Source organism: Lagenorhynchus albirostris, chromosome 8 (genome assembly GCF_949774975.1).
Source record: "Lagenorhynchus albirostris chromosome 8, mLagAlb1.1, whole genome shotgun sequence".
Taxonomy (NCBI): Eukaryota; Metazoa; Chordata; class Mammalia; order Artiodactyla; family Delphinidae; genus Lagenorhynchus; species Lagenorhynchus albirostris.
The window spans coordinates 40859464-41147821 of NC_083102.1; the positions used below are offsets into that span (position 1 = coordinate 40859464).

Consider the following 288358-nt stretch of genomic DNA (forward strand, 5'->3'; position numbering starts at 1 on the left):
CAATAAAAATATACATATAATAAAGCCCTAAGTATATTTTTTAACTGAAATAAAAGGAAACTTCCTTCTTTTGCACTTTCTTCACATTTTATTCTGTTTAAATATTTATAATAATTTCCATTTTAAAATTTACAATTCAGTGGCATTAAGTAGTACCTTCACAATGCTGTGCAACCATCACCACTGTCCATTTCCAGGACTATTTCATCATCCCAAACTGAAACTCTGTACTGATTGAACAAGAACTCCCCATTTCCTCCTGTCCCCAGTCCCTGGTGACCTCTACTGTACTTGGCTTTCTGTCTCTATGAATTTGCCTATTCTAGGTGCCTCATATCAGTGGAATCATGCAATATTTGTCCTGCTTTGTCTGGCTTATTTCACTTAGCACCACGTTTTCAAGGTTCATCTATGTTGTAACACGTATCAGAATTTTATCCCTTTTTAGAGCTGAACAATATTCAGCTTGTATGCAGGTAACCACATTTTCCTAATTCATTCATCTGTTGATGGACATCTGGGTTGCTTCTACCTTTTGGTTATTGTGAATGATGATGCCGTGAACATTGGCCTAATAGTATCTGTTTGAGTCCCTGTCTTCAATTCTTTTGAGTATATACTTTGGAGTGGGGAATTTCTGGATCATATGAAAATTCTATGTTTAACTTTTTGAGGAACCACCAAACTATTTTTCACAGTGGCTGCAATATTTTACATTTCTACCAGCAATGCACAAAGCTTCCAATTTCTCCACATCTTCAACCAACACTTGTTAACTTCCATTTTTTCTTCGTTTTAAGTAACAGCCATCCAAATGTGTATGAAGTTGTATCCTATTGTGTGTGGGGTTTTCAGTTTGGTTGAGGAATAACTGACAAAATTGTAATATATTTAAAGTACAATGTGATTTGTGCACTTCACTGTAGGTAAATTTTACGGACAGGTAGGAAGCTAGGTGTGAAGGCATAAATACCTGTATCTGCTATTAACCTTTATAAAAATAAGTCAAGTGTGATTTTTTTAATATCTTAAGGATGACATATAGATATATGTACACCTATAGATGAATTATTTTTCGAACAAATCTTGAAAGTCTATAAAATGTCACTGGAAGAATCCGTTAAAATGTTTCACAGTTTATTGTGAACTGTAATATTTTTACAGGCATATAAAAAGAGTTTTGTGTTCATGCAATTGCTAAGCTATTGGTTCAGTTACAAGAAAGAAACAGCAGAGAAAAAAAGACTGTAAGCTCCTAAACTTTAGAGTATAAATGGGCTCCTAACTTGGAAGAAGGAAAGACATAAGGGAAAAGAGAAAAAAGGATAATTAGGATGTGAAAAGAGGATAATTACGACGCAAAAAAAGAACATGGCTCATGAATTACCTTGAAAGCAGTTTTAAAATACAATTATCTTAATTCATTCCCATCCTGAGAAAATGTACAGAGTAAAGCCAACAGTTCTCCCTGGCCTGCTGACAACTTTATTAAGTCAAGTGACTTCTGAAGTCTCCGTTCAAAGAAACAGAATACCTTTATGGGAAGGCCAGGGTGGTGCAAAATTTGCAAAAGAAGGCGGGGGACGTTAATTAGATGCTGGATTATATTGCAGACAACGTCAAGGCTGATTAGCTGTGTGGACCAAGGGCACAACAGGAATCTCTAACCAGTGGAAAATCTGCCATTTGCAGTGTTGACTGTTTGCTTTTCAGCATTGCAGCCAGGCAAGGCTGCTCTGTGAAGATGCCAGGGAGGGGCTTTACCTCCATCCATCATGGTGGAATAATTCACTATGCCTTCATATTCTCTGTCATGGACCCCAAAGAAAATAACGAAGAGTGCAAAATATGGGTGAAAAAAACAAAATTGGCAAAGAAGTTAAAGTTTTTTTAGTATTTTAGAATATTTAGTATTTTTAGTAAATGTGGGAGATAATGCAACATTTTGCCTTTTGGAATCAGGCCAAGGTTTGAACGTTGGCTCTGCTGTGTGACATGGGGAAAGTTACTTAACCACTCTGATCCTCAGGTTCCCCATAGTCTTATATCCTTATGGTTAACATAGGACACCTGTGAGGATTAAATGACATAGCACATGAAAATCACCTAATATAGCTCCATAATACCTTATCTGCATTCCCCAGATCCAAAAATCTCCTATAACCAAAGGTTTTTCCTAGCTCATTTGGAGGCAAAACCTGACATGACATGACATGAGGCCATTTAGTCTTCATCCCACTTAATGTGAATATTCATGTTTCTCTTTAGAAGTAGTAATGTTTTGTTTATGGGGAGTTGCCCTAGACCCTTCTGGAGTATTACATAATATGCGGTATATACACTGGATTAAATTTATGAATTCAAAACATTCTGAATTCCGAAGCATATCTGACCCCAAGAATTTCAGATAAAGGATTGTGAACCTCTATGACATCCTCATTTTATTAGCATTTTATAAATTCACTGTTCCCACTTCATGGTACATCAAAACCTCCCATGTATGGATTCAACTTATGTTAAAAGAGTTTATGTGAGTTGATTGTGGTTGCTTTTGAGTCGATTATATAATATAAGTGAGGTTGGGGTCATCTTCCCAAAGAAAAGCAGTTTCTGAGCAAAGACTTCTACTACCTCCAGACAGCTCTTGAGTCTCCAGGATACAAAATTTAAGGAGGAAAAATTATGGTCACTCCTGTTCAGAAGACACCATTGAACAAATGAGGGGAGTCAAGGAAGAGGAGACCAGAAAATGACAATACCTTTGGTTCAAGCCAGGGAAGCCGAGAAGACAGACCGGCGACTTGCACTCTCCCTCTCAGCTTAGGAGCAAACAGCTCAACTAAGGAATCACCTGATGAGCTAGTGCGTGCGTTAAAGAGCACAGCTTCTGAGCAAGTTTTAATATTAAATGGCTGATCTACAAAGCAGCAGATGGCAAGAAAATGGAAATTTTGAAAGATCTGACTTGTAAAAACTGGTTTTTGAAAGTTGTATAAATTAAATATAAAGTGAGAGTACAGTTACAGGAAATAAGTAGCTTTCCATTCATTTCAGGCTGCTTTATTCTTTGGCATAAATTGTTCTGAAGATGTTATAGACTTATACTCATTTTTAACTGTATATAAAGCTGAATTAATAATAAAAACCTTAATTTGGTTAACAGTTTAGGTAACCAGTCTTTAAAATGTCTCTCAGATGCCGGTTGAGAGGATGCCGAAGCATCCTGGCAAAACCTATCAGAGAAGTATGGGCGCCATCCTCTGGTGAAACTGAAAACTGCAACTGTGCATGTACCACTTTCAGCTGCTACAAACTCAATCCTTAAACTGAAAGATCAGGTTACTGATCAACAAGCCAGTGTTATTTCCCCCAGTGCTGACCTCCTTCCAAAACGTCTATAATCAGCTCTGTAAACTCACACCAGTAGACTGAGGTATTGTCATGTTTACGTTAAAAGAAAACATACATGAAAAAAGTTTTATGAGGAACTATTTTATAAGAATCAAAATACAGACACACGTGTATATACTTCCAGGTTCCCATCACTCAAATACTTTTAATCCTTTTCCCCGGCCTCAGAAAACTTTAAAAAATATTTACATGTATTAAGTAAATAATAAAGACATAAATATTTTGAGTAATCATTGTTAGCCTTCAAGTGTTGCCTTTGGGTTAGATGTGAGAATTAGGGAGATTTGGAAAACTGTGGCAATCATGGAAATAAACAAAGGCTGCCCAAATGTGAAACAGGCAAAGGCAATTTACTCAGGGATTGCTACAGCAAGGGAGTCAGCCACCATCTCTCACTTGTATTGGCTGAGACTCAAAAGCAGGCAGAGGAGTGGGAGAGCTTTGGAAAAAGGGGAAGTCTTCCAGTGTGCCCTGATTGGAGGTGGCTGGCATGGGGAAGCTATGGCAGGCTACCTAGAAGCACAGCCTCTTACGATTGGTTAGAAGTACGTATTTCACTTTCTCAGGTTGGTCCTAAATTGGAAGGGGGGACAAAAATTAGGGAAGCTGTCAGTTATTAATCAAGTCCTGGCCATCTGGGGTCAGTTGTTACAGGGCTTACTGTTTGGTTTCCTGGAGCAATTACTAGAGATACGGCCTGACTTTCTACAAGTCTGACTCATAGATAGCAAACTGGCTTCCTGGGCTGCTTATTGTAGATAAGGAGCTGGTTTTCTCCGCTGGTTGCTGCAGATTGTGGGTCAGAGTTCTATTCTTATGTGTAGTCTGATCATTGTCTGTTTTGTATATTCAGGCTCTCACACCGAAGGCAACAGCCAGGAAGGGGGACCTTGAGAAGCAGGGGCCCTGTCATGAGTGAAGAGCAATGCCCAGTCCTGGGTTTACATCCCTGCACTAGGTTCCCCTTGAGCAGACAAGACTGGAGTCTGTTAAAAGCCTGCTCTGGATCCTTCTTTGAGACAGTGAAGAAGGATGTGATGAACTAAGGAAGAAACAACAAATAGGATGTAGAATGAAACATACAATATTTAAATGTGCAAAATAGCATAAAAGCCCCACCCCCCCAGCAGTGTTACTCTCACCTAGAGCAATGGTAACAACCCTCTACACCACCAGCCCTGTTAAAATTCTAGCTTCTCCTCTGAGGAGCTTAACCAAGGAGGCTCGAGCCCCCTTCCCTCTCAGAGCAGGGAGACTCAGGGTCCTTGTGTAGGAAGGAATTCATCAGACCAGACGTGCTCCTACTGGCCGCCCCTCCTCTCCATGCTGCTTTGAGTCCTAGGGAAGCAGGAAGCGGCATCCCTTGGAGAAACTGGTCATTGTCCTGAGTTTCTGGGTCTCAGTGGCTCCCTATGTGCTGCTGCCAGCAGCCTCCACCCAGGATGGGGGCGCGGACGCCCCAGAGGCCTGGGCTGGGAGCTGCCGCCAAGGCAGTGGCGGGAGACCCAGGCTTCCTGGATACAGTCCTACTCCACCCACTTCCCTCAGGCCTCCAGAGGCCCCTTCTGGGGCCCTGGGTGCCAAACAGAAGTAGCCGACTCCCCTGCAACAGTGGTTTTCTTGGAAACAGGGGAGTTCTTTAAGTCCATGTTCTCAGCCAAAAAGGCTGTGAAGAGGCTTTTAGAATCCCCTAGAGCAGCTCCTCGTCTACGTAAAGGACACAATTTTATTCCGATATTCAGTCATGCTTGGTGTTTGCTGCTGCAGAAGAATCAGAATGAAGGAGACTATTTGTGTTCTCGGAGCTTTTTCCTGGCTCCCAGCCCCACCCCATGCCGAGAGGAAACCAGGCCCTGGGTTTAGAAGCTGCTCAGAGGCCCCCTCTTCTGGCCTCTTTAGGAGATTGTGCATGAGCCCCTGGGTGGAGAGAGGGTGCGGGGAGCTTTGAGGAGGGGAGAAACGAGACAGGACACCGGGGGGAGGGTCCCAAGACTGAGGGGCCGAGTGAGGGTACAGTGCAGTCGTGGTGTGCCCAGGAGCCCCGCGCTGCCTGGAACCTGGGTGAGGTCAGAGCTTGCTCCCCAGTGGTAGAGCCGCCTGCCCTGGCTTACAGAGGCGCTCATTTTATTGAGAGCTCCAGGACTCAAACCACATTTTGGAAATCAGTTTTCTTTTGTAATATATATATTGCTTCCTTTGAGAAATAAAAATGGAAAATATTTTATTAACTTTTAGAAAAAATAACATTTATTTTTAAAATAAAAATGAAAAACATATACCTATATTTTTAATAGATAATACATTCATGGAGTTGAAAAATAAAAATAACATACAAAGGTATATAACCTTGCTCACATCCCCAAATAAACAAAAGTAATAATTTCTATTCATTTTTTCCAATCCTTTTCTTCAAGTACAAGCAAATATGAATCCATTGTCTTTTCTCCCTCCCTGCTCTGTAGCTTGCTCTTACGTTTAACAATAAATGTCGGAAATCTTTCCACATCAGTTCATAGAGAACTTCCACATCTTCTTTTACAGCTGCATGATATTCCATCGTATGGATGTACCCTAACTTATTTAACTACCTCTTACTGATGAACATGTGTTGTTTTCAATTGTCATTTCAAAATTGCATTGTATATAGTTTGTTTTGCAATTGTACAAATTCATCTGTGCAATTCCCAGAAGTGGAATTTCTGAGCCATAGAGTACACACTTATAATTTCGATAGACTTTTTGGCAGGGAGAAGGAAGGATTTATTACTTGCAGCAAGTAAGGAGAACACCGGGAACATTTCCCAAAGCAGCGTCTCCTAATTTTGATAGATGTTGCCAGCTTGCTCCATAGGGGTTGTATTAATTTGTATTGTTATCAGCAGTACAACTATATGCAGAGTGTGGGACAAAGTGCAGTGAAGACCTGCATGCTATATATAGAAAAGTATATGTAAAACTTATCAATTAAGGTAACAAGCTGCTAAATAAAGTGTGTACATTCTATTCTACTGCCATGATAACTATACCTTCATAAGGACCTGGACTTCCAGGCTGAATTTAGAAATCATGGGTTCCTCAGTGTTCTGCATCAGAAGATGGGGAGCAGCCTCCAGCCTGCAGCTGCTCCTTTCTCTCTCAATCCCTATTTCAGTCCCACACTCAGGGGGCCTTGCACTCATACATGCAGACACCCACACCTCTAAACTCTATTCATGTCACCCTATGAACAGCCACCCCTCAGGGTCAAGGAAGCACAGGCATCATGGTCAATCCTTGAGAGGATGACCCGGGAGAAAGTCCCGCACAGCCCCCAGAAGCAGACCCTGGCCTTTTGGGTGGGGATTTTGAGGACCTGGAGGCCAGGAGCATGGTCTAGAAGGGGAGGTGCAGGCTGTGGGTGGGCATGTCCCCTTGGCCTCACAGAGGAGGTGCATGGTTGGAGGTGGACCAGGGCAAGAAGGGACAGGTGTCTAGAGCTTGGAGCCCAAGAAGGAGCCTATTGTCTGGAAAGCCACTTTCATGAGTCTTTGTAATCTCAGGAAGCAAAGTAATCTCAGAAGCAAATCTACTATGCTCTTTTCCCACTTCCTAACAGCCTCCTTTCTGCAGATTCTGGAGTGGGATTTTTAATACTCCCTTGGCTAAGAGAGGTATTTGTCTTCTCCAAAGGCCTGTCCAAGGACAAAATAGAAATATTACAGGCAACTCTTCAGGCAGTGTCCTGAATTCAGATTCTTAATGCTCTTAGCAATAGTCACAAGCCCTTCTTTATATAAATCCAAAGCAGGAGAGAAGCTAATGTCCCAGTTTCAATTAGTCTGTCCCCACTGGTAAACCAATTGTCTGAATTTTTAGTTCCAGGGATATGATCGTTGTATGTGCCTGTACTGGCCATCAGGAATAAGTTTGGGATCTCATTATGCCTTAAGATAAATATGGGTTATAAACCATAGATCTAAGAGGAAGGAAGGAAGGAAGGAAAGAAGGAAGGGAGGGGGGCAGGAGGGAGGAGGGACGGAGGGAGGAAGTCCTCTCTGGGAGTCCTTTGTTATTTACCTTTTATAAATTAATTTGCAATAGCCAGTTATTCTTTGCCAAGGTCAGCAATAACAGTATCTTCCGACCCTGTTACGTTATGCATTTGAAAACAGGTCAAGAGCTACCACATGGAGATAACTTTCCTGTTTTGCTGTCAAACCTCTCATTTAACATTTCAGCTCTTTTTGCTGCTGCTCTAAGATAAAGAGTAGAATTCAAGAGTTAGCTTTATGACGAGGCCTTAGATTTTTCCTAAAATACTTTCAGCCAGTAAGCTCAAAACATTCCTTTTCTTAAAAACAGAATTTCTTGTATGCAATCTTATCGTGACAGCAGAAAAATTATTAAAATTAAAATTCAGAAGGAGCCTTTATCTAGCACAATCAAATAATTGAAAAAGTCAATTAAAGTGGGAAAGCATTATAAAAGATTACACACACATCTCAAATATTCATTTTCATTCATCAAACGTATTGTAAGGACAAGGGCTTTCATTTTAACTGAAGTGCAGAATGAGCTATACAGCTTCTTCCTTACATAAACAACCAATGTGCAATGTTCAGGTCCCTAAAAAGAACCAGAATTTAAAGACATTGTGAAGTAATCTCAGAGCAATATCCTTCTAGGTTTCTATTATTTTCCTCTTTTCTACTTAATATGACAGCACTTTCCTTATAGAACCTCTCCTAGTTCTCATAGGAAAAAAAAATTCCCTTTTCCCACTTTCAGTTTATGTAATATTTAACTATGTCATTTACAATAACATTTACAACTGGTGTGATCAGATTTGGGAACAAACAACATTGACTTTTCTGCCATTTGCTTGTGGAAGCAGAAATGCACACACATATTGGAGAGCAGCCTACTGGCATCTGGATGGTTATTAGTCAATAGATTTTACCAGGGGAATGAGCAACTTAATCTAGTGAGATGGTGAAGTGAAACTTATGGTCTGTTTCTGATGCATGCATACGCACACACACACACACACACACACACACACACACACACACACACACAAACTCTCTGGTTTCTCAGGAGTGTGGCGCTAAGGAAGATCCTTTAGTTTTCCTGAGAAGGGGAAGTTTACGGGGATGCAAATGAAAGAAGCCAAGAGAACGAGAGGGTTTTGCTCTGTAACAAATTAACCCAAACTAAGCAGCTTGAAACCTCACCCATTTATTGTCTCACTGTGGATTTATCTCACTTGATCTACTCACAAAGGATCAAGTCCAGGCTGGCTTAGCTGGCTTAGGGTCTCACCAGCTGCATTGAGAGCCTGTCAGCTTCCGTTCCTTCCTGGTACTTGGGGGCCTTTTTCGAGCTCAAGTGAGTGCCGGGAGCATTGAGTTCCTTGTGGTGATGGGATGGAGGCCCTTAGCTCCTTGAGGACTCTGCCATTTTCTGCCATGTGGCTCTCTCCATAGCCAGTTCACATAATAGCAGCTGGCTTCTTTGAGGCCAGTAGGCGAGTCTCCTTCCAATCTGCTAAAACAGTCTTAGATAATGAAATGAAATCACAGGAATACATCTCATCACATCAGCCATATTTTATTGCTTAGAAACAAGTCACAGGTTCCTCCCACACTCACCCAAGGAGAAGATTATAAAATTCAATGTCATTCAGTGGGGGTCGCCTTAGGGTATGTCTGCCAGAGGAGGGGAGAGAGGTGAGAACAGCAGAGCCTGGGGACTGTGGGGACTGGAAGACTGAGCTGGGAGAGGGACAAACAGAATGTAGGCAGCTACTTACGTGTCTGGGACTTTGGGGAGACAGAGAAACTTACAGGGCACATTTTAGCAGTTGGGCATGATAATCGCCTCCACTCTGTCTCTGGGACTATTCGGTGAAAATCCGTGTTGTTCTTCCAAGATTCTGGAATCAAGTCTGGGTTGTTGGGTTTTTTGTTTGTTTCTGTTTAGTTTGTTAAAAGCTTAATTCTCAAACTGATAAAAGAAAACAACCTACTTCTAAAAAAACCCAACTTTTCATACAATTAGAAAACATAAAGCTTTACTTAACTACTTAATGAGGGGATCAGCAGAAAGACAAAAGAGCTGGCAAGAAGAGCATTTGAGAAATAAGGCTATAATAGTGAGAAAACGAATGCAAAAATGAGAATGTCAGATTAGATATAAAGCTGATTAACTTCCTTTAGAGCAATAATACCATAACATTTGGGGTTATCTTCTGTCAGGTCAAACACACACACACATCCTATCAGCTTTTATAAGTTAACCTCTAACTTTATGGGGAAGTTAAATGGATGGACCCTCATCAGCTGTGGCTAGTTGGTCAAAGCAGTTATATCCCCCCAAGAAGATCTTACCAGAAAATAGCATGATATTTAAAAATCAAAATGGTCCAGTTATATTTGGTTAAATATTTTGCTACTTATGATACAGAGATAAAGAACACTTAGTAATACTTTGAAACTGAGGAATGCATGTGGTGTAGCATTATTACCAGTTTAGAGATAACGAAACTAAGGTTCAAATAAGTTAACATAACTGGCAAAAATCAGAGAGTCCAACTCTGGTCTGTCTTTCCACTATAACAGAGAAATCTAATCAGGTAAATATTAGTTGTCTAATATAGGAAAAGATCTACTTTTTGTCCTTAGAATTTCAATTAATTAGAAATTCAGTGAGTTACTACAAGAACATAAGACTTTTCGGGTAGTAATCACATAATGTTTCAAAAGTCAGTTTTCTTACCAAATGTGAAGGCTTTTCACAACTTTATCTTTACATAAGAAAGCTGATGACAGATTTCTTGCAGGTTTTGAACTGGCGTGTGTATTACTTGTCAACAATAGTATTGTATCAGGTATCAACAATCATAATGGCATAAGAAAGGAAACTCTACAGTGTGTAAGGAGAATGGCCCAAGTACCTTCTTCCTTAAAAGGGAGAAAAAGTTTTTTCTTATGTATCTGTCAAATTCAATCAAAAGTCATGTTTGAAAGACCGTCTGAAATTATCTGAAACTTGTAAATAGGCAGAAAAGATTACAAGGTGTTCTTAGACTGTGGTGCTGCGCTTGACCTCCTATTCATTGAACTATTTCACAAATCTTCGGGGACAGAGGTTAATTTGTAGAATTTCGTTCAGTGGAGATGTAAATAATTTATGTTCGCTAGAATAGATAACCTCAAAGGCAATAGTTTGTTGTCCTGTTGGACATTGACCAGTTTTACATCTAACCCAGCAATCTTACCAAACACTGCCTCAAAATATCTTACTACTTCAGTGCTCTTTAAACTGGTTTTAGTGTCTTACCAGTTCCTCATTAATTAGTGAGTTACAGAACACCTTTGACATATGTTCATTTTATATTTATATGAGTCATGATTTTTTTCCTTCTTGAAAACCATACTTTATCTGTCATCATGTCTCCATTGTAAAATAGGAGAAACTTGACGGAATGACCACTGATTTGGGAAATAAAACACCTAGATTCTATCATTCACGTGCTGCATGATCTTCAGCCAATCACATAAGCTCCTTGAGGCTCAGCTTCCTCATCTGTTAAATGGGAGTAATAGCAGTGCCTTGTCTGCAGGGAATAATAATAGTTGTGAGAGTCAAACAAGGGCATGGAACAGGCTCAGTGAGTGAATATCTTTGTCCCCAAGCTGTTTACTGACAGCACGTAAGCTTTTGTAACAAAGGCTGCTGGTTTCCATGAAGGGGAGCTGGTAATGGGATTCCTCAGAGGTTTTTGTTTTCGTTTTTGTTTTTAAAAAAGACACATTTATTCGGCATCATGATCAGACTATTATATTTAGCAATCGACAGCATGGGTGCAAAACAAACAATCTACATTAAAACCCTTTGTTGAAATGCTTTACACTTTCCACAGAACAAAAACTAAAATAACCTATTATACAATTAGTCACAAATACAGTCCTTGAGATTTTTTGCCCATACACATGAGTATCGTCTAAAACATGTCTTCTTTGTAGCAGTTAGGACCTGCCACCACTGTGCTTGGCGGAGTTCACATCTGTTGTAGCCTGTAGCTTCCCCGTCACTTCTCTGGCTCTCCTCTCCTGCTAAGCTTTGTTTCCTGGCAGTAATTAAAGCCTCCTGCCACTGCCACAGCTCCTGCTGCTGCTGGAATCGCCATAGCCACCTTGGTTTTGGGGTTTGGCAAAGTATTGGCCTCCACCACCATAGAGTCAAGAACTTCTGCCTCCAAAGTTTCCTCCTTTCACGGGTCCAAAATTTGCAGATTGATTGTTGTAACTGCCAAAAGCATTGTAGCTTCCACCCTCTCCAAAAGTGCTTCCATCATTACCGAATCCATTATCGCCATCCTGCTGCCACCATAGCCACCGCCACCACGGCTGCCACCAAAGGCATCTCGACCACTGACGTTTCCTCCACGAACAAAGCTGCCATTCCCACCAAAACCACCACCATGACCACCATCAAAGTTTCCAGAACCACTTCGACCCCTGTGGCTGGATGAAGCACCAGCCATCTCTCGCTTAGTCAGGGCTTTCCTTACTTCACAGTTGTGGCCATTCACAGTGTGGCGTTTCTGAATGACAATCTTGTCTACAGAGTCATGGTCGTCAAAGGTTACGAAAGCAAAACCTCTCTTTTCGCCACTGCCTCAGTCAGTCATGATTTCAATCACTTCAATTTTTCCCATACTGTTCAAAATAATCTCTTCGGTGACATTCTTCAGTGTCTTCTTTAATGCCACCAACAAAAATCTTTTTCATAGTTAAGTGGGCACCAGGTCTTTGAGAATCTTCTCTTGAGACGGCCCTCTTTGGTTCCCCAACTCTTCCATCCACCTCGCATGGCCTTGCCTTCATGGCTGCACCCACCTCCTCCACAGTGGCATACGTGACAAACCCGAAGCCTCTGGAGCGCCTGCTGTTTGGATCCCTCGTTACCACACAATCTGTGAGCACTCCCCGCTGCTCAAAGTGGCTCCTCATGGGCTTCCCTGGCGGCGCAGTGGTTGAGAGTCCGCCTGCCGATGCAGGGGACACGGGTTCGTGCCCCAGTCCGGGAAGATCCCACATGCCGCGGAGCGGCTGGCCCATGAGCCATGGCCGCTGAGCCTGCGCGTCCAGAGCCTGTGCTCCGCAACGGGAGAGGCCGCAACAGTGAGAGGGCCGCGTACCGCAAAAAAAAAAAAAAAAAAAGTAGCAAAAACAGTGTTTGGAAGGTTGGCTGCAGGGCAGAATAAGGAGTTAGAAAGTGATCAAAGGTGATTCACAGTGTTAAATGGAAAATATACCCTGGAGCTTACCTTCACGTGGTCCAAGGTGTTTCCTGAGCAAATGGCATCACTTAGAGAAGTGATGCAGGGCCAGAGAGTGGGGAGAGAGGGTCTACAGTGTGCATTTCAACGACAATGGGAAATAGTCACTCTGACCAATGCTCTCCTTTGGGCTGATAACTGAAAATCCACCCTACAAATGCCAACTGTATAGCTGTAAGTATGGTACTTTACTAAAGTTCCAAATGTCACGAGAAATAAAGGTCTTTATGGTGTTATGAAACGCTTATACCTGAATGTGAATGAAGTCACTGACAGCTATTTCGTGGAGTGCAGGAGAGAGATTATCAGGACGCTGGGCACCAGTGGGGAAAAGTAAAAAACGCAGAGGCTGAGGGCAGAAATAGATCAAGGGGAAGCCAGGCTGGCAGCTACCCATGGTGCCACCCCATGATGGGCACCAAGACATCACTGGAATAGGAGGAAATGTTGTGCCGGTTAGCTCAGATTTCCACATGTAATTTCTTGCTTTATTGGGAAACTAATGGGTCCTGCTCTCACCAATTCCCCAAAGTACAAGTGGGCATTTGAAAAGCCATCCTCCCATAGGCCAACTGCTTGGTGCTGTTTCAGCCTCTCCATCAGTGATGGAACGTGGATAGGCTGGCCGTCCTACAATGAGGACAAAGTCAACCTAAGCTCTGGCACCTGGTGAGTTTTGACCTGGTGCAGTCAACAAAGAATGAGCGTTCTGCTTTACTGTATGTGTCTTAACCCTCTAAGAGGCCTCCCAAAACATTGTCCGGTTCAGGAAAAAATAAAACGGAAGGAATACAACATCTACCAAAAAAATGAAAAACGTTTGCCATTGTGAAAGTCATAAAAAGGCTTTAAACATATTTTAATAAAACTTTACAACTACATTCATTCGTTCTCCCTTATCATTAGTGAACATGAATAATGCTGTGGAAGAATTGTGAAATAAAAGACATTTCTGGGACTTCCCTGGGGGTCCATGGTTAAGACTCCATGCTTCTACTGCAGGGAGCACAGGTTCAATCCCTGATTGGGGTACTAAGATCCCACATGCCACATGGCGTGGGGAAAAGAAAGACATTTCCTTTTTTTTTTTTTTAATTTTTATTTATTTATTTTTGTCTGTGTTGGGTCTCCATTGCTGCACGTGGGCTTTCTCTAGCTGCAGAGAGTGGGGGCTACTCTTTGTTGCGGTGTGCAGGCTTTTCATCCTGGTGGCTTCTTTTGTTGCGGAGCATGGGCTCTAGGCGCGCGGGCTTCAGTAGTTTGGCACACGGGCTTAGTTGCTCCACAGCATGTGGGATCTTCCCGGACCAGGGCTCGAACCTGTGTCCTCTGAATTGGCAGGCGGATTCTTAATCACTGCACCACCAGGGAAGCCCCAAAAAAGACATTTCTAAGAAAATATAAAAATATAAAATATATATTTCTAAGAAAATAAAAAAATATAAAATATAATGCTACATTTATTCTAAATAACAAGCCCTTAATTCGAAAGAGATATACAATTTTTTAAAGAGAAAATTCATTTCTTCCCTTCAACCACCAACTAAATAAATGTTGAACAAACATGGGAAGTCCATTGGTTTGGGGGAGTTCCATATTGCTACCCTACTTTGGGCACCACATGTCTATAACCAGCCCTGGCTCACCACATCTACCCCCCCCACCCCAATATAGGTATATATTTTCTTTTGGTTTCGCGTGAATGCATTTGATTCCTTTATTCAACAAGCATATATTGTATATCGACTACATGTCAAGTACTGTCCTAAGTACTCTCGAATATTATCACATTTTATCTTTATAGCAAACCTTTCAGGTTGTTTACAAATGAGAAAATTCATTTCAGAAGCTAACATCCCAGACTCCCAGACGCAATATTAATTTAGTGAATTGATTTTTTTTCCTCAACACATTCCAAAAAGGATTTAAGTCTTTTCCATTAAAAATAAAATCCTACATCTAATGTATGGAGTTTCTGAGTAATGATGGTGCATTGGACAGATGTGTTTACCTTGGCTCTCTCATGGAGGCCCACAAAAAGCCAGCAATGGAGTTCTGTTAAAGAGACTCATAATTTACACAAAGTCAGTGGAGAGGAAACAGCAGCAACAGCATGTGGAAAGTGGTAAAAAGCATCTGGCTTGGTCAACTCAAGAAAGCCAAGAGCCAAACCAGAGGAGGGGAAGCCCAGAAACCACCAGCACTGCCTTGCAGAATTTCACAAAATCTCAGAAACAAGCAGCACCAGGTACCCTCTGAAATCGAGGGTAAAATCAGAGTCAAAAACAGGACGGTGGCTTGAAAAATCTGTTAAGAAGCAGTAGATCGCTTCCCCAACCTCAGCAAAATGGTGTACGTTTATTCTGAGAAAATGGTGAGCCGGAGAGACTCTGCCCCAGAGGGAGGTTTGAGGTATCACACTGGAAACAGGAGGCTTTGGGAAGGCTGTCCGTTGAATCTGGAGCTGCTCCCAGGCTCCTCCCTCACTGGCAGCCGGGTCCTCCACCAAGGACTGGGACATTCTTCTCTGGTCATAGAAAATAATCCCACATATACTGACACTATAGACCCACAGTGAAATGTGCCACCCCACGATACTTAAGTGGAGTCTGCCACATACAGAGTCTGTAGTCAGCATTTAGTCCCTCATTCGTAAACATGGACAGAGAGCCACGGACTGAAATTGAACACTTGGGGAAAGCTTCTAAGGTGAAGGAAGAAAGCCCCAAACTAATAAACAGAAGAAAGAAACTTAGAGGAAAGAGAAAATATGGGGGGAGGGGCAGGGGGAGACTTAAAAGAAAATAATTTCACTAAGATCTTCAAAGGAAGAGAAGATATTTTCCACAGGTCCCAAGAACAGAATGTTATTTAAAAAAAAAAATTCAGGAAACAGGAGCGCTGCAATATACAGTTGAGGAGTGTCATGAACAGACTTCCAAAAATGTCCCCACAAGATCCCCACCCTCCAGTTATGCAAACACTAATCTTAGTACTACTGTAAAGGGACTTACATGTGCAATTAAGGTTACTAATCAGCCAATCTTAAAGAAGGGAAATGATCCTGGATTACCAAGTAAGTCCTCAGAGAATGCAAGAGAGGAGATTATTGAAGAAACAGAGAAAAATGCCCTTCAGTGGGGGGGTGGGGGGTGGGAGATGGGGGGTGGGGGGGGTGGGGGGGAGGGATAGATTTGGAGTCCGGGATTGACATGTACACACTGCTATATTTAAAATAGGTAAACAAAAAGGACCTACTGTATAGCACAGGGAACTCTGATCAATGCTCTGTAATAACATAAATGGGAAAAGAATTTGAAAAAGAATAGATGCATGTATATGTAGAACTGAATCACTTTTCTGTACACCTGAAACTAACACAACATTGTTAATCAACCATACTCCAGTGTAAAATAAAAATAAAAAGACAAGAAAAGAAAAATGACCTTCATTTGAAGGACGTGAGTTCTCACATTACAAAAGCCCAACACAGTGGATGGAAAAAGACCCCAGAAATGCCCATTATTTTCCTGAAATTTCAGAACACTCAGAACAGAAAGAAAACCCAACAAAGCTTCCAGAGAGAAAAAACAAGTCACATCAAAGGATCAAAATCAGAATGGCTTTGGACTTCACAGCTGAAATGCTGGAACCTAGAAACCAATGGACCAAAGTCCTCACAATCTAAGGAAAAACTATTTCTCGACTAGAATTCTAGAACTGGCCAAATTATCAGTGAAGTATGATGGTAGACTAATGACATTAGACCAGTTAGCTCTCATGAATGTACCTCCCAGCATCATTCTCAGATGCTTCAACAAAACCAGGACTTTAACCGTGGGAGAGGAAGAGACAGGATTCAGGAACCACGGGGCCGGGGATGGGGGAGGCAGGAAGTGCTGGTCTTATAATAAACTTTGTAGAAATATCAGACCCTTAAGGTTTAATTAAAATAAAAATGGAAAAATAGGCATATTGTAAAAACAGAAGAATAAATAAATGAGGAAACGGATTGAAGAAAACAACCTGGGGTAAACTTAATATCTCAAATGCATACTGTCTGGCCTCAATTAATTCCAAGAACTAGACCACAGATTTGGCTTCATTCTTCCAAGATGCTGAGATACACAGTCAGTTACAAGATTTATAGTGTCCATAGGACAAACACACCACAGCTGTTCAACAGAAACGCAGCTTTTCCTAATACCTGAGACAAATTTTTCCCGTAGGTCCTCATAAAAAGGACACTGCATAATGTTGTAGTCGGTGTACCTGAAACTATCCCAAAGATGTATACAACAGTAAATTTTCCCATTGCTCTTTCTTATCATGTCCATCAAAATAGGCGGATGGCAAAAAAATGGAAACACAATTTAGAATAAGTGCCTGAGCTGAAAGTGCATGTTCCAAGGGTAACATTAAAAATGCTTGTCTTTCAATCAGTCCTCGATGAGCATTGCTTCTTACAACCTGGGATTTTATTTTTTCTTGCATCTCCATATTTACCCCAGGTTGGGATTTAGAAACATGAGGCAGATCAGACAAACTCAGGTAGGCAAAGGGTCTGAGATTTTTATCTTACTTGCAGGCTAACCATTTAGCCGGCCACAGTTTCATGTGTGCTGACAGAAGACAATCCTGGGTTAGGGACAAAGGACTGTATTACAGCAACAACAGTAATCAGAGTATCAGCATTTGTGCTGGTTCGCCAAACCTCAATGCCCATAGGACAATGCAACGAAGGCCAGATGACACCTGCACATACTCTGGGTTGAAATACTCTGTTTAGGAAAACTGCATCTTTTATAATGAGCAGTATGTCTGCCTTTTGCTCTCTAGAAAGACACTATCTCTAGCTTCCAAGGTTGTAAGCAAACCTGTTCTTTGCTCCAGAGGCTGAGACTTCATCTTCCAAAACCTTTCTACAACATCCGTGAAAAGATAGTCTAGAACAAATTTGCAAGATAAGTTCAAGTTGTGCAGAAACACAACAGAGCCATGGAAAACTGCCTGCCAAGAGTGAGTGGGTAGGAGGAATGACAGAAGGCAGATTTCAAGAGGAAGTCTCAAGAGAAGGCTGTGGAGTCCCAAGAAAAAATGTATCCCAAGCCTCAACAAGATACGAAGTTCAGATCGTAACAATAGTTGCCACTGGTACAAACAAATGGAGCACCTTTCTGCTCCCAAGTGGCTCTACACCCTAGGGCCTGGCTCTCTTCCTCCAGCTGGCAACTGGAGGAAGGATGGAACAGAGAAGTGCAAAGGGCACAGGCCAAGTGTCTCCAAAGGAAGTTTCCCAAAAGCTACTACAAACTTTGCCCTACAAACTTTGTGCTTATATCCCATTTGCCAGAACTCAGTCCCATGGTCACTATGACCTGCAGGGGAGGCTGTGAAATGTAGTCTTTATTCTGAGCAGCTACATGCCATGCTTTGAGCTCTATCACTACAGAAAGACGGGGTCACTACAGTCTCCGCCACACCTTTCAAGGCATTTTCCAAAACAAGGAGTTCCTTTGGGGTAGCAAGAGTTCCTTTGCTACCCCAAAGGAACTCTAGGCCACTGCTAAAATACATTTTTTAAACTTGGCACACTAGAATTCTATGTAAAGACCCTTAGAGATCTCCTGGTGCTACCTGCTAATATTATAGGCAAGATACATGAGTGTTATTTATGCCAGATTATATGCAAATTAGCAATAGATTTTAATTGGTTTAATGCACATTCATTTGGCAAACATTTATTGAGCACCAACTGTGTACCACACACCATGTTCAGTGTGATCATCTCACTTAAGGAGCAATAACTTTCCACTGGGACTCACAGCTGTACACCCCAGGCCAAGCTTCATAAAGAATTTTCATATCACAATACGTTCAGAGTTTTGTTTTCATTTTACTAATCAGGAAGCCAGAGGCTCAGAGTAATGAAGTAGTTTGAAAAAAATTAAGCATAGAATTAGGTTGTAGAAAAGGAATGTATATCCCACGTCTTTCTTTTCTTCCCTAGCCTGGTGTTCTGTACCAAGGTGTGTTCTTCCATTATGCTATTCCCTTCTCAACATACTAGCCGAAAAGCGGATAAATGATTTGATCAGTTTGTGTTTTTTCTTTGGTTTTTATTCTCAGAAGATTTCTTATATAAGATTTCCTGAATTTCTAAATGTTTTCGTTTGACTGGGACGATTAAAGCTATGGTAACTCTTTCTCATCAACTTTAATATTGGCTTTGATTTAGAATACATTGTTTGGGGCTTCATATTATTTTAAGATTACATTAAAAATTTCCACAACAATCTGTAACCAAAAGATGGGAAGATGCTCTCCCTACAATGCTTATTTCAAATGCACTGCAGGAAGTGGAGTCAAACAAACTGGACCTTGTTTATCAGTCCCAAGGGGCACATAACATTTCTAAGAACTGAGCAAAATAATAGGTAATACGAAGCATCTACAGTATTCTCACAAGAATAAATTTTCTATACCCTCTAAGTCTTCATCTTTCTGGCCTGGAGTCTCCCATTTCGTTAAACATCGTATACTACACCCAAACCTCTGAATTTTGGGAAGTACATATTTTTTTAAATGACTTCACTCACGTAAAAATCTAACTTTTGGAAGAAAGCAGATTAAGTCCACTTTCCACTTTTATAGAAGTGAAAATTGTTTTAACTTCTCAAGGAAGTCTTGAAAACAAGAAAAAGATGTTATATTGAGTAGAGGCAATTCTAAAATCATATCATTACTGTTATTTTCTCTGTGACAAAACTTCAATAAATGCCGTAAAGTGCTATTCATTGCCAAGGGGATTTCTAGACACTTTTAAATTCCCAGCAACCTCTAACTTCAGATGGCAAGAATAGAAATCTTGGTGTTGGGAAGACAGCTGGCCCAATCAGATTTATATCTGCCTCTGTCCAGACTTTCTTGGGCATCTAATTCCACAGTAAACAATCACTACCACTTCTCAGGAATTTACTCTTGGCCTTTTTACTGGTCTGAGGCCTTAATAGTTATTGCCTTATTTAATGTTCCCAATAGATTATGTGGTAGGTACCGTGTGGCTGAAGGTACCATATTCAACCTGCAGCTGAAGAATACTCAGCTAGTAAAGGAACTGAGTGTAGATGCAGCCACGTACAAATGAACGTTAATCTCCCTAACATATAAGCTTACAAATCAAATAATAAGGGCAATTGAAATGTGGACAAATGACGAAAATATGGAATTCACAAATGAAGCAATACATGGGACCAATAAACACATGGAAAGATACTCAAAGTCAGTTGAATCTATCAAAATTGCCTAAGCAATTTAAAAAACTCATCAGTTTTGGGGACTTGATAGAAATAATTAAAGAAAAAATTTATTCCATAATAGAGAGGATCGTTTAAATTAACATAATTAAATTTCACAAGATGTGCTTGAGAACTCTGGAAATTACAGACTGTTAAAACTGCATCAGTGGGGGCTTCCCTGGTGGCGCAGTGGTTGAGAGTCCGCCTGCCGATGCAGGGGACATGGGTTCGTGCCCCGGTCTGGGACAATCCCACATGCCGCGGAGCAGCTGGGCCCGTGAGCCATGGCCGCTGAGCCTGCGTGTCCGGAGCCTGTGCTCCGCAACGGGAGAGGCCACAACAGTGAGAGGCCCGCATACTGCAAAAAAAAAAAAACAAGAAACTGCATCAGTGGGACCAAGATGCAATAGATGCATTTCTCCCTATTCCTCCTTCTAAGTACAGTCAAAGCCCTGGGCATTATATATAAAACAAACACCAGAAGACCTGAAGGGTGGAAAGAAAAAGGTAGCCCATCTAGAGAACTTGAGACCCAAGGAACAACACGATGGTGAGTTCTCTGGTTTTTGTGTGATATATTCTGGACTGGATGCTAGAGAAGCTGGCAACCCAGAGAGGCCAATGGCCACAAGAAAAGCTCCTTCTGGCTGAAGTACTAGAAAAGAGGCAGGCTAGCGAGACAGAAAACTTTTAGACAATAACCACCCTATCCCAGCCAAACACCACAGAAAAAAACATGGCCCCACCACCATCCATGCAAAGGTCAACTGGGGACCCGGACTTCAACCCTCAAGCAGCTGTAACAAGACACACTGTATCAGTAGGGTCCATGTCATTTTCCTGGTACGTAAAAACCTCCCAAACTAACAGAAAAGGGACAATTCAAATAGCAGCTTTCTTGGACTCTCAAGGCAGAATAACAAATCCTTTTGCAAGTCAGGTGGCTCTCATATCTCTGCTTTCAACAAAAACAAAGGAGTTAGAAGTAGTGGCAGGGCCTGCTGGTGGTCCCTGCAAATGGGAGGGGGTCATACAGTCTTTTAGGGTTCAGACTCTTTTTAGGGTATAAACGGTTAGGGTTTAGGGATTACTACTATAGAGGCCTGTGCAGAGTCTCCTTCTCTGCTATAGCTGGTCACTCTCTGACTTCATATTTGAAACCGTTGTGCAATTTTCCACATTGCAGTTGCCCCAGCCTCTACAAGGCTCCCAGTAGCCAGCATATTTCATGAATAAGGAGTAAAACCTACAGATCGCTGTCCAGTCCTCCATGATTGCATAGTTTGGGTGCCCCAATTCTACCATACTTGTTCACAAAGTTCCCACGAACGTGCTGACTGGGATGGGGTCTAAACTGCACCTATCATCTGGGTCCTATCACCCTTCATCCTGCTCCACAAATTCCTCCTCCCCCATCTCTTATATTCCTTTTTACCACTATCCTCGGGGCCTTCCTCACCTTTGGCTCTTCCCCATCAGAGCAGTAACAAATATCCTGCCTCAACATTTCCCCACCAAACTATTGTCCCATTGCGCCTTTCCCGTCTCAATCCAACAACCTGTAGTCTCTATTCAGTCTACCACTCACTCAAAGTTTCATTCCAATTTTAAATGTTAAAGTGTTCATAAGTGCACGAACACAAGCAAAATGAAAATATTTTCATTGTAAACATATCAAATATTCTAGAAATAGAGTCAAAAGTCAAAGCATTTCTCCACCCAGTACTACTCCCAACCTTTCCATTACACTTTCCCATATAAAATTTGGTGTGGCTCCTTCCACACTTTCATCTAGGTATTTATACACAGGTCTGTTACGTATATAGTTTCATGTTGCACGGCATATCCCTCTTTCCCATGAGTTGTTCTGAAAAGTTATATATATATGGATCCCTTTTCTTCTTTAACATTGCATGGTGTGTTGTAGAAAGGGTGCGCCATGATTTCCTATTAATGGGCTTGAGATTACTTCCAATTTTCTTTCCTGTTGATGGACTTTCAGGTTATCTCTATTTTTCCCCTTAAAAACAGTATCATAATGGTCAGCCTTCTATGTAACTTTGCTCACCTCAAAGTTCATCTGAGGAGAGTGGGGAAGAAGGAGTTAAAGTACCTGGCCTTTTGTTCTGAGGAAGGAAGGCAGGTGACACATAAACTCCTTGTAAATGTGCTGAAAACTTGACCTCCTGGCTAATAGACTAATGATATTTGCTAGGAGATCTCTTATCTATGGAATGCTCTTAGTAGGATATGGCTGGTGAAGAATTGTTTATGGTAAATAAAGTTAGAATTTATGGATTCGTGAGGCAAGGCTCCTGAGAAAGTCACACAAGCTGTATAACTATATAGGGTACAAAATGGTAACGTTGCCTTACCTCCAGGCTCCCTGCTGTGTGAGATGTCCCACAAACATCATGTGAGATCTTATCTATTACTTGTCCCAAGTAGGAATGAAAGACCCAGGAGGTATGCAGGATTTTGTAGACTTCCTGCTTAGCCAGTGCCTTGATCACTTGTGTTCTTGATATTATGAGTAAAGCTCTATATAGATAAAACCTCTGACGCATGCAAGTCTGATGCGACAGTCTGATACTGTGTATTAGCTCAGAGATTACTGGAGGTTACCAAGTTACCATCCAAGAAGGCTGTAACAGTTTCTATTCTCACCAAGGGTATGGGTTTCTCAGCAACACTGACTAGTTCCAACAATTCAAGGGCCAATAACCCACTGCCTTTAAATTCGTATTTTTGTTTATTAATATCATTTTTTCATTTGTTGGTTCTTCGGATCTGCGTGTGTGTGTGTGTGTGTGTGTGTGTGCATTTTCTACTAGTATTATTTGCCCCTCTTTCTTAGGTTAAATTTTCTTACTCTTAGTAATTTGAGAAACATCATACTATAATGATAAAGTATGTAGATTCTAGGTTCAAATGCTGATTTGCCACTTGCTAACAGGCATATTGCCTTAGAAAAGTTACCTAAGTTCTAGTTTCCTCATTGAATGCCCATACCATAAGGTCATGTGAAGATTATGAGATAACGCATGCAAAACACCAAGAATATAATCTGGTACATAGTAAATGCTTAAACGATGATAGCCAGCCAAAGGAGCTCTTTATATATTTTGTGTATTAATTCTTTGATTATTAAACCTGTTGTGAATATTTTCTCCTAGTCTGGGGCTTATATTTTAACTTTGCTTAAACTTTGTTTAAATTTGTCAGGAAGGAAATTTTATTTTTTTTTTCTTGCGGTACGCGGGCCTCTCACTGTTGTGGCCTCTCCCGTTGCGGAGCACAGGCTCCGGACACGCAGGCTCAGCGGCCATGGCTCACGGGCCCAGCCGCTCCGCGGCATGTGGGATCTTCCCGGACCGGGGCACGAACCCGTGTTCCCTGCATCGACAGGCGGACTCTCAACCACTGCACCACCAGGTAAGCCCAGGAAATTTTTCATGCAGTCAAATCTGTCATTCTTTTCCTCTGTGTAACCTGATTTTTCATCTGAACCATTTTATCGAATTGACCATTTCGAATTTCAGTTGTTTTCTTTAACCCACTTTTTGATTTTGTGGTCAAATCTTAAGAGCCTTTTTTGGTCTCGGCAGACAGCACTCTTGTATTTCTTTCATAGAAGATAATCATCAGCTACTCCTTTTTCACTTTTCCCCTAAAGATCATGTTCTTTTTGCTCTTGCTTCTCTTTCCACCATCATACTCCCTGGATGATCTTATCGACTCTAATGGTTTCAACAATCCCCCTAGGCACATAACACTGAAATTTTCAGAGCAGTATTTCCCACGGTTTATGAGGTATTTCTTTCTTTTTTTTAAAATTAATTTTTATTGGAGTATAGTTGCTTTACAATGTTGCATTAGTTTCTGCTGTACAGCAAAGTGAATCAGCTATACGTATACATATATCCCCTCTTTTTTGGATTTCCTTCCCATTTAGGTCACCACAGAGCACTGAGTAGAGTTCCCCCTGATATACAGTAGATTCTCATTAGCTATCTATATTATACATAGTAGTGTATATATGTCAATCCCAATCTCCCAACTCATCCCACTCCCCCTTCCCCCCTTGGTATCCATACGTTTGTTCTCTACACCTGTGTCTCTATTTCTGCTTTGCAAATAAGTGCATCTGTATCATTTTTCTAGATTCCACACGTAAGCAACATTATATGATATTTGTTTTTCTCTGACTTACTTCACTCTGTATGACAATCTCTAGGTCCATCCATGTCTCTGCAAATGGCATAATTTCATTCCTTTTTATGGCTAATATTCCATTGTATATATGTACCACATCTTCTTTATCCATTCCTGTTAATGGACATTTAGGTTGCTTCTGTGACCTGGCTATTGTAACTAGTGCTGCAATGAACATTGGGGCGCATGTGTCTTTTTGAATTACGGTTTTCTCAGGGTATATGCCCAGTAGTGGGATTGCTGGGTCATATGGTAGTTCTAGTTTTACTTTTTAAGGAACCTCCATACTGTTCTCCATAGTGGCTGTATCAATTTACATTCCCACCAACAGTGCAAGAGGGCTCCCTTTTATGAGGTATTTCTAACGTATGTTCCACAATCATCTTAAATTTCTTCTAAAACTGAACTTTATATACCCTCTATACATATACTAAGATATAATGTTTGCTAAGGAATACTGTTATGCCTTTTTCTTTCACTTACAACGAGTAAGTGTGAAATATATTTAATGAACAAAAGAATAGAAATATGTTGCTGTAATATGCACAGAATCTCTCTAGCAGGACATGGCAAAATTGGCAAAAGTGGCTGTGATAAGAGGAAAAGACATACTTTTCACCTTAACTTCTTTGTGTCTTTTGAATTTTGTATAATGACATATAATGCCTATTCAAAAATAAACACAAGGGCTTCCCTGGTGATGCAGTGGTTAAGAATCCGCCTGCCAATTCAGGGCACACAGGTTCGAGCCCTGGTCCAGGAAGATCCCACAAGCCGCGGGGCAACTAAGCCCGTGCGCCACAACTACTGAGCCTGCGCTCTAGAGCCCGCGAGCCACAACTACTGAAGCCCGCGCGCCACAACTACTGAAGCCCATGCGCCTAGAGCCCGTGCTCCGTGACAAGAGAAGCCACCACAACGAGAAGCCCATGCACCGCAACAAAGAGTAGCCCCCACTCACCGCAACTAGAGAAAACCTACGCACAGCAACGCAGCCACAAATAAATAAATTTATTTATTAAAAAAGAAATTAAAAAAATAAAAACAAATCTACAAATAAAAGGGGCCCTGTCATCAATCCTACCAAACCTATACCCTGTTTTGGCTGGTGATGTTACTTATCTACTCAGTCTCTGCTAAGCACTTAGGAATCATCCTCCATCTCCTCGAATGTGCGTCCGAGTACCATATTCTATTGAAATGCCTCAGAAATGGACCCTTCATCCACCTCCTGATTCAACAGTGACTCTAAGAACACACAACGGGCTGAGCACTGGGCTAGAGGTAAAAAGATGAATGAAATACCCTCACCAAGTCAGTACAATCCCCTCAAGAAGCCTGCAGCCTACGATGCAGGACAGCTGCACGGCACATTTTAATAATATTTATTAAATAGCTGACTCCTTAAGCCATTTGCAAGTATTTATTTAGGTAGGAGACCATAAAATATATTTTTATAATACACGTAAGAAAAAACACATTTAAATGAATAAAAAATAAAATGACAGGAGGTGACAGAATTTAGTGTTTATAAATGAGGCCATCAATAACTAACAATTCAAAGAAAGTGATAGTGTATTTAAAGTTGAGACCATGCTTTACATTTACAATATTTTATAATTTAAAAAAAGGCATTAGGCTTTTAAAGGTAATACATGACTTAACAGTTTCTCAAGTGATTTTCATAATGGGTGTCTAGACACTGTCATACACTGATGTGAAAAAGAAAAAAGACAAGAACTTAGGCAAGCAAAGTATTAGTCATAGTAGCTTGGTAACGTTTACTTTTCTTATATAAAGATTCTTCAATTTACATTTGTTCTTGTTACAGGAACAGAAAGAACTAATCTGACAAGTGTATCTGAGGAGTCTGTAAGCTATAGAGCAAAAATAGTTATTTTTAAAAGCCTGTATTCCATGAAAATGTGCACCACACAGCATTTATAGTAACTGCGTAAATGTAATAAACCATGTGATTATTAAGTCTTCTAAATAAAACATTTAACCCCCAAATCTCACACAGTAATATCCCCTATGCCCACATCTCTTATTTGAAGGCAGCCTTAAGCTTCAGACTAATAAACATTTGCTATTTTGAAAAAGTTCTTACCTCCATTACTAAAAATGTTTCTGCAAGGTGCCTTAGATTTTTTTTTCAGTACTCTAGTAACAAGATATATCATGATCAGTAAATGATCACAACCTTTAGAAAAAAGTACTGAGGCTAGAGAAAGAATGATCAAGTGTGAGGTTTCTGTCTCCAACCCTGGAAGACCTTTCTACTTTGAGACCCACAGCTCCAGGAAGACAACTCAAAATTCCTTACTTAAAAAAAAATATTTTAACATGAATAATTGAATAATTAGATTTCTAGGAAAATGGGGCTTTTAAATTAAAATTTGGCAAAATCAACTATAATACATTTTTTCTTCCAATCATTTATGAATAACAGAAGATAAATCGGATGAAGTTTTGCATACAAAAGATATAAATACTGCATAATATGTAGTGAATGAATATTGGCACATACCCTTTTGTATTTAAAGCATAAAATGCAACCAGCAAAACTGATGCTCTTAAGAAACATTTATGACCTAAGTCAGAAAACCTCTATATGACTTGGAAATGTCCCACAGTTTAAGGCTTTCCAATAGGTTTATAGCAAGCATCAGGTTGCCAGAGGCGAATATCAACAAGAACTTGATTGAGTTTTTGCATCCAGAGATCCCGCTCTTCCTTGGTATCTGCAGACAGCCAGTTCCTACATGAACAAACAAAAAGATCAGGATCCTTTCCCCCATTCCATATCTCCAAGTACTCTTGCTGGGGCGAGATGGGGGGGGCGGAGCCTAAATAGTAAAAGGAGTAACTCTTTACCACTTTTTAATGCAGTGGTCCCCAATCTTTTTGGCACCAGGGACCGGTTTCATGGAAGACAATTTTTCCACGGCCGGCAGGGGGGTGGTTCAGGCGGTAATGCGAGCGATGGGGAGCGGCAGAGGGAGCTTCGCTCGGTCACCCGCCGCTCACCTCGTGCTGTGCGGTCTGGTTCCTAACAGGCCGCAGACCGGGGCTTGCGGACCCCTGTTTTAATGGATGCTAAATCAAGAGACCCATAGTAAAGTGCTTCTCCAATTATAACAAAAGAAAATCATCTTGCAGGTTGGTTAGCTGAACCATAACTCACACTGATTACATTTGGGAAATGATGGAGTTTCACACCAAAGGCAGTAACTAATCGTGTACAGTTGGTCTGACTGGGCAATTTGGTGGTGCAGGACAGCCACTGAGCATGGGTCACTTCCTAGAAGAGCAAGCGTACCACTGGCCTGAATATGGGAGCCCCCCAAGATCCCTCAGACTCAGGGTCCCCAAGAGCTGGAATCACAGACTCATGAACCTTCACCTGGCCTTATAGATACTATTTTGTACTGTCTCCCATTATTCTTGTCCCACTGTATTAGTAGAGCACAGTATTTACAGTAAATGATCTGAAGATCCTAAGACTTTGTCTATCCTAATCTCTTTGTTCACATCAGGAATCTCTTCTTTGTATCCATACTTAGCTGCAAGTTGAATATCCAGTTGATGTGGCAGGCGAGGGTGGGGGGAAAGGGGAATTCCCTAATTCACAAGCCAGACCATTCTTCTAGAGGACAGCCAGGTGTTAGAAGTATGTTGTATTGTACTCATTCTCCATCTTTATAATTTCTCCCCATTGGTACTAGAAATGGTATAAGTGTGAATAAGCAGTGAGTTGATCATCTATTAGTCAATGGAGAGAACACAATACTTACAGTAATGATAGTGACCATTCGTTGAGCTCATTCCATGTGCGTGACACCATGCTAAGTGTGTCTACTCATTAACCTCTACTGTCATTCTGTGGAGTTTATTCTTCTCCTCTGACACAGGAGATTTCAGAGGGCTAGCAAAGTTAAGTAACTTGCCATGGTCACATTTGGTGAGTCACTGAGTCAGGATTTAAACATAGATCTGTTGACTTCAAAGTTCAACTGTATAATACTGGCTCCCCATGTGATGAAACATTTCTAGTTCAAATGTATAATCTATATTTCAAAGTAGGCAATATTTATCAGATGATAAATATTTTGTATTGAAGGAGGGAAAGATAGCAAGGTTGGTTAGTAGAAATAAAAACGATATACATTAAATTTAGATAAAAGGCATAGGTCAAAAAGGCCCTGGGGAGAAACAGATAAATAATACAAAGGAGAATGTAGAACTGTAAAATGTATATACTCTGTAAAATATATGATCAAAAAGTGAAATAAGTTTTAAGAAGCCACCAAGCAAAGCTAAAAACTCAGCCAAGACTGAGCTGAGCATGGGCCTCTCTCAAATGCTTGGGTAAAGTGTCCACTCAAATTACAATAATGTTATAATAAGAAAAACTGCATGCAAGTGAACTACAGAGTAATTAGAGCAATATGTGATATAACTATTTCTACCGCAGGAGAAGGTCGAGGTCTGGGAGGGTTTATGTAACAAGTAAAAGATAAGATTATATGAAAAATGTGAGTACTGTTTAAAAAGGGCCATTGTGGTCAGGAAGTACTTGGGGACTGAATTTTGGTTGGTTCCCTCACTGACTGTGGCCATGAACAGGGTAGCTACTAAAGAAAGTGACTATAAATCCAATTTGCCTCTCCTGTCCTGTCTGATGTCACTGCTGCACAGAAGGCGCCCGAAGGAAAGGAGTGGATGAGCTCAACTAAATTAATCTGAAAGTAATCTAGACATCAAGAATTTCCAAAGAACGCATCCCCTCTTTCTCTGTTTTAAAACCAATTGGCGGTATCTGGGCAACTTTGTTCTATTTTAATAGAGTGTCTCTTGGCTGACCTTTCTAATATTTCCACATCGGAAACTCATGGAGCCAGTTCTACCCATCTCCCTGTCTGCAATATCCAGCAACAGTCTGATTAACAGAGATTCTGTCAAATTCTAACTTTTGTCCCTAATCATAATTTTGTACATTGAAGTTGGTCTGCAAGCTTCTCTTGGGCATCCAAGCAAAAGAACCTTAGACTCTTAGCAATAAGCTTTTGCATCTTATACTTAAGATTAGGGTTAACGAAAAGTGACAGTCCCAGTAGTTTATTCTGTTAATCTCCAACCAGAAATTTCCAGAGTAAATTGTTTTGTAAGTCAGCAGGTTAATCGAGGGTACTTGGGGAATAGACAGGAAGGGATGTGTCAAATCGCTTTAAAAAATACTTGACTTCTCAATTACACATGAAATCTTCAAACTCAGCCCAAAGAATATTAGGTAACTGTCCTGAAAATGGCTATCCTGTGAGTATAACTTGAATGCTGTATTTTTCTTAACTATATTGATTTAATTATTAGCTTACTCTCTTACTGTTGTGTGTGTGTTTTGTTTCCTCATTAAGACTGTACCCTCTTCAAAGACAAGGATCATCTCTGATATTTCTAACAGTGGTAAGAACATAGCGGGCAATCACTTAGTTGATAGAAATATTTATAGACCAATACATACTTGGTGACACAGAGTGTGTCCCTGCATTGGCTGACCAGAGTCTCTCGGTCATCTTCTCTTTGTGGTCGGACAGTAATTAATTCAAAAGTGTTGCGTCTTGCACAAAATTCTCTGTTGGCTGGTTCTATCTGCCGACTGGTACAATTGGCCAAATTTAATCTTCCTATGGGATTCTTTAAAAACAAATTTTTAAAAAACATGATTAGTAGAAAATAAACAAGACCATTTAAGTCAGTAAGCATTAAGCAGTATTCCAGTTGATACAAATTTAAAATTAAAAAAGCATTCATTTAAAAGTTAAAGTTTAATTACACTGAGTTTAGAGAAACATATTTAACATTTATTATGTTTTTTGCTGGTCATAAAAATAGAAACCAAAGATGTCTACTGGAGCTCTTAGTCAACTTAAAAAACAAACGTTTTGTTATGGAAAACTTCAAAGAGACACAAAATAAAAAGAACAGCATAATGAACTTCCATGTACCCATTAATCAGCTCTAACAATTAGAAACACACATTCAACCACCTTTTGTCTATAGCCCACTTAATTCCTCCCTTTCTATAAACAGAAACCTAGACATCAGAATTCATTTGTAAATATTTTTTATGTATCTCTAAAAGACCAGGCTAAACTATTGCTTTGGATTGTTGGAAGCCATGTTATTCCTATGGTATGACAGTCAAAGATAAAAATTCATAAGACTAAATGGTCCTGAAAAATTAGAAAAGGGACAAGTATGGGCACAAATGATTTTTAAAAGCCAGTAAAAGTGTTAACTCTATTAATAATTTTAAGAAGAAATTAGAATGAAATATACCATTTTTAAACATTAGATTGGCCAAGTCTGGAAAGAATGGTAATAACCTATGTTGGTTGGTTGGGGTGGTGATAGAAATTCTCATACACTGCTGGTGAAAGCATAAATGGTCTACTACTGGTAGACAATTTGATAAGAGCAATCAAAAAACATTCAAAATGGGCATACCCTGATCCTACAACTTCACCTAAAAGAAATTTATACTAAGCAAATACATAGGTGCACAAAGATGTTTATATGGGTATAGTCCCTATTTTTTCATAATAGTGAAAAGATTGAAACAAATTAAATGACAGTAATTGGGGACTATTTAAACAAATAATAATATTATGTCTCCAGCAAGTATGGCAGACTAAATAGTCTAAAAGTCCTCCCATAATTCCCCAAATGTCAAATAACTGAACTCACAAGAAGGTGAAAGAAACCTTCAAAGGCCAAAATCAATGAGGAAGAGAGAGTGCAGAATGGTAAGCTAGCCTGAAATCTGGCTTCCTTGGGGTACTGACCAATGAATGTTAGGAATTGGCAACCTTGACTCACACAGGTTAAATGATATAATATGAAGTGTGATATTTGCTTTAAAATACCTCAGCAAACCAACAAGAACAAAAAAGTGTGTGTGCTGTGGAGAGAGAAATGAAACATGAAAGTTAATAATTGTTGAAGCTAGGAGTTCAATATACTATTTCTCTCTGTTTTGTGAACACTTGAACATTTTCAATTATAAAAAGTTAAATATACAGGTACACATATTTCCGTGTGTGTGTGTGTGTGTAAAATGAAGGACCAAGAATAAATAATACATTATTGAATAAAAACACAAGTTAGGAGACTTACCTTACCAGACATTAAGATTTATTTTAAAGCTATGGTAATTGAGACTGAGAGATACATACCAAAGGGAACAGAATAGAAAGCCTAAATATAGACCTACATATATAATGATATCTTGATACATGTCAGAAACAGCATGTGGATCAGTGTGGAAAGAATGGACCATCCAATGGGGCTGGCACGGTTGGGTTTCCAGATTGGGGGAAAAAAATCAATTCCAGGTAAATTAAATATGAAATATAAATCTTTATAACTTTCAGAAGTTATAAGGAGGTATAGGAGAATATCTTTATGACTATATAGATGATTTTCTTAACTAAGACTCAAAAAAGCAAACAATAAAGCAATAAACTGACAGATTTATCGTAGCATTAAAAATTTCTGTTTATGAAAAGATATTATAAAGATAAATAAAACATATGCCAAGCAAAAGACTACGGAAATAAATGGCCAAAACACATAAGAAAAGATGCTTACTCTTAATGTTCAATCAAGGAAAACCAAAATAAAAACACAGTGAAATAATCTTTCACACCTATCACACTAACAAGAGTTTAAAAGGCTGACATATCAAGTGTTGGTGGGATGTGGAATACTGAGAACTCTCATATAATCCTGGTGGGAGCGGAACATTGTACAACCAATTTCAAGAATAACTGGACAACATCTAGCTAAATTGAAGATGTGCGAAACCCTACAAACCAGCAATTCTGCTACTAGATACAAACTCAAGAAAGAGCTCTGATCCATGTAGCTAAGTTATAGCAGAGCTGTTTATAATAGCAACAATTTAGAAATAATCTAAGTGCCCATAAATAGGAGAAGTGGATAAATTAATTGTGATACATTCTTACAATGGAATACTTTAGTACAGAGAAAGATGGCTAGAGCTCTACAAACTAGAGCTACACACACCAGCCTAGACCAATGTCACAAATCATGTTGACTTAAAACATGCAAGTTGCAGAACAGTATATACAGTATGATCTATTTGTATAATGCTTCAAAATATGCAATTGCAATAATATACAGCCTATATATAATATATAATAAAAATTTAAAGAAATACATAGGAACAAAATAGTTTCAGGATGGGGTTATCTCTGAGGGAGAGAAAATTACATGAGGAGATTTAACTGGACTGGTAACAGAGGTTGATGGAAATTACTTGGTTTTTTTTTTTTTGTCTATTTCAAGGTTCTAAATATTTCACAATAAACTTTAAAATAAAATTTTATATAGCTACAGTGTAATACATATAGCTATCTAATGCAATATCACAGATGTATTTTTTTTTTTTTTTTTTTTTTTTAGCGGTACGCAGGCCTCTCACTGTTGTGGCCTCTCCCGTTGCGGAGCACAGGCTCCGGACGTGCAGGCTCAGTGGCCATGGCTCACGGGCCCAGCCGCTCCGCGGCATGTGGGATCTTCCCGGACTGGGGCACGAACCCGTGTCCCCTGCATCGGCAGGCAGACTCTCAACCACTGCGCCACCAGGGAAGCCCACAGATGTATTTTTATTGATGTGGAAAGATATCAGGATATTATCAAGTAAAAATTAAGCTATAAAAAACATGATACTTTCTGTTTAAAAAAGATTCATAAATGGATATATAACTATTATTACATATACATTTTAAAAATTTAGAAGGATACACAGCAAAATGTGAATAGTAGTTATCTCTGTTATAGATGATTTTACTTTATATTTCTGCTTATTTCTATTTTCCAGTTTTTGGATAATAAATTACCACACTTGGGCAATAACATTAAATTCTTTAAAAACAAGATGTAATGTATCCATAAAATTCTATTATCAAATTTTAGAAACAAAACCAAAACTACTATATTCCTATGGTGGTTTTTCCTTTCTGTTTTATCTCAGAGTTAGGTAAATCAACTGTTAATAAAATACAAAAGTGAATTGAAAATATTTCTGACTAAAAGTATCAATTAAAAAATATTATGAAACATTCCATAAAAAAAATATATTCCTTAAGGTATTTCAAGAGTGGTCAAATCACAGGGAATGGATAAGATATAAAATTTTTACACAAATACACACACATGCACACACACACACTCACTAGTCTTTCAACAAGAACATTTTTAATGGCTTAGTAAATATTTTTAACAGGGCATTTGGGTGGTTGATGGGGGCCACGGGGAACACTTGCATGAAATATTCCCTGAAAGTCAGTTAGGGCTTTCACCACTGACCATCAATATTAATATTACCTTTCGTTTCTCATCATCTGGATAAGTCCAATAAGAGATACAGTTTCCAGAAAGAACACACCATCTTCGATGCCATGCACCAAAACCACTAACATCTTCAAATATGGTCTGGAAAAGTCAATGAAATACTGACTTTAGAAACTTGAGGATCAATTAAATGTTTTCTATACATTAAACCTCAGTATGTTGACATATTTCATACTTCAAAATCTACTTGCATGATTTTTTTTCTTTTCTCTCTTTTATAAAGTACTTAAGTTTATTTTTATTCTACTCTGTATCAAGGCCAGGAATCTTGTTATTTCAATCTCAAGCACAAAGTTAGTACAAATGACTCACCAGCTCCCTTTTGTGTTTACGTTCACCTTTTACATCATAAAGGTAATAGAAAAGGAAAAATTTGATGGATAAAAATAATACAAGTTATCATTACCCCTACTATAATCAGGGAAAAATAACAAGAGGATAGCTTTTTCATTTTTATAGCTGGGGAAACTGAAGGCCAAGGAAAGTAGATGACAATACACGATCACAAAGCAGAACTGGAACCTTCTAGCTAAACCAGAATGTACTTTTCTTGCTGCTCATCAGTCTTGGCAGAGTTAGACTAGTACCATTTTAGAATCACTTAGCAAGTTTCTCTGGTTGGTAGTCTCCTTCCTTCCAGTTGTCCCTGGCACATCAGGAAGGAAAACTGAACCAAGCAACTGAACCACTTCAATTACTACCTCTACTTTTTATAGAGGTTAGAAGTAATTAAAAGGCATTGCTTAGACAGGGGACAGAAGTTATTTGGGGGAGTCCTGAGTAATTGTTTTTTACCACATTTCTGTAAGTGTGGATGTGATAAGAATGGCCTATAGGATTCAAGATAGAGTAAACCTGAAAAGATCTAACTCTAAAGTAGTTAAGAGCCCTGCTAAAACATTAAGTAGGTCAGACATTTTAGGCAAATGAATGTCATAAGAGTATATCAGGGGCGAAAGGTATCTAGAGTAAAATATGGAAATATTTACATTAAAGGAAAAGGTCAGTAAGTAAACACTGCTTTCAAGTCCGAAATTTATAAAGACACTTTTCCAAGAATATCTAGTGCCACCTGCTGGATTTACATGTGAAAAAAGCTACGAAGTATGATTTACAGTCACCTTGGCCGCTTGGACTTTCTGTACAATCTAGCTCTTCTTCCTGTGCCCTTTGTCAGCAACTGCAAATTGACTTGTGATATCTTTTGTATAGCTCAAATTCTTGCTTCACAAAGAAAATCAAAGCTATTAGATTTTCTCTACTTCTGATACCACACCCACAATCTTCTGTGTATTCTATGCACATACTTTCCTCCTCTGATAATGGAAAAAGTATAATTCTGTACAAGATCATGAACCGTGGCTTGGGTCTTATTTGTTCTCACTCTCATGACCTTGTTCCATGTGTTATTCCTTAAAGTGCAGGTTCCCCATTGCCTCTATCTTTGCCCTCTTTGGCCCTATTAGAAGCTACCCATTTGAATTAAAAGATGCTCAAATCTCTCCAATCTTAAAATGTCAACAAAATCCTTCTTTCACCCTACATACTTCTGCAGGTATCACACTCTCTTTACCCCTCTGCAGCCAAACCTTGTTTCAGAGTTGTTGCACTTCCATTCTTCACCCTCCACTCCCTTTATAACCATTTGCAATCTAGCTCCTGCTCTCAACAAGCCTAGAATGACCACTTCATTAATAAGTCCAACAGTGTCTAATAGATCCTTATCTAATTTGACCACTCCCTCTTGCAGACTCTCTTCCCCTGGCAACCATGATACTAAGTTCTCCATTGCCCTCCCTGTAGTCTCCCTTGAGAGCTTCTCTTCCTAGGTCTGTGGCTTAAATGTTAGTGTTCTCCTGGCTATTCAATGCCACGTGAGCTTCCATTACTATCTCTCTGCTGCAGATTTCCAAACCTTCACCTCATCTAAAATGTCCATCATCTTGAGCTCCAAACTCAAACTCTGAAACGCGTCTGTATGCATCTAAAATTCAAGTTATTTAAAACTTAACTCATTAAAACTTCCTACCTTGGGTGGGGACTGACTGACAAGGGGCATGAGGGAACTTTCTGGGGTAATATTTTCTATCTTAATAGAAATTTGGATTACATAGATGTATGCCTGTGTCAGAACTCAGTGGATGTACACTGAAGATTCACGGGAACATACTAATGTCCACAATATACTTTGAAATTCTTCCCCCCAAAATATGATATTTTCAGGACTGGCTAGAAGGATAGCTAGGTTGTAGATACATGATACAGCAAGGACAGTAAAAAATGTTAAAGGCAAAATCTAGATGCTGGCTATACGGGCGTTCATTGTAAAATTCTATCAACATTGCTGTATGCTTGCAATTTACCACAATAAAATTTGGGGGAAAAATGGTTTCCACCCCCAACATGGACACTTGCTCCCCACCCAGGGCCCCTTATCTCAGTATAATCACTGCCACCCAACAAGTGGTGCAAGGCAGGGATCTGGGTGACATCCTTACTTCTGCTTCTCCACCCCTACAGCCAAACCACTAGGGTCTGTACTTCTTCCTCCTTCATCTATCCATGGTGGGTCCTTCTCTCCACCCTGACTGCCAGCCCCCATCCCCTCTCTCATGCAGTAACTCAGTTTCTTCACTAATCTTCTTCAGTTCTGCCACTCCCCAGTCCACTTCCACACGTTAGTCAGAACGACTTCCCTAAACCCCCCAATTTGATGTTAATCCTCTGCTTAAAATCCTACAAGAGTACCCAACCGACTTCAGGATAAAGTCGGAAGTCTTTAAAAGGCCCTCTAACACTTGGCTCCATTTCCCCTAACCCCACCTTCCTCCCCAATCACTCCTCTCACTACCCCTCCTCCACACACACACTCAGAATCTAAGCTCTAGCTACCCTGAAATACCTGCCACTATCTAAATGTGTCATCTTTTTCTCTGGTGGGGGTGAGAGAGGGAAGGGCCCTCCAGGCCATAGTAATGCTTTTCCCTTCATCTGGAGCACATCTCCCTCTTCTCTCCCTCTGGCTAACTTGTTCAGCTAGCAGTTTACAAGTTATTTCCAATACCTTTCTTTAAGCCTTCCCACTCATACCTAAGACCTGGTGTCCCACCAATTTACACCCATGCACTCTATGCTTTCTCCCATTATAGTACTGTATTGTACTTAACTGTTCACTTGTATTTCTTCCTATTACACTAAAAGTTCCTGAGTGCAGGGATTATTTTCTGTGGCCTATTATATTCTAACACCAGCACAATGATTAGCATATAGTGGACATGCAACAAATCCGAACCAATTTATCACGTAGTCACACAGACTTTCATTCCTATTGGAAACCAAGCCTATGCTTCACAAAATGCAAAAAAAGAAAATATAGATCCAGTGATGTTACTTACTAGAAAACCTCTTTCTTCAACACTTGAATTCACTTGACACTTTATTTTTAAGTAAATATGACCTTCCAAAGGAGATAGAAAGGGTACCTGTGAAGAAAGAGAGTAAATTATTTGTAAAACAGTTTTTCTTGACAAAACATGTATAAATCATGAATAGAGAATATTATATCTTGAAAACACAGTATTTTCTAAAGCTGGAATATAAAATAGGTGGCCCAAAAGCCACTGGTTCCTTAGCAACAAATGCTTTTGAAGAATAAATTCATTCAATGTAGAGCCTGCTTAAGGCAGAACCCTAAGTCCCAAGTAATGTGATAAAGAAAACACGGATTTAAGAAGAGAATACATGTGTTTATCCATTCCCTATCAACAGAATATACTTGATAGAAGGTGGGATAAACCAACTGGCATATTAATACAATATAATATTATTCAGCAATAAAGAATAGTGAACCGCAGAATGGAAACATTGATCCTCAAATTCATATGGAATTGCAAGAGGCCCCAAATAACCAAAACAATCTTGAAAAAGAAAAACAAAGTTGAAAGAATCATACTTCCCAATTTCAAACCAATCCAAAGCTACAGTAATCAGAACAGTATGGTACTGGCATAAGGATAGACATATAGACCACAGGAACAGAATTGAGAGTCCAGAAATAAACCCATACATATATGCCAGATTGATTTTCAACAAGGGTACCAAAACCATTCAATGAGGAAAGAGCAATATTTTCAACAAATGGTGCTGGGGAAACTGGATAGCCACATGCAAAAGAGTAAAGTTGGATCCCTTCCTCATACCACATACAAAAATTAACTCAAAATGGATCAATGACCTAAATGTGAGAGCTAAAACCATATAACTCTTAGAAGAAAAACAGAGGAGTAAATCTTCAATGATCATGAATTTGGCAATGCCTTCTCAAATATAATACCAAACCATGAGCAACAAAAGAAAAAACAGATAAATTAAACTTCATCAAAATGAAAAACTTTTCAGTATGGAGGTTCCTCAAAAAATTAAAAATAGAATTACCATATAATCAATCAACCCCACTTCTGGGAATTTATCCAAAAGAATCAAAATCAGGCTCTTAAAGGGATATTTGCACTCCCATGTTCATTGTAGCATTCTTCATAACAGCCAAGAGGTGGAAACAATCTAAATGCCCATCAGCAGCTGAACAGACAAAGAAAATGTGGTAAAGCCTCCTTTCTCCCCACTTCTGTATATGAAACTACTCTAGGCCATCCAGATCCTGTTCTTCTCAGAGCCCAAAGTTTGCCTTTTAGGCCTTGAGACTCTCAGTGTATATTTTCTTATGTGTCCTAACCCACAGCCCCACACCTCCTCACAGCAGATCCTTGAGGTCAATTATCGTGTCCTTCTCATGTTTGTTTCCATATCCTATTGCCAAATCATATTCAGACATTCAATAAATGTTTGCTTAAAGAACATTGTTTGTTTTGTCAAAAAGTACCCAAATACTCCTATTGAAAAAAAAGAAGGCAGCCGGGGGACATGGGGGGATGTAGTACATACAAACAATAGAGTATTATTCAGCCATAAAAAAGGACGAAATCCTGTCAGGTGTTACAGCACGGATGAACCTTGAGGACGTTATGCTAACTGAAATAAGTCAGTCACAAACGGACAAATACTACATGATTCCATTTGTATGAGGTATCAAGAGTAGCCAGCTCAACAGAAGCAGAAAGTAGAGTGGTGGATGCCAGGGACTGGTAGGAGTGGGGGAAAAGGGAGTTGCTATTCAATGGGTATAGAATTTCATTCATCCAAGATGAAAAAATTCTAGAGATCTGCTGCACAACATTGTGCTTATAGTTTTTTATTTTTTTGTGCTTATAGTTAATAATATTGTACACTTAAAAATTTGTTGAGGGTAGATCTCATGTTACGTATTATTTATTACAATAAAGAATTTTAAACTTCTGTGTATCAAAGCATAAGAAAGTGAAAAGACAATGTACAAAACAGGAGAAAATATTTGCAAATCATGTATCTAATAATGGTTTAGTATCTAGAATACATTAAGAACTCTTATAACTCAAAAATAAAAAGACAACTCAATTAAAACATTCCAAACAATCCAACTTAAAAATTGGCAATAGACATTTCTTCAAAGACGATATACTAATAGCCAACAAACACATGAAAAGATGTTCAACATCAATAGTCGTTAGGTAATAATTGTTAGCTTGATGATGATGGTGACAATAATGATGAAGGTGAGGATAAGGACGAAGATTTTAACGGAAATCTCAAGTTGCCATTGTGTCCAGAACCATTTACTGAGGAATGAGTAAAAAGGAATCTGATTCTTTTATTGGAAGCACATTGCTTTGAACCAAAATAAACATAAACTAAATTACAAAACCAACAATAAGTTATTGAAAGCAGATTTTTTTATTGCTTGTTTTAAAGTTGAATCATTCTGTATCTATAAAGCTTTCCTTATTCCTTAGATACAAGTATGTTTCCAACATTGATAATCCCAAAACTCATGCTATAGCTTAAACCATGCTATGACTAAATTGTGTCCCCTCCCCATCCCTAACCAAATTCACATGTTGAAGTTCTAACTCCCCATACCACAAAATGTGACTGTATTTGGAGATAGGGTCTTTAAAGAAGTAATTAAGGTTAATTTAGTTCATTAGGATGGGCCCTAATCCAAAGTAACTTGTGTCCTCATAGAAAGAGAAGATTTGGACACACATACAGAGAAAGACCATGTGAAGACACATAATACAGCTATCTATAAGCTAAAGAGAGAGGGTTTAGAAAAAAATCAACCCTCCCAGTGCCCTGATCTTAGACTTCTAGACTCCAGAACTGTGAAAAAATAAACTTCTGTTGTATAAGCCAAAAGAAAAAAACCCTCCAAACCCAAAAATTAGTCATTAGGGAAATGCAAATCAAAACCACAGTGAGGTGCCATTTCATACCCATTATGATGGCTATAATCAAAAATACGGAAAATAACAAGCTTTAGCAAGGATGTGGGGACACTGGAACCGACATTACTGATAGGAATGTCAAACGGTTCAGGAACTATGAGAAACAGTTTGGTGGCTCCTCAAAAAGTTAAACAGAATTAACATATAACCACACAATTCCTCTCCTAGATATATACCCCCAAAGACTGAAAACAGGTATTCAAACAGGTATGTGTACGCCCAAGTTTATAGCAGCGTTATTCACAATAGCCAAAAAAGAAACAGACCAAATGTCCAACAACAGATGAGTGGACAAAGTGTAGTGTATAACATAATGCAATAATACTCAGCCACAGAAAGTAATGAAGTACTGATACATGCCATATCATCTACATATACATCCACACATCCACACACACACATATAAATATACTGCCAAAGAACAAAAGTTATCTGAGCAATAATTACCTAGTAGGTTATACATAGAGAAAAATAAAGTTGCTCTATAATGTATATAATATAGAGCTAATCAACAATAATTTTCATCAAATGTTTGTACCATTTTACTTCCAGGCAGATTTCTAAAACTAAGGACCCCATATCAAACACAAGTCTGCATTACAGAGAGGGTAGAAAGCCACTAACATAGACCTAGTAATGAAAGCCTATGTTGAAATCTATCTGACAAAGACATTTAAGTTCAATATGAAGATGGTCTGGAATGCCCTAAATCCACACCAGATGCAATTACTGTCATGATGTAATGACTCTTCACTCCCAACCATGGCTGATTTGCTAGCTACAGAGACACACACAGAAGTATATCTAAATTCTGTCCATTAAATCTACTACAGCGTACTTGGTTAGGGCGATACACAGAAAGGAGTTCGACTTCCATTACATGCTCAGAGCTCCACTTCCACTTAGGATGTGAAAGGTCACAAAAGACCACCATTTCTACTGCAACAGCAAGAAAACAATGGATAAGCTAAGAATATCTTATTTTCCTTAAAGCTGTCTAAGAGTTGTGCAAGCAAAAAAAATTTAATGGACCAAATTCCAGTAAGGAATGTACCCTTCCTGGGTGAGCCAAATCAGGGGTGACCACTTTATTCCCTGGGAGCAAGAATTGACAGAGAAGCATGCTGGCAATGAATTTTGCAGGGAAAAGAAAAAACCAGTGAAGTCTTTAACAGCTAAATGAAGACTTTCTACCTAGATGAGCATCTCAAAAGAGCCAAGGGTCAGAGCTAGCCCACCCTACCTGCCAATCTCCCCCACTCCCCAGATTTGCTGAGTAAATGCTAATGCCACAAGCCAGAGGCAGATCTGGAAAGCAAAAAGAAATCTTGTAGACTTTCAGAATTTAGATCTCAAAGTTCTACTGAAAGGAGGCGCCTAACTTCACTCTCAAGTCATTTGAAACAAGAGTTGAACCCAACTAACTAAAGCACTATCTCAGCTCAATTTCTGATTATACTGAGAGACAAGAGGGTGTTATTACCGCCTACTTCAGTCTCCACTGTTCTTTTATAACATAACATAACATAACATAACATAACATAACATAACATAACATAACATAACATAACATAACAACACAACATCACATCACATCTAGCCTACAGTTTAAAAGTTTTACAAGACATGAAAAAGCAGGAAAAGGTGGCCTTTAATCAAAAGAAAACAAAACAAACCCTGTCAATAGCAGATCCACAGATGATCTAGATGTTAGAATTACAAGACAGAGACATTTATAATTTGTTAAAGAATTTAGAGGAAAACATGGACAAAAATGGGTGAGAAGAGGGAGAATTTCGACAGAGAAATAGAAGCTCTAAAAAAGATCCAAATAGAAATTTTACAACAACAAAAAAAGTTGAAATTGATTCATTGGATGGGCTTTACAGGAAACTGGAGTACATTAGAAAAAAAGATAGATGAACTCAAAGACTGGTAAATAGAAATGATCCAAAATGAAACACAAAGGAAAATTAAAAACAAAAAGAGTGCCATAGACCTGTAGGAACATAGTCAAGAGTCCAACATACATTTAACTGGAGTCCTAGAAAGAAAAGAAAACAGTGCAGAAGAAATACTTGACAAGATAATGGCTGAGAATTTGCCAAAACGTATGAAACACATGAACTACAGCTCCGTAAAGGTCATTGAAACTTAGTATGATAAAGAAATAACCCAGTATGACAAAGAAAACCACACCTAGGCAGATTAGGGTCAAACTGTTACGAATCAAAATACTTAAAAATATTAACAGCAGAAAAGGGGAATTCCCCAGCGGTCAAGTGGTTAGGACTCGGCACTTTCACTGCCGGGGGCCCGGGTTTGATCCCTGATCAGGAAACTAAGATCCTGCAAGCCGAGCAGCGAGGCCGACAATATAAAAAAATAAAAATAAAAGCAGAAAAGATAAGAATGATGGCTGACTTCTTATCAGAAACAATCAAAGCCAGAAAACAATAAAATGTCATCTTTAAAGGGGTGGCTGAAAGAAAAAACCTGCCAACCTAGCAGTCTATATCCAAGAAGAATATCCTTCAGAAATTAAGACAATGTAAAGAGAGACATCTTTGGATAAACAAAAGTTAGAGAATTCATTTCCAGCAGAAGTATATTACAAAAAATTAAAAAACAAACAAAAAAGACTTCTTCCTGAGAAGGCAATAATCCTAGATGGAAGCCTGGCTCTACAAGATGGAATGAAGAACATAAGAACCAATAAATATAAATGACAATTCTTTAAAATATATTATTAAAATTGATTAAAAAATAACAGTGCATTGGGGTTTATAATAAGGGTAGAATTAAAACATAATGGGGTGAGCAAATAGAATTATACTGTTGCAAGGTTCTAACTGTTATAAGGTACATGAAGAGGAATAATTGTGTTTCAATATAGACTGTAGTAATAGTAATAGGCTAAGGATGCATATTGTAATCCTTAGCAATAACTGAAAAAGAATACAGGGAGGTATAGCTAAAAAGCCAACAGAAAAGATAAAAATAATTACCAAAATACTCAATTAGAAGTAGTCAAGAAAGGAAAAACAAATGACAAAGAACAGATGAGACAAATAAAAAATAAAGAACAAAATAGTAGGACCAGGGTCTGTTAACTTTTCGTGTAATGGCCCAGACAATTAATATTTTAGACTTTGCAGACCATACAGTCTCTGTCACAACTATTCAATCTGCCATTGTAGCATGAAAGCAGCCACAGACAATACATAAATGGTCATGATTGTGTCAAAAACTTTAGTTACAAAAACAGGCTGCTGAACTTTTGTTACTAATATATCAATATCAGTTCATTAATTGTGACAAAAGTAACTTAAAAAAAAAAAAAAAAACAGGCCAAGAGCCAGATTTGCCTGTAGGCTACAAGTATGCTTGCTTTGTGGTAGACTAAACCCAACCATATTAGTATTGCATTAAATATAAATGTACTAAACACTCTAATGAAAAGACAAAAAATTGTTAAACTGACTAACAAAATATGACCATAAAATATGCTTCTGATACACTAATTTGACATATATGGACAGGTTGAGAATAAAGAATGGAAAAAGAGAAAATTCCCTGGCAGTCCAGTGGTTAGGGCTGTGCACTTCCACTGCAGGGGGCATGGGTTCCCTGGTCGGGGAACTAAGAGCCCACATGCTACGTGGCACGGCCAGGGGGGAAAAAACAGAATGGAAAAAGATATACCATACCAACATTAATCATAAGAAAGCTGATGTGACTCTATTAATAACAGACAAAGTAGACCTTAAGATAAAGATGACTACCAGAGAGAAAGTGTTAACAATTCATCAAGAAGATATAATAATCTTAAATATTTATGCACCTAATAGCATAGCTTTAAAATACATGAAGCATAAGTTGACAGAACAAAAACTAAGTGCCTAAAATTGAGACTATGTTGCTCTTGCTAGTTGGAAGTTTGAGGGACTGATATTTTCTTCCCAATAAAATCATGCTTTCTGTCTAGCATGAAAATATTCACATAAGAAATATTTTTAAACAAATCATTCTTATCAGTCTATTAATAATGAAGAGACCGCATGTCAAAAGTATCTTTTAAATTATAAAAGCTGCTTAAGTACATGTGATAATTTAAAATGATTCTGAATGTGAATTAAAGATTACAAATATAAGAAAAATTCAATTGGAGAAGTTGTATCATTAGAGTAAAATGGTAACATCCAAATATTTAAAGTCATATTGACTTCTGGGTCAAGATAGAAAGGGGGATGCTTTAGTCTGTCATTCCTGCTGCCCAGTGAAGAAGAATGACACCCTGTTGGAAGTTTTTACTGTAAGATTAGTTTCCAAAAATTTAGTCCTCCAACCTAATAAAGATAAGTTAAAGGGGGGATTCTTGGCCAAAAAGTATGGATTTCAAGAGACTAACTCCATAAAATAAACCTTCAACTTTCTGAATTTCAAAGGCATCTATAATGTAGAGTCAAAACATCATACGCCTCATTATTATATTTGTTATAAATTCCCTTGCCGTTTTCTTTTCTATATTGTCAATGTTAAGTTCCTTAGCCTCTCAATGCTAATTAATAGAATTCTACTATTTAGCCCAGAGAACGCTCCTGGTAAGAAGAATCTCAGAAAGATGAGAAGAAAATGTTCCCTCTTACTCTACAGCTGTGAAAAGTAGACAATATTCTTGGTTAGAAGCTTGTCCTGAAGTGAACTGAGAATATTCACAGAAGAGTCAATGTTACTACACCCTGTCAAGTGTGGAGACGTGCGAAAATGTATGATCCTATTCTGTTTTCTGTTTAACAAAATGGCCTTTTAAGATTATCAACACCTCAAAGATTATCGTTAAGAGGTGTAAAATGTACCCTATAATCAGGGTGACTGTATAATTTTTTATACGTCAGGATATTTCTGAGCGAGAATAATTATACCTGTTAATAATTAAACCAGACCAACAGGCATAAACCAGGATAGCTTTGGACACACCAGAACACCTAATCACTCTTCCTACAACCTCAAAATTCTACAGTGCTAATCATTTGTTTTACCTCACAGGTGTTTGCCCTAATACTATTTAAATTGACATCTCTATTTCCTGGAAGGTATAAATATCTATGACATTTCTTTAAGTTAGAAGATGAGTTGTGGGATATGCTTCTCCCTTTATCCATAAAAGTATAGTAAAACCTATGATTATTTTGGATTCTCTATTCAAAGAAAGGATTTGAGAGTGTGACTCATTGAAATTCATAATTTAAATTCCAGGACGTCAGACTTTACATCCGATATCTATAAGCTCAAATAAGAAAGCAATCCGTTATTAGTGGTATCCTAAATTTATAGAGCAAACACTGGGTTAACCTCAACAGAAATCTCATTCTGAAGGGGTCTCAGAGATAACCCCGCGACTTATCTTTATTGGTCAAGACACCAGTAAAATAAGCAAACGTTCCCTTGCACTGATGGTCTCTGGTAGGATATGGGAAACTTGTTTACTCTCTCAAATTTAATCAAATGGGATTATTACGTGAATATACAAGGTCTTCCATTTTTCCCACCAATTTAAAGAACATCTAAACTTAACTATCTTAAATATTCTCCTACATAACCACAAGGTATTAGAACAAATACTTGCTCCCCCCTGCCACTCAAAAAAGCACATATATAACAAATTTTTCATCTAAATTATACTGTATTTGACTCAGGAAGAGACTTTACAGTATTGGACACAACCATTAAACTGATTTGATTTTACACTCAGATCAGGTGGCTGGATATTTAAGTTATAATTTCAAAAAATTTTTTAAGAGAATGGACATGTAATTTATTTTTAATTTGTGTGACGTTTTAAATTAAAATGGCAGTGAAAAAAATTTTTAAAGAGCAATCAGTCTATATTTAACATATGTCATTGAAATCTCTTTCATTTTAGAGATTCATGAAATCTCTTACATACATAGAAATTGGCTATGGGACAACACCGAGTAAGGAATACAGTTCACAGAACCCCAGTCCTTATGTTTACCTAATTTGCAAATGTTGTTTTAAGAATTTAAAATACGACTTCTCTGGTAGTGCAGTGGTTAAGAATCCACCTCTCAATGCAGGGGGCACGGGTTCGATCCCTGGTCTGGGAAGATCCCACATGCCGCGGAGCAACTAAGCCCACGCGCCACAACTACTGAGCCTGCGCTCTAGAGCCCGCGAGCCACAACTACTGAGCCCACACCCTGCAACTACTGAATCCTGCGTGCCTAGAGCCCATGCTCTGCAACAAGAGAAGCCACCACGAGAAGCCCATGCACCACAATGAAGAGTAGCCACCACTCGCTGCAACTAGGTAAAGCCTGCGTGCAGCAACGAAGACACAAGGCAGCCAAAAAGAAAAATTAAAAAAGAATTTAAAATAAAACAAAAAGTACTATCCAGCATTTTGCAAATTAGCATATCTATACACCCACAAGATGCTTGTGATTGATCTTCACAAAGATATTAAAAATCCTAAAAAAAATTTCTATAATATATGAATATATTTAGTATAATTTTAGCATTAAATGAATTTTAATTTTAAAATTAATAAACAGAGCATCAACTACATAGCAACATACCTATTAGCCAATTAAGACCACAGAAGTTGTCTACTTTTACTTAAAACATTACCAATAGTTCTTTCAATAAAGAGGAGGTCAACAATACTGAATAAATTTTAGTTTTAGACATAGTTATTAATTTGGCATTTGGTACCCGGAAAAATCAATGCTGAAGTGACTATAGAATCTTAAAGAATTATAACATGAAAAAAGAATATAAAAGCCCAAATACCAAACAGGCATGAAAAAAACTAGAGAACTTTTAAAGAAAGCTTTAAAGAATTATGAGACTAAAGAAAAAGATGCCCATCTACAAGGATCTAAAGAAAGAATAATTTACATAATGTCCTTAATTATTCAAAATAACCAAGAAGACATGAGAGTGGTTAGTAAAACAAATACATAAGGGCCAAAAATTAAGGACTAATTTTTAAGCTCATTAGTTTCAAGCAAAGAAAATATGGCAACCTTTTCCTGGAACATATAGCCCAGTAGCTCTCGCTCTTTAACATCATAATTTATCTAAAACAAACAAAATAAAAGACAAAGAGAAAAAAAGACCCAGAATCACTCAATTTGTTAAACTAGCTGAATTACTAAATTAAAAGTTACATGAATTTTTTTAAACATCGTTATATTCTAACTACAGAAATCTCTTATAATATTTTTGAATAGTCTGTATTATACAGCAGAAGCCAACACTAGGACTAAAGTTTGCCTCTACTTCTCTTACTACTTAAAATGGTCTCGTTAGCTATTAAATATTTAGTCTTTCCAGTGTGGTGAAAAAGCACTCAATATGGTAGTGACACTACACAGATCTGAACTATGAAGTCTTAAACTTGGAGAGGAAAGTACGGGAAGGAAATCCCTTAGATTCATGAGTACTTTTCCAAGAAATTAATCTATCTTTCCCTATCTTGTCAAAACTAAATCCAAAAAATGTTAGTCATTTCAAAATATTGGTTTCAAATGGGCAAGAAACTATGTTTAAAACTGTAAGCTTAACATCTATATGCAAGAAGCAATACTTTCTTAGTCAGAATTGACATTTAGAATAAACCAGTATATGCTGCTTTGAAGACTTAACTATTAAGATACAGGGGAGAAATACTTCCAACATCAAAAAACATATCATGCAGCTAAACCCATGTCTAATTAAAATGTACAATTCTAAGAACATACATATTCAGCCAAAGATTTCAAATACTTGAAAGTAATGGGACATTTTCATGGACCTAATTTTTCTATAAATAAATAAATAAATTTGGATTACCTTGTCCAGAGCAAATTTTGTGTTTCCTACTGAAGATAATGACAGCATGTAAGATCCAACAAGGGCAAAGTTGCTGGTACGCACAGCATTAAGACTGGCCATAACTAAAGAAAAAGGAAATGAAGTTTAGTTCAGAGTGACTTTGGTAAGTATAAATAACAATTCCTCACCCCACTCTAACAGAATGAAATTAAACTGCCATAGAAAAAACTGCTTCATTTTCCTCCATCTCCAAATATGGAGGTGGGGCAGGGTGGGGGGAATAAAACATCAACACATTTCCTAATGAAAGAAAACTGTTAAGTATTTATCTTTAACGTAAGTGAGGTACAGGCACATCTTAACATTTGAGACAGATGTGTTTTTAAAGATATAGAACCTAAAAATGTGTGCATAAAAAGCAATTTTCCTATGAGAGATACGAAAACCTTCACTGCTGTAGTCTAGGATGACATAATGAGCAGCAGGACTTTATCTGCACGGTTCTTCTTAGTTATTCTCTTGTGCCAAGAAACAGAGACCAAAAGTCCAAAGGTGAGTGAAACCAGCTCAGTCCTAATCCCCTTTGGAAAATTTAGGCCTAACGCCACTCTGGAAAAGTCTTCCCTGGCCTACTGGCACTCCAGTTTCCAGTGAACTAGAAAGATGCTTTTCTGACATGATGCGATGCCAGTCATGATCTGTAAAGTTAAAACAGGTGAACTCCTCAGTGTGGATAGCACAAAACAAATCTGCAGAACAAGAGAAGATAGGGTGAAGAGTAATGCTACCTGCTGCAGTTGTCAAGTGACTAGGTATCCTATGTGTACTGCCTGCTTGAGCCTGAGCAATGTGCTGTTTGGTGGCCCGTGGTGGTTTCAGACAGCAGGTTATTCTCGCCAGTAATCTTATATGTTACTACCATACAGAAAATATTCAAAGGAGAGTAAGGTAAACACTCATAAATCAAGACGGCTATATGTATAAGTATGCGATTGCTTATATCCTAACGTTTCAAATAGTTCAAGATTCACTCACCTGAAGAAGGAAGGGTGCTTTTCTAAAAAAAAGGTGTGAAGAAGGACATAAGTTATTTTCTTTATTTGATACAAAGATTTAAACATTAAGTACAAACACTACAAGGACTATATTTCAGAAAACATTATTTTTTCCTTTTAGGATATTTTAAAGATTCCCAAAGCACTTAGGGTTTAGAAATGGTTAACCAATTTCCAATCATATGTGTAAGATGAAGATTTCTCAAGGAACTTCAACTTTCAAAAAATTCTACTTACTGTGGTTACAGATGTGAGAAGTCGCTTAGGAGTAATAGCCTGGAAGAAAAGATAACTTAGTATATTTCCTATTAAACATTATGATTAAAACCAACCAAACTTGAGATTCTCCCACACAGAAAATAACTCTTAAATATCAATACATTATACTTGAGTCTTTTATTCCGGCTTTAGCCACACTGTTATTCCTTTTTTGTTAAAGCTAAATAAAATTCTTTTAAATGATGATTTAGACAAAGAACAAAAGAGCAAAGGCTAGGAAGGACAGAAACAAAGCTGTTTCTATTCCTCATGCCTACAGTGACCACATCATTCTTAAGTCTGGTTTAGAGGAGCTGGTAAGACAAGAGTTCAGAGGAAAGGCCTGAGAAAAGTTTAAAGAGATAATAATAGTTGTCAAGCAGATATGGAGAAAACAGAATTGTCTAGCCTGAGTAATATCGGTAGCTTATACTTAGGGTCATGGTCACTCACTGCAAGTTTACTCTCAGTATTCATACCTATACTTATTATGTGCAGTAACTAGAAATTTAAGGCATAAAAATGACCCAAAAGCTTGATAATTATTAAAAATTATACATAATTGTAAACAGACTTTATATCTCCTACTTCTGATTATATTTCTACTGGGTTTCTTTCATTCTCACCTTTGACTTGTATGCTTTTTTCTTCTTATCAGAGCCTGAGGGATCTTTCGTTTGTACCTACACACAAATCCAAAGCATAAGTTAACTTAAAATCTGATGTCTTTAAGAAAAATACACTATTAGTTACTTTAGAAAGCTTTAACTGCTTACCAAGCTGTAAACTTCAATATTTATTTCAAAGTCATTTGACACATCCCGCCTGGAAAAATAAAAATATCAAATTATGCCATTAAAAATTATGCCACAAATACTGTTACAAGGTTGAGAGTAAAGGAATTCACTGTGTTTTAAAACTAAAGACAATAGTTACAAACTATTAAAGAATATTAAAACTGGTAAGAACAGTCTATTTTTTCCTATAATACAGGTCAAACATTTTCTTCAGCATTTTACAACTCAAGATCTTAAATAATAAAAGTAGTTTTTCTTCCAAACTAGATTTTGACTCTAGTTTCAAAATAAATCTCTGACACTAAATATAAATGTCTTTCACTGAGACTTAATGTTAAGTACATTAAGAGATTTAAAGTATATAGTAAAAAATTGTGGTCCAGATTTTGCGTGTGTGTGTGTGTGTGTGTGTGTGTGTGTGTGTGTGTGTGTAGTAAATATATATGTTAAAACACTTCAAAACATCAAATACCTACAGTCACGTGGAAGAAACATGCTACTCAATGGAAGAAAAGATCGGAAACATAAAAGAGTTAAACCAACAAATTGAAAAATGAGTTATTTGTCCATATAAAAACAATAAGCATACTGCATTTCAAAGATTATAAATTCTACCTGGATGCTTAGACTGTATTAACTCTATTAAAAAAGAAAAGTATGTTTGAACCATCAAAAGCCTAATTAACTTACAAAGTAAATGTAGTAGTGAATGTTAGAGCATCGCCATTAAGAGAATTTGAGGTACTTGCTAATGGTGTGGCTACCATATTTTCAGCTCCTGCTTTTAGTATAATTAAGAAATAGTAATTTGCTGCATCTGTAAGAAATAATCACATTACCTAATAAGCACAAGCAAAATCAGATTTAGCTCATCAGCATTCTGGAAGACCAAATGAATAAAGTAATACTGCAACTGATTTACATAAAATTCATTTCAAATTTTCTAAAGTCAACTTTTCAGACACAAAAAGACATGACATAAGCAGACAGACATGTTCCTGGAACAGCATCATCAAGGTCTCTTCATTTTAAGTGAACTGAAATAACTTCGCTACACATTCCTCAGTTTCTGCTGACTTCAAATTTTACCTATTGACCCGAAATTCTTTAGCTAACAGTATACATCTCAAAAGGATAAATTCTGGTTTGTTATTTCAAAACTGAGATTAAAATACTATATTTCTGTGAAAGTTACCATCCTGCCCTATTTTTCAGACACTGGTGCCATAACCTCCTTTACCCACTTTGTTTAAATATGATTTTAAGTAGAATACATAGCTTAGAAAAGTTTATTTATTCATTCTAGAGGAATAAAGGGAATAAAATTTGAATAGAAGTATCTACACTGTGATGCTCTTCACTCCCACAACCAGTAATTCAGGATTCAAAGAACAAATTTACATGACAGAGTGAATTTTAAATAGAATAGAGTAAGTAAAATAAGTTCTTTTAGATGCCCAATACTTTCCACAATAAAATTAATGCAAGTCAAATGGTCTGTTTTATCAGAACAACTCATCTTAGTAATTTATTTTATGTTCAATATTATGTTTAACAAGCCTAACTTTCAGTTAGACCTATGTCTGTTATTGCATGGATCAGTAAGGACAAATATGAAATTTTCTTGGTTATTTTTATACACCCATCTACATAAAAGGAACTAAAGGCCTGAGATACAAGCCTTGTGTCTTCATGCATGCTCTACTTGTTCCCATTTGCACAATTCCAATCTAGGTGAAATTCATAATTTAACATATGATCTAGAAGTGAGTAAATAAAAATTACCATACCTGGTTTCTGAACTGTACTGCAGACAAAATCTGCTTTTAGAGGCAAGCGGATTTCTGACAAAGTAATTGATCCTTTGGAAGGGACAAATTCACTTTGGGATATGGGACCAGCATTATTCTTCCTCTGAGGCCCTTCATTCTTCAACTTATTCAACTCATCAATCAAAAGTGTTCTCTTCTCAGCTATGTAGAAATATGCAAGTTAATATTTCAAATATTAAAACTGCAATTGTTTCTAAATTAAACCAATTCAAGAAAATGCACTCATGTGACAACTGTATACAACACCAAAGACAAAATCAGTAACTCTTCCTTCATATAAATAGATGGTAGGTAGTTAGGTAAAACCTTGATTGCTCAATCTGTTCACAAAATCCTTGTAATTTAATACTTCAACTTTTGGTCAGTTTTCTTGCATGGTTAATCTCTCCACCCTAACATGCCCTGTCATCCATCACCACACATACACACAACAAAATTCACGTACTTATTTTTAGCTATACATATATAGACAGGTACAGAGACAGAGCATGTATGTGTGTGTGCATAAAGAGTACGTATGTGTGTGAGTTCATGTATTCATTCTTAGCATACTCTTTACACTTCATTTCTTCAAATGCATTCCAGGTTCTTTCACCTTTTCATGCAAACTACACCTTATTTTACATGTAGTGTTTTCACAAACCTTGTAAGAAACAAAAAATAGATCAGCTGAAACAGATTATCAAAAAAGCCCTTTCTCTAAAATTAGAAATTTCTGAGTATACTAGACAAAATGAGGTTTTCCTGGTTTGAAATTGTGTTAGAATTGTTTCAGGTGTATCACACCTACTTGCAATTAGAAGAAGTCTTTCTGCTTCAGCTTCTTCCAGTGACCCTTTTCCATGGTCTTCATCAACACAACAGTTAAGAGCCTGGCTAGCCTGATAGATCACTGTCTGCTGCAAATTTATTTCATTATTGAGCTCCTAGTGAAACCAATGAAAGGAGGAAAAAAACTCACATTTTTAATCACCATTTTCACTTTACTTAAACTTTAATTATAATTTATCCAATTGGGTAATTTCCAAAATCTCCAGAGAGGGAAGTCAAAATGTTACAGTTTCATTGTTCAAGTTTCTAGATTATGCACCAAAAAAAGAGGACTTTTCTCAAACTGAATTCAGGAGTAAGCTCCTAAGCTCCTACATGTCACACACTGTCCTAGTCACTCAGGATACAGAGATGAATAAGGCTGGGCTCTTGTCCTCAAGGAGCTCACCATCTCACGCTGTCAACCTTCCAAATCCCCTTTCCACAGTACATACCTGCATTTTCTGTTTGATGTTAACCTGACAAGGAAAGCCATTCTTTTTTTCATTCAATTTTGAAGTAACATCTTCCTTCCGAACAATCACCTGCTTTATTGAAGGACGGTCTGTTTCTTTGACTCTTTGAGATCTATATGCATCAATGCTTCAGGAAATAAGTTATACTCTATTAGAAATCCAGCAACACACTAAGCACTATCCTTTGTTGAACATATCAGCAGAATATTGATATTGCAACATATCAGTAGAACACTTCACTAGAATGGAAAATGCCATTGGGTGAAAGAGAGTCTGCCCAAAGCTATTTCAAAGTTTTATAAAGATTAATACTAATAACACTATAATTATAAATAACAAAACTTGTTATGTCAATCTAAACCATGACCCTTAGTGAGTGAATGTCCTCTAAGATGTTCTCACCTGTAAGGAAGATCATGACCTTCATGACCTATACTATCACCAGACTCAGCTCGAGGGACACGGGTTCTTTGGAATTTTCCTGGCTTTGGACTTTCATCACTTATGCTGGTGTCTTTCAATTCCCAGCTAGGCGAAGAAACTAAATTCTGCAGGAAGGCACATCAGATATTAGATTTTATGGATGACACTGATTCTAAATGAGAAATCTGAGGAATTGAATGACTTTATTACTAGAAAATAAACATCCAATAAGTTGACCGATTCATCATAAAAACAAGGCAAACTTAAATAAGTTCCTAAAATGTATACGAATAAAAGTTCAAAGACAGCTGAAGCCTACACTTGTAACTCTTTTTAAAAAATATTTCTAATTGAATCAATCTCCAAAAAAAGGTGCAGCTATTCAATTTAGGGTGATAGCTTGTAACAGTAGAGTTAGCTCTCAATAAATATTAGTTATCTATCTGGTGCTAAATTCTAATATACTAATATGACCTAATATGCACTTCACCCCCATGATGTAGGTACTATTTTTAACCTAATTTAACATTTAACTGTGGCAAAGAGGTTAAATAGCCTGGCTCATAAACATCGCTTAACGGCAGAGCCAGGATTTGAGCCCAAATGTCTGGCCTTTTAAGCCATGTTACAGTTTGGATTTCACCTAAGGCCAAAAAGAAACCACTGAAGAGTTTTAAGCTCTCTTTTAAGAGAATTAACATCAGGTGTGCAAAATACCCCTGGCTACAGAGTGCCAAATCCCCATGCACCAACTAAAACAAAAAGGGACCCCAATTCTACTTAGTTTCTTTATGTGCTGGGCCTGTTTACATTTAGTCCTTTCTTACCTCTGGACTTACCACACCAACTGTCTGTGCTAATGGAGCAAGTAAAGACATCGAGGAGATGTTCAGTGCATCTTCCTGTTCGCTGCTTTCTGCATCTGCATTATCCATCTCCTCCTGGCTCTTTTCCACATCTAGTTCACCTTCCTCTAGGACATCACTGAAGATGTCATTAATTACTTTTGAACTGTTGATATCATCATCCACACTCATCTCAATTTCACGTACCACCTCTGAAAAATATTCCAACAGGTAAATACTGTGATTCAGACCTTTAAGAATTAAACGGATAACAGAGAAGACCTAACGTTCATATGCTTACTCAATAAACAGGAAGAGAAAGGCCTATGAAAAAGTACCTCCTAAACAAAACAAAAAGAAATAGAATACTACTAATATAAAGTTCCAATAACATTTTCTAAGTAATAAAGGTGGGAACTATCAAAAGCTGATTCAATTCTTTGGGTTTAAGAAAGAATATTAAAAACCCAGACTGCAAGATAATAGCCAAAAGCTTCAGATTTACAAAAAATATTTTTTCAAATAATTCTTTTTCTATTGTTGGGAACTGCCCTTTCACATTGTAGTCAATAATAGGAAAATATTAACATCACTTAGGGCAGGGGTCACAAATAAACTTCAAGGGCCACTGATTCCTCTAACCATACATGCACAGTGTGGAAGGGCAGCACATTTCCTTTCCCTTTGAAAGTGAGTGATAGCCTTAATCAGATTTTCACAGGAGCCTGGGACCTAAAGATAACTGTTCACAGTACTGTATTTTGTGAAAGCTAGAGTATTTCCAAGTGGGGGAAAAAAAAGAATATTATAAAATCATATTTTGAAATATAGAACACTGCATATTTGAATATGAGAATACTAATTCTCCTAGAGTGTCCAGAGTTAATAAGAGACAAGGAATGAAAACAATGAAAACCAACCAGTCAGCTGTTCAACCTTTGGGTCTGATGTTACTTTTAAGGACTTTTCCTCTTCTAAAAACAATGTTATTTTCAAAGGGCTAGACTTCGTCATTTCACATTCAGTAAAACCTAAAAAAATTTAAGGAAAAACCATATGAATATATATATAAAAACTTAGAGCTTTTCAATTAAGGAATCTTACATATCTTGTTTTCTGATTATAAAGCTATGCATTTCAAATCCAGAAATGCATAAAGTAGAGAATCCCCCAAAGCACCTGTCTTCTCTTAACTTTCCCATCTCTCTCTTCTTCCCTAGAAGAGAAAGGGGACACTAATATTACCAGGTTATTGTTTGCTCTTCCAGTTTTCCCCCTATGTATACATATGTATATATCCTTTTTAAAAATTTTCCCATTATTTTATCTCATTTTATTTTATTTTTTAAACATCTTTGTTGGAGTATAATTGCTTCACAATGTTTTGTTAGTTTCTGCTGTATAACAAAGTGAATCAGCTATACGTATACATACATCCCCATATCCTCTCCTTCTGGCATCTCCCTCCAACCCTCCCTATCCCACCCGTCTAGGTGGTCACAAAGCACCAAGCTGATCTCCTTATGCTATGCGCTGCTTCCCACTAGCTATCTATTTTACATTTGGTAGTGTATATATGTCAATGCCACTCTCTCACTTTGTCCCAGCTCACCCTTCCCCCTCCCCGTGTCCTCAAGTCCATTCTCTACATCTGCATCTTTATTCCTGTCCTGCCCCTAGGTTCATCAGAACCATTTTTTTTTCTTTTTTAGATTCCATATATATGTGTTAGCATATGGTATTTGTTTTTCTCTTTCTGACTTACTTCACTTTGTATGACAGACTCTAGGTCGATCCACCTCACTACAAATAACTCAATTTCATTTCTTTTTATGGCTGAGTAATATTCCATTGTATATATGTGCCACATCTTCTTCATCCATTCATCTGTTGATGGACACTTAGGTTGCTTCCATGTCCTGGCTATTGTAAATAGTGTGATCATACTATACATGCTGTTCTGCATTTTGTTTTTCACTTTTTAAAAAGTGTCAATAAAAACACTTAACTAGCAATAGAAAAACACTACTTCAACATAATAAAGACCATATATGAGAAGCCCACAGCTAACATTATACTTAATGGTAAAAGATTGAAAGCTTTTCCTCTAAGATCAGGAACAAGACAAGCTAGAGATAAGCCCACTCTCACCATTTCTAGTCAACATAGCTTTTTAAAAGTCCTAGTCAGAGCAATAGGCAAGAAAAAGAAATTAAAAGAATCCAAATTTTAAAAGAAGTAAAATTATCTCTGTTCACAGATAACATGATCTTATATACAGAAAACTCTAAAGATTCCACACACAAAAAAACTGTTAGAATAATATACAAATTCAGCAAAGATGCAGAATACAAAATCAACACAAAAAAACCAGTTGCATTTCTATATACTAACAGTGAACAATCTGAAGAGCAAATTAAGAAAACAATTCCATTTACAATAGCATCAAACAGAATAAAATACTTAGGAATAAACCTAACCAAGGAGGTGATAGACTTGTATACTGAAAAGTACAAAATATTGCTGAAAGACATTAAAAAACACACAAATAGATGGAAAGACATCCCATGTTCATGGACTGGAAGACTTAATATTGTTAAGATGTCAATACTACCCAAAGCAATCTACAGATTCAATGCAATTCTTATCAAAATCCCAACAGCACTTTTTGGAGAAATAGAAAGTCTGTCCTAAAATTCATATGGAACTTCAAGAGACCCTGAATATCCAAAACAATTTTGAAAGAGAACAAAGTTAGAAGACTGACATTTCCTGATTTCAAAACATATTACAAAGCTATAATAATCAATATAGTATGATACTAGCATAAAGATAGACATATAGACCAATGGAAAAGAAGAGAGAGCCCAGAAATAAAACTTCACATATATGGTCAAATGATCTTTAACAAGGCTGCCAAGATAATTCAATGGGGAAAGGGCAAATGATGTTGGGAAAACTGGATATTTACATGTGAAGAATTAAGTTGGACCTTTATCTGATGCCATATCCAAAAATCAACTCAAAATGGATTAAAGACATAATGTAAGACTCAAAACTATAAAACTCCCAGAAGAAAACATAGAGAGAAAGAAAGCTTCATGACATTGGATTTGGTGATGATTTCCTGGGTATAACACAAAGCAGGCAACAAAAGCAAAAATAGACAAATGGGACTACATCAAACTTAAAAACTTTTGTGGGAGCGGGGGCAAGGTAGGAGTAGGGGATTAAGAGGTACAAACCACTGTGTATAAAATAAGTAAGTTTCAAGGATATACTGTCCAGCACATGGAAAATATTTTATGATAACTAAAATGGAGTATAATCTATAAAAATGTTTAATCATTATGTTGTACACCTAAAACTAATATAATATTGTCAACCAACTACACCTCAATTTAAAAAAAAAAGATTTGTGTATCAACCTACTGAATGTGAGAAAATATTTGCAAATCATATATTTGACAAGGGGTTAATATTCAGAATATAAGAACTCCTACAACTCAATAACAAAAAATCAACCTGATTTAAAAATGGGCAAAGGACATGAACAGATGCTTCTCCAAAGATGATATACAAATGGCCAACAAGCATGCAAAAAGATGCTCAACATTTCCAATCATAGGAGAAATGCAAATCAAAATCACAATGAGCTAATAACTCATACCTATTAGGATAGCTACTGTCAAGAAAACAAAAAATAACAAGTGTTGATGAGGGTGTGGAGAAATTAGAATGCTTGTGCACTGTTGGTGAGACTGTAAATAGTGTGACCACTATGGAAACCAGCATAATAGTTCCTCAAAATATTAAAAATAGAACTACTGCATGATCAAGCAATCCCACTTCTGGGTATACAGCCAAAAGAATTGAAAGCAGGGTCTTGAAGAGATATTTGCATACCCATGTTCATAACAGCACTATCCACAATGGCCAAGAGGTGGAAGCAACCCACATGTCCATCAATGGATAATGGATAAACAAAATATGGTATATCTACACAATAAAATATTATTCAGCCTTAAAAAGGAAGGCAGTCCTGTCACACATTTGACATGTGACATGTCAACATGGATGAAACCTGGGACGTTATGCTAAATTAAATACGCTAGCCACAAAAAGACAAATACTATATTATTGCACTTATATGAGGTATCTAATCTATATGAGGTAGTCAAATTCATAGAAACAGAATGTAGAATGCTGGTGACCAGAGGCTCAGGAGAGGCAAAAGGGGAGTTGTTGTTTAATGGGTATAGAGTTTCAGTTTTGCCAAATGAAAGTTCCCGAGATCTGTTCCTCAACAGTGTGAATATACTTAACACTACTGAACTGTACACTTAAAAATTGTTAAGATGGGGCTTCCCTGGTGGCACAGTGGTTGAGGGTACGCCTGCCGATGCAGGGGACGCGGGTTCGTGCCCCGGTCCAGGAAGATCCCACGTGCCGTGGAGCGGCTAGGCCCATGAGCCATTGCCGCTGAGCCTGTGTGTCCAGAGCCTGTGCTCCGCAACGGGAGAGGCCGCAACAGTGAGAGGCCCGCGTACCGCAAAAAAAAAAAAATTGTTACAATAGCGAATTTCAGTAATATGTTTTTTTACCACTACTGTTTTTTAAAATTTAACTGCCTATGATATATTAAATGTCATTACATACAAAGCTACCTTATTCATTTTAAGCAGCTACATAATACTTGATTACATGGATTTAGCACAATTTATTTACAGTCTTCTACTGATCTGCATTTAGGTCATTTAAATCTTATTACTCTTACAAATGGTGCTACAATTAATATATTTGTACATAACACCTGTGCACACTAGTTCTAAGAATTCAACTTACAGAAACACTTGCAGAGCACACACATTTTACAATTCAATAGATATTACTGAATTTTTCTCCAAAAAATACTTATAGTAATTTACACTCTCATCAAGTGTATGCGTTCTCACTCTGGAAAGATAATTAAGGAAGAAGGATATTGCACGGCTAGAAATGAGAAGGTAAGTGGAAATGAAGAAATGAATCTCTCTTTTTATACTAAAACAGCATTTCTGCTTTCCAATCCAATTTCCAAAACTATGGTAGACTGAAATCTACATTTTAAGTGAAGGAGAAATAGAAAACGCTTACCCGTAGGTTTTATACTAGAAGGTTGTGCTGGTGTCTGATTTTCTGTCACCTTTTCTGTTACTGGAAGTGATGGGGTATTTGGACCAACTTGTTTTCTGAGGGGAGTGTTCTGACAGTGAATTTCCTGCAAAAAGCAAATGAAGAGATAAACTTTACCTCTCAAAACTATAAATTTTGTCTTTTTACATGTCATTAAATGAAACAAGTAAGAGTCATTGTTCTATATAAGCTTCCTCAGAACAAAACAGATAATGAATGTGAAAGGGTCCAGCCATGTTTAGAACACAAAAGGCCTCGGTGCTAGTTCATATTCTTGGTAATTAATAGTAAGTAAAATCTTTTTTAGAGACCAGTAGGCAAGAGAGAATGAAAATCCACATCAGAGTTCAGCTTTAGATAAACCAATTCAGGTGAAAGCCACATATTGGGAAAAAATAATTGTCTCCTCAGAAAGAACAAAACAAATACAAGCAAAACCACAGGCCACTTCCTCAACCCTTTCTAGCCACCACCTCCTTGCTCCCTTCCCTTTAGAACAAAACTTCTGAGGACTGCCTATACTCCTGGACCCTGCTCTTCACCCACTACTACCTGCATTCTACCCTCACTTCATTAAAAGGCTCTGCCAAGTCACAACAAGCTCCTTATTTCAAAACCCAGTGGTCTCAGTCCAGTCTACGTCTGACAACAAACACTTGGCAATACCAACCACTCCTCCCTTCTGAAAGGCTCTTTCTTCCCTTGACTTCAGTTACGCCATACTCAACTGCTTTTCCCTCCCATCTTCTGGCTGCTCTTTCTGTGGGTACCACAGATGAGTTCTGAGGTGGGGAGACCCCTGAACTCCCCATTACTGTGTTCAGAATTTTCTTTACATGTATATGTGCAACTGTCTGGGGAGGGATTCCACAGGTTTATCAGGAATCATTTAACAAAAAAATCATTTAAGAACGGTTGCTTTTTATTTTCCAGAGATGTAGAAGGAAAACCATGAGACTATGACCTACCAGCAACCAAGTGAAGAAGGTGCTTCAAACAGAAGAGAGTGATCCACAATGTCAAATGCTGCTAATAATAGGTCAAGTTAAACACCTGAAAACTGATTACTGAAGATCACTGGTGAATTTGATACGGGTAGTGGTGAAAGCCTGAGTGGAGAGATCATGAGAGAAGGGAAGAGAAAAACTGGAAGATACAAGTAGAGACACCCTTTTGGAAGAGTCTGGATGAAAAGGAGGCAAAGAAAGGGAGGGGAATAGGAGATCAAAAGAGTTGTTTTTGTTTTAAGATCACAGATAATAGCTTGCTCTATGCTGATAGGAAGGATTAGCCCATTCATTCCTTCTTCCAAAGACAAATTTTACTGTGCTCCTACTGTGAGTCAAGCACTGAGAACATAGACAGAGATGAATAAGGCTCTCATAGACAGTGGTGAAAAACAAAGTTAAAACAATTATAGGAGGATAAATATTCCAGTGAGGTAAAAACAGGATGACATGGGCCCAAAAAAGCAGGAGGGGGACTGGGAAAAGGGCCAAGTAAAAAATTCCAGAGGGAATTAAAATTTAACCTATTCTTAATGAAGCAGGAGCTCACCACAGAGATATTTCATCCAGAGAGACTAGGAAGGCAAAGACAAAGAGATCTGAAAATATGCGTACACTTGAGAGACTACAAATAGTCTGCATGGCAGGACTGAAGCACACATGTGGAGGAGCAGGGAAGAGAAGCCAGATTTCGGAATGATTCTAGATATCAAGCCAAGCACTTTAGACATTTTTCTGATGTTAGCTACGGGGAGCTCTCCAGGATTTTTAGCAAGGGAATACATGCCTATCTGCCTTTTAGAAATATTTTTCTAGCAGCAGTGGGTTAGATGGACTGGAGAGAAACCAGACTAAAAGCAGGGTGTTCACACAAAGCTATGTTAATGATTAAGGCAATGGCAGAGGAAAATACACAAGACAAGGAAGCTTGGTGACATACTTAGAAAATATATCACTGGATGTGTGTGTGCTTATGTGTGCATGTGCTAGAGGCCAGCAGGTGGGAAGACACAGTAACAAGAGGAAGGAGCCAAGGAGGTACTGCCAGATTGTTTTAGATGAGGAAGTATAAAGTAAAGCCCTAAGTGAAGACAGAGACTACATGGGGAAGATATTCCAGCAAAGCACAGAAAGCTCTGCCAGCCAACCAAAGCTCAACTAGAGTTCAGGAGAGAGATGAGGGCAGAATAGCCAAGCATTATCAGCATTTCTGTGATTGACTGAAGCTAGATATGAGGATGGGAAAGAGATGTTCCAGGACAAGTGAGACAAGAAAAATGGTCGAGATCAGGACCTTGAGAAACATGATTTGTTAAGCAAGGGAACTGATAAAAAAAAAAAAAAATCAAATAGATCCTTCTCAAAGAATAAATGTATTATTCTATTTCTACTGGTAGCCACGTTAAATATAGTTCTATTATTTTTAGCTTAAAAATACATCCTAACACAGGAAAATTAAGAGGTACAAACTTCCAGCTATAAAATAAATGAATCACAGGGATGAAAGGTACAGCACTGGGAATACAGTCAACAATAATGTAATATCTTCGTACGGTGACAGATGGTAACTAGACTTATTGTAGTGATCATTTTGTAATGTATAGAAACATCGAATCACTGTACTGTGCAACAAGAACTAACATAGTGGTGTAGGTCAATTATACTTCAAAAACAAACAAACTAACTCATAGAAATAATGATCATCTTTGTGGTTACCAAAGGAGGGGGTAGGGGAAGGGGGAATTGGATGAAAGTGGTCAAAAGGTATAAACTTCCAGTTATGAGATGAATAAGTACTAGAGATATAATGTACAACCTGATTTACATAATTAACACTGCTGTATGTTATGAAAGTAAATCCTAAGAGTTCACGTCACAAGGAAAATATGTTTTTTTCTATTTCTTTAATTTTGTATCTATGAGATGATGGAGGTTCACTAAACTTATTGTGGTAATCATTTCATAATGTATGTAAGTCAAATCACTAAACATTTACAGTGCTGTATGTCAATTATATTTCAATAAAACTGAAAGTAAAATGTGTATATACACACATATATATATATATATATATATATATTTCTCCTAACACAGTATTTTGTACACAGTAGGCATGTAGATGAAACAAAAGATAGTTTAACACAGTAGGGATTTTGTTGAAGGCTTACCAATGAAATTTGACCAGAAGTAATATGAGTAAAGAGAAATCTGGGAGGTATTTGGTGACTGAAAGAATTACAGATAGTCTAAAAGTATGATATTTGGAGAGAGATATATAATCATTAATGAGAAAAGTAGATTCTGAGAAACATTTGAAAACCAGCATCTAAATAGAATGTTAAAAGGAATCTGAAATCAACTGAATGATGAGAATACCTTTTAAATATGATTTTAAGTAGGTCATCAGTAAACATGGTTAAAAGTTCCATTAAATGGCAAAATATCACAAGAGAAAAGCAAAGTTGGCATGAACATTTAAGGAGTTTATGAATGGAAAGCTGCATAGTTAATTGGAACAAGATAGTATATTAAGAATTATTTTACAATACAGAACCACAAGTTAAATCCCAGCACCACTTTGGTAACAAGTTCACTTTTATATTTCTTGTTTACATTACCTGTTTGGTTTCTAGTTGTTTGCTTCTTGAGTTTTCGCCTTTTTCTGCACTCCATAAACTGCCCTTGTCAAATCGGCCACGAAGACATGCTAGTTCTTTTTGACGTTCCTAAAATCATCAAAAGCTCTATTTTACACAAGAGCCAAAAATATGTTTAATAATATTCAAATTCTACTAACCTTGTCCTCAGTTTTCAGATTAAAAAATTCACAATACACACAGAATATAGGACAATAATATTTCTAATTTGAAATAAGTGATACAGAGAATCAAGACGCTATTTATCTCCAGTCAAAAAGACTGGAGTCAGAATTCACAGTTTGACTTCTAGGTTCTATGCTCAGACCATGTAATGAATAATGTTAAAAGCAGTAAGCCATACCTGCTTGAGCTGTTGTGCTAAATGAGTAGTAGATGAAGATGCGTTTTGCTTGAATAATCTTTCTTGTATGGCCTTTGTATTTGGAGTGATAATGGGAGTTCTATGGGGTGTGCTACGAGCTGGACTTTCTTTGCTGTGCTCTTGACAACGCTCTCCAAAGCGTTCCAGGAAAGGCTTAATTCCTGCTCCTCCTAAAAATGAACACATTTTTGGGAGGCTGTTTAGAATAAGTAACAATTATGATTTCTATGGGAAAAGTTCTAAATCCATTTCAGCTCCAAAATGCTTTGATTCTACTAGGAATATTCATTCAGAAAGTAAACAGAAAGAAAATAGTTCAAAAAACTTAAAAAAAGGGCTTCCCTGGTGGCGCAGTGGTTAAGGGTCTGCCTGCCGATGCAGGGGACGCGGGCTCGTGCCCCGGTCCGGGAATGTCCCACATGCCGTGGAGCGGCTGGGCCCGTGAGCCATGGCTGCTGAGCCTGCGCGTCTGGAGCCTGTGATCTGCAACGGGAGAGGCCACAACAGTGAAAGGCCTGCGTACCACAAAAAAAAAAAAAAAAAAAAAGAAAACTTAAAAAAAAAGTTTTTTTACCACACTGTTTAATTCCATGTCCTAAAATTTGTTTTATAGGATTTAATTCTTTAAGAAAAACAAGAAGAAGAATTTTTAAAAAGTAGAGTAAGAGGACAGTAGGGATTAGAAAACCCTTAAACTAAATAATCAGAACCTAGATGATTGGAAATTGACTGTATGTGCATTAATAATAACCCTAACAACCAAGTATCCTGGCCATGATAACCCAACTGCTAATATTTCTACAGCCCAATTTATTTTCTTGCTTTTAGGAAGTCTAACATGAAAATCCAGTGATTAAATCCTTTTTCTCTTTCAAAAATAATAATTAGGGATAATTTACTTTATCAAAGGATGTCTTGATTTTATAAAGTCTTAAAACAGTACTCATTTAAAATAGTATGAGATCCATTTAAAATAAAACAAATGGGATATATACCACCTCCATTATAAGAATGCTAGGGTTGCACTACACAAAAGGAGGTTACCTATATCATTAACTGGCAAACATTTTCCCATAAATAGCCAAAGAGTAAATATTTGGGGCTTTGCAGGCCATATGGCCATTGTCACAACTACTCAACTCTGCACTGAAGCATGAAAGCAGCCACAGACAGTAAATGGGCATGGCTGTGTTCCAATAAAACTTTATTTGCAAAAACAGGTGAAGGGCAGAATTAGACCCATGTCCAGCAGTGAAAGCGCCGAGTCCTAACCACTATACCACCAGGGAATTCCCAACAATGCCCTTTATGTCGTTCTTATCTATGCCATAAGTCTTTAGAAAATTGGGCGTCATAGTCCAATTTCACATGGGGATTTTGCTATTGTTTCCAATTCTCATTTTGGCTCATCTGGAAACTGACTGCTGGTTTCTACTTACCCCATAACTAATGGATTCCCCACTCTCATCTCTCTGACTACTTCTCTTTTATGATGAACTATTATTTCTGGAGAGATTGTATTTTTAAGAAGTTAAAATGTAGAATTAACACAGTCTTTCCGAAAGCAATTCTAATGAAAAAGAATATAGCTCAAAGTACACTATATTACCCTATATTTGAACCATATTTTTTTAGTCCTATGTTTCTCAACCAATAGCATGCGGGGGTATACCAGAAGGTGTAAGTCACCACAAGATAAATATGGACTTCCTGGAGCATCAGTTTACCATAGTAAAATTGAATTTTCATATGTATACATTCGCATACAATATACACACATATAAATTAAATGGGAGTGGAGTCATTTGTATACATATTCCCTTCCCTTTGCTACTATGGGTGCTTTCATAGTGAAGTTTGAGAAGCACTGCTTTGCACGCTTGGTTATAAGAACGCTTCTCCATTATATCCTTAAAATGTGATTTCCAGTTGTATATGCTTTGTCTGCATCAAAAAGTATAGAAGAAAGTATCTAGCATGGTCATTCTAGAAAAAAGCATGTTTAAACTGTTAAAATGTAACAAGTTAAACACTTTGACCAGTAACTGGGCTACTCTACATTAATGAACATTCATTCAATCAATTAAAGCTGACTTTGAATAAGTCTCACTTGATACGTTCAGGCATTTGCCCTGGCAAACCAACACTGTACCATGAACAATTGGATATTTAAAATGCTAAGAACAGACACACTGAAAATAGTCAGCAGTACCTTAGAATTTTTAAAAAATATGTTACCTGGTGTTGTAGATTTGTTCTTAGGTTGAGATTGCAGACAAATTTCTCTGTTTAATTCCTCCTTGGGCCGAACTGTCCGGGATACAGGTGACCTCTCAGTTGATTTTGACACCTCTGTTTTAAGAGGACTAACAGAGGTTTTTTGAAGTAGTTCAGGATTTTGTACCTCACAATTTTTAGCACTGGTGATGGATGTAGTAGAAGATTTCACTGGGGAAGAAGTAGCTTTCTGAAACATGATAACACTTAGGGTAAATAACAACATTCACAATATCTAAAGGTAGTTCTATAAAAAGCACTCAAATCCTATTAAAAAAAAACTCATATCCTATATGCTCGGTAGCCTTTATGTAAACTCATGAAAAAAAGTTTCTTACTCTCTAATAGATCAAACCAATTTGAAAGGTTTGAAAAAAATTAACTTAGAAAATGCCATTATTCAAATTATAATATGTAGTTTAGTCTGCATAATATACTGATGGGTAATTTACTACGAGGGATAGGGTCACTCGCTATTTTAAAAAACAATTTCTTTTATATTATCACACTAGTACCTTTATAAATGTTAACTGTATTAGGTCAAATTAACTATATATTTGCATTTTAATTAAATCAATATTAACTTGACAAAATTGTATCATGTACTTGAAGGTGAACTATAAGTTATTAAGTACTTACTATGTGCCAAGCACCATACTAAGTGCTTTATGCACGTTATCTCATTTAATCCTCCCAAACCCTTTCTTTCCCAATTTACAAATGGAAAAATAAAGTTTTGCAAGATTAAGTAACTCTCCAAAGCCACACTTCTAATTATGTGGAAGGGCTGGGATTGAATGCAGGTCTGTCTAATTCCAAAACCTGGCTCTACACTTAAAGATAATGCTCAGAAACACAACATTTTTTTCTGTTTTGGTTTTTTCATATTTTTTTAAAAAACGTTGAGATAACACATGGGCAAGGTAATATTTCAAACATTTCAAAACAATATACAGTAAAGGTATCACGCCCACCCTTGACAACTGCCTTCTAGAGGTAACTACTGCTACTAGTTTTCAGAGATATTTGATGTCTTTCTTGTATTTATACACATACATAGAGCATTCTAATAGAGAAAGTAATTTTCAGGCTCTCCCTGATGGCTAAGAAGAGGTTCCACCATTCCACAGTATATACTTTGGAGTTACATTAAATTCGTGTAATTTAGTTGTCAATTGCTCATTTATCTTGGGACAGAATACCAAATTTATGATTTTTACTTTCTATGAAATACTCTAAAAATACATATAAACATCCTATATAAAAGTTATAAAATGCATACCTACACATATATATAAATTATTACTCATAACAACAAAAAAAGTTTCCAAAGACCAAAATTATATATACTTACCCCAGAGCTGGAAATTGCAACATTAATCAAAGATGCACCCACAGCATTCGAGGATGAGGCTTTATTCAAAGAGGCATCGCCATCCCTTTGGGAACAGCATGTAGCTTCCTGCTTAACACTGCTGCTATTGATCCTAGCAGATGCTCCACTTGCAGAGGAAAATTTGGATAAACAAGTGGTACCAGGCTGTTCTTGTACACTGTTTTGCTTTGCAGATGAGTTTTTTACATCATCTTCCCAGGAGCAAATAGTTGCAGCAAGGTTGGCTAGACGGCCCTTTCTCCCAACTGGAGTTGCTGAGGCATCTGAAAGGGATGGTTTGGGAGGGGAGGTAGCCTCTGATGGCATTGCTGAGATGGGTGAGCTTTCGTGTATATCATCTGAAAATGTTTTAGAAGTTAAAATTCATGAGTTATATATGTGTGTAATAAAGGGATCACTCAAAAAAAGAAAAAAAACCTTTTCTCATATGCATGAAACTACCAAACTGCTTAAATTTGACAATATATTTTCAAATCAGATACTTAATCCAAATTTAAAAAAGAAAAAAAAAAGAACACTTTGTTACACCTATTTTTTTTCAATTATTTGATGGATTATGAATCTATAAGACACCATAGATTTAGGTTATATTTTTAGGATTAATTTATGATGTTATAACACTGCACAACTTAAGATTACATATTCAACATATTTGTTTTAAAAATGTATTAGACCAGTGCTGTACAACAGAACTTTCTGCAATGATGGAGATGTTCTATATCCATGGTGTCTAATACAGTAACAACTAGCCACATATGGCTAGTGAGCATTTGAATTGTGGTAAGAGCAATAAGAAACTTCATTTCATTTTAATTAATTTAAGTTTAAAAGCTACATATTGCTAGCGGTTATGGTATTGGATACCACAGGGTTAGACTCATGTTTTTCTGCACAGTTACTTCATTGGGAGATAAATGTCAAATAAGCAATACTTAACTTACGAAGGCCTGTATGCACAGAGTATACGGGGCAGTCAAAGTTCACGGCACTTTCTATTCCAAAAATTCAGTCAATGGAACAGATAGCCCTCCTGCTGTCCAAGGCTTATAATTCTGCCAGAATTCTCAATTCTACTCCTCCAAAACCTTCTCAGGGATCTTGCTCCAAATAACCCCTTCTTCCTTTCTACAAACTTTTTTTTCTACACATAAATATGCTCAAGTCTCTCTCATCTTAAAGCTAAACCCAAACATCCTCTCATCAATGTATACCCCCTTTTAGGTACTGTCCCTCTTTCCCTGCACTATATTCACTCACCACTCAACTCCCTTCAACCTGCCTTCTGCCTACACCACTGCCCTGAAGTTGCTTTTGCTATTTTCACCAGATGCCCACACACTTTGTGGGCCTTGTATTTCCACGTGACATCATCCTCTATTAGTTCTGTCTTTGCGGCCTGTCCTTCGTGGTCTCCTTCTAACTACCAGCTACCTCCATTTGACTATCCCACGGACAGCCCAAATAATATATCTGAAGTTGAAACTGCCCCCAACTCATTCCTCCTCATCACGCCTCTTCCTCCCTTCTCCCTTACCATCCACCACCCAGTCATTAAGTCCCACAGATTCTATCTCCTAAATCTCTCAAATGCAGCCTCCTCTCCACTTTCACAGGCCTTCATCATTATGCCTGAATTACAGCATTGGCCTTCTAACTGGTCCTGCTTGTAATCTCTGCCCTCGTCAATCCCTCCTCAATTCTGACGCCCAGAGTGACCTTTCTAAAACATTTGCCTACTTAAACTCTCTCAGTTCCTCTCCATCACCTCCTGGTTAAATTCCAAATGCTCTGGACCCGGCTGCTTTCTTCAAATTCATCTCTTGCTTTTCTACCACATGAACTATATACCAGAATACCTACTCTTTATACACACAGTACGCTCACGGTACCTCTGTGCTTTTCATCCGTTCTGTTGTTTTTGCCTAGAATATCTCCACTGTCTGAAGCCAGCTGCCCCTCAAAGTCCAGGTTAATTATCTCTGCCTCCTCCAGAAGAGATTTCCTGACCACCACCCTCCCTACAATACCTTTTTGCATACCTTCATCATTTTCTTTAGAATAAGCACTGTCCTCTAAGTAGATGACAGTTTTACTGTTATGTTTTAGGAATGGGCTTAATAGCTCTAGCTCCTCTAACTATTCTTTGTCAGAAAGAAAGTCTTCAGATAAATTGTATTTTGGAATAATCCCTCAAACCTTTAATTGGCTATACCCACAGTCCTGTATAGTACTCACTAAATCATTCATCACACTTTATTCATAAGTTTCAATGCTTAAAATTAAACAGGCTATGATGCCTTAATGAGATTTATTTTCAAGGTCGAGGTGGACATTTGTTAACATTTGCTTTCAACATATTCGAAATCACTGCTGCAAAGCTTCCTTCTCTAGAATGTTTAGGGCCTTGGTTGTATTCTTGATCATGCACTAAATCACAACCCTCTTTCTTTTTTTTAAAAGGAAAATCTCCAGTCCTCTGCCCATAGATATTTCCTACAAAACAGAAATGGAACGTTCTTCTATTCAGGCACATTTACTGGTTAGCCTCCTCAGACGTTATAAAGAAGCATGGTTAACCCCACCCACCACTAAAATAAATAGTTATAATTTACAAAGTGAACTATCAGCACGCTGTAAACACGCCCCAAAACATCAGGCAGGTCATAAAAGTTGAGCCCTAGAGTCAGACAACTGGGGTTTGCATTTTAGCTGCTGCTGACTGTGGGCAGGCACCTTAGTCTCTCTGAACCCAGTCTTCTCTTCTACAACATGAAGAAAAAGTATGTATGTCATAAGATTGTTGTATGAATTAAATGCTATATTACATTAGAATTTTTTTTTTTTTGTGGTATACGGGCCTCTCACTGTTGTGGCCTCTCCAGAAAAGATTTCCTGCGGAGCACAGGCTCCGGACGTTCAGGCTCAGCGGCCATGGCTCACAGACCCAGCCGCTCCACGGCATGTGGGATCTTCCCGGACCGGGGCACGAACCCGCGTCCCCTGCATCGGCAGGCGGACTCTCAACCACTGCGCCACCAGGGAAGCCCTACATTAGAATTTTAAAATATTTAGAACGCCTAGCATTTCACACAGTAAGTGTTTGCTCTTGAGATTATCATCACTGCCAGAAGGGGTCATCTTAAATGTTTTTCTATCCAATACTTATCAAAATTTCAGTTAAAAGAATTGATATTTATGGAAGACTGCCTGAAATATATGTAGCCCATCCATTTCCTCAGATCACTTGGTCTTAATTCTGGCTATGTGTCAGAATTACCTACAGAGCTTTAAAAAAAGAGAAAGGAAGGAAGGAAGGAAGGAAAGGGGGGGGGAGGGAGGGAGGGAGGAAGGAAGAGAGGAAGGAAGGAAGGAAAGAAGGAAGGAAGGGATAAAAAGCACACCCCAGGGCTCCACCGCACTCCTGAGATTCCAGTCTAGTGGTCTGAATGATTCTGATCCATAGGAGCTGGGCTGAAAGCCAAAGCTTGGCTTCCTCGGGTAAGGCCCAGTCGTCACCGAGCTGTCTACCTGCACTGTGCTGGCTCACTTTACAACTGCATTTACTGAAATGAGCCTGGAGCCAGCTATCTGCCTACCTTGAGAAACCTTACACCTTCACTAGCTCCCACAGTTATCTTTAGGACCCAGGGAAGAAAGTTCTCTAAGGTCTTAGTGCCAACCACGGCTCTGTTGTTTTGTTTTTTAATAAACATTAGTCATGTAATTGATAGCATTTCACCTCTCTGCACTGGCTGCTAGCAAGTTCAGAACCATCTCTAGCAAGTGAGGAGGACCTTAAGGCCTGTATTTAATAAACTAACTTTACCCTTCACTTTGTTTTTCCTTCTCTTCACCTTGATTTCTTCATTTTTCCCATTTTTAATATAGGTATTTTTGTAAGTCATCCCAAGGCTTTTTATGTAACAAGGTAGGAGATAAGCTCTCCATCAGATTATGGACCCATGAATGGCAAAGATCAGGTCACTTTATCTGTCTCTGGCATCTTAGCATGAAAACATGCTTTGCAGCTGCTCGAGAAATGTTTTCTGAAGTTTTCTTTCTCCCCTATTGAACAGCATTGCATACCTTAGTCACTCAAGTTTATTTAATTAGTGAATCCATGAAATAGGATTTCTTGAATACAGAGCTGAAGGGCAGCAATGCTGATAATGCCAAGAGTATAGTTTATTCTCTCCTGTTTTTATTGCAAATATAAGATGGTTCCGTTACAAGATCAGGGTTTTGTGAACCAGTCTAAGAACCTCATCATCATCTACTTCGATGAGAACACAACCAACTGATAAATATATATTGCTATACAAACCATTTGCAAGCAATGGATACTCAGGATATAGATCAAAAGCGTTGACCTTTCATGTGTTAACTGATACATAAAATTTTCAACATACCAAGTTGAATCGTACTGACACAGATTTAAGGACCACACCATTCACATAGTTTATACCTGTCACATCATCATTATCCCAGTGACGCCGCTGCTCAGCCAGCTTTTGCATTCGTGTTTTGACTGAGGAGGCTGCAGTTCCTTCCAATCTTGAGTTTAGCCCTCTCCTCACTCCCAGCGGCGATGCCGGGGCGGCCACGGAATCACTGACACCAGCTGGCGCTTGTGGCGCTTGCGGCTGCGCCTGAGGAGACATAGGACTTGGAGAACAAGGTTTTGCAGAAGCTGACTCAACCGGTTTTTCATTTTCCAAGTTAGAAACTTCTACTTCAGTGTTGTCAGAACAGCGTTTTTTTGATGGTGATGGTTTTGTGCAAGATTTCTCTAGATTAAAAATGACAAAAAAATAAAAATTCTGTAATTCCTCACAGCATGAAAAACTTACAGTAGGTACAAATTAATAAAACACCGTCTCTCTGTTCCTTTAAATGATTTTACTCACAACAAGAAATACGTAAAATTCTACTTTCTTTCGGTAACTTAGAAATCTGATATAAGAGATTTCCCTTTAAACAAACATATAATTTACGGTTTAAAAAAACCTTAATGAAAAAAATCTTCAAATAACATCCTCAAGAGATATGCATAATATTCTATGTGGTCTTAAGACACTAGGAAATAAAAAGTGCACACACACAGAATAAGCAAATATTCTAAGGGATTTTAAAGATCATACAGCCCAATCACCACATTTTTAAATAAGAAAAATCAGGCCCAGAGAAATCAAGTTACCTGCTTAAAGCGATATAGCTGAGCTAAGAGTAGACACAAGCTTTCTGCTTTTAAAAACAATCTTTCATGAACAATAGTAAACAAGGGTAGAAGGGCACCTGGCTTGAGGTTTAGGAGGCAGAGAACCAAAACCTGACTGAATTATCTGGTCAATACCAAACAAATTCACTGGCACAAGCGTTTAACAACATTTTACATTTTAAACTTCCACGAACACCTATAAAATAAATTTAAAAGTCCTAAAAGAAAAAGGAGCTATTCAAACACAAGGCATATAATTTTTACCCAAGAATGAGTTTTAATATATCTCCTCGAAAACTAATACTTTAAAAGGTAGGAATGTAAATTCCATAAGAGGTCAGTTTCATTGGCTGTCTAACCAAGTGTTCTTGTTCTGGTAGTAACCGAAGTATGATTAGTGGGAAGTCATGATTGCCCTCATAAACATCAATCTAATTAAATGTACATCATGAAACTTTCCAGTCTTCTGCAACTCATTTAAGGGTATATTTTCAACAAACTTATCTAATCATTTTTTGGACGTATTCCTATTTAACATGCTTCACTATCTGAAAGTAAAGAATTCTTTGAGTTTACATTGCTTATAACAGTAAATCTTTCCATTTAAGCATCAAAACACAGTTCCAACCACTGGTTTTCAAGTACATAGTACTCAATATTTGATTGCATAAACCCATGCCACAATGAAGAGATCCTGGACTGGAGCCAGGCCTCTATTTCCTATGTAATATATACGGTATTCCCTCCCTTCAAAATGTATTAACACACAAAAATAAACTCTCCTTCTATGGTTAGCTCACAAAATAATGGGAGCCAGCACTATGCCCTCATCTCTTTTGTAATATTGGTTTTGTCCTCTGTAATACTCTTTTTCTATATGTATTTTAAATTTATACTAAGGGAAATGATCATCTCCAGATTATTTCAAATGCTAGGAAAAGATTAAGCCAGCTGACTGACATAAGCTGAGGATGCCAGGATTTAGGAAAGAATCAGACAAGCTTCCAGGTGCGTGTGGATTTGTTGGGGGGGGGGGGTTGCTTAATTTTGTTTCTGTTTAATTTCACCAGTTCTGTAGATTAACAACCTGTACTTTGTGCCCAGCCTGAGAGAGATGGTTCAGCAGACAGAGGATGAAAAGGCTCATCAAATTACAAGCATCTGCAGGCAGGTCTGCCTTTTGTTGCCCTGCTCACGCCACAGATACATCTGAACCCGGTGGTCAGCTGCACTGGCACCTGTTGGGGTAGATAAACTCTATACCACGGCAGTATAAGTGCCCCAGTGCTCCTTTATTATTCTTCCCTGAGAGGTTTTAAGAATAATTTTGGAATGAGGAAAATAAAGTTCAACCAGTTAGTCTGAAATATTTGTTAAGAAATTCTGCTCTGGCCTGATAGGTTCTAGGCCTAATATAATAGGCCTGGAATACAACACGCTGATCTTTCTCCCAGAGGCTATTCCATCTGTCTCCTAAAGACCTTGGTTCTTCTGCATGAACAATAAAACGCTTGGCGCTTATCTCCTTTTAAAAAATGCCAAGTTTACTTTTCCCCACAAAGCCTTTTACCTTCACCACCAGACAGGGGCTGCTGGTTACTTGCTTCTGAAAGTGGCTCCCTGACTCGCTTGGCGTGAGTCGCAGATCTTGCTGCTGGGGTGGGCCGCTCAGCCATTTTCCTTTGAAGATTCTCGCGTCTGGCACGGGTTCGTTCAAGCAGTTTCTACGTATATCAGAGCGTTAAAACACAAGTCTCGTCAAAGGTTCAGAAAACTTCAGGTATCTTCTAAAATCATTAATTGCCACCATGTACGATAACAGTTAAATACATTTCAAAAGTGAAATCCTAAGTAATTAAGTCAAGATTCACCAAATGAACACCCCCATGTCAAAATTTAATTACGGACGTAATATGAACATTAAAGGGGGAATAAAATGTGTTAAGTTAGTTGTATGAGATTTTAAATGGCCACACATTTTTTTCTGCTTCCATCAAAAGCTATTTGAATTGGGATGGCCTTATGATTCACTTTGATCATTAAAACGCAGCAGAAGTGATACTGTGTATGTGAATTCCAGTCCCAGGCCTCAAGAGGTCTTGTAGTTCCTGCTCTCACTCTCTTGGAACACTGCCTCCACAAGAAGAAGCCCAGGTTAAGCCTGCTAGACACATGGCCCAGCTGACAGCCAGCATCAACCACCAGACCTGAGAGGAAGGCTATTTTAGACCATCCAGTCCTGGGTAATCTGTATATCACTGCAGACTCCTATACAACTGCAGGGGACACCAGAAGTCCAGCCCAGCTGAGCCCAAATGCTAAGCCACTGAATCATGGAAAATAATGTGGTGGTTGTTTTAACCACTATGGTAGGCAGAATAATGGTTCCCCAAAGTTGTTCATTGTCCTAATCCCATGAACCTGTGAATATGTTACCTTACATGGCAAAAGAGACTTTGCTGACGTGATTAAATTAATGACCTTGAGATGGAGAGATTATCCTGGATTTTCTGGGTGGGCCTCAAAAGGGCAATTGTCCTTATGAAGGAAGAGCGGCCCAGAAGCTCAGAGTCAGGGAAGATGTGACAAGGGAAGCAGAGGTCAGAGTGATGGACATTTTTCGGCCACAGGCCAAAAAATGCAGGCGGCCTCTATCAGCTGGAAAAGGCGAGGAAACAGATTCTCCCTAGAGCGTCCAAAAGGAACACAATCCTGCTAACACTTTGATAAAACCTATCAGACTTCTGACCTACAGAAGATAATTAATATGTGTGATGTTAAGCCAGTACATTTGTAATTATTTGTTGTAGCAGCAAAACTAATACAACCACTAAGATTTGGGGTGATGGCAAGAGATAACTGGCATAATAGTCCTTTGAAGACATAAGACACTTCCTAAGAGAAAAATAAATAAGCCTAAATAATCTTATGTTTTATTTAATTAAATATCAATATATAATAGTTTTAAGGTGAAATCTTAGCCATTCCATAGAATCGTGAATACTACTCTTTTCTAACCCCAATGTATGCTCCTAATTCGAATCAGTGTAGTATAACAAACACAAGACCCTGTAAAACAATTCACTCTCTTTCAAATGAACACAACCAAAGGGGGCATGCAGATTACTGGCTGGAGTTTACAGACTGCCCTGCAAACACAGATATAGCAGTTAGTGCAGACTAAGGAATTAAACTCCATCTGACCTTTTTAGTTGCTTAATTAAAACAGAATAATAATTTTTTTAATCCTTCTGAGTATGCAAAAGAAGCATGAGCTAAATTTGGAAGAAGGCACAACTCTCTACTTAGGAATGATTTCTCATTGAAAGAAGTAACACTAAACCTAAATGCTATGTCACTGAAAGAGTAATTTATGAGCCAAATGCCTTCCAAAACACAAGACCTTCACCCTTTAAATAAAAGTCTTCAACAAACTCAAAAGTGATAGTATTACACAAATTCATATATGTCTGATAATTTCCCCCACAATAAAATATATCACTCCCAAGATACAAAACTAGACTAACTATATTCATTCATGGACACGCCCACATTCCATTCTGGTCAGTTAGAATACTTATGAGTCTGTATATCTTCGGTTACTATGAATAATGGGTCACAGAAGAATGTGGTTTTGCCATTCAAACATACACAAGTGTTCTTTTGCTACATTAGATTCAAAAATTTCAAGATTAAAACATATTAAAGTAGATAAGCAAAAAAGTTCCCTAATCTGTAAAATAAAACTAATAAGCACCAAAGATTATTAATGTAAAGAAATGATGTATCTAAAATACATAAACTCAACAGCTCAATAAATGTAAGTCACCCTTCCTTATAAAAGTGTAACAGGAATTTAAGGGATCTTTTATTTATAAGGTACATTCCTTCAAATATCACACCTCCTTCTTCAAATAACAGAGGCATTAAAAAAATAATAAAACACTGCAATTACTAACATAATCAGGAAGGTATTCCACATGGATGAATCTAAGATAACTGAAGCATATAGTCCTAAAGCAATTTCTGCCCCATATCCCTCAAACTATTTCTGACAGAAATTTTTTCTAGGAGATACTACTGATTTTCTTGCCTTCTTAAACAACGTAGACTCAATAACAATTAACTTATTATTTTCAAAATGCTGTAGCAGCATTCTTTCCCAGGTCATCACAGAGATTTCGCTTAGTTCTGGAAAATTAGACAAACTCTATCCAAAACAGCGATAGCATGTATATCTATTTATATCACAAGAAAAGATGCTTTATGTATTTTAATTGTAGCTTTTTCTCTTTTAAGGTTCCTACATAGAAAGCTCTCACTTGGCACACCTAGCTCTGGGTTTCTCTGTGCTAGTCTTGGAGTGGGATGACCATCACTAGTGAGCAGGTCTTCACACCAAGAGGCTAATACTGACATCATGAGTAGTAAGTTGATGGTTTTAAATCCACCTAACAAAAATTACAACAATCACTAATGCTTATACAGGACTTAATATAAAGTACTTTCAGTGTCTGCACACACTAACTCATTTCATCTTCAAAATATGATTTGGTAAAATTCTGTTTTTACTACTGTTTTACAGATGAAGAAACTCAGATGAAGAAACTCAAGCCATAGGTCACACAGTTAAGAAGTGTCAAGGCAGGGACTTCCCTGGTGGCGCAGTGGTCAAGAATTCATCTGCCAATGCAGGGGACATGGGTTCGAGCCCTGGTCTAGGAAGATCTCACATGCCGCAGAGCAACTAAGCCCACGAACCACAACTACTGAGCCCGCGAGCCACAACTACTAAGCTGATGTGCCTAGAGCCTGTGCTCCGCAACCACCACTGGCTGCAACTAGAGAAAGCCAGCGCACAGCAAGAAAAGACCCAATGTGGACAAAAATTAAAAAAAAAAACAAAAAACAGTGGCAAGCCAAGATTCAGAACCAGGCTCCGGAGTCTGGACTCTTAACTACTTTGCTATAAACTATCTTTTGACTAAATCCGATTGCTCTTTTAAAGAACTAATCATCAGCAAAACTAACCAAATGCATACAATCAACAGAACTTTTTTAACACTATCTGCTGATCATAATAATAAACGTGTGCCTTAACTGTTTGTTCATCCATAAATCAAGATGGATTCTTTATCTCCAGTTGGTCCATGAAGAACATTAGGAAGACATGGTCCTGTGGACCCTGTCTAGATGCTGATTCAAACAAACTGCAAAAACATGGGACACTTAAGGAAACCTGAACACTTACAATGTTTGATGATATTAAGGAACTGCTGTTGATTTTTTAGGTGTGATAGTAGCATTATGATTTTTTTTAAGTCTTTAGTGTTCAGTGATAAATACTTAAGTGCTTACATATAAAATTATATGATCTCTAGAATTTGCTTCCAAATAATTCAGAGGGAGGGATTAGAAGGGGATACAGTAAAACAATACGGCCATGTGTTGCTGGGTGGTGGATGCATTATATTTGAAATTTTCTACAATAGAGAAAACAATATTGCTAAAATGTCCTAACAGTTACTGTTGTATATAATTATTTGCCTGTAAAATGATTTGCACTGAATGGCTCTCTTCCGTATCAATTTGGCAGAACATTATTGGATGTGCTTGATGTTAGGGAAACATCTCTCTGAATAGGAAACAACAGTCCTACTTCAAGAAGCTTACATTCTAACAGAAAACATGTTCAACGGGTAAATAAATGCAAGTGAGAAGGGTACTGTGAAAGGTGATCTCCCCTCTGAAGATGGGGAATCAAACTGTGAGCTGCAGGTTGAAACAGAGTTTGCCAGGCAGAAGAGGCAGGGAGAGGAAGAGTGTACCAGACAGCACTAGTGACAGCAGGGAGGAGAGAACCACTGCACAACAGCCTTGTCTGAGGAAACAAGAGTTTAGGATAGTTGTAGCCTTTCTCAACTAGAGTTACCAAGAGAATTAATCCCTAACGCCCTGGCATTAATGTAATTAATTAACATCTCTCCTATGCCTGTAGGGTGGTCTGGTTAAGAATCACCCTTGGGAAAACTGAGGAAACAGTTCTCTCAAATAATTTTCCCTGTTCTATGGTTCTGATAAGGAACTCTGGGTGAGAAAGTCAGTTTAACTGACTTCCAATTTTTTTTTCAGACAAGGAACTGTACCAGTTAGTTTCACTGTGCAAAAATGTTATGAATGCTATAATTAAGCACCTAATCTTTGGAACCAATTCAAATTGTTCACTCATTACCAGTTAAGGAAAAGATGTCAAAGCTGTTTATTCCAACTGCAACCGATCTAATTTTTCATAACATAAACCATACATATTTATGAGCACACTCTAAAATGAAGTTTCTTTTAAAGAAAAGTTTCTTTCAACTGAGATTTGTACTAGCTTCAGAATAATATTTTTAAGTAAAACAAAGTACAATTTTCAGCCAACCTTCAAAATGCTTTGTCCTGTCAGTTACCTAGGAGAATGAAAATATTCAGAACACATAGGGCTAATATTTTAAGGAATCCTATTCTAAGTTGGAACATGATGTATCCTTTTTAACTTCAATGTAAGTGAAAAATATGTAGTGCACGACCAGCTCTATTCTTTAAAGCTAATATAAAAATGTGTTCAGGATTTTTCTGTTAGAATATTTAAGGTTAACGAATTGATGTGTTTTCTCCCAGAGATGATTGAGAATTTGTAAACAAAAATAAACACTGTTGTGTTTGAACACAAGCAAACTCTAATTGTTGAAACTTTTAACATCTTAGGATTGTAAGTACATCTCAAAAAAAAAAAGTATTACCACTCTCCATTCAATTTTTCAATCTAGTGCAGAGACATTTTTAGGCTCACTTTGCAGCAACTGTTATTTTTTGAGTTGAAACTTGCACAACAACCTAAAAAATGAGGAACTGTCCTGGAAGAAAAGGAGTGGAAATTCCTGAGTGTGTCAAAGTACCTTGTCAACAAGAAGCCAAAGCTAGACAAATAATCGACACAATAACGATGTAATTAATCCATATTTAATTTCCAAAGAACAAAAGATGAGTGACGTATTGCTGTAATGGTATGCTCCATAAACACACCCAAAAAGGTTTATTTCTTTACTATTTTTTTTAAATCGTCGGCTATTAATTTTGGTTTGTACGTATTCGGCTAACACTGTTTCCTTTCAATTTGTATCAATCTCAGGTATGAATCTTCTTTGCTAGTTAGCTGAAAAATAGAATCTGAAGGAACTATTGACTTTATAAGAACGGATGCAATGGTTTCAGGCGCCGGCTTATTTTAACGTTTTGCTGTCATTTCGTTCACAGCATCCTTAAATGCACGGCTCCTCTGCGGGCCACAGGAACCCTGCAAATCACATTCCATTCCATTTCCGGGCGGCGGCTGCACACACAGCACTGAGTCACTCGGACACCCGACTCCACCTTGCAAGTTAACCCGGCTTTTACTTCCAGCGGGATCTTTTGGTCAGGCCCCCACCTCACCCTCGCAAGGGACAGGGATCCACTCCAGAGGGGCATATAATAACCGGGGCTGACAGGAGGTTTTTTCACTACTGCTACTGAGAACAGACTCAAAGCTTCCCCACCCCACCCCGCCCCCAGAGCTTCATCTGCAGGAATAAGAACAAGAAAACCGCAGAACCGCAGCCGCAGAGCAGAGAGAACCGGCGGCCCCCTCCTGGTTTCCCCAGTCCGACACCCGCACGCACACTCTGCGCACGCGCGCGCACGCGCTCTCTGCCCGGTGGGTCCGGAGGGAGACAGAAGGTGGGAAGGGAGGGTGGGGGCCGAGAAGGGTCATGGCTGGCTCTGCCCGCAAGTTTTCTCACCTCGGTAAACGGGTCCATCGCCACGGGCTTCGCGTGTCGATTGCGAGACGACCGAAACGGTGGTTCAAATTCGGAAAAAGAAAAGAAGTGAGTGCCGGTTCAGTGTGTCACTTGGAGAAAACAAGAAGTCCGGGGCTGGGGAACTCTCCCAACCTACTCTCCTCTTCCCCACAGCCTCCAGTGTCACGCTCGGCCTTCAGCGGCGGTTCAAATTTGAATTTCAGCGCCGGGAGCTGCGCGCGTGCGCGCGGGGCGGGGCGGAGGGCAGGGCACGCCTCTCCCCGCACTGGCGCTGGATCACGTGGCCTTGACCGGGCTGGGAGGTTCCGAAGGGAAGCTTAGTCTTCTCAGTGATAGCCCACCCCTGGCGGCGGAGATGCGGAGGTAGGTGCTGCGCTCGGCCCTTCAACTGCCTCCCGGCTCGAAGCCCCACCCCAAACGCTCGCACACCCAAGCCTGTTTAAGCAGGTCCCTTCGCGCCTGTGCTTGGGCGTTTCCGCTTTCCTTCATTCCTAAATTTAGGATTAAGGGCCCTTCTGTTTGAAATCCCACTGGACCATAGACCTGACATAGCTTTCTGACCACCTGCCTAACCGCCCCTACTTCACTCCTAGGGGGACTCAGGCTTGGCCTTCTTGAGGGCCAAGAAGGACACTGGGGGCTAATGACCAGTTAGCCACCTTGGACACTGGCCTTTCTTATTGGGAAAATAAGGTTAACATTAACAGACTGTGTGTAAAGAGTTTATACATGAAACTCCTGTCGTCCTTTTAATTTTAATCCCATCAAACTGCATGCAGTGTTAGAGCTGAGAAGCTACCCACTTTAATCCTCCCTTTTACAGCTAAGAGAAGGGAGACCCTGAGACATTAAGTGACTGGCCCAGGAGAAATGAAAATCCCATTCTCAGCTCATAGCCTGCCTTCCACCGCTGAATCAAGCTGTATTTCATGATTATTCTCTGTAGATTACTGAGAATTGTAAAGTACGTTTTATAGTTACTGTATCAGATTCATTTCTTATTTAGTAAGTCTGTACTAGGGCTTGTTATAAAGACAACAAACAGGTTTGGACTTCTTCATCTGTAACAGAGTAGATTGCTGAGTGAATGCCCAACGGCTGAACAGGCCAAAACTATTTCTCCCAAGTAAGAAGTTTCGGTGTATTTAATAACGTTTCCATCTTAGCAGTCAGTAAACATTACAAAAAGTATTTCACTAATAATATCTCTAATTTGAATTTTGGTGCTATACGTTGTAATGGAAAGAATTCTGAGTGTGGGATAAGAAGAAATTCCTTGAGGTCTTGGCTCCACCAAGACCATGTGACCTTAGGCTTTAGGCAAATCATTTAACTCAGTATTTCTTAGACCTTTCTGGGGAGTCATAGACTCCTTTGAAAGTACAATTAAAGCTGAAAAATGCCCACTCAATCACAAAATGTTTAAGATATGATTCCATGAAGTTTGTGGTCACCAGATTAGCCTCTTTGGATGTTAGTTTACTCATCGGTAAAACAGAAATAATCAGCTGCCCTGCCAGTCCTCAGAGTTGTTAGGAGGATCAGGTGAAAAATTAAAAGAGATCCAAAAGTATTCTGTAATAAGTAATAAGCCCCTATCCAAGTGTTTGCTGTATCGAATTATTAATATTTAACTCAAAATATGCTACTTATGAACCAAAGAGAAAAGCCACTTGAATTTTTTTCCAGTGCCGGACCAGAAAGTGGTGGGTGTATTGAGGAGTGCGGGTTCAGGAGGAAGTTTACGCGACATTGGAAAATGAGTCAATAGAAATTTATGAAGCCTTTAGCCTTCCGGCTTTGGCCTCTGTGAGCCTTAGATTCTTTATGACCAGATCCTAGTCAAGACTAAAAGAGATAAATACAGTAATTCACTCAATATAACTACCCAAAACATTTAGTTTATCTTTCTTCACAATCCCCCTGTCTTTACCCTGATGATGATAATAGCAAACCACCACACAATAGCTGAAGTTCGTTAAACACCTACCATGTGCCCGAAGCTGTGCTAGAGACTCAAGTGTACTCTCAGAATACTGCAACTGTCTGCTAACGGTTCTCCCTATTTCCCTTCTTACCCTCTGATAGTTCACGCTTCACTTTATAAGCTAGAATTACTTTTCTCCTCTTGAAAATTGTGTTATAAAATATTTCCACTTTACCAAAAATTAATGAATGGAACAGATAACTGTGTACCCACCACCTAGCTTAAAAAATATGTAATTTTATAATTGAAGTCTCCTGTGTATTCCTCCTTAATCCCATTCCCCAAGGGTAAAACTATCCTGATTTTCATGTTTATCGTTCCCATGAAATGTATGTACTTTTATTACATCTACATATATATCCATATCAATATATAGTGTTTTACATAAATTTTATTTTTACTGTAAGTAAAACTTTTGCAGTTGGTTTCTTTTCTGAATATTCTCTTTATGAGATTCATCCTCACTAACAGGTATAGCTGCATTTTATTCATTCTCACTGCTGTATTCTATTGTATTAATATACTTGTAATTTATGTATCCATTATCCTGTTAATGGACATTTAGCTCATTTCCAGTTTTTCATTCCAAAGACCCCATGATGCCATGAATATTTTTATGTCTCCTTATACATACATGCAAAACTTTCTGTAGAATAATATACCTAGCAATTAGAGGATCATTTCAATAAATATATTTCAATATTATTGCCAGATATTAAAAATAAATTGCTCTTCAAAACGATTGTAACAATTTGTATTCCAGTCAGCTTTAAATGAGCATGCCTGCTACTCTAGTGCCTCCCTAGTACTTGGATACTTTTTAGATTCTGTCATTCTTGTTTGTATGCATTTATCCTATTACTAATGGAAGTGAACATTATTTCATGTGTTTATTGGCCTTTAAGTTTTCCTTTTCTGTGAATTTCAAATTCACATCCTTTGCCCATTTTTCTGTGTGGTTGCTTTTTCTTATTGATTTGTAGGCTTTTGTTGTTTGTTTACTATTTTCCGGGAAAATAACTCTTTTTGGTTTTTTGGCTGGCAAATATCTTTTCCTAGTTTATGGTTTGTCTTTTCACTTTAGGATGTCTTGGGTGTACAGAAATGTTTCCTATTAATATAATTAAATATATGTATATTTTCCAGTAGGGTTTGTGCTTTTTATTTCTCAAGAAATCCTTCCCTTTCCCTATCCTGAGGTTGTAAATATATTCTCTCATATTTTCTTCTAAAAAGCATGTGTTTTTCATGGTTTTGTCTTTAAATTATCTGGATTGATCTTGTTTTTTGTTTGGATAACCAGATGTCTTAGCAGCAGTTATTTAATTGTCCATCCTTTCCCCACTGACGTTAATGCCACTTTTGTCATGTACCAACTTCTCCTGTATATGTAGGTCTATTTAGGAGCTCTTTATTCTGTTCTACTGTTCTACTGTTTATACTGTTCTTTATTCTGTTCTACTGGTTTATTTGTCTATTCCTCACCCAATATCGAACTGTTTTCATAATGTGTTGATATCTGATAGGGCAAATTAAAAATTGACATGGTTAATTTTGTCCCCTTATTCTTCCATATAAATTTTGGGGTCAGATTGTCAAGGGCCACAAAGGAAAGAAAAATCCTCTTGAGATTTGTAATTGGAATCGTACTGATTTTATCAAATAATTTGGAGGAAAATGACATCTTTGTGATATCAAGCCTTTCCATTCCTGAACATGGATATATCTTCATTAATTTAAGCCTTCTTTAATATCGTCCAAAAATGTTTATAATGTACTTCCATAAAGATCTTTAAACTCTTTAATTTGTTCCTATGTATCTTTTTTGTTGTTATTGCTTTTATAAATGTTATCTTTTAAATTATATTTTAAAACTGTTATTGATATATAGGAACATGATTATTACAAACCTATTGAGCAATCTTATTAGTTTTAACAATTTATTCATAGAGTGGGAGCTTTTTAAAATGTAAATTTTTTGGTGTCAATTTCTTGTTTTGAGCCAGTTTATGTCTTCTGTTGCAATTAGAATAATATCCAAATTCTTTATCATACCTACAGGGCCCTACATGACCTGAACCTTGCTTGCCTCTCCTAGTATCCTAATATTCTCCAGATATTACAGTACTCTCCCTTCTTTTTCCCACTAGTCTCCAGCCTCATAGGACTTTTTTCTAGTCATAAAAATAGGCCAAATTTCTTCCTGCCTCAAGAACTTTCCATGCCCTGGATGTTCGTAGATCTACCCATGGCTGGCTGCTCATTAATTGGGTCTAAGCTCAAATGTGCTATCTCCTCAAGAAGACTTGTTTGATCAGGTGGCCACACCCCTCCTCTCTCCCCCCCAAGTCATGTTCTATCCCATTACTCTGTTATATTTTCTTCATTGCATTTACCACTTAACATGGGATTATTTTAGATATGTGTTTAAGTTTATCATCTACTTCTTCTACTAGACTGTAAGCGATGGAATGGCAGGGACTTGTCTTGTTGGTAATTGTAACCTAGCAGCTTCAGGGCACACGAGTTCAGTAGATATTTGTTGAATGAATGAATGTAAGATAACTATTATTCCTTTTTTATAGATGAAGAAACTGAGGTGCAAAGAGGCTAAGTGATTGCTCTTAGTCCATCTCCTATAATTTGAACCAGATCTGCCTGACTTCAAATCCTGTTTATGATCTTGACATTTCAGTTAATTTATTTATTTTGATCACCAAAGACACAATAATGATGTAAATGTGCTCTTGAGCTATATCTAAAGTGCTGAATACATAGCAACCATGTTTTTCTCTTAAAATTGTTTTAAAAAAAATTTAACTACTAAGTTAGGAAGGAAAATAAATATATTATATTCACATGATTATTACCATTTAGTTATACAGTTTGGCCTAACGATGATAGTATTCTGAAAGTCATCAAAAGTGTCTTCTCTAGTTATTCAAATAAAAACCACAATTTCTCAGGTTATTTAGGTAAAGACCACAGCTTATTATATTAATTTAAGAATAGAATCAAGGCTATGTACTCTAGAGCCCACGAGCCACAACTACTGAGCCTGTGAGCCACAACTACTGAAGCCCATGTGCCTAGAGCCCATGCTGTGCAACATGAGAAGCCACCGCAATGAGAAGCCCGCTCACTGCAATGAAGAGTAGCCCCCGCTCACCGCAACTAGAGAAAGCCTGCGCAGCAACAAAGACCCAACACAGCCAAAAATAAATTATTTATTTTATTTATTTATTTATTTATTAAAAAAAAGAATAGAATCAAGGCTCTGAAGAAGAGATAACTAGAGATTAAAGGTAGCCCTAGTAAATGAATATTTGCTCCTTCTAAGATCCTTTTCAACAAAGGAAATAGTAATCATGTTTTCACAGATAAAATTGATGGAAGGCTGAAAAACACAAAAAGTCAAAAACATTTACTTCAATAAGGACACTCCATATGTTATGTATGTGCAGTTACTTTTTCAAAGTATATTCACACACATTCTCATTTCATTCACAAAATAAAACAATGACCTAAATATTCTTATTTTTACAGGAATCAAAAAGGCCAAGATCTAACCATAAGGCAGTGGCAAGAAGGATTAAGGTCAAGTTCTCTACTTCAGGTTATCTGGCTGAAGGGCCACTTCTTTTACACATTCATTATAATGAAGAAATAAGAACTATCAAAAGATGTTATATACGTGTTACTAAAGGGCTATTTTATTTGTTACAATATCTCCTATTAATGGTCACTAGCATCACATTATAAGGGTTTTAAACAGTTTTAGTGGTCTTTAGCATCAGATTCTTTTCTTTTCTAAGTTAATCAATGAAAGTGTTTCATATTCCAAAGTGAGGAAAAATAGATAGTGTGTGTGCTTTCTAACATATTGTATTGTTTCCAAAAACCCATGCAACTACAGTCATATTTCCTTTATTCAATAGAGTATTCTCAAAATCTATACAGCTCTAATCTCCTTTTTACTTTCTCAAGTGGTTAATACGGTATTAAGGGAATTCATATTTAAAGGACTATGGTAAATCCTTTCATAAAGACGAAGAATTGTTTTATGTACTTATTGCACTATAATTTACATATGCTATCTTTACTTTTCCATAGCAAGATTTCTCAAAGCTATATTCACAGAACCTATTTTTAAATTTTTTAGCAATCCCATATAAAAGAAAAGTAGCTCTTAAATATTAAAAAATAGCAGAAGTCAGTGTTTCTTAAACATCAAAATCTCTTTATTGAACATCAAAAATAAATTCTTCTCCTTTTATTTTTTGGCCATGCGGCATGTGGGATCTTAGTTCCCCAACCAGGGGCCGGACCAGGGACCGAACCCGTGCCCCCTGCAGTGGAAAGGAAGAATCTTAACCACCGGACTACCGGGGAAGTCCCAAAATCTTCCCCTTAAGTTTGAAACAAGAAGGTTCATTGTACTCCACTGACATCTGTCATGAACTTCTTTATCTTTCAAACACTTCAAAAATTTCTCTTCTCATACTCTTTCCAGACCTTGGTTTTTCCCCTGGCGCATTAGCCCTTCTAAATGTTGGCGTTCATGACATCTGCTTTCACTCTCTGCCCTGCTTCTCACAGCCTGACACCATACGCATTCGTCAGCACCATTCATGCCTGGCGGGTACTAAGCCCTCAAGAAATGTTTCCTGATGAATTCTCAGTGACCACAGCCTCCTACGCTCTGACCTCACCATTCCACAAACTTCCAACTCTACTGACCTCCTCCTCTCTTCTGCTTGTCCACCACATATATGGCCACACTTGGACGCTAAACACAACCAGGAAGTGCTCCATCTCCAAGATTTCAAATCCCCAAACTGGCTTCTGATTGTAATCTAAAATCCTTATCTTTTCTCTACTGCTGCTCTCGCCTACTTAACCTGCAAGTCCCCTCTAACCCTAACCTTCAGTTTATTCTCCTTTCCCAACTTTTGGTCAAATTTAAAATGTCACAGTTCATTTGTAGCCATGCCTATGTATTAGCCCTGACTTCCCACCCTGCCCTTTTCTATGAGGCCACATGCTAAGTAGTTCATCTATTCTTAAAAGGTGGCCAAGCAAGTTTAAAAAAAAAGGTAGGAGCTGGCAGGGATCACCTAATTCAGCCCCCTAAAATAGCAGATGAGGAACCAAGAAGATTGTGACTAGTCAGAGATTTCCAGAACCTGTCATTGGCCCTTCCCAGGTCTCTTCCCCAAACACTGCCCAATTTTGATCTTTTCCTGGGCTAGCAATAAGCAGTACAATGCTCATGAGGCTAGGCAGCTACACCAAGATGCAGCTCCCAGTCAGCCTTGTGATCGGGGGCTAAACAACCAAAACCCATACAACCATTCTGTTTTTCATTTCCAGTACAGTACTCAATAAATTACATGAGATATTCATCATTTTATAATAAAATAGGCTTTGTGTTCATTTTGCCCAACTGTAGCCTAATGTAATTGTTCTGAGTATGTTTAAGCTAGGCTAGGCTAAGCTATAATGTTTGGTAGGTTAGGTGCATTTAAATGCGTTTTTGACTTAGGATGGGTTTATCGGGACATAACCCAATCATAAGTTGAAGAAGATCTCTGTGTGTGTGTGTGTGTGTGTGTGTGCGTGTGTGTGTGTGTGTGTGTGTGTGTGTGTGTGTGTGTGTGTGTGTGTGTAACTTTGTTGGCTTCTTTTCCTCTGCCCCACAACTAAGTAACTAAGAACTTTAAATTCTACCCTGGGTGCTCTTGTCTACCTACACACACACCCCCAGATGATCTCATCAGTTCCATTGACTTAAAATACCATCTGTATAGGGCTTCCCTGGTGGCGCAGTGGTTGAGAGTCCGCCTGCCGAGGTAGGGGACGCGGGTTCGTGCCCCGGTCTGGGAAGATCCCATATGCCGCGGAGCAGCTGGGCCCGTGAGCCATGGCTACTGAGCCTGCGCGTCCGGAGCCTGTGCTCCGCAACGGGAGAGGCCACAACGGTGAGAGGCCCGTGTACCGCAAAAAAATAAAAAAAATACCATCTGTATAGTGAAGGTTCCCAAATTTATTTCTTTGGCGTGATCTCTTCCTTGAACTCAGAACACTAATATCCAACCACCTATGTGAAATCTTGACTTGGACTTTTAACTGGTGTATTAAACTTAACAAATCCAAAATGGAATTTCCCCACTAAACCTATTCTTTCCCCAATCTTCTCCATTTCCATAAATGGCACCACTGTCTACCCAGTTGCTCAGGCCAAAAACCTAGGGGTCATATTCAGTTCTTTCTTCTTTTCCTCCTACTCTATCCACATACCCAACCTACCATCATCTCTGCCTCCAAATATATCTTTTACTTCTCTCCCTCTCTGCAGCTTCCATTCCACTTTAAGCCATCATCACCCTCACTGGACCTACTGCAAGAGTCTCCTGTCTGGTTTCCCTGCTTCCACTCTCATCCTCTTATCCATCGTTCTCAGAGCAGTCAATGCGATCTTTAAAAAAAAAAAAGCCATATTATGTCACTGCCCTGTTTTAGTGGCTTCTGATTTTACTTGGAAAAAAGTCCAAATTCCTTTCCTTAGCCCCTGCTACCTCTGAAATCTTTTCACTTTCCCCCAGCTCACTGGACTCCAACCGTGCTGACCTTCACATAGCCCCAGGATCAGGACAAGATCATTCCCATCCCAGGGCTTTTTCCTTTGCAATTCCCTCTACTTTGAATGCTTGTCTCCCCCGCCCAACCCCGCCCCAAATTTCTCATGGCTGACTCTTTCTTATCCTTCAAGTCTCAAAAGTCACTTCCTCAAAGAGGCTTTTCCTGACCCCTCCGTACCCCAAGTCACCATGTCTAGTATACTTCTCTGATTTACTATACTTCATAGCACCTATTTGTATCTATTACATCATTTGTTTACTTGACTGTTATTTGTTTCTCCCACTATAAGTTCCAAGAGAACTGGGACTCTATCTGATTTACTCACCACAGCATCCCTGATGTATGCGCACAAGGACTGCCCGATATATGTATATCATATTTACATATGTGTGTATGCACTACCAGTAGTAACATAAATACTTAATAAACCTCTGTGGAAGGAGTAAATTAATGCACATCTTGATTTTTTCAAAATGTAATTAAGATAGGCAATATTTTTGATGTCTGATTAATAAAAAATATCCTTCCTCCCTCAGTCATTTACAATAAAACATCCTATCAAAAAAATATCACAGGGTTTCCCAGGATTTTTGTGCTGTCCTGACTATTTTCAATGAGGTGAAAGGCAGAGGCAGTTTCACAAAGCATTCTTTTATTTGGCTTCCACTTCATGTTTTTCATTCTCCTGAAAAAGACATACTGAAAACATTCCATTCTCTCAATACAGATATCCCAAAAGCATTCAAACTGCACTGAAAAAAATTTCTTAAAGCTACAGAAACCAACTTTCCCTGGCTTTTTTTTTCTTTCAGAGTCAAGGAACATTGTTTACAGCTGCCCTGAGGCTTCCTTTAATGCTTGTTAGAATCTGGGATGTTGCAACCAGTTTCTCTGTTCTTGTATAATGGCAAGCTGCAGATTAATTTTCCTCGATTCATAAATTTCCAATGACATAGAATGTTGTAAATTGTTTCCAAGAGAACAGGGAGGAAAGTGAAAAGTATTTTCTAGAAGACTCTCCTTCCCTTATGCTTTTTTTTTAATATATATATTTATTTATTTTATTTTTATTATTTATTTTCTTTATTTTTTTGGCTGCGTTGGGTCTTAGTTGCGGCATGCAGGCTCTTCGTTGCGGTGCACAGGCTTCTCTCTAGTTGTGGTGTGAGGGTTTTCTTTCTCTAGTCGTGGCACATGGGCTCAGTGGCTGTGGTGCGTGGGCTTAGTTGCCCTGCAGCATGTGGGATCTTGGTTCCCCAACCAGGGATTGAACCCGCGTCCCCTGCATTGGAAGGCGGATTCTTTACCACTGGACCACCAGGGAAGTCCCTTCCCTTATGCTTTTAAACTCTCATCTGAAATGTAAAAGTAAACAAATTATTTTAATGTTCTATTTTTTTTTTAGTTACTGAGATAACTTCTCCTTAAGAAATTAAACTTTTTCTCGAGCTTCCCTGGCGGCGCAGTGGTTGGGAGTCCGCCTGCCGATGCAGGGGACACGGGTTCGTGCCCCGGTCCGGGAGGATCCCACATGCCGAGGAGCAGCTGGGCCCATGGGCCATGGCCGCTGAGCCTGCGTGTCCGGAGACTGTGCTCCGTGACGGGAGGGGCCACAGCGGTGAGAAGCCCACATACCGCAAAAAAAAAACAAAAAAAACTTTTTCTCAGTTTCAAGCATAATGTATACTTAATCTCCTCTCAACAAAATGAACTTTTTCTATAGAAAGTGAAATATTATAGTTGTCTCTCCACCAGCACTAACAATGCTTATTAGCAACCTTCTCCAGTCTTCACCATTCCTCTTTCTTAGCCTTTACTACCCAGCTTAATGATCAAATGTGTTCTAAGCCTTTAAAAAGGAAGATGTTGATCTTTTTTCTTAAAAAAAAAAAAAAAATCCCATCCTCTCTTAACTACAGAGATGTTTTGACTGACTTCTTTTGTCCTGAAACTCCATTGACTGTGAGTAACTTGCCATGTATCAATAGTTTGTACATGGAATATACACATTAACATATGAGTTAATTAAACAAAATTTACTGAAAAAAATAAGAAAAATATAAGTTCTTTATCCATAATATAAAAATCACACCACAGATAAAAAAACCCAATATTTCTCTGAAAATATCTATTTTCCTATCATTTTTGTATCTAAAATTTAATGGAAATCATCATTAAGGAGAATCAGAAATTAAAATGATCCACAATACAGTGCTGGTAGTGAACATAAAAATACCATTAAAAAAGTGAAGTATAATGCTGCAGTAGGATAACTACAATAGCATTCTTGGCTATTTTTGGAAAACTTAAGTTTAGTAAAACTTTAAAAAGGGGGGACATGTATCCTTAGAGATAAACAAATTATTAAAAGCAGTTTTAATACTTCTTAACTTTATTTTGCAATCAGTGCTTTGAAAATGGAGTTTATATAGAAACAGGTATAAAGGAAAGTTTCTCAAAAAGATGGAATTGTTCATTGTTCTGGCAGATATGTAAAAACAATGCTGACTCAAAAGCAGCCAAGTGGACAGCTGCAGATGCCTTACCCAATGGAAATACTAAACAGGCGTAGCACGAATCAATAATTAACAAAGTAGATGCACAAAGCTTGATGAGGATGAATAATTGCATAGGCTGGAGTGGTAAAAGAAGCTTATAACAGTACTAGTTTTGTAAGAAATTAGATAAACTCCTTGTTTTCATGAATTTGTTAGCAAGAGTACTTCAGTGCCTAATAGTACACAAAGAATATCTTTTTTAAATTCTTTGAATTAATTGATATTCCCCTTTATATAGTATTTATCACTGAAGATGTTTATAAATCAAAATGATCCACAAGAAAATACTGGTAGGGTGAACATAAAAATAATTTTTAAAGTAAGCAATGAAATAATATTCTAGATGGGCTAACTACAGGAGCATCAAATTGTTTATTTTTAGAATTCTTAAGTTTAACGAAATGTTGAAGAGGGAGGTATACCTTTAGTGTACATCATTTTCTAACTTGTGTTATGTGTGTGTGTGTGTATACATATATATATATATCCCTCCATGCTTGTCAGTAAGTGTCTTGAGGATAGTTATTGTGTCTTTTATGTACTCTAAAAGCAGTAAGCCCTGTCTCTTGTATATATATAAATAGCTCTGAAATTAATAAAATAATACATCTTGGTTTCTTCAAAATATAATGAAAATGGACAATCTGATTACCCATGCTTTAGTAAAAACATTCAGAGTAAATTCTTTAGATGCTGAACATATAACTTGGAAACATCTTTTAGGAGTCCTTATTTTTTTGAGAATTACAGTTCTTAAACTGTAGTGACTTGAAAAATTAGAAATTTGCAGAGGTAACAGAGGTATTTATAGCAAACTTGGAAAGCAGTTTGCAGAGTTTAAGGTATATAAGGAAGTTAAGGAAGGTATGTAAGGAAGTTAGGTATATAAGTTTCATTTACATGCTTTTTCCTTAGGACATATGTTGCAAGAACAACTGCTCTTCTGAATGCAAAGTATTCATTGCTTATTACTATATCAAGTGTTTAACCTGAAGATGTGTTCCTTATCTACCTGCCCATTCTGTATCATTTCTATTTTTCTTTGAATTATCATTGAAAATGCATGCTTTCTATTATCTACTTATTCCTTAACTTACAAATAATTGAGTACATACTGTGTGCTAGACACTATTCTAGTTGCTCTAAGTATAGCAGTGAACAGTCAAAAATCACTGCACTTGTGGAAATTTTATTCTAGAGATGGAGACAGACAATAATCAAGATAAATCAGTAAGATTTCCTGTAGCACGATGTGGGAAGCTGCCTCCGCCAGAGACTTAGCATTAGGAGTGAGGGGGTAAAGGAGTTTGGGGGTGTGCAGAAAGAGAAAACGTGTGCACACACATCCTAGGAGCAGGAACATCTTCCCTAGCTTCGTGGGATTCTCCTCCCACCAGAGCAATGTGTAAAAGGAAATCTTGGGGCTTTGGTCTACCGAAATTGCTCATCTGGGTGATTCTTGAGCACCACCATCCAGAAGTGCTGGCGTCCGATGCATTTTCCTTTGCTTTGCAAAGAAGAGTCGTGAACTTCAAAACCCTCAGAGATGGATTATAAATCCTGCTTTGCAGGAAAGGAAAACCCTCCATCCTTGGCCACCGGCCACCCCTCTCCAGAGACCCTGCTATCGCCCAGGCACTCCGAGCCAGAAGGGGACACTTTGGGAATGACCATGCTCCACGGAGGGACAGAGCCAGCCCCCAGCTTCTCTACACAGAGCCTCGTCCACTAAAGCTCCAAAAATCAAAAACTGTAATTGCCAGAAGAATCATTAAAAACAAAACAAAACAAAAAAATAGTCCAGCCACTAACCTCATATGCAAATGAAATAAGCACTCTGGATCCTGCATTGTGAGCTCCTCTCCATACACTGATTACCTTTGAAGCCCATATTTTTTTTCATTGAACTTGCATCTCTTTAAGACACAAGATTAAAACAAAATACATGCTTTATTGGATTTTAAATGATCTTCCTTTTATTTATCCTTCATCTTTCTTATGTGGATATGCAAGCGAGAAGACCCGACTGGATATTCCCAACATGTTCACTCAATCTGTCTGTATAGAGGTTTGGCTTCTACAGAGCAAGCCGTGTGACTGATAGGGTCTTGGTGCTCCAGCTGGGTGTGAGGCCTGTGCCTCTGAGGTGGGAGAGCCGAGTTCAGGACACTGGTCCACCACAGACCTCCCGGCTACACGTAATATCAAAAGGTGAAACCTCTCCCAGAGATCTCCATTTCAATGCTAAGACCCAGCTCCACTCAATGACCAGCAAGCTGCAGTGCTGGACACCTTATGGCAAACAACTACCAAGACAGGAACACAACCCAGCCCATTAGCAGAGAGGCTGCCTAAAATCATAATAAGGTCACAGACACCCCCAAACACACCACCAGATGCAGTCCTGCCCACCAGAAAGACAAGATCTGGCCTCATCCACCAGAACACATACACCAGTCCCCTCCACCGGGAAGCCTACACAACCTACTGAACCAACTTTAGCCACTGGGGGCAGAAACTAAAAACAACAGGAACTACGAACCTGCAGCCTGCAAAAAGGAGAGGCCAAACACAGTAAGTTAAGCAAAATGAGAAGACAGAGAAACACACAGCAGATGAAGGAGCAAGGTAAAAACCCACCAGACCAAACAAATGAAGAGGAAATAGGCAGTGTACCTGAAAAAGAATTCAGAATAATGATAGTAAAGATGATCCAAAATCTTGGAAATAGAATGGAGAAAATACAAGAAACGTTTAACAAGGACCTAGAAGAGCTAAAGAGCAAACAAACAAGGATCATGAGAGATTACTACAAGCAACTACATGCCAATAAAATGGACAGCCTGGAAGAAATGGACAAATTCTTAGAAAAGCACAACCTTCCGAGACTGAACCAGGAGGAAATAGAAAATATAAACAGACCAATCACAAGCACTGAAATTGAGACTGTGATTAAAAATGAACAACACAATAAATGAAATTTAAAATTCTCTAGAAGGAATCAACAGCAGAATAACTGAGGCAGAAGAACAGATAAGTGACCTGGAAGATAAAATAGTGGAAACAACTACTGCAGAGAAGAATAAAGGAAAAAAAATGAAAAGAATTGAGGACAGTCTTAAGAGACCTCTAGAACAACATTAAATGCACCAACATTCAAATTATAGGGATCCCAGAAAAAGAAGACAAAAAGAAAGGGACTGAGAAAATATTTGAAGAGATTATAGTTGAAAACGTCCCTAATATGGGAAAGGAAATAGTCAATCAAGTCCAGAAAGTGCAGAGAGTCCCATACAGGATAAATCCAAGGAGACACACACCAAGACATATTAATCAAACTATCAAAAATTAAAAACAAAGAAAATATTAAAAGCAGCAAGGGAAAAACAACAAATAACATACAAGGCATTCCCCATAAGATTAACAGCTGATCTTTCAGCAGAAACTGCAAGCCAGAAGGGAGTGGCAGAACATATTTAAAGTGATGAAAGGGAAAAACCTACAACCAAGATTACCCAGCAAAGATGTCATTCAGATTCAACAGAGAAGTTAAAACCTTTACAGACAAGCAAAAGCTAAGAGAATTCAGCACCACCAAACCAGCTTTACAACAAATGCTAAAGGAACTTCTCTAGTCAGGAAACACAAGAGAAGGAAAAGACCTACAATAACAAACCCAAAACAATTAGGAAAATGGTAATAAGAATATACATATCGATAATTACCTTAAATGTAAATGGATTAAATGCTCCAACCAGAAGACATAGACTGGCTGAATGGACCCAAAAACAAGACCTGTATGTATGCTGTCCACAAGAGACCTAGGGACACATACAGACTGAAAGTGAGGGGATGGAAAAAGGTATTCCATGCAACTAGAAATCAAAAGAAAGCTGGAGTAGCAATTCTCCTATCAGACAAAATAGACTTTAAAATAAAGACTATTACAAGAGACAAAAAAGGACACTACATAATGATCAAGGGATCAATCCAAGAAGAAGACATAACAATTGTAAATATTTATGCACCCAACATAGGAGCACCTCAATACATAAGGCAAATGCTAACATCCATAAAAGGGGAAATCAACAGTAACACAAACATAGTAGGGGACCTTGACACCCCACTTTCACCAATGGACAGATCATCCAAAATGAAAATAAATAAGGAACCAAGCTTTAAATGATAACATTAAACAATATGCACTTAATTGATATTTATAGGACATTCCATCCAAAAACAACAGAATACAGTTTCTTCTCAAGTGTGCACGGAATATTCTCCAGGAGAGATCATATCTTGGGTCACAAATCAAGCCTTGGTAAATTTAAGACAATTGAAATTGAAATTGTATCAAGTATCTTTTCCGACCGCAGCTCTATAAGACTAGATATCAATTACAGGAAAAAATCTGTAAAAAATACAAACACATGGAGGCTAAACAATACACTACTTAATAACCAAGAGATCACTGAAGAAATAAAAGAGGAAATCAAAAAATACCTAGGAACAAATGACAATGAAAATATGACGACCTAAAACTGATGGGATGCAGCAAAAGCAGTTCTAAGAGGGAAGTTTATAACAATACAATCCTACCTCAAGAAACAAGAAACATCTCAAACAACCTAACCTTACACCTAAAGCAATTAGAGAAAGAAGTATAAAAAAAATCCCAAAGTTAGCAGAAGGAAAGAAATCATAAACATCAGATCAGAAATAAATGAAATAGAAACAAAGAAAACAATAGCAAAGATCAATAAAATTAAAAGCTGGTTCTTTGAGAAGATAAACAAAATTGGTAAACCATTAGCCAGGCTTATCAAGAAAAAAAGGGAGAAGACTCAAATCAATAGAATTAGAAATGAAAAAGAAGTAACAACTGACACTGCAGAAATACAGAGGATCATGAGAGTTTACTACAAGCAACTACATGCCAATAAAATGGACAACCCTGAAGAAATGGACAAATTCTTAGAAAAGCACAACCTTCCGAGACTGAACCAGGAAGAAATAGAAAATATGAACAGACCAATCACAAGCACTGAAATTGAGACTGTGATTAAAAATCTTCCAAAAAACAAAAGCCCAGGACCAGATGGCTTCACAGGCGAATTCTATGAAATATTTAGAGAAGAGCTAACACCTATCCTTCTCAAACTCTTCCAAAATATAGCAGAGGGAGGAACACTCCCAATCTCATTCTACGAGGCCACCACCACCCTGTTAACCAAAACCAGTCAAAGATGTCACAAAGAAAGAAAACTAAAGGCCAATATCACTGATAAACATAGATGCAAAAATCCTCAACAAAATACTAGCAAACAGAATCCAACAGCACATTAAAAGGATCATATACCACGATCAAGTGGGATTTATCCCAGGAATGCAAGGATTCTTCAATATACGCAAATTAATCAATGTGATACACCATATTAACAAATTGAAGGAGAAAAACCATATGATCATCTCAATAGATGCAGAAAAAGTTTTTGACAAAATTTAACACCTATTTATGATAAAAATCCTCCAGAAAGTAGGCATAGAGGGAACTTACTTCAACATAATAAAGGCCGTATATGACAAACCCACAGTCAACATCATTCTCAATGGTGAAAAACTGAAACCATTTTCTCCAAGATCAGGAACAAGACAAGGTTGTCCACTGTCATCACTATTTTTCAACATAGTTTTGGAAGTCCTAGCCACGGCAATCAGAGAAGAGAAAGAAATAAAAGGAATCCAAATTGGAAAAGAAGAAGTAAAGCTGTCACTGTTTGCAGAAGACATGATACTATATATAGAGAATCCTAAAGATACCACCAGAAAACTACTAGAGCTAATCAATGAATCTGGTAAAGTTGCAGGATACAAAATTAATACACAGAAATCTCTTGCATTCCTATACACTATGATGAAAAATCTGAAAGAGAAATTAAGGAAACACTCCTGTTGACCACTGCAACAAAAAGAATAAAATTCCTAGGAATAAACCTACCTAAGGAGACAAAAGACCTGTATGCAGAAAACTATAAGACACTGATGAAAGAAATCGAAGATGATACAAACAGATGGAGAGATATACCATGTTCTTGGATTGGAGAATCAACATTGTGAAAATGACTATACTACCCAAAGCAATCTAGAGATTCAATGCAATCCATATCAAACTACCAATGGCATTTTTCACAGAACTGGAACAAAAAAATTCACAATTTGTATGGAAACACAAAAGACCCCAAATAGCCAAAGCAATCTTGAGAAAGAAAAATGGAGCTGGAGGAATCAGGCTCCTGGACTTCGGACTATACTACAAAGCTACAGTAATCAAGGCAGTATGGTACTGGCACAAAAACAGAAATATAGATCAATGGAACAAGATAGAAAGCCCAGAGATTAACCCACGTACATATGGTCACCTTATTTTTGATAAAGGAGGCAAGAATATACAGTGGAGAAAAGACAGCTTCTTCAATAAGTGGTGCAGGGAAAACTGGACAGCTACATTTTAAAGAATGAAATTAGACCACTCCCTAACACCATACACAGAAATAAACTCAAAATGGATTAAAGACCTAAATTTAAGGCCAGACACTATAAAACTCTTAGAGGAAAGCATAGGCAGAACACTCTATGACAAAAATCACAGGAAGATCCTTTTTGAAATACCTCCTAGAGAAATGGAAATAAAAACAAAAATAAACAAATGGGACCCAATGAAACTTAAAAGCTTTTGCATAGCAAAGGAAAACATAAACAAGTTGAAAAGGCAACCCTCAGAATGGGAGAAAATATTTGCAAATGAAGCAAATGACTAAGGATTAATTTCCAAAATTTACAAGCAGCTCATGCAGCTCAATATCAAAAGAACAAACAACCCAATCCAAAAATGGGCAGAACACCTAAATAGACATTTCTCCAAAGAAGATATACAGATTGCCAACAAACACATGAAAGGATGCTCAACATCACTAATCATTAGAGAAATGCAAATCAAAATTACAATAAGGAATCAACTTATACCAGTCAGAATGGCCATCATGAAAAAATCTACAAACAAAAAAAGGTGGAGAGGGTGTGGAGATAAGGGAACCCTCTTGCACTGTTGGTGCAAATGTAAATTGATACAGCCACTATGGAGAACAGAATGAGGCTTCCTTAAAAAAGTAAAAATTGAAGTACCATATGACCAGCAATCCCACTACTGGGCATATACCCTGAGAAAACCATAATTCAAAAAGAGTCATGTACCACAATGTTCATTGCAGCTCTGTTTACAATAGCCAGAACATGGAAGCAACCTAAGTGTCCATTGACAGGTGAATGGATAAAGAAGATGTTGCACATATATGTAATGGAATATTACTCAGCCATAAAAAGAAACGAAACTGAGTTATTTATAGTGAGGTGGATGGACCTATGAAGTACCTAGGGTCAGGACAGGAATAATGACGCAGTCATAGAGAACGGACTTGAGGACATGGGGAGGGGCAAGGGTAAGCTGGGACGAAGTGAGAGAGTGGTATGGACATATATACACTACCAAATGTAAAATAGTCAGCTAGTGGGAAGTAGCCGCATAGCACAGGGAGATCAGCTCGGTGCTTTGTGACCACCTAGAAGGGTGGGATAGGGATTATGGAAGGGAGACACAAGAGGGAGGAGATACGGGGATATTTGTATATGTATAGCTGAACCACTTTGTTATAAAGCAGAAACTAACACACTATCGTAAAGCAATTATACTCCAATAAAGATGTTTTAAAAAAAAGAAATCAGTAAAATATGTAATAAATTATATAATGTTAAGTGCTAAGGAAAAAAAAAATAAAGCAGAGAAAGGGTGTAGGAAATCTGAGAAAGGAATGGAATTTTAAATTGAGTGGCCAAGAAAGGCCTCAGTGAGAAGTGACATTTGGATTAATTCCTGAGAAGTGGAGGAGCTAGTTCTGTGGGCTTAAGGCCAGGGTGGGTGCTGGGGGTGGGGGAGCATGCCAGGCAGGGGAGGTCCCAAATTGCATTGGTCATGAGGTGAAACAGTGCTTGGCATAGCTGACGAATATCTAGGAGGCCAGCGTGTCTGGAGGAGACCAAGGAGGAGAGCAGTGGGAGATGAGCCCAAAGAGATGGCAGTAGGCTAGGTCCTAAAGGACCTCATACGTAAGAAAGGAAGCCATTGAAGTGTTTTTCACAGAGAACTGACATTATCTGACTTTTTAGCAGGATCATGCTGGCCACTGAGTTTTGAGAGTAAAGAGGGCAAGATTGGAAACATATGGGTTTCATTTAGGAGGCTACAGTTATAATCCAGACAAAAGCTTGTGGTGGCTTGAGCCAGACAAGTGGCAGTGGTGATAGTGAGAAGTGGCTGGATCCTGGATATATTTTGAAAATAGTGTTCACAAGATTTTCTGACACACTAGGATGTGGGGTTATGCACTATCTGTGATACTGTCAAATTTCCATCATATGCTCCTAATTGGTGAAAAAGATACAAATTCTCACTTGTTCTGTCATTTTTAGAGTATGATTTTCCCTGACATAACTTCAACTTTCCTTTTGTTCCTGAGTTTGAAAACACATCCCACAATTATTTCTATGTCCTATCTCAACCTTGAGGAAAGATAAAGAGAAAATGTGGCTTTGAAAATTGACAGTGCCAATGCTATCTTATGAGTTTCTCAACTGTAAGCTCCAGCCTTATTTCACTTACCTTGTTGATGTTCTCGAGGCCTGTCTCAGAACCTTGCACCCGTTAGGCTCTCAGAAAATGTTCGTTAAATGGTATAGTCTCCACATTTCCCACCAAATAATGAACAAAAACAACAATCAGCCCCTGTCAACTGCACAATCATAAATTAAAGTTTGTATTTTAGTATTTAGTATATTATGCCAGGGTACTCATTGGGTAAATGTAGTTGAGCTTCCAGCACCTTCATTACTACCACCTGCAATCTGAAGTTGTGTTAGCTTTTTTGCACCTGGAAAGGTAACAAAAAGGCGGAGGAGACTGGTTTTGTAATTCGCATCTGGGACAGAGCGTCACGCCACCTGTCTCTTGTAAAATCTACTGAGGAGTTAACGCCCCCTTGAACAGCGCACAAATGTCTACGGGGATGATCAGTCAAAATGCGTCTATACGAAAGGCTGGAGACCCGAGCCTCTCCCAGGGCCCAGCCCACAAGCTCCCGAGGCACGGGCCTGCGCTGTGCACTCCGGGAGTTGTAGTTCCTCCTCTCTTCATGCGAGCCAGGACGCAGTATCTCTGGCGCCTCCAACGGCGCGCAGGCTCCGTGAAGCGCGGCGCACGCGGACGGCACGCGTTTCCTAGCAACGGGGGAGCGGCAACGTTACGCCGGCGGGCGCTAAGAGCAGCTGCCCAGTGTTGGGCGGCTTTGAGTACCTTTCAGCACCTGCGGGTTGGAGGGAACGCTGCTTGCAGCTTTCTGTCGGCACGTCTCCGTCCGTCCTTACCCGCGTTATCCTAAACCCGGTCGCCGACAGCAACCTTCCTCCGCGACCCCGCGTCTGAGGCACTGCCGGAGGCTAGAGGCGGCCCGCCGGGTTCCTGTCTGGCCCTCGCCCCCAGCGCCCGCGGAGCCCGCCGCCCGCGGCCTCAGCGGGACGATGCTGGAGTCCATTCGCGTGACGGGTGAGTGCCAGGAAGGGTGGCCCCTGGGCTGGCGGGAGCGGCCAGCGTCGTCCCGGCCGCTTGCGGCGAGTACCGGGAGGCCGAGGTGACGGTAGCATGTGGGCTTCGGTGCTCAACGCAGCTCCCTGAACAGTGCGGAACCCGCGGAAGGTGCTCAGGGAGAAGGTGTACAGGGAAGAGAGAAAACGGTCCCTTTTCCTTTTGTCACTTATTATCAGTAAGCGCGTGCTGTGGACTGTAGTGAGGTAAAGTGTAATAGATCGGCCCTACAAATGTACAATCTAAATATTGTTAAATTCTGTTTCAAGGCTTATTAGATATGTAATTAGGCATTGTAGTGCACTAGGATCTAGCTTTCTAGAATGTTCAGAAGTCAGAGCTAAGCAAAAGAGCACATCTCTGTATATCAGTATTTATACTTTTTGTATGTATGCTTTTATTCTTAAATCAGAACGTTTTGAGTTGATATTAAGAGGTCACTTTATAGTAAGTGTTATACCAAGCGCAAAAAATGTTTGTTTAGACCCCAGATCAGAAAGTTGTTTGCCTTTTGTTATTTTTAGAAAATAACTGTGTATATTAATCATTTAAAAATTATCTTACACAATATTAGAATAATGTCCTAGGCCATTTTCCCATCATTTGATTCTGCCTAACATTCCTGCAAGACAGCGTTCTTGATAACCTAGTATCATGACTAAAAACACCGAAGAACAGCAGAGTAAAGGGAAAGGTCTAATCTTGAAACTGCCTTCAAAATAAGACCAGATTTTTTTACTTTAAGGCATCGGTGTACCTAATAGACCATTTTTCTGCAAAATGTTAAATTGTATAACAAAATTCACTTTTAATGAAAATATTTATGGTCTTAATTTTATATTTCATGTTCCAGGTTATAAAATGAGGAGTTGATTTTGTGCAGTCATGACATTGCTGTGATTTATCTCATTGTTATTTATGTTGTCAGGAAACAGACAATTACAAGATCTAAGATTTAAGAGGCAACTTAAATTGGCATTAACTTTTTTTCTTAAAGTGATTTGATGTAGATCCTGTTCTTTCATCTTAAAATACAATGAAAATTGGAAGGTATTATTCTTTAAAATTTATTTTTGGCTGCGTTGGGTCATTGTTGTTGCACACGGGCTTCCTGAAGTTGCAGCGAGCGGGGGCTACTCTTGGTTGCGGTGCTCGGGCTTCTCATTGCGGTGGCTTCTCTTGTTGTGGAGCATGGGCTCTAGGCGCGCGGGCTTCAGTAGTTGTGGCACGTGGGGTCAGTAGTTGTGGCTCGCAGGCTCTAGAGCGCAAGCTCAGTAGTTGTGGTGCACGGGCTTAGTTGCTCCGTGGCATGTGGGATCTTCCTGGACCAGGGCTCGAACCCGTGTCCCCTGCCTTGGCAGGCGGATTCTTAACTGCGCCACCAGGGAAGTCCCGAAAGCTACTTTAAAGTACCATATCTTCTTTTTGTATTGGAACAGAGTCTCTCAACCATGACACTATTAATGTTGAGTCTGTGGATAACTGTTGCGGTGGGCTGTCCTGTGCATTGCAAAATGTTTAGCAGCATCCCAGGCCTCTTCCACTAGAAGCTAGTAACCCCCCTCCCCCCCCACAGTTGTGACAAACAGAAATGTCTCCAGACATTGTCAAATGTCTCCTGGAGGGCAAAATTACCCCCCCCCCCGCCCCATTTGAGAACCACTGCCCTGGAGAAAAAATATACTAGTTAGAAAAATATACTAGTGAAGGTTATTAGATAACGATTTAGAAATAACATCAATTAAGATGATTTCCCCAAAGCATAACAATCATGGTAGAGGAAAAATACAATTATGATAATATTAGTTTTAGAAAGCAGGTATCTGACCAGTTAGCAACAAAGTGGATCTCCTGTTTTTCAATATGCAGAGTTGGAAGTTTGAGGAGAGATACTTTCTAAAATAGTAGACCCACTCCTCCTGCCTCAGCTCTCTTCCCATAATTTAGTGGCAATAGACGTATCAATCCAACTCTGCATGTTGCATTTCCTGAGATAAGATAATCTGGCAGTGTATTTCTGTAGTTCAATAAAAATTCAAATAGTCATTTGAGACAATTCAAGCCTCATTTAAAACAACTGACTAGGGCTTCCCTGGTGGCACAGTGGTTGAGAGTCTGTCTGCCGATGCAGAGGACACGGGTTCGTGCCCCGGTCTGGGAGGATCCCACATGCTGTGGAGCGGCTGGGCCCGTGAGCCATGGCCGCTGAGCCTGCGTGCCCGGAGCCTGTGCTCTGCAATGGGAGAGGCCACAACAGTGAGAGGCCCGCGTACCGCAAAACAAACAAACAACTGACTGGCTGTTTTTCAAAATAGTTTCTCCATTTCTTTTATAAATTTCTTGACTAGTTAAAAGGATAGTTCTAGAACCCCATGCCTAGCATTTTGCTGACATATCAGAAAGCCCAGTTTCAACGGCCAGAAACTTTATGAAGAGAGTTTAGCTGAAAGCATGCCCTCCTTTTCCCTCACTATCACATCATTCATTGATATCTTAGAAGCCCATGTTCTTCTGGTTAGCATCAAGAGCATGCTTGTTTGTGGTAAGGGTACTGATGGAAATGTGTTTATTTCTTTTCAGCTTTAAAATAAGTATAGAGCAAACTGATTGTTTTATTTCAGGACTGAAGCAATTACTTGCTTCTGAAATCACTTCCAATATAGTATCTTACTCACTATTGACTTATTAGTCATGATTTAATATAATCTAAATATAACATCCTGGTGAACTGATTGGAGAAGTAAAATAAAAAAGAAAGATTTGTATGTTATATATGCTGTTTGAAATGGGATCAAATCAGAAGAGATTGCCTTCTCATAGCTTTTTAAAGAAGATGGTTTATTATACTAAAGCCACTAAAATGTTGATTCTAGAATGTAGAATTTATTACTTAATGTTAAATTTACCTTGGAAATCCAAATTTCATGATTCTGAATATCTTCCCATTTACATTATTCCATGGAGTATTTCTATAGGAGCTGAATATAGTATTGACTATAATAATACTGATAGTTAACACCTGCTTAGTACAAGCCAGCATTGTTCTCAGCACTTCATATATTACCTTTTTTGATCCTCCTACTGATACTGTGAGGTACATAGTAATAGTATCCCATTTTACAGATAGGGAAACTGCAGCACAAAGATGTTAAGTAACTTGCTCAAGGTCACAGCTGCTAATAAACAGCCAAGATTCAAATCAGAGAAGCTCCATTCTAAAGCCCATTTTCTCAACCACTAGGAAAGTCAGAACCCTTGTTTAAATGACTATATGTTGATTTAAGCCACAAAATTCAACATGTGTATCTCATTTAACATCAGTGGTACATTAGCTGATAGTTTACTCCAGGTGCTGTTAAGTTTTTATCACAGGCAAGTCTAATTTTTGCCTGGAAAGATCATATTTTACTTGACTATAAAATTGTTTCAAAATAGAAGACGACATCTAGCTCATTAAGTGAGTAACAAAATGCTATCAGAAGCCATATAAGATTATGTTATTTTATGAATTCCTACTGCCTGTATCTTGTATGTGATATAAGAAGTGATTAATCATCTGGAAATGAAGCTCCTTTGTAACAAAAGTGAATGTTTAAAACTACTGGAGACAAAAGTCTTAAGAGCAGTGTTTGGCCATGTGGGATGAATACACTTAGGCACATAGCTCCTGTCTGTCCTACAGCAGTAGGCACCTGCCATTAAAATTTATCTTCAACATCACTAATTGTTTCACATTTTTATGCGTCCTGGTATGATTTTTGCCTCAACCTTCAGGCATTCAAGTCCTGAATCCTTTCTCTCCTCTCAAATATTCTGTTTCCTTGGCTACCTCTCAGGGCAGTGAGTGAGCAGAAACAAACATAGATGTATGCCATAATGGGACTTATAATTTCAGTGATGAGGAAGGCCATCATATAAACAAATGTAAGACTGCAACCGTGACAAGTGAGTCAAAGAACCTTCCAGGGAAGTTTTCCTGAACAAGTGATACTTGAACTGAAGGATGAATAGGGATTAAGCTAACAGAGAGGACAGGGGAGGGCTCTTCAAACACAGGGAACAGAATATGAAGATGTTTTGTGTCTGGAGAGGGAGTGGTAAGTGTGAGGGATTGACAAAATGAAGGGAAGCTAGAGTGGACTGATTAAGGAGGAGCATTGTGCATGATGGGGCCAGAGAGGCAGAGTGACCTGACCATGAGTGACCTCATGTGCCATGATTAGGATTTTCTCTTCACCCTAAGTGGAAAGCCTGGGGAAGTTTTTCTCGCATGTTCACTGTTGTTTTAGATGATATTGAATGCATTTTCTTTTACCACAGACCATCATTTCCCAGCATTATAGAATACCCTGCATGCTTCTAACTGCAAAAGCACACCACCACAAGCAGTTTCTGACCAAAAAACAATAGTATCACATTATAAGAGTTCTTGCTGCTGATAGAGTAACACTGAAGTGCCCCTAACCGGGGCTGTGACATTTTTAAGAATCCTGAAGTATAGCTGAGTTTCTCAGTTCTTGAATGATACTAGCAGTGCCTTTTCATCTCTGTTTACTTACAGCTGAGAAACTATATTGGATAATGTTGAATTTGGAGGTATTATAATTAAAAGATTACCTGTTATAATGCAGACAAATTGGGCAATAAATGTTTTCAAAGATACTGATTTTTTTAAATATACCAGTTTAAAAATTATAGTGTAACTTACATTCAGTAAAGTGCTTGAGTCTTAAATGGGCAGCCTGATGAATCTGTACATATGTAACCACTGTGCAGAACAAGATAGCTTTCTAGCCCCCAGTACCCTGGTACCTCCTCCCAGGTTATAACCCCTTCCTCAAAGATAAGCACTATTCTGCCTTCTAATACCATACATTAGTTTTGCCTGTTTTGTTTTTTTTTTCTAATTTATTTATTTTTGACTGCGTTGGGTCTTCATTGCTGTGCAAAGGCTTTTCTCTAGTTGTGGTGCTCGGGATTCTCCTTGCGGTGGCTTCTCTTATTGAGGAGCACGGGCTCTAGGCCCGCAGGCTCAGTAGTTGTAGCACACGGGCATAATTGCTCCACAGTATGTGGGATCTTCCCGGACCAGGGATTGAACCCGTGTCCCCTGCATTGGCAGGCAGATTCTTAACCACTGCACCACAAGGGAAGTCCCAAGTTTTGCCTGTTTTTGGACCACATATAAATGGAATTATACAGTATGTAGTCTCTTGATCTAGTTTTGTTTGCTCAGTATTGTCTTTGAGATTCACCTATATTGTTGCTTGCAAACTCAGTTTGTTCTTTTTCGTTGCCATATAGTATTCTATTGTATGAATATACCACAATTTACTCATCCTTTCTGCTGTTGACAGATGTTAGATCATTTGAGTTTAAGTAATGATGAACAGCTTGGCAAAACTAAAGTGTTTATCTTGTTTGGGAATTGTTTTATTTTGCCTCTTCTTCTGTTTGTAATCAAGCAACCTATCGTTTTGTGGTATAAAATTACCCCGGGTTCTCAGGTTTCATAAGTATAAGTGAACCATATGAAATTGCCATTTTATGGGTCAAAATTGGTTGAATGGTATTTTCCAGCAGGCTTTGTTTCTGATGATCTGATCTTCCTTTCAGCCAGAGACCTTGTAACTACTGTGAAACCTCACCTATTCAGTTGTGAAACACTAAGAGTTTAGTGAGCAGTGTTCCCCTCTTTCTTCCATTCCTTTAGATGAGGATCAGGAGACGCTGATGGGTTTAGTGATGAAGGCCACTATTACAGAGAGGTTATTGAAAGAGTTGGGAATGGAAGCCAGGAATCCTGGTATTCTTTACTCCTGTTCTAGATACAAATTCAACTTTCATTGTGTTGGTAATTTCAGTATAGTCATCCACTTGTGAATATACTATCAATTTTAATGTAATATTATTTTCCTTTTTTCCCCTCAATATGGGTAATCATTTTGGGGTGAATGACTTCTTTGATCAAGTTATTTTCATTTTCTCCAAGGTTATAGTGAAGCAGATTGCTGGTGGCTAAAATGTTACATTAAATAGTGACTTTTAATATGAGAGTATGATTTTTATTTATTTTATTACTTTTATGAGAGAAAATGAGTTACACTTGCCCCCAAAGAAGCCTGCTTATGCTTAAAGTTTTGATTTTTCAGGAAAAAAGGAGTTAGGAGAATAGGATGTTCTTCATTGAACTCTTCTTCTTGTCCTTTTATTATGTTCTTAAGCCTGTTTTAAAGGTTGTTTTTCTTAAACAGTAGTAGTATTTAAAATGACAAAAACAGTATTTTAGGTTTTCTAGTACTTAATACAACTAAAATAAGATTAGCATGACTCTGAGAAATTAATTTATATCTATCTTGTAAGAGTTGTTTGAAGGTCCACGTGCCCCACATTTATGAACTTCATGGGATATCAGCATTTGGCAGGATTGACATTTACTAAATAGATACACCATTGGTACTCCCAGACTACTTATGAGCAGATGGAGCTTATAAAGGACTGATGCTAAACCTCTCAGGTAGATAATTAGCAAGTGAACTGAAATGCTGCAACTCCTGGGAGGGGGGAAGGGGTTCTGTCATGCACACACTGTAATTTCTCTCCCACTTCCCCAATTCCTCCTTGAGTGTTTTGGCAGCTGGTTTAGGACTTTTGTTTAAGTATCCTGAAGTGTATAGGTTGTTTGAGATGGGACAGAATTAAGAATGTAGATGCTTTATGACAAAACAGCAGAAAACTCTATGAACGCAGCTCTTTGATCAACAGAGCTACTGAGTCTTAGGAACCAAAGAAAGCACTTTTTACATTGAATATTCTTTTTAAAAAAAAAATCAATATACCTGTAACAAACCACCCAAATTAGGAATTCTTCAGAGTAGTTTTGTTAACTGATTTTAATTTGAGGTAAATTCCCACCCTTTTTTTTTATTATTAAATTCCCCCTTTTTATTATGAAGACCAAACGAGAAAAACCTGATTACCTCCTTTTACCTTCCTGGCTGTGCCTAGTCCTTAACCAACTTTTCTCGGTTTGTGATACCCTTATTCTTATCTCGGTTCTCTTGCTCTTTTCCTTTCAGTGTCTGTTTCAGTCTGACTTTCATTATCACCTCTTGTGTCCTAAACTTGTGGTGTCTTGTTAGGGACACTGACATTGTTCTTGGGCATTTGGACTGCAGCTTGTGTTCCTTAGCCTATGTTTGCCCATCCTACCCAATTTTGACTATCAGTTGGCAACACTTAAGTATGAAACCCCTGAGGATCTGGGACTTACCAGCCATTGATGAAAGTTTTGTTTGTTCTGTTTATTCACATTATTGAATGGCTTCTTTGTACAATTAATCTTCAGCATGACCCTGTGCAGTCTAGTTCCTATCTCTCAGCTTGTCCATGTAGTAGACATTTTATTTAGCCCCTGCAAGTTTATACTTTCATGTTACCTTTAGACAGCAGAATTCAAATTTCATATGTTGGCCTAGAAAATGTTAACTAGAAGGACTTCTAAGTACCTTACATATTTGGATTGTTTATTATCTACTTTTGACCTCATACTGTTTCTTTACCCTAAACCCTAAGACTTCTGGGCTTTAAAAACTTTTAGTGCAGGGTTTCCCTACCGTGGCATTATTTTAGGATGAATATTTTTGTTGTAGGAGGCTGTCCTATGTATTGAAGGATGTTTAACCTCATCCCTGACCTCTACCCACAAGATGCTAGTAGCATCCCTCCCTAATTGTGACAACCAAATGTCCCCTGGAGGGCACAGTTGCTCTCATTTGAGAACCACTGGTTCAAGGTCTTCCAGGTTATATTTCCACTTCTACAGTCATCTCCTCATAGAAATATAGAATGGTTCCAGAACTACAAATACCTGTATATCTAAAGTGGTCAGAGAATGGCATGTTTAGGGTTGTGCCATTCATTCATTCACTTATTTATTCAGTGTACATTTATTGAATATCTACCAGTTACCATGCTAGATGTTGGAAAGAGAAACATGAATAACACATGGTCCTGGTACCTATCTTAGTATTGAATACATCAGTTATTCAGATTACTGTGTCTTACTAGGGTGCTGTGTTTGTACAGAGGAAGAAAAGATGTAGTGCGGTGCATGTAGCAGACTTAATACTGAATGTGTGTTGATAATTGAATGAATGACCTTATATAATAGAATGAGCATGGACTCTGTAATCAGACACATCTGCATTCGAATCGCAGTTTGCTCTTCACTACTTTCTTGTCGTATAACCTTGAGCACATTACTTAACACTTCTGAAGCTTAAGTGATATAACATGCAAGGTTTTTGGTGAAATCCCAAACTCACATAAATGTGTCAACAAATAGTGGCTGCTATTATTATTATTTATTACTACTTATTATAGAAAGGATCCCTGAATGTCTAATCTTGAGTGAGTGAGCGACAGATCTATGTGGATAAACAGTTTTCTTTAAAATGGAATTAAATAAATTGTCTCTTTCTTGGCAAGGAAGGCAGCTGTCCAAGTCAGCTAGCGTTGAAATTGCCTCCATAGTAGGAGCCAGAGGTTGAGGGCTAGAGGCATAAGGATCCATGAGACTCAGAAAAGAGAGGTGGTTGAGAGAATCATGTGTCACATTTGCAGAAAGGATTTAGAAAGGGTTTATAAGCAGACATGGTCAGATAGGAGTTCAAATACCAGGATTTAAGACAAACTCAAACACTTTTGTCAGTTTAGAATTGAATCTGAAAGCTCTTAAGGGTTTACCTGAAATCCTCTCAAATGTTTCTCTTCCTTCCCTGAACCCTAGGTTATTGTCTGTATCTTTTGTTTTTCACATTTAAGCTTATACTACCTCGTATTAGTACTCAAATCTTCATAGGACTGCCTTACCTTCAGAGCCAGATTAGAAGCTGGTTGAAGGCAAGAGCAATGTATTTATACAGATGTTTTTCAGATCCGTGTATCTATTAGCAGTATTCCTGTATTTGTGGAATGAAAGAATGCAAATCAACAGTTTTAAAACAGTACACAAGCAACAATATTTCAAGTTATTCTTACCTCTTTAAAGCACTTTTGAGATCTAAAGGCAAAACTGACCTCTCCTTAATTTGGCATTTGATATACTGATATCTTACATAGTAATTATTTTTTTAAGTCTTGAGAAGAAAAACCTTGATTTTCTTTAATCTTAACCTATAGCCTAAAATTAAGAAAAGCAACTAATAAATATTGAGTGACATTACTATAACGTGCTTGAATGTGCACATATCATTTATTTAATTAAAAATTTTTTTTGAGATATGTAAGACAGTGTTGTCCTTCTTTTACTGATGGCTACCTTTATATATAGTGTCAGATTTCAAGATTGTATTGGCTTTGAAAATGCCTTGGATTTTACTTTGATATTGGTAATACTATTAAACTATATCCTTTCTACGAAATCCACATTCTTGGTAGAGTTGAGTGTTCAGATTATTTATGTATATTATCTCACATCTAGATTAGACTTTGGTCATCTACATGGTTTGAAGCTGAGGATTTTTATAGATAATTTAGCATATGTACATTCTGATAGAAGTGACCGTGTCTAGCTTGCCCAAAGTTTAGTAATATAGTCTTTTAATATTAAAAATGTCTTTTCTAAAAATTGTTGCAAAATTATAAAGTTTACAGAACCTTCAGAATACTTTTCACATAATAAGCAATTTGCTTCATCTGGTATCTTTTGTTATTTCTTTTGTTTTGATTTTGTTTATTAACACAGAAAAGCTTCACTGGCCTGAGCAAGAACTTGCTAAGAAGTCTATTCTAAATGCAGAAGAGTCCTTGATTATTGGCAGCAAAGGAAGCATTTCACATTTATCTCCTGGAATACTAAAGGACATTTTCACAACTGGAACCAGTAGTTACAATGTCCTACTACAGAGCAAAGAGGAGAAAAAGCATCATTCACAAAAACAGTCTTCCTCCACCTACTCCAAAAGATGTAGAAAACCCAGCAAATCTAGCTCTTCACGTAGTAAAGATCTTCGCAAGATGAAAGCCCCGGTGCCTGTGATGAGCAGTGATACTTGGTACTGCCTAGAAAGGCAGCCTGCTGTTTTTGTCACTAGTTCAGTGTCAAGTCCTGTAAAGTTTACACATGATATCTCTGTTACAGGAAACAGCACAGTACTGCCACCTAAACCCAAAAATGAAAGAAAGGTCAAGCGACGCCATTTCTCCACTCTTCCAAAGCCAAAGCTGCAGCCTCAGCTGTCTAGAAGTTTTGAAAAAGGAGATGACTTTTCTGGAAAGAAATTTTGTATACTGAGTGCTATAAAGCCCACCAACTTGGAGAAAGAAAAAGTGAGATTCTTTAAGTCTGACTATACCTACAATCCTCAGTTTGAATATGCTAATCCTTCTCTGCCAAGTGTGTTAGCCAAGCACAGCAACGCAACTGACCGGTTTCTTAAGCAGGTAAAATGCTACTTCAGTAGTAGTATTTCATTTTATGTAATGAAAACAATTATTTGCCATCGTATAGAAAGCCAAAAATGTTGTTTTAAAATATTCCAATTATTTATAGTTAACTCCCATCCAGGACATGTAAATATGTGACAAGAAATCTCCAGGTGAGTGTCACAGTTCATATGTAAACTACTTTGCACTAATCAAAATCTATAAAGAATCTATTATATAGACGTTGTGTTAGGAAGCAACTATATTAGGAAAAAGCTTCAGATTCTGGTTCCAAGCTTTCATTTGGGAGTTACAAACTTATGGCCCATTCGTCAGCCCACAGACAAGTGTTTGTTTTCTTTTTGATTTTGAATGCGTTAGATGGAGCATGCAGTATCTCTGGTTCTCCCTGTTATATTACATTCTCAGCTTGCTTAGGCCCCTAAAGGCATTTTGGGGACTAGGCTTGATACTTGCCAAAGAACTTTTTAATGCTTTACTGAAATTGTTAATAATCATCAAATATATAAGTACTCATTTAAAGAAGAAAATAATGGAATTTAAAAAATTATCTTCAAGCGTAGCAAATCACGATGTGGATGATATAAGCAACACTTTCCAAATTGCTCAGTTTAGATACTTAGCACACAGTTTTGTGTGTTAAGGTCTTAATAAACTTCAAAATCCACTTTATTGGGCTTCCCTGGTGGCACAGTGGTTGAGAGTCTGCCTGCTAGTGCAGGGGACATGGGTTCGAGCCCTGGTCTGGGAAGATCCCACATGCCGCAGAGCTACTAGGCCCGTGAGCCACAACTACTGAGCCTGCGCGTGTGGAGCTTGTGCTCCGCCACGAGAGAGGCCGCGATAGTGAGAGGCCTGCGTACCGCGATGAAGAGTGGCCCCCGCTTGCCACAACTAGAGAAAGCCCTCGCACAGAAACGAAGACCCAACATAGCAAAAATAAATTAATTAATTAATAAAAACTCCTACCCCCCCAACATCTAAAAAAAAAATCCACTTTATTTGAGGAGAAGTTGGCTGATGTTTACCTTCAGGGCACAGAGTTGAGATCATAAAAGCAGACTACATTTGGTTAAATTAATTTTGTACAGGTTTTTATAATGCATTAGGTTCAACTTGGCTTTGTCAGTGATTGAAAATCTGTAGGCTAGGTGAAGCTGCGTGATTCCATTTGCCTTTGGCAAATGCCCTATTTTAACATTTTGCTGCAGTGCAAGTTCTTTGGACTTGCAGCCAGCAAATTTTTTATTGTTTGTTATAAATTACATGGAATCTGACCAGTCTTTTAAAGCCATTATGTAAAGCTTATTCTAAGATTAAAACAATTTTAATCTTGCTATTTATTTTCCTTTGTTAGAAAAAGCCTTTTCTACTGCTGCTATTTTTTTGAAGGTACACCCCCCCCTTTTTTTTAATTGGAGTATAGTTGATTGACAATGTTGTGTTCATTTCAGGTGTAAAGCAAAGTGAGTCAGTTATACATATACATATATACACTCCTTTTTAGATTCTTTTCCCATATAGGTCATTACAGAGTATTGAGTAGAGTTCCCTGTGCTATACAGTAGGTCCTTATTAGTTATCTATTTTATATATAGTAGTGTGTATTACATTCCCTTTTTATTGAAATATGAAATTGTGCTAAACACTAATAAAAAGGTCAGCTATTATTTTGGTAGTGATTTTATGATTTTTTTTCTTTTTTTGTGTGGAAATTGCAATTGATTGAATAGGGCTTTCACTCACTTAAAATTTATGGTAATTATAAAAATCCTATTTGTTTTTTTCCCCCTTAATGCTGAAAGAGACAGCTGAGATTTCTTTACCAGATTTCTTTAATTTGGAGTCCTACTGCAAGCCCTACCAGTTGGGAAAGGGATTTCCCACCATTAGGTCAAAATGAATGCTCTTTCATTTTCTTGGATGGGAGTTAGGAAGCATCAGCAGCTCCAGGGATTGAGAATTGACAGTGCTTGGTTTCTGGCATCAGCAGCTCCAAAGATTGAGAACTGACAGTGCTTGGTTTCTGGCTCTACAATCTTTATTTTAACCCAATTCCAGCTTCTTATGCTTGGGTTGTTTGAGGCTTCTAAACAGCACCAGCAGTCCTAGCTGGCTGGTACTTCAGTTGCTACCATTTGGGAGAATGATTGCAGCAAATGCCAAATGTACTTTTCAAACCACTTTAATCAAATAAGGGAGATTTATCGGAACAAGACCCCCATAAAATATGCTTAAGTTCCTACTTAGCATCTGAATGAATTCTGACATGATACATCCTTCCCCTCCCCAGCTGTGAAGCTAAAGCAGCAGCTTCAGGGCTGGTTTCAGGATTCAGAAATGCACACAGAGGGGCCAGGATGGCTGAGTAGCCCATTTGTCTCTGGCCTCCACCCTTGAGGCCTTGCCAATCCCTAGCTGACAGTCTCTCAAGTTTCACGATCTGGATCTTTCCAAGGCAGGCAATCTATACTGTTGTTGGAGAGTGACCGCGGTCCTCTTTAGATAGGCAGAACAATGCTAAATCCATGCAGAGATAAGTCTACCATAGTGGAACTAAGGTAGTGCTCAGGTCCTGGTCATTCCTAATTGATTGCCCTGTCAATGTCAAGGAGTTCCAGGACTCAGTTTTTTTCTGGTCCAGGCAGTAGTTTCCTCAGGAGGCACTTAGGCCCTTTAGGTGGTTCAGAGCATCTAGCATGGGCTGCAGGACTTGAATATAACTCCAGGTGGAGCCTGCTGAACCCTGCTTAGCCTCTTGCTGGCAGCCATGGTGGGCCTCAGCTCCCCAACCCTTGGGACAGAAACTGAAAATGTCTGTTTTCTGAGGTTGTGGACCTTTGCAGGAAAGAGTGCAGTGCTTCCTGGATGCTGAAGAAGGGATCTAGGATGAGAGAATGCTGAAAGCTGTCCAGCGTCAGGTGCCTGCTCACTAGTGGGTCAGAAGTAAATCCTTAGTGGCACATTTGAGCAGTCAACTGGCAGCCAGTACACTTTCTGCCTTACTTCTCTGTGGCTGACCATCCTGGGAAACCTAGATATAAAATCCGTATGGCCTTAGACCCAGCACATTGTTGAACAAGATTGGAAGTGAGAGATGAGAAGGGTCTTCAGGGCAGTGTTGGGAGTCCTTGGCAGTATTTCCAACAGTCAAATGGAGATTACATATTTATGGATAAAGCCAATGGGTAGTTTAAATGATTTTCCACCTCTAGCTGGAATCGTGTCTCATTGTAGATTATGGCTAGGATCCTGCTAACTGGAAGCCCTGATTAGTAGAATGATATTTAATAACATATGGGAAATAAGTCAACTTTTGTTTGGCTTGATAAGGTAAAGTTTGAATTATGTTCTTATTTGTTAACACAATTGGAGCAGTGGGGATCATTAGTGATTGGTAAATGGGGAGAGAAGGAAGACTTTGCTGTGTTGGGTAGAGACCCTGGGCTGAGGCTACCCCTCTGGCTGTCAGGGAAGAAAAGGTAAAGGGTTGCAGAAGGAGTTAACAGAACAAGCCTGAGACTGCCATCCTTAGAAAGTCCTGCTTGCAAGATTAACCTGCGCCTGGCGTCTGGGAACTTGACTGGTAAACAGTTTCCTACACTGAAATAAAACTTTCCCTAAATGATAAGAGTAGCTTGCTGTGCCTAAATTGTGCAAACAGTATGCTTTATGTTAAATACTTCTTTTCCTTTAGGGAATCTGGAATTTTAGAATGTGCTAGGCATAGGGGTGCTTATGTGACCAGCTGATAATAAAAACCTTGGGCAGTGAGTGTGTAATAAGTTTCCTTGGTAGACAAATCTTTACATGTTCTTACAACTCAGTTGCTGGAGAAGTTAATTGCATTCTGTGACTTCATTGTGAGAAGACTTTTGAAGCTGCTGCTTGTTTCCTCCAGACTTTCCTGGATATCAGAAATGGGGAGTGGTGGGCTTAAGTTGATTTTTTTTAAAGGCATTTACCTTCAGATTTTAGAAGAAAAAACTCTGTACTGTCCAAATAAAACATCTCCATGGGCTGTATTAGTAGTCAGTTTGAGATTCCTGATCAGTTACAAGGTCTGGCTTCTTACAGCTTTGTAAAGGGCCATTGTGTTGCACCATTCCACGAGGTGCCATTCACAAATTGAGCCTGGGGCTCACATTCATACAATAGAGTTGATGTTTACCATAAGCATGGGGTTCTTCTTCGGCATTATAATACAGTACTCCTCTAATACTTTTTAGTTGTGTGATATTTGTCTTAGAAGTTCAAGTAAATTAAATGTATGCTAAGTTAGAAATGTTGCATGGAGGGTAGCTGGGAAAGAATGAACAAAAAAAGCATAAGTGTTTTATTATGAAATTGTTCACACTGCCTTTTTTTCAGGACCCTTGCGCCTTTGTTATTCCATTAAAATTGCTTTGAAATTTAAGGACAAAGGCACATGAACTATCTATATATGAAAAATTATAACTAACATTAATAGAGTGCTTAATATTTGCTTGTTACTCTGTATGCTGTGTACTTTTCACCTATTATGAGGTACAGTACTAGTAGTATCTAGAGAAGTGCAGTCGCTTTCTTGACTTGGATCTTAAGTTGCAGAACCAGGAGTCTTTCTCAAACACTCTGTTGTCTTCCACACAAAGGTATGTTGGCAAACTAGCTCTCCATTTCCGTGGTATAAATACTTCCACCAGGACCAGTTTCAAGCAATGTAACATCACTGTCATGCAAATTAATAAAAATTCAGTCAGCTCTGACAAGACAGCATGGCCGGACTCCAGCTTACCACTGTTTCACAAAATGGTTTCAACCAGGCTTTTCTAACCCCAGTGCACCCCCTGCACTCAAAGGGTACCAGGTCAAAAGAGCCTCACTTAGCTGGCAAGGATGCCTTTGGTAGAAGCTGATTATAGGGACTTGGAAGATTTTTTTTTTTGCTCTTTGTGATACACCTATGAAACAGTGATTATTAATTACTGTCTTTTGGAAGCTTTAAGACAAGCGTATTTACCTTCTTCCTGTTCAGGCACCCATCCTCATCTTTCCACTACAGCTTCAATCTCAACTCATAGTACATAGTTATTTAGTGCCTTAGGAAGAGTAGCAAAGTTAAAACTGGGTGCCTAGTCTGTAAACTGAGTAAATATTTGAAAGAGGCAAATATAAGGATGCCCCAAAAAGGCTGTCCACAACGTTGTAGGTGGCTAATTTCTCTCTTCATGCCCCTTTGACTCTGCCAGGGAACAAAGCAGAAACATCCCTTCCATTACAGCTCCCGCAATATATACCTTTTCTCTGTTGACCAACGTCCTCATCATTGCATTTCATCTATTTCCTTTCTGTTTCATGTGGAGTATACACAACCAAGTATTGACAAGAGGGTTAAGATTAAAATTAGGTATTTTCAACTGAAACAAAATAATTAAAAAGAGCTTTCAAAAATTTCTTCAGTGAAGTAGTGTTCCCATTGTTTTCCTATTCCTAAGACTTTATATTTTTCAAAATAGTTATTTGCAAATACAGTTTTTTATTTACCCATATTAATGGAAGGAAATATTTGTATGAATTAGCTAAAATGGAAAGATTATTCCCTGTTCCCTCCCTATCAAATAGTTCTCATCAGGGCAGTCATCTTAGCTTTCCTGGTGTGGCAATGCTGTACCAGCCATAGTAAGTAGGAAACACAGCAGTAGCAAAAGCCACAAACAGTGGCATGAAATGGAGATTGTAGAAGGAAGTGATGTTTAAAGTCCACCATCTAAGTGAAAATAATCCACCGAAGTGATTTATAAAGCAGAAAGCTTTTTGAAATCTCTTATTTGGTTCCAGGCATCTTATATTGTAACCTCTGGAGGAAAAGATGCGGTTAGGAAAGATGGGGGATTAAGTATTGAGGAATGGTAGTGTAAAGAAGAACAGATGTTAGACTTGTAGTTACTAGAAGAAATGTGCAGATATATTTGCGAAAAAATCGATGTCAAAAACATACAGTAAAATATCTTTTTCATCTTTCCATCTTAGCATATCAAAGCACTCCTTAAAGATGTTCTTGTTAATCTTTACAATATCTTGAAATATAACCCTCTTAGCCAATAGAGAAATGGGTCTTATAGCTGTTTGTAAGAATTACTGTCTTAAATAAGAGGTTTGTTAGACTTGTAAATGTAATTAAGAAATTCAAGAATTGCCTTCTTTTAAAAATATTCTTTGACTTATGATTGATTTTTAGGACTCTTGCTCTATAGGAGAGAGATGGACTCGATCTCTGAGGTTTCCCTTGCACGCTATGTTACAGAATGTCTGTTTCTATTTTTATTTTTGCCCCCATGCTATGTACTCATATAATCATTGCACAGTGTCCGCTTCATTTTCCCTATATATATATTGAGGGAAATAGACTAAATGATCCTTGAGAGCCCTTTCTAGGACCACACACATCTCTCCTAAGTTCTGTGCCCCAAAATACTATGGCTAATCAAATCAAGATTCCATTTCATGTCATACTATGTATCCAGTTGTCATGTATGTTGTAAAAACATTAGGTAACCTTCCACGTTACATGTTAATCACAGAAAAGCTCAGAGTTTCTGCCAGCTGTGTTAACTGAAAATTCTTTTACTTCAGACATCAGTGCTTTATTAACTCAACGTAATTGGCAGACATTTTGGTTTGTTAAAATTAACTTTCCAAATGAAGTGAAACTTGTTTCTCTAACTACAAAACCTAGTGGAAAAAAACCATTTCAATGCAGTTCTTTCTACAATGTATATTGACCTTGACAATTCAGGTGTATACTTTTCAAACTGAGGTTACTAAGACAGTAACCTAACAGCTGAAATGTAAAGAATAACCAAGGAAATCAGGGTGTGAGCAAAAAAATGTTTTATCTTAAATTCATGTGAATGTCACATTAAACTTCTCAATGTATCTTTATTCTAATATAGAAAAATGTAAATTGCTTATGGACTCTCTGGCAACCTGTCTGTTCTTCCCCAATGTGAGAAACTGAAACTTAGTACTAAGGTATTCCACATTAACATTATTGGTTTGTAAAATTAACTCTTGTCACCAAAAGTCCAGTAGCATCCTGAGGGGAAAGCACAGGCAAGGCACCTTCTGGGAAGGAGAGTAGTCATCAGGAGCGCTATATGACTCAGAGCAAGCAAGGGTTCCAATGGCTTGGAGACATAAAAAGTCATAATTTTACCAAATGCAAGCATATTGTCTTAATAAAACTTTGAGTATCGTAAACTTGATTTCTTATAAAAAGATATGTCCACAAGTGAAACAGTATAGTTGGAAAGCAAGATGCAAGAAAAAGTTCGTTTTTTAAAGGTATTTGGTGTCTCTCAAAAAGGCCGTTTCCATCATAACCATATTATTTAAGAATTAGGATATTACTTTATATTAAGATATCCTACATCTACTTAACTAAAAAAACTGTTCTGCTTATGTAATTAGAGTATCCTAAATTTCTTTATTACTGAATGGAAGTTAATGGCCCATGCTATCAAAGGTACTTGATAGTTATTGTAAAATCTCAGAGGTATTTAGAGAAAAGAACTCTAATGTCAACTTTTTTCCTGCATTGAAACAACGTAACGCATAACATTCTGTGGCATAGCATTGCATTTTCATTTATAGAGTTCAGATATTCAAAGTAAATACCAAGATGGACCAACTTTATTATGTTAGGAAATTCTGATTTTCTTCCTAGTTAACAAACTTTATACAGCTAGGGTATCTCAAGGGTGACATACCTGTAGGGTTTGAGCAGGGATCATAAATGATTGCAGGGAGCTGGCTGGGCACAGTAGGAAACTAAAACCCAGCAGTTATCTAACTTGGGCTACAGTTTGGGTCTAGTGTTATCATACCCTCAGAATTTTTAAGAGAAGGTAGGTAACCTGAATCTTATACCAGGTCTTCTAATTTGTAAATGTTGACAGATAATTCAAACAAACGTTGTTCAGACCAATGAAAACCTGTTTGTGGGCCACATTCATCCCTTGGGTTGCCAGCTTGCCACCTCTGACCAGATCTATTAAACATAAGCTCTGTTTTATTGAGGCCCATAATAGCATAACATAAAGACTTTTAAATGTGGTCCTCAGAAAATAGTGTCTTGGTTTTAGAGTTTATAGTGAAAATGGAATAGGTAGTTCATTGTTATATTAAAATGCATGCATAATAAATACATAAAATCACGTTGTATTCTAAAGCAAGACAAGTGTTCATTTTCCTTTTTTGATAGAAATGACACAATTGGAAATCAGATACCTTCACTGATAGCAGTATGTCTTTCTTTAAGGCTAAGTTTTATTTATTTATTCATTTATTTATTTATTCTTTGCTGCGTTGGGTCTTCCTTGCTCTGCACGAGCTTTCTCTAGTTGCGGCGAGCGGGCGCGTCTCTTGTTGCGGAGCATGGGCTCTAGGCACGCGGGCTTCAGTAGTTGTGGCATGCGGGCTCAGTAGTTATGGCGCACGGGCTTAGTTGCTCCACGGCATGTGGGATCTTCCCAGACCAGGGCTCGAACCCGTGTCCCCTGCATTGGCAGGCAGATTCTTAACCACTGTGCCACCAGGGAAGTCCAAGGCTAAGTTTTAATTGTACTCGTATTGCAGGTATTTTGTCTTGGTAGACCTCAAGTTGTCCAAACAGTGAAGGGGAGGGAAAAGCAAGCCTTCTTTAAACTATACCTCTCCCTAGGTGACTTGATTTTTTGTTTAGCAGATCACAGACTTTTCCCAGATACATTAAAGCTATAAAATTATTTTGAGTTTAGTACATCCATAGTAGTTGTGTGTCTTAAACTGGAGAAGTGAGGTCATTTCTTAACCTAATAGCAAGGAGGATTTTCTTACAGTCAGAGATGGAAACACCCCAATCAGATTGTATGTCCTTGGAAGAAGGTATGACCTTGATGACTCTTTGAAACAACACTTCATTGATTTGCCTTTGAAAACTTGCCTAACGTGCACTCTCAGGTTCTTTTCTTAACAGGGTTTTTCCTCCAAAACAGTTTGAATGTCTGCTTCTTCCTTGTAGGTAGTGAAAAAAGAGTTTGCAGTACTAAGCTATTTATGAATATCTTCTCCTGGTAGCAGTTACCCTATCACTTTCCCACTTATCATTGTATACATCCAAACTACCCCCAACCCTGATGACACAAATGTGCAGAAGAGGGAAAAGGGAATGGGGGGACGGCTGCAAGTGACATTTTTCTTTGTCCCACTGTGTTCTTTCATTTGTTCCGTCATTGAAGGCAGACTCAATTTCTTGAATCTATTTCCTAGGTTCTGCATATGTAGAATATAATTTATTGAAACATTTTTCTCTTTATTATAATCTGGTCATAGCTTGCAGTCTGTCTTATAGAAAACTGAATTACTGGCAAAAGTGTTTTTGCTTCAGTTTCTCCTGCTCTCCACATTGCTGTCAGTGTCTAAGGTACAAATCTGATTGTGTCACTTTCCTTCCCGAAAAACTTTAGGGTTCCTCATAATTCAGGATAAAGTCCAAAATCTTTATCATGGCCTACAGGCCTTTCATCTTTCATGATCTGGGTCATGCTCAGGTTTCCAAAGTCAACTCTATACTCCCACAGCATCTTGTGCAAATTATCTGTCATGACATTTATCACACTGTTATCATCCTTAAGTTTCTTTTTTTGCCTTTACCATTAGACTAACCTCTTTTATAAAAGTGTATTTTATGTTTTTCAACTGTTCCCAGAATCTAGCAGAGTTCCTAGCACTAAATGAATGAGTCTCCTGGTTCCTAGGCTGGAGGTATAAGAACTGTGTTTTCATTTTCTTTGTTTTGTGTATGCTTTTGACAATATTATCCCCTTTTACCTGGAATGCCGTCTATTTCCTCTGTGCCCCCACTTCAGTTTACCTTTCTCTATGTTTTCACAACACTTTATTCATATATCCAACAGAGTATTATTAAATTATGTTAATTTCAATGTAATCTCTGTCTAATGGTCAGACAGGGACTTAGATTCTAAAATATATAAATAAAAGCAGTGATTGGCACAGAGAAGGTAACCATAGAGATGAGTGAATGAATGATCCTAACTAATGGTATGCTAGAAATTTAGTGAAGTAGTCTGCAAACAGTGGATCCAAATTTGTGGCTCAAGGGTCAAGTTCAGCTTGCACATCTCTTTTTTGGGGGGTGGGGGTCAGCTTAGTGTTTTTTTTAAAACATTGGTATATAAGGATGCTCTTCTGTTTCCTCTCCCGTATGTCATATACTCAGTAGCTTTACAGAGAGGTTACTGCTTGCAGCTGAAGGTATTTGAGTGTGTAACAACTGCTCTAGTGTCCCATCATTTTGTGGCTACAGTACCTTAAATGGAGGCCTAAAGACCTGATTGAGTAATCCAAATCTTTATATACCTAGTTTGCTACCAAGAAGAAATAGCCACCATTGAAAAATTCATTCAATATTTTGAATTTTTTATTTCATTCTGAGAATCTCAAAGTACCAGAACGTGTGTGTACCTCATCCTTGTCTGAAGTAAGCATTTTCAAACTGTTCTGAGGAATACTGCATGAGAGAAAGATGGCCATATAAGGTAGAAAACACAAACTGTTATATTCACCACATGTAGTATCATAATAAAGGCTTAGAAGAGTCTTGTTTAACTTTGTTTAGTCCAAACAAAGTCCACATTTGGCCATGGGACCTTCTTAAAAATAATACCTCGTCAACCACTTTTCCAAAAAAAAAATAGTTTGGAAAACACTGGCTTAAAGAAAAGGACTGTGATCTAGGGGTTATTCAGTATTTGGGGGGTGAAGAGGGTCAGAGTTCTAGATATTAGAATTTACTAAAAGTGAGAGAAATGAAGGAGAGGGTTGCGATTGAATAGAGGTCAAATCAAGTACCTTAAATACTACATACAGTCATTTGGGAAACAGACTATAAAACACATTCATAGTTTCTCTTTTTCTCTCTCTCCCCGCCCCCCGCCCGTCGTCTTTTACTCTGTCTCTATCTCTGATTTCATCCTCACACCAACCCTGTGAGGTAAGTAGCACAAAGATTTTCATCTCCACTTTGCCACTGAAGAAACTAAACCTGAGAAAGGTAAAATGACATACCTAAGATCACACAGTCAGTAAAAGGTAGGGCACCAACGTAAAACCAGATCTTTTGACTTCTAGTCTTTCCACAGTATCACCCAGACTCATATCGTATTAGTGTCCCTATTGTATATAGTTTTTCATTGAGTGAAAACTGCATTTGAAAAGGGAAATAGGTTTTTAGCACATGACTGTGAAGCGGCTTGTGATTGATGGTCAGATTTCCAAATTGCTGAACAGCAAACAGAATCAGCAAGTAAACCAAAAGTAGATTACTAAACAGTGTTGAGATTTTTCAGAAAGTTTGTTATATCATACAAGACAATGCTGTAGGTTTTATATCAAGATTTTTCCTTTTCTGAATTGGTGGTTTAAATATTACACTGTGCTGTTTGATTACTATTGTTTTTTTAAATGATGGCTTTATGAGGGTGTAATTCACATGCCATGTAGTTCACCCATCTAAAGTGTACAGTTAAATGATTGTCAATATATTTAGGATTATGCAATCATTACCACTATCAGATTTGAGGAATTTCATCATCCCCAAAAGGAAACCCTGTATTCATTACAAGTGACTCACCCCCAGCCCCACCCCATTCCAGCCCTAGACAACCATCAATCTATTGATACTTTATCTCTCTATGGATTTTTCTGTTCTGGACATTTCATATAAATGGAGTCATATGATATGTGGTGCATTGTGACTAGCTTCTTTTACTTAGCATGTTTTCAAGATTAATCCATATAGTAGCATGTATCAGTGCTTTTTATTGTTGAATAATATTCCATGTATGTATATTTTAGATTTTATTTATCCATTCACCAGTTGATAGACATTTGGGTTTCCACTTTTTGGCTATTATGAACAATGCTACTATGAACATTTGTGTACAGATTTTTGTGTGGACATGTTTTTAGGTATCTTGGGTATATACCTAGTAGTAGATTATGTGGTAGTTGGTCATATGGTAGGAGATCATAGATCATATAGTAGTAGGTCATATGGGAATTCTGTGTCTAACCTTTTGAGGAAGACTCTTTTCCAAAGTGACTGCATCATTTTACACTCTGACCAGCCATATATGAGTTCCAGTTTCTCCACATTGTTACCAACTCTTTTTTTTTTTTTTGTCAACTCTTGTTTTTATAGCCATCCTAGTGGGTATGAAGTGGTATCTCGTGGTTTTGACTTGCATTTCTCTGATGACTAATGATGTTGAGCATCTTTTCATGTGCTTATTGGCCATTTGTATATCTTCTTTGGAAAACTATTTGGATCTTTTGCCCATATTTTAATTGGATTATTTGTGTTTTTATTATTGAGTTGGAGTTCTCTATATATTTTAGGTATGTCGCTTTCAGGTATGAAATTTGCAAACATTTTCTCCTGTGGGTTGTCTTTTCACTTTCTTGATGGTGTCCTTTGAAGCATAAAAGTTTTTAATTTGGATGAAATCCAACTTATCTATTTTGTTATTTGTACTTTTAGTGTACCAATCTAGGAAAGCACTGCCTAATCCAAGGTCATGAAAATGTATGCCTCTGCTTTCTTCTACAAGTTCTGTAGCTTTAGCTCTTACATTTAGGTCTTTGATCCATTTTCAGTTAATTTTTTGTATATGATATGTGGTAGGGGTCCAATTTTATTCTTTTATTTGTATCCAGTTGTCCCAGCACCATTTATTGAAAATAATTTGATTACTCTTGTTTTAATAGAAGAAAATAAGAATGCTTCAAAGTCATGAGCTGGCAGTAACATTGTGAAGAATGCTGATGTTCTGTTTTGTGTAGCATTATGTATGACATCCAGATCTGGAGAGAGATAAGACCATTTCATTCACACTGAACAACTGCTCATTTTGCATTTATTTCCTCTGTGCTTCAGGTTTGAGTTCTCTGAAAATCAATTTGTTTTGGTGCCTGTAAGATATACAAAGCTTTAAAATATTCTCTTATAAAAGGAAGGATTTAGGAATGATTGATTTGTGAGCAGAGATAATATATTGATTCATAATTTAGCAAAAATATGTAATCTTTTTGGTCCAATGTTTTTAAAAAGGTAAAAGTATGTTTGGTAGCCTGTTTCAATCCATTTTCAGCAAGAAACATTATCCCACCTGATAACCGTTCTTATGGAACTCAAAAGTAGATTATATTATACGATTTTCTAACATAGTGATGGAGGAGTTGGATAATTAGGAAAATGGAAAAGTGCAAAGTCAGATTCATGCAGACTAGGGATCCAAGACCTGGACAGTAGGATAGGTATATATTAAGATGTTCTGGTTCCAGGAGTTTTAAAACTGATTAGCGAAACTGTTATGTTGCATCACTTACTGTTTATATTTGTTATTCTTAGATATAGAAGGAAGCAGAGAATATATTTGATGTTGATGGATAAATTGGGGCTAGATTTCCACATGGATGAGGGAAGTGGCTGCTTGCTCGAGTAGACCTCAGGAATTCAGTTCTGTCTACCAGCAATCTGCTCTGCCTAAAAATCTACCATAGAAGATATTTTTTGAATTTTTAAATATTTTCATGTGTTTCCTTTTTAAATACAAATACCCTGGAGAAGGGATATCAATGACTAACTGGCAAGTGGGAGAAGGTAACTAGATAGTGAAAAGAAAGGCCTGGAGATTCCAAAGTAGAGGGTACTTAGACAGTTTTATATTTTCCAGTTGTAAAAATGTGTTTAGTGCAGAAACTTAGAAGAGTATGGAGAAGAGAATAATTATTATAATTCCACCACCTCTAGGTCACGACTTTTAACATTTTAGTGCGTTTTCCCTGCTGTGTATAAAATAGATAACTAACAAGGACATACTGTATAGCACAGGGAACTATACTTAATATTTTGTAATAACATATAAGGGAAAAGAATCTGAAAAAAATAGATATGTATGTGTAACTGAATCACTTTGCTGTATACCAAAAACTGACAAAACATTGTAAATCAATGATACTTCAAGAAAAAAAAAAGGAAAATATATTTTAGTGTGTTTTCCTTGTTCCATGCCTAATGTTGATGGTTGAGTTAGCATACTTTTGTTTACATGTCTATATTTTTTCATGCTGTTAAAAGCTGTCAGCGTTTCTTTTTTGTCAGCATTATTTTAACTGACTGCATATATTTCATTTCATGCAATGGGTATACAGTAATTAGATTAAGTTAAATCTTTAGGTTATTCCTCTTGTGCTTTTAAATTTCATAGAAATAGTTTTGGTAGTTGTCCACTCCAGGGGAGCTTCTTGCATAGATTCTGTGGGAAGGAGGCTAGTCAGTAAGCTGTGCAGTGGAGACACCTGCTATAATAGGCCTGCCCCAGCATTAGAGTCAAAGGAGGAGGACCACAGCTGAACCAGTTATATGGGAATTGTTCGTTCCTTCCTCCCAGCTGTCAATATACTGAAGGGAAAGAGAGGCTGTGAAAATAGGGGAGAGATGAGAAGGAATCAAATCACTGATTATGCCTTCTTTTCCCAGTGAAGGTTCTTTAGGCCTCAGGCCAGGCTCTGCCTAGGGGAGGGGAAAGAGCTTTAACTGGATATGTGATTTATGTTTTAAATTGGGTTAAGTTAACTTGAAATGGAATTTTTTTTTCTTTTAATACTTGAACGTTTTTGGAAGTTAAATTGGTTAAGGTTTATTTGAAGATAAGAAAGGGATATGCTGGATGGCAAATCGAAAGTGATGATTGGGGGATTCCCTGGAGGTCAGTTGTTGGGCCTCTGGGCTTTCACTGCCAAGGGCCCGGCTTCAAGCCCTGGTCAGGGAACTAGGATCCCACAAGCTGCAAGGCACAGCCAAAAAAAAAAAGTGATGATTAGAGTAAAATTATCAAGCTGCGGGCTTCCCTGGTGGCGCAGTGGTTGAGAGTCCGCCTGCCGATGCAGGGGACACGGGTTCGTGCCCTGGTCAGGGAGGATCCCACATGCCGCGGAGCAGCTGGGCCCGTGAGCCATGGCCGTTGAGCCTGCGCACCGCAACGGGAGAGGCCACAGCAGTGAGAGGCCCGCATACCGCAAAAAAAAAAAAAAATATCCAGCTGCTGCTTGTTTGAATCTCCCACCAAGTAATATTGGGAGATGTAGTTTTCTGATTAACTTAAATGATGATATTAATGGAGAAGAGCGATCTGACGTAAAATTTATTGCCTCTTAAAAGTGTTAACCATGCAGAGGTGTGTGAAAGCTTGATTCTTAAAGTGATACAGATATTGATTCTCTGAGCTCTAGGGGGAGAGGGTGGACTCTTTTTTCCTGTAAAAAAACAAACAAAAACTTGTAAGGAGATGTGGGTCAAAGGGTACCAACTTTCAGTTATAAACTGAATAAGTTCTGGGTATCTAATATATAGCGTGATGATTATAGGTAATAATAGTATATTGTATACTTGAAGTTTGCTAAGATCTTAGATGTTCCCACCACATTAAAAAAATGTAACTATATGAGGTGATGGATTTGCAAATTAACTTGATTGTAGTAATCATTTCATAGTGTATACACATATTAAGTCATCGCATTGTACACCTTAAACACCTGATTGTAGAACCTAAATATATACAGTTTTTATTTGTCAATCATACCTCAGTGAAGCTGGAAAAAATGACTTTCCTTTGCATATTGTAAACCATTTTGAAAACTTCTGTATAGTGCAAATAATTAAACATCAGTGCAACACATTATCCCTTCTCAAACATGAGCATGATATCATGTAGCCTTTGGGTATATCCTTCCAGGCTTCCTTGTGCGTTTTAAAAATTGCTTATTGCCTTTTTTTCCCCAAAATTGAGATCATACTTGTAAAAATTTTTGTGGCCTGCAAGAGGTTGCATAAGGAAGCAGAAATTGTTGTAACACAGAAATGTTCACTGATGAAGTAACCACTGAACATTCCTGACTTCTCTCTTAAAACTTGAATTTATTCACCTATCCAACCACTGTCTCTCTCTCTGTGCTGGGGTCTATTTAATGCAGATGGATTGGGAAGTCAGTGAAGGATACTGGAGATCTGTGTGGTCACTGACAAATTTGTCTAGGTTGGACTAGTTGAAAAACTAATAAAAATATCTAGAGATGACAACAGGGTGGGCACTTCAGTGAAGAATGACTGTACATGACATATTAAGATAAGCTTTTGGGAACATCCATGTAGCTCTCATGAAGGATTGCTGCCATGATGGTGCCATGTAAGTCACGCAATGGAAAATGATGTGCTATTGCATATCATTTTGACAGAAAAATTACATCCCCTCCAAAAAAAACTCCCACTATTTTTATTCATTCTTTGATTATTTAATAATTAGTTGATAGGTATAAAGGTTGCCTCAGTGTTGTTAAACTGCCAAGGTAATTTTTTTTAATCTTATAGGGTACTTTTTCAGGGTAAATTTTCAATCAAATCTTTGTTCCCTGTTATGAATATGAACGAATACTTATTATGAGTGTGAATACTTAATAGCCTTCTACTAAGTACCATTTATTGATGATAACAAGGGTCACCTGTATTTAAGTTTTTCTAAAGTCTCTAGACTGTTATAATAAATAGTAACCAGATAACCACATTTTCCTACTGAGTAAGCATATGCTAGAAAAGCTAGTTTTATCCTAAGTTAAGTACATACTTTTAAAAACCTATACGCACAAGTTATAATAAAAAATTTCGTTAACTTTTTTTAGGTCTAATTATAAGTTCAGTATAGAAGGTACCACTTCTCTTATGGAATTAAGGCAAAATTTCTCAGATTCTTCTAACTCTGATATATTGATGACTAGTGACCATTAGACTGGTGTATGCAAATACCTTAGCTAATCTGCTAAATGGGCTTTTAATTATGTGCTAACTTGTTCTTTTAATTATTCTAGTTGTCATATAAATAAATTAGCCTCTGGGGTATTTGCCGTGTTCCCATTCTCTGAGATCCTTCTGGCTTTCTACTGTGCAGGTGAATCACCTGGGGAATCTTGTTAAAATGCAGATTCTGATTCAGTATGCATGTAGCTTGGAGGCAGGCAAAATTCCAAATTTGAAGCCAGCTTCCAGGACAATGCCAGTGCCAATGCTGCTGGCTTTTCGACCACATTTTGAATATCAAGGCTTTTAATAGCAACTTTGGGAACGGAAGCCAGGCAAACTTGTTGAAGCCACTTCTTGTTATGATAACTTTATGATTCACTCCTAGTTTATTAGTAATATATATTTTTCCTGTGGGGATATATATATTTACTTGTAGCACATGAGTTTTACTGTAGTTTTTGTGTTGGGCATGTCATCTACAGTGGTATTTATAAAGAATGATAACATACTGATGATGATGATGTAATAATTGACATGTATTGACTACTTATGTCCGACACTGTGCTTTACAAAGTTTGGCTAAATTTTCTCAACAAAACCATGCCGTAGACATTATTGTTGTTATCCCCATTTACTAATGAGGAGGCTTGGTAACAAGTTTAATGACTTGCCCAGAGTCACACAACCAGAAGGTGGCAGAGCCAGGATGTCAGCTCAGGTAGTCTGACTCTAGAGCTTGTACTTTTAATCTCTTTACTAGTCTGACAAGAGATAGAAAGCATAGGCTTAATATAATATCAGGTATCTGAATTTTCTAGCTTCTGTCACTATTCATATAAGATACATTTGAATTTTCTAGCTTTCTCCCAAAAGACCTTTGAATAGCATTTTCCTTCCTTATGTTTTCATTTTTTTGTGGCTTTCCCATAGATACTGATGATCTGTGATTTGTTACCAGTTTTTTTAGTCTTCCTTTTTGTATATTTGTGCTTAGAGAAAAAGATCTCAACTTTCATATTCTTTTGATATGAAAATTTATGAAGAATGAAAAGTTAGATAGTACCCTGCCAAGAATGAAAGATAAAAGTGTTTTTAGTAATGTTGAGATTATGTGTTTCTGCCAAGGAGTAGTAGCCCAGGAAAACATCAGGTTCTATAGGATCATCACAAAAGAATGGTTGATTCTTCTGTGTGTGCTTAAAAATTGGGAATTTTTTTCTTTATCCAAATGGTAATTATATTCTAGTAATTAGTCTGGAGACATACCTTCTGAGTTCTCCTGAAAAACCACCAGATGGTCTTAGAGAAGCCAAGAGAAACTGAGAACTCTGCCTTAGCTTCTCAGCCTGTTAGATGTTGACAGTTGTGTAGTGCTTGAGCCTTCATCCCGTGTTAAGAAATAAGTATGTACACAGGTGTTTGTAAAAATATATGAAAATGAGTGAAAGCTGTTTAGGATTAGAAAAAAATGTTAACCGTAGCTGCAATTTGATTTGGAAATCGGTAAGCACAGAACAGGTCATGATAAATAAGAATATAACTAGGTCATTACTCATGTCGAAGTAATAGGAGGCTGTTTACTTTCATTATCTCTGTTTCTTTTACAGTCCATCAATATTATGGAACTGACTTTACAAAAGTATGGAAGCTATGAAAAATTTGAACAGGCCACTGGTGGTAGCCTGCTATCTAAAACTCGAATCTGGAGTCATGTTAGGAAATACATGATGAAAGAAGGCTGCATGGGTGAGGTATGAATCATGAGTAAGCATGACAATTTGAGCATTTTAACTCTCAGTCACTGCCACGTGTTTGTTTTTTCTGCAGGTTTTGCTTTCCCAACACTATTTTACTCATTAAATAAGTCACCCAGATTTCTTACTAAATATAAGTCTAAGTTTTTATTGCATTGAATTGTTAATGTTCAGTTTTTTTCTGTTTTTCCGTTTTTCTTACTATCATTTTTGTATAGCTTGTAGGATTACGTGAATTGGCTTATGAAAATTATTAATGAAGAGATTTGGCACAGTGACTTCTCTTATTAATGTCCAGTTCCTAGTGTTCATTCTCAAAATAAGCTTTGGCCCAGCAGTGACCAGGACTCTGGCTCCTGTACCTTCCTTTGCATTATTCCAGCCCAGGGGACTATATTTGAGAGCACTGCAGAGGCACAATTTCAGTTCTCCGTGTCTTCCTCTGCACAGCTGTCTACTTTTCTTTCAATCCAGTAAAGGTTCTTGAGTTCCCAAAGGCTCAAAATTCCAAGGGTCTGCATTTCATCTTCTTGGTTTCGGGGAGATTCAAGATGGTGTAAACAAAAGAAAAAGGTGTTAATTTATGGGTCCATTGTTTTCTGTGAAAACTTTCACCCCCTGCCTTCTATGTTTTGTCTTTTATATATATATATTTTAACTCTTGCTCTTTAGATTGTAGTTCACCTCACTGAGGACCTGCTTTCCCGAGCTTCCATGACAGTAGTAAATGGATGTCCAACACTGACCATCAATGTTTGCACCGCACGTGAGCATTGGCTGGAAGGAATGCTGAGGCATGAAATAGGTAGGGGGCAACCCTTCTCCATTTATTCAGTTGTAATAGCAGAAATTACTTCAAGGACTTGTTTGTTTATAATGCATTTTTTCTTAGTAATATTTGGCAAAAAGTAATGAAATTGTTAGGTGTCACTTGAACTAAAGCTAAGATATTAATGTCTCATTTCAAATTAGATTTTTTAGGGTACCGTATAGCTGTATTAAGCTTGGAGAGTCATTTAACTCCTCTGGATTTCAGTTCCCCCATCTTCAACTGAGGGAATTGAATTAAGTGATCTCTAATATTCTTTTCAAATATCAAGTCTATAATTCGACTCTTAAAAAGAAAATAAATTGCTGTAAAAGTTATACCTCTTCTAATGAGACATGTAATCCTTCTGAAGGCTGTGTACTCCTTCAAAGCAAAGGGCATTAGTGTCAGATCATTTTCTACTTTCTTTTGATTTGTAGGTACACATCAATTTCGTTTTAGAACTGTTGGTAGAATCTTTTTTGGGAGAAGAATTAAAATAATAATGGCATTTCTTACTTTTCATGTGCCTTTTCTTCTCCATAGGCACACATTACTTTCGAGGTATTAACAACCTTCAGCAGCCATGGAACAGTTGGACTGGCCGTAAAAAACATGACCTAAAGCCAAACAATCCCACAGAGGAAGGACTGGCAAGTATTCACAGTGTCCTGTTTAGAAAAGACCCCTTTTTATGGAGGGCTGCCCTCCTCTACTACACTGTTTATCGAGCCAGCCACATGTCTTTTTGTGCATTATTCAAAGACATTGGAAAGTTTGTCAAGGACCCCAATACAAGATGGGATTATTGTGTACGAGCCAAGAGGGGATGGACTGATACCTCCCAACCAGGTGTGTGTCCCTTGACAGTAGATTTTCTGATTTATTGGGTAATTGTCTTTTTTTTTGAATTTTTGAATTTTATTTTATAAAACAGCAGAATTTTATTTCCTAAAAGAGCAGGTTCTCACTAGTTATCCATTTTATACATATTAATGTATATATGTCAATCCCAATCTCCCAATTCATCACACCACCACCACCACCCTTGTGCCGCTTTTCCTCCTTGGTGTCCATACGTTTGTTCTCTACATCTGTCTCTCAATTTCTGCCCTGCAGACCGGTTCGTTTCTACCATTTTTCTAAGTTCCACATATATGCGTTAATATACAATATTTGTTTTTCTCTTTCTTACTTCACTCTGTATGACAGTCTCTAGATTGATCCATGTCTCTACAAATGACCCAATTTCATTCCTTTTTATGGCTGAGTAATATTCCATTCTGTATATGTACCACATTTTCTTTATCCATTTGTCTGTTCATGGGCATTTAGGTTGCTTCCATTACCGGGGAATTGTAAATAGTGCTGCAATGAACATTGGGGTACAAGTGTCTTTGAATTATAGTTTTCTGTGGGTATATGCCCAGGAGTGTGATTGGTGGGTCATATGGTAATTCTATTTTTAGTTTTTTAAGGAACTTCCATACTGTTCTCCATAGTGGCTGTATCAATTTACATTCCCACCAACAGTGCAAGAGGGTTCCCTTTTCCCCACACCCTCTCCAGCATATGTTGTTTGTAGATTTTCTGATGATGCCCATTCTAACTAGTGTGAGGTGATACCTCATTGTAGTTTTGATTTGCATTTTCTCTAATAATTAGTGATCTTGAGCAGCTTTTGATGTGCTTCTTTGCCATCTGAATGTCTTCTTTGGAGAAATGTCTATTTAGGTCTTCCGCCCATTTTTGGATTGGGTTGTTTGTTTTCTTAATATTGAGCTGCATGAGCTGCTTGTAAATTTTGGAGATTAATCCTTTGTCAGTTGCTTCATTTGCAAATATTTTCTCCCATTGTGAGGGTTGTCTTTTTATCTTGCTTATGGTTTCCTTTGCTGTGCAACTGCTTTGAAGTTTCATTAGGTCCAATTTGTTTATTTTTGTTTTGATTTCCATTACCCTAGGAGGTGGCTCAAAAAAGATCTTGCTGTGATTTATGTCAAAGAATGTTCTTCCTATGTTTTCCTCTAAGAGTTTTATAGTGTCCGGTCTTACATTTAGGTCTCTAATCCATTATGAGTTTATTTTTGTGTATGGTGTTAGAGAGTGTTCTGATTTCATTCTTTTACATGTAGCTGTCCAGTTTTCCCAACACCACTTATTGAAGAGACTGTCTTTTCTCCATTGTATATCCTTGCCTCCTTTGTCATAGATTAGTTGACCATATGTGTGTGTGTTTATCTCTGGGCTTTCATTAATCTATATTTCTGTTTTTGTGCCAGTACCACACTGTCTTGATTACTGTAGCTTTGTAGTATAGTCTGAAGTCTGGGAGCCTGATTCCTCCAGCTCCATTTTTCTTTCTCAAGATTGCTTTGGCTATTTGGGGTCTTTTGTGTTTCCATACAAATTGTGAAATTTTTTGTTCTAGTTCTGTGAAAAATGCCATTGGTAGTCTGATAGGGATTTGAATCTGTAGATTGTTTTGGGTAGTATAGTCATTTTCATAATGTTGATTCTCCAATCCAAGAGTATGATATATCTCTCCATCTGTTTGTATCATCTTTAGTTTCTTTCATCAATGTCTTACAGTTTTCTGCATACGGGTCTTTTGTCTCCTTAGGTAGGTTTATTCCTAGGAATTTTATTCTTTTTGTTGCGGTGGTAAACAGGAGTGTTTTCTTAATTTCTCTTTCAGATTTTTCATCATAGTGTATAGGAATGCAAGAGATTTCTGTGCATTAATTTTGTATCCTGCAACTTTACCAGATTCATTGATTAGCTCTAGTAGTTTTCTGGTGGTATCTTTAGGATTCTCTATGTATAGTATCATGTCATCTGCAAACAGTGACAGCTTTACTTCTTCTTTTCCAATTTGTATTCCTTTTATTTCTTTTTCTTCTCTGATTGCCGTGGCTAGGACTTCCAAAACTGCGTTGAATACTAGTGGTGAGAGTGGACATCCTTGTCTTGTTCCTGATCTTAGAGGAAATGCTTTCAGTTTTTCACCATTGAGAATGATGTTGGCTGTGGGTTGGTCATATATGGCCTTTATTTTGATTGAGGTAGGTTCCCTCTCTGCCCACCTTCTGGAGAGTTTTTATAAATGGATGTTGAATTTTGTCAAAAGCTTTTTCTGCATCTATTGAGATGATCATATGGTTTTTCTTCTTCAATTTGTTAATATGGTGTATCACATTGATTTTGCGTATATTGAAGAATCCTTGCATCCCTGGCGTAAATTCCACTTGATTGTGGTGTATGATCCTTTTAATGTGTTGTTGGGTTTTGTTTGCTAGTATTTTGTTGAGGATTTTTGCATCTGTGTTCATCAGTGATATTGGTCTGTAGTTTTCTTTCTTTGTGACATCTTTGTCTGGTTTTGGTATCAGGGTGATGGTGGCCTCATAGAATAAGTTTGGGAGTGTTCCTCTGCTATATTTTGGAAGAGTTTGAAAAGAACGGGTGTTAGCTCTTCTCTAAATGTTTGATAGAATTCGCCTGTGAAGCCATGTGTTCCTGGGTTTTTGTTTGTTGGAAGATTTTTAATCACAGTCTCAATTTCAGTGCTTGTGACTGGTCTGTTTATATTTTCTGTTTCTTCCTGGTTCAGTCTCGGAAGGTTGTGCTTTTCTAAGGATTTGTCCATTTCTTCCAGGGTGTCCATTTTATTGGCATAGAGTTGCTTGTAGTAATCTCTCAAGATCCTTTGTATTTCTGCAGTGTCAGTTGTTACTTCTTCTTTTTCACTTCTAAATCTATTGATTTGAGTCCTCTTCCTTTTTTTCTTGATGAGCCTGACTAATGGTTTATCAATTTTGTTTATCTTCTCAAAGAAGCAGCTTTTAGTTTTACTGATCTTTGCTATTGTTTTCTTTGTTTCTATTTCATATATTTCTGCTCTGATCGTTATGATTTCTTTCCTTCTACTAACTTTGGGTTTTGTTTGTTCTTCTTTCTCCAGTTCCTTTAGGTGTAAGGTTAGATTGTTTATTTGAGACTTTTCTTGTTTCTTGAGGTAGGCTTGTATTGCTATAAACTTCCCTCTTACAACTGCTTTTGCTGTATCCCATAGGTTTTGGATCGTCGTGTTTTCATTGTCATTTGTCTCTAGGTACTTTTTGATTTCCTCTTAGATTTCTTCAGTAATCTCTTGGTTATTTAGTAACGTATTGTTTAGCCTCCATGTGTTTGTGTTGTTTATGTTTTTTTCCCTATAATTGATTTCTAATCTCATAGCATTGTGGTCAGAAAAGATACTTTATATGATTTCAGTTTTCTTAAATTTACTGAGGCTTGATTTGTGACCCAAGATGTGATCTATCCTGGACGATGTTCTGTGCGCACTTGAGAAGAATGTGTAATCTGCTGTTTTTGGATGGAATGTCCTATAAAAATCAATTAAATCTATCTAGTCTGTTGTGTCATTTAAAGCTTGTGTTTCCTTATTAATTTTCTGTTTGGATGATTTGTCCATTGGTGTTAGTGAGGTGTTAAAGTCCCCCACTATTATTGTGTTACTGTCAATTTCCTCTTCTATAGCTGTTAGCAGTTGCCTTATGTATTGAGGTGCTCCTGTGTTGGGTGCATATATGTTTATAATTGTTATAGCTTCTTCTTGGATTGATCCCTTGATCATTATATAGTGTCCTTCCTTGTCTCTTGTAACATTCTTTATTTTAAAGTCTATTTTATCTGGTATGAGTATTGCTACTCCAGCTTTGTTTTGATTTCCATTTGCAGGGAATATCTTTTTCCATCCCCTCACTTTAAGCCTGTATGTGTCCCTAGGTATGAAGTGGGTCTCTTGGAGACAGCATATAAATGGGAATTGTTTTTGTATCCATTCAGCAAGCTTGCGTCTTTTGGTTGGAGCATTTAATCCATTCACATTTAAGGTAATTATCGATATGTATGTTCCTATTACCATTTTCTTAATTGTTTTGTGTTTGTTATTGTAGGTTCTTTACTTCTTTTGTGTTTCCCACTTAGAGAAGTTCCTTTAGCATTTGTTGTAGAGCTGGTTTGGTGGTGCTGAATTCTCTTAGCTTTTGCTTGTCTGTAAAGCTTTTGATTTCTCCATCGAATCTGAATGAGATCCTTGCCGGTTAGAGTAACCTTGGTTGTAGGTTCTTCCCTTTCATCACTTTAAATATATCGTGCCACTCCCTTCTGGTTTGTAGAGTTTCTGCTGAGAAATCAGCTGTTAACCTTATGGGAGTTCCCTTGTATGTTATTTGTCTTTTTTCCCTTGATGCTTTCAGTAATTTTTGTTTGTCTTTAATTTTTTCCAATTTGATTACTATGTGTCTCGGTGTGTTTCTCCTTTGGTTTATCCTGTATGGGACTGTCTGCACTTCCTGGGTTTAGGTAGCTATGTCCTTTCCCATATTAAGGAAGTTTTTGACTATAATCTCTTCAAATATTTCCTCAGGTCCTTTCTCTCTCCTCCTTCTGGGACCCTATAATGTGAATGTTGTTGCATTTAATGTTGTCCCAGAGGTCTCTTAGGCTGTCTTCATTTCTTTTCATTCTTTTTTCTTTATTCTCTTCCACAGCAGTGAATTCCACCATTCTGTCTTCCAGGTCACTTATCCGTTCTTCTGCCTCAGTTATTCTGCTATTGATTCCTTCTAGTGTATTTTTCATTTCAGTTACTGTATTGTTCATCTCTGTTTGTTTGTTCTTTAATTCTTCTAGGTGTTTGTTCTTTAATTGTTCTAGGTCTTTGTTAAACGTTTCTTGCATCATCTCGATCTTTGCCTCCATTCTTTTTCCGAGGTCCTGAATCATCTTCACTATCATTATTCTCAATACTTTTTCTGGAAGGTTGTCTATCTCCACTTCATTTAGTTGTTTTTCTGGGGTTTTATCTTGTTCCTTCATCTGGTACATAACCCTCTGCATTTTCATCTTGTATATCTTTCTGTGAATGTGTTTTTTGTTCCACAGGCTGCAGGATTGTAGTTGTTGCTTCTGCTGTCTGCCTTCTGGTGGATGAGGCTATCTAAGAGGCTTGAGCAAGTTTCCTGTTGGGAGGGACTGTGGTGGGTAGAGCTGGCTGTTGTTCTGCTAGGCAGAGAGAGCTCAGTAAAACTTTAATCTGCTTGTCTGCTGATAGGGGGCTGGGTTCCCTCCCTGTTGGTTGTTTGGCCTGAGGCTCTTTGGTGGGGCTAATGGCAGACTCTGGGAGGGCTCACGTCAAGGAGTACTTCCCAGAACTTCTGCTGCCAGTGTCCTTGTCCTCACGGTGAGACAAAGCCACTCCCCGCCTCTGCAGGAGACCCTCCAACACTAGCACGTAGGTCTGGATCAGTCTCTTTTGGGGCCACTGCTCCTTCCCCTGGGTCCTGATGTGCACCCTACTTTGTGTGTGCCCTCCAAGAGTGGAGTCTTTGTTTCCCCAAGTCCTGTCGAAGTCCTGCAATCAAATCCCGCTAGCCTTCAAAGTGATTCTCTAGGAGTTTCTCTTCCCGTTGCCGGACCCCCAGGTTGGGAAGCCTGACGTGGGGCTCAGAACCTTCACTCCAGTGGGTGGACTTCTGTGGTATAAGTGTTCTCCAGTTTGTAAGTCACCCACTCAGCAGTTAATGGGATTTGATTTTATTGTGATTGCGCCCCTCGTACTGTCTCATTGTGGCTTCTCCTTTGTCTTTGGATGTGGGGTATCTTTTTTGATGAGTTCCAGTGTCTTCCTGTTGATGATTGTTCAGCAGTTAGTTGACTCTCAGGCTGACTTTCACTAACCCCTTCCTTAGGCACCAAGGGCAGGGCTTATTTACAGGCTTAAGAAAGGAGTCCCTTGTGTCTTCTGATAACAGAGTTCAAACTTGCATTTGGCCCTCAAGCAGCAAGCAACCTGCTTTTAAGCCTAAGTCTCGCTTTGATCTTATCTTCCATCCATTTCTCCATGTCCTCCAGGTGCCGACTCAGCGGCGGCCATGCACACTCACTCTGGCTGGGGCTCAGGATCCCCTCTCTCCGTTTGGCTCCTGCAGGAGCCGGGTTCGGCTGCGGTGGGCACAGTGCAAGTGGGCGGCTCCGTGCCTGGCTCACTGGCTGCGGGACTGGGTAATCATCTGTTGATTTGGATATATCCTAATCTTCCCATCAGAGAATCCACTCAACTATAAAAAATTAAACCTTTGTTACTTGAGGTCAGTTCTAGTTTTTGCAAACCACATTTTGTTAGCATTATTTTTCCCATCTTGTTTTGAAAATTTTCAAACCTACAGAAATAGGGAAATAATGAAGGAATTAACACTTCTATACCCTTCCTCTGGATTCACCAATTGTTAATATTTTGCCATTTTTGCTTTCTCTCTTCCGCTCTGACTTTAAAAACAGCTTTATTGAGATGTATAATTCACATGACATATAATTCACCCATTTAAAATGTACAGTTCAGTGATTTTTATATTTGTGGAGTTGCGCAGCCAACACCACTAATCTAATTCCGGAACGTGTCATCACCCAAAAAGAAATTTGTACCCATTAGCAGTCATTACCTATTCTCTCTCCCTATTGCTCCTAGTGATAAATAACCATTAATCTGCTTTTATTAGTTTTGCCTGTTTTTAACATTTCATATAAATGAAATCATATAATATACGATCCTTTGTGGCTGGCTTCTTTTACTTAGCATAATATTTATTTATTTTTACTTATAATATTTTTAAAGTTTGTTCATATTGTAGCATGTATCAGTATATCAATCCTTTTTATTACTGAATAATAATCCAGTGCATGGATATGACACCTTTTATTTATCCTTTCACCAGTTAATGGGCATTTGGGTTGTTTCCACTTTTTGGCTATTATGAATAATGCTATTATGAGCCTTCATTCATAAGTTTATGCTGGTAATTCTCTTGAGTATATGCTTAGGAGTGGAATTTTGGGGTTATATGATAACTCTCTGCTCAACCTTTTGAGGAACTGCCACCGTTTCCAAATGAATGCACCATTTTACATTCCCACTGCAGTGTATGATGATTTCTATTTCTCCAAATCCTCACCAACACCTACTATTTTCATTTTTTAAATTAATATTATAACCATTCCTAGTGGGTGTGAAGTGGTTAACTCACTGTGGTTTAGATTTGAATTTTCCTAGTGACTAGTGATGTTGAGTATCTTTTCATGTGATTATTGGCTATTTATGTATTTTCTTTGGAGAACCGTCTGTTTAGATCATTTACCCATTTTTAATTGGTTTGCTTTTTATTATTGAGGTGTAAGGGTTTTTTGTGTATTCTAGATAAAAATCTCTTATCAGATAATCATTTACAAATATTTTCTACTACTCTGTAGTCTTCTCACTTTCTTGATGCTATTCTCTGTGACTTTTTAAAAGCAAGTTGTACACTTGGCATTTCATTCCTTAAAAACTTGAGCATGCATCTCCTAAGACTAAAAACATTCTCTTCTACTTAAAACAGTATCATTATCACACTTAAGAAAGTGAGTGGTAATTCAGCAATATCAACTACCCCATATACGGTATTTAAATTTCCCCAACTGTTCCAAAAATGTCTTTATAGGTGTTAAAAAAAAAAAAAAAATCTAGGTCCAGTAAGTGTTCATGCATTAGTTTTGGTGGCAATGTCCCTTTAGCCACTTTTAATAGGGAGAAATCTTGAACACTGTATTTTTTGTTTCTCATCATACTGACTTCTTTTTTGTTTTTTAAAAAATTTTTTTAATATTTTATATTGGACTATAGTTGATTAGCAATGTTGTTAGTTTCAGGTGTACAGTGAAGTGTTTCAGTTATACGTATACATTTATCCTTTTTAAAGTTCTTTACCCATTTAGTTATTACAGAATTTGACCACAGTTCCCTTTGCTATACAGTAGGTCCTTGTTGGTTATTTACTTTCATTATTGTAGTGTATATATGTCAGTCCCAAACTGCTAGTTTAATCCTGCCCCCTACCATTCCCCTTTGTTAACCATAAGTTTGTACTCTAAGTCTGTGAATCTGTTTCTTTTTTGGAAATAACTTTATTTGTATCATTTTCTTGATTCCCCATATAGCAATATCACAATATATTTGTCTTTCTCTGTCTGACTGACTTCACTAAGTACAATAATCTCCAGGTCCATTCATGTTGCTGCCAGTGGCATTATTTCATTCTTTTTAATGGATGAATATTCCATTGGACATATTTACCACATCTTCTTTATCCACTTTTCTGTTGATGGACATTTAGGTTGCTTCCATGTCTTGGTTACTGTAAGCAGTGTGGCAATGAACATTGGGGTGCATGTATCCTTTCAAACCATGGTTTTTGCCAGATATGTGCCCAGGAGTGGCATTGCTGGATCATATGGTAGCTCTATTTTTCATTTTTTTAAGGAACTTCCGTATTGTTCTCCATAGTGGCTGTACCAATTTACGTTCCCACCTACAGTCTAGGAGGGTTCTCTTTCAACTCAGCACCCTCTTCAGCATTTATTGTTTGTAGATTTTTTTTCAGGTTCTATTCAGCTCTTTTATTTTAGATATACAGGAAGTCGAGTTCTGGATCCCATGTTTGTACATTTTTGATGATGGCCATTCTGACTGGTGTGAGGTGATACCTCATTGTAGTTTTGATTTGCATTTATCTAATGATTAGCAAAGTTGAGCGTCTCTCCATGTGCCTTGTGGCCATCTGTCTGTCTTTGGAGAAATATCTGTCTCGGTCTTCTGCCCATTTTTTGATTGGGTTGTTTGCTTTTTTTGATATTGAGGTTCATGAGCTGTTTGTAAATTTTGGAGATTAATCCCTTGTCGGACGCATCATTTGCCAGTATTTTCTCCCATTGTGTGGGTTGTCTTTCCTTTTGTTTATGATTTCCTCTCCTGTGCAAAAGCTTTGAGTTTCATTAGGTCCCTTTTTTTTTTTACTTTGTAATACTATTTATGTATTTTTTACATCTTATTGGATGGAGTATAATTGCTTTACAGTGTTGTTAGTTTCTGCTGTATAACAAAGTGAATCTGCTGTATGTATACATACATCCCCATAATACCTCCCTCTTGAGCCTGACTCCCACCCTCCCTATCCCGCCTCTTTAGGTGGTCACAAAGCACTGAGCGGATCTCCCTGTGGAATGCAGCTGCTTCCCAGTAGCTATCTATTTTACATTTGGTAGTATATATATACTACTCTCTCACTTCTCTCCAGGTTGCCTTTCCCCCCGCTTGTGTCCTCAAGTCCATTCTCTACCTCTGCATCTTTATTCCTGTCCTGCCCCTAGGTTCTTCAGAACCATTTTTTTTATTCCATATATATGTGTTAGCATACGATATTTGTTTTTCTCTTTCTGACTTACTTCACTCTGTGTGACAGGCTCTAGGTCCATTCACCTCACTACAAATAACTCAATTTCGTTTCTTTTTCTTTTTATTTATTTATCTAATTCTTGAATTTTATTTTATTTTTTTTATGCAGCATGTTCTTACTAGTCATCAATTTTATACACATCAGTGTATACATGTCAATCCCAATCGCCCAATTCATCACACCACCACCACCACCACCACCCTTCTGCTTTCCCCCCTTGGTGTCCATACGTTTGTTCTCTACATCTGTGTCTCAATTTCTACCCTGCAAACCGGTTCATCTGTACCATTTTTCTAGCTTCCACATAAATGCGTTAATATACGATATTTATTTTTCTCTTTCTGACTTCCTTCACTCTGTATGACAGTCTCTAGATCCATCCACCTCTCAACAAATGACCCAATTTCGTTCCTTTTTATGGCTGAGTAATATTCCATTGTATATATGTACCACATCTTCTTTATCCATTCGTCTGTCTATGTGCATTTACGTTGCTTCCATGACCTGGCTATTGTAAATAGTGCTGCAGTGAACAATGGGGTGCATGTGTCTTTTTGAATTATAGTTTTCTCTGAGTATATGCCCAGTAGTGGGATTGCTGGATCATATGATAATTCTATGTTTAGTTTTTAAAGGAACCTCCATAATGTTCTCCATAGTGGCTGTATCAATTTATATTCCCACCAACAGTGCTAGAGGGTTCCCTTTTCTCCACAGTCTCTCCAGCATCTGTTGTTTGTAGATTTTCTGATGATGCCCATTCTAACTGGTGTGAGGTGATACCTCATTGTAGTTTTGATTTGCATTTCTGTAATAATTAGGGATGTTGAGCAGGTTTTCATGTGCTTCTTGGCCATCTGTCTGTCTTCTTTGGAGAAATGTCTATTTAGGGCTTCTGCCCATTTTTTGGATTGGGTTGTTTGTTTTTTTAATATTAAGCTGCATGAGTTGTTTATATATTTTGGAGATTAATCCTTTGTCCATTGATTCGTTCGCAAATATTTTCTCCCATTCAGAGGGTTGTCTTTTCGTGTTGTTTGTAGTTTCCTTCGCTGTGCAAAAGCTTTTAAGTTTCATTAGGCATGTGTTTATTTTTGTTTTTATTTCCATTACTCTAGGAGATGGATCAAAAAGGTCTTGCTGTGATTTATGTCAAAGAGTGTTCTTCCTATGTTTTCCTCTAAGAGTTTTATAGTGTCCGGTCTTACATTTAGGTCTCTAATCCTTTATGAGTTTATTTTTGTGTATGGTGTTAGGGAGTGTTCTAATTTCATTCTTTTAAATGTAGCTGTCCAGTTTTCCCAGCACCACTTATTGAAGAGGCTGTCTTTTCTCCATTGTATATTCTTGCCTCCTTTATCAAAAATAAGGTGACCACGTGTACATGGGTTTATCTCTGGGCTTTCTATCTTGTTCCATTGATCTATATTTCTGTTTTTGTGCCAGTACCATACTGTCTTGATTACTGTAGCTTTGTAGTATAGTCTGAAGTCAGGGAGCCTGATTCTTCCAGCTCCGTTTTTCTTTCTCAAGATTGCTTTGGCTATTCGCGTCTTCTGTGTTTCCATACCAATTGTAAAATGTTTTGTTCTAGTTCTGTGAAAAATGCCATTGGTAGTTTGATAGGGATTGCATTGAATCTGTAGGTTGCTTTGGGTAGTGTAGCCATTTTCACAGTGTTGAGTATTCCCATCCAAGATCATGGTATATCGCTCCATCTGTTTGTATCATCTTTGATTTCTTTCATCAGTGTCTTATAGTTTTCTGCATAGAAGTCTTTTGTCTCCTTAGATAGGTTTATTCCTAGGTATTCTATTCTTTTTATTGCAGTGCTAAATGGGAGTGTTTCCTTAATTTCTCTTTCAGATTTTTCATCATTAGTGTATAGGAATGCAAGAGATTTCTGTGCATTAATTTTGTGTCCTTCTACTTTACCAAATTCATTGATTAGCTCTAGTAGTTTTCTGGTAGCATCTTTAGGATTCTCTCTGTGTAGTATCATGTCATCTGCAAACAGTGACAGTTTTACTTCATCTTTTCCAATTTGGATTCCTTATTTCTTTTTTTATTGCTGTGGCTAAAACTTCCAAAACTATGTTGAATAATAGTGGTGAGAGTGGGCACCCTTGTCTCGTTCCTGATCTTAGAGGAAATGCTTTCAGTTTTTCACCATTGAGAATGATGTTGGCTGTGGGTTGGTCATATATGGCCTTTACTATGTTGAGGTAGGTTCCCTCTCTGCCCACTTTCTGGAGAGTTTCTGTCTTGTTTAATGTATCATTTAAAGCTTGTCTTTCCTTATTTATTTGCATTTTGGATGATCTCTCCATTGATGAAAGTGGGGTGTTAAAGTGTCCTACTATGGTTGTGTTACTGTCGATTTCCTCTTTTATGGCTGTTAGTATTTGCCTTATGTATTGAGGTGCTCCTTCGTTGGGTGCATAAATATTTACAATTGCTATATCTTCTTCTTGGATTGATCCCTTGATCATTACGTAGTGTCCTTCTTTGCCTTGTAATAGTCTTTACTTTAAAGTCTATTTTGTCTGATATGAGAATTGCTACTCCAGCTTTCTTTTTTTTTTTTACATCTTTATTGGAGTATACTTGCTTTATAATGGTGTGTTAGTTTCTGCTTTATAACAAAGTGAATCAGTTATACATATACATGTGTTCCCATATCTCTTCCCTCTTGCATCTCCCTCCCTCCCACCCTCCCTATCCCGCCCCTCTAGGTGGTCACAAAGCACCGAGCTGATCTCCCTGTGCTCTGCAGCTGCCTCCCACCAGCCATCTACTCCACGTTTGGTAGTGTATATATGTCCATGCCACTCTTTCACTTTGTCACAGCCTACCCTTCCCCCTCCCCATATCCTCAAGTCCATTCTCTAGTAGGTCTGTGTCTTTATTCCTGTCTTACCCCTAGGCTCTTCATGACATTTTGTTTTTCGTAAATTCCATATATATGTTAGCATACGGTATTTGTCTCTCTCTTTCTGACTTACTTCACTCTGTATGACAGACTCTAGGTCTATCCACCTCATTACAAATAGCTCAATTTCGTTTCTTTTTATGGCTGAGTAATATTCCATTGTATATATGTGCCACATCTTCTTTATCCATTCATCCGATGACGGGCACTTAGGTTGTTTCCATCTCCTGGCTATTGTAAATAGAGCTTCAATGAACATTTTGGTACATGACTCTTTTTGAATTATGGTTTTCTCAGGGTATATGCCCAGTAGTGGGATTGCTGGGTCATATGGTCGTTCTATTTGTAGTTTTCTATCCAGCTTTCTTTTGATTTCCATTTGCATGGAATATCTTTTTCCATCCCCTCACTTTCAGTCCGTATGTGACTCTAGGTCTGAAGTGGGTATCTTGTAGACAGCATACATATGGGTCTTGTTTCTGTATCCATTGAGCCAGTGTGTGTCTTTTATTTGGAGCATTTAATCCGTTTACATTTAAGGTAATTATCAATATGTATGTTCCTATTACCATTTTCTTAGTTGTTAAGTTGTCTTTTCCTTCTCTTCTGTTCCCTGCCTAGAGAAGTACCTTTAGCATTTGTTGTAAAGCTGGTTTGGTGGTGCTGAATTCTCTTAACTTTTGCTTGTCTGTAAAGGTTTTAATTTCTCCGTCAAATCTGAATGACATCCTTGCTGGGTAGAGTAATCTTGGGTGTAGGTTTTTCCCTTTCATCACTTTAAATATGTCCTGCCACTCCCTTCTGGCTCACAGAGTTTCTGCTGAAAGATCTAGTATTAACCTTATGGAGATTCCCTTGTATGTTATTTGTTGCTTCTCCCTTGCTCCTTTTAATATTTTTTCTTTGTGTTTAATTTTCGGTAGTTTGATTAATATGTGTCTTGGTGTGTTTCTCCTTGGATTTATCCTGTATGGGACTCTTTGTGCTTCCTGGACTTGATTGACTATTTCCTTTCCCATGTTAGGGAAGTTTTCAACTATAATCCTTCAAATATTTTCTCTGACCCTTTCTTTCTCTCTGCTTCTCTGGGACCCCTGTAATTTGAACGTTGGAGCATTTAATGTTGTCCCAGAGGTCTCTGAGACTGCTCTCAATTCTTTTCATTCTTTTTTTTTATTCTGTTCTGCCACAGTTATTTCCACTATTTTATCTTCCAGGTCACTTATCCATTCTTCTGCCTCAGTTATTCTGCTGTTGATTCCTTCTAGAGTATTTTTAATTTCATTTATTGTGTTGTTCATCTTTTGTTTGCTCTTTAGTTCTTCTAGGGCCTTGTTAAACGTTTCTTGTATTTTCTCCATTCTATTTCCGAGATTTTTGGATCATCTTTACTGTCATGACTCTGAATTCTTTTTCAGGTAGACTGCCTATTTCCTCTTCATTTGTTTGGTCTGGTAGGTTTTCTATCTTGCTCTGTCATCTGCTGCATATTTCTCTGTCTTCTCATTTTGTTTAACTTACTGTGTTTGGGGTGTCCTTTTCACAGGCTGAAGGTTCATAGTTCCTCTTATTTCTGGTGTCTGCCCCCAGTGGGTGAGGTTTGTTCAGTGGCTTATGTAGGCTTCCTGATTGGAGGGCCTGGTGCCTGTGTTCTAGAAGATGAGGCTGGATCTTGACCCTCTGGTGGGCAGGGCCACATCCGGTGGTGTGTTTTGGGGTGTCTGTGAACTTAGTATGACGTTAGGCAGCCTCTCTGCTAATGGGTGGGGTTGTGTTCCTGTCTTGCTAGTTGTTTGGCATGGGGCATCCATCACTGGAGCTTGCTGGCCGTTGAGTGGAGCTGGGTCTTAGTGTTGAGATGGAGATCTCTGGGAGAGCTCTCGCTGATTAATATTACATGGGGTTGGAAGGTCTCTGGTGGTGCAACGTCCTGGACTCGGCTCTCTCACCTCAGGGGCTCAGGCCTGACACCCAGCCAGAGCACCAACACTGCCAGCCACACAGCTCAGAAGAAAAGGAAGAAAAAAAAAATGGACAGAACTGCAAGACAATGGTAAAAGCAAAACTAAACAGACAAAATCACACAAACATACACACACACTCACAGAAGAAGAAAGAAAGAAAAAGGAAGAGAGCAACCAAACCAATAAACACAAAAATAAAAGCAATCACTAAAAAGTAAACTAACATAAACATAAAACCAAAAACAGATCAAATGCAGAAAGCAAACCCCAGGTCCACAGTTGCCGCCAAAGTCCACCGCCTCAATTTTGGGAACACTCATTGTCTATTCAGATATTCCAGGGTTTACCAAGCTGACTGGGGTGATTGGGTCTGCTGCTCCTGAGGCTGCACCTCAGGAGAAAGTTCCCTTTCTCTTCTTTGTTTGCACAGGTCCGAGGTTCAGTTTGGTTTTGGCCTTGCCTCTGCGTGTAGGCTGCCCTCAGGTGTCTGTCCCCTGCCCAGACAGGAGCGGGTTAAAGCAGCGGCTTATTAGAGCTCTTTTGCTCACTCAGGTCGGGGAGAGGGAGGGGTACACTAGTCACAATTGGAATGCAGGGCGTGCCTGTGGCGGTAGAGGCTGGCGTGACGCTGCAGCAGCCTGAGGTGTGCCATGTGTTCTCCTGGGGAAGTTGGCCCTCAATCATGGGACCCTGGCAGTGGCATTCTGCACAAGCTCTCAGGAGCGTGTGGGTAGTGACCTACGCTTGCACACAGGATTCTTAGTGGCAGCGGCAGCTGTGGTAGCAGTCCATGCCCGCCTCTGGCATCCATGATGATAGCTGCCGCTCACTCCCATCTCTGGAGCTCACTCAGGCAGTGCTCTGTCGTCTGAGGACACACAGAGCAGGAAGCCCCTCTTCTAACACACCCCGAGACAATGGTCTCTTGCCTCTTAGGCAGTTGTTGCAGGCTTTTTCCCAGACTCCCTCCCAGGTAGCTGTGGTGCACTAGCCCCCTTCAGGCTGTCTTCACACAGCCAACCCCAGTCCTCTCCCTGGGGTCTGACCTCCAAAGCCCGAGCCTCAGCTCCCAGCCCCCACCCGCCCCGGCAGGTGAGCAGAGAAGCCTCTCAAGCTAGTGAGTGGTAGTCAGCACTGATCCTCTGTGTGGGGATATCTCTGCTTTGCTCTCTGCACCCCTGTTACTTCAGTCTTCTCTGTGGCTCTGAAACTCTACACCGACTTCCCTGCCAGTGAGGGCTCTTCCTAGTGTGTGGAAACCTTTCGTCCTTCACAGCTCCCTCCCAGAGGTGCAGGTCCCATCCCTACTCTTGTCTCTGTTTTTTCTTTTTTCTTTTGCCCTACCCAGGTACGTGGGGATTTTCTTGCCTTTTGGGAAGCCTGAGGTCTTCTACCAGCATTCAGTAGGTGTTCTACAGGAGGTGTTCCACGTGTAGATGTATTTTTGATGTATTTCTGGGGAGGAAGGTGATGTCCATGTCTTACTCTTCCGCCATCTTGAAGGTCTCCCCTATTTTTAATTTTTATTTTAAACTGGAGTATAGTTGATTAACAGTGTTTTGTTAGTTTCAGGTGTACAGCAAACCAATTCAGTTACACCTATACCTGTATGTATTGTTTCTCAAGATCTTTTTCTATTTATATTACTGGAGAATATTGAGCAGAAATCCCTGTGTTATACAGTAGGTCCTTGTTGGTTATCTGTTTTCATTATTGTAGTATGTATATGTCAATCCCAAACTACCAATTTATCCCTGCCCTCCACCTTTTCCTTTTGGTAACTCTAAGTGTGTATTCTAAGTCTGTGAGTCTGTTTCTGTTTTGTAAATATGTTCATTTGTATCTTTTTTTTTAATTCTGCATATAAGTGATATCAGATGATATTTGTCTTTCTCTGTCTGACTTGCTTCATTTAGCACGATAATCTCCAGGTTCATTCATGTTGCTGCCAGTGGCATTATTTCATTCTTTTTAATGGCTAAGTAATATTCCATTGGACATACGTACCACATCTTCTTTATCCACTCTTCTGTCGATGGACATTTAGGTTCCTTCCATGTCTTGGTTATTGTAGACAGTGCTACAGTGAACACTGGGGTGCCTGTACCCTTTCAAACCATGGTTTTCACCAGATATATGCCCAACAGTAGGATTGCTGTATCATATGGTAGCTCTCTTTTTAGTTTTTTGAGGAACCTCCATACTGTTCTTCATTGCGGCTATACCAATTTACATTCCCACCAACAAGTAGGAGGGTTCCCTTTTCTCTACACCCACTCCAGCATTCATTGTTGGTAGACTTTTTGATGATGGCCATTCTATCTGGTGTGAGATGATATCTCACCGTAGTTTTGATTTGCATTTCTCTAAATAGTTAGTGATGTTGAGCCTCTCTCCATGTGCCTCTTTGCCATCTGTATGTCTTCTTTGGTGAAATGTCTATTTACTTTTTTTTTAATTGAAGTATAGTTGCTTTACAATGTTGTGTTAGTTTCTGCTGACAACAAAGTGAATCAGTTATACATATACATATATCCACTCTTTTTTAGATTTCCTTTCCATTTAGGTCACCACAGACCATTGAGTACAGTTCCCTGTGCTATACAGTAGGTTCTCATTAGTTATCTGTTTTATACATAGTAGTATATATATGTCAATCCCAATCTCCCAATTCATCCCACCCACCCCCTTTCCCCCTTGGTAACCATAAGGTCTCTACATCTGTGACTCTATTTTTGCTTTGCAAGTAAGTTCATGTGTACCATTTTTCTAGATTCCACATGTAAATGATATCATACGATATTTGTTTTTCTTTTTCTGACTTACTTCACTCTGTATGACAATCTCTGGGTCCATCCATGTCGCAGCAAATGGCACTGTTTTGTTCCTTTTTATGGCTGAGTACTATTCCATTGTGTATATGTACCACATCTTCTTTATCCATTCCTGTGTTGATGGACATTTAGGTTGTTTCCATGTCCTGGCTATTGTAAATAGTGCTGCAATGAACATCAGGGTGCATGCATCCTTTCAAATAATGGTTTTCTCCAGATACATGCCTAGGAGTGGGATTGCTGGGTCATATGGTAGCTCTGTTTTTAGTTTTTTAAGGAACCTCCATACTGTTCTCCCCACTGGCTGTACCAATTTACATTCCCACCAACAGTGCAGGAGAGTTCCCTTTTCTCCACACCCTCTCCAGTATTTACTGCTTATAGATTTTTTGATGATGACCATTCTGACTGGTGTGAGGTGATACCTCATTGTAGTTTTGGTTTACATTTCTCTGATAATTAGTGATGTTGAGCATCTTTTCATGTGTTTGTTGGCCATCTGTATGTCTTCCTTAGTGAAATGTCTATTTAGGTCTTCCGCCCATTTTTTGATTGGGTTGTTTGTTGTTTTTTTCTTTTTTTTGATATTGTGCTGCATAAACTGTTTATAAATTTTGGAGATTAATCACTTGTCAGTCAGATCATTTGCCAATCTTTCCTTTCATTGTGTGGGTTGTCTTTCCTTTTTTTTTGTGGTTTCCTCTGCTGCACAAAAGCTTTTTAGTTTCATTAGGTCCCATTTGTTTTTTTCTTTTTATTTTAAATTGGAGTATAGTTGATTAACAATGTTGTCTTAGTTTCAGGTGTACAGCAAAGTGATTCAGTTGTACATATACATGTATCTATTGTTTCTCAAGTTCTTTCCACATTTAGGTTATTAGAGAATATTAAGCAGAGTTGTTCCCTATGCTATGCAGTAGGTCCTTCTTGGTTATCTATTTTCAATAGAATAGTGTGTATATTTCAATCCCAAACTCCCAATTTATCCCTGACCTCCATCTTTGCTCTTTGTTAACCTAAGTGTGCTTTCTAAGTCCATGAGTCTGTTTCTGTTTTGTAAATATGTTCATTTTTATGATTTTTTTAAGATTTTGCACGTAAGCAATATCAGCTGATATTTGTTTTTCCTCTGTCTGACTTACTTCACTTGCTATGGTAATTTCCAGGTCCATTCATGTTGCTGCTAATGGCATTATTTCATCCTTTTTAATGGCTGAGTAATATTCCATTGGACATAGGTACCACATCTTCTTTATTCACTCTTCTGTCGGTGGACACATAGATTGCTTCCATGTCTTGGTTACTGTAAACAGTGCTGCAGTGAACACTGGGGTGCCTGTATCCTTTCAAACCAAGGGTTTTGCCAGATATGTGCCCAAGAGTGGGATTCCTGAATCATGTGGTGCTCTGGGAAACAGATTGAAAAAGATATTCCTGTGATTTATTTCACAGAGTGTTCTTCCTATATTTTCTTCTAAGAGTTTTATAACATCAGGTCTTAAATTTAGTTCTTTAATTCATTGAGTTTATTTTTGTGTATGGTGTAAAAGAATGTTCTAATTTCATTCTTTTCCTATAGCTGTCCAGTTTTCTCAACACCATTTATTGAACAGTCTGTCTTTTCTCCATTGTATAGTCTTACATTTTTTACTGTAGATCAATCGACCACAGGTGCGTGTGTTTATTTCTGGGCTTCTGTCCTGTTCCATTGATCTATATTTTTGTTTTTGTACCTGTACCATAGTGTTCTGATGATTGTAACTTGGTAGTATAGTCTAAAATCAGGGAGACTGATTCCTCCAGGTCCATCTTTTTCCTCCCTTAAGATTACTTTGGATATTCGTGGTGTTTTGTGTTTTCATATAGATTAAAAATTTTTTTGTTCTAGTTCTGTGAAAAATGTTATTCATAATTTGATAGGGGTTGCATTGAATGTGTAGATTGCCTTGGGTAGTATAGTCATTTTGACAATATTGATTCTTCCAGTGCAAGAGCATGATATATCCTTCCATCTGTTTGTGTCATCTTTGATTTCTTTCATCAGTGTCTAATAGTTTTCAGAGTACTGGTGTTTTGTCTCCTTAGGTAGGTTCATTTCTAGGCTGTTTTTTTTGATGCAATGGTAAATGGGATTGTTTCCTTAATTTCTTTTTGAGGTCTTTCCTTGTTAGTGTATAGAAATGCAAAGGATTTGTGTTTATTAATTGTTTCATCCTGCAATCTAACCTAGTTCACTGAACTTCAGCAGTTTTCTGGAGGCATCTTTAGGATTTTCTATGTATAGTATCATTTCTTCTGCAAACAGTGAAAGTTTTATTTCGTCCTTTCCAATTTGGATTCCCATTATTTTTTTTCTTCTCTGATTGCCGTGGCTAGGACTTCCAAAACTATGTTGTATAAAAGTGGTGAGAGTGGACATCCTTGTCTTGTTCCTGATCTTAGAGGAAATGCTTTCAGTTTTTACCACTGAGAATGATGTTGGCAGTGGGTTTGTCATATATGGCCTTTATTATGTTGAGGTAGGTTCCCTTTATGCCCACTCTCTGGAGAGTTTTTATCATAAATGGGTGTTGAATTTTGTCAAAAGCTTTTTCTGCATCTTTTGAGATGATCATGTAGTTTTCATTCTTCAGTTTGTTGATGTGGTGTAATGCACTGATTGATTTGCAGGTACTGAAAAATCCTTGCATCCCTGAGATAAATCCGAGTTGATCATGTTGTATGATTCTTTTTTTTTTAATAAATTTATTTATTTATTTTTGGCTGCATTGGGTCTTTGTTGTTGGGTCTTTGTTGCTGTGCGCAGGCTTTCTCTACTTGTAGCATGTGGGGTCTACTCTTCGTTGCGGTACACGGGCTCTAGGTGTGCGGGCTTCAGTAGTTGTGGCATGCAGGCTCAGTAGTTGTGGCTCACAGGCTCTAGAGGGCAGTCTCAGTAGTTGTGGCACACAGACTCAGTAGTTGCGGCACACTGGCTCAGTAGTTGTGGCACACGGGCTTAGTTGCTTCAAGGCATGTGGGATCTTCCCAGACCAGTGCTCAAACCCGTGTCCCCTGCATTGGCAGGCGGATTCTCAACCACTGCTCCACCAGGGAATTTCTGTGTGATTCTTTTAATGTATGTTGGATTCAGTTTCCTAGTGTTTCATTTAATTTTTTGCATCTATGTTCATCAGTGATATTGGCCTGTAATTTTCTTTTTTTGTGGTATCTGTGTATGGTTTTTGTATCAGGGTGATGGTGGCCTCATAGAATGAGTTTGGGAGTGTTCTTTCCTCTGCAGTTTGTTTTTGGAATAGTTTGAGGATAGGTGTTAACTCTTCTCTAAATGTTTGATAGAATTGACCTGTGAAGCCATCTTGCCCTGGACTTTTGTTTATTGGGAGTTTTGTTTGTTTGTTTGTTTGTTTTTGTGGTACGCGGGCCTCACACTGTTGTGGCCTCTACTGTTGCGGGGGACAGGCTCCAGACACACAGGCCCAGCGGCCATGGCTCACAGGCCTAGCCGCTCCGTGGCATGTGGGATCTTCCCAGACCGAGGCACGAACCCGTGTCCCCTGCATCAGCAGGCGGACTCTCAACCACTGCGCCACCAGGGAAGCCCTTAAAGATTTTTTGTGTGTGTCTGTGCGTCTGTGTGTGTTGGGAGTTTTTTTTTTTTAATAACTTTATTTATTTATTTATTTTTAACTTTGGCTGCGTTGGGTCTTCGCTGCTGCGTGCAGGCTTTCTCTACTTGCAGAGAGTGGGGGCTCCTTTTGTTGCGGAGCACAGGCTCCAGGCGCACGCAGGCCTCAGTTGTGGCATGTGGGCTCAGCAGCCGTGAGCTCGTGGGCTGCAGAGCGCAGGCTCCATAGCTGTGGAGCCTTGGCCTAGCTGCTCCGCAGCCTGTGGGATCCTCTCGGACCAGGGCCCGAACCCGTGTCCCCTGCATTGGCAGGCGGACTCCCAACCACTGTGCTACCAGGGAAGTCCCTGTTGGGAGTTTTTTAATCACAGTTTCAATTTCAGTACTTTTGATCGGTCTGTTCATATTTTGTATTTCTTCCTGGTTCGGTCTTGGGAGATTGTACCTTTCTAAGAATTTGTCCATTTCTTTCAGGTTGTCCATTTTATTGGCATGTAGTTGCTTGTAGTAGTCTCTTGTGATCCTTTGTATTTCTGTGGTGTCTGTTTTAACTTCTTTTTCATTTCTATTTTCATTGATTTGAGCTCTCTCCCTTTCTTTGTTTATGAGTTTGGATAAAGTTTTATCAATTTCCTTTATCTTTTCAAAGAACTAGCTTTTAGTTTCTTTGATCTTTTCTGTTGTTTTCTTCATCTGTAATTCTTTTATGTTCACTCTGATCTTTATGATTTCTTCCACCAACTTTGGGCTTTGTTCTTCTTTCTGTAGTTTAGGTGTTAGAGTATGCTCTTTGAGATTTTCCTTGTCTCCTGAGGTAGGACTGTATTGCTATAAACTTTCCTCTTAAAACAGCTTTTGCTGCATCCCATAGGTTTTAGATTGTTGTGTTTTTGTTTTCTTTTGTCTCTAGGATATTTTTTGATTTCCTCTTTGACTTCTTCAGTGATCCATTGGTCATTTAATAGTATACTGTTTAGCCACCACGCGTTTGTGGTTTTTTTGTTGTTGTTGTTGTTTTGTTTTGTTTTTTGCTGTATGCGGGCCTCTCACTGCTGTGGCCTCTCCCGTTGCGGAGCACAGGCTCCGGACGCGCAGGCTCAGCGGCCATGGCTCACGGGCCCAGCCGCTCCGCGGCACGTGGGATCTTCCCAGACCGGGGCAGGAACCCGTGTCCCCTGCCTCGGCAGGCGGACTCTCAACCACTGCGCTACCAGGGAAGCCCGCGTTTGTGGTTTTTACAGTGTTTTTCTTGTAGTTGATTTCTAATCTTATAGTCTTGTGGTTGGAAAAGATGCTCGATATGACTTCAGTTTTCTTCAGTTTACTGAGGCTTGCTTTGCAACCCAGCATGTGATCTATCCTGGAAAATGTTGCATGTGCACTTGGGAAGAACATGTATTCTGGTGCTTTTAAATGGAATGCTTTATATATATAAATTATGTCCATCTGGTCTAATTGTCATTTAAGGCCTTTGTTTTCTTGTGGCTTTTCTGTCTGGATGATCTGTCCATTGATGCAAGTGGGGTGTTAAAGTCCCCCACTAGTATTATTTTACTGTTGATTTCTCCTTTTATGGCTGATAGTATTTGCCTTATATATTGAGGTGCTCCTATGTTGGGTGCATATGTATTTACAATTGTTTTATCTTCTTGGATAGATTCCTTGATTATTATGTAGTGTTGTTCTTTGTGTCTTGAAACAGTCTTTATTTTAAAAGTCTATTTGTCTGATATTAGTGTTGCTACTCCTGCTTTCTTTTCATTTCCATTTGCATGGAGTATCTTTTTCTGCTCCCTCACTTTCAGTCTGTATGTTTCCATAGATCTGAAGTGGGTCTCTTGTAGACAGCATATATATGGGTCTTGCTTTTCTATCTATTCAGCCAGTCTGTGTGTTTTGGTTGGGGCATTTAATCCATTTATGTTTAAGGTAGTTATCGATATATGTGTTCATGTTACCATTTTCTTAATTGTTTTGGGTTTGTTTTTGTAAGCCTTTTTTCTTCCCTTCCTCTCTGTTCTCTTCTTTTGTTATTTGATGACTAACGTTAGTGTTGTGTTTTTGGATTCCTTTTTCTTTTGTGTGTGTGTATCTATTGTCGATTTTTAATTTGCAGTTACCAAGTGTTGTTGATGTTGCAGTCTCTGTATAAAAATATTGTTTTAAATTGCTGGTGTTTTAATTTCAAATGCATTTCCAGTATCTTGCATTTGTACTCTCCTCTTCTCATAATTGCTTGTTTTGATATCATGTTTGTATGTGGATGATTTAATACCTTTACTCTATGCTTTCCTTTCCTGCTGAGCTTTTAGGGTTTTTTTTGTTTGTTTCTAGTTTTGGTCTTATCTTTTCTGCCCAAATAAGTTCCTTTAGCATTTGTTGCAAAGCTGGTCTGGTGGTGCTCAATTCTCTTAGCTTTTGCTTGTTTGTAAAGCTGGGTTTTTTTTTGGTTATGTTGGGTCTTCATTGCTGCACACAGGCTTTCTCTAGTTGGGGCCAGCGGGGGCTACTCTTCATTGAGGTGTGTGGGCTTCTCATTGCGGTGCCTTCTCTTGTTGTGGAGCACGGGCTCTAGGTGCCCGGGCTTCAGTAGTTGCAGCACACAGGCTCAGCAGTTGCAGCACATGGGCTCTAGGGCACATGGGCTTCAGTAGTTGTGGCGTGTGGGCTTAATTGCTCCACGGCATGTTGGATCTTCTTAGACCAGTTATCGAACCAGTGTCCCTGCATTGGCAGGCAGATTCTTAATCACTGCACCACCAGGGAAATCCCATCTGTAAAGCTTTTGATTTCTCTGTGGAATTTGACTGAGAGCCTTGCTGGGTAGAGTATTCTTGGTTGTAGGGTCTTCCCTTTTTTCACTTTAAATATATCATGCCACTTTCTTGTCACCTGCACAGTTTCTGCTGAGAAATCAGCTGATAACTTTATGGGGCTCCCTTGTATGTTATTTCTTGCTTTTCCCTTGCTCCTTTTAATATTTTTTCTTTGAATTTAATTTTTGTTAGTTTAATTAATATGTGTCTTGGTGTGTTTTTCCTAGGGTTTATCCTGTATGGGACTCTGCGCTTCCTGGAATTGGGTGGCTATTTCCTTTTCCATGTTAGGGAAGTCTTTGACTATAATCTCTTCAAATGTTTTCTCAGACCTTTTCTTTTTCTCTTCTTTTTCTTGGACACCTATAATCCAAATGTTGGTGCATTATTGTTGTCCTGGAGGTCTCTGAGACTGTCGTCAATTCTTTCATTCTTTTTTCTTTATTCTGCTCCTCAGCAGTTACTTCTACCATTCTGTGTTCTAGCTCACTTACTCGCTTTTCTGCCTCAGTTATTCTATGGATTCCTTTCTGTGTATTTTTCATTTCAGTTATTGTGTTGTTCATCACTGTTTCTTTGTTCTGTAGTTCTTCTAGGTCTTTGTTAAACATTTCTTCTGTTTTCTCAGTCCATGCCTCCATTCTGTTTCCGAGATTTTGGATAATCTTTACTATCATTACTCTGAATTCTTTTTCAGGTAGGTTGCTTATTTCCTTTTCATTTATTTGGTCTTGTAGGATTGTTGTCTGTTTTTTTTTGAATTTTATTATTTTTTTTTACACAGCTGGTTCTTATTAGTCATCAGTTTTATACACATCAGTGTATACATGTCAATCCCAATCGCCCAATTCATCACACCACCACCACCACCCCCTCTGCTTTCCCCTCTTGGTGTCCATACGTTTGTTCTCTACATCTGTGTCTCAATTTCTACCCTGCAAACCGGTTCATCTGTACCATTTTTCTAGTTTCCACATATATGCGTTAATATACGATATTTGTTTTTCTCTTTCTGACTTCTTTCACTCTGTATGACAGTCTCTAGATCCATCCACCTCTCAGCAAATGACCCAATTTCGTTCCTTTTTATGGCTGAGTAATATTCCATTGTATATATGTACCACATCTTCTTTATTCATTCGTCTGTTGATGTGCATTTAGGTTGCTTCCATGACCTGGCTACTGTAAATAGTGCTGCAGTGAACATTGGGGTGCATGTGTCTATTTGAATTATGGTTTTCTCTGTGTATATGCCCAGTAGTGGGATTGCTGGATCATATGGTAATTCTATTTTTAGTTTTTAAAGGAACCTCCATACTGTTCTTCATAGTGGCTGTATCAATTTACATTCCCAGCAACAGTGCTAGAGGGTTCCCTTTTCTCCACAGCCTCTCCGGCATTTGTTGTTTGTAGATTTTCTGATAATGCCCATTCTAACTGGTGTGAGGTGATACCTCATTGTAGTTTTGATTTGCATTTCTCTAATAATTAGTGATCTTGAGCAGTTTTCATGTGCTTCTTTGCCATCTGAATGTCTTCTTTGGAGAAATGTCAATTTAGGGCTTCTGCCCATTTTTGGATTGGGTTGTTTGTTTTTTTAATATTGAGCTGCATGAACTGCTTGTAAATTTTGGAGATTAATCCTTTGTCAGTTGCTTCATTTGCAGATATTTTCTCCCATTCTAGAATTGTCTTTTCGTCTTGTTTATGGTTTCCTTTGCTGTGCAACTGCTTTGAAGTTTCATTAGGTCCGATTTGTTTATTTTTGTTTTTATTTCCATTTCTCTAGGAAGTGGATCAAAAAAGATCTTGCTGTGATTTATGTGAAAGAGTGTTCTTCCCGTGTTTTCCTATAAGAGTTTTATAGTGTCTTCTCTTACATTTAGGTCTCTAATCCATTATGTGTATTTTTCTGTATGATGTTAGGGAGTGTACTAATTTCGTTCTTTTACATGTAGCTGTCCAGTTTTCCCAGCACCACTTATTGAAAAGGCTGTCTTTTCTCCACTGTATATCCTTGCTTCCTTTGACATAGATTAGTTGGCCATAGGTCCGTGGGTTATATCTGGGCTTTCAATCTTGTTCCATTGATCTATGTTTCTGTTTTTGTGCCAGTACCATATTGTCTTGCTTACTGTAGCTTTGTAGTATAGTCTGAAGTCAGGGAGTCTGATTCCTCCAGCTCCGTTTTCTTCCCTGAAGACTGCTTTGGCTATTCAGGGTCTTTTGTGTCTCCATACAAATTTTAAGATTTTTTGTTCTAGTTCCGTAAAAAGTGCCATTGGTAATTTGATAGGGATTGCATTGAATCTGTAGATTGCTTTGGGTAGTATAGTCATTTTCACAATGCTGATTCTTCCAATCCATGAACATGGTATATCTCTTCATCTGTTGGTATCATCTTTAATTTCTTTCATCAGTGTCTTATAGTTTTCTGCATACGGGTCTTTTGTCTCCCTAGGTAGGTTTATTCCTAGGTATTTTATTCTTTTTGCTGCAGTGGTAAATGGGAGTGTTTCCTTAATTTCTCTTTCAGATTTTGCATCATTAGTGTATAGGAATGCAAGAGATTTCTGTGCATTAATTTTGTATCCTTCAACTTTACCAAATTCATTGATTAGCTCTAGTAGTTTTCTGGTGGCATCTTTAGGATTCTCTCTGTGTAGTATGTCATCTGCAAACAGTGACAATTTTACTTCTTCTTTTCCAATTTGTATTCCTTTTATTTCTTTTTCTTCTCTGATTGCCGTGGCTAGGACTTCCAAAACTATGCTGAATAATAGTGGTGAGAGTAGACATCCTTGTCTTGTTCCTGATCTTAGAGGAAATGCTTTCAGTTTTTCACCATTGAGAATGATGTTGGCTGTGGGTTGGTCATATATGGCCTTTATTATGTTGAGGTAGGTTCCCTCTATGCCCACTTTCTGGAGAGTTTTTATCATAAATCGTTGTTGAAATTTGTCAAAGGTTTTTCTGCATCTGTTGAGATGATCATATAGTTTTTCTTCTTCAATTTGTTAATATGGTGTAACACATTTATTGATTTGCTTATACTGAAGAATCCTTGCATCCCTGGGATAAATCCAACTTGATCATGGTGTATGATCCTTTTAATTTGTTGTTGGATTCTGTTTGGTAGTATTTTGTGGAGGATTTTTGAATCTATATTCATCAGTGATATTAGTCTGTAATTTTCTTTTTTTGTAGTATCTTTGTCTGGTTTTGATATCAGGGTGATCGTGGCCTCGTACAATGAATTTGGGAGTGTTCCTTCCTCTGCAATTTTTTGGAAGAGTTTGAGAAGGATGGGTGTTAGCTATTCTCTAAATGTTTGATAGAATTCACGTGTGAAGCCATCTGGTCCTGGACTTTTGTTTGTTGGAAGATTTTTGATCACAGTTTCAATTTCATTACTTGTGATTGGTCTGTTCATATTTTCTACTTCTTCCTGGTTCAGTCTTGGAAGCTTATACCTTTCTAAAAATTTGTCCATTTCTTTCAGGTTATCCATTTTATTGGCATACAGTTGCTTGTAGTAGTCTCTTAGGATGCTTTGTATTTCTGTGGTGTGTGTTGTAACTTCTCCTTTTTCATTTCTAATTTTATTGAGTCCTCTCCCTCTTTTTCTTGATGAGCCTGGCTAATGGTTTATCAATTAGTCTGACTTTGGTTTATTTTCTCACAGAACCAGCTTTTAGTTTTATTGATCTTTGCTATTTTCTTTGTTTCTATTTTATTTATTTCTGCTCTGATCATTATGATTTCTTCTGCTAACTTTGGGTTTTGTTTGTTCTTCCTTCTCTAGTTCTTTTAGGTGTAAGATTAGATTGTTAATTTGAGATTTTTCTTGTTTCTTGAGGTAGGCTTGTATAGCTATAAACTTCCCTCTTAGAACTGCTTTTGGTGCATCCCATAGGTTTTGGATCGTTGTGTTTTCATTGTCATTTGTCTCTAGGTATTTTTTGATTTCCTCTTTGATTTCTTCAGTGATCTCTTGGTTATTTAGTAATGTATTGTTTAGCCTCCATGTTTTTGTGTTGTTTATGTTTTTTTCCCTATAATTGATTTCTCATCTCATAGCGTTGTGGTCAGAAAAGATACTTTATATGCTTTCAATTGTCTTAAATTTACTGAGGTTTGATTTGTGACCCAAGATGTGAGCCATCCTGGAGAATGTTCCATGCACACTTGAGAAGAAAGTGTAATCTGCTGTTTTTGGATGGAATGTCCTATAAATATCAGTTAACTCTATCTGGTCTATTGTGTCATTTAAAGCTTCTGTTTCCTTATTTATTTTCATTTTGGATGCTCTGTCCATTGATGTAAATGAGGTGTTAAAGTCCCCCACTATTATTGTCAGTTTCCTCTTTTATAGCTGTTAGCAGTGGCCTTATGTATTGAGGTTCTCCTATGTTTGGTGCATGTATGTTTATAATTGTTATATCTTCTTCCTGGATTGATTCCTTGATCATTATGTAGTGTTCTTCCTTGTCTCTTGTAACATTCTTTATTTTAAAGTCTATTTTATCTTTAAGTGAGATAAGTGATACCAGTATTGCTACTCCAGCTTTCTTTTGATTTCCATTTGCAGGGAATATCTTTTTTCATCCCCTCACTTTCAGTCTGTATGTGTTCCTAGGTCTAAAGTGGGTCTCTTGTAGACAGCATATATATGGTTCTTGTCTTTCTATCCATCCAGCAAGCCTGTGTCTTTTGGTTGGAGCATTTAATCCATTCACGCTTAAAGTAATTATATGTATGTTCTTATGACCATTTTCTTAATTGTTTTGGGTTTGTTTTTCTAGGTTCTTTTCTTCTCTTGTGTTTCCCACTTAGAGAAGTTCCTTTAGCATTTGTTGTAGAGCTGGTTTGGTGGTGCTGAATTCTCTTAGCTTTTGCTTGTCTGTAAAGTTTTTGATTTCTCCATCGAATCTGAATGAGATCCTTGCCAGGTAGAGTAATCTTGGTTGTAGTTTCTTCCCTTTCATTACTTTAAGTATATCATGCCACTTCCTTCTGGCTTGTAGAGTTTCTGCTGAGAAATGAGCTGTTAACCTTATGGGAGTTCCCTTGTATGTTATTTGTCGTTTTTCCCTTCTGCTTTCAATAATTTTTGTTTGTCTTTAATTTTTTCCAATTTGATTACTATGTGTCTTGGTGTGTTTCTCCCTGGGTTTCTCCTGTATGGGACTCTCTGTGCTTCCTGGACTTGGGTGGCTATTTCCTTTCCCATGTTAGGGAAGTTTTCGACTATAAAATCTTCAAATATTTTCTCTGGTCCTTTCTCTCTTTTCCTTCTGGGACCCCTATAATGTGAATGTTGTTGCATTTAATGTTGTCCCAGAGGTCTCTTAGGCTGTCTTCATTTCTCTTTTCTTTATTCTCTTCTGCAACAGTGAATTCAACCATTCTGTCTTCCGGGTCACTTATCCGTTCTTCTGCCTCAGTTATTCTGCTGTTGATTCTTGTTAGTGTAGTCTTCATTTCAGTTATTGTATTGTTCATCTCTGTTTGTTTGTTCTTTAATTCTTCTAGGTCTTTGTTAAACATTTCTTGCATGTTCTTGATCTTTACCTCCACTCTTTTTCCGAGGTCCTGGATCATCTTCACTTTCATTCTGGAAGCTTCTTTTTCTGGAAGTTTGCCTATCTCCACTTCATTTAGTAGGTTTTCTGGGGTTTTATCTTGTTCCTTCATCTGATACATAACTCTCTGCCTTTTTATCTTGTCTGTCTTTCTGTGAATGTGGTTTTTGTTCCACAGGCTGCAAGATTGTAGTTCTTCTTGCTTCTGCTGTCTGCCCTCTCGGTCCTGTAGGTTTTTACCTTGGTCCTTCGTCTGTAACATATTTTTTTGTTGCCTCATTTTTTTTGATGGGTGGGGCTGTATTCCTGTCTTACTGGTTGTTTGGCCTGATATGTGCAGCACTGGAAGTTGAAGGCAGTTGGGTAGAGCTGTCTCTTGGTGCCGAGATGAGGACCTCTGCAAGACCTCACTCCAATTATTATTCCCTGGGGTCTGAGGTTCTCTGTTAATACAGCAGCTTGGACTCAGCGCTCCCACCACAGGAGCTCAGGCCCAACCCCCAGCCTGGGAACCAGTATATCCCACAAGCTGCTCGGTTTGGCACAAGAAAAGAAAGGGAAAGAAACAGAGCAGTAGAATAACAGAATAAAAAGTAAAATACAGTTAGTAAAATAAAAAGTATATCAGGAATAATTAAAATATAAGTGAAACAACTGCAACAAGGTAAAACAGCACCACAATAAAAAAAAGAAAAAGAAAAGGAAAGCTGGGGGCACGAGCCAAAAGTTGCAGAACAATAACAAGGTATAAAGAATAAAGTAAAATTAGAAAAATTAAAAATTAGAAAAATATCTATATAGATGAAAGAACAACAAGGTAAAGCCAAACCACAACCTAAAAAGAAAGGCTAGAAAAGGCCTTGGCTGTGGGGGGCAGTGTGGGGTGGTGGGGCTCAGGCTCAGGACCTGCTCAGCCGCGAAAGGCAGCACATCTGGAGGGGGGCCTTGGAGTGTGGGTTCAGAGGTAAGGTCATGGTTGGGGGCGTGGAGGCAGGGTGTAGGCCCAGTGCAGTTGGAGGGTGTCTTGGAGGGCAGAGGATGAGGCCTGGGACCCTCACTTGGGCCTCCCCAGGACCCTAGTGGGCAGGGGAAATGCTGACCCTGTTCCCTTCTGATAATCCACTCTCCCAAGTGTTTCCCCCGTCCCTGTTGATCCCCTAACCATGGGTGGGCCCCTCTGGGCATGGGAACCCCTTGCCTCCCCCAGCCACCCCACAGGGGCACTGGTCTGTCTCACCTCCACTTATCCTCCCCATGTCCTACCCAGTTGCTCATGGGTTCTTCCCATCCCCTTAGGTGTCCGTGGTCCCCCACCAGTGCCTGGCAGGTGCCCTAGTTGTGCAGAGATGCAAACTCCACATCCTCCTAGTCCACCATCTTGACTTCACCCCACAGTCTTTATTTTAAAGTCTATTTAGTCTCATATGAGTATTGTTATTCCAGCTTTCTTTTGATTTCCATTTGCATGGAATACCTTTTTCCATTCTCTCACTTTCAGTCTGTGTGTGTCTCTAGATCTGAAGTGAGTCTTCTGTAGGAGCGTATATATGGTTCTTGTTTTTGTATCCACTCAGCCCCTCTATCTTTTGGTTGGAGCATTTAGTCCATTTACATTTAAGGTAATTATTGATATGTATGTTCTTACTGCCATTTTGTTAATTGTTTGGGGTTTGTTTTTATAGGTCTTTTTCCCCCCTTCTTTTGTTCTCATCTCGTGTGATTTGATGACTATCTTTAGTTTTATGTTTGGATTCTTTTTTCTTTTTTTGTGTGTATATCTATTATAGGTGTTTGTTTTAAGGTTACCGTGAGCTTTTTATGTAGCAGTCTGTGTGTGTGTGTGTGTGTCTGTGTATGTATGATTTAAGTTGCTGAGCTCTTAATTTCAAATGCATTTTAAAAATCTTACATTTGTACTCTTCTTCCTTCATGATTGCTGTTTTTCATGTCATATTTTACATCTAATTGTTTTGTGTATCCCTTAACTGCTCATTGTGGTTATAGATTATTTTACTACTTTTGTCTTTTTATCACCCTACTAGCTTTGTGTGTGGATGATTTCCTACATTTTCTGTATGTTTGCCTTTGTTGATCATTTTGATTTTATAATTTTCTTGTTTTTAGTTGTGGCCTTTTTCATCAGGAGAAGTTCCTTTAACATTGGTTGTAAAGTTGGTTTGATGGTGCTGGACTCTTAGCTTTTGCTTATCTGTAAAGCTTTTGATCTCTCCATCAAATCTGAATGAGAGCCTTCCTGGGTAGATTATTCTTGGTGGTAGGTTTTTCCCTTTCATCACTTTAAATATATATTTCTACTCCATTCTGGCCTTCAGTTTCTGCTGAAAAATCAGCCAATAACTTAATGGGAATTCTGTTGTATGCTATTTGTTGCTTTTCCCTTGCTGCTTTTAATATTCTCTTTATATTTAATGTTTGTCATTTTAATTAGTGTGTCTTGGTTTCTCTTTGGGTTAATCCTGTATGGGACTCTGTACTTTCTGGCCTTGAGTGACTGTTCCTTTCCCAGGTTAGGGAAGTTTTCACCTGTTATGTTTTCAGTCTCTCTCTGTCTCTGTCTCTGTCTCTCTCGTCTTTGTGGGACCCCTACAGTGTGAATATTAGTGTGCTTGATACTGTCCTACAGGGCTCTTAAACTGTCCTAATTTCTTTTCATTCTTTTTTCTTTTCAGTGGCAGTGCTTTCCACTACTCTATCTTCAGCTCACTGACCTGTTCCTCTGTATCATTTAGTCTAATGTTGATTCCTTCTATTGTATTTTTCATTTCAGTTATATTCTATGTCTCTGGTTGATTGTTCTTTATATTTTCTAATTCTTTGTTAAAAACTTCTGACTTCTTGCTCTGTACGTCCATTCTTTTCCCAAGTTCTTTCATCATCTTTACAGTCATTACTCTGAACTCCTTCTCAGGTAGATTGCCTGTCTCTGCTTCACTTAGTTGTTCTTCTGGGGTTTTATCTTGTTTCCTCATCTGGAACATGTTTCTTTGTGGCCTCATTTTATCTAAGTTGCTATTTCTATTTTTATGTATGTGGTAGGTTAGTTATGTTTCTGTACCTTGAAGAAGTAGTCTCCTGTAGGAGATGTCTTATGCATCCCACTGCGCACTCCCCTCTCGTCACCCATGCTATATGCTCTATCGTTTCCCCCTAAGAGGGCTGCATTGGTCCTTCAGTTTTGGTGAGCTATGTGGGTGGTCTGGTAGGCTTGGTTGGCCCCTAGCCCAGTTGGTTGCCAGGCACCTGCCTTGTGCAGATGCTGCTGGTTAGTGGGACCTGGTCACAAGGTAGCAGATTACAAAACCTCAGGGTCCCCAGGCCTAGTGCTGGCTCACTGGTGGACAGAATCAGGGTCCATAAGACTCCAGGGCTGTTGCCCTACCACTGGTGGGTGAAGCCAGGTTCCAGGGTTAGTGTTGGACTAGTGGCAGGCAGAGCTGGGTCCCAGAGTCTGACAACAGGGCCCAGGAATTTCAGAGCTGTTGTCAGATTGCTGAGCAGGAGGTGGAGGGATCCTGACACAGTTGGGTATGGGGTCCGAGGTATCCCAAAGCTTGTGTTGGCCTGCTGGTAGACAGAGCTGGGCTTGGGTGAATCCTGGGGTCTGCCCGCTGGTGGGCAGCATCAGGATACAGGAGATCCTGGGGCTCTGTCAGGCCCACTGGTGGATAAAGCTGGGTCATGGGGATAGTGCAGGCCCATTGGCTAGCTGAGCCGTGTCCTGGGGCCTCTGGCTTCAGGGCCTACATTCTCAGAACTGGTTTTGGACCATTGGTGGGTTGGCTGGTTCATGACACAGCTGGCTATGGGGCCTGGGGTGTCCCAAAGGTTGTGTTGGCCCACTGGTAAGTGCGGCCTGATCCTGGGGTAATGTCTAAGGGGCCCACGTTGTCTCAGAGCTTTTATTGTCCCCCTGGTGGTTGGAGGACCAGCAAGTCCTGGGACTGGTGCCAACTGCTGGTGGCTGGGCTGGGTCCTGGCATAGCATGCAGTGGTTGTTCTGGGGCTGGTGTCTGTCTACTGGTAGGTGGGGTTATATTTCCACCCAGCTAATTGCTTGATCTGAGGTGATCCAGTATTTGTTCCTATAGGCTGGTGAGTAGGGATAGGGCTGGGGCTGGGTCCCATGCCTAGTAAGCTAGAGGGAGGATTCCAAAATGGTGCTTTGCAGCGCCAGTTTCAATGTGGTAGAATTAACTCCCCAAAATGGTTGCCACCAGTGCCTGTGTCCCCAGGGGAACTCCATTTGCCTCCTGCCTCTCTGGGAGACTCTTCAAGATCACCAGTAGGTCTGACCCAGGCTCTGTTCAAAATACTGCTGCTTCCCTGTGTCCCAGAGCGTGTGAAATTTTGTGTGCACCCTTTAAGAGTAGGGTCTTTCTTTTCCACAGCCCTCTGGGTCTCCCGAAAGTAAGTTCCTCTGACCTTCAAAACCAAACGTTCTGGGGTCTCGTCTTCCCAGCACAGGACCCCTGGGCTGGGGAGCTTGATGTGGGTCTCTTACCTCTTGCTCCTTCTGGAGAACCTCTATACTTACAATTATCTTCCCATTTGTAGGTCTCTCACCTCAGGATCTGGGTCTTGACTATACTGCAGTTTCTCCCCTCCTACCCATCTAGTTGTGGTTCCTTCTTTATATCTTTAGTTACAGAAATCTTTTCTGGTAGTTTCCAGTCTTTCTCACTCACAGTTGCTCTGTAAATAGTTGTAATTTTGGTGTGTGCCCGTGAGAGGAGGTGAGCTCGGCCCTCTTAGTCCACCATCTTGGGAACTCATCAACAATAATTTCTTATTGTATGACTCTCCATTTGGTAGAATTCTAGTCCATTTAATTCTAGAGCAAAATTTTTAAAAATTTACATAAGTTATGTCATGATGGGAGAAAGGTTTTCTTTGTAAGCAGAATACCATTTTTTATCTAAGCACAGATCTATGAGCTATTCCTAATTTTCATGTCTATTTCATATTTTTTCATATGCTTTAAAATCCAGTTCTAATTCTCATTTTTATAGGGAGGAATAGTATCAAAATCACCTAAACTTTAATGGGGTAAAGGGTATTATTTCTTATAAAAAACCCAGGAATTTCTGAAACCCCATGTCTCCACATTGGCCCCTTTTGAAACTTAACTACTCTACAAGTATCCTCTCCCAGCCCTCCCCACCCAAATGCCTTCAGTTAATCTGGAAGTTAAACTTGAGGATGGGATAATTTTTTTTAACATCTTTATTGGAATATAATTGCTTTACAATGTTGTGTTAGTTTCTGCTCTGTGTTTCTTTAGGGAAAAATGCTATTTTAATTATGGGGAGTGGGGAGCCAGGGAAAAGGAATTCTTAAAGGGAAGCTACTAGGCTGTAATTATTGTGGTACTTCTCAAGACCTTACATTTTATGTTATGATTATAGTTAAATTTCTAATTTGCCCTACTTATTTTTTAAGTACAGGACTGACTCCTACAGTAAAGTGAATGGGCTGGTATTTAGTTACTTAATAATTTTTTTAAACATCAGAAAGTAAACACTGTTCTGGTTCCTCCAGGGTGTTTCAGTAAAGACCAGGTATACTTGGATGGTATCCTGCAAATCCTCCGATATAGAGAGACCATTGACTTTCATCTACTTACGGCCCTGGGGAAGGTGAGTGAAACCAATGGCACAGAGTCTGCAAACGTACCAGGTCAACACTTCCTCCAGCTCATTTCATGATTAAATAAGACTCAAGTTGAAACTGTTTTTATTTTATTGTTGGAGTAGTTTTCCTTTATGTGATAACAGGAGGGAAGAAATGAGGTTCTGTCACAGAACCAAATTACAATATTCCTTTGTGGACAATAAGAGATAAGAGAATAGGAAATTTGGGAATATATTATTAGTTTTTATATGCATATTTTCCTAAAGTATTTTAAAGTAAGCTGCAGGTATAACTCTACTCCCCTTCATACTTCAGTATGTATCTCCCAAGAATAAGGATATTCTGACATGACCATATGTTTTCTAAAGAAATTTATCATTGATTCCATATAATATCTAAAAAAAAGTCTATTTTATATTCCCCAGATCATCTCCAAAATGTCCTTTGCAGCTCTTTTTCATGACCCAGGATCCAGTCAAGATTTATGCCTTGCATTCGCTTATCATCTTTAATCTCTTAATTTATAACAGTCCCCCTCACCATAGTCTTTTTTTATGACATTTTTAAGAATCCAGGAAAATTTCCTTGAGAATTCCTAGAATCTGGACTATCAGATTGTTTCCTTGTAATTAGCTTTAGGTTAAACATTTTTGCCAAGAATACTAAAGTGAGTCATGCATTTTTCAGTGCATCACATTAGAGAGATTGTCCCAGTATTGGTGATACTGTGTATAATCACCTGGGTTAGTTACTGCCAGATCTCTCCATTATAATGGTACCTTTCCTCCATTAGTAAGTAATTTGTGGGATGATACCTTCAAATATACCATTGTCTAATAGCCTTTCCAGAAATGATTTTAACATCAATTGATGATTTTTGCCCAAATCAGTTACTACACTGGTGGTAGCAAAATAGAGATCTTTGAATTCTGTTACATTTCCCTCCACTTTTTTATTCAGCTCTTCCAATGGCTACTCCTGTGGTTTTTAAAACATGTCTACATGTTTTCAAGCAAAGTAAAATATTCTGGGCTCACCTTACCCTTTTCCTACCCAAATCTGAGATTAGATGTTTCTCTAAGGAAGTCTTGATTCTTTTTAGTGGGAAATGGTATTTAGAAAACAAGACTTGAGCACGAGGTGTGCACATCACTACTCAAGTGCTGATGCTTCTAGACCTTGTCAATGAGCATATCATATATTTGTTTTAAATCATAAGGGCATTCCCCATTCCATATATGTATCTCTCTTCTTAAAATGAGAACCTTATTTCCCAACATCAGTATATTTATTCATTCTCTCCTTATAATAAACTTAGAGTGGTTTAAGATAAATTACAAAACCATTCCAATATCAACACCAAACCTATTTCCTGTAACCTATTACACTTAGTGATATACTCAATTTTAACTGAAATATAAACAAAACTTAATATGAACATGATTTACTTAAAACCTTCCTACTGAACCAGGAAGAGTGTTGATCAGAAGATAATAGTTCTTAAAGCCAGCTATGTTTTGGAATTTAAAAGCCAGCTATGTTTTGGAATTTAAAAGTTGAAAGATAAGTTTAGGGGTGAAACTTTAAGTTCTATAAATTAATATAATATTTATGAAAGACTGGCTTCTTACTCAAGTGAATGAAAGAGATGTGAAATTTTTAAAAATACTTAAATTCTCTTGCTTTTATTTTGATATTTTTAACACAAAACATTATTTTATTTCTCCAATTAAATAGAAAAAGGAATTTAATGTATAATTGTGCTGATTTTCCTAACTTAATAATACAGTATTTACATTCTAATTATTTTCTTATTTATTTATTTTGGCTGCACTGGGTCTTAGTTGCAGCACGTGGGATCTTCATTGTGGCATGTGGGCTTCTTAGTTGCAGCATGCATGCAGGATCTAGTTCCCCAACCAGGGATCAAACCTGGGCCTCCTGCATTGGGAGCATGGAGTCTTACCCACTGGACCACCAGAGAAGTCCCAATTCTTATATTTAGATTTAGGCAGGAGATTTGTTTAGGTTCAGTCTTTCACACACATATATTAAGTTTAGTTGTTTAATTTCTAGACAAACTGTAGATCCAAGATAGATTGTTAAATCAAATACTGACTAGATTTTTAAAAATACAGTCATGGTCATTTCTCCAAAGAAGATATACAGACTGCCAACAAACACATGAAAGAATCCTCAACATCATTAATCATTAGAGAAATGCAAATCGAAACTACAATGAGATATCATCTCACACCAGTCAGAATGGCCATCATCAAAAAATCTAGAAACAATAAATGCTGGAGAGGGTGTGGAGAAAAGGGAACCCTCTTGCACTGTTGGTGGGAATGTAAATTGATACAGCCACTATGGAGAACAGTATGGAGGTTCCTTAAAAAACTACAAATAGAACTACCATATGACCCAGCAATCCCACTACTGGGCATATACCCTGAGAAAACCATAATTCAAAAAGAGTCATGTACCAAAATGTTCATTGCAGCACTATTTACGATAGCCAGGACATGGAAGCAACCTAAGTGTCCATTGACAGATGAATGGATAAAGAAGATGTGGCACATATATACAATGGAATATTACTCAGCCATAAAAAGAAACGAAATTGAGCTATTTGTAATGAGGTGGATAGACCTAGAGTCTGTCATACAGAGTGAAGTAAGTCAGAAAAAGAAAGACAAATACTGAATGCTGACAGATATATATGGAATTTAAGAAAAAAAATGTCATGAAGAACCTAGGGGTAAGACAGGAATAAAGACACAGACCTACTAGAGAATGGACTTGAGGATATGGGGAGGGGGAAGGGTAAGCTGTGACAAAGCGAGAGAGAGGCATGGACATATATACACTATCAAACGTACGGTAGATAGCTAGTGGGAAGCAGCCGCATAGCACAGGGAGATCAGCTCAGTGCTTTGTGACCGCCTGGAGGGGTGGGATAGGGAGGGAGGGAGACACAAGAGGGAAGACATATGGGAAAATATGTATATATATAACTGATTCATTTTGTTGTAAAGCAGAAACTAACACACCATTGTAAAGCAATTATACTCCAATAAAGATGTTAAAAATATATATATAGTCATGGTATGAAGGGGCAGATAAATACGGTCTTATTTAACACAGTAAATTTTGTCATTTTCCAGGTATTAGGGAGTAATTTCAAAAACAGTCTACGTAAAGTTTCACTTAAGACCAAAGGAAGAAATTGCTCTTCAAAATTTAACTGGTAGTCACATTTAAAAAGTAACCCATCTTCCTTTTTTCAGGTCTCTTACGAAGATGTGGATCGCTTAAAAGGATTGGCAGTTACTGAAAACATGAGGGTCCCTCACTTTCTGCAGGACCATGGCCGATATATGGAACACTTAGAGAAGATCATGGAAGTGAATGAACTGACTGACAGGGAACTGAAAGATCTTATATATTAATTAGCATTCTTGCAAACATAGCTAAGCTATACCTCTATGTATATTACCAATTAGGTGCAGTTAGCACCAGCAGATTTATAAAAGAAGAATGACTGTTTACATGAGTTTTCTGAAGAATGGTCTGCAGTATTCAGCTGAATATTTAGGTTAAGAACAAACTTTAAACTGTTTCCCTAAAATGTTTCTATAGGCTACAGGGGAAAGTTACTCCTGTTTTCATCTGAATCTCAACAGAGTCAGATGAAAATACTGCTGATGGGTGTTTTTGAGGAATCTTGGTCAAACTGAGTGATAAACTTCTGCCTGAGAACCAAGACCAGCTCTTACTAGAGATGGAATTCCTGTGTTGTTCAAACTTCAAGGTAATATTTTATTTAATAAATAATGGTAATTATTCTCCTTTGAAAAATTAGTCTGTGTTATGCTCCCAAAAGCTAGAAAATAAGAAATTTAAGGTTTCTTATTTTCTTATATGTTAAGTAATGTTAAAGGGAGGGGAAAAGCAATTTGAAAAGTTTTCATAGTTCTTTATTTTACACATTATTGTTTCACCTTATTAGCTTATAGGAACTAAAATAGAAGATTACCATATTTTGTCCAGTTATCCCTTAACTAAATTTGGTTTTCATCTGCTGAAACATACTGGACACCTTCAAAATTTTAACCAAGTTTTAGGGTCTTTGCTTCCCAAGTCTCAGAGGTTTCTCTACATAAATCAAAATAGTTGGGGGAGAGAGAAGCTACTTACCTTTTTTATTAAATGGAGCAATGAGCAGGGGATATATCATGTAGGAGCTGGATGTTGACTGGGTAGCAGCTTGACTATATACTCTGAGAAACAGAATTTCTGGGCATTGCCATTTGATAAACTGGCTTTGTGATACTGGCTCAGTATTTTATCAAAATCTTTGACTTCATCAAGCCAATAATGACATACTTTGAATTTCAAGAATATGAATTCTGTTTTACTACATTTCTCCTGCTAAAAGCTTATATCTAGCTTTGTAATTTATCAATTTCAATGTATACTTGGATAGGTATAATAGGTATACTTGGGATCAAGTAGTTTTTCAAACTTAATCTGAAAGAATACTGCTGTAAACACCCCATTCAAAATTGCTACTGTAATTTCTACCCAAAGTCTATCTGAGAGTTTACCTCAATTCAGACTTAAATATGGTGCTAACACTGGTAGATGTATACTGCAAAGTCTGGTTCACATTCACATTTTAGAAACTCTTTTGCAGACAAGGTTATGGGATTTTTCTCTTTCACATATCTGGAAGGGCGCCTCAAAGAATGATATACTCCAGCAAACATGATATACTCTAATTGGCACCTGGTAGTTCTTGCAAAGCCACGCATTTCACCTTTGGCAGTAGCAGGCAAGGCCCTTTAGAGTACTGAAGGTGCCCATACCTGTGTCATGCTGGTTGGAGTGTGACCTGCACTGGGGGCACAGTGCACCAACACTAACCAGACACCAGAAGACCACTCTTGTCCTCTCAAGCATTATTTCTTTGTAGCAGAGTCATCCAGTTTTAGTTTTGTGTAGTGTTTTCTGACTTCATCTTCAGACTTATCAAAGGTAACTGTGAAAACAATGTCTTAGTGCTGGAGTTGAAGTACAGACAGAAATGGCAATATTTATGTCCTGTGACTTAAGGTCAAATGATTATAAATTCAGCATTTGTAGGCAATAACACTGCTAATCTTATGTTATGGTTTAAATATAAAGGAAAATCACAGCAGCCTTAATTTCCTATTGGTAGGATTGTTTGTAGTGGTTGTAGTCCCTGAATTTTAAAATGGATAGATATTACGTGATCTGAAAAAGCAAACACTTTCTTGCCTTACTGCTTTGGTATAAGGACAAAAAATATGAGCACTATCCAGACCAAAAAAAAAGACCTTAAATCACATTAAGATATTTCAAAGGTTAGCAATGAACCAAAAGTAGTTTAAGATTAGCAGAAATACTTAAATAAAGAGCTCTAAGCTTTAAAAGTTGAGATTGAAGATTTAATGTTTATTCTTTTTCTTGAAATAGCATTAAGGTCAGTTTTCTCTAAAATGAAAGTTTTTATAAATAGAAAATTACAGCAGCAGTACTTAGGAGAATAGTTGAAGATCATACTCGTTTTAATTAGAATAGTCATTTACTATAGGCTATTGATCATTAGGATTTCATCAATTTTTTCCACTGAAATTCTAACATATAGTTGTATCAAATACAAATTCTAATAAACTGTTTGTTAGGTTTTCACACCAGACAGTTGCAAAGAAAAATAGTCTGCAAACATAAATCCATAGTCTTTGAGCACTTTGTGTCTAGCTGTAATAGAAATAAATAGCACTGAGGTTCTTAAATGAACTATTTGGATATATATGCATGCAAACTTCTGTTCTTTTAAAACCTAATTATATTTTTATTGTGGTATTTCTGGGTTTTTTATTGTAATTATTGAAAATATCATCAATCATGTTTGTCTTCTAGTATTCTTATTTATAGAGAAATATATTTGCCACACTCTACCTTTCCCCTAATTATTCCCCTAATTAGCATATACTCCCATGGGGCATAGGGAAAAGGAGAGAGGGAAAATTCTGTCTTAATTTACTACCCTGTTTGTTTGTTTATTGAATAAACTTTTATGCAGCACCAACTGAGGAGCAGAATCTGTGCTGAGTGTCAGAGGTCCTCTGATGAAGACAAGAAATGTTCCACAGTCCAGTGAGGAAGAGTGGCACACACCCAGGTTACAGCACTGCCAGTACCATACCCAAAAAGTGTTACCAAAAGAATGTAAACCATAGTAAATGGGCCTGTTCATGTGTTTGAAGCACAGAGACAAAGATCACTTGCAAAGTAGTGAGTACTTACAGTATTTTATTACCACTCTTTGCGAGGCTTGTTTGGAACCTGAGCAACTTTAGCCTAGGGGAAGGAGTAGACCAAGAATACAGTTGCTTGGGTCATCACAGGCCCTGAGGAGATCCTTTGAGCCCTTCAGCAGATGCGCAAGGGAGTCAGCACTTTATTCTTAAGTGTCTTGGTCTTTGAATTCAAACCTTTATGGCACTTGTGAAAGCCTTGTCAGCTGGCTATGATTTCATTCATTTTTGTTCACTCTGATTCTAGTGGCTAAAGGAATTAATATCTTGAAACTGCCAGGATGAGAAATACCAGTGTTTGTTAGCTAGCTTTAAGAATATGTGGAATTTCAAGTATGCAGAGGGAAAAGCACATGAAGAGGAAGCAAGAGGGCAGCCATCTGCAAGCCAAGGAGAGAGGCCCCGAACAGATCCTTCCCTTATGGTTCTCAGGAAAAATCAAGCTTTCCAACACCTTGATCTTGAACTTCTAGCCTTCAGAACTGAAAAGAATTGTACCTAAAAGAGGACGAAGCAAAGAGCACGAAGCAAAGAGCAGAAATCTGACCACTAAGAGATTACTGAGCATTCATTTCTTCCCAGCTATCCAGTTATCCTAACAAAAGATGACCAGCTTCAGAAGTGACATCAGCATGGCTGAAAAAGCTTCCCCTCATTTGTGTCCTCCACCCACAGCAATTTGGTATCCATATACAGACAGAAATGACCTGGTGGGAGCTTAGGGATCCAACACCAAGCAACTTTGTAGGAATCGCCAGGCAACCTGGTAGGAATCTTTCCTGCCCATGCATTGGCTTATAGGCATACAGACCTAGGTCCTGGCACAGACCCTGCAGTGGCCTGCGAACCAGCTCCAGGCCCTCTCGGCTGCAGTGTGGAAACCCTTGGAAAGTACTATCTTAGACAATCACCCACAGACAAGAGCACCTTTGTGAAAGTCTGGGTTTCCAGTGAAGAATTTTCAGCACATTTTTGGAGCAATAAATGAGTTTAGATGCTTTGAAGAGGAACAGTTTGATTTTATCCTCATTATCCTTCCCTCAAGGTGGCACAGTTCAGGGCCAAGAGAGACCTTCTCAGCCCGTGACTTCTCCTGGAGGGGAAAATGCAAGTGACTGAGTACCCAGCTTCTCCAACTATGTGGGAAGCCACCAAAGAGGCCCATTTCTCTCTTGCCTCATCCAGACTACTGAATCTTGAGCTGCATGATGAGGGGGTGGGAAGGTGCTAGGAGAATAGCAGATAGGACTCTTGAAGGGCATTAAAGAGTCACAGAGCCTACTAACTCACAGTCCCATCAAGAAGCTAGCCCACATGGCACTGGGGACACCTTACCAGTGGGTCTCCCTGACCAGCCCATGGGAACCAGTAGTGCTCCATGTGCCTCACCCACACACACCCCCCACCCTGTGGCTTCCTGTCTCACTCCTGGTAGCATCAAGAGCAAGCTTTGGCAGACGGCTAGTGAACATGCAAAAAACGCCCAACTGAATCTGCAGGCCCAAGGGAGACCACAAATGTGAGCTTTAGCCCCACACTTGGGAAAGCAGAAGGGAGGTCGTCAGCACCTAACCTTTTGCACTGCAGACTCAAGAGAAGATATACAAGCTTAAGGATTCTGCCATAAGAGGCCAAGAAGTGTGGAGCAGGCTTACCCATAGCTGATCTGAGGAAGCCTCAGAATCTCTAGCAGGGATGACTGAAGTTAGTTCTCTGCTGAAGCAGTTAGTAAAGACCAGAGGAAGCAACTGCTATTTCAGATGCAAAGACAACAAAGCAAAACTTAAGAAAACATGACACTACCAAAGGATTATGATAATCCAGTAATTGATTCCAAAGACATGGAGATCTGTGATTTACCTGATAAAGAATGAAAAATAACTGTTTAAGGAAGCCCAGTGAGCTACAAGAATAGACAATTCAATGAAATCAAGAAATACTTGAATAAAATGAGCAGTTTAACAAAAATCATAAAGGACCAAACAGAAATTCTGAAGTAGAAAAATACAGTGAATGAAATGAAAAATATAGTAGCATCAATATCAGAATGTGTCAATCAGAAGAAAGAATCTGTGAGGTAGAAGATGGGAGCTTTGAGATTATTCAGTCAGAGGAAAACAATGAAAAAGGATAATGAAAGCCTATGTGATCTGTGGGATACAATCAAAAGAAACAACTTGCAAATTATTAGAGTTTCAGAGGGAGAAGGGGGCAGACAGCTTATTAAAGAAATAATGGCTGAGAACTTCCCAAATCTGAGGGAAAATCTGGATATCCAAGTTCATAAGGTCACCAAACTCAAAGAGATCCTCTTCAAGACATGCTATAATAAAACTATAAAAGACAAAGAGAATCTTAAAAGCAGCAAGAGAAAAGAAGCTTGTAACTTAAAAGGGACCCTCCATACTGTTATTAGCAGATTTCTCAGTAAAAACCTTACAGGCCAGGAGACAGTGGGGTGATATATTCAAAGTGCTGAGAGAAAACTGCCAACCAAGAATACTCTGGCAAAGTTTTCCATCAGAAATGAAGGAGAGAGAGAGACTTGCCCACACAGACTAAAGCTGAGAGAGTTCATTACCACTAGATCTGCCTTCCAAGAGGTGCTTCCAAGCACAATCTCAAAAGGATGTTTTTGATAAGTTGATTTTAGAGCTCTATTAGAAAATACATGAAAATGTTAAAAGCATATATATCCTTAACCCAACAATTCCACAATAAGTACACACACACACACACACTATCACACACTTATTCATCATATATATGTTGCACACATATGCAAAAATATATGTACACATATATCTTTGTGCAAAGATATGTATCTTTGCACTGCAACATTGTGGTAAAAATAGAGTGGAAGCAAGCTTAAAATTCATTAGCAAGGAACTAGTTAGATGACATATTTATATGTTAAAACTATATAGCCTATTTAAAAATAGAGTAGGCCTGTACATATTGATTTAGATTCTACATCACTGTAGAACAATCTCCAAAATCTATTGTTAAGTAAAAAGCATGTTTCAGAATGGTGTTTGAAGTCAGTTTCTATTTGATTTTTTAAAAGGGTGGGGGGACGGTATGTGTATGTACATGTACACTTGTATAGTCACAGAACATCTCTGGTAGGCTACATGAGATACAGGTAAGATTGGTGACATTGAAGGACTAGGAGTCAGGAGTAAGAAAGAAACTCACTTTTACTCCATACTACTTTTATTTGACTTTACTATATGCACATATGGTCTTTAAATCTTTCTTGCATTTTTGAGTTCATGTTTATTGTTTTATTCAGTGTGTTAGCAGAATTCTAGATTTAATCACTGCATTTTGAAATTTTTAAAATTTCATATTAATAAATGCAATAAAATGATACAAATTCTCCTTCCCACCTGTGGCTCCCATCCCTGTTCTCTCCCACCAGAGATAACTACTATTTTCAGTTTCTTATAAAACTTATCAGTTTGTGCATACACAGGCAAACACAAATATATGTATATATATCTCCTCCTCATCCTTCATCATTTTTTACAACAATAGATTACTACTGTATAAATGATTCTGCATGCACTGCTATTTCCAGTTAGTTACATACCTTAGAACCAAAATCACAAGCCAAGAAAAAAAACTGGACATTTTTTAAATTAAATACTCTTGAAGGAGGAGACAAGATGGCAGAGTAGAAGGACTTGAACTCACCTCCTATCACAAAAACACCAAAATCACAACTAACTGATGAACAACCATAGACGAAAAAACTGGAACCTACCAAAAAAGGTACTCTACGTCCAAAGACAAAGCCACAATGAGATGGTAGGAGGGGCACTTTTGTGATACCAAATCCCATACCTGCCAGGTAGGCGACACACACAGGAAAATAATTATATCACAGGGGCTCTCCCACAGGACTGAGAGTTCTGAGCCCCAGCCTGGGGTCTGGCATCAGGAGGAGGAGCTCACAGAGCATTTGGCTTTGAAGGCCAGCGGGGCTTGAGTGCAGGAGCTCCACAGGACTGAGGGAAACAGAGACTGCACTCTTGGGGAGCACACACACACAAGGTATCATGAGCACTGGGAACCACCGCAAAGTAGTGACTCCATAGGAGCCTGGGCCAGACCCACCTGCAGGTCTTGGAGAGTCTCCTGGGGAGGCAGGAGTCAGCTGCAGCTCACTGTGGGGGTAAAGACACTTGTGGTGGAGGCCCCAGGGAGTATTCATCAGTGTGAGCTCTCCCAGAGGTTGCCATTTTGGCAGTGAGACCTGGCCCTACCCAACAGCCTGTAGGCTTCAGTGCTGGGCCACCTCAGACCAAACAACCAACAGAGTGGGAACACAGCCCCACCTATAGCAGGCAGCCTGTCTAAAGTCATGAGTCCACAGCTGCCTCTAAACACACCCCCTTGAAGTGGCCCTGCCCACCAGAGGTACAAGACCCAGCTCCACCCACCAGTCCCTCCCACCAGGAAGCCTGCACAAACCCCCAGAACAACCTCACCCACGAGGGGACAGGCAGCAGAAGCAAGAGGAACTATAAACCTGTAGCCTGAGATGGAGACCACAAAGTTCAACAAAATGAGATGGCAAAGAAATATGGTCCAGATGAAGGAACAACGTAAAACCCCAGAAACAACTAGGTGAAGTGGAGATAGGCAATCTGCCTGAATAAGAATTCAGAGTAATGATAGTAAAGTTGATCCAAGATCTTAGAGAAAGAGTGGAAGCACAGACTGAGAAGATACAAGAAATGTTTAACAAAGAGCTAGAAGATTTAAAGAACAAACAGGTGAACAATACAGTAACTGAAATGAAAAATACACTAGAAGGAATTAATAGCAAAATAAATGAGGCAGAAGAATAAGTGAACTGGAAGACAGATTGGTGGAAATCACTGCTGTGGAACAGAATAAAGAATGAAAAGAAAGGACAGTCTAAGAGACCACTGAGACAACATTAAACACACCAACATTCACATTATAGGGGTCCCAGAAAGAGAAGAGAGAGAGAAAGGGCCTGAGAAAATATTTGAAGAGATAGTAACTTAAAAACTTCCCTAACATGGGAAAGGAAACAAGTCCAGGAAGTGCAGAGAGTCCCTTACAGGATAAACACAAGGAGGAACATGCCAAGACACACATTAATCAAAATGACAAAAATTAATGGCAAAGAGAAAATATTAAAAGCAACAAGGGAACAGCAATAAAAACATACCAGGGAGTCCCCATATGGTTATCAGCTGATTTTTCAGCAGAAACTGCAGGCCAGATGGGAGTGGCATGATATATTTAAAGTGATGAAAGGGGAAAACCTACAACCAAGAATATCCAGCAAGGCTCTAGTTCATATTTGACAGAGAAATCAAAAGCTTTACAGACAAGCAAAAGCTGAGAGAATTCAGCACCACCAAACCAGCCTTACAACAAATGCTAAAGGAACTTCTCTAGGTGGAAAAGAACAGGCCACAGCGGACTTCCCTGATGGTGCAGTGGTTAAGAATCCTCCTGCCAATGCAGGGGACACTAGTTCAATGCCTGGTCCAGGAAGATCGCACATGCTGTGGAGCAACTAAGCCCGTGTGCCACAACTACTGAGCCTGTGTGCCACAACTACTGAAGACTACGTGCCTACAGCCTGTGCACCGCAATGAAGAGTAGCCCCTGCTCGCCACAACTAGAGAAAGCCCATACGCAGCAACAAAGACCCAATGCAGCAAAAAATAAAAAGAAAAGGCCACAACTAGAAACAAAATTATGAATGGTAAAGCTCACCAGTAAAAGTAAGCATACATATTTGTCCACACACAAATATATCAAAACCAGCAATTGTGGGTAGAGGAGAATAAAAATGCGGGATATTGGAAATGCATTTGAAATTAAAAGGCCAGCAACTTAAAACAATCTTCTTTATATATAGGCTGCTACATCTCATGGTAACCACAAACCAGAAACCAACAGTAGATACACACACAAAAAAGAAAAAGCTATCCAAACACAACACTGAAGATAGTCATCAAATCACAAGAGAATGAAAAAGGGAAGAAAAAAGACCTACAAAAACAAACCCAAGACAATTAACAAAATTGCAGTAAAAACATACATATTGATAAATTACCTCAAATGTAAATAGATTAAATGCTCCAACCAAAAGACAGATTGGCTGAATGGATACACCCACTTCAGATCTAGAGACACATACAGATGAAAGTGCGGGGATGGAAAAAAGTATTCCATGTAAATGGAAATCAAAAGAAAGCTGGAGTAGCAATACTCATATCAGACAAAATAGACTTTAAAATAAAGACTGTTACAAGAGAGAAAGAAGGACACTACATAACGATCAAGGGACCAATCCAAGAAGAAGATATAACAATTGTAAATATATATGCAGGCAACACAGGAGCAACTCAATACATAAGGCAAATGTTAACAGACATTAAAGGAAAAAATTCACAGTAAGAGAATAATAGTGGGGGACTTCAGCATCCCACTTACATCAATGGACAGATCACCCAGACAGAAAATCCAAAAGGAAAAAAAGGCCTTAAATGACACATTAGACCAGATGAATGTAATTGATATTTATAGAACATTTCATCCAAAAGCAGCAGAATACACATTCTTCTCAAGAGCACACAGAACATTCTCCAGGATAGGTCACGTGCTGGGGGCCAGAAAGCAAGCCTTGGTAAATTTTAGAAAATTAAAATCGTATCAAGCATCTTTTCTGACCACAATACTATGAGATTAGAAATCAACTACACGAGAAGAAAAATGTAAAAGTCACAAACACGTGGAGGCTAAACAGTATGCTACTAAACAACCAATGGGTTGCTGAAGAAATCAAAGACAAAACCAAAAAATACCTAGAGACAAATGAAAATGAAAGCACGATGATCCAAAACCTATCAGATGCAGCAAAAGCAGTTATAAGAGGAAGTTTATAGCAATACAATTTTACCTCAGGAAACAAGAAGAATCTCAAACAACTGAAACTTACACCTAAAGCAACTAAAGAAAGAAGAACAAACAAAACCCAAAGTTAGTAGAAGGAAAGAAATCATAAACATCAGAGCAGAAATAAATGAAATAGAGATGAAGAAAACAATAGAAAAGATCAATGAAACTAAGAGCTGGTTCTTTGAAAAGATAAATAAAATTGAGAAACCTTTAGCCAGACTCAAGAAAAAAAGAGAAGGGTCAAATCAATAAAATTAGAAATGAAAAACATGTTACAGTGGACACCACAGAAATACAAAGGATCATAAAAGACTACTACAAGCAACTATATACCAATATAGAAGAAATGGACAAATTCTTAGAAGGGTACAACTTTCCAAGATTGCACCAGGAAGGAATAGAAAATATGAACAGACAAATCACAAGTACTGAAATTGAAACTGTGATTTAAAAGATTCCAACAAACACAAGTACAGGACCAGATGGCTTCACAGGTGAATTTGATCAGACATTTAGAGAACAGTCAACACCTGTCCTTCTCAAACTATTCCAAAAAATTGCAGAGGAAAGAACACTCCCAAACTCATTCTATGAGGCCACCATCACCCTAATACCAAAACCAGACAAAGATAAACCACAAAAAAAAGAAAATTACAGGCCAATATCACTGATGAACTTAGACGCGAAAATCCTCAACAAAATACTAGGAAACCAAATCCAACAATACATTAAAAGGATCATACAACATGATCAACTGGGATTTATCTCAGGGATGCAAGGATTTTTCAATATCCAAAAATCAGTGTATTACACCACATCAAGTTGAAGAATAAGAACCATGTGATCATCTCAAAAGCAGCAAAAGATTTTGACAAAATTCAGCACCGATTTATAAAAACCCTCCAGAGAGTGGGCATAGAGGGAACCTACCTCAACATAATAAAGACCATATATGACAAACCCACAGCTAACATCATACTTAATGAGCTGAAAGCATTTCCTCTAAGATCAGGAAAAAGACAAGGATGTCCACTCTCACCACTTTTATAGAACATAGTTTTGGAAGTCCTAGCCACGGCAATCAGAGAAGAAAAACAAATAAAAGGAAACCAAATTGGAAAAGAATAAAAACTGTCACCATTTGCAGATGACATGATACTATGCATAGAAAATCCTAAAGATGCTACCAGAAAACTACTAGAGCTCATCAATGAATTTGTTAAGGTTGCAGGATAAAAAAATTAATACAAAGAAATCTCCTGAATTTCTATACACTAACAATGGAAAGATCAGAAAGAGAAATTAAGGAAACAATCCCATTTACCATCGCGTCAAAAAGAATAAAATACCTAGGAATAAACCTACCTAAAGAGGCAAAGGGCCTGTACTCTGAAAACTATAAGATGCTGATGAAAGAAATCGAAGATGGCACAAACAGATGGAAGGATATATCATGTTCTTGGATTGGAAGAATCAATATTGTCAAAATGACTATACTACACTAGCTAATCTACAGATTCAATATGATCTCTATCAAATTACCAATAACATTTTTATCAGAACTAGAACAAAAAAAATTTTTAACTTGTATGGCAACACAGAAGACCCCAAAGAGCTAAAGCAATCCCGAGAAAGAAAAATGGAGCCGGAGGAATTAGGCTCCCTGATTTCAGACTATACTACAAAGCTACATTAATCAAAATAGTATGGTACGACACAAAAATAGAAATATAGATCAATGGAACAGCATAGAAACCCCAGAAATAAACCCACACACGGTCAATTAATCTATGACAAAGGAGGCAAGACTATACAATGGAGAAAATACAATCTTCAATAATTGGTGCTGGGAAAGCTGGACAGTCACATGTAAAAGAATGAAATTAGAACATTTTCTAACACCATACACAAAAATAAACTCAAAATGGATTAAAGACCTAAATGTAAGACCTGACACTATAAAAACTCTTAGAGGAAAACATAGGCAGGACACTCTTTGACATAAATCACAGCAATATCTTTTTTGATCTATCTCCTATAGTAATGGAAATAAACACAAAAATAAACAAATGGGATCTAATTAAACTTAAAGGCTTTTGCACATCAAAGGAAACCATAAACAAAAAGACAACCCACAGAATGGGAGAAAATATTTGCAAATGATGCAACTGATAGATTAATCTCCAAAATTTACAAACAGCTCATGCAGCTCAATATCAAAAAAAAAGCAAACAACCCAATCAAAAAATGGGCAGAAGACCTAAATAGACATTTCTCCAAAGAAGACATACATATGGCCAAGAGGCACATGAATAGATGCTCAAGATCGCTAATTATTAGAGAAATGCAAATCAAAACTAAAATGAGATATCACCTCACACCAGTCAGAATGGCCATCATCAAAAAGTCTACAAACAATAAATGCTGGAGAGAGTGTGGAGAAAATCTACACTGTTGGTGGCAATGTAAATTGGTAGAACCACTATGGAGAACAATATGGAGGTTCCTTAAAAAACTAAAAATTGAGTTGCCATATGATCCAGCAATCCCAGTCCTGGGCATATATCCGAAGAAAACCATAATGCAAAAATATACATGCACCCCAATGTTCATTGCAGCACTATTTACAATAGCCAAGACATGGGAGCAACCTAAATATCCATTGACAGAGGAACGGGTAAAGACTATGTGATACATATATACAATGAAATATTATTCAGCCCTAAAAAAGAATGAAATAATGCCATTTGCAGCAACATGGATGGACCTCGAAGTTATCATAATAAATGAAGTAAGTCAAAGAAAGACAAATATATGATATTCCTTATATGTGGAATCTAAAAAGATGATACAAATAACCTTATTTACAAAACAGAAACAGACTCACACACTTAGAAAACAAATTTCTGGTTATCAAAGGGGAAAGGTGGAGGGGAGGGATAAATTAGGAATTTGGGGGATTAACATATACATACTACTATACATAAAATAATCAACAAGGATCTACTGTATAGCACAGGGAACTCTACTCAATATTCTGTAATAACCTATATGGAAAAAGAATGGATATATGCATATGTATAACTGAATCACTTTGCTGTACACCTGAAACTAAAACAACATTGTCTATCAACTATACCCCAATATAAAATAACAGTTAAATTTTAAAAAACCCTAAAATAAGGAAACATCTATAATTAATATGAAAGGGTGATTAGAAAAAAATAAGTAAGTTAAGTACTCCTGTTCATAAAAGAATACCATCAAAAAAATGAACATATGACCCACAGAATAGAAGAAAAGTTTTTAAGTCATGTATCTGATAAGGGACTTGTATCTAGAATATATAAAGAACTCAAAATTCAATAATATAAATGCTGAAAGGAGTTCTTCAAGCTGAAATGAAAGGACACTAATTAGTAACATACTAGTAAAAGTAAACATATAGCCAAATTTAGAATATTCTAATATTGTAATATGGTGGTGTGTTAATCACATAACCCTAGTACAAAGGTTAAAGGACAAAAGTATTAAAATAACTAACTACAATAATTTGTTAATAAATACACAACATAAAAAGAGGTAAATTGTGACATCAAAAATGTAAAAGTGGAAGGAGTTAAAGGATAGAGGTTTTGTATGCAGTTGAAGCTATCAGCATAAATAGACTTTTATATCTATAAGATGTTTTATGTAAACATGATAACCACAAAGAAAAAACCTACAGTAGATTCACAAAAGATAAGGAGAAGGGAATCAAAGCAGATCACTATGGAAAATCACCAATTCACAAAGGAAGGCACCAAGAGAGGGAGAAAGAAACAAGGGAACTACAAAGCTTCTAGAAAACAGTAAGATGGCATTAATAAATTCATATCAATAATGACTCAGAATGTAAACAGATTAAATTCTTCAAACAAAAGGCACAGAGTGGCTGGATGGGTAAAAAACAAGACCCAACTATATGTTGCCTACAAGAGACTCACTCCAGCTTTAAGGTCACACATAGGCTCAAAGTGAAGAGATGGAAAAAGATATTTCATGTAAGTGGAAACCAAAAAGAGCAGGGGTAACTATGCTTATATTAGACAAAATAGACTTTAAGCCAAAATTGTAGCAGAAGACAAGGTCACTATATAATGATAAAGAGGTCAATTCAAGAGAATATAACAATCATATGTGTATCCAACATTGGAACACCCAAATACATTAAATACTAATAGATTTGACGAGAGAAATAGACAACAATACAATAATAGTTGGGGACTTCCAGTATCCCACTTTCAACAATGGGTAGGTCATCCAGACAGAAAATCAATAAGGAACTGTACTTGAACTATACTTTGGACAAAATTTACGTAACACAAATACAGAACATTCTATCCAAAAGTAGCAGAATACACATTCTTCTCAAGTGCATACAGAACATTCTCCAAGATAGAGTTCATATCACAAAGTCTTAGAAACTTTAAGAAGATTGAGATAATACCAAATAGCTTTTCTGACCAAAATGGTATGAACTAGAAATCAATAATGAGGGGAAAACTGGAAAATTCACAAATATGTGGAAATTAAACAACATGCTTCTGAACAACCAGTGGGTTAAAGAAGAAATCAAACCTTTAGCTAGACTAAGAAAAAAAAATCAAACTCAGACATGAAAACGATATTACAACTGATACCACAGAAATACAAAGGATAATTTTAGACTACCATGAACAACAATACACCAACAAATTGGGTAACCTATAAGAAATGGATAAATTCCTAGAAACACACAAGCTACCAAGACTGAAAAAGAAAGAAATGGAGAATCTAAACAGACCAATACTGAGTAAGGAGATTGAATTAGTAATCAAAACTCTAACAAAGAAAAGCCTAGGACCAGATGGTTTCCCTGATGAAATCTACCAAGCATTTAAAGAAAAAATAATGCCACTCCTCCTCACACTCTTCCATAGAATTGAAGAAGAGGGAACATTTCCAAACTCATTCTATGAGGCCAGCATTACAGAGAAAACTACAGGCCACTATTGTGATGAATATAAATGCAAAAATTCTCAAAAAATTATTAGCAAACCAAATTTAATAGCACATTGAAAGGATCATACCATGATCAAGTGGGATTTATCCCAGGGATGCAAGGATGGTTCAACATCCATGAATCGATCAATGTGATATACCATATTAACAAACTGAAGAATGAAAATCATAGCATTATCTCAATAGATACAGAGAAAGCTTTTGACAAATTTCAACATCCCTTCATGATAAAAACTCAACTACAGAGTATAGAAGGAACATACCTCAACATATTAAGGCCATATATGACAAATCCACAGCCAACATCATATTCAATATGAAAAGCTGAAAGCATTTCCTCTAAGATCAGGAGCAAGACAAAGATGGTCACTCTCACCACTTTTGCTCAACGTAGTATTGGAAGTCCTAGCCATAGTAATCAGACAAGAAAAATAATCAGAAGGAATCCAAATTGAAAAGAAGTAAAACTGTCACTGTTTGTAGATTGCACATGACATGATACTATATACAGAAAATCCTAAAGCCATCAAAAAACTGTTAAAACTAATATTTACAGTAAAGTTTTAGAATATAAAATTAATACACAGAAATCTGTTGCATTTCTATACACTAGTAAACAATAGAGAAAAGAAATTAAGAAAACAATCCTGTTTATAATTGCATCAAAAAGAAAACAACATCTAGGAATAAATCTAACCAAGAAGGTAAAAGACTTGGAAAACTATAAAACATTGATGAAAGAAACTGAAGATGACATAAATGGATTGGAAGAATTAATATTGTTAAAATGATTACACTACCCAAGGCAATCTACAGATTCAATGTAATCCTTATCAGAATACCAATGGCATTTTTCACAGAACTAGAATAATTCTAAAATTTGTATGGAAACACAAAGACCCCAAATAGCTAAAACAATCTTAAAGAAGACCAAGGGCTTCCCTGGTGGCACAGTGGTTGAGAATCTGCCTACCAATGCAGGGGACACAGGTTTGAGCCCTGGTCTGGGAAGATCCCACATGCCGCGGAGCAGCTAGGCCCGTGAGCCACAACTACTGAGCCTGTGCATCTGGAGCCTGTGCTCCACAACAAGAGAAGCTGCAATAGTGAGAGGCCCGTGCACTGCGATGAAGAGTGGCCCCCGCTTGCCGCAACTAGAGAAAGCCCTCGCACAGAAACGAAGACCCAACACAGCCAAAAATAAATAAATAAAAATAAAGAATTATTCTAAAGAAGACCAAAACTAGAGGCAGAAGACTCCCTAATTTCCAATTATACTACAAATCTATAGTGATCAAAATAGCATGGTAGTGGCAGAAAAAACAACATAGAGATCAATGGAATAGAGAGCCCAGAAACAAACCCAGGCTTACATGGCCAATTAATCTATGACAAAGGAAGCAAGAATATACAATGGGGTAAAGACAGCCTCTTGAATAAATGGTGTTGGAAAACCTGCACAGCTACATGCAAAAGAATGAAACTGGACTACTCACACCATATACAAAAATAAACTCAAAATAGATTAAAGAATTATATGTAAGACCTGAAACCATAAAACCACTAGAAGAAAACATAGGCAGTACGCTCTTTGACGTTGGTCTTAGCATTATTTTTTTTTGGATCTGTCTCCATCAAGAGAAACAAAAGCAAAAATAACTAAATGGGACTACATCAAAGTAAAAAGCTTTTGCACAGCAAAGGAAACTACCAACAAAACAAAAAGGCAGGGACTTCCCTGGTGGCTCAGTTGTTAAGAATCCACCTGCCAATGCAGGGGACATGGGTTCGAGCCCTGGTCCAGGAAGATCCCACATGCTGCAGAGTAACTAAGCCCATGCGCCACAACTACTGAGGCTGCTCTCTAGAGCCTGCGAACCACAACTACTGAAGCCCGCACACCTACAGCCTGTGCTCCACAACAAGAGAAGCCACTGCAATGAGAAGCCCATGCACTGCAATGAAGAGTAGCCCCCGCTCACCGCAACTAGAGAAAGCCTGCGTGCAGCAACGAGACCCAACACAGCCATAAATAAATAAATAAATAAATAAATAGATTTTTAAAAAGGCAGTCTACCAAATGGGAGAAGATATTTGCAGACAATGTATCTGATAAAAAGTTAATATCCAAAATATACAAAGAAATCATACAACTCAACATTAAAAAAACCCAATTAAAAAAATGGTCAGAGGAACTGAACATTTTTTCCAAAGACGACATACAAATGGCCAACAGACACATAAAAAGATGTTCAACATCACTAATGATCAGGGAAATGCAAATCAAAACCACAGTGAGTTATGCCTCACACCTGTCAGAATGGCTATTATGAAAAAGACAAAAATAACAAGCAGTGTCAAGGATGTACAGAAAAGGGAACGCTCCTGTACTCTTGGTGGGATTGTAAATTGATGCAGCCACTATGGAAAACAGTATGGAGTTTTCTAAAAAAAATTAAAAATAGAACTGCCATATGATCCAGGAATATCACTTCTGGGTATTTACCCAAAGAAAACAAAAACATTAATTTGAAAAGATATATGCACCCAATGTTCATTGCAGCATTATTTACAATAGCCAAGATATGGACGCAATGTAAGTGTCCATCAATAAATGAATGGATAAAAAAGATGTGGTATATATATGCAATGGAATGTTATCCAGCCTTGGAAAAACGGAAATCTGGCCATTTACAACAACATGGATGGAACTAGAGGGTATTATGCTAAGTGAAGTAAGTCAGACAAAGACACATATACTGTATGATCTCACCAATATGCAGAATCTAAAAAACAAAGCAAATAAAAAAAATGAAAACAGACTCATATAGAGAACAAATGGGTGGTGTCAGAGGGCATGGGGTTGGGGGAGTGGGTGAAATAGGTTAAGGGGATTAAGAGGTATTGACACAAACCTCCAGTTGTAAAATAAATAAGCCATAGGGATGTAATATACAGCATAAAGAATATGGTCAGTAATATTGTAATAACTTTGTATGGGGACTAGACTTACCGAGGTGATCATTTCATAATGTATGCAAATATCAAATTGCTATGTAGCATACCTGAAATGAACATAATATTGTATGTCAACTATATTTCAATTTTTTTAAAAGTAGAATTTCAGTGGGTGACAATTTCAAGTGATTGTAAAGCTCTGGAGATTTTTTTCTGACACGGGGATGAGCTAAATGTGAAAAAGTCCCAACACCATATATATCAAAGTTCTTAAGAGCAGCAAATACGTGATGACCTAAGGAGTAAACTCTAAAATTTAGATAAATCAGACATTTGGTTTTCTTGCCTTTTAAAAATAACCTCTATCAATATTTACAGTATTTTCCTAGTTAATTATGTAGCTTGGATTTTACATGTAAACTGACCTTGGATTTAGTAGAACAGTAGCTCTTTTTTGTGTTGGAAGATCTAGTTATCTTGATGGTGAACTATTTGAGCACCAGAAAGAGTTCTGGCATGAATTTCTGGGTGCCACTCCACAACTGTCCAGCAGAGGGACCACAAGCTCTTCTTTTCCCCTTCTCTTGCAACTTTTCCTTTTCTCAGGCTGGAGGCCCTCAAGATGATTAATTTCGCTGATTGACCCTTGGAGCTACACCCTATACACTCTGATTTTAAGCAAACATAACTTTTCTAGGAAAAATTTGCATGTCACTTTAAAGAGCTCAAGAGAAGGCTTGAGCCTTCTGAAGTGTCCTGCAGGCCTGTTCCAAAATCTGTTTCCTCTTTGTCCAATTTAAATCACTCACTGACAAGTTTGTCATAAAATTCCTTGAGATGAGTTGGGCTGAAAAGCAAAATACATACTCTGTATATAAATATACGAGTCTATTCTATGCTAAAGTATATACTATTTACAGTCTTGAGAGAGATCTTCAATAACATTTTAACGTGTCTATTTCAAATAAGCAATATCTATGTGAAATGAGAGCAATTTGATATTCACATGCTATTTTATCTTACCACAGCTTCCTAACATAATTACCTAAGATACTTCTCAGGAAAACCAGTGTTTTCCTTTTAGAGAAATGAGAGAGAAAAGACACCAGATCCTCTGGCCAAAGAGATTTCTCAGCTCAGCAGCTAACAATGGCCTACAACCTGGGGTCCCCATTGTTTCTGGATCACACACAGGTGAGTCTAGGGAACTGATGACTTCTCATCTTAACACCATCTCGCTTTGATACACAACAGCTCTGTGGGTCTTTAGGTTTTGTCCCAGACCCAAGACACCCACTGACAATGCAGCCTTCAGACCCTTTAAACTTGTGGGTTATCTTCAAATAAAATACTGGAAATCACACAGAGGTCTAGCCCCCTCTCCCCCCATTCGCCAGGTAAACAGATCTCCTATACACTGGGATTCCTGAGAGCCTTTGGGAAACATCTGAGGTGTTTTGGGGTTAGATGTGTGACTAGATTTGTCAGGGACAATTCTATGCTTTGAGAACGTGAACATCTGTATGCTTCCAGTGAGAAGCGGGGCCCTTGGCTTCAGAGTCCAGCTGGAAGCTGCCTGTGAAGGCTGAGGGGCCGGTCCTCCCAGGCATTCACTGCACCAGCCGGCCTCAGCACCAAAACCACTCAGTGTGACGGCTGCTTGACAGCAGGTACATAAGACCCCTCTGTGAGATGCATATGAAAAGACTGGACTTCTAAAACAACCTCTGGTAATGTGGACTTGGATAAGCAAATGAAGAATGATACGTTCAGAAAAATTCGGAAGAAAAGTTCAGAAAAATTCCTAGAGCTCCAGTTGCTTACCCCTTCTATAAATAATAAGGATTTACCCAACATCAGTCTTTGAAAGCTGGTCTTGTGTTTGGTAATTAAAGTAATGAAAGATCCTCACTGCCAGTTCCATTGGGACAGCAAGCCAAGGACTCAGACTCCTGATAAAACAGTCACCGTCACAGTGGCTCTCCTGCCATTTGTCACCTTTGACCCTTCATGTGTTGAGCACCCTGTTGATCTCCTTCATAGATCCAGGTAGTTATTACCCCTGCTGAAGGAATCCCTTACCTAGTCGGTGAAAGCCACACTAAAATTCTTATAAACTAGTGCATTTCTTGAAGCTTCAGTCACCCCACCTCTGTCTTGGGGTATTATTTATAGTGGGTTCAGCCACATTTCTCGGCACTCTGTTTAAACGAAGTCCCCTCCACGTCGGTATTTCTCAAAGTGTGTGTCTCGGGGCACCTGCATCAACCCAGCTGGACCACAGGCAGACCTAATCAGCGTTCCAGCATCAGACTCTCAGTCAGGGCTGAGGAACCTGCATGCCAGCGAGCTCCTAGGGAGATACTTCCATGCACTGAAGTGGGAGCCCCACTGCCCAGGAGAGAAATGCTCCTTGTGTGATAGCTCGGTAAGATGTAACACTTTAGAGCAGGATAGAAACTGAGGGCCTGGGAAATGCAGTTCACAAGTGGCCCCCCAGGACCCAGCAAGTCTGTGGTTGGAGCTGGGCCTCGTCTTGGCCTTTCTTGACTCCCTGTGCCTGGGCTTTTAGAGTCAGTGAATGGGGGGAATTTTATAGTGTAGAAAATTCATAGGATTCCTTGAAGCACAGAACAGGGACGGTGCCCTGTTGGCTAAGAGGTGAAGCCATCCCAGGAATCTCTGTTTAAAAATGCCACTTCACAGTTCCAATGTGATTAAAGATCTAAATGTAAGACTGGATACTATCAATATAAAATTCTTAGAGGAAAACATAGGCAGAACACTCTGACATAAATCACAGCCACATCGTTTTTTGATCCGTCTCCTAGAGTAATGGAAATAAAAACAAAAATAAACAAATGGGACCTAATTAAACTCAAAAATTTTTGCACAGCAAAGGAAACCATAAACAAGATGAAAAGACAACCCACAGAATGGGAGAAAATATTTGCAAACGATGCGACTGACAAAGGATTAATCTCCAAATTTACAAACAGCTCAATATCAAAACAAACAACCCAATCAGAAAATGGGCAGAAGACCTAAATAGACATTTCTCCTAAGAAGACATACAAGTGGCCAAGAGGCACATGAAAAGATGTTCAACATCCCTAATTATTAGAGAAATGCAAATCAAAACTACAATGAGATATCACCTCATACCAGCCAGAATGGCCATCATCAAAAAGTCTACAAACAATAAATGCTGGAGAGAGTGTGGAGAAAAGGGAACCCTCCTACACTGTTGGTGGGGATGTAAATTGGTGCAGCCACTACGGAGAACAGCATGGAGGTTCCTTAAAAAACTGAAAATAGAGCTACCGTATGATCGTGCAATCCCACTCCTGGGCATATATCCAGAAAGAAACATGGTCCGAAAGGATACATGCACCCCAATGTTCATTGCAGCACTGTTTACAATAGCCAAAACATGGAAGCAACTTAAATGTCCATTGACAGAGGAATGGATAAAGAAGATCTGGTACATATATACAATGGGATATTACTCAGCCATTAAGAAGAATGAAATAATGCCATTTGCAGCAACATGGATGAACCTAGAGATTATCATACTAAGTGAAGTGTCAAAGACAAATATCATATGATATCACTTATATGTGGAATCTAAAAAGATAATACAAATGACCTTATTTACAAAACAGAAACAGACTCTTTAAAAATAAACTTATGGCTACCAAAGGGGAAAGGTGGAGGTGGGGAGGGATAAGTCAGGAGTTTGGGATTGACATTCACATGACTATATATAAAATAGACAAATCAACAAGGACCTACTGTATAGCACAGGGAACTCTACTCAATATTTTATAACCTAAATGGGAAAAGAATTTGAAAAAGAATAGATACATGTATATGTATAACTGAATCACTTTGCTATACACCTGAAACTAACACAACATTGTAAATCAACTATACTCCAATATAAAATAAACATTTAAAATTAAAAAACCAAATAAGTAAATAAATAAATAAAAATGCCACTTCAGACATCTCTGAACTCAGAGCGAAGAAATTAGCACAGCATACACAGTGGGCCTGGGCCCACTGGCCTGACACCCTCCTCCAGCTGCAGACTTGGGCTCAGTCCAAAGCAGCCGGTTCTGATGCAATCACACAACGCCGGCCAATTGCCTTCATTCATCATCACAGTAAAACCTGAGTCCTTAACGCTCCCCACCAGCAACAAAAATCATTTCATTACATAATTCATCACAATGGAGGCAGCAGGGTGCTTCGGAGAGCCCCTCTTCCATCACTGACTATTGATGGGAGCTCGGCTCGCTAAGCAGACACTATTAGGCACCAACTGCAGCCTGCCCTGTGTGCCCAAGGCAAGGGAATGCCAGTAGGTGGGGAATCTCTTCTGGGGCCTTTTCTCTCTCTCCCCTGTCTCCGTCCTGCCCAGGCTACCTGGGACCACCTGTGCACCAGGACCGAGCTCTCTGGGGACGAGGCAGGGCTCTTTTCCTGCTGTTGTTTAGCCCGTGGATGTCACTGCTCTCACCGAGAGACTTCCCACGCTCCCAAGCCCAACCTGACCCCCTGGGCACCCAGATCTGAGAAGACAGTGTGTCCCCTCCAGTCCCTACCCTGGGGTGAAGGGAGGAATGGAGCCCCCGGGGTGCCCCAGACCACACCTCACCTCTGCCTTCGAAGCTCGTCCTTGCTGTGTCGCGCTGCACCCAGGCCCCAGCCTGCAGTGACTGGGGGCCTGGCCACTCCGGCCCTCTGCCACCTGCTTTCCTTGGTCTGTGTGCTGCTGGGGCAACTGCCAGGTCAGTTGGCTACTCAGCCTCCCAAGCAGTTTCCAGAGAGCAGGAGGCTGCAGGAAGTGCTCCCGGGCCTGTCCCTTTGGCATTAGCCCCCCGCACCCCCCAACCCTCCCCCACTCCCCGCCTGTCAAGGTCACTTGTTTTCCACAGGCCTCCTTATCTGCCTTGACGCGTCCTAGGCCAACTGCACTCCTTATCACAGTAAAACCTGAGTCCTCACGCTCCCCACCAGCAACAAGAATCGTTTAATTACATAATTCCTCATCATAGAGGCAGCAGGGCATGTAGGCGAGCCCATCTTCCACCACCGACTACTGATGGGAGCTCAGCTTGCTAAGCCGGCACCATTAAGCGCCTCAGAACCGAAAGTGCCAGGTGAAAGCTGCCTCGTGAGGTTTGACCCTGAAAGTCAAGGTCATCCCCCCATCCCCACGGGTGGCTTATTTTATGCCCAGCAAACTCCTCCCCAGAGAGGGTCCTCCCACCTCCGCTTTTAGGCCCGTGGCCTGCTTCTCAGCGGTGGCTGGGTCTCCCCACGCTCCCACTCTTGGGCAGGCCCTGGCGTCTGAACTCACGTCCATCTTTACGGTGTTGTTCACGCAAAGGGGCCTCCTCGTGCTTGGCTGAGGGCTGCCACTGTATCTGGGCACAGAGAAGTGGCCTGGGAGCTCCCCGAATGCTGCCATCTCCCAGAGAAGCTTGGCCACCACAGATGATGACGGTGATGGGGAGGAGGCTTGCCACATTCATCCAATATTTCATTTCATCTTTATGACAATATTACGAGGTAGGTAGAAATACCCCATTTTTCAGATACGGAAACTGAGGCTCAGGGGAGGTCAAGTAACTTGCCCAAAGTCACACCAATAATAAGTTTCAGATGGATTTAAACAGGAGTCGGGGCCTATAACACCCATTACAGCTGAGCTCTCAATCCCTCCCAGAGCTTCCCTTCCTCTCCTCCCACCAGTTCCCACAAACTTGCTGGGCCTCCGGCTCACCCTGGAAGTGTTCCAGGGGCCTGCTCCTCGGGGGAAGACCAATGTCCCCGCCCCTCCATGCCCACCGCTGTTCCACTCCCGGCTTCATCCCTTCCCCAGGGACCAGCATGATGACCTGCACTTTCCTTTCCAGGCTCCCCGGTGCACGAGTGCTGCAGCCTCTTCCTCTGCTTTGCACAAAGTCTGCAGAACAGCCTCCCAGCTCCTTAGCCAGCTGCCATTTAAGATCTGGCCTCGGGTTCCATTTAGTCTTCTCCCCACCACACGTCATAAACTCTTGCCAAAGTGACTTATACTGAACCCTTCCCTCCTCCACACCTTGTCCTCAGTCCCCTGCCCAGAATGCCATCTCCCACTCTCCCTCCACATCTCCAGTCCTGCCCATTCAAGTCCCAGCTCAGAGATACCTTCCCCAGGAAGACTCCTCGGATTTGCCGCCAGGTGAAAACATACTCTACTCCTCTGATTCACATAGCACTTTATATCTCTCCTGTACAAGTTTTCCTGTGTTTATTCTTAATTATGAGCCTCTCCCTTAAAGAACTTTAAGAACAAGCCCTTTGGAGTCAAACAGAGCTGAGTCGGAATCCCGACTTTGTCACTTACCAGCTGTGAGGCCCAGGTAGGTTACTGTAAAATGGGGGCGATGGCATCGGCCTGGAATCCTTGAAGAACGTCCTCAGGTTAGCTGTGGAGGTCACCTGGCCAGGTGTGTGACACCCAGGAAACAGGCAGTGCCCGTTCCCCTCCGGGCGCTTCCTTCCTTCCTGCCCTCAGGAACGCGTCTCACCTTCACCCCTCTGCGCCTGCCCACCTTCAGCGGCAATTAGGCTAAGCACGCACCCCTGTGCGTGGGGCGGAGCTCTTCCCCGGGCCTATCAACCGGGAAAGGGACCAGGTGCAGGCCCGTAGAGGGAACTCGGACGATAGCCTTCGACGGGCAGGAGACCTCGTGGTGCCCACTCTGTCCTCACTCTGGACTTCCTGCAGGGTGTCCGGACTGACCCACGGGTCTTCCTAAAGGGCAGGGGCTGCTGGCCTCTCCAGGTGGGGTGAGGCAGGGAGACCCCCACCTGCCCCCACAAGCTGAAGAGGAGGAAGCTCGGTTATGATTCCCTGGCTTGTTTCTTTGCCTCCTTACGCCTTTGGTAAGGGCTGTTTACCTGCTCACCTGTGTGGTGGGTGAGAGCACTCCCAGGTGTGTGCCTTGAGGCCAGGGGGCAGCAGCAAGGAGACTGGGCAGACAGCCTGGCTGGAAGGGACCGGCCCTCTCCCACGGAGCACTGTCTCCAGGCATCACCAGCCTGGGGGCTCAGGGTTCTGTTTTATTAAGGGGCCCATGGTTTTCTTACAAGATGGAAGATGCAGGAATGAATCGCTTTGTCTGGCTTCTGCAAGAGGCTTCCCAGAGCCAGGAGAGAGAGAGGCGAGCTTCCCAATGGCCTAGCACTCAGATCCCTGCGGGCTACCCCTTCCAGGGAGACCCTTCCAGGCTCACCAAGAGGAGGATGGAGAATACTGGGGATCCCACACATCCAGGTCCTTACAGCTGCAGGGGTGCCACACTGCAGACACACACAGCCCAGGACCATGGCCGAGTGACCCTGGAAGGCAGGGGTCTTCCTTCCCCTCCCCCACCCACCCCCAGGGCCCAGCCTGGTGGGTGATGAATTAAAAGCAGCCCAAGGCTTTTTTTATATATATAAATTTATTTTATTCATATTTGGCTGCATTGGGTCTTCGTTGCTGCACACGGGCTTTCTCTAGTTGCAGCAAGTGGGGGCTACTCTTGGTTGTGGTGCACGGGCTTCTCATTGTGGTGGCTTTTCTCTTGTTGCAGAGCACAGGCTCTAGGCACGTGGGCTCTAGAGCGCAGGCTCAGTAGTTGTGGTGCACGGGCTCAGTTGCTCCACGGCATGTGGGATCTTCCCAGACCAGGGTTCGAACCTGTGTCCCTTGCATTGGCAGGCGGATTCTTAACCACTGTGCCACCAGGGAAGTCCCCAGGGCTTTTAAATATCCCTTTCTTCTCTCTGGTACTTCTAATTTACCCTCCAAATACATATATTTTCATTTCCCCATTCTAGAATGAAACACTCTATCACCTTCAGTGACTCCTTCCTAGCAAAATGCTGCTTCAGGGAGTGGCATAAAAAGAAAGCATTATAGGACTTAATCTCCTTCACGTGTTTCCACTTCTGCTGTGAGGACTTCAGCACACCTGGTCTACAGGGAAATGTATTCTGTTAAAAAGTGTAAATCTTCGAACAATGTCTTTTTTGGGGGGGAGGGGGCTTGGGCCTTTTATTATTTATGCATTTATTTCATTGTGATCATGGAACGTCTCAAACATAGACAAAAGTAGAAAGAAGAGTGACATGAACTCCTGTGTTCCCATCACCCAGCTTCAACAACTATCCACAATTTGTCAATTTAAGTATTCTTTGGATTTTAAGCTCTGCTCAATCCTCTCATATTTACTGTGCAGGGGAAGAGGGAAGAGATAGACCATCTGATTATTAATTAATCTTAACGCTTCTGGAAAACTTGAGCTTTTAATTCTGGAAGTTTTATGAAAATCCTGCCTCTGGGCTAAAGGCTCACAGGCCCAGGCAGGGAGGAGACTAGGCGGCCAGGTGCTAGCAGAGGACCAGACCGCTGCTTCCATAGCCTAATGCTCTACTAGGGAAAGGCTCCATCATTCCGCAGCCTGGCTGGCAATCGAGACTTTCAAAGGCTAAGTGTGCCCAGCGATGATGCCACTTAAGATGCCACGTCTGAGCCCGGCTTTTACTCCTTCTGGAAGACAGAGTCAGTCTGTCGTCTCCTGTCAACTCAAATAGAACAAATCACAGGTTCCGTCCCGGAGAGATGACTTACTGAGTGTCCTACCAAGTTTCTCCACCAGGGGGAACCGTGAGGTGCAGTCTTGGACCCTTACGGGGCCTTTGGGTCTTTTTCAGTGGAATGCAGGCCGGATGACCAGTGTCCACGTGACAAGCTCCACTGGGTGGGGATCTTTCTTTTTGAGAGCTCAGCTGGACCAGTGGACAGTCCAGGATGACACACTGTTGGGAAACCACAAAGCTCATGTTCCAGTTGAGGGGAACTCTGGGGATAAAAATGTAAACAATAAATAATTTAAAATAATTAAAAAGGGCCTCCCTGGTGGTGCAGTGGTTGAGAGTCTGCCTGCCGATGCAGGGGACGCGGATTCGTGCCCCGGTCCGGGAAGATCCCACATGCCGCGGAGCGGCTGGGCTCGTGAGCCATGGCCGCTGAGCCTGCGCGTCCAGAGCCTGTGCTCCGCAACGGGAGAGGCCACAACAGTGAGAGGCCCGCGTACCGCGAAAAACAACAACAACAACAAAAAACAATAATTTAAAAAAAAAACGCTGCTGCTTATTGAGCTCTCACCATGTGTCCTGGGGAACGGTTCCCCCTGGAGTTGTGCCCTGTGGTCAGACAGTATGCTAAGAACTTTATAGATGTTATTTATTCTCTGCAACCCTGAGGGATTCTTCCTCGTTTAATAGGTTAGAAACCTGGGACTCAGCCAGACAAGCACAACCTGCAGGGGCCGCACCTTGGACCTGGCAGAGCTGGGTCTCAGCAGCCAGGTCTGCTGGTTCCAAACCCCGGGCCTGTGGCCACCGAGCAGTGACCCAACTCCTGGGGCCCTCGGGTGACAAGTGTCCCCACTGTGTCTGTGGTGTGAGTTTGTGTCAAGGCTAAGCAGAAGTCCTGTGCAAACTCCATTATAGCAGGTGTGGCCGATGCAGTTTAGCTCCCCAGCCTCTGGCTCAAACCAAATGACCTTCACAAAGGTTGTTTAACTGGATTTCTTTCCCTCTCTCCTTACTTAAGAAGCCCTTTGCTTACCGCAGTTTTGCTGCAAAAATCTGGCTAAAAGGACTTGGGGCATCTGGTTGGTGAATGCAGGTGGAGCTTTTAACTTTAGACGAAGCACCATAAAAGGTCAGCTCAGCTGGGGAGCACCCTTTCCTACCCGCCACGACTTTTCATTCTAACTCGGCTGCTCTCGGCCAAGGCTCAGCCGGCACAGGTTCCAGGCCTCTGGGCGCTGCTCACCCTCCCACTGAAGAGACACCCCCTGGCAGTGGGCGTGGCTGATGCCCAGGTACCTGCAGAGGCCCCAGAAAGGGGCTTCCTCCCCGTGCTCACGACCAGTGATGCTCCTTGGAACCAGGTGGCCCCCAAGGTGGCCTCTGATGGACAACGGGCCCCTTTGACTGCCCATCCGGCCCTGGGCCCAACAAGCCACTGGGTTCCCACTGGTGGTGACGGTGGTCCACACGTTCACTGGGTTAACACTCTCACACGTCAGTGTCGGCAGCACAGGGTTGACATGTGTGCGTGGGCTTTGGACTGAGTGTGAATCCCGTCTATTTACTTACTGCTTGTGTGACCTTCAGGAGGTGAAGCTCTCTAAGCCTCAGTTTCTTCGGCTGTGAAATCGGCATTACAATCCTGGTCTCACGGGGACCTAAGCGAGAACCCAACCTGGGAAAGGAAAAGGGTGCCTGGCGGCAGTTAACCCACGCTTCCAGCGCCCCCCCGCCAACACCCCTCACAAAGAAGGACCCTCCTTCCCTCGACACTCCGGGGCTTAGCTTCCTGCGGATCCAGAATCAGCAGCTATTCCTCGGGATCGGCGGAGGGAGGCTGGGGAACTGGGTGGGTGGGGAAGGAGGAAAGGAGATCGCTCTGATGGAACGCTCGTCCAGCACAAGGGAACCCACGGTGTCTGGAGGCACAAATGGTCCTTCAGAGTAACAGACGGTCCGGCAAAGGGCTCAGAGGGTGAAGCATGGGATGGGAGGGAGGAGACGATCTAAAGATGCTACAGAGGTCTCGGGGGGTCAATGAGGGTGTGACGGGTGCGTCTGCATGATCTCAAGGTGGGGATGTAAAAGGAGCTCCCGGGGTTCACCATGTTCAGGGCCCTGCAGGCCACAGCCCCCCCAGAGGCGTCAGAAGGGGGCACAAAACACACACAGCAGGGGACCCACCCCCAGGCTCTCGCTGAGGCCAGGCAGGTTCATCTCTGTTTATTTTTTCAAAACAAAACTAAAAATCATCACTCAAAACATTTGAGGAGAGTGCTCAATTTAAAAGCTTCATGGAATTTGCAGCCAGCACATCGCAGACTGGTGGTCAGAAACGGGAGCTCCCGGCGTCGCCCGGGCAGGTCTCCGTCTCTGCCTGCAGCCTCCACTGCTGTTCCCTTCGAGCTGAGGTCCAAGCAGCGCAGTGGCCAGCCCAGGGCAGCGGCTGAGGTTGGCAGCATCCGCAGGTCAGAGGCTTTCCAGTTCTCCACGGGCTTCTGATTTGACCATCCAGCACCTTGAGGGCCCGACGTGCTCCCTCCCCCATGAGAGTCCAAAAGCATCCGCAAGGAAGGCAGGCGGGTCAAGGCCCGGGCGCTGGCGCTGTCAGAACGAGGACGAAAGGGCAGGCAGTTCGGGATCTGCATCTTCACCAGGAAGGGCAAACTCGTCTCGCCTCCGGGGTCAGGGGGTGGAAAACTGATTTGCTGTCATCATCGCTCGTGCTTAATGTTGGCTTCACTTCGCTCCAGGGTGACCCCGTTGCCATTCCGAGGGCCTTCCTTCCTGTTCCAGTCCTTCTCCGTGTAAAACTCGCCGAGCACGGGGCAGTGTTCAGAAGCCACTCCGCCCCAGGACCAGTTATCTGGAATCCAAGGGTTCGTGAGGCCTTCTCTCAGTACAGCCCAGTGGCCTGGAGGCAGAGGGAAGACAGACCCAGAAATCAGGATGGGGGACAGGGTGGAGGTCACAGGCTGGCGGTTGGAGGCAAGCCTGACAAGACCCCTCAAGTCAGCCGGCTTGTCTGTGCAAACGAGCTGCTTCAGCCCATTGGATGTGCCAGACAAGTGAGGGTTTACCGTGTAGGCCCTGAAGCTACCCCGGGTCCAGGCCTCCTGCCCAGTCACACACCCGGCGGCCTACGTGTGGGGGCCGCCGCCTCACTATGCACCACTTCTAATCTGACCGGCAAGGCTAAGTGTTTGACACAGGGACACATGCCCTGCAAAGATGTCTAAAGCGAAGTGAAGGTCCTATTTCACAAAGCAAAGACACTGGGGCAGGGGGGCGGGGGCGTGGGGAGGAAGTTCTACAAAAAGAGCAAAGAAGAGAAAGTTACAGAAGTTTATGAGAAAGTAAAGGTATCTTTAAAGTCAAGATTTAGAAATACATGAAGCAGGAGGTACGTTTAAGAAACAATGAGGGCTTCCCTGGTGGCGCAGTGGTTGAGAGTCCGCCTGCCGATGCGGGGGACACGGGTTCGTGCCCCGGTCCGGGAAGATCCCACGTGCCGCGGAGCGGCTGGGCCCGTGAGCCATGGCCGCTGAGCCTGCGCGTCCGGAGCCTGTGCTCCGCAACGGGAGAGGCCACAGCAGTGAGAGGCCCGCGTATCGCAAAAGAAAAAAAAAAAGAAAAAGAAAGAAACAATGAAATAGTCACAAAAGCAAGGACAGAGCAATTAGAAGCACTGGCACGGCCCTCAGTGAGGACTGTCGCGGATAATTAAGTGCATCCAGACCCGGGCTCTGGCGTGAGCTGTGCCTGCCCAGGTGACAGTTCCGTGATGGTGGCAACTCCTCCCTGCACCTCGGTTTCTACAACTTAAGAGCAGGGGATAGATGAGACGATCTCTACCTTCCTCCCGGCCCCACGCTCTCGGGCGCTCCAGTTCCCTTGGTGACAGCACTGCCCTCCCACCGGGCCCCATGGCAGCCTGCCAATGGCCTTGGTCTGGCCAGCAGTGCGTTTCTGCAAATTGCACCTTGCCTAGTTTGATGGCCGCCACTCCCTCTGAGACCCACTTTCTTCGCCCTTTGGATTCTCCCATGACACCGTCCAACAGGAAATTCTAGTCCTGAGGATCTAAGTCTTGGCTGCACGCTGGGGTCTCACAGCGGGACCTCAGCGTTGGCACCTAAAGACTTTTTTAATGTCTCACTGAAGTATAATCTGCATCCACTGGTGCTTAGCAAAGCTTCCAGGTAGAACTGAGAACCACCGTTCTTGTCCTTCACCAAAAGACCTGCTGCTTCCATATTTCTGCTTATGACTGTTTCATGACCCAAAGTCTGTTCAGCAAGTGACTGGTTTGGGGAGGAGTGCTTTTCAGTGCTGAGATTACCCACCACACCCTGGTCCTGGTGGAGTCCTGTCTAAAGAACTTTCCCATCCTATCGTGATGCCAGGTGACATGTCAGCTCACCTCCAACTGCTGCTCCTCAGGCCACAACACAGCGCCTGAACGTGACAGGGCTTGAGGAGTGTTTGCGGAAGGGGCTAAGTGTCCTTAAAATTAGCCTAAGGTATCAGCTCATCTTGGAATTGGGGGATGCCGCCAGTCTGGAACCAGGTTTGCCCAAGACACACTTGCTTTGGCCCTGCTGCAGATCAGTGAATGCCTTTTATTATTTTTCACACCCCCTTCACTCTTAAAAGTGGCTCTGTTTGAATGATAATTATACAGCCACCTGAGCAATAACCTGATAAATGCCCACAGAGGAGGGAAGGTCACTCCTGGCTCTTGCTGAAACCAGATAATCCAGAACTGTCAACTCAGACAGGCGATCCTCACTCTGTTTCCAAACAGCACTTGGGCTTTACCTGTGAAAACCTTCTTTAAGCTTTTACTGATCCAGATGTTGTCCAGAGTCTTCGAGCCTTGAGGATTCTTGGTGCTGATGTTGGTAAAGGTGTGTGCGGGGACCAGGTGGTGGAATTTTTCTTTCCTCAAGATATCATAGTCACTGCTGTCTGGCCCCTGGCCGAAATCTCCTAAAACTATCACCTCTTTTTCGCCTGGAAGTGGAAGAAAGAAATTCAGGAATGTAAGAGGTGGTGGGAAGTCAACACAACACGGACCACAACTCATTTAAGTAGGATCATGACTCTCTGAATTGACCCTCCAGGGTTAGGACTGTGGCGTGGTTCTTATTCTCCCAATTTGTCCAAATTCCTTGTCCAACAAACACCACCCCCCCAAACTTTAGGAGTAGGTTAGTGACACATTTGGAAATGGGGGGCAATGTGATAAGAGAGATCACCTCTGTTCCGGATCATGGGTTCCAAATCTTACAGCACAGAAAGCCCTGAGGGTCTTCCCCAGATATTTAACAAAAGCTCAACAAACATTTATTGAGCACAGAGGGAAGACCAGGTGAAGACACAGGGAGAGGACGGCCATCTACAAGCCAAGGAGAAGCCTCAGGAGAAACCAACCCTGCCAGCACCTTGATCATGGACTTTCCAGCCTCCAGAACTGTGAGAAAATAAATGTCTGTTGTTTATGCCACCCAGCCTGTGGTATTTTGTTAGGGCAGCCCTAGCACACTAATACAGGGCCAAAGTGGAAAGCTTTTATCTTTCAGTATTTTCAACATTTCTCTCATAGTTTGATTTACTAGAGTAAGTGGGATAGTTATGAAGTATTTTCCAAAGTGAGGAGACACTCAGAAAGGACAGTGGGCCCCAGCTAGGCTCCCTGGGATTCCCATCCACTGCCTCACTGTCACTTCCTGTCTCGAGATTCCCTTCCGGGGAGCCACGTTGTCATAGGGAGTGGCATTTCTGTTGCACCTTGTAAGGAAAGCTTTAAGCAAAGCAATTAATAAACTAGGGCCAAAGGCATCCGAGACACTCAGCAAAATCTTCCTGGACACGAATTATGTTGCAATAATAATGGCTAAAGAAATCTAAAGTGAAACAACACAAGCCACCAGCAGAGGGCACTCGCGCACCGCACATGACGCCCTCCTCCAGGGGACGTGACGGACAGCAGAGGACGGGAGCAAGGCCTTCTTGCTACCTTTGTGTGACCAACAGAGAGGTAACCGTAGCCCTCAAGCGAGATTGTAACAACCTTGGCACCCAAAGCAGGGCGAGCCCAACCAAGCTGTCTTGAGAAATCGGTGCCAACTTCCAACAGGAAAGCCAACTTGAGAATAATACAAGTAACAACGCATACGTGGCCAGTGTTAATGACCCTCACCGTGCGCCGGGCCCTCTTGCAGGTAAGAAGCTGAGGCTCTGCGAGGTGGAAGGGCTTGCCCAAAGTCACCGAGCTAGCCCGCAAATCCAGGGCTCTTTACAAAGAGCTAGGATGGAAAAGCCCCACACATCTGGAACAGAGCCTGCTGCCTGGCGGACGAGCGATCAACACGCAGGAGAGAAATGGTGGACGAAGCACGAAGAAAACCGCAGAATTAAGGTGCCGTGTATTTTTGAAAAGGAACGAAGAGAAAGATGCTACCTTTATTGACTATCAAGGAAAACTGAAGTTAGGAAAGGCTGAGGCAGAAGGTTCTCCATATCATGAGAGAGGTTTTCATTGGGGTGCAGACCTGAAAAATTCGGGCCAAAAAAAGACAACTCTGAAACCAGGAGAGATGCTGGTGTCCTGGGTCAATAAACCCAGCTCCGTGTAACTTCAGGAATGAAAATAACGGCTCTTTTTGAACTGACAGGTCCCGTTTCTTACAACTCACCTTCTTTTGGTTAAAGTGGTTTGGTAATGACATCGAGACAGTCCTTGCCTCTAAGACTCCACAGATGTGCAGGCGCCTGATCTCTCCCAGGGAGCTGTGCGCCAGGGTGGGCTCTTGAGTCATTCTCTTAGTTTCCAGGAGTGAAGGGAGAATGCCCGGGGCTGACTTCCTCAGAGACCCTAGATTTACAAAATGCCAGCGACAATAGCAGGAGCCAGTCCCCAGCGGAAGAAGGTCTTACCCAGATGTCAAGCATGACTTTGCCCTGTTTCACTCTTGCTGAGTTCACAGAACAGGCCCCGTGGGGTCTGAAAGAAGAAACTTCCATCTGAGGATGGGCACTCCACCCCCAGCCCCTGCTGACTCCAACCTGAGTACCAGACAAAGGCAGAAAGGCCCAGAGTTTGCTAATCAAATCGGCTCTGCTTACTCTGATAGAAAGAAGCCTGTGGAATAAAGGCTTAGTCTCTGTTTTAGCTGAGCCACCTCTGCTCATCGATTTACCCTTGTTGCCCCTTGGGCAGGCTGCAGCACTTCCTGAATCCTCGGCTCTGCCGTGTTAACAGCAAACTGGATGTTAGCTACAAGCAGGGGGACGTGGGGACATAAGTCACTGTCCTTACATGGGCATGTCAAGGCCTAGCCAGGCTGTGGGTCATCAGTCCCCTGGCAACTTGGAACAATACCCTGCCCAGGTTTTCTGACAAAAACCTGCTCCCTGCCCGGATATCAGAAAAAACAGTGAGGGCCTAAGGTTATCAGAGAAGTTAGGAACTGGCATGTTGCCTTTCTGCTTCCGTGTAAAGGAAAAGCTTGAGATCAAGAACAATAGAAACGTCCACAGATTTAAAAGCTATCAAGTCATCCTTTTTAATAGGTTAGAAAGTAGCTGTAGAGGAAAAGCTTGAGATCAAGAACAATAGAAATGTCCACAGATTTAAAAGCTATCAAGTCATCCTTTTTAATAGGTTAGAAAGTAGCGGTAGGTGAACAATTTCCCACATAGCTGCTCCTTGGATGAAGTATCTCAACTTAAACATCTTTCCGACTTTTTTTTAGCCCAAAGACTCATAATTTAAGGAGAATGCTGGTCACAGCACAACCTGGTTCGAGATGTAAGCTGCCTATCAGTGTTATCAGTGTTCATAACAGCATTATTTACAACAGCCAAAAGATGGAAAGAGCCCAAGTGTCCACTGACCGACGAATGGAATAGTCTTTGGCCCTAAAAAGAATTCTGACATATACTACGAGCCATGAAGACATAATGTCAGTGAAATAAACCAGCCGTAAAAGGACAAATATTGTAAGATTCCACTGACAAGAGATACCTAGAGCGGTCAGGCTCATAGAAAACAGAAGGTAGAAAGGTGGCTGTCAGGGTCTGGGAGGAAAGGGAGAATGGGGAGTTCGTGTTTAATGGGTACAGAGCTTCATTTCGGGAAGATAAAAAAAGTTCTACAGATGGATGGTGGTGATGGTTATAAAACAATGTCAAGGTACTTAATACCAGTGACTCGTCCACTTAAAAACGGTGAAGATGGTAAATTGCATGTTACGTATATTTTACCATGATAAAAATCTTTTCAAACTGTAAATGTGTAGTTTGACTGAGTTATTTTTGTAGCCAAATCTTCAAAAATCACCTTTTGGGGGGCACCAGTTCAACAAGGGAAAACAAGGCTTAGCGACTGAGGGAATATTGGTCAAGACTCTAGAATATGGGAGAGAACTGCAGGCCTCCAGCTGTGAACCCTCACCTGGAGAAACGCAGTGCTCTGAAAAGCCAAGCCCGACGGAGCACATCCCAGTCTTTACAGCCGTGTCAACTTTTCCTTCTGGGAAACCGCGCACAGAAAACCTTCTGTGTTACTGGGACAGGAGCCTGGAAAGCAGAGTGCCCCACCTTTCTTCTGAAGTTCTGTTCTTTTCAATGTTCTCTTAATCCCCCTGGCATATTTGTGAGTCAACTCATGTCCGCTGAGCCCCTGCTATGTGCTGGGTCCTCCCTCAGACGGTTACCACGCCCCTGGGCGCTCTGTGAGGTTAGCACTGTCAGCCCCCATCAGATGGGGCTTGAAGGGTGGTGACTTGCCGGATGTCCTACAGCTGTCCTACAGCTGAAAGAGCTAAGATTAAAATCCAGCTTTTCTGTCGGCTTCAGGGCTCCTTTGACAAGGTCGGCATCCCACCAGAGAGAAAAATTCAACTTACGGCTCGTCAGGACTTTCCCACTCCCCTTGTCACCAACTGTCTTTCACAAGAAGAGCAGGTGCAGATCTGCAGGAAGGACCACCACAGGGGCACACCCGGGGCAGCGGAGCCCACGATGGGTGTCACGGGGGAGGGTACCATCACTTAGATTTTTCCCTCCTAATCCTTTCCATCAAAGAGAGGCTGGAGAGCCACAAAACCAACACCGTGGAACCCGCACGCTAGACCCACAGAGACAAAGCTGTCAGCATGCCCGGGGCAGCTGGGCTCCCCGGGATGCAGGCGGTGTGGTGGTTTCCCATGCATTACTCAGCATGCATCGCCACCTATAGGACGGCCAGCCTAAGGGAGGGTAGAGATGCTCCGAAGAGGTGACCCCCGCCTGCCCTGCAGAAGTGGGGGCTGCTGGCCCAGCCGCAGAGAAAGACGGTTTCCTACCTTTCAGGGTTTCCTGCAAGGTCTGCACGAAGCTAGCCCAGCAGTGGCTGTCACTGTGACTCTTGCTGGGGTTCTCACCCCCTGGGAGGGTCAGGGCTGCCAGGTGAAGGTTCACCAGGGTCAAGTCATGACTTCCCACCTGGGCAACAGGAAACAAATCATCAGGGACAGGCGGAGATGTTCTTCCTGCCTGTACCCGTTACCTCCGCCCCATGAATAGCTTCCTGCACGACACCGACAATGGGAAACGCACACAAGGCCAGCACCCCCTGGAGAGAAGGCAAGGCGGTCACCGGAAGAGTCCTCTGAGGCCCCTGCAGGACCGAGACCTGTCTTGTCCTATCGGTGTACCCCTTACATTTCACCCCCTACTCCTCCTTAGGGCCAGGAAAATTGGGCACATTTAGAAATGTCCAATTTTTGTAGCTTTTTTCCTTCTGAGCAGCTATGAGAGAGGAAGAGGCAGCTCTAGCAGCTGGTTAGCAGCTTCGTTAACAAAGACCTGGGGCTCTTCCCCACGGGGCCAGCCCGCCACCCCCTGCCAGGACCCGCTGACGGGCCCTACCGCCTTCCCCCCTCCCCCTCCCCATGTGTTCTCTTCCCTCCAGAGACCACTGCGCCCTGAGGTTTACTTTCACCTGATTTCAAACATGTGAAGAACGAAAGCTGCCTGAACCCTGGCGGCACACAGGCTATGCCCATCCTGTGTCCCCAGGGCAGGTGAGGAAGCGCAAAGTCGGGGTCGGTCTCCCAAGCCCTGCAGCACTGCTCAGCTGCTCTGGGTTTGGCAACCCCGCCCTTCTGTTTGTCATGGCAACAAACACCAAACCCTACCAGGAAGTGGAGGTGCAGAGGGAGCCCCTGGGAAGTGGAGGCTACCAGTTTCGTTTTACAGATGTGACCCCAGTTTGCCAAGGCCAGTGCCCAGCCGGGAGAGCTCCCGCTGCAGCTGTGGCTCTGACCCCGGGGGAACCACCGTAAGGCCGTGGGCGGGGAAAACCTGCCTGGAGAGAGAAGCCACATCTCTGTCCCTACAACTTGCCTGGCCTAGGACGAGACACAAAGTAGAGGAGGCTACGTGCCTGTCTAGGGGATCGCTTCATTTAGAGGATCTGGGCCAGTAATTTGTGATCTGAAAGCATTTCTCTTTGGCCGTTAAAAACAGCCTGCCCCCTAGAGACACTGGCTGGTTCTGCCTGTTGCCTTGCTTGGCCAAAGCCAGTACAGTCACTTTACATAGAAAAGGGACCCAGGGAAGAGGTGATACCTAGCTGATTTATGCATCAGTACCATAAGCACAACACGCAGACACCCCCGGGCGTGTGTGTGCACACGGAACGCCAGCATCTCTGCAAGCACGGGTGCGAGGCGGGATGAGCTTGGGCTAGACCTCAACCAGAGTCACCACAGCCCCCAGCATATGGGCTGCCCCAGCCCCGTGCCACCAGGGAGGGACCGTGCTGAGGTCTGTGGCAACTCTCAGGCTCCAGAACTGCTCTGGAGCATAGAGAACCCAGACACCCTGCAGGCGGCTTGCTGGGGACCACTCCTGCCTGACCCTGTCACTTCACGGGGTTAAGGCCAGCTGCTGACTTGGTGATCTGTTTGGGCTGCTGCGTTCTCCTCCTTCCTGCTGCCCAGCTTCTGACTGTTTGCTGTGCCTTAATACTTCCCAGAGGCGTCCAGGGCAACCGAAGAGGCAGCTCAGTCTGCTTGCTGCTCCCGGCTCTGGTGAGACAGGGCTCATCTGGAGGTGTCAGTTACAGGGCTGCCCTCACCCCACCGCCCAGAAGCTTCTTCTGAGCTCCTTCCAAACCCAAATGACCTCTCGAGGGTCCCCCCTCTCCCTGGTAAGAGAAGGGGGGTCCTCAGAGCAGTTCTGCTGCCCTCTAATCCAACAATTCCCAAAGGCCCAGCATCCTTAACCAGCGCAGGGAGAATGGAAGAAGCACTGGAGGTGCTTTTGAAAACCGGACATTCTGTGTGTCTGGGGCAGGGTACAGGAAACGCTGATTTTAAGAAAATCTCTCCAGGTGATTCTGCTGTTTATCAGGTTTGAAAGGCAACCACCTGATCTCCTTCCTGCCCAGATGTCAAAGTTACCAGAGCTAGAGTCCCCCCAGATCCCTTTCATTCCTGCTCTGGACAAGTTCCCAGCCAAGGGAACCCCAAGAGTGCATGCTGACCCAGCCCTGAGAGAGAAGAAAACCAAAGCATAAAGATGAGCTTCTCTGGCTCCCAGTTCAAAAGGGGACTTTTTTTCCTTTTTAGAAGGAGTGGCCCTTCACGGCAACATGAGCAAGCGGTACCTTGAACCTCACGAGGTACGGGCTGGGGCCTGTGGGCTTCCCGTGCCCATTGCCAGGCGAGCTCTCCTGCCAGGTGGCATCTCTCAGTTCCACCCCAGCCGCGGTGTCCCACAGGAACCCTGCAAACCCACCGCCCTGCGGGAGAAGATGAGGCGTTAGTGTGCAGAGGGGTCTGTCTGGTGGTGGGGCTCAGCCCGGAGCTGGGGAAGCGGCAGGTGAGGCCAGGAGGAGACGAGGGGGGAAGCAGCAGGCTCTACACCAGGTCCTGGGGTTACCTGCCCAAGGCCTGTTTCTGAGACAAAAGCACATCTAAAAGCCACGGCATGTTCCTCCCTGTTCCCCCGCCAAATTTCCCGGACAGGCAATTTCAGAGAGTTGCACATACAGCCGGGGTGCCGGGGCTCTACTTTTGGGGGGATTGGGTGCAGCCCAGACTAGGCATGGAGTTATCTTTTTTTTTTTTTTGCGGTACGCGGGCCTCTCACTGTTATGGCCTCTCCCGTTGCGGAGCACAGGCTCCGGACGCGCAGGCTCAGCGGCCACGGCTCACGGACCCAGCCGCTCCGCGGCATGTGGGATCTTCCCGGACCGGGGCACGAACCCGTGTCCCCTGCATCGGCAGGCGGACTCTCAACCACTGCGCCACCAGGGAAGTCCCCCGGAGTTATCTTTTTAATCATCTCCTCCCATGAGGTAGCCACTCACACGCCCATCTGTCAGATGAAGACTCAGCTGCTCAGAGAGGTTAAGTAACTCCCCCGAAACCCCACAGCTGGTAAATGGCAATGCTGAGGGTCAAATTTAAGACTCCAAGGGGTGGTTTTGCTTACTGATTAGTTGCTGTTGATAACAACTGGGGCCTGGCACCTAGCAGAAGCTCAATAAATATTTGCTGGATGAAGAGACGTCAGGGCTACCAGTCCCAGTGGTTTAGAACTGGTCAAAGGCCCTCCTCAGGCTTGCGGGGCTGCACACAGGGGTGTGAAGCCCCGGTGCAGGGCACTGAGAAGGCCGGTGAGTGGGGCGGATGGATGGGGGTGGTGTCGGCAGGGTCAAGGGCTTGGGGCTAAATAAACCCCTGCACCTCTGGCCATCAGAGGGGCCGCTCTGAACCTGCCTGCTTCATGCTGCTGTCACCAGGTGGCTTGTGGAAAGAGAAAAGACCCCCCTGCCCCGATCCCAGCTGCTGGAGGCTCTGCTGCCCGGGTGGGATCAGCAGTGTCATCCGAGGGGCCGGCGATGCTCTTGCGAAAGAAGTGACTTTGCACATCCTGAGTGGCCTCTGCTGAGTCCCCAAGTTCAGCTCAGGTCCCAGCCACACGTGTGCTGAAGAGGGGGGAAGGAAGGAACAGTGTCCTGTGTGCCGTGCATTTTCTATTTTTAAATGACTGACTTGCCCACCCCGGTGAACGAGTGCTAGTTTAAGAGTGAGAAGACCTGGGTCTCATCCCCTCGAATCACTCAGCCCTGGGACCTCGGGGGAGCCACTCTGGTTTTCTAAACCTGTTTCCTCAGGCGTAAAGTGAGGGAAATGCATTTGCCCTGTGGGCTTCAGGGGGCTGTCCCCCCATTTACTGTTTCCCAAGCAGTGGTGTCAGAGTAACCTCCCTAAAGTACTGCTCACGTCCCCTCTGCTTAAAATCCTTCAGTGGCTCCGCGGCCCACTGCCCTCTGGGCCCCCCGGGTGGGCCCCTCCCTGCTCAGTGCTGCCTTTCATGCCTGTTCACCTATGTTCCCAGCAAGCCTGGGCCTTTCTGGCCTCACAAGGCTGTGCAGGCTGCGCTTTCCACTGCTGGTTCCTTATACCCTCGGCAACAACTGGCTAAACTGGACCAGCTGCAGCCTGCGACGGGTACCAGCTCCCACTACATCTGCCTGCCGCCTCGTGTGTACCCCGCCAGGCGCTGGCTTATGTCTGTCAATCAAGCATTCAGTGCACATTATCTTGTAAAATCCTAGAGCCACCCTGTGAGTTGAGGGAGGGGCTGCTGCTCCCATTTTACAGATGAAGGAATTGAGACTGAGAGATCTGAGTGGCAGGCACACGCTGTTCTCCAATGGCCTTGACACCTGACCTGGAGTAGGGTTACCTGGCCTGTCCCTCCAAGAGCCTCCGTCAGGCTCAGTCAAGCCCCTGGGCAGGGCTGGGTCACTGGGTCTATTTTTCTCACCGTGAATGTCTGGCATATAACATAGTGCCTGGCACATAGTAACCTTTTCAACGATTTGCTGAACAGATGAAAAAAGAGTGTTAAATGGACCGTAAGAGCCCTGTGAACCTACATATTTGTGTAAAGTGCTATTAAAAAAAGGTGGGCTTCCCTGGTGGCGCAGTGGTTGAGAGTCCGCCTGCCGATGCAGGGGACGTGGGTTCGTGCCCCGGTCCGGGAAGATCCCACATGCCGCGGTGCGGCTGAGCCCGTGAGCCATGGCCGCTGAGCCTGCACGTCCGGAGCCTGTGCTCCGCAATGGGAGAGGCCACAACAGTGAGAGGCCCGCGTACCGCAAAAAAAAAAAAAAAAGCAAGGTGGTATCAGAACTATTTCTACATGGGCTGAGAAGGGACGGCTATGAGCTGGAGTGGTAAAGACCAGATACCTTCCAATTTGGCTGCATTTCCAGCCTCCTTGTGAATGTACGCTGGCTGTTACCTGCAGGAACCACTTACACCCCAAAACCCAGAGAAGTAAGATTTACATCACACTTTAAAGTAGTAGCTAAAAAGAGAGCTTATTGTCAAGAAGTGACTGGATAGTTTTAATCCAGTAAACATTTATAAGTTAAAAGCCCCAAATCTCAAATATCACTCAGATGAGTATAATTTATATGTGTTTATAAGCATATTAGGTATCCTAGAGATAAAAAATATAACATCTGCATTTATGGGAAAATTATGTAATGATATAATCCACTCATAATTAAGTATCAGGAGTCTTTTTTTTTAAATCTAAAACTCCACTGATATTGAATATTTCCAGTGAGTAAAAACTGCTCTTGAATATCATAGGTAGGAGTGAAAATGTATACATTACAGAGATTTACCCAAACCCATATGGGCAATACTAATGAAAGAAAATTCAGAATTAAAATCTGCTGAAATCTTCCACAGAGCATTTCCATACGCACAATTCCTACCACTGAAAGCAAACACTTCACGTATGAATTAAGTGAATCTGAAGTTTTCAGTCAATGAACAATGGGCTCTCCACAAACTTGGCAGAAGCTAGAACTGTGGAGGAGGGATTAGGAGCACAAAGGACAGAAATGCCCCATTTGCTGCCTTGGCTCCAGACAGGATTTCTCCTTTCCTCCCAACACCCAAACTCCCATTTCCGAATGGGCGGCAGTGCATTCCTGATCCAAACAGGAAAGGAGAACCAGGGCATTTTGAAACAAATGGCCCAGAGCTAAAAAATGGGCAGAAATACAAAATTACATCAACGATGTTGGCAAAGGAAAATAATTTTAAATGTCTGTGATCAGGGGAAAAGAAAATGGAAAGGAAAGCCCAGTTCTGCAGATGAGGGCGTACCTTCTGGAGCTGAGTCGTGGGCTTCTCCGAAACAACGGCCTTCCAGCATCCTCGGGGCCCCTTCCACTTGCGGATGTTGGGCAGGATTGGCTGGTTTAGCTCCGTACAGAACTGTAAAGACAGAGCACTAGTCAGTATGTGTTCCCGCCTAAAGCCGTTCCCGCTGCAGGCGGCCCGAGGAGCCAGAAAATGTGTGATCCTGACTCATCCGCCTGATTCAGACACTTGTCAGACTTCAGCCCTGTGTTCTCAGAAACCGGGGTTTGCGAAGACCTGGATGGCAAAACAAGTGCCACAAATTAAAAAGCAAACTGTCTACCCGTGAAATACATAATTATCACTGGGGGACTCAGCTCACAGCAATCGATTCTCTTTGTAGCATTTTACCACAAATAGTTCAAAACAAGTTGTCAGAATCCTTTTAATCCCTGTAAAACCAGTGGTTAAGGTCCCAGAAGGCTCTAGATAGGTATCAAATGAAGAGGAAAAAAGATGAATACATGGTGTCTTGTCTTCCCACCGCTTATATTAGAGGCGCAAAAACTGACCCCCAGAATGTAGTCAATAGTGAAATAACTTTGTGTGGTGACAAATGGTAACTAGACGTAATGTAATGGTTGTTTCATAAGGTATAAACATGTCAAATCACTATGTTGTATATCTGAGACTAATATAATATTGTAAGTCAATTATACTTCAATTAAAAAAACACCAACTGGCCCCCCCCCCCACCTTCACCGTGCACCACTATATTGTTCACCTTGGTTTTCCTCTGAGAAGAAAGCCCTCCTGTCGTGGATGGTAACTACGCCCCATGTGTGTTTGTAGGGTGAGCTTCTTTTTGTTTATGTGTGTTCCACCAGTACAGTACCGTAAGGCGACTTTATCATCAAGGCAAAATAAAATTGCACAGACAAAGTAAAATGAGGAGTTGAAAAACTACGGGCTTCAGAGTGTGTGGACCGGTTCCTCTAACTCATGACTCAAACACAACCCCACCTCTTAGGGCTGGTTCTTTTGAGTCGACCCCAGAATTTGTCAGATTTGGGCTCATCTCATTTGAGATTCTCTGACAGCTGGTACTGCCCCTTCCCAGTGACACCCTCCTGTCCCTTTGCTTCAGGACCTTGGACCACCCCACTCATCTCTTTCTCTGCCCGCCCTACAAGCCAATCTCTTGGCTCCCTTCTGGAGGCATCATTGCTTTTTTTTTTTTTTTTTTCGGTACGCGGGCCTCTCACTGTTGTGGCCTCTCCCGTTGCGGAGCACAGACTCCGGACACGCAGGCTCAGCGGCCATGGCTCACGGACGCAGCCGCTCTGCGGCATGTGGGATCTTCCCGGACCGGGGCACGAACCCGTGTCCCCTGCATCGGCAGGCGGACTCTCAACAACTGCGCCACCAGGGAAGCCCCATTGCTATCTCTTTAATCAACTGCCCTGGACTAATCTCACTCAGCCCCACAGCTTCAGCTTATACCTCTATCCCAAAGGCCCCCAAATCCGTACCTGCAGCTCAGATTCCTCTCTCGAGTTTTGCATTGTATTTCAACTTCCTTTTTAACATTCTCATCTGAAGGTTTCCATAGAAGTACACACCCAGCAGGTCCCAAAGGAACATGCCGTTCCCCTCCCCCCCATGCCCATCTCAGTTCCTGGCATTTGCATCCTTCCAGCTGCTCTGCCTCTTCCCTCTCCTCCCACATGCCAGCGCTCACCAGGCCCCACCCTGCGTCACGTGTGTCTGGAGTGTCCTCTTTCTGTTCTCCAGCACCACTGTTGTGGCCCGTTTTCAGAACCCATTTTCTCTCACCTGGGTCACTGGCGTAGCTTGTAGAGGTCTCCCTGCCTCTCTGTCATTCGATCACCTACCATCCGTCCACTGGGTAACCCGTGACGTCTATGCTGACGTACCACCCCTGTGGTTCTCAAAGTGTTGTCTGGGGCCCAGGAACAACAGCATTACCTGGGAACCTGTTAGAAATTCTCTGGCCCCATCCGAGACCTACTGTATCGGCAACTCTAGGGTGAGGCCCGGCGACCTGTGTTCTCACAAGCCCTCTGATGCCCGCGAAGGTCTGAGAACCGCTGCCGCTGCCACAGCCTCCCTAAGCATCCGCCCCAGATTTAGGTGGTGCTGTGGGCACACAGCCGTCAGCTGGCAGCCCCCTCTGGGAATGCCTCAGCTGCAGACAGCTGCACTCGTGCCCTTCCTGGGAGGCTCACATCCAATGGCTGAGAGATGCCAGGGTCTAAGGGCCTGTTCTCTGCTCTCCCATTGCTCATGCTGCAAGAGGGAAGACGAGGCATAAGCAAGTACTCAGCCAGTCATTGCCATAGTGACAAGCGCTATGGAGAAAATGAGACCAGGCAAGGATGGAGCCTGCTGGGAGGGCTTCTCTAGATGGTTACTGTTCTAGGAGTCATGCTGCTTTGACAGTTATGTGTTTACGTGCCTACCTCTCCCCAGCGGTGGACACCCTAAGGGCAGGGACTGTCCCCAAGTCACCTTTATAAAACCCACCTGACACAGAGCATGGCGCCCAGTGACGCTCTGCTGGTGAACCAGGAAACTCCAAGGAAGACCACAGTCCTCAAATCCATGTATGATAAACAAAAGGAGGAATTTCTTCTTGAAGCTAATTATTTAAATAATTGCCTCAATTTTAACCTGACTTTGAGTTTGCCTGGGAAGTGTTCTCTCTGGGATTTGGTCATCAGTGACTTTTATCCATTCCTCTTTCAACACTGCCACGGACGGTGTTATTCCCGATGGGGGGCTTTTGCCTCGGATGAATCCCCATGGCCAGATGGTCCTGGCTGGTAGCCATCCTCGGGTAGGAAATGAAGCACTTGGGAAAATGCTGGTGGAATTTATCGACTCTAATTTTAGGGATCCAGCAGGAAATGCACTTCCAGAGGGTCCGATCTCCTGCCAGGCGATCATTTACGTGCTGAGCGCTCATTAGAGCCGAATCCAAGAATCATTAGAAAGGAGAGCAGCTCTCCACTGCCCATCTGGCGCCTCACTGCTCTCCACGCAGGGGGTCCCGAACCTGGCTGCTCGCTCGAATCTCTGAGGATGCCCCCTGGGAAGCTCTAGTTTTAAAAAGCCCCCGAGGTGATTAGCCAATCAGCTACATTGGAGAGCCCGGGCTTCTGGGGTCAGGCTGTGCTGGGAAGAGTGATCTGCAGGCAGCCAGAAAGCTCATCTCTCCTGACCCTCACAGGACCTTCAGACACCTGAAGACAGGTGAATCTCCCATTCACGCCCCAAACGCCAGCCCAGCTTAAACATTCCCGCTGCTGGCAATGCCACTTTGAAGGGAGGGGTCCGAACGGTGAGGAGGTGGCACAGGCTGGCACTGCTTTCCATGCACACCGCTCTCAAAGATGTGCCAATTAGCCCAAGTGTGATCATCAGTATCCCCTGGGAACCTAAAATGCTACTGGATTAGAGTCTCTGGGTGGGGCCTGGCAATCTGCATTTTAACAGCCCCTCCAGGCGACTCTGACTCAAGTTTAAAGTTGGTGTTATTAAATGAAGGAAAGACACTCTCCTCTTTCTTTGTTTTATATTTAAAAGCCTTTCCGTCACAGGTAAACTCTGGGAGACAAGGAACCATGATTCCTGAACCCTAAGGGCCGCCTGTACTTTGTACCTCTGAAGTCCCTTGGCCCACAGAATAGATGACTCCTCCCTCTACCCTCTTCTTCAGTATTTATTATGTTATTAGGGATGAGAAATAATATAAGGGACCAGGCAGAACAGTGTTTACGGCTGAAAGCATTCTACGCTCCAATCTTCATGATCAGCATTAGGTAAGGGGTAGGTATTTTCTTCTATTTCTAGGACTGAAAAAAGTACTGCCAGCTCGTTAACTTAGCTGACTGTCTGCGCTAACAGCTTGCAGCAAGCCTGAGGAGGGGGGCACCTTTAAATTCTTGCTACTCAGAGAGTGGTCCGTGGACCAGTAGCATGAACATCACCTGGGAGTCTGTTAGAAATGCAAGCTCTCAGGCCCATCTCACATCTAGCGCATCGGAATCTGCACTTTCACAGGATCCCACGGTGATTCACAAGCTCGGCAAGCTCTGAGCACCCTGCTGCAGAGCGCCTCCTCTTCTGTACACACCACCCCTATTATCCCCCCCGCCACCGACAGTCCACATCCTACCAGTTATTCGGGAGTGAGGTGCAACCCAGAAAGATTACGCGCAAACGTAAGTGAGTTTACATTCAAGATTGCACAGCTGACAGAGGTTGCCGGGGGTGGGGGGGTGGGGTGGGGTGTGTGTGTGTGTGTGTGTGTGTGTGTGTGTGTGAACTGAGGTCTGTCTTCTGACCTGCCACCTCCTGGCCAGAACAGGTGAACAGGCGGGGCCGGGCAGGCTGCAAGGGGTGTGGCCAACCGGCCTTTACCAATCCTTAGATCCCATCTCCCAAAAATTTCAAAGGAAAACAAAAGCATCCTCTGAGAGCCCTCAACCTGAACCCTGCCTTAAGCTGATTTTTGGTTTTGTTTTTGTTAAGAACGGCTGGTTCTCAACTTTTATGCCTCGCCCGCATACCAGAAGGGAGAAATGATACTCGTAAGGAAAAGTGGCTCACCAGGGCAGAAAGGGTGGAAATGGAGGGGGAAGGTGAGTGTGACTGGAAAAAAGCCTCCCAGGTAACCGTGATCTATGCAGCCCCAACAGGAGTCCTCCTACCTGCCACCGGTGTTTCTAAAGCCCCATTGTCTGCCTCCGTCAGAACTACTCCGCCTCTTATTTTCAACCGCAGATTTGCCCACCTTACTGAATCAGTATCTCTGAGGTTAGAGCCAAGGTATGCACTTCTGACAAGTTCCCCAAACAATTTTTTTTTTTTTTTTGCGGTACGCGGGCCTCTCACTGTTGTGGCCTCTCCCGTTGCGGAGCACAGGCTCCGGATGCGCAGACTCAGCGGCCATGGCTCACGGGCCCAGCCGCTCCGCGGCATGTGGGATCCTCCCAGACCGAGGCACGAACCCATGTCCCCTGCATCGGCAGGTGGACTCTCAACCACTGCGCCACCAGGGAAGCCCCCCCCAAGCAATTTTAAACCAAAGTTTTAGAAGCTTAGACAACTGTTGCTTTAGAACTCGGCCTTCGCATTTTTAACACCTGTGGTCGGGAAAGACAGCTTTTACTGTTCAAAACAAATAAATACCACTTCAGCTCTCCCACCCTGCCCAGTGGAAGCATCTGACCGAGGCCCTTTGCAGATCACCCCGTAGGATAACACATAGAGGGAGCCTGGCCACCGTACGGCAAAAAGCGTGCAACAGGTATTTACTGAATGAATGAATCAAAGGCGTGTCTCTGGGGGAATCCCACCTTATGGCTTCTCTCTCCCAGGATAAGTTACAAGAACCCCCATGGGCTGGACTTGTTTCTTGAGCTTCAGATCAAGTAGGGGTGATGTCACCATCCTTTAGCACCTGTCCCACAACCTGCTGGTCAGATGGCAGAACTTGATCGTCAAGGCCAAATCCACCCCACCCTTCACCTTGGCAATAAGGCTCCTCAAGACAGACATTTAAACTCCAATCTCCAAGTTGTCCAAGGCACCGGCATTCAGGAACGTCAGGTCCTAAAAGTCAAGATTCCTTTGGCTACACTTAGAATGTGATGCACGTCGGGTCTGCCTGGATCACTGGACTCTGTTCATCTCTGCAGTGACAAAAGGTTCCAAGGCTTGACACAACTGATTTTTGCTTGTGGACCTTTGGACTTTGTTTCTCCCTTCTACCCTTTCGCCTTCCTGAAATGAATACTCCTTAGTTCATCTGGTCCTGATTGGAAAATAACAATAGGAAAGGTGTTCCAACCTCACTCAGCGGCCTGTCAAGCTCAGCGGTCCCTTCATCTTCCGCATCCAGTTAAGGTGAAAGGAAACCTGAGGCTCTGTGTGCTGGTTATAAAGACATCCTGCTTAGTGCTGACTGCACAGTCAGCTGGAGACAGAATGTCAGAGTACGGGCAGGCGTTTCCAAAGCAAACTCCAAAGGGCTACCCTTATCCCGCTTCCTGGACGGTGGGGGGAGTTGGGGGGTAGGGAGGGTATGTTTTCACTTGGAATCCTCTGGGTCAAATTTCCGGATGAAGTTGCTTCCCTGAGTTGGCTATTTCGCTTGCTTTCCTGATTCTGGAGGTGACTTCTCTTTGAGTCTGGAGGTGACTTTTCCGCTTGTCAACCACCAATTCCCTCTGTGCACTCAGCTCTTGGAAACACGGTGTATTGTGGTGGATGGAGAGGCACAGGTGCCTTAAAAAGATAAACTTCCATCATAAAAGAAAGCAGCCCTGTATTAAGTCAGGCGAGGTCAAAAGACTCGACAGAGCAAATACCACAGACAACATTTTGTGAAATGTTAATAGTAAGCAAGGGCTCATCTTTGCCAGGACGGTCAACCACACCTATGTTATAGCCAACGTTAGAAGCCAGCACATCCCTGGGTACCTGGCAGTGATCACGTGGAGAGTGAAACCAAGGAATGGGTAGGGGCACTAAAAACGTCAACACACTCTCAGAAGAACACTGGGCAGTGCAAAAGCCCAATTACGCCTGGAGCAGTATTAATCATGTTTGGCCTTTGGGCTGTAACAAATAAGCTTATTACAAAGTTTTCCGGGCATATTTAGACTTTAAGATGTTGATATTTTGTAAGGCCATATTGCCTATGGGGCAGCAACACACTCAAGTTACTTCGCTCTTTCCTACTAAGCGCTAAGTGCCTTAACGGTTCTTAGGCGTCTTAAAGGCCCTGGTCCACCTCTCCCCAGAGCAGGGCACACACACAAAATGTACCATGGACATAGGGCAAAAGTGAAGAGTCTTTCACTCGCCTTTCTCCCCCAATCTGTATGGAAGAGAAAGAGATTGTTCTCACAGAGCCAGGATGAGGTGTAGTCACCTTTGCTCAAATGCAAACACAGGAACGTATCCCAGAGGGGAGACAGGTGCAAGGTGGGACAGAGAGCCGTGTGTTTGGGGCTTCAGGGCCGCTTTGAGCCCCTCACACAACACTGCTGCAGCACTGCTTCTAAAAGCCTTTCCCAGAGGCCCTGGGGTCCATGGAGGGAGAGAGGGAAGCCATTCCTCTGCCCCTTGGGGGCTCACTGAAAAACTATCAATTTCTAATATTGAGAGAAAGAACTGGGCTTGATTCCTTGTAGCTTTGGAAGTGTCCTCAGAGGGCCACTTTCAGGGGCTGGAAGAAGGGGAGCTTGGAGGAGCTCGGGACCCCAGGCACCCCTGGCATTTGACCTCTTTGGGTCTCTATCTCCCCATCTGTAAAGTGAAGGGATGGGAGGAGATGACTCCCCCCCGACCAAGGCTACTTCCAAGTTCCAACACAGCATGATTCCAGAACACTAGGAGGAGAGGGTAGAGGAGAGAGGGAAAGGCAGGAGGGTGGGGGGAGAGAAGTATAAAACTGGGAGAGAAAATACAGGATTCTCAGAAACATTAACACTCCTTTCTCCCTCTTTCTCTGTGATAATCGCCACATGAACTCCATAAAGAAGCTGACTGCGCCACACACAGGGCATTGGGTTAACTTTCCAAAGGCTTTCTCCCCAACGCGGAGAATGGATTCCACTCTTCCAAAAACCAGCCTCAGCTTTCCTTAACATGCCCTAAGCCCCATCTGAAGACTCCTTGCTGAAGTGCCTAAAATAAGAGCTTACTTTTAATAGGTAGCAATTCTAATAGGTTAAGTTTGGGTAAATCCAGCAATAGGAAGAAAACACAGGTGGCCAATGACCCCCGGCCAAGTTAGCTTCTGAACCCTGTGAAAGAGAGAGAGCCAGAGGCAGGAGGAAGGGCGAGGGAAGGGAGCCAGCATTTATTAAGCGGGCAATTGTCACGTATTATCACATTTGATCCTAATGACAATCCTGTGAGGCAGTTAATAATTCTCTCATGTGACACGTGAGGAAAGCAGGGCTCAGAAAGGGAACACGGCAAGGTCACCCACTGCCGGAAAGTGGGCCGGGGAGGGTTAAACCTGGGGTAGCCAACTCTACTGGTCCAACGCACTTAACTCAGGAGAGAAGGCTCAGAAAACACAAATTAAACCAACTGCCCTGTGTGACAATGTGTGTGTGTGTCCTCTGGAGCTAAAAGCTGCACCACCACCACCCTGCTAATGTCAGTTTCCTCACCTATGCACCAGGCTGCCTGGGTCCTGAGGACGCTGCTCTCCCGGGAAGGTCAACACATCAGACTACAGGCTTCCTCCTGGTAGGGGCCAGGGACCGGTGGGACACACAGCCAAGCATTTAGAGCTTTATAGGGGAGTCCTTGCCCTAAAAGCTCAGACCCCTGCTTTTCCATCCGTCCGGAGAAGCAATGGGCTTACCGCCCTTTCATCACTCTGCCCGCGAGCCCCAGCTAGGTCAGCTGTAATGAGCACACTCCTCCATAGGGACCCGAGAGGATACTGCAGGACTGTTCATCCTTGTTTAAACATTCTTATCATGCTGAGGAAGATACAAAGCAACCAAGGAGACATTCCCTCAGCCTCCACAACCAGCTAATCATCAGCTGCTTTTTCAGAGTCAAGGGAAGTAACACCCACATGCCCCCCGTCAGCGGAGCAGCTGCTGGTCCTGGTAGCTTCTCTTCCGTGCTCCCAGGAGTTACTCAGCACATGTTTCCTGAACAAGATGGTTAAACATAAGCGTGGGGGGTGGAGGGGACTTCACAAGGGCAATCAGATTCTTTTTGCAAGGGCAATTATAAAATGGAGAGTAAGAGGGAGTTGGAGTTCCATGGAGATGGAAGCCAGGCTAGGACGGGAAGGGAGAGGCATGCGGGGGGCCTGGGACCCTCCTGTGGGGATTCCACACTCCTATGCTGCCACCGTCCTTGTCACCGTCCTCATCATTCCTTGTTTCTGCTCTTCAGGGACATTTCCAAAGGTTCTTCTCTTTGGATGCTAAGACTCTTAATCTGAGATGGGAGTTAAGACTGTGCTAGTAATTTTGGGGTTTTTTTCCCCCTTCCCTTTCTTTCTTTCTTTCTTTCTTTCTTTAGGCTGTGTTGTGTCTTAGTTGCGGCATGTGGGATCTTTAGTTGCAGCATGCGGCCGCATGCAGACTCTTAATTGCAGCATGCATGCAGGATTTAGTTCCCTGACCAGGGATCAAACCCAGGCCCCCTGCATTGGGAGGGTGGAGTCTTAACTACTGGACCACCAGGGAAGCTCCTCCCCTTCTCTTTATTATTTTTTAAATTATTTTTTTAAAAATAAATTTATTTAGTTTTGGCTATGCTGGGTCTTTGTTGCTGTGCACAGGCTTTCTCTAGTTGCAGCGAGGGGTGGCTACTCTTTGTTGCGGTGTGTGGGCCTCTCATTGTGGTGGCTACTCTTTGTTGTGGAGCACGGGCTCTAGGAACGCGGGCTCAGTAGTTGTGGCTCGTGGGCTCCAGAGCGCAGGCTCAGTAGCTGTGGCGCACGGGCTTAGTTGCTCCGTGGCATGTGGGATCTTCCCGGACCAGGGCTCGAACCTGTGTCCCTTGCATTGGCAGGCAGATTCTTAACCACTGCACCACCAGGGAAGTCCCCTCTCCTTCTCTTTAAATTGAGGTTTATGTTCTGGTATCAGTAAACACAAGCTCATTATAGGACAATTTGTAAAGTAAAGAAACAAAGAAAAATTTAAGTAGAATATCATTGTGCAAAGACAACCACTGCTAACATTTTTGGTAGATTCCCTTCTAGGATGTTTCCTATGCATTTTATTAATATATGTATATCTGTTTATTCATAAAGACACACAGTTTTGTTATAATTGTGCCACATTATTACAAACTCTTCCAAACTCACTTCATGCACCATCTAACATGCTATCATATGGACACAATGTGCTATCCCCCTGGTGGTGGATGTTTCGTTGGCTGGGAGGAATTTCTGCTGTTTGGGGGCTCATCTCATTTCAATATAAACATCCTAAAATCACCTACTATGGTAACAATAAAACCTCACCACTCTATCCTATGTGCTCACAATGGTTTCATCCACATGTTTAAAAAAAGATCCTAAGTTAAAGTCGTAATGTTTTTGTTTCTGAACGTAAATCAAGAGGTTTTTTTTTTTTTCAATATACATACTTGTGATAAACAGGTGGCAGCACAGGGGCCTAAAGAGTGAACGACCACAGACATTAAGCGCCTGAAATGTACCATCAAAAAGGAAGTTAACACTCTTTTTTTAGATCTCCGACTGACAAAAGAGGTGGGAGTCTTCGTAAATAGTTTAGTTTCTTTCATCTGCAGATAAACAATTCTCACTTTTATTTTTTCCCCTCTAGGTTTGTTTTTAAAGTCTCTTTAGAGAATCTGTCCTGATGTCAACCTGTATCTGCTAGGACCGTCAGGTGCGAAGGGCCGGGGGAAGCTGGAACTCAGTGGGAATGTCCACTGTTTGCTCTGGGGCCTTAAACAAAGCTGTCCAGACTCGGGACAGGGGCCTCCACTCCTTCAGTGCAGGAGTCCTTCCCGCGTTCTCAGAGCTTAAGCCGGTCATGTTCATTAGTTAACGGGGAGGTGAAGAGCGCAGACTCATGAGAAAAGCTCCCAGGATCCAAACTTTGGCTCTGCCACTTACCAAGAGTTTTGACTTTGGCCAAATGGCTCCCCTGTTCATGCCTTCCCTCTCCTCGGCTGTAACAGGGGATAGCAATCATTCCCGCCTCATGAGTTGGATATTTGTAAGGCGGGGTGCACACGGCCTGGTGCACAGCAAGCCTCCTCCGTGTTCCTGTGGTTGTCATAGAGACTGGGCCCCCCCTCAGCATAGGGCCAAGGACACAGGATCCCCGTCTTCGACTCTCCACACGCGGCAGCACAGTTCCCCAAACGCAGCAGCTGGGGATGTGGGCAGGAGTAGGGGTTGCAGCCGAGTGCCACCACACTGCATGCTGGAAGGCAGAGCCCCTTAAAACTCAGATGTGGACGGAGAGATGGAACACGGTAGTGTTAATATTCTTCTCTGGCGAGCACGAGAATGGATTCATCCAATCATTCAATAAAAATGTAACAAGCACTAACCATGTCGGTATCCTGGGCTAGGCTCTGGCGCTCTAACGCCAGCAAAAGAGACATGGTTCCCTGCCCCCCTGAGCTTATAGTCTGGGGATGAGGGGTGTAGGGGTGCCAACATAGGCACAGTTATTTATGTTTTTAAAAAGTTACAGTAATTATACTTTTATTGAGGTCATTTTAGTGCCAGGTACTTAACACACATGAGTTTATTTCATTCTCACAACAGCCTTCTAAGGTAGGTGTTATGTTATTAGGATCCTCACTTGGTGGATGTGAAAACAGAGGCACAGAGAGGTGAATTAACTTGCCTAAGATCACACAGGCAGTAAGGACAGAGCCAGCATTTGAACCCAGGCAGTCTGGCCCCAGAACCCATGATCTGAGGACAGCTGCCTTCTGTCTCTGCAGGCGCAGTTATGAATCAAATAATCATCCAAACATGCGGCTGAACTTGTGCTGCAAAGGAGCGGTTAGGAGCCTGTGGGCACCCATGATGGTGGCAGTGGCGGTGGGGGTGAGTCTGACTTAGTCAGGGAAGGCTTCTCTGAAGAGGTAAGGCTTGCACTGAGAACTCCAGGATGAGAAGGTGTTAATTAGGCAAAGAGGAGAGGGGAGCGTTCCAGGCAACAGGGGTAGCATGTGCAAAGGGCCTGTGATGGGGCAGAGCCTGGAGAGTTTGTCGGACAGAAGGTCAGTGTGGTGCAGCTCAGATGGTGAGGGGCTGAATGGTGCGATGAGCTTAAAGGAAGGGTTAGGGACCAGGTCATGCAGCCCTGTGGGCCTGAAAGGAGTTTACCCTCTGAGCAACTCTAAAATCAATGAAGGGCATGAACAACAGATCTGCATTTTGAAAAGGCTATAGGGTTGCAGTGTAGAGTTAGGATGGAGAAAGGCCAGACCAGTTAAGTAGTGCAGTAAGTGATAAGGGTGGCCTGACTGACAGGAGAGCAGTAGACAGATCTGAGAGATAACTGGGAAATAAGCACAACCTGGATCAAAAGAATTGAAAACAAACGCTGCTAAGTGAATGTTCATAGCAGCACTATTCACAAGAGCCAGAAGACAGAAGCAACTCAAATGTCCATCACCTGATGAACAGATAAACAAAACGTGCTGTATCCATACACTGGAACAGTCCTGAACGAACCCCCCCAAATGAGGAACTAATACCTGCTGCCTCATGGACGAACCTCGAAAACATTATACTGAATGAAGAAAAACAGATACAGAAGGCCACAAATTGTATGATTCCATTCACATGAAATGTCCAGAAGAGGCAAATCCAGAGACACAAAGCAGACAGGCGGTCGCCAGGTGCCAGGGGGAGGGAGGGATGTGGAGGGACCGCTCAACAGGTGCCGGCTCTCCTTTACGGATGATGAAAATGTCTTGGACTTACACAGAGGTGACAGGTGCACAACACTGTGAAGCTACTAAATGCCACTGAAGTTTTCACTTTCAAGTGGCCTCTAAAAATGATTAATTTTATGGTATGGAATTTTATGTCAATAATTTAAAAAGCGACTTGGGCAATGGACTAGATGTTTAAAATAGAGCAGAGAAACCACTCTTTCATTCAACAAATACCACATCCTATTCTAGGTACAGCTGTGAAGTCGGGCTGTCCCTCAGGGAGCCCTAGATCAGGTGGGGAACAGGGAAGCAGGGCCACAGCCCTGGGGAGGCCGCCTCTAGACAGGGTTATTCCAGCCTTCTCTCCACGTGGTTATATAATGCACCTGGGAGAGACATGCAGAGGCCGGTAATTCTTGGAATATAGGCTCTCTGAAGCTTAAAAAAGACAGTTTTAGGGCAAATAAAATAAACCCCTTGCCCAAATTAGACACTAAACTTGTGAGTAATGCTGGAAACTAATTATTCTAAGTGAGAGCAGGTCTGAAAATAGCAAAGCGTTTTGGAGGACTTTGTGGCTATTTTAGAAGAGCGTAGGAGAGCTGCAGGCAGAGTGAAGTCCCACAAGTTAGAGCAGAAACGCTGGGATGGCCATACCATGGCTTGCACCAAACATGCCATTCCATAGATGCTAATGCTTTTACCTCGCTGGAGAAACACGCCAACGATAAAGGTGGAGGACACAGAGTTTCATTTGGTACTTCCTACTGACACGCTGAACCAAAAACTCGACAGGAAATGTCAACCATACATGCTACAACATTTTACGTGTAAAGGAAAAAGGCATCTGCCCCAAGATGATGAGAACATTGCCTAAGACAAACCATGTTGATTTAGCCAACCGCAGTTCTCCCTTTTCTAGAGTCCTCTTCCCCCTTTGACTTTTTCAGGTAAACAAGCTCAGAGAATGAGTAAGACGGGTATAGATGGAGGAAAGACGGTCTCTAACCCCCAACAAACCATCCCACAGTACAACTGATTACTAAGAGCATTTTTACCCGTGAGCAACAGAAAGCGTAGGGACAGGGAGAGAGAAAGCCGACACAAAAGGGTGGGAAACGATTATGTAGGTACTTAAATCCGAAGGAAATAACGGAGGAGCAGAACAAAGCCAGCAGTTTACATCAGCTCCCCAACCCTAACCCTCCCACACGAACACCCACATATTTTTTTAAAACCCCAGAGAGATATTTTCTCGATCCGTAAACACTGCAGACTAGTTCACTCTTAGACTCACTCTAGACGGCAAGGCTCCAGCACTGCCCATACGTGTTTCTGTGAAGAATGCAGAGTTATTTAGGAACTGCCACATTAAACAGGATTAGTACTTATGGACCATTCAGGGAAATTGCTCTGGTTGCCATTTTTCTTATAAAACTCCAGCCTCCAGCTATATTCTAAATGGTGTTTATGCAGCCTGTCGTCCTCAGCAGCAATAATCATAAAGACTTCAAAGCTGTGGGTGAAAGTATTACGGATTCATGACTTAATTTTGACTTGCATTATGCCAAATCCTAGTCTCTAAAGCCTGCATATTTCCTATTTTATTTCAGGGCAAACCACATAGATTTGATTGTTCTTTTCTATGTGGGCAGCCAGGGATAGAAAGACCTGCAATTTTTCACTCCCAGACACTTTATGGCAGCAGGAACTGTAGGTGGTAGTTCATGAAAATAGCATCCTCATTTTGGAGAATGTCCTGAGACCCCTTGGTTCTCAATTTTTTTGTGCAAATGGGAAGAATGGAAAGCCAAATCCCCGAACTATCTTCCAGTCAACCTCCCTTCCCATCACATTTTTGGCCAGAGGCAAGTAAAAATAGCCAAACCGTCTGATGTTAGTTTCACAGGCTTTTCAGGCTCCTTCCAAATTACTGGGAGTGGGTGGAGTGAAAGCAAACAGGACAGAGAGGAGTGACACAAAGATCAAGTTGCAAGCAGACGGGGCCACATGGACGTCATGACAGTGTCCTGCAGGCACAAGGATGACTCCATATTCATGGGTTGTAACCCCGGTGTCCTCTTTACTAGAACGCTTGCCATGAGCCAAGTACCACTGCTGGCTCTTTACACATGCTGTGTGATGTGACCCACACTACGGCTCTGTGAGAGAGGCATTCTCCTTGCTCAAGAAATGAGAGATGTAGGGCTGGAGGGGATAAGATCACCCATAGAGCAAATGGCTGAGCCAGGACCCAAATCCATGTCCGTGTTCCCATTATAGCACGCAGCTTCCGGCTGAGGCAACTACAAGGAGGGCAGTAATAGGATCAAACCTGCATTTTAGGAGGGTTACTCTGGTAACCATACAAAGGAAGGATTGAAACGAAAATTACAGAGACCAAGTAGTAATTTTATATGTTTTAACTTTTCTCTCTGCTTCCACATTTTCTAGACATTTCACTTTTCTAGAAAGTCTTAGTATAAACACCAATTAATTGGCTTGAACTTTGTCCATGAAGAAGATGTATAAGCACACACACACGCTTTATTGTTTTTCATAAATAAAAGGTGATTCAGTGTTGTTACTAAATAAATTAAGCACCAAAAACAACATTAAAAAAGTCCCTCCCACATCCTAACATGAAGGCTAGAAATACTTAGTACTTCTTCCCCTCTTGTTCACAAACACAGCCAAGCAAGCTAAGTGCATAACAAGGACGTCTGGGTGATGAGAAACAAAATGAACAATCGATACGTGGCAATTTATTTTCTAAGTAGAGGTTTCAGCCAGATGGAGACAGGGAGGGAGACAAAGCATGCCTGACAGAGAAGATTAGCAATAACGCAAAACTATAGTCTCATGATTTCATAATCAAGGGGGAAAAGGCTCTAATGCCCCCGTCCCCACTCAACCTTGGAGCTGGTGCAAATGTTGGGAATTCAGGCAAAAACCCAGAACTTGTCATCTTCCCTTCCAGGTGCAGCCCTTTGGCTTGTTAATGCCGGGGATCTTGTTTTAGTCCTGGGTACTTCTCATCCCTCTGGATCCCTAGAGCTGGACACAACAGGAAGATGCTCTGTGACACAACAGTGATTCTACAGAGCCATGAAATCTCTGGACTGGCCACTTGTGTAGGAAGCCACTAACTGCTAACTAGGAGGGCAGGTAATTTTACAGTAACTCATATATGGAGAGCTGCTTTGTTTTCCCTGGCTGGCTTCTTCCAACCTAATTAACTCTGCATGTGAAAGTAAGCCTGCATTTCGTGGACAAGGGTTAGGGGGGACAGACAGGGCAAGAGAAGGAATGGGGCGGCAGTACAGAGTGCGGTGGGGAAACCAAGTCTAGGATCTAGAAAGGGGTCCTGGATTATGCTCATAAGGGATGTCAGTATACGGTTCTGAATTTCTGCAAAGATAGATCAAAATCTCTAAAAGAGGGTTGGATGCTTTCCCAGAGGTTGGGAGTCTTGTTAAGGCCCAAACTCACCATTTCAGTGCCTCCCAAAGGTTAACAAAAAATACTTTATCAGCTGTAGGAATTACTCATTCTAAGTAGGTGGTTAGCAATCTGATGGATCTCTCCACTGAATTAGTTCTGGCAAAGCAAGCCTTAATGACCAACTCAATCAGGATAATTTTACCTAATGAGAACATCCAGCATAAATGTTTTTAGCAACTGAGCCAAATAGTTTCACCTACCAGCCCTTCCGTTTCATTTAAAATTATAAAGAAGCTTGAATTTTGCTAAATACAAAGTCATGCTCTCAAGAAATGAGTGAATGAATCATTCACAAAAACTCTCAGAATTCTCTAAAACAGTGAATTGAAAGTTCTCTCTGTACCAACTCATTGTTAGCATTTCCTGGTAAGAGAAGCATTTTAGGGTGGACCAAATAAGACAGGAAATTGCATATAACTCCTGTCATCATGGCTGTGTGAGTGTTTGTATAAGGTGACGGCTACATGGAACAATTTTGGGGGTAATGCAATGAGTTGGGCATATTTTCTTACTGTTCAAAAGCAAAAAAGAGTTAAGAGACTAACAAGGCAGGAGGGAAAAGTGCTTAGGATATACCCAAAGGTAAGCAGAGCCTTTCCAGTGCTGGAAAAAAATCCCAGAGCATGCCGTCTTCCCCTCTTTCAAGCCAAGAAATGGTCTAGAATGGCAGTTTTCAAGCATTTCTGACCATGACTCACAGCAATAAATAAATTTTTATATGTCAATCTGGTATATTCTATCCATGTGTCTGCCTGCCAACTGTGTAGGTATGTCTGTATCCATCTATCCACCCATCCACCTATCCATTCATCCAGCCAGCCAGCCACTCATCCATCCATCAATCCAGCCATATACATATACAATGAAACAAATGATGGTTGTAATTTACTCAATTGATTTCATAACCTATAATTTGAGAATTAAACTCAGATATTTCTTAGTACAAAGTCTTTGGTCTTACTAGAATATCAAAATGCTGTCTACTTTTCATTTTTCTCTTTGCCAAAACCAAGTGAAATGTTTTGTTGGACTTTATGTAGATAATGCCTTAGAACTCTCCTCAAACAAATGAAATTGTGTCACTAAATTTGAACCAGCTTTGGGACACTGAGTAAGAGCCACTTTTCAGAAACCCCCCAAATAAAATACCCCTTCAGTAAATGTGGTGTCTAGGAATATAGTCAGCTTTCAAAATTCACTTGTTTCTAATAAGATTAGCAGCTAAATTTTCATCTGAAACAATGAAGGCCAGAAGGCAGTAGAATGACATATTCAAAGTAGTGTCAATGAAGAATCATATCCAGAAAAACAATCTTTCAAAAATGAAGATGAAATACATTCCCAGACAAAAAAAAGGGAGAATTTGTTCCTAGCAGATCTTCCTTATAAGAAATACCAAAGAAAGTTCTTCAGGCTGAAAGCAAGTGACCCCAGACCAACTCAAATCCTCATGAAAAAAATGAGAAGAACCAGTAAAGGTAATTATATAATTATAAAAGACAGTATGAATACATATTTCTTCTCCTTTATTCATATTGTGTGAATATTAATACATGTATACAGTTGTATTGTTGGGTCTATAACATATAGAAATATAATATAGCTAACCACCACAAAGGAGCTGGGTAGGAGTAAAGATGAGCTAAAATAAGAAAATGATGCCAAATGGTAACTGGAATCCACAGGAACATATGAAGAAACTCAGAAATGGTAACTAAGAAGGTAAATGTAGTTAACTCTCTAAAATATACTTGTTCTCCTCCCTTCTCTCATCTTCTTTAAAAGACATAAAAGTATATAAAGTAATGATCATAAGAATATATAGCTGGGTCTGTAGCATAGTTAGATGTAATATGTGTAACAATAGCACAAAAAGGGGGAAGAGGGAATAGAGCTACATAGGAGTAATGTTTCTACATCTCATTGGAATTAAGTTAGTATAAATCTGATAAATTAAGATGTACATGGTAAACTCTGGAGCAACCACTAAGAATATAACTCAAAAAGCATAGCAAAAAATATCATTAAGGAAATTAAAATGCTACTTCAGAAAATATTCACTTAGTGTAAAAGAAAGCAGTGAAAGAGAAAAGGAGGAACAAAACAGACATAAGGCATAGAAAACAAAAAGTAAAATGGCAGATGTAAACTCAACTATATCAATAATAACATTAAATGTGAATGGATTAAACAACCCAATGAAAAGGCAGAGACTGTCAAGCTGAGTAAAAAACAATATCCAACTACAGGCTGGGTAGAGGAGATAAATTTAAGATTCAAAGATACATGTAAGTTGAAAGTAAGAAGACTGAAAAAGTTACATCATACAAACAGCAATCATAAGGAAGCTGGAATGGCTATACTACTATCACAAAAATAGTCTTCAAAACAAAAACTGTTACTAGAGATGACAAGAGATTTTATAATAATAAAAGGGTCAATCAATCAGAAAGACACAACCATTATAAATATATATGCACCTAGGGACTTCCCTGATGGCGCAGTGGTTAAGAATCCACCTGCCAATGCAGGGGTCACCGGTTCGATCCCTGGTCAGGGAAGATCCCACATGTCTAGGAGCAACTGCTGAGCCTGCGCCCTAGAGCCTGCGAGCCACAACTACTGAAGCCCACGTGCCTAGAGCCTCTGCTCCGCAACAAGAGAAGCCACCGCAATGAGAAGCATGCGCACCACAATGAAAAGCAGCCCCCATGCGCTGCGACTATAGAAAGCCCACGCGCAGCAACGAAGACCCAACACAGCCAAGAATAAATATATATGCACCTAATAACAGAGCCCCAAAATACATAAAACAACAACTGTCAGAATTGAAGGAAGGAACAGACAATTCAACAATAGCTGGAGACTTCAATACCCCACTTTCAATAATGGATAGAACTAAACTGATCAACAGGAACTGAAAGACTTAAACAACCACATAAGCCAAACAGATCTACAGACATTCACAAGACACTCATCCCAACAACAGCAAAACACACATTCTTCTCAAGTCACATGAAATAGTCTCCAGAATAGACCACACGGTAGACCACAAAATAAGCCTAAATACATTTAAAGGACTGAAGTCAAGTAAAGTATCTTCTCTGATGACAATGTAATGGAATGAAATTAGAAATCAACAACAAAAAAAATTGGTGGGAAATTCATAAATAAATGGAAATTAAACAACACACTTGCAAATAAACAATGGGTCAAAGAAGAAATCACAAGGGAAATCTAAAACAAAAACTGTGAGATGAATGAAAATGAAGATGCAACATACCAAAACTTATGGGAGCCATCAAAAGCAATGCTTAGAGAGAAATTTATAGCTGTAGATTCCTAATAAAGAAGAAAGATCTCAAATCAATAACCTAAGCTGCCAGTTTAAGACACTGGAAAAAGCAAGGAGACCCCAAACAACCCAAAAACCAAGGAGAAGGAAAGAAACAATAAAGATTAGAGCAGAAGTGAATGAAATAGGGAATAAAAAACAATAGAGAAAAATCAATGAAACTGAAAGTTCTTTGAAAAGCTCAGCACAAATGTGAGAAACCTTTAGATAGACTAACCAAGAAAAAAAGAGAGAGAAGATTCATGACATCCCCCAAACCTGCCTGAGCTCTAGCTGCCCACACAGACTGGGGAATGCTGTCAGGGGAAAAGCCATATAGATGTGGAACTCACCCAGTGCTAGTTCCTTCTTTTGAGGGTTGACATCTCTCCAGTTTTTGGTTTCTCTTAAGTGCCTTCAAATAGTCATTTGCACTTTACCGAGAGTTTATAATTGTTATTTGAGGAAAGGTTAGTCTGATACAAGCTACTCTGGCATTACCAAGAAGTGGAACCTCCAGATGCCCTCTCAGAGAGGAAAGAGGGTGTCTCAAGCGGAGAGTCAGCACAAGAAAAATATTAACATGAACACATTATGTTTAAATCATAGGTTAGACAAGTTCACAAAACCAGCCCACCATTTATGAGCCACCAGAAGATGCCAGCAAAATTCTCTCTAGTTGATGATAAAATGATTCTTAGCAAAAGATGGAGAGGGGTGATTTTTCAAGGCCCCCTTGACTTTCAAACCTGAATGAAATGATGTTTCTGCTTTTGTTATAGGTCTTGCTTTGGCCTCTGCCTGAGTTTGCAATCTATATGGCTATTATAAGATTTTTCTTCTTTTCCTCTACAAGTCCAGAATCAATTAGGAGACTAAGAAGTAATGAAGCTTTTAGAGTATGAAGACTAAGTAATGGAACCATCAAGGGGAGTGTCCCCAAGGACAACCATCACAGGTAGAAGAGAGCAGTTGATTCAGACTCCCCAAGCAGTACAGCTCACCTAGATAAGACAAGCTCTAGGAATGATTTCTTTCCTTTTCCCACTCCTATTTGTATCTAAATGGGTTCAAAATTTTTTAAATGTTTTTTAACATAAAATCATTATGGATGCAGTATAAAAACAGAAATAGGTACCCAGAAATTATAAGAAAATGGACAATTGCATATACAAATTTTAAGTTCTATATAAAATTATTTCATAATACTTTTCAATAGAAAGCAAAAAATATTTTCAATAAAAATGCTTTGGGGGCTTCCCTGGTGGCGCAGTGGTTGAGAGTCCGCCTGCCGATGCAGGGGACACGGGTTCGTGCCCCGGTCCGGGAGGATCCCACATGCCGCGGAGCGGCTGGACCCGTGAGCCATGGCCGCTGAGCCTGCGCGTCCGGAGCCTGTGCTCCGAAACGGGAGAGGCCACGACAGTGAGAGGCCCGTGTGCCGCAAAAAAAAAAAAAAAAAAGCGTTGGGTTAGAAGTTGGCTAGGGTAAGCTATGATTTATTAGGTTAACTGGGACAGGGGCTAGGCTCCTAAGGGTTAAGGACAGCTGAGAGGAGATGAAGGTTGGTTGTGTAGGGTGGGAATTTACATTCAAGATAACTATGAGTACATGAAAGAAGAGAAATAGGACAGTAGCAAAGAGGAAAGTAGGACAGTAGGAACACATTTCAGATTTCAGGAGACCTAAATATGTCTCAAGTTACCAGTGAAGAAAATGATGCTAGAAAGAAAGGGGTGAAGAATGGGATCACAGGTACTCTATGAACCAGATAATCTCCTTAGAATAACCAATGTGGGATCAACCATAAATCACAAAAAGGTAACCAAAGGGATGCTATTTCTGTGCCAATGGGATGCAGTCTCATCTAAAATCTGACTGGCCTCTAACCACATGAAGGACCCTTCCTGCACACCCTGGGCACTATGCCTCCCTGGGAAGGGTGAGCCGTCCCACTCTGAGAAACATTTCCTCACTAGGCTACCATTTTGTAATGAGAGAAGATATTTCAGCATTTCTGGTGTAGAGAAATGAGTCCTACCTATACCAGGGCCCAGAAGTATGACCCTGAAGGCCTCCATGGGGAAGCTTCAAGAATATGTAAATTCAACCGCATGTATAGGTTCATAGGTGCATTTTTCTGGATGGGGTCGTACAGCTCTCACCTGATACTTCAGAGGTCAGCCGCCAAGCACCACTGATCTAGAACAGGAGTTGGCAAACTTTCAGCAAAGGTCCAAATAATAAATATTCAGGGTTTTGTGGGTTATACCTTTTCTGTCACAACTACTTAATGCTGACATTGTAATGTGACAGCACCCACAAACAGTGAATAAATGAATGGATGCATTGGCATATTAATAAAACTTGATGTTTAAAAACGAGCTATCACCACATTTGACTGGAGGGCCCATCATCATTTGCCTTGATGTAGAAAGACCCTCCTGTGCAGGACTCCCGGGCACTCAGAGGGCACTTCTGTCTTGGTGCACAGCCCCATCCTCCAGATTCCCTGCCATCCACCTTGTTCCTTCCCCCTGGCTCCTCCAGCCACAGCTGGAGGTCTTACGGGATCTTCAAAAGTTGATTCCATGAGCTTCCCTGGTGGCACAGTGGTTGAGAGTCCGCCTGCCGATGCAGGAGACGCGGGTTTGTGCCCCGGTCCGGGAGGATCCCGCGTGCCGCGGGTGAAAAAGTTGATTCCAGGAATATTAAATGAATGATAAAGGAAATTTCAAAGGAAAAATGAATTACCTAATTATGTTTTGTTTTTTTCATATTTCCTTGGATGCTACGAGAACATTATGTGTCCCCAACCATGACCTGATTTTGTTTTGGTGTTTTGGGGGGCATTGCTTATCACTATTGTATTTAAATAAGTATTTGTTTACTTGTTAACATTTTCCTCACCAATTATGTGAGCTACATGAGGGTAGGAAAGATAATCATCTTGATCACAGCTGTATGTGTCTCCCAGCCTAGAACAAAGCCTGACACAAGTACTTAATAAATATTGGTTGAAAGAATGAATACATACATTTTTACATAGTTGTAATTACAGCAGGTACAACTGCTTATCCTCCTTTTTGTAAACATTATATCGAATTTCTACAAGGCTAAATGATTATCATCTTTAATGGCCACATACACCAGACCACGGGCAGACCTACCACAGACTGTTTAAACCCACCCTTCCTACTGAGCAGTGAACTGCCTGCAATGATTCATAGTTATAAAGCATGCTGTCAAATGCCTTTTCCACATATTTATGGATCATTCCTTAAATACACTCCTAGGAATCTACCTTGGTCACAGGGTAGGGGCATCTCAAAGGCTAATGAAATACACCACCCCAGAGCTTCAAAAGGACAGCGCCTTGTCACTACCCTCCCTAATGAATGGGGACACTGGTGTTATCACAACTTCAACATTACATATCATTGTTTAAAAACCTTTGCCGGGCTTCCCTGGTGGTGCAGTGGTTGAGAATCTGCCTGATAATGCAGGGGACACGGGTTCGAGCCCTGGTCTGTGAGGATCCCACGTGCCACGGAGCAACTAGGCCCGTGAGCCACAACTACTGAGCCTGCGCGTCTGGAGCCTGTGCTCCGCAACAAGAAAGGGCCACGCACCGCGATGAAGAGTGGCCCCCGCTTGCCACAACTAGAGAAAGCCCTCACACAGAAATGAAGACCCAACACAGCAAAAATAAATAAATAAACTACTAGCCCCAACATCTTCTTAAAAAAAAAAAAAACCTTTGCCAATGTAATAGTACATTTAAAATGATCCTGTGGGCTTCCCTGGTGCCGCAGTGGTTGAGAGTCCACCTGCCGATGCAGGGGACACGGGTTCATGCCCTGGTCCGGGAAGATCCCACATGCCGCGGAGCGGCTGGGCCCGTGAGCCATGGCCGCTAAGCCTGCGCGTCTGGAGCCTGTGCTCCGCAACGGGAGAGGCCACAGCAGTGAGAGGCCCGCGTACTGCAAAAAAAAAAAAAAAAAAAATGATCCCTCATTGTTTAATTTGCTGATCTTTGATAGCTAATAAAGCTAAAAGGAATTAAAAAGTCCTATTTTGAGACTCTACTTTTTGCTCACTTCAAATAAAATCTTTTCGTAAACAGAGAAAGGTACCAGGAGCCCCTCAATACATTGTATCTTGTGACGGTTTTAAAAGAATAGGAGAAAATGCATCTTCTTCCCTTTTTGAAAATGAACTGTGAAGCCTGACCCATAATTCACCAAGATGCTCCATTTTCTGACAGTTGAGGTACTTGCGGTGTAGCCCAGCCAAGAGCCCTTTCCAGAACGGGGTCAGGGCCCAAGTGTGCAGTTTGCAAAGCAGAGCTGGTGAGCGGCTGGCTGTGGGGGCCCCTGTGGGGCTCAGCCAGACTCCACACAGCGAACCCGAGGAGCCTGAGCTCCACCGGGGCCCCCATTTCTGCTCACTAGCCCTTCAAGGAAGGTAGCAAGCTGCCTGCTGGAAGGGATCTAGCCAGGAACATGACTACAATGAATTTAATCATGATTAGACACAGATCTGGCTCAATCCACTTAAAAAAAAATCTAACAGATACATGAATACTGACCACTCAAGATGGCATTCAAATTAAGCTCTATGAGAAGGACTAGGCATGGGAGAAAAATAAACCCAGGGAGCTGAAGAATCTCATTCTGATATTTTAAAATCAAAACAGAGTACTGTTTTATAAAAGGTGTATTTTACGTTAAGATTCTTGAAGCAATTCATTTTGACACAGAGCCTACAAAGGGCGAGTCTGCTGCGTGTTCTCTACCCTCCTGCACGTTTCTCATCACCTTCCATCCCAGGCCCCTGGACCCTCTGCCGCCCTCACACCTCTGAGAGGTCCTCTGCTCTCAGATGCTCCCGGACAGTGTCCACATCCCAAGCCCTGAACCTCTGACTGCCCTCCTCCTCTAACCCCCAGCCCACGTTCTCTGTCTCCCCTGCTGGGCCAAGAGGAGCTCATGGAGACAAACACCACAAGCCTGTGTCTGTTTCGCCACAAGGATTAGAAGACCTGGGTTTCAGTTCTCCATCACCTGGGCCAGGGACCAACCCTCTGCATCTGCTCCCAGCCCTGAAATATGCAGCAACAGCAGCACCAGCAAAGTCTGCTAAAGCTGACGCCCAGGATAAACGAGACCATGGAAGACAGGCAGCAGCTGTACTGAAGGGAGCCCTGGAACGGAGCTGAGTCCACCAGGGTTGATGGTAGACTACCAACACAACTGTTACGGGCCCTGGACGAGGAGGACACTTCAACACCTCTGGTCTCTGTGTCCTGTCTGCAAAATGACAAATGACAGGGTTGGATCCCCTGAGCTCTGACATTCTGGTTTTCCACATATGCCATTCAAATGTATTTTTTAATATAAATTTAATTAATTAATTTTTTGCTGCATTGGGTCTTTGTTGCTGCACATGGGATTTCTCTAGTTGTGGCGAGCAGGGGCTACTCTCCGTTGTGGTGCGCGGTCTTCTCATTGCGGTGCCTTCCCTTGTTGCGGAGCACGGGCTCTAGGCACACAGGCTTCAGTAGTTGTGGCACATGGACTCAGTAGTTGTGGCTCTAAGCACGCAGGTTCAGTAGTTGTGGCGCACGGGCTTAGTTGCTCCGCAGCATGTGGGATCTTCCCAGACCAGGGATCAAACCCGTGTCCCCTGCATTGGTAGGCGATTTCTTAACCACTACGCCACCAGGGAAGCCCCAAATGTATTTTTATAACTTTATCTCCCTTGGTATGTAGTGCGATTTAGGACAGCATAAGCACTCAATTGTTGCACACACTAAATTAACATGAAGTCCAAATCACAGTGAAAAATACTCCAAAAGTGTGTAATAACAGAGCTAGAGCTTATGTATGTGCGTGTGTGTATGTTTAGAACATACCACCACCAGTTACAGATACAAGCACTTGGCATCCTTAGGTTATTCATGCACTTCTATGTGACAATTATTTACCTCCTATTTCCTTCTGAAAATCTCCAGGAAGCTACTAACTTCTAATTCCAATGTTGCCCACCACTAGGGTTCAGCTGGAAGAGTCCCTGACTAGCCACCGTGTGCAAACGTCAAGTTCAGTTTTTCTAGTCTCAGGCTCGCTGGTGAAATGTATATGCTTTATCTCACGTGAAAGCACCAAGAGGTCTTAGAGATCATCTGCTCTACCTGTCGGAAAACTAGACTAAGAGTGGGACTTCAAAGCTGAGATTCTGGGAAAAATATCTAGCAGCAGCAGGCATGAAGACCTGCAGGCATTTTGTCCCAGACAATTTTGCAAATGGGGTGTGGGCGGAGGTAGGGGTAGGACTGGCGATGGCCATGGGTTGGGCGTCCTGAGCCTCTAGGAGGCCCAGCTCACACAGGCAGCTCTTCAGGCAGGCTTGGGTCTCGGGTGGGGTCAGTCGGTGCTCTGCCCTCTGGCCCTTCCAGGGAGAGGGTGACCTCCAGCTGGAGGGAATGGCCAAACTATTGTTTGCAGCTTTGCAGGAAGCTGTTTGAAAGGGTCATTGAAAAATGATCTTACTAAATCAAGCTGTACCAATATTTTTATTTCCTTTCATGCAATGCCGTGTTTAAAGGGATTAGATGAGGTCTGTTTATAAAGCCTGGGAAACAAGCCTATGTGACTTAAGTTCAAAAAAACAAAAGCGTCCTGCTCTTAAAGCACAGAGAACAGAGAGAGTGGGACGGCATGCATCTGTCTCAGAGCAAGCCTTTGCTCTTGGTGTTTAATGGAGATCTGGTCAAAAAAGCACATCAAATCCAAAACACTTTTTCAAGGAAATGTCACATATCCTGACATTTATGCATAGTAAGCCATCTTCTCAAGGTTCTAACAGATTTTTAGAAAAAGAAGCAATTATTAATTGTATGGTTTATAACATTTTTTTAATAAATGAAAAATCACTGTCACTTGTCTGGGAAATGGCTTTATGTGGTGTTGGTAGAGAAGAGACATTCAGAGACTCTGACCTCCCAGGTGTGCCCAGTCTCCACCCCAATCAATGGCACCTGAATTAAAACAAAGAGCATTTGAAGAGGTAAAAACTGGGACTCTACTGATCTATGTATGGGGTTCACTGGGCAGGTGTTCACCATTCTCCTCTCCCTGCAGGTGAAACACAGAAGCCCCCAAACCAGGAAGGATCACTGGAGCAAGGAGCAGAGAAAAATCTAGAAAACAGAGCATGAAAAGGAGAATTTCCCCCTCTTCACAGTGTGATCAAGGACCAATTGCGAAACCCAAGACTTTTAGAGACTTTTAGAGGAAGGCACCACAGAAGGAATAGAAAGCAGTTTTATGGGTAACGAAAGGGGCCCAGGCCTCCGAGGAAGGCCCTCTGCCAGGTCCAACAGCCAAACAGAGGCGAGGTTGGGAGGGGATCCTGGCTCTTCTACAACAGACTCTGTGCACTGCAGAAACCCAGAAAGCCTTGGCACTTCCAAAAATGGACAGGCTCTCTACCTAAAGCCAAGGAAAGTACAAGTCAGGCAAATGGCTGGTAATTTTTAACTGAAACGCTAAGATCATAATAACAATGTCTAATATTAGGGAGAAAAAGCACTAGAAGTCTAGGAGACTCCAAAACACTGCGGCTGCTTTTTAGCCTTTTATATTATGTTTTACATAATTTAAATATTTTACTGGTCAGGTTGAACCTGCAAGTAGCTGTGAGGGAAATGACCCCTTCAGAATAGCTTCCCTCTTATAAGAGAAAGACTATCTGTCTAGAAGTGACCAGTCCTACCGCGGTGGGACCTCAGGAGTTTAGTAATTGCAAAACCCGAAAGCACGGTGCCATATGAAGCCCAGCTGCAAAGACAGTTGAAGAGGTGTGAGGTTTGCAGGATGTGTGTTTAACTGAGGTCATTCTTGCTGGCTCTACCTATTAAGTTAAATGAGACTATCTTCTTAATGAAAGGAAGAAGCAGGCAAACTAAAGATAAAATCTGGGTTCTTACCAAATATCATACGGTATCACTTATATGTGGAATCTAAAAAATGGTACAAATTAACTTATTTATAAAACAGAAACAGACTCACAGACATATGGTTACCAAAGCGGAAGAGGGGGATGGATAAATTAGGAGTTTGGGATTAACAGATACACACTACTATATATAAAATAGATAATCAACAAGGACCTATTGTATAGCACAAGGAACTATATTCAATATCTTGTATAACCTATAATGGAAAAGTCTGAAAAAGAAGAGGTATATATATATGAATAACTGAATCATTTTGCTGTACACCTGAAACTAACACAACACTGTAAGTCAACTATACTTCAATTGAAAAAAAAAAAAGAATGGAAAAAACAAAAAAACCCAAGAAAACAAAAGAAACTGGGTTCTTACAAATAGACTTATGGTGTTTACTTCACTTTTGGTGTGAAAAAAAGGAGCTTGATTGCCACAAAAGCAAAACGCTGACACCTCAGAGGTTCTCTGTGAAGATGGTCTAGTCAACAGCAGAGATGGTGATAGTAAATGTTACTCCTCAGGGAGAACTTCTTGGACTTTGGTGCCCAAGAATCACCTGGGGTCTTGTGAGAATGCAAACTGAATCAGGAGGTCTGGGTAGGGGCTGAGATTCTGCGTTTCGAACAAGCTTACGATGCTACTGGTCCGCAGACCACACTTGGAGTAGCAAACCTCTACGGTCCACAAAGATCTTTCCTTGTGGTTCTTTAACTAGTCAGGTGGATGAGAATTGAGGAGTAAAACAATTACCTGTAGTGAACACTGAGAAGAGAATTGGTTTTGGAGGAGTAACTTTTTAAAAGTTTCAAAAACATACAAAGAATCTTCATATATAATAATGTGGACTTAGTCTGTTTTCATGGCTGGATTAAAGAATTACAATGAGTAATTAAGAATTAATATGAGTGGAGTGCTTTGGCATTTAGAACGCCCATCCACTGCACCGACTCATGTCACCTCTCTGCTGTCAGGCAGGCAGCCCCACCCTTGTCCTACCTGTGTTACCAATGAGGCTGGAGGGACGTTAAATTCAGAGCCAGAGCTCAGACACCTCCCCCTCCCCCCACCACCACCGCTTGGTGCTTAAAGACTTTATCTGCTTTAGTGCCAACCAGCAGATGGATCACTAATCCAAACATTTTAAATTCTATAAATAAGATAACATTGTTTGGGTGCTTATCTCTCTAACCATTTTCTTCTACGTTAACCTTATAGATTCGAATTAACGCCCATAGCCACATACTGGGGAAGAGTCCTGGGCCACCCAGGGGAGCAACTAGGTATGAGTTGGGAGTCCCGTGGGGTGGCACTTGGGCCTCCTTGGCACCTGCCCAGCCTGCTTTTTGGAGCCCACCACACAGAACTTGAACCCATAACTGACAAAAGATCCCCAGCTGAGTACTTGACTTGAACGCAGAAAACCGAGACACACTGGATAGCTGCTTCCAGGGCTTAGGTGGGAGGGAGTTTCCCAATGCTCAGAAGTAGTCCCCACAGGGGCTCAAACTCATGAACTAGCCTATTAAACAGAAAAAGCATTGGTTTTGGAAATGAAACTCTGGGGCTCAAATCCTTACTCTGCCACTTAGGTAATTTTCCTCTGGCAAGTTCCCTAACCTTGCTGCTTCAATTCTACCATCCATAAGCCCAGAGAAGAACACACACAAGCAGAGATGGAGGGAAGCACAGCATCTGGCATGTGGGCGGCGTCCTGTGTGCAGTATTTCCAGGCACAGAAAGCCTGCTCCAGAGCTTGGCCCACAGCAGGGCGAGTCTCTGCTTTCACTCAACTCTGAAAGAGTCAAGCAAGGAAGAGTTTGCAAGTGTTAATAGCCTATGAGCAATGTGGGGCGTTTTGATGAAAATTTTGCAAGGTTCACTGACTGTTAAGAACACAAATTAACAGATCAACTCTGCCATAAGTGCTGTCTCTGGTGACAGGGAGCTGAGTTTTTCCTGTGTGTGGCACTCTGCTCTAAGTTTGTAAATCTGGGGTAAGAGGCACAAAATATTTACCTTTTCCAGGGCCTCTCTGTCAAGTAGTTCTTGCACAGCTAGCAGCTTGATGCTGTAAGAAAAAATTAAAACCACACTTAAAAACAAAACATTTTATATCACCAAGCATCAGACAGGTCACAGGAACAAAAGTCTGAAATTTTAGCCTGCATTTCTGAATCACCTCCCACCTCAAGGTAACCTTTGGCTTGAACTGAAATGACCATTTCAGAACTATTAAAAATGTGTCTAAGTTGTAAAAGTGATTTTACCATGTGATCCAGCAATTCCACTTCCGGGCATATACCCAGAAGAGTTGAAAACAGGGACTCAAACAGTTATTTGCACACCCATGTTCATGGCAGCATTGTTCACAAGAGCCAAAAGGTGAAAACAATTTAAATATCCATCAATGGATGAATGGATAAACAAAATATGGTCCACATTTTATATATGATGAAATATTATTCAGCCTTAAAAAGAAGGAACTTCTGGGGCTTCCCTGGTGGCACAGTGGTTGAGAGTCCGCCTGTCGATGCAGGGGACGTGGGTTCGTGCCCCGGTCCGGGAGGATCCCACATGCCACGGAGCGGCTGGGCCCGTGAGCCATGGTCACTGAGCCTGTGCGTCCGGAGCCTGTGCTCCGCAACGGGAGAGGCCACAACAGTGAGAGGCCCGCGTACCACAAAAAAAAAAAACAACAAAAAAGAAGGAATTTCTGGCACATGCTATGACACAGAGGAACCACGAAGGCATTATGCTAAATGAAATAAGCCAGACACAGAAGAACAAATACTATATGACTCCACTTATATGAAGTCCCTAGACTAGTCAAACCCAAAGAGACAGACAGTAGAATAGTTGTCTCTATCTATTGTCAGGGGCTGTGGGAGGGAGGAACGGGGAGTTATTATTTAACGGGTATGGAGTTTCTGTTTGGGAAAAAATTCTGTAGATGGTGGTGATGGTGGCACAACAATGTGAATGTACTTAATGTCACTGAATTGTATACTTACTAATGGTTGAAACAGTAAATTTTATGTTACGTACATTTCACCACAAAAGTTTCTAAAAGTAATTGATAGCTGCTTATGTAAGCAACCTGAATAAATTCAGAGGGATATAAAGAAGAAAATAGTTGCCCATGTTCAGCATTAATCTTCCCTTGATGTCCCTTTGATGAGAACAAACAAATAGCTTAAATCACTCCTTATGAAGAGGGCCTGATCAGCTGCTCATCTGTTACCGTACATGGATTGAGCCCTACTGTGTGCAGGTGGTCGAGGGCACCTGATGACTGTGACCTGCTCCCTGCCCACGAGGAGCTCACAGCCTCTTGGAGGCCACAGTCAGAGCAGAAGAGGACCAGTAGGGTGCCGAGTGGACTTTCTGGGGCACAGAGGGGAGCCCAGCCAGGCCAAGGTCAGAGGTGGCTTCCTGCAGGAGGGACCGGGTTAGCCTTGCCAGGGGAGGGGACTGGCGAGAAAGGTGACCCGCAGGGAGACAGCAGGGGCAAAGGCACCAAGGGGAGAGAAAGGGCTCGAGTGTACACAACTCATCAGTTTCCAGTTTAGGGACCAGAGTCCAGACTGCAGCCAGCAGCTGAAGTGAGGGAATTCAGACGTGGGAGCAGGTTTTACAGGGGAGGTATTTTCCCTTTTGTGACAAATTGCTTTTGAAGTGTTTGCGGACGCAGTGAGCAGGCGGCCAAGGCTGGACAGGCCAGCACACAGGAGGAAGCAGGAGTTCAACGAGACTGTTTAGGGGTGGGTCAGCTGTCGATGGTGTCATCGTGCTCCTTCCCCACCCAGTTAATCTGCTTGTGGTCGCTGGTCACTGTGTCCCCACCAACCTGCACAGGTTCTCTGGAGCAGAAATGGGCCCCATCTGTACCACACACCTCCATCAAAAGGGGTTATGCCCATGATAAGATTCACCTCCATCTACGAATTCTTCATAATCTCTCTGCACAGCTAAGCAAGCCCTGTCCAACCAAATGCAAAGGTTTACTTTAAAGCAACTTCAGCAAGTGCAATAAAGGTTTTCAAGGCCTACAGGAAACCATCACCACTACCAACAACAAGTGAGCAGGCATCAGGGCTAATGGACAGGACCCTGGGCATTCCCTCTGCTCCAATCACTGACTTTCCTTCGTCTCTTGGACGGGTTTGCTTTTGTTGTTTCTCTGGCTTGGAACAGTCTTCCCCAAGATCTTGACAACACCGACTGCATCCCATTGCATCATTTCAGTCTAAATGCAAATGCTGCCTCTTCCAAGGAGCATCCCTGGTCACCAGGTTCGTTTTTGGGGTTTCTTTTCAGTGTGCTTACTGGTACCTTAAAACATTTGTTAGGGTGCTTTTGTCTGTTTCCTCCCAACCAGCACTGGAAGCTCTTTGACACTGGGAGCTCAAGGGTCTTCTCACTACATCTGAAGTGTCTATAACTGACACAGGAAGGACAGTCAGTAATATTTACTGGCCTCCAGGCAGGGCTCAGGGGCTTAGAGGCCAAGCCGCTATCAGTGTGGACAGCTAAAATCACTGGCAAGCCTCAGTTTCTCCACTTGAAGAGGAAGGCCTCCAGTGAGATGACTGTGTGTGTCTTCCCCAGGGTGAACGGTGCTATGTGCATTTGTAGAAATGTCTGCCAGGATGTGTCTGGTGGCAGGTCAAAGCTATTGGCTACTTCTCAGTGCACTATGATTCCCAATGCACACCTCTAGATCCCAGGTTATCAATTTGGACAGCAAGTTACAGGCTAAGGAGACTCCAGTTGTAGATCAAGTTTCAGAAGCTTAAACTACTTCTGAAATAACCACTGGAAAATATTTTTACTGGAGGAATTTTTAAAATAGTTTCTCATTCCTGTCCTTCTCTATGGTCATGAAGTCCAGTTTAGGATCAGGTATCAGATATCGACAGGTTAGAGAAAAGGTTTAAACACTGTTAATACACTCAACTCTCTTCTTCTCCCTATTCACAAAGATACTACATTCAAACCACTGTAGAACATGATCTGAAAACGAACAGTTTGAGGCTTTGAATGAAGACGAAATTAAAACAACTTCAGTTGACTCTTCTTAGTCAAAACCTGAAGGATGTTAGTCCCTGCTCTCACCAGTTTACTTTCCTCTTGAACGGGAATGGCAAATACTTGGCATGTACACTCTCCAATCCTCTTCACCTCTTTCCACGGAACTCACCCCCTTTTAACTTAGATACAGCTTCAGAATCTTTCTGAACTCTCCAGTGAACCACAACCAATCTACTGAAGTTGACATGTGAGATTAAACCAATTTAACTTTTGCTCTAAAACCAATACCAAATAGGATTCATGTATTGGGTAGGGGCAGAAAAAAAAATAGAAACCTTTCCACACTACTAAAACCCAGCAACACAAAGGAGAAAAGATGGAAAAGATGGAGAAAAGAGGTAGGACACTCCAATCTAGAAGGTTTGAGTTTCAAAATGGAAACAATACATGTTAATCAGAAGTTACTGCAACAGCTGCTCATAACATTGGATTTCTTCAGGAAGTTGTGTTTTTTTCCTCCTTAGAGCTATAATCTTTAAGAGTATTTGAGATGTTTCCTGTTATATAGCTATCCTACTGTTAGTTCTTACCTTATTGGAAACTCTTCAAGTCTGGAGTATTTATTTCAGTACTGATGGTATCAGATTCTTCTAGCACATCAGATACTCCCTGGGAGGAAATTTCACACACACGAAGACGCAATGAGCCCATTTCCCAAATCCTCCATTCGACACCTCTACCTTCTTACCCTGGAAGGGAATCTCATCTCTCAGTTTCGACTTTGCTCCCCCTTCCCTCCCTTCCTTTCTCCATTTCTCCCTCCTTCCTTCCCTCTTTCTGTCCTTCTGCTAATTCCACAAATATATACTGGCACCAGGCACCAGGAAAACAAAGATGAATGCAATATGGTCCCTGCTAGGGCACAAGCCCAGGGAGGTACGTCTCTCTGAGACTCTCCTGGTTCCAATGTGGACCACAGAGCTGAGCTAAACAGGGCATGTCTCTCGGGTGGCCTGGTGCCTGGTCAGCATCCTCTGAAAACAGCAGGGCCCCCATCAGATGGGAGCTGCAATTTCTTTTTCGCACTTGACTTTGAGAAGAGAGGCAAATCACACAAAAGCAGCTGACAGCCGTGATTTATTTAGAAAAATGGCCATTTCAAGGCCAAGTTCTGAAGTCAAGATGGGCAGCACTTAGAAGGACCTAGAATGCATGCAATTAATGTCTGCTAAGTAAGCTACAAGGAGGTGAGGCGCTTGAGGGCAGATGTCTTCTTCAGCTGGATAGTGGCTGGTACAGTGAGGTCTGTAAGGTAATTTGAAGTGGTGATGGGGAAGGTGCCAGGAAGCCAGTGACAGCAGGGAAGAAAAGCAGCAAAGTTAAAGGGACAGAAGACGGAGGGCACCCCTGCAGCCTGGGGGTGGCTTAGAGCTGCAGACTGAATGATCCTCAGTGACCCCTGAAAAGGCGGATAAAACGTAACTCTCTTGGTGTAGCAAAAGCACTTAAAGAGTGAACTCCCAACTACACAGAAACTCACGCTTCCAGAACAGCTTATGAGCTACAGGGCACCAGAAGCAAGAATTCACTCTCGCTCCCTTTCTCTGAGGATTCTGGCGCTTTGAGTTTCCACTGCATTTATTATAGGATAGTGCATGAGATACAGCAGATTTCAATAAATGCAGAAAGGGTGTGATACATGGAGCCACACGTTCCCTGCGCAGATATTTAAGGGATATGTATTATGTACCAGGCACTATTGGTTGCTGAGGACACGATGATGTACAACAATACAATGATACGATGCAGCCTCTGCCTTCAAACTTCTGAGTGTAAGGGAGGAACCAGGTAAGTAATACATCAGCCACGTGAGGAGAGCTCTCTAGAGGCGAACTCGGGGTGCTTTGAGGCCCTCTGCAAGAGCATAATAAAGCTGGGAGGCTTCCTGGGAAGTGACTGCTAAGCTGACACCTACGGGCTTACAAGGCAGAGAGGTGGGGTGGCAGGAATAGCATGAGCAAAGGCACGAGGTGGGAGGTCAGGCACGGCCCCGCAGGGACTGCACGCTGACCAGGGCACACAGGGTGCCTGGGGCGTAGTGCAGGTGCTGAAAGATTATTCTGCAGAAGCAGGCCGGGCCAGGCCTCTTAGAGGGTTTGTTAAGCCACATTAAGGAGTTTGGTCTGTACTTTGGGGGCAAGGAGTGGCCACCGATGATCTAAGGCTGTGGTGTGGTAGAGGGCCCGGGACACAGAAGATGCCCAGTAAAGGTATAAAAATGGCGCTGGGGGGCCTTCCCTGGTGGCACAGTGGTTGAGAGTCCGCCTGCCAATGCAGGGGACACGGGTCCGTGTCCCGGTCCGGGAAGATCCCACATGCCGCGGAGCGGCTGGGCCCGTGAGCCATGGCCGCTGAATCTGCGCGTCCGGAGCCTGTGCTCCGCAACGGGAGAGGCCACAACAGTGAGAGGCCCGCGTACCGCAAAAAAAAAAAAAAAAAAAAAAAAAAGGCTCCGATGTGGAGAAGGGATGGGGGTGGGGAGGCACGGGGGACAAGACCGGAGGCAGCAAGACCTGAGATGGGTCCCGGGAAGAGATGATGGAGGCTGGTGCAGGAAAAAGGCACTGAGCTAATTCCAGACAGATCAGGAGCTGGCAGGACCTGATGAAGAAACAGATATGAGGGATGTGAGGGAAATATCCTCGCAGCTCCCAGCCTGTGAAACTGGGGGCTGAAGGGACCATCTACGTGGGCTGCTGATGGTGAGTTATGTCTTGGACACACTAACTTTGGGGCCTGTGGGATCCCTCAGTGGTGTGTGAACAGCAGCTGGCTGTCCCTCAGCAAGTTCTGGGCTCTGGGTGTGGACACCAGGACAACAAGGACGGTGCTCCTGATGTCCACATCCAGAGCCCAGGAGCCTGTGCAGAGGAACAGAAGACCAAGGGCCATTGCCACTTAAGAGGCAGGCAGAGGACTTCCCTGGTGGCGCAGTGGTTAAGGATCTGCCTGCCAGTACAGGGGACATGGGTTCAAGCCCTGGTCCGGGAAGATCCCACATGCCACGGAGCAACGAAGCCCGTGTGCCACAACTACCGAGCCTGTGCTCTAGAGCCCGCGAGCCACAACTACTGAAGCCCACGCACCTAGAGCCCGTGCTCCGCAACAAGAGAAGCCACTGCAATGAGAAGCCCACGCACCGCAACAAAGAGTAGCCCCCGCTTGCCGCAAGTAGAGAAAGCCCGTGCACAGCAACGAAGACCCAATGCGGCCAAAAATAAATAAATTTATTTAAAAAAAAAAAAGATTTACTCTCTAAAGAGGCAGGCAGAGGAACAGGGCCTGTCAGGGAAACAGAGAAGGAACCGCCAGGAAGGTGGAGGGAAAACCCAGAGCACGTGGTCCAGGAGCCAAGGGGAGAGGGCGATACAAGAAGTCGGGCGGGGGAGGGGGGCAATGGCTCTGATTCTGAGGAAGGCCAGGGAAGTTGGGGCTGGTAATCTGGGAGAGAGAAGTTTCAGGAGGTGGTAGAGAGAAGCCAGGTTTCAGTGGGTGAGGAGAGGACGGATGACAGGCGGAGAAGGGGAAATAATGAGATTAAACTCGAGGTAGAAGAGGTAGGGTGGCAAGTCCCCCAGCACGATGCCCAGGGGCAGAAGGCAAAGCCGAGAGGTCCTCATCTTACCAAGTGCGTGGAATTATTAAAGTGCAGACAACCACCCCTCTCAAGGCTTCTTCGCTCCTCTTCCTCCTTCTCTCTTGCTCCCACCGCCCCTGCCCTCCCCTCCCCACCTCTCCCCTCCCCCTCTCCATACGGTATCATCAGAGGATCCAGCTTTTCTCCAAGAGCATAATCCCCATTTGCAATGATTTGGGGAAAAGTGAAGGTCAAGAAAGTCCTAAACGGTGCCGGGGTGATTTTGTTTTGTAATACAGTATTTCCACAACCTCTTCTGAAGGAAAAAATGGGAAGGAGCGTGAAATTCTTGGGGACACCAGCTCTGTGTCCAGTGCACCAGCCCAAACTGTCCCCAGGCCTGGCAGCCAGGCCAGTGAAGGGAGCAGGGTTTCCATGTGCACCTTCAGCAGGAGACTAGAGTTAGCGACAACAGGATAAAACTGGGCGAGTGGGACAGGCAGCCTTCCAACAAGGAAGAAGGGGGCCAAGAGGAGAGAAGGTAGAATAGAAGGCGGGGCCAGTGGCCACAGGCAATGGCCACTCTCTACTCACGTGCCCCTGGGTGGGGGGACTTATGAGATTTCACAAAATTCAAATTCAGCAACCGTGTCAATCCAGTTGTCTGAACACGTCTCTTTCTCAAGGAAGGCTCCACATTACCTTCCCCTGAGCAAAGTAAGGACGACTTCTCTCCTTTGATCACCAAATTTCAGAAGATGCCATGGGTGTTAGGTTCAGACTCATTTCCCCTAATGCTTTATTGTCTCCCACCACTGGCTCAGGGTTGGGAAAACATAGCGGGGCATCACTCTGGATGCAGGTGGGTGCACACCTGGGAAGAAAGGACTGGCTCCCAGGGAAGGCAGGGTTCTTCTCACATGCGTCCTCTACAGCATTTCATCCCATCACTGCCAAACATGCTTGCATCTCGTTGTTCCTCTCCAAAGCCAAGTGCTGAATTATTATATTAGCACCAGAACAGTCTACACAGAATTTAGCTTGGGTAACTCTTCTTGGCAGGTTTGCAAGAACTAGTCTGCAAAACAGTGGGCAGGAAACTTCTCTGATGACAGTGCCGTGGTTTTTGTTCTACTCAGGTTTTCAACTGCTTGAATCAATTACAGTAATTTCCATTTCCTAGAAATTGCTTAGAAGATTGTCCAATCCATTCAGATTTTCTAATTTTGAGCACAGAATTGTACTAGTAATCATTTTTAACTTAAAAACTACTTCTGCTTCTGTGGTCATGCCCCCTTCCTCATTAATGTGTACAGGTATTTTTTCTCATTTAAAAACTTAGATTTGTGAGAAATCAGTCTACTTTGTTGGTCTTCTGAGAAAATCAGCAACAGGATTTATCAAGCCTACCATTTTTTTCTAATTAATTAAGGTCAACATTTATCTTCAGTAATTCCTTTCTCCAACTTCCCACTGTTTTCGTTAGCCTCTCTGCTTGCCTTCTTAAGTTGCATATTCATTTATTTAAATGATTTCTTATATATAAAGCCATGAATTTTTCTCTCGGTAAGTATTAGTCCTTGCTTCAAATTTCCTTATTTAGCCTTCTTGTTACTTTCCATCTAGTCTGCAGTTGCAGATTCGGTCTCTTACTGGACTCCACAGTATTTGGATTGTGCTTTTCTCTAAGTCTTTGGGTTTTAAATTTTATAATTTTGTATTTTCTATAATTCTAAGTCCACTGTGGTTAGAGAAAGTACCCTGTACCTTTCCTGCTTTTAAAAATATATTCAGGGACTGCCCTGGTGGCACAGTGGTTGAGTCCGCCTGCCAATTCAGGGGACATGGGTTCAAGCCCTGGTCCGGGAAGATCCCACATGCCGCGGAGCAACTAAGCCCAGGCGCCACAACTACTAAGCCTGCGCTCTAGAGCCTGCGAGCCACAACTACTGAAGCCCATGTGCCACAACTACTGAAGCCCGCGCGCCTAGAGCCCATGCTCCGCAACAAGAGAAGCCACTGCAATAAGAAGCCCGTGCACCACAACGAAGAGTAGCCCCCGCTTGCCACAACTAGAGAAAGCCTGTGCACAGCAGTGAAGACCCAACACAGTCAAAAATAAACAAACAAACAAACTATTGATACATTTGTTTGGTCTACTTTATGATGAGTTTTCCTTTTCTATTCCCCAGTGTTTGGGTAGTTCCAGAACTTGTTTTTGGATCTCCCAGTGTTTACCTGTAAGTTTTTCATATTAGGGGATAGGGAAGAGCTCTGGAGTCGGTCGGCCTGGGGTTCAAGCTGTACCACCTACTGGTGCAGGATCTTAAGGAACCTTAAGAACAGTGGGTGGGAGGGAAAGGATCTGGCATCTACACCTGGGGCCTTGAGTGGAGATGATAAAGGTAAAGTTTGTAGCATGTTGGTTAGCTCAGAGTAAACCTCCAAAAATAGCAGATATGGGTACCAATACTCTTCAGAGTCTTTCTTTAGCCATTAACACTTCTCTGAAGATTAGAATAATAAAGGAAATAGCTCTTTTTGTTATCAACGCTATTTCAGACAAGCAACGTAACAAACCTTTACCTCCTCTTCCCTTTTTGATCTCTGTTAACAACACTCCAGGGTGTAGGCCCAGAACACAGGCATACTGTTGTCTTTCCATTCTATAGCTTATTTTAAGAACAATTTCTGACATTTTATTTGTTTGATCACCAGACTTTAATAATAATTTAAACTGCTCTCTAGGTTTACTGATTACAGTGCCTATGCTACCTATTCTCGAGCTCTATTCTGCTTTACCACTTTGGCTTCTGCAACATATCTTTACATTTTAAAGAAAGGAACATGCTTATTTTCCCAAGCCCTTGAATGTCTGAGAATGTCTTTCTGATGGGCTTCATACACAGAAGACATCTCAGTGTATGTCTGAGATGGGGATAATAATCCCCAAAACTTTATAGATGGTTTGGCAAACTCACTTGATAATCAAAAGAACTTTTTTTTTTTTTTGCAGTACGCCTCTCACTGTTGTGGCCTCTCCCATTGCGGAGCACAGGCTCCGGACGCGCAGGCTCAGCGGCCATGGCTCACGGGCCCAGCCGCTCCACTGCATGTGGGATCTTCCCGGACCGGGGCACGAACCCGTGTCCCCTGCATCGGCAGGCGGACTCTCAACCACTGCGCCATCAGGGAAGCCCCAAAAGAACTTTTAATGTTTCAGATTCTCAACCCAGATAGGCATGAATATATCTGAACTTAAAAACTAACAAACAAACAAAAACTCCCTTGTGGCCTAATCTGACAGGTTCAGTAGACACAGACTCTTCGTTATAGAGAACAGACCTAAAGTCAGCTTGATTTTTATTATTCTTTCCTCTGGGCACTTGTGAAATGTTTTCTTTTTCTCCCCTTCATCCTTGTTGTTCTGTATTTTCCCCGGGGTATGCCCCGATGTGGGCCTCTTTCCCCTGAGTTTGTTCAGAATATGGTTAGTGAGCTCTTTACATTTATACACAGTTTCTCGTCAGCTCAGGGAAGTATCTGATGCCAATAATCACCAACACCGATAAGCTGAATGTGGGCTGTCAGTTCCGTCTTCCACATCTAAATCTCGTCTCTCTTTCTCTTTCTTGTATTTTCCAGAATAGTTTCTCAAGTTTCTTTTTCCTGAACCCACATCACTGGTTTGATTTTCCATAGCATTTGTGTTAGTATTCTGTGACTGCTCTAGCAAATTATCACAAACTCGGTGACTTCCCACCACAGAAGTTCATTCTCTCACAGTTCTGGAGGCTTGAAGTCTAAGAATCAGTATCACTGGGCCGAAATGAAGTTATCAGAACAGCCGTACTCCTTCTGGAGGCTCTAGAGGAGAATCCATTCTCTGCCTCTTCCAGCTGCTGGTGGCGGCCAGCATTCCTTGGCTTGTGGTCACATCGTTCCAACCTCTGCCTCTGTGGTCCCAGTGCCTTCTCTTTCATCATCAAATTTCCCTCTGCCTATCTCTCACAAGAACACTTGTGATTGCATTTAGGGTCTATGTGGATAATCCAGAATAACCTTTCCATCTCTCAAGATCCTCAACTTAATCACATCTGCAAAGTCGTTTTTTGTCATGTAAAGTAGTGTTCACAGATTCCAGAGATTAGGGTATGGATATCTTTGTGGGCGGGGGCATTATTCAGCTTCCCACACATTAATACTCTTCTATACTCCTGCTAATTTGGATTTGAGCTCTGCTGCTGGATTTTATTTCCTCAAAACCTTTCTTCATTTAATCCGTATCTTTTTTTTCTTTCTGTGGCCTTTTCACATCAACCCATCTTTTCCTTACGTTTTTCTGTTCCTGTTCCAGGGAGGCCATGTCTTTTTGTAGTATACTGAGGATGCCACACATTTCCCCAAAATTCTCTTCTGGAGCCTGTTGTAGGTGATTTTCTAAAAGTAGACACTGCTTCTGGGTCTTTAGAAGCTATTGCCTTTATCTTGTCTTGCAGGACTTTTCCACGCAGTCTTTTTTTGTCTTTATTCATCCTTGAATAAGGAAAAAGTTTGCCCAGACCAATGATGAAACTTCAACAGACGTTGTGAGTAGATTGGCAGTGGTCCCATTTTCTGTCCACCTTCGTAAAGGATGTGTCTCCTTCCTGTACCCACTATGGGAGGGGACAGGGCAAAGGCACAGCTGCCAGTGATTCAGAACCCTTGCTCTAGCGAAGTTCATCTCCTCCTCAGAGACTGAATCAACTCAAGACAGAAAGTGCTCTCCAGTATGCACAGCTCCCAGAGCACCCTCCTTAAAGCACTTTGCTTTGGGGGAGTAGACTTACTGGGATGCACTGAAATCATGCCCGTTTCCCCTATTTCCCATCTGATTTTATTCCCATGTTTTCTTTCTCTACATGGATACGGGGGGGAAAAAAGAGAGAGAGAGGTGGATTTACAAAAGCCCACCCCTGAGGCCTGTAGCTGAGAGTAGGAAAAAAAAAAAAACAAGAGGCCCATCAGCTGGAATTTGCTTCAAGTACAAGAGTCAGGAACTAAACAATAGAGAAGGTATAACCTATAGTAACTTCTGACTTTTCTCAGGGGTGTGGGGTGTGGTTCCTCTCCATGAACCTTCACAGCATGAGCTACATCCTGGACAGAGCCCCGCGGTCCAGCTCTGTCTTCTCACTGCCATCAGCCGATGCTTCCAAGATCCTGGTATTTGTCAATCCTTCTTGGTTTTTGGCAGCCTGTTGTTACTTTTCTGTGTCATCAATAGGTGTATCAGGAAGGAATCAGGAGGAACCGCAAGTCACACGGCACCTGGACCCAGGGTGGAGCCTGTGTCTTTCTGATGAACAGGAAGACGGTTTCAGAACCACCAGATGCTTCCAGAGACAGCGTCTCTGCAGGGCAGGATGATGTCTGGTCTCCTGTTTTTAGCAACTGGCTTGTTCAGCAGATGGAAAGACTGGCTCCTCCTCAAACTGCAGGGCTCTGCACCCTGCGTGTGAGGAAAAGTTTCCCAAAGGGAATCTGTTTCCCTGAGGCAGGTCTGGCTCCTCAACCTTCCAGGCTTCAGGCCTCCAGGCTCCTGAGTTACCTGGCAGGCATCCCAGATCCTCTGCTCTAGGAAGCCCCTCTGTGTGGAATCAGGACAGCGCCCTCTGGAAATCTCCCCAAGCACAAACCACTGGAATTGCCAGAGGCGAGGAAGCCTTGACGTGCACTGAAAAACAGCTGAAGATGATCAGACCCAATGCCAGACAGTGGAGGGAGGACAGTGGAGGGAGGATGGCTCCTGCTGGAGACTGGGAAAGGCTTTCCCGGCCCACAGGGTTCTTTTTCAGCAGCAAACTGCCTAGCTCATGCCACTTTTTAAAAGGCTAAAACATTTGGCCTAATCTAAGGTCTGAGGCCCCACAGGAAAGCCCATTAGGAAGTTAACAGCATGGTTTCACTGCAGGAGAGAAAACTATAGCAGACTGGGTGATTTTAGTCCTGGGAAATTTGGAAGGAAAGGAACAGACAGAAATGCGGACAGAACCAATGAAGGGGAGAGAGAGGACGCTGTTAACCAAGTGTTTTCCAGATGTCAGGTGCTCTGCTAAGGCCTTATTATGTTATTTCACTCACACCTCCAAGTTTCTCCTCCCCGACGCAGCTGTAAAAAAACTGCAGACTCCAAGGCTAAAGAGCAATCAGGAATCTGGATGCTACAAAATTAGTTTTTCTTACTCCTGGCTTTGGGATCTTTTATTCTCAGCTGCAGAGGCCTGGATTTCAGCTCCTATTTCACACCTTCAGAGGGATTTTGTGGCTTGTGCAAGGTCCACACAAGAGCTAGGGATCGAGGGAACTGAACCCTGGTCTGTACGATTTAAAAGGACTCACTGCTTTTTATTCATTCAACAAATATTTACTGAGTACTCACTGTGTGCCAGGCATGGTTCTGGCCACCAGAGACAGAGCAATGAACAAAACAAAATCTCTACTCTCACATAAGCAAAAGCAAAGTGGTCATTCAAAGCAGGGCTCGGGGTTCTGGCTGGTACCTCCTGATTCCATTCCAAACTTCCTCCCCAGTGTCACATCCAGCTGGTGAGAGATGAAGCCTTAGACCTTGGATGAGGTTCTTGTTGATCATTTTTAATCCAAGTGGTCACGATGACATAGGTCCAGACGTCCCTAAACCAAGGGGGCTCTCAAGTTGGTACCATTCACCTCCCTAATCCAAGTGAACTGGGGACTTCTTGGAACTTGAGCCTTCCCCCTCAATTTTTTTCAACACATGTTTACACAAGAAGGAGACATCTGGCTAATACAATCAGAAAACGCTGCAAATATCATCAGAAGATAATTTTTCCTGCAGGAAGAAATACTTTTCACCACCCTCCCCCAACTGCTTTTCCTGAACCCTTTTTGGTTACAGTATTCCTTGGCTTTCACTGGGGGAGGTATGAGAAACAACCCGATCAAATGCACTTTTGTATCTACAGTGGGGACTGTGTCCCCCTCCTGAATGACCTCACCCGGCAAAAGGTGAGGACTGTAGCTGACCCCGTTCCCCTCTGCACTTTGCTTTCCCGTGGTCTTCCTGTAGCAACTCGTTCAGAACCATGTGGGCTGTGTCTCCAGGGGTGATCTTGTCTTATCTTAGTTCCCTATCTTCCCTTGCCACTCACTAGGCTTCCTTCCAACATTTTCATCTTTTGCATTTGTAGGTGTTTCTCTATGTGTATCAAGTCCTGTGGGAATGGAGGCAACACACACACACACACACACACACACACATATTTTTTTCAATGCATGCTGGCCAGCTCTCAGATCAATAATTAAGGGTTCGAGGGCAGGAGTTTGGTTCCCCACCTTTTAGTATTTGGGGATTCCTGTGGGATTCCATGTTACCTGTTTTCTGTGTAAATGTCACAAGTTTAGGTTTTGCCATCTAGTTGCTCTTTTTGTTCCCAGTATTTTAACTATGATTTTTTTTCAAACCTTCCGGAGAGTTTAGAGAACTGTGCAGTGAACACCCCCCCACACACACTTACCACCCACGTTCCACAACCTTTAGCATTTTCCCATATTTGCTTTCTCACACATTTCTCCTAACCGTCCACCAATCCATCTTTTTTGTTTGTTTGCTACTGATGCATTTCAAAGTAATGTTGCAGCCCAGTGGTTTGGTTTCTGATATTTCACACAAAGGCTGATCTCAGAGTAATTCTTCCTCTCATTTTCAACTGACCCGCTCCCTACAGAGTCCAGGCCCCAGTGTGAAACTCCACCCCACAGCTCTACTGCAGACCCGGATCAATGCTTCTCCTCCAGGGCCTTCCTCTCTGGCTCTCTCTTAACGCTTTCTTTAGCCCCTCCTAACCTGGACGAAGTTGCCATTCATCCTCACCCCCTCCTCTCCCATCGTCTAATGTTTCCATCCTAAGCGTGTCGAGCTACCACGAAGTAAATATTTCTAAAGCTCAGCTTTACATTTGATCACATATTTTCAGCCAAGAAGAATTTTTCACGCAGTTCTCGGTATAAATGATCTCTCCGGGCGCACTACCAAAGGAAATGAGAGCAGCTCTGCTCTTGACCCCTCCAGCCCATCACCCAACTCTTAGGAACAGGCAGAGTGTCATTTGTGCCCAGTGAGGCTTACTATTGCTGCTTTCAACTGCCATTGCCACCGTCTTCAGAACTTAGTTACTTGTTTCATTTTTCTGGGATAGAGCAAGAATGATTAACTGAATGCGCAAGAGAAAAAAAAATTTCCACTCTCAGAAAACACTGGAAATTAGAAAGTTATCTGACACAATACAGGGTCTGTGATTCCAGCTTAACACTCCAGCCAAAATTCTTTATCTGGCTTTCAGTTCTGACCTTTCACCTCTTGCCAAGGCTTCTCTTCCTTTTTACGCCAGATGAAATTCACTTCTGGGCTTTGTCAGAGGCAATGGCCTCCTCGTTAATCAGTAAAAAGCAAACGTTCATCCCTTTTTATAATGCAAACCAGCCAGTTAGATGTTCTGGGAAGGAAGTTGTTTAAAGCAGCAATTATGGGGGTATATTTCACAGGAATCTTTTATTTATTGTTTTAAAAGAAGTAATTTACAAAGCACATATTTATTGCAGAAATTTTAGAAAATACCAAAAAAAAAAAAAAAAAAGAGAGAGAAAAGTAACATTAACCATAATTCTGCTACCTAGGAATGACCATTATCATCTTGATTTATACCCTTTTAGACTTAAAAAAAGTGAATACATATAGGTTATAAAATTGGAATCATGTTTATGCTGTTTCTATTATTTTTAAACTGCCACTAAGTTATAAATTATTGTCATTATTATTAATTGACATGATTCCATGTCATTATTATGTAATTTTAATGAAGATAGATATAGATACAAATATAGATGTATGCTATAATTAATAATCCTTGTTGGACATCAAGGCTATTTCTAATTTTTCACTGTTCTAATTATCATTTTGGTGAAAAACTTTGAACATACTACTTTCTGCATAACTTCGTTTCAAACAAAAAATTTCCAGGAGGTCAAGGGCTACGTGCATTTTTAAGACTTAAAAAATTCTGCAAAACTGCTTTGCAGATTTAGACTTCCACCGGCAGTTATACAACCTACTCCCTTGCCCTGAGTTAATTTCTGTAAATCCTCCCTCATCCAATAGGTGGAAAAGGTGTTGCTATGCTATTCAAGTTTACATTTATTTGACCACTAGAGAAATGGAACATTTTATTGGCATTTTCAACTCTTCTTTCATCAGAACTAGTGAATGATGGTGCGGGGGTCAGGGACAGTCCTGGGGACTGTCTTCCAGCACCTATGAGTCACACCGGAAGGCCCCTGAGAGCTTTAGCAGCCTGTACAGGGTAATCGGTAAACAACCAGACCTCTGTAACTTAGCTGAAGCTCTGGAACCATCTCTCTGCCTCCTCTCCTTTGTTAACTGGATATTCTCTGGAGACACCAGAATAGTGTATACAGAAATTTTAGATTCCCAAATATTCTTGATAAATAACTACTTTCAATATTTTGTCCCAAAAGTTTTACATAGAGGCCCACTGGCTGGAAATAGCATGATTAAAGCCCTCTCATGGGAGAGAGAGAGAGAAAGAAAGAGTATTTGGAAAGATTTAGTCATTGGCTCAAAATCATGTGAATAAACTAGAACCAGAACGAAGGGCTCCCATCTTCCCTGTGGTTTTGGAAGCACAGGAAGATTTACCTTCACAAGCGTGCGAGATGAGAAAGAGTTTAGTTAGGCTGGACACAAGTCTGTGGTGCCAGGCACAGTGCAGGCACCTACCTGCTGTTGCCTCTCACCCAGGAACAGCCCCAACGGGGGACGGGGCCGGTCCCAGCTCCCCAGAATCTACCCACAACACTGTTCAACAACGCAGAACAGTCTGGAACACAAATCCCAGGCAGCAAGGCCCCCAAACGTCGTGTCTACAGGCTTTTAGAAGGCCAGTGAGCACCCCACTGCAGGGGCAAATGGGCACCTCCTCTTTGCTGACGGCCTTGGCTATCTGGGAAATTTTAACCCCTGGTTTCTGGGGTCAGCTTCTAATACGTGGGGATCTGGCTGGTCTCTGGATATCTGTCCCTCTGAATTACAAAGAGGAGGAAACCCACTCTACCGCTCCAGCGATTAACATTTGCTGCTGGGGTCCATACTGTGAGCTGCAGCTAAGTCAATCTTCTTTAACAGCAGCAGTCAGGCCATCAAGCTTTCATGTCCGAGGAACCCCAAGGTGCACTAGAAGCTTGGTGACCCAGCATGGTGCCGAGTCCAGGTGAGGATGGAGGGTGGGCCGGGGCTGGTTTTTGTTAAGCAACAGCATCTCGCCAAGCTTTCAAAGCTACAGGCTCCAGACACCACAGCTATGAATTCCAGCTGCCACGTGTGAAATCTTATCCTCCAGTCTGTAACCCCTCGGGTCATTCACTGTCTTCAATTTAAAATAGCGAATTCAGGGAGGCCCAGGAGGCACCCCCTTCCCCACTCCCTGACCCGGCTGGCTCAGAAACTCGTGTTCAGAGTCAGGCCAGAAAAGCTGCCCGGGATCCCAGCAGAAACTGCTGACGGCGTAACATGGAAGAAGCCTCTGCAAGACAGGGGTCTCTAACTTTATTAGCCCAGTTCTCCAACCTCAGGGAATTCCAAAGGAGGTTTGGAGTTGACAACTTCGAAACCTCTTCCAGGAAGCAGGCGGTAAGAAAACAGACATCCCTGCTCTTGGAGGCTCCTGCATAAATGTCAGGGGAGCAGGTTAATTTCCAGCAAACACTTGCTTGTGTTTTTGGAGTTAGGGCAGTGGTTCTCGAGCTTTAGTGCTGTTAGAACAGATTGCTGAGCCCCACCCCAGGGTCCTCTATTTAAATAGGAATTTGCATTTCTAACAAGTTCCAACTGGGAACCATACTTTGAGAACCACTGAATTAGGGTATGATAGCTAAGAACGCCACTTTCGTGAAGATTTCAACACAGCCAACTATACGTGGTACGCATCTAAGATTTCCCTGACCAGACTTGGTGAGGAGGGCTCTTTGGAGAATGCTGGTGTCTGTGGATACAGAGGGCCAACTGTATTTATCGTGCTAGTCCATTTAACATGAGAGACCTAAGCACCCCTGAATGTTGGTGTCCACAGGCGCTCCTGGAACCAATGCCCCGTGGATACCGAGGGACGACCATGTTTGTCCCACCCTCTTTATTATCCTTCCACTCAGAAGACCTTCCAGTGCTCTTTTCCAAGACCAAACGGCCCACCTTTGCTCCTTCCCCCAGGACCTGCTTGCACCCCTACTCTAAAATTTTCTCCATTGATCTTTCTCGACCTCTCACCTCTGTCTGGCACTGGTGCCTGCTCTCTCCTTGAAAATCTTCTCCTGAAACTCTCCTGGGCCCCCAACACCTTCTCTGAATCCTTCTTATCCGTTTACCTCTCTGGTTTGCTTGCTACGTGCTTTCATTCACTCACCCTCCTGGAAAACCTGTGCCAGACAACCCTGATTAACAACAGTGGACGAGACAGACCCTGCTCTGCTCTCACACAGCTGACAATCCAGTGGGGGGCACCTCCGCGGATCAGTTAATTACAAAAGGGGTCACTTAATTGCAAACATGTCAAGTGCTCCAAAAGAGAAGCACAAGGTGCTGAGACTGCATGTGACGGGGCGGGGGTGGTGGTGTCGGGTCTGGACCAGGGAAGGCGCTGAGTGAAGCCCTGGACCAGTGTCAGGGCTTGGAAGGGGCCTGGCACTTCTTCTGCCAGGACCTTAAAGGTTGGTGAACTCAAGGATCCAATCATATTTTCTCTCTCACAATGACTACCAGTGATTCAAAAACTATTTCCTTCTCCAACCCCGACTTGTCTTCTGAACTCCAGCTCTGTATTTCCACTAGCTGCTGGATTCTAACTACAATGCCGCGGAGGGACCTCAAACTCAACACGTTAAAGGAAACCTGCCCCCCATCCCCTTCCTGCATCTTGGACACCATCCAGTCAAGGCCTGAGCCACATTACTCTTGAACCCACCTGCTCCCAGCCTCATGCATCATCTAAAAGGCCACGAACACCAATTAATTCCACCCATCCAACCATCTCCTGAATCTGTCCTTTATCATATATTAAGTTCTGCAAACCCAGAGCCATACCTTCTTTTTTTAGAAATTTTTAAAATTTTTATTCATTTATTTATTTTTGGCTGCACTGGTCTTCGTTGCTGCGTGCGGGCTGTCTCTAGCTGTGGCCAGCAGGGGCTACTCTTCGTCATGGTGCGCGGGCTTCTCATTGTGGTTGCTCCTCTTGTTGTGGAGCACGGGCTCTAGGCACGGGGGCTTCAGTAGCTGTGGCTCGCGGGCTCTAGGGCACAGGCTCAGTAGTTGTGGCACACGGGCTTAATTGCTCTGCAGCATGTGGGATCCTCCCCGACCAGGGCTCAAACCTGTGTCCGCTGCATGGGCAGGCAGATTCTTAACCACTGCGCCACCAGGGAAGTCCATACTTTCTTAATTCAATATATATCTTCTGGTTATGATGATAAAATATATACTTATTATAGGAACTTTTGAAAATACACAGAATAAGAAATTAGAGAATAACCACTGATAACATTCTGTCCTATTTCCATACATGCAAGTGTCTTTGTGTGTCTTGTGTTTAGGAACTGCAATCATATAATGAATATTTATGGTACAGTTACACTGGTGGGCATCAGTAGTCACCTCTTTGCGGTCTGCTCCCCCGAGTCAGCGTTTGGTCATTTGACTTGCTTTGGCCAACGGGACATTAGTAAGCATGATGCAAATAAAAGCCCCTGGTTAACAACTGATACATTAAATAATCTTAGAAAAATTAATTTTAAAGGCTGGATGATATTTCCTGGGTATATGTACCACAATTCACTATTTCCTCTATTGCTGGATGTGCAGATTTTTTCCACATTTTTATTATTTATGAATAATGAATATCTTTGCACATATATCAGATGCATTTCTACCTATTTCCTTAGGCTACATTTTTAGAGTTGGCTTTACTAGGTCAAAAGGTATGTATATAGTTAAGCCTCTTCAAACTGTGATAAAGCCGGAAAAGCTTTATCAAGCTATACTCCCAGCAGCTATTTAGGAAAGTGCCTTTCTCAACATAACCCCTGCTGGGTAACCTAATAGGAAAAAAAATGATATCTCATTTTACTTTGCATTTCTTTGACTACCAGTAAGTTAAACATTTTCCCCCATATTACTTGGCTGCTTGTACTTCTTTTGTGCATGGTCTATATCTTCCCTTTGGCTAATTTTTCTATTGAGCTATTAATGTTTTTTCCTTACAGATTTACATAAGCAACAATTTATACCGTAAAGGACTTCTTTTCTGTTACATGTGGCAATTCTTCTACATTGACTGTAAACTTTGTTTCTAATGCTTATGATATACAGAAGTTAGTTTGTAAAGACAGTCCAATCCACTGCTCTTTATTCTTATTTTCCCCAGTGCTTTGTGCTTAGAAAGCCAACCCTTCCCTAGAAAATAAGATATCCCCATACATTTCCTTATTTTTTTATGGTTTGACTTGAAATGTCAAATTGGAACTTATTTTGGTGTATGCTGTGAGAGAGGATGTAATTATTTTGTGTTGGTCACTTAATAAATAATCCATCTCTTCTCCCCACTGATTTCTGATGCTCCAGCATCCTATTTTAAATTCTCAGAAAAGCTAGGGTTGGCTTTTGAGGTATTATTCTGTTCCTTTAATCTGCACCTCTACTCATATACAAATCACTACTTTAATTACAGTGCATTTATATGTTTTACCATCATGCTCTCACGTATTCACTCAACAAATATCTACCAAGCCCCTACTGTGTGCGAGGCACAGTTCTGGGCACTGAGGACACACCAGTGAAGCATGCAAAGAATTCCTCTGTCTGCTTCCCTTTCTAGTGGGGGAATGAACGTTGAACAAGCAATAACAACAACATTTACTGAATGCCTACTCTGTGTGCCAGGGTCTGTTGGGCACTTTACGTGTCAAATTTAGTCCTCGCAACGGTCCATAACATAGGCAGTGTCATTCCCATTTTATAGACAACGAAAACCGACGCCCAGGTAGTCACACAGTAGTAAGGGGCAAAGCCAGACAATGAATCCAGGCGGTGCAGGTCGGAGCCCACCTCACTGTAAGTGAAGCGTATAATCCAGAGAAAAGCAGAGGAGAGTAAATGGCAGGAGAGAGTGTGGTGTAGACAGGGTGCTCGAGGAAGGCTTTGAGGTGCCTTTTGAGCAGAGACCTGAATCACAAGAACGAGTGAGGCAGGAGACAGTCTGGACCAGAGAGAACAATTCTGTGCAGAGGCAGCAGCGAGCGTGAGGATGGCCACGAGCCCGGGGGTTCTCCAGGACGAGGAGGAAGCCCGAGGAGCTGGAGCTCGGCGGGCAAGAGGGCCTGCAGGTCCCGGTAAAGAAGGCGGATTCTGTTCTGTGCGACAGGATGACACCATCAGATGGGACCTGACTCATGTTTTTAAAAGGTCACTTGGGACGGGGTGTGGGCAACAAACTCGAGGAGACACCATTACCCTCTCCCTCATGAAAAACTGTCTGGACTATTTTCAGCTCTTTATTCTTTCAAAAGATTCTTAGAATCATTCTGTCGTGTTCCCAAAAGCCCACTGGGATTTAACTGGAATCATTAAATACTCTAGGCACTGATGCTGGAAGAACTGTCATCTTTGTGAAATACAGTATTCTCATCCAAGAAATTGGTCTACCTTTCCTCATATTCAAGTCATTCAAAAATCTACCAGTAAAAATGTGGAAAATTTTCTTCCGGAAGATCCAGCATGTATTTCTGGACCCTCGCTGTCACTTGCCTGCACTATTACAAGCAACCACCTCCTGAAACTGGGGTCCTCCCTCCCCCCACTCCCCTCACACCCCGCCCCGCCTCTCCACCTCCAGCTACCTCTCTGCTTGAGAAACCTTCACTGCCCACCAGATGTCCGACCCCCCTCCCCGCCTCCCCACCTCCAGCTACCTCTCTGCTTGAGAAACCTTCACTGCCCACCGGATGTCCGACCCCCCTCCCCGCCTCCCTCCTCTCTGCCCTCAGTGAACTCAGTGACCTCAGGGCCAACCTGCCACACAGGATTCCCTCTTCTGAAAGACCCACGTGGATAGTCCGAGGCCGGGCGTCATGGGTTGAACTGTGTCCCACCTCTACCCAAATCCCTATGTTGAAGTCCTAACCCCCAGGACGTCAGAATGTGACTGTAATCAGAGAATGGTCTTTAAAGAGGTAGTTAAGTTAAAATGAGGCCAGTAGGGTGGCCCTGATACAATATGATGGGTGTCCTTAAAAGAAGAGGAAATTTGGGCTTCCCCGGTGGTGCAGTGGTTGGGAGTCCGCCTGCCGATGCAGGGGACACGGGTTCGTGCCCCGGTCCGGGAAGATCCCACATGCCGTGGAGCGGCTGGGCCCGTGAGCCATGGCCACTGAGCCTGCGCGTCCAGAGCCTGTGCTCCACAACGGGAGAGGCCGCAGCAGTGAGAGGTCCGCGTACCGCCAAAAAAAAAAAAAAAAAGAAGAGGAAATTTAGACACAGCTAGGTGCAGAGGGAAGGCCATGTGAAAACACAGGAAGAGAAGACAGTCATCGACAAGCCACAGAGAGGGGCCTCGGAAGTCAACTCTGCTGACACTTTGATCTCAGACGTTTAGTCCCCAGAACCACGAGGAAATAAATTTCTACTGTTCAAGTTGCCCCGTCTGTGGTACTTTGTTACGGCAGCCCTTCCCATGGCTGCAAAATGGGGCTAAAAGCACCTGTTAATCATGGTAAAATGGAAAGACATTTGGCCAGGATTCAGGGCATCCCGGTTCTCAACCGGCCCTTTCCTGTGGCCACAGCACCTCCCCAGGTCTCAAAAGAGACAGCACCAGGCCAAGCAGCACGTTAATTCCTGGGCCAGGCAAGGCCCACGAGCCACACGCAGCCTCCGGCCGCCCCGCCCTGAACGTGTGCGGCCCACACAGTCCTCTGGCCTACCGCATTGCACGGTGACCCCTAACAGCCTTCCATTAAAACCCGGTAACAGGAAAGGATCAGAAATTCCCACCAAGCTGCCTGACAACCAGCAACAGCAGGAGAAAAGAACCCCTTGTGTAACCAAGACAGACACACTAATCAATAAAGGCACACACATGCTAAACTCGGCCTTGGCCTTAAAATCCTTCTCTCCATGTTCCAAGTACCTCCTACTAAGGAACCGGAGCAGGCAGAGAGAGAGGAGAACCCCTGGCTAGTCTAGGCCTACAGAGCAGCCTACATTTTTTGCAGGATGAGACGTGGTGACAGCTAATTGAATTAGGTTTCTAAGGGACAGCTGGTACAATTAGGTTTCTAAGTAGATGGCTTTGAGGTCCAGCAGACCTGGGATCAAAGCTGGCTGACTCAGAGTGAGTGAGAGTAAACACTGAGGGCCTGCTCCCCAAGTGCCAGCACCGCTCTAGTTTTACCATATATTACCTCATGCAACTGCTCTAGTTTTACCATATATTACCTCATGCAACTGCTCTAGTTTTACCATATATTACCTCATGCAACTGCTCTAGTTTTACCATATATTACCTCATGCAACTGCTCTAGTTTTACCATATATTACCTCATGCAACTGCTCTAGTTTTACCATATATTACCTCATGCAACTGCTCTAGTTTTACCATATATTACCTCATGCAACTGCTCTAGTTTTACCATATATTACCTCATGCAACTGCTCTAGTTTTACCATATATTACCTCATGCAACTGCTCTAGTTTTACCATATATTACCTCATGCAACTGCTCTAGTTTTACCATATATTACCTCATGCAACTGCTCTAGTTTTACCATATATTACCTCATGCAACTGCTCTAGTTTTACCATATATTACCTCATGCAACTGCTCTAGTTTTACCATATATTACCTCATGCAACTGCTCTAGTTTTACCATATATTACCTCATGCAACTGCTCTAGTTTTACCATATATTACCTCATGCAACTGCTCTAGTTTTACCATATATTACCTCATGCAACTGCTCTAGTTTTACCATATATTACCTCATGCAACTGCTCTAGTTTTACCATATATTACCTCATGCAACTGCTCTAGTTTTACCATATATTACCTCATGCAACTGCTCTAGTTTTACCATATATTACCTCATGCAACTGCTCTAGTTTTACCATATATTACCTCATGCAACTGCTCTAGTTTTACCATATATTACCTCATGCAACTGCTCTAGTTTTACCATATATTACCTCATGCAACTGCTCTAGTTTTACCATATATTACCTCATGCAACTGCTCTAGTTTTACCATATATTACCTAATGCAACTTCTCTAGTTTTACCATATATTACCTAATGCAATCCACACAGCCCCATGAAGCAGGTACTACTCACACCCCCAATCTACAAATGAGGACCCTGAGGCGCAGAGTGGTTGCCCAACTTGCCCCAAGCCACGCACCTGAGGTTTGAGCCCAGATTGGCTCTGGGTCTGCGTTTTTCACCTCTGGGGTAGGGGTTCCCCAGCTTTGGAGTGCCTCAGGGTTGCCTGGAGGGCTTGTTAAAACACAGATGGCTCGGCCCCTCCCCAGAGTCCTCAGTCTGGAGAGCACGGGTGCGGCCTGAGAATCTGCATTTCTAACAAGTTCCCAGGTGAGCCTGCTGGTCCACGTACCACACTTGGAGAACCACTGCCCTATGGAAGGAAAACTGCCTCTATAATGATAAGCTCACAGAGCAGCTGTGTGGGACTCATGGGCCTACAGAGGAAACGTACTTAACACAGTTCCTGGTACAGCATAGGCGGCCCACAAATATTATATTTCTTCCCTCTGATTCGTGCCAGTTTCCTGAGCCAGCAGTGGGGAGGGGCAGGCCGTCTGCCTTCCTGTTTCTAAAACTCTCCCCTATCCTTCCCCTGAGAGCCTGGGCAGCCGCCCCTCAATCCCAGGGAAAGAGCACGCGTACACACACACACACACACGCACGCACGCACGCACGCACGCGCGCACACACACACACACACACACACACGCTCAAGGTCTAAGTATGAAACCATGCTGTTCTGATGCATCGCATGGATGAAATCTCAGCAGAGCCTCACGTGTGTGAACGCCAAAGCCAACAGGCCTGAATTCCATCTACAGCCAAACTTGGAGAGGTACACACACTTGATTTCATGCTTCTAAATATTAACATCAGAATTTTGCAAACTTTGCTTGTTCTTTTCAAAGGGCTACTACGAAGGGGATGAGGAAGGGAGGAATACAGGGCCCGCTTTACTTTAAGCGTAACCTTTTCCCAGTTTGAGAGCTTGTCAGTCTGGCAGGCCACTCTGGCTCCCTGCCCCACTCCATCCAGTCACACAGGGAACCCCCATCCCTGCCACCCCAGCCCAGCGCTGCCTCTGAACTGGAGTAACCTGGTCCCGCTGGCCCAGGCCCAGGCAGACAGCTCATTCGGGTCACTAGGATTCACACTTTAAAAGGAGGAACACGCTGATGAGATAAAAATAAAAACTGCTGAGTGCAGAGGAGGCTCACCATTCCTGGAGGGCAGTAGGCCTCAGGCAGGCATGTGGGTGCTCTGTCCTGCCCTAGTGGTGGCCAATGGCCTTGTATGTACAAAAGGCAAGAGCCCAGCTCCCTGTCTGGGTTAAAATCCTTGCACTGAAATTCCAGATGGGCAGTCAGTTCACCTGGGACTGGAAACCTCCAGAAATGGTGATGTCTCCCCCAAGACTCCTCAGTAACTACAAGAGAAACACTGAAAACAGCACTTAAAGCATGCATCCCTATTGTACTTTAACTGAACGACAATACAGAATTGTATGCAAAATATTCTTAAGTCAGATCTCAAAACAAAAAATGGTCGCTGCCGGCAGGAAAGGACCCTGGAAGTGAGGTCACCTGATCATTAAGTTTCAGGGTAGGGCTCTTCCCACCACTTATTCCCTTCCTAAAGATTGTGCCCAGGTACACTTTTCCCAGATGAATAGCTGCTCTAGGCCTAGCTAACTCAAACTCCTCCAGGATCCATCTCCTATGAACACCCAGTAGGATTTTGAGCAGCTGACCTGAACTGTCTGGGCTGTAAAATGGACATACCAGTTCAGAAGTTCTAACCCGAATGGATCATGTTCAGAACACGTCTCCCCTTCACCTCCATTTATCTGCCTAGCAAAGGTGTCATTCTCCATCTTTCTACTCAAATATCTCTCCTCTGAAGTGCTTCCCCTGACGTCTTGGGCAGAATTAGAAGTGTTTCTCTTGTGTTTCCATAGCCCCTGCTCATACGCACTACAGTTCTAACTACAGTCACACATGATTTGCTTTTCTCCTCCACTGGAATCTGAGCTCCAAGAAGGCAGGAGCTGTCTGCCAATCAGGACCTAGCACCCAACAGACCCTTAATAAACATTTTCCAAACGAATGGTACCAGCCTGGCCTCTCTCACAGTTTTAGGGGTGCAAAGGAGAGCATACTAAAGTATCCTGTAATGGAAAAGTCCTATGAAAATATAAAGTATTATTATCTATAACTTATTAAGGTTGAAAGCTTCCTTTTAATAGCAGAAGAATGCTATGAGGACCCTACATGAAAAGCTACAGGGATCCCACAGGTCCAGACAGCATCCCGGCAGCCTTTCAGCCTCACTCTGTAAGATGCTGAGTGATACAGCTTCTAGACCTGCACTGTCCAAGACAGCAGCCATGAGCCACATATGGCTCCTGGGCACTTGAAATGTGATGGCTTTGAAGTGAGATATGCTGCTAAGGGTAAAATACATGCTGGATTTTGAAGAGCACAGCAAAAGGAGGTCAAGCATTCCATTAGTAATTTTTATATTGATTATGTGCATACATGTTGAATGGAAATATTTTGGATATATTGGGTTAAATTAAAATTAATGCCACCTATTCTGTCTTACCTTTTTAAACTGTGCTTTCAGAAAACTGAAAATTGCACATGTGGCTCACGTTGTATTTCGCCTCAGCGCTGTTCTTGGATGGTCTACCAAGAACAGTTCTCTCTGACCCAGCCCTGGAGCCTGACGAGATCTGCTCATTTCTTGGGATTCTTATGATAAAACCCTATTCCTTAGTTAGTGTCTCTGTCCAGGAATTTAGCCTTGTTATCACCCAGCCTTCAACCAGGTGCCTGGAGTCAGGAAACCCTTTTGGGGAGGGTCTGCCGAGGTCTGGCTGTCTCTGGACCGCGGCCTGCATGTCGTCTGGGGCTTGAATGCGCAAGGGGCTGGAGTGTGAGTGGAGGACGTCGCGGCCTCAATTCAGCCCGTCCTGGCAGTGTGAGCTCATTGTACTGGAGGATTTCTGCCCTTATTTAGGTCAGTGGCCCCATTACCCCAGAGTCCGAGAGAGAGTTTCTATGGGGTTTTGTCTTCGACACTCTTTGCTATCCCTGTTCCCTCTTTGCAGAAAATGCCATTTTGCAGAGGTGATAAACCTTTAAAACAAAATAGCTAGAGCTCTGGTTTCTGAGTGCTACACACTCCACCATCCTGATAAAATGGCCTGCTCACTTTGGGAATTTGTTAACCATTTTCAAAAGTGAAACATGCAATACAAAATCTAAAGCCACCTCATCTGGGGGAAAAGACTCACACTCCATGCTTTTCACCTGCAGCTCAGTTCTCTAAATTACACTAGAGACAAACGCTTTCACTCTTCCCCACACAGCGTTGGGACCCAGTACTGAAGGGCCACTTTGGCAGTGAAACTTGAAACCCCTTGCAAAGCTCGAGAGGCCAGAAATATTCTGCAGGCCACTCCCTCCTCTCCCATGTGAAATACGGTACATGTCTTCCTCATCGCAAAGTAATCGTGGGGCAGTGACTTACATATGATACAGTTTCGAAAGGAGAGGAGTCCTTGAAGAGTTTGGAGTCCAAGACTAATTAATTTTTTCCCATTGTTTATCTTCTAAATTATTTTATTTATACAAACACAGTAAACATGGCTGCATTCTCACTGTAAAAAAAAAAAAAAATCCCAAGAGCACAGAAGTGAGTGAGTGACAGAAAGCTCACACCACTGCCACCTCTACCCTATTCTTAGCTTTTGTTTCTGATGAAACGTGATGTCCGTCACGTTCAGCTGCCAGCCCTCTCCCCCCACCCGCCTTGCACTGTCTTGAGGGCCGGGGCTCCAGGCACAGCTAACCCTTTCCCTGCTGAGAATCAGCATAGTTAAGAGCCCAGGGGGGTGACCTGTGTGCACAGGCCACTGGTGGGAACAGAAATGAGCTTGGACCACTGTTCCCGGCTTTATTTACAGCTAACCTTTCACCCTGTCTTATAACCATTACCAGATGGTCTTTCCACCAGTTCCTAGAGGGAAAGAGCCAGGATTTATTCGTCCCTGCACCCCCAGTGTCCAGCATGGGATATGGCACCTAGGAAGGAATCAACAGACATTTGCTACACTGTCCCAGGACACACCTTTTTAAAACCACTGTCACACAGTGACGTCCAGCCACTTCAGGAACTCCATGGAGGCTCTCCGGAATACCAGGCCAGGGGAGGTGCACACAGGAGTGTGGCAGCCCCAGTCTCTGCAGCCCAGGTGGTCCCCCGTGTTTGCCAGGCTCTGATACCTTGACTTCACTCCATGTCTGTTCTGGGGCAGCCGCAAATCCCTGAGGACCAGACAGCCCTCAGTCTCATGGGGGTGCCATGAGTCAAGGTCACCTTACTCAGATGAACAAATGACCCACACCCACGCAACCCAATGGGCTTATGCAGGAGGCCTGCTCGCCACAGATTTGGCCTTCGGGGTGGTCAGATCTCACCTCCTCCAAAATCTGTTTCAGCCGCTAGTAAAGTCTACCCATATTTACTAACACTGTTCTCCTCTCTGCTCAATCGGCCCATAAGAGCATTTAATGACATGAGGAAAAGATAAATATTACTGAGTGAAAGAAGTGATTTATAAAACTATACATCAGCATGATCCCAATTTTGTATAAATACACATTATTCATGAACAAAGGAAATGGAGACTGGAGGTGTATTTGCCAAGATGCTGAGAGCAATTCACCCAAATGGTGGTATTAAGGGTGATTTTTCTTTATTATTTGTGCTTTTCCGACTCCTCTAAATTTTCATAGTAAAATGTATTCTTTTTATGAGATTTTTTTCCAAATTAAAAAGCGAGAGAGTGGCAACTTTTGGCCCACTGCCTAATTTTCATTAAACCAATTGGCTGGTTTCCTTCAGCTCCTGCAGACGAGGGTCCAGGGTTTATTTTTATTGCCGTGTTCCCATCCCACTACAGATAATGGTTACTCCCACGAGACAGCTTTTTTTTTTTTTTTTTTTTTTGCGGTACGCTGGCCTCTCACTGTCGTGGCTCTTCTGTTACGGAGCACAGGCTCTGGACGCGCAGGCTCAGCGGCCATGGCTCACGGACCCAGCCGCTCTGCGGCATGTGGGATCTTCCCTGACCGGGGCACGAACCCGTGTCCCCTGCATCGGCAGGCGGACTCTCAACCACTGCGCCACCAGGGAAGCCCGAGACAGCTTTTTAAGGTGATGATACAGTCTTTCTAGAATAGCTAATTACCTCTGAGCCTTTCAGTTGAGTCTGAAAGAGAACCAGAGTTTTTAAAACACCAGCTTCTCCCTCATTGGAGCTGTGGGAAAAGGATGAGCCGCACGGGCTGGGTATTAATTTAGAGTTGCTGGTGGTTTTCCACTTTCCTCTGCTCATCTGTAAGAAAGGAGAAAGAAAAGGAAGGAAAATGACTGCAGACCGGGAACAGCGACTGCACAGCGTGGCCTCAATCTGCGGTGCTTTTCTGAGCTGCTTCCTGCCCAGGTGTAGCCCACCCCATGACCGCCCCAGACCCTGTCAAAGTGGCCACACTTCAAAGCCACTGTGCAGAAACTGGAGCCTGGCCCAGCCTGGCCACCAGGAGCTGTACCATAACAAGCATCGATCGCCCTATATTCCACCTGGTCTCCCGGCCTGCCATTCTGCCTTCTTCTGGAATTGCAGAGCTACACCCAGAACCCAACACCTGTCCCCAGCATGTCAAGAGTGACCGTCAGCAGGTCGAGCCCCACCGGAGGGCAGGGCCAGAGGGCCTGGCAGGTGGTCCACCCAGGGCGAGCACAGAAAGGCAGGAAGGACACTGCAGGGTCACTGCCTCCCCTCTGTGTATGAGGGCACTGGGGTGGCCATCCTGCTTTAGACACCGGAAGGGAACTTGGGCCAGTACAACATAGGGTTCAAGAGCTGGACTTGAAGGAAGCGCTGGGCTCGAATCCCAGCTCTACTTACAAGCTACGTAACCTTAGGTCCCTGTTAGCCTTTCTAAGTCCTGGAGTCCAAGGCTGTAAAATGGGGTTAGTGGTGGTCCCACCTCATAGAGTCCTAATGATGGTTAAACTTAAAGGCACTTAAAGCTGGGTCATCGGAGAAAGGTTAAGCTTGGTTTAAAAGACAACCTGCACAGCACCTGAGTCCAGCTGAGAGAGATTAGGTCTGCCACAAAGCCTGTGTCACCTAGCAGCAGCCTGTGCTGCTGTCCATTTCCTGTGGGCACCCTCAGCAGCAGGATGCCACCAGCCTCTGTATGGAGGCCCCAGGCGTGCTTGGCACGAACGAGCACACAGGGTGAGAAACCCAAGTCCCACAGAAAATAAACAACCCCTCCCAGGCAAGACCCTGGACAGGCAACTCCATGTAGAGGCCCCGGCTGGAGTTCCAGGCTGTTGGCAGGGCCTCAGGCCTGTAAAGTCTCCGGGGGAGAGAATTCCACACAAGGCCGGGCCTGAGCGCTGCGTCCTGAAGACTTTTCTATCCTGAGCTCACACGTCTCAGCTCTCATATCGACTCTCATCTAGCCCCCCACCATAGAGACGTGCAACGAAACTGCTCTCCCGGTTTGGAGCCCTCTTCTATGTCAAGTCCTTGAGTCAGGACTTTTTGAGTCTCCTGTCACCTGGTAAAATGCAGATTCTGAGTCTCTGGGTCTGGGGTGGGGCCTGAGACTCTGTGTTTACAACAAGCTCTCAGGTGATGCCTGTGCTGCTGGTCCGGGAGCAGGAAGGGCTAGAGGGCTTTGAACAAGAATCCTGCAGGATGCCTGAGGCGGCAAAAGGGCAGCTGAGGCAGGATGGACCGGGACTCAATCCTATCTCAGCCTTCATCCAGCAAGAGCCAGTCAGAGGGTTTCTCATCTACAGAACCTGCTTTCTAGACCTTGGGCGTAAATGTATGTGCAGGTTTCTGAAAACACCACACGAGAGGGTGCACGGCGGAGACTGAAAGAGGGGCACTCTCTCACTTGGAGAGACTGAAGGAGATAAAGGGCAGGCAGGTCAGGGGAAGGCTGGAAGGTAGGAAAGAAGACAAATCCCTTCTTTATCACCGGGGAAGGGAATGTTACACACTCTGGGCTGCACACAGCGCCTCGTTTATCCTCACAGCCGCACCAGGTGGTGGGCGGATGAGGAAACGGAGGCTCGGACAGGTAATGCGACCTACCTTGTGTCACTCAGCTAATGGTTATCAGAGTCAAGGTGTGAACCCAGACCAGGCCTTTCCGGCTCCAAAATCCAAGTACTTTACTCCACACCCTGGTGTGGAAAAGATGCTAGGACCTTTCACCCAGCTTCCCCCAAAGTTAATATCTTACAACAAAACACAGCTTCATTACCTAAATCAGAGCACTAAAGGTGACGAAATAACATTAACTCTCAACTGTAATATTCTACAGACTATATTCACATTTTGCCAAGTGTCCACTAAGGTTCCTTCCTGCTCCAGGACCCAGTCCAGGACCTCACACTGTATTTAGCTACCATGCCCGCTTGGTCCCCTCCAGTCTGGGACAGTTCCATCATCTTTGTCTTTCGTGACCCTGACAAATTTAAGAGGACTGGCCAGTTAACTAGAATGTCTCTTGATTTGGGGTCTGTTTGTTGTTTCCGTGTGATTAAATTCAGATCACGCGGGCTTCCCTGGTGGCGCAGTGGTTGAGAGTCTGCCTGCCGATGCAGGGGACGCTGGTTCGTGCCCCGGTCCGGGAGGATCCCACATGCCGCGGAGCGGCTGGGCCCGTGAGCCATGGCCGCTGAGCCTGTGCGTCTGGAGCCTGTGCTCCGCAACGGGAGAGGCCACAACAGTGAGAGGCCCGCGTACCGCAAAAAGAAATAAAATAAAATAAAATTCAGATCACGCATTCTGGCAAAGATGCCACAGAAATGAGGCTGTACTCTTCTGGGGGTATCATATCAGAAGATAATTGAGGTTGCTATGTCCCGCATGGTAGTGTCCGCAGGCATCTCCACTGGGAAGTTACCGCTTTTCCCTTTGCAACTAATAACCATCCCATGAGGAGTTACTTGGAGACCGCCCAAATGTCTGAACAGATGATTCTGGTGTGGGCTCCAGTTCAAGGGCCACAGGGCTGGAGGAGCAGTGAGGAGAACCAGAACTCATATACCCAGGAGAGAAGCCTGGGTACATGTTTGACCACTAGCTGGCACAACAGACAAGCTGCCGAAAACCCCAGCAAATCTCCAGCAACAGCCTCGGGCACGAATCGGCCTGGGAAATTTGGTAATAACAACAATAACAAAACAACCCCAAAACGTAAACCCAAAACAGCCTCGGTGTCAACCTCCCAGCAGGAATGTTCTGAAGGGCAAATCCAGCTCTCACGGCATCCAAGCTAGAAAACTGGAATGTGCAGGTAACGATTCCTCGAAAGTGAGCACTGCTTTCTAGAACTGAGCTCTAATTCTACAGTAAAACTGGGCATGCTTAAAGCAATATGATGCCGGAGAAAGTACCCACAGATCTTAGAAAAGAGCAGTAAGAACTCAAGACTTACAAGGTGATAAATAACGGCGACCGTTCATAAATGACTACGAAGGGCCAGGTGCTCTGTGTGTCATGTGTCGGGGCCGGTCCTTGTGACAATCCTATACAGGTGAGGGGAGTTCATCACAGTCCCCAAAGCCCCTGCGTTCTGAAGGTTCTGATGCTTGCAGCTCCCTTCCCCCAGGGCAGTGTTCCTCCCCTTTCTAGATGCTGGGGGCACCACGGCTTCTGGAGAGAGGGTATAATTCCCATTTTAGGGAAGCAGGAGCTGAGACTCAGAGAGGATTCCATCACCCAGCCAGGAGAGGGAGAATGGGAATCTGAACCAGGCCTATCCAATGGCAGGCTGTCTCTCTACCTCATTTTTTCCCCCAAAGGCTCTGCAAGACTGGTCCAGGGAGTCCTGGAAGTTTCAGAAGTCATAGACTTTTTTTTTTTTTTTTTTTGCAGTACGCAGGCCTCTCACTGTTGTGGCCTCTCCCACTGCGGAGCACAGGCTCCGGACGCGCAGGCTCAGCGGCCATGGCTCACGGGCCCAGCCGCTCCGCGGCATGTGGGACCTTCCCGGACCGGGGCACGAACCCATGTCCCCTGCATCGGCAGGCGGACTCTCAACCACTGTGCCACCAGGGAAGCCCCGTCATAGACTTATTAATCCCAAACATTACTGTTAATTATTACTTATTATTAATTCCAGGCATGAGGCCTCATTTCCCATAAACTCTGTGTCCTGCCATCTCTCAGCAAGTCCCCATCCTCCCCTCTTCCTTCCGAGGGCTGGGCCCATAATTAGAACAGCTAAAATTCTAAAGGTAGGGGATAATGAGGTTTTAATAATAACGATAATAATGATAAACACCCCCCCTTCCTAGAAAATTCTTATCATCCAGACAGCCCTGGCACCAGAAAACCAAGGCAACTCGTTAGTTTCCTGATACCCAACGAGAAACGGCTGGTGAGGGGCAGGACCTGGATAAATGGGTCTAGGGCAAAATGTGCTGAGTGTTGGCAAGACACTGCACCTTCTGGAGAACTGTCTTCAGATTTCTCAGAGAGAAAAAGAGCTCCCATCTCCCGAGGACAAACCTGCACTTCTGGGCCAGGATGCCAGTCAAAGGCATTACGTGAGACTTGTGTGTCCTGACGGGGCTGGCTGGGTGAGCATGAAATCCTGAGACTCCCGGCAATGTGTAAGGCACTCTTCTGCTTTGGAGGAGCAGCAAGGCGGCTCTCCCTGTGGTCCTTCCCCTCATGGAGAGAGCTCCCAGCACAGCCAGCAGGGCACCCTCATCCCCCCAGCCTCACTGCTCAGACCACAAGGCAGCAGCAAGTCAGTGGATGGGGGGCGGTGGGGGTAGAGTGGGGGGTAGGCTCCACCCAAGCGACCCCGAGCGCGTGCTCAGGAAGACAGCTCTGGCTGGGGCCTCTGGGGAGGGGACAATCACGACCAGAGCACCCATCAACCTTCAACCATGCCTTGATTGAACATAGCATCCATCTTGTTCCCACACACAAGGAATGCAGAGAGTCTAATCTTGTAAAGCTTCCTTCTTATCTTCAGGGAAGAAGGTCCTTGATATTCCAGCATGCAAGTGCTTTACACTTTGTGTGCAGACCTAGAGAGTTTCCTGCTCACCACTAACACATTCTGTCAGAGCGCTTTAACTAAAATTGGAAAAGACACTACAAACTCAGTTCATAAAGGCATGAGGCCTTACGGGATGGCTTTCTCAGCTTCTTTTACGAATCATTAAGAGGGGAAACATTTTTCAGACCCACCCCTGATCTCAGGGTCAGAAGCATCCCATCAAGGAAGCCATGTGCTGGGCCTGGCTCTGACCCGGGCTCACTGGGTCAGGGCAGCTCTGAGTCTCCTCTTATCTCCCGTGAGCAAATCAGACATGCTTCCCCTTGCCCTCCTCTTACCGTGAAGTCTGTCAGGCCCCAGTATCCCTCCAAGAAGCCAGCCCTGCTAGCCCTCTCAGCCCCACCTTTCACACTAATAGGGCGACTGTCTGTGGCACTCGGAAGGGGGGCCCTGCCCCTCAAGCTTTACTGTATCACCAGGACCCAGCCGGGTCTCTGCAGGGCAGACAACCAGTAATACCTGATCACTAAAGGAATTCAGAAATGGACAAAAAGAAGAAATGAGTCAGAAAAAGATTGCATCAGGAGCCCTATCTAGGGCATTAGGAGGGATTAGCTTCAAAAAGAAAGAATTCAGTCGTCTCCAGGGGCACGAGTATTCTCGTCTAGTAACTGGAGACCAGGTGAAGACACACCCAAATCACCACTGGAATCAACTAACAAGTCCTGGTGCACACAGGGAACGTGGATTTCTGATCACGTGCCCACATTTTAAAAATGTGTACTTCTAAGCTAAAGGGTTAGGCAAGGTAGGATGAGGAAGGCTGATTTAGGACCCAATGCCGCCTCTCCCATCCAATTCTCTCATGGGGGAGCCCCCAAATCAACTTCACCATTCTTCCCAGACCAGTCCAGATGTAGCCTGGGACCCTGCCACCCAGCACGACGTGTACTGTCCACCCCCACTGTCCACCTGCCCCAGAAGCACCTGGGATTCTGTTAGAAGGATTATGACCACTGGCTTGCATCCCATGCTGGGTCAGACTCTCCGGGATTGGGACCAGGCAATCCGCATCTAAAAGGATGCCCAGGTTGAACCTTCGGTAGAGGGACACTGCGGATGACTGCTCTAGCAAGAACTAACAATCACTTAGAGTCTGTCCCATTTGCCATACCTGAACTAGAGTAGTATCCCTGGAAAGCCAGACGGGGGGCTTTTCCCATGAGAATAGGACCTTAGCCGAGTAGTTACAAGCTCTGGGGGATGTGATTCAGAAGACTTACATTTTGATGTAAGGGAAGTGAGAGGTAACAAGATGCAGAAAGAAGGCGGCAGCAGTAGGGGCCAGGCCTGGGGAAGTCCTGTGAGGTTCCCCCACCCCAGGAGATACTCACCTTGGAGGGGGCCACAAGGAATGGACAGGGAGGGACGCCAAAAGAACTGGGATGAAAATCACCACCTTGAAAATTGTGCCTCAGGTTAGAACTGGCATTCATTCATTGATGCATTCACTCATTCATTCACCGTTCCAGGATTTCTTCCTTCAGCATGTACTTAACGTGCCTGGACCAGGATCGGACCCTAAAGCGTGAATTTGGTTCCACATATACCCAAGCTGTTCCCAAGGAGGACCTCAGGGCCCGGAAATCATGCCCAATGGACGACGTCCACTGCAGACATCATCATCTTCCCCACGTGGAACCAGAAACCCGAAGGGTCCCTCATACATGAACTCAGGTCTTTTCTTGCCCTCATGACACAAACAGCCACAGTTCTTCTGGAACGAAAAGGACTCAAAACATGAAGTTCAAAGGCCACACAAAACAAACCCAGGACTGGTGGGTCTCAGGATCGGTGGAGGCTACTTGGCCCTGAGGACGCAGGTGGAGACAGAGGCTCCAGGCAAAACTCTCCAAACCCCTCACGCTGTGTCCGAGGCTAAATTTTGCTGTCAGCTCTACCTAGCACTGTGATATGGCCCCAAAGGGCCCCTCAGAGGGAGATGATGATTATTCTAGAAAACACCTTAAGAACAGTGCACCAGGACGAGAGTGGCTAGGCTGCTACTGGTCACCCACCTACGGTGGCATCTGATGGCCCGGATTCCTGAATTCCTCCTAGAAAACACAGCCCTGGGCACATGTCAAATAAGACTGCCCCTCATAGAACATGAAACAACACCCCACAGTGTCCAAAGGAAGGGCCTCCTAGAAGCTCTGGTCCCTGGAGCTTTTCCAGATTTTTCTCTACAAAGAGAGGGAATCTGGCCACCTCAGGGCGTGACTCCATCAATACTTAATGAAAAATCCAGAGCTTCACTGGTCTTCCTGCCCCTCCTCTGTTCCTTCCACGCTTCCCTCTGCCCTCAGGGTAACCCTGCGCCTCTGAATGGCCTCCCAAGGCCTACTTGGAGGGGTCCCTTCCTTCCTGCCCAGCCTCATCTCTCCATATTTCCCCCTAAGGCTTCCTTTCTGTACTCCAGCTATACTTTGCCTTCATACTCTAAACCTCATCACTTTCTCCCTCTCGGGACCTCTGTTCTCTGGGCGCCTTCTTCGTTTAACTTCTCCTGGTGGGCACTTCGGAGCTCGGCGTTTATCATCAGCTCTTCCAGGACCCTTTCCTGACACCCTACTCACCCCAAGATTCGGTTAGCATCCTTGCTGCCAACTTCGAACTCTGTGCCCTGCCTGCCTCAAGCACTGGACCAGGAGTTTCTTCAGAGCAGGCACAGGGTCCGGGCCCGGCAGAGTCAGGCTGCGACTATCTGGACAGGGGGAGTCCCTCCCCTCCTTCCAGCAACCTGAGCCCCACACGGGAGACTGAGGGGCACAAGGGGTGCTGTGCCACAGCCTTCCATTCCTGCCCAGGGGCATCAGGGCATCACTGGTCTTCAGGGAGAATGCATAGCGCAACCGGCCCCTGAATGCGGGAGAGGGAAGAAGGAATTCTTCCCACTCTGATGCTTTTCGTTTCTGATGCAAAAGGTCTCTAATTTCATTCATGGAAACACAATTTAGTTCTACTGGTGGCCCAAGGAGTATCATTTCCACTCTTAGATTTTAATACCAATTTTTTTTAATATAAGGGGAGCTGGGTTATATGATAGTCTCTGACTTTAGTAAGCCAGGTCTGCCCAGTATTACCTAGTGCAGAGATGCAGGGCTGGTAATATTCTCCCACTCAAGTCCCACGTTTGTCCACTTTGTGATGATACTACAAGCTGTATACTCCTGACTTCTATATTTTTTCACTATGCACAAGAATATTATTCCAATTCACGTTAAGGAAAGAGAAAGAAGGAACACATGCACATAGAAATGGACATGATCAGCGCCCTGAAAATCAGAGACAAAGGAAGGTGTCAGCTACCGCAGAGAAGACACGTAGGCAGAATTTGCTGCCTGTTCATTCCAGTCACACGGGTCTTCCCTCTGCCACTGCTCACAGATGCCTCTTGCAGAGTTCTTCCCTCGACTCACGTGACAAGTGGGGTTTGCTGCATCTGTTCTTTTGCTTTCTTCCCTTTTAAAAATAATTTGTGGTTTGTGTGTTTTTACACAATACAGATTAGCTGGCAGGAGATGCGTCACGGCTCGCACACCATCACTCCCGGCGATTAAAAATAAAAATCACATCTGCAATGCAAAGCTCACGCGCTCCGCTTTTAGAAAAGGGTGAGAGACTTGGGTGCCCAGCACCGTCTTGTAAATGCGACTCAGCTCCTATGTGCCTGTGCAGGACTTGTAAAGATGAGGCATTTTAACCTGCAAGGTTCTGATAACCTGGAAGAGTATCGGTGCCCCAGACCCTGACCTCCCAAACCCACCCATGCATTCTCAAGGGCATGGGGCAGGGGTCACAAACAGCCTCAGGATCCCAGGCTCCTAAACCAGAAAAGGCTGTGGTCCCTGGTAACAAACTGCCCCCAGGATAAGCTCCCTCAGACTAACGAAAAAGAGCAACCTTGAGTCACAAAATGAAGTGCATCTGGTCAGAGACCCAGTGTTGGCATCTGGGATGGTTTTAATCAGAAGTGCCCAGATTTACACCTCCCAGGATGGCTCGCACTTGACCAGGCAGCTGAACACGTGATTAATCATCCCCAATCCAGTGCTCATCTCTCCCCTTCAGTGTGGACTCAAGTCTCACTGTGGAAAGTAAACGATAGCTAGCCACTGCCAGTGCCACCTTTGTCTCGGCCATAACAGGGGAGGGGGACGCGGCACGCCAGGCTCCTCCAGGGCCTCCGCCTCTCCCCGTCCCTCTGGTGTGCAGCACACACCCTCTCCCACGCTTACCTACAGCTGTGCCAGAAACGTTTCACCCGCAGCAAGGGCTCGAGGCTGAAACAGCGGATTTTAGCTTCTAAATCAAAGCCGCCTCAGACTGGTTGACCTCGGGGCCCCGTCTCCTTATCCTATTAACTCACTCTTGTCAGTCCAAGCACGCGCTTAATTTGAGGACCAGCAACCCAGCTGCCCAAGGTAATGAGGGCTGGCATGAACCAACTCTTCTCAGGAGAATGTTTCCTGGACAGAAACCATGGGCGCTTCATAACTTGGTACCGCCACGGTTATTTCCTAGGGCGGCCTGGTTTTAGACCACCTAGCCCAAACAAGGGAACTCTACAGCTCCTGCACAAAAGCGAATGTGGATGTCGTTTCAAGTTCTGAAACCTCCTGAGCATTCTTCTGGGGAAGAGGTCAATGACCGGTAATGACTCAGGGGAAGACGGCTGGCACGAGACCAAAATGAGGAAGTCGAAGCACTTGGGGTGTGGTGGGTGCAGGTCATGCTCTCAGCCGGCCCGGATCAACCCCAGGAGGCAGAGGCCAGGAAGGAGGTGTGATTACTTGAGGGTGGGCTTCTCTCTAAAAATAACAGGGATAATCAAGCGGCAGGCTTCATCCCCCACCCGCCCCCTTTCAAAGAGCGGGTTGTTTTACATCTGTACTCGTTGAGTGTTATTTTTATGTGCCAGGCTTCCATGAGGTATCAGACTCAGGACTAAAATAAACCTGAAGGAACAAAGGAAGCCGGGGGAAGGGGCCAGATGCCTTCCCCTCTGCCAGCCTGCGAAGGCCACCCTGTGTGCTGGTCGCTGCTCCCACTGTGTCACCTTCAAAAGTAATCCCGTGCTTAAGGATGAAATGACGCACAGCCTTTGAAAAATCAAGCAAGAGTCATTTCTCGGTCAGGATCAGATTGATTTTTGTCTGATTATGTCACGGGAACTGAGAGTGGAGGATGGACACAAGCCAAATCAAGAGTCACGCGAGCTACTACCTACAACAGCCAGGACATGGACGCAGACTAAGTGTCCATCGACAGATGAGTGGAGAAAGAAGGTGTGGCACGTATATACAATGGAATATTACTCAGCCATAAAAAGAAATGAAATTGAGTTATTTGTAGTGAGGCGGGTGGACCCAGAGTCTGTCATACAAAGTGAAGTAAGTCAGAAAGAGAAAAACAAATACCGTATGCAAACACATATATGTGGAATCTAAAAAAAAAAAAAGGTTATGAAGAACCTAGGGGCAGGACAGGAATAAAGACGTAGACATACAGAATGGACTTGAGGACACGGGGAGGGGGAAGGGTAAGCTGGGACAAAGTGAGAGAGTGTCATGGACATATATACACTCCCAAATGTAAAACAGATAGCTAGTGGGAAGCAGCCGCAGAGCACAGGGAGATCAGCTCAGTGCTTTGTGACCACCTAGAGGGGTGAGATAGAGAGGGTGGGAGGGAGACACAAGAGGGAGGAGATATGGGGAGATATGTATATGTATAGCTGATTCACTTTGTTATAAAGGAGAAACTAACACACCATTGTAAAGCAATTATACTCCAATAAAGACGTTAAAAAAAAAAAGAGTCACCTGAGCTAAAAACAGTGGTCAGCTCTGACTGCAGGATTTCCTGTGTGCACCTCGCATCTTCACGTCATCAAAACCAAAGGGGCGCCTGTCACTTTTATTTTATGGATGGGGAAATTGAGGCACAGAAACATTATGTAATTTGCCCAACCTGTCAGACACAGCTAGCCTGGGGCACAGGATGTGAACCAAGTCTAATTGCAGACCTCTGCTCCTATCTGCAGTATTAAATTACCTAAGTAATTTCTGGGAAGCCTTCCTTCTCGGTCAACGTGGGAAGTGGAGGGTATGCACATTCTTTTATCGCCAAAGCACCTGCGCCGACTGGAGCTCTTACCTCAGTAAAGACTGACTGCCTAGATTTCAAGATTCTCACATTCAGCAAGTCTACCTCCCAAAGTTAATACAGCCAAAGCACTTCAAAAGGATTGAGGGATATTAATGTCCACTGATAACATAAAGAAGTTCAATGTTATACCATAGTATTTGCACATTTAATAACAACATCAGTATTAATATTTCAAGACTAAATAAAACTATTCACGGATTTTTTTTCCCTAGGACTTGGCATTTTTGAAAATCCCTGTGTTTCAACCAGAAAAATGTTCCAGCCTTCAAAATTAAGATTAGGACTCATCTTGAAATTTCTATAAACCGGGTTAATCAATCAGCAAATATATTTTGGAGGACCATACTGTGCCAGGCACTGCTCTAGGTCCCTCCCTCACGGCCCCTGCAGTGCGCTATTCACTGGATCTCACATGCTGTGACGGCTGGGGCAGTGGGAATGGTCTAACACCCACTAACACCCACTGCAGAGGCCAGGGTGAAGGACAGGAAGGTCTCAGTGGCACTGGTCACTACATCAGACTACTGAAGAGCCACAGCATCTGTCAAATCCAACCCACTGAATGACGATCTGTCATGCATTAAACTGATATTTCATAATGTGGAAATCAGTATTTGATAATAGATTGTTGTAAAGCATTTCTAAATATGAAATTATATAAATCCTTAAAAACATTTAGTATTTTCATAATAAAACATCAGAAGTAACCAATGGGTCTCAAAAGCATTCATCTACTCGCTTTCCAAACATATTTAAAAATAAATGCCTACACATAGCTATCTATACATTTCAGAGCTAATTTTTTTTTTAATGCAAACCACTCATTTTGGCAGATGACTAGGAAGCAGGACAAGAGGAAAAGGATGCAGAATTAACTCTCACCACCTATTTACTGGAGACCTCATCTGAGCAAAGGAAAGGCCCTGATGGAAAGTTTGCTTTTTATTGAAGCTGATTATTGATACACAGCCATGGGATCACAGGGCCCTCCTTCCCTGCAGGACCCAGATGACAGCCACCCAGCCTACCTGTCTCAGTTGCAGTCACAATGCTGCTGGCTGCAGCATCCTACCTCTCAATAGAGTGTCGTGGGAAGCAAAGGCCATTACTACACCATTGAGACTGACCCCAGCACAGGGCCGGCAGGTGCCAGACACACGAAATGATGGATAAAATGGCATCATTATAACTGACAGATGGCAGGGAGAACAGGAAGTGCCTCTTCTATTCATTTCTGGCCTCGTCCTCAAATATAATCATTTTTGCTATATAGATTATCAAAAAAAAGTACATGCTCTAAAAATCCTATAGTAAATATAATGGAGTTTATAAAAAAAAAAAAGAGACCGTCAAGACTGATGCAAATTTGTACCCAGAGAATTAACTAAAGCAAGTAACAAATACAAGTTAAAAATTACCAGCACAGTTAAAAACTAATAATGAATAAGTAAACAGGACTAGCAGATAATATTTATACACCCATGTTCATAGCAGCATTATTCATACAATAGCCAAAAGGTGGAAATGACTCAAGTGTCTACAGATAGATGAATAAACAAAATGTGGGATATACACAGAGAAATATTATTCAGTCTTAAAAAGAAAGGAAATTTGGACAGATGCTACAACACGGATGAACCTTGAGGACGTTAGGTGAAATATGCCAGTCACAAAAGGACAAATACTGTATAATTCCACTTATATGAGGTACTTAAGAGCAGTCAAATTCATAGAGACAGAAAGTAGAATAGTTGGTGTCGACTATGCTGTGGGGAGAAAAGGGAGCTGTGGGGAGAAAAGGGAGTGAGGAGTTAGTGTTTAATGAGCATGTGGTTTCAATCTGGGAAGATGAGAAAAGCTCTAGAGATGCATGGTGGTGACGGCTGCACAACAATATGAACGTTCTTGACGCCAACATACTTAAGAATGACTAAAATGGTACATTGTCTATTACATATATTTTACCACAATTTTAAAAAAGAAAAAAAAAAAAGAAGACTTCACTTAAAATCTTAAAAGGTAAAGGTACCTTGACTGAAGAGGAGGGACAGAGGAACTGAGGCTGCTGAGCTGTAACGACAAGGGCAAAATGCACCCAGCTCAGAGAGAACCGTGCAAAATCACTTCTTGAACAGAGCACGCAGCCAAAACGAACCAAGAATAAGGTGACTGGGTTCTGTGTTCTCCCTTGCCTTGCGGAGTTCTGCTGGATTTGTGCACTGTTGTAAGATATTAATATGCTGGGAACAACTGACTTCCACATTACACTGACACCATTCCCATACTTATAATAGCATATGAGCTAACCTGTGTTACAGAAATACATGTTGTAGCTAAAACATTTGGTATTTAACATTTCCAATAATACTTCCTTAAGACTACTGAAAGAATGGTGAGCTTACTAAAATGTAATCAGCCCAAATTTGCATCTACCCCAGCCACAGCAATGACCTTGCCTCCACCTCCACCCACACACGTATACACTCAGGCATCCTTACCTGTACATTTATTTTGAGTTACTTTTTTTAGTTGAATGTCTTCAATCCATTTTATTTATTTATTTTTTTAAATTTTATCTTGAGTTACTTTTAATTGCTTGCCTTGAATCACTCTACTTCCCTCAGATCAATGCAGACATTTTAATTCAGTCATAAAGGGGAAAATGGACAATTATTGGATCCTTCCAGTAGGCTGCTGCTATTTCACAATCCAACAGGAGAATGTGGTAATGCATTTTTGCTGTCTTTAAATGAAGCTACAGAACCGTCTTTGGGTTCCCCACTGAACCCAATGGATTCCCACTGAAGGTCTGGAATTGGTGTCAGGGGCACAGACCCTGCTTCTCCTTCTGGGAATCACACTCGGAATTTCAGACTGCTCCTACTTGGGATAAACTTTCTCGGGGTCAGAGAGCCAACCCGCCCCAAAGTCCTTTCCTCAGTGGCCATTATCACCCCTCACTGTGAACCCTAAGGAAATAAGAAACTATACTTTTGAGGACGAAGAGGGTGAAAGACAGAAGGAAGGGAAACAGCAGGGAAGGGGAGGGCCCCGAGAGGTGCTGGAGTGAGGCCGGGATGCTAACGAAGTGTTGGCCATTTGGCCTCTGGGTCCCCGGGGTATGCAGAGCTACGATTACATGCTGCTGGTTTGCTGCATATGCAGGAAGAATCCAACCCACCAAGCAAAACAAATACATCTCTGGAAAGGAAGAAGCGAAGGTAAATGTACTTCAAGTATCTATATTTATATCGTAACAGCCAGTTATACTTGTTCCAATGTTAAATGGTCCCTTTTGCCAGTTGGTAAAGGGATATTCTGATTTATGCCGTACACTTTTACACCAAGGTAAAGGCTCTCTATGGAGCTTAAAAAAACCTGATATAGAATACACGATCCTTGCAAAGTCTGATGACACGCGAAACAAACATGCTGCCACCGATACAAAGGGCACAAAGTAAAACATCAAAGCTGCTTAGGAATCAAAGCTGCTTAGGAACCGTGAACAGAAACAGAGGCATGATTTTCTTTCCCTGACAGAAGCCATCCACAACTCAGAATGCTCATATCTTACCAGCGACCTCCATGAGCTGGAGAGGGCAGCATCTTTCTAGGGTAGCAATGTGATGGACCACAGCCCATGGGACTTAGGGCAAGGTTATCTGGGAATCCACACACTCACCATTGTTACATCATGTCTGGCACAGGGATACTTGATGATGGTGTGATCGATGTAATAAAAATTCCTTAATCAGACACCAAAAGCTGGCCACTCTAATCTATTCCCAAGAGAAATTCTTGCCCACATGCACCAAGAGACACATACCAGAATGTCTGCAGCAGTACAGCTTGTGATAACCAAAAACTGGAAACAATCTAAATGTCCACCACCCGTAGAATGGATAAGTCAATTGTGGTGCACCCACCGCCCACAAAGTGGAATGTACAGCAGGGACACGAACAGATCACCGCTACGTGCACCCGCACGGATGATCTCAGGAGCATGAGGTTGAGTGGAACAAAAGTGAGCTGCAGACAAATACACGACGTGCTACTCAACGTATATGAAGCCCAACGATGCGTCTGTTTATGGATATAAACATATGTGGTTAAACTCTCCACAGAAAAGCAAAGAAATGATGAACAATGACGAAATTTCCAGCAAGCAGTGATCTCTGTGTGGGGAGGGGACAAAGGGAACTTCAAAATAATGGTGTTCTCTTTCTTGGGTGGCAGGCATTTGAGCATTCCTGGAATCATTAATTCTTTATATCTTACACATATGTTGTGAAAGTTTTTGTAGTGACGCATTTTATAAAAATACTATTTTTATTTATTTATTTTTGGACTCAGACTCTTTATTACAAGGTTATTCCCTTAACAAAAGAAGAAAGTAGAACATACAGAATGTCTTCCAATGGGGCTCCAAAAATACTGTTTTAAAGAGCTGCCTGGGGGGCTTCCCTGTTGGCGCAGTGGTTGAGAGTCTGCCTGCCGATGCAGGGTACACGGGTTCGTGCCCTGGTCCGGGAAGATCCCACATGCCGCGGAGCGGCTGGGCCCGTGAGCCATGGCCACTAAGCCTGCGCGTCCGGAGCCTGTGCTCCGCAATGGGAGAGGCCACAGCAATGAGAGGCCCGTGTACCGCAAAAAAAAAAAAAAAAAAAAAAAGCTGCCTGATTATGAAAGAGAACTATAGAATCATTCATGCCTCAAACTGAAGGGATTGCAAATGTTCAGGGGAAGGCAAAAACAAAGGGTTGTCATTCCAGAGCTTTCTCCTGCCCTCACACAGTCCAAGGTCTGATATTCCCAGGGCACACCTGACTCTTGATTCTGTGACTGTCACTCAGATAAGACGAACTCTCAGTTAAAGATGGTCTGGGGGCTGCTGAGTGTACATAATCCCTCCTCTTTCTTAGAAGTGACCAAAACACATCACTGGGCTGGGGCAGGCGTCAGCAAACTGCAAACGCATGGGCCAGACCCGGCCTGACAGCTGTTTTTGTGCTACCTGTAAAACTAAGGATGGTTTTGACTTTTTTTTTAGTGGTTGAAAAATATCGAAAGAAGAATAAAATTTTATAACATGAGAAAATTATATGAAATTCAAATGTCAGTGTCCATAAAGTTTTTTTTTTTTAGATTTTTTAAAATTATTATCTATTTTTGGCTGCATTGGATCTTAGTTGCGGCACACGGGATCTTTCATCGCGGCGTGCGGGCTTCTCTCTAGTTGTGGCATGCAGGTTTTTTCTCTTCTCTAGCTGTGGCACACAGGCTCCAGGGCGCATGGGCTCTGTAGTTCGTGGCATGCAGGCTCTCTAGTTGAGGCATGTGAGCTCAGTAGTTGTGGCACGTGGGCTTAGTTGCTCTGCGGCATGTGGGCTCTTAGTTCCCTGACCAGGGATCGAACCCGTGTCCCCTGCATTGGAAGGCGGATTCTTTACCACTGTGCCACCAGGGAGGCCCCAGTGTCCATAAAGTTTTATTGGACCACAACCACATTCATTCATCTGTTGCTGCTTTCACGCTACAACAGAAAATGGAGTAATTGCCTAAAGTATTTACTATCTGACCCTTTGCAGAAAAAAACTTGCCTCCCTTGTCCTAGAGAAAAGTTTAAGAAATAAATCAGGTCAGGTACAGAACCTAAGACACAAAATTTGCTTCTGTGCTCATACTGGCTGCTTATTAGACTATATAATAAACTATAGTATAAATTTTAAAAACAAGGAATATTCTGGCTAGAATGGGGAGACAGGTCCAGACAGAAGGACCATCCAGGGCATGAGATCTACACAACTATCAACGCTGGAATACCAATCTGTGTTCTGAGCAGACAAAGCAGAAAGGTACACCATTGTGGAAAAAGTCACGTAGTCTGAGGAAAACAAACAAAAACATAACAGTTATTCGGAGCAAAGCTGTTCTCCCATCCAGTGTGAAGCCATCCGGTGTGATGCCCTGACCACACCGCCCCCGTGACAGCTCCCTGCGACACGAGCCGACTGTACTATTCGACAGCACAACAGGAAAGTGGCAATTCTGTGGAGCCCTCTGTCAGGAGGGTCTACTAAGTAGATGTGACCGCATTTTATCAAAAAGAGACCATGCTCAGGCTTGCTGGGCCTCCAGCATCATCTTCTCCCAGGAGCACAACTAGACTGTGCGTCTGCCAAATATAAAACCTGCACCAAGCAAGCCACGTTTTGGTATCCGTGGAGAGCACGATGAAATGTGCGCGCCATCTGCACATCCTAAGACACTCAGAAGAGCCCACGGTCAGCTGCTCAAGCTCGGGGAGAACAGCTATGACAGTTGGGCATGTGAACTGGCTCAGGAGCGGGGGCTTAGAAACAGGGATTGCCATCCCTCTGGGCCTTCTCTCCAAGGTCTGCCTGACCCAGTCCATCTAGAAGCCCTGACTCACCCCCCACTGGAGCTTTAGGGTTGCCATGGCAATGACTGTCCACAGAGGAAGGAAGAGGCAAAAGGTCAAAGGTCAGCATGACGTGAAGGGTAGAGGCTAACAGGTTGTGAACACCCAAAAGAGCAATCTACAGACATGAAGCAAAACTTTAAAAAGGTGAAAAGGTACAAGATGCTGGATTTAACCTCGAGGGTGCCATTTCA

The 288358-nt window shown here is 41.5% G+C and overlaps 3 protein-coding genes and 1 pseudogene across 8 annotated transcripts in view; 1 reads left to right on the forward strand and 3 right to left on the reverse strand.

The window, feature by feature from the left end:
- Positions 1-11531: 11531 nt before the first annotated feature.
- Positions 11532-12407, reverse strand: LOC132524321 (heterogeneous nuclear ribonucleoprotein A1-like; annotated as a pseudogene).
- A 13327-nt stretch (positions 12408-25734) lies between these two features.
- On the reverse strand, positions 25735-80469 carry ANLN (anillin, actin binding protein). Its single transcript, XM_060156855.1, has 24 exons — positions 80326-80469; positions 74073-74226; positions 71750-72073; positions 67243-67622; positions 65850-66078; positions 63591-63781; positions 63209-63316; positions 59545-59668; positions 55329-55439; positions 54391-54620; positions 53543-53688; positions 53120-53267; positions 52645-52780; positions 51813-51995; positions 50713-50839; positions 50002-50050; positions 49852-49908; positions 49205-49243; positions 48948-48969; positions 47931-48034; positions 37086-37172; positions 33664-33771; positions 29774-29946; positions 25735-27010 (listed from the first exon to the last, which is right to left on the reverse strand). The coding sequence occupies exons 1-24, from the start codon at positions 80341-80343 to the stop codon at positions 26887-26889; spliced, it is 3372 nt and encodes a 1123-aa protein (XP_060012838.1). The 5' UTR covers positions 80344-80469; the 3' UTR covers positions 25735-26886.
- A 185-nt stretch (positions 80470-80654) lies between these two features.
- On the forward strand, positions 80655-170751 carry MATCAP2 (microtubule associated tyrosine carboxypeptidase 2). 3 transcript variants are annotated; one of them, XM_060156026.1, is made up of 7 exons: positions 80655-80709; positions 111369-111670; positions 130178-130321; positions 130997-131129; positions 131679-131984; positions 166785-166882; positions 170168-170751. In XM_060156026.1, exons 3-7 carry the CDS (start codon positions 130190-130192, stop codon positions 170327-170329), a joined length of 831 nt encoding a protein of 276 aa, XP_060012009.1. In that variant the 5' UTR covers positions 80655-80709; positions 111369-111670; positions 130178-130189; the 3' UTR covers positions 170330-170751. The 3 variants fall into 3 exon arrangements, with proteins under 3 accessions (XP_060012009.1, XP_060012007.1, XP_060012008.1); XM_060156024.1 differs by lacking the exon at positions 80655-80709 and adding an exon at positions 85884-85949 and having other exon boundaries at positions 110973-111670; XM_060156025.1 differs by lacking the exons at positions 80655-80709; positions 111369-111670 and adding an exon at positions 101023-101185.
- Positions 170752-199030: 28279 nt separating this feature from the next.
- Positions 199031-288358, reverse strand: part of EEPD1 (endonuclease/exonuclease/phosphatase family domain containing 1) — a 146150-nt gene continuing 56822 nt past the window's right edge. For 3 of the 4 annotated variants that reach the window (XM_060156853.1, XM_060156851.1, XM_060156852.1), the window contains exons 3-8: positions 241317-241368; positions 212017-212127; positions 208485-208619; positions 206176-206314; positions 201644-201838; positions 199031-199736 (exon numbers count right to left, since the gene is read on the reverse strand). In XM_060156853.1, the coding sequence (XP_060012836.1) occupies positions 199537-199736; positions 201644-201838; positions 206176-206314; positions 208485-208619; positions 212017-212127; positions 241317-241368 (832 nt within the window). In that variant the 3' untranslated portion in view covers positions 199031-199536. Of the gene's footprint in view, positions 199737-201643; positions 201839-203523; positions 203658-206175; positions 206315-208484; positions 208620-212016; positions 212128-241316; positions 241369-288358 lie in introns of those variants that run through there. The other variant, XM_060156854.1, reaches the window with a different exon arrangement.

What these genes read in the sequence shown, in the direction of transcription:
- ANLN (XM_060156855.1), bottom strand. An exon ending in TTGCAATTTCCAGCTCTGGG is followed by an intron (nt 66,079 to 67,242) that starts GTAAGTATATAT and finishes ATCATGTTTCAG; the next exon opens with AAAGCTACTTCTTCCCCAGT. An exon ending in TTGGTGTGGTAAGTCCAGAG is followed by an intron (nt 53,689 to 54,390) that starts GTAAGAAAGGAC and finishes GCCTTCCTGCAG; the next exon opens with AATTTAGTTTCTTCGCCTAG.
- MATCAP2 (XM_060156024.1), top strand. Translation starts at nt 111,245, where the DNA reads ATGAAAGCCCCGGTGCCTGTGATGAGCAGTGATACTTGGTACTGCCTA. An exon ending in CTGACCGGTTTCTTAAGCAG is followed by an intron (nt 111,671 to 130,177) that starts GTAAAATGCTAC and finishes TTTCTTTTACAG; the next exon opens with TCCATCAATATTATGGAACT. An exon ending in AATGCTGAGGCATGAAATAG is followed by an intron (nt 131,130 to 131,678) that starts GTAGGGGGCAAC and finishes TCTTCTCCATAG; the next exon opens with GCACACATTACTTTCGAGGT.